The sequence below is a fragment of the Lontra canadensis genome, unplaced genomic scaffold, assembly GCF_010015895.1.
Source record: "Lontra canadensis isolate GAN:19392208 unplaced genomic scaffold, GSC_riverotter_1.0 scaffold86, whole genome shotgun sequence".
Taxonomy (NCBI): Eukaryota; Metazoa; Chordata; class Mammalia; order Carnivora; family Mustelidae; genus Lontra; species Lontra canadensis.
Genome location: NW_022631080.1, coordinates 7,539,174 through 7,827,531, shown reverse-complemented (window position 1 = coordinate 7,827,531; position 288,358 = coordinate 7,539,174). Strand labels below are relative to the sequence as shown.

At 42.4% G+C, this 288,358-nt stretch overlaps 4 protein-coding genes across 4 annotated transcripts; 2 read left to right on the top strand and 2 right to left on the bottom strand.

Annotated features, from left to right (window-relative positions):
* Positions 1–11,449: 11,449 nt before the first annotated feature.
* On the bottom strand, positions 11,450–13,895 carry MID1IP1 (MID1 interacting protein 1). The gene is made up of 2 exons (XM_032883152.1): positions 13,615–13,895; positions 11,450–13,342 (listed from the first exon to the last, which is right to left on the bottom strand). The coding sequence occupies exon 2, from the start codon at positions 13,072–13,074 to the stop codon at positions 12,523–12,525; it is 552 nt and encodes a 183-aa protein (XP_032739043.1). The 5' UTR covers positions 13,075–13,342; positions 13,615–13,895; the 3' UTR covers positions 11,450–12,522.
* Positions 13,896–94,326: 80,431 nt separating this feature from the next.
* TSPAN7 (tetraspanin 7) lies at positions 94,327–214,462 on the bottom strand. The gene is made up of 8 exons (XM_032883151.1): positions 214,332–214,462; positions 116,494–116,682; positions 112,708–112,782; positions 110,237–110,332; positions 108,654–108,809; positions 103,117–103,200; positions 95,569–95,644; positions 94,327–95,313 (listed from the first exon to the last, which is right to left on the bottom strand). The coding sequence occupies exons 1-7, from the start codon at positions 214,410–214,412 to the stop codon at positions 95,576–95,578; spliced, it is 750 nt and encodes a 249-aa protein (XP_032739042.1). The 5' UTR covers positions 214,413–214,462; the 3' UTR covers positions 94,327–95,313; positions 95,569–95,575.
* Positions 214,463–253,877: 39,415 nt separating this feature from the next.
* LOC116882637 (60S ribosomal protein L23a-like) lies at positions 253,878–260,708 on the top strand. The gene is made up of 2 exons (XM_032883165.1): positions 253,878–253,881; positions 260,222–260,708. Exon 2 carries the CDS (start codon positions 260,238–260,240, stop codon positions 260,706–260,708), a length of 471 nt encoding a protein of 156 aa, XP_032739056.1. The 5' UTR covers positions 253,878–253,881; positions 260,222–260,237.
* Positions 260,709–280,574: 19,866 nt separating this feature from the next.
* Positions 280,575–282,245, top strand: LOC116882636 (ferritin light chain-like). Its single transcript, XM_032883164.1, has one exon. It carries the CDS (start codon positions 280,733–280,735, stop codon positions 281,285–281,287), a length of 555 nt encoding a protein of 184 aa, XP_032739055.1. The 5' UTR covers positions 280,575–280,732; the 3' UTR covers positions 281,288–282,245.
* The last annotated feature ends 6,113 nt before the right edge of the window (positions 282,246–288,358 follow it).

Genomic DNA, 288,358 nt, shown 5'->3' with positions numbered 1-288,358 from the left:
TCTCCGGGCATCTTATCAGGAGACAGGTCTTTAGTTTGCTTTACAAATTTCTTCATAATACTGCTTCTATGCAGGTGTCACCCTCATCTCTCACCCTCTGCCCACCCCTGCTCTGAGGCTCTCGGACATAGCCCTAGAGATTCCATCCCCAATGCATTTTTCCCTGGCAAGTCCACGCTGTCCATCAGGTCTCATTGTAGAGGTCGCTCTGTCCAAGGGGCTGGTGCTCAACCCCAGGCCTGGGTTAAGAGCCTCTTTTCTGAGCTCACATAGTGCCCTGCACCCACCTACCATGGCACTTATTAAGCTGCGTGGTAATTGCCTGTTTCCCTGTTTATTTGATGGCAGCGACTGTGTAATGTTCACTAACATCACTTAGCACATAACCCAACATCTGGCACATAGTAGGTGCCCAATAAATACTTACTAAATGAAGCATCACTTCCATGTAAACTTCCTCCTGCATGCTTCCGGAGCTCTGCTTCACTCCATTATCTCTGTCTTGGTGTTGCTGGATTGTTTACTATCTTTGGTCTTTCCTGTTCCACTGGAAACTCCTGGAGCCACATCTGAGCTCTTGCCCTTGATTCCAGTGCACCTTAACCCAGAAGGAAGGGAAGAGAGAAGGAAGGGAGGGAGAAAGGGAGAGATTGGGTCTTTTGTTCTAGAACTTTTTTCCTTCTGAGTTTGTATGGAGCAGGTGCAGGCTGTTTTGGAGTCCCTCTCCCAGCTACTCCTCCCCCCACACTCCACTTCCTGTTTATTCTGCCTGCCAATGCCACACTGGGGAGGGGTAGGGGGTGGGAAACATTCCAGTTCCTTTATCTGCCTTCTCACTCCCTGTGGGCCCCAATTCAGGGAATGATTGCTTAGAGGTTGAGTTTGTGCTCTTTCAAAGTCTTTATGAGAGTTATTAACAAGAATCTAAAGTTTCTAGTGTGAATTCTAATCAGTGCATATACTAATAACCAATGAAGTCAATGAAGGAAGAAGAAAGGAAACAAAAGAAAAAGAGGTCTGGAAAATTCACATATTAAATAGTCAAAATAGTCTAGAATGTGGTTACATTGTTTTATAAAGCCTTAAAGAACAAATCAGGTAAAAGAAAAGCATCTCCTTCCTCTAAGGTTTCCTTTTTATCCTTTTCCTGGCCAACATATTAATTAACAACTAGCAAACACTAAGATCGTTACAAGTTATGGTTTAATCATTGTCATATCTTGAAGACTTGGTTTCCCTTATAACAAATTCTTTGAACCCTGGTTTCAAAATTAGTTAGGGTTAGATTTGGCCATGAGCAACAGAAATGGCAGTGACTTGAACAAGATAGCACTTGTTTCTGGCTTTTGAGATCAGAATTCAGAGGTAGGCCATCCATGATGAGCAGAAACCTGGGTCCCTTCCCCCTCCCCCTTCCTACTGTTCTAAACACAGTGCTGCCACCTTATTATCCAACATGGCTGCTGGAGCTCCTGCCAGCTGGTGTTGCTCCATTTCACAACAGGAAGGAAGGAAGAAAGGTATTCTCCCGTCCTTTAATGATACCTCCTGGAAATAATATATGAAACTTAACGCTTTCGGCTCATTGGTTTGAACTCTGTCACATGGCCACCTCTAGCTGCAAGGGAAGAGGAGAATTACAGCTTTATTTGGGTTGACAAAGTTCCCAGCTAAAGTTGGGGGAACAAGGAGAGAAGAGATATTCGGAGACAACAAGCAGACTTTGAGACAAATCTACTCTTCTGTAAAATGAGAATAATATTAATACTTACTTCATAGGGCCCTCATGAGGAAAAAAATGAGATCATGCATGAGGTGGGCATCAGTCACATTAGTAACGACTTCCTTCTTCAGAGGAAGGAGGAAGTGTGCACTGAGTGTGAGCCCGGTGGTAGTTCATTGCTATTACTTTTAATCCAGTGAGGTAGTATTCCCCCCCATTTTGCAAAAGAGAAAAGACTCCAAGAAGCCAATTAACTCTCCCAGGAAACAGAGAATGAGCCTGTAGAACTGGGGTGAAATCCACATTCTGGGACTCTGAATCCTGGTTTCCTTTCAATCCTGGGAGCCACCCCTCTTTCAGCCTCACCTGGCCACAACCACCTTTCTCACTATGATCCTCATGTTCCCTAAGACAGCATTTACTACGCTTCTCTCCCTGGAAAATCTCTTATGCTCTACCCCAGCACTACCTTGTCACCGTTCAATGGGAACTGGGAGAACCAGGTGAAAGTGGTGAAAACATCACAGATCAAAAGGGGCTGCACCCTGGGATCCGTCATTAATGGCTGGCTGGGGGTAAGCGGTATATCCACTGTGGAAAATTCCTTGACAGTTTCCTGTAAAGTTAAGCATTTACCTCTCTTATGAACTAGTAATGCCATTCCTATGTATTTATTTTTTAAAAAAGGGCTCCAACTAGAATGCTCTTTATTAATAAAAGCTAAAAGAAATCAACAATGCAGACAAACTAAATGTCTATTATCAAGAAAAGAGGTAAACAAAACACAGACATTTATAAGATGGAACAGCATTTATAAGCTGCTGAGCCATAAAAAGGAAGGATTCACGTACTAAGTCCTACAGGAGTGTGGATGGATCTCAGAAATATTACATTGAATGGAAGAAACCAGACCCCCAAAGAGCATGCAAAGATGATATTGCAGGATTCCATGAATATGAAGTTCAAGAATGGGCCAAATGGTAGATGAGGGCTAGAACTCAGGAGAGTGGTTGTCTGAGTTGTGGGGGAGGGGAGGATCAGAAAGGAACGCGAGGTAAAGTCGTGGGTGATGGGAAGTCTGTGAACATTTACTAAGGTATCAGTTACATGGGTGTGTGCATTTGTCAAAACTCAAACTAGGTACTGTACATTTTATTGCAAGTAATTGTATCTCAATTAAAAAAACAGAACTAATGATGAGCGGGGCTGCAGAAATGAATGCTACACCTCAATGTCAAGAAACTGTTTTAGAAGGGAAAGTAGTGAGAATCGAACAAATAAAAATGAAGAAGGCAGGAGCGCAAGATCTTAGCCACAGAACAGGTAATAAAGAAGGCTGCTAGATTTGAAGTAAGCCCTTCAAGTTCCCAGTGGCAGAGCCACGACTCGTGTCTGTTTATGTGGGGCTGCTGCCAACAAGATTAGAGCTGAAAAGAAAAATAAAGTCTCTTTCACAAAAGAAGGCGAAAAGAACCTTTAATGCTGTTCTCAACAAGTTGTTGTGCTCGAAATTCTATATTCCAGCCAGCCCAAGGCATTGCCTGAATTAAGTGTCAAGAGTCTAACCTTTTTGTTTTCCAGCCACATGCTAGAGGTCAGTTGTCTCCGTTTCCTATTGCTTCTGGAACAAATTTCCACAAACTTGGTGACGTAAAAACAATGCAAAATTATTATTGTCCATTTCTGGAAATCAGAAGTCTAAAACAGGTCTCGCTGGGCCAAAACCAAGGTGTTGGCAGGGCTGTGTGCTTTCTGAAGGCTCTAGGGACAGTCTGTTTCCTTGCCCTTTCCAGCTTCTAGAAGCTGCCTCTGCTTTTTGGCTCCTTTTTCAGTCTTCAAAGCCAGTGAGGGCAAATCACGACTTCCTCATGCAGCATCACTCTGACCTTAATTCTGACTCGGACTCCTACTTCCATTTTTTTTTAAAGATTTTATTTATTTATTTATTTGTCAGAGAGAGAGAGGGAGAGCGAGCGAGCACAGGCAGACAGAATGGCAGGCAGAGGCAGAGGGAGAAGCAGGCTCCCTGCTGAGCAAGGAGCCCGATGTGGGACTCGATCTCAGGATGCTGGGATCATGACCTGGGCTGAAGGCAGCTGCTCAACCAACTGAGCCACCCAGGCATCCCCCCTACTTCCATTTTTAAAGACCCTTCTGATTACACTGGATGCATCTGGATAGTCCAGGATACTTTCTCCATCTCAAGCTCAGGTGATTAGCAGCCTTCGTTCCTACTGCTACCTTCATTACCCTTTGCCATGGAAGGAGATATAGCCACAGGTTTGGATGATTAGGAGACAACCACCTTTGGGGGACTACGATTCTGCCTACCAAGTTGAGCTTTAACTGTAAAATGTGACTTCAGATCCTTCTCTTCTGCACAGCAGCCATCAGAGGAATGTTTCCAAAGGTTCCAGGTGTATTCAGAGCTGGGATAAAACAGACCCTGTCCTCTAGAATTACGTTCTACTTTTTTAAAAAAATTTTTTAAAGATTTTATTTATTTATTCGACAGAGAGAGACAAAGTGAGAAAGGGAACACAAGCAGGGGGAAGTGGGAGAGGGAGAAGGAGAAGCAGGCCCCCTGCTGCAGGGAGCCCGATGTGGGGCTCGATCCCAGGACCTTGGGATCATGACCTGAGCTGAAGGCAGACACTTAACGACTGAGCCACCCAGGTGCCCCTACATTCTACTTTTTTTGGAAAACTTCATATATTTGAGAGGGAGAGAGAGAGAGAGAATGGGCAAGGGGGAGGGGTAGAGGGAGAGGGAGCAGCAGGCTCCCTGCTGAGCAAGGAGCCTGATGTGGGATTCGATCCCAGGACCCTGGGATCATGACCTGAGCTGAGGCAGACGTCTAACCGTCTGAGCCACCCAGGAGCCCTACATTCTACTTTCAATTGCTTTCACTTAGTTCTACAGTCTCCTGAAATTTGGATAAAGGTCTCCACTCCAATTATCCATTGCTGGGTAACACACCACTTAGTGGTTTCAAAGAATGAACATAATTTTGCATGCAGGTCTGAAATTTGGACAGGGCTAAATGGGGACAGCTTGCCTCTGCTTCTCTCGGCATCGGCCAGAGCGACTCAGAGGCTGGGGGCTAGGCTCAGCCGAAGGCTGGCTCCTAGGGTTGGCAGAGAGATGCTGGCTGTGGGTGGTGACCTCACTGCGGCCATCAGCCGGGACAGCTACATGTGACCTCTTCGCGTGGCCCGGGCTTCCTTGTGGCACTGCAGCCCTGTTCCCAGGGTGAGCATCTCCAGAGACAGCCATGTACATCACACAAGAGGATGCCCCGCCCTCTGTGGTCTGGCCTTGGAAGTGGCGGCCACGTATATTTTATCAGGCAGCCACAAAGCCCCACCTAAATTCACTGTCAGGAGAGGTAGAGTCTACCAGTTGATGGAAGGTGGCAAAGTGGAGGAAGAAAATTTAGGGCCAAAAAGAACGCGGCACCCTTTGTTAGAAAACGCAGTTTGCTGCAGCTTCTTTACCATGTTTCCATTTCTTCTCTTCATTTAAAGTCTCCTCTTCCTTTTGTTCGATTTGTTCCCCCTTACATAATGCCCCTCTTGGGGACGCCTGGGTGGCTCAGTCGGTTCAGCGTCTGCCTTCGGCCCAGGGTCCTGGGATCAAGCCCCTGTGCTGGGCTCCCTGCTCCGCGGAGAGTCTGCATCTCCCTCTCCCTCTGCCCTTCCCCTTGCTCGTATTCTCTCTCTTTCAGTAAAGAAATAAAATCTTGGGGCGCCTGGGTGGCTCTGGGGGTTGAACCTCTGCCTTTGGCTCAGGTCATGATCCCAGGGTCCTGGGATCGAGTCCCGCATCGGCTCTCTGCTTGACGGGGAGCCTGCTTCCTCCCCTCTCTCTGCCTGCCTCTCTGCCTACTTGTGATTTCTGTCTGTCAAATAAATAAATAATCTTTAAAAAAATAAAAAAATAAATAAAATCTTAAAAACCCGTAATGACCCCCCCGCACTGGCCTCTTTTTTGGTCCCCCACTCCTTCTGGATTGAAATCAGGCCAACCCTGAGTTGGCGAACAACAGTTTCACGAGATGCTAGGGAGGGACCGTGGCCCATGCTCAGAGGACGGGTAGTTCGTGGCTGGAATCAGGGTCCACTCAACCATTCTGCACGGACAAAAATGATAATTTCATATGCTTCAACCTAGCATCTGCTGTTTCTCTAGTCAGAGAAAAAGGTACCAACCCGCTATCGAAAGAGAAGGATTACTTTGGCGCTCCTCAGGTTTCCAATGGGTGGGAGTGTCCCGAAACACACCGCCTTTCTCCATCACGGCCCTTATCACGCCAACCCAGGGGTGACATCTGGTCAATTCGGAAACATGAAATTCGGCAGTGGCTCATCTTGGCACCTCCCTTTTTCTCCTTGAGGCTAAACTGGCCCCAGCTCTCAAAACCACTGGTTGGAAAGGGCTGCTGGTGTGAAGATTCCACCCAGCCCCCAACACTTGGGTAAAACATCTAAATTTCTGGCACTTTCCCTCCAAACATTCAAACTATGGAGGAACTGTCGGCAAGTACTTATCACAACAGAAGCTAAATTATACCCTCCAAGCACCGATGAGTTACAATGTCAATTAGATGTCACAGAATACTACACCTTGTTTTGAATGACCGAAACACAGCAACTACACTCCTCGCATTCTACACATAGCTAGGCTGCTACCCTACGCACCCGTGCTCTTTCACAACGCACGCCCATTAACAACATAGCAGGGCTTAAAATTAACATCACATTGTGAAAAACCGGAAAATTTAAAATACCTTGGTCGGACCCAACAATGCAGTACTTTCGTTTTCATCTTTGACCACCAAACAGGAAATCTCCTCAATTAGATGTCTGCTCAGAAGAAGAAGGAAAAAAAAAAGCCATTATCCAAGGACACAGCAAGTTCTGTCAGGTATTTCAACATGGTGGAAGAGTAGTCGGGTTTTAATTGGCCCTATTGAGCTCACCCACAAGCTACAACATTCTTTACCTCAGCAGTGTGGTATTCAAAAGTTAAAAAAAAAAAAAACTACAAAGGTAGTTCCTACCTTTGAAAACATCAAACGAAACATGTTCGGTTTCATCCTGTTAACTGAATGCTCGTTGATAAAAGTGCACATATCAACACTAGTAAGACTGGTATTCAAAAGTAAAAGAAGAGTCCTGAAAATGCCCCACCCCCAGCATTGTTTATTTAGCTAAAATAAAGAACTGGGCTCTGTGTTTTGCTAGTATTTTCTCAGTCTCATCTACTGTGTTGGAAAGCACTTTCTCTAGACAGCTCAAGGTCAGAAACTTACCTTCAATAACCCTGGTCTCAACTAAATGATAAAAAAGTTTCTCCAATCAAAATTCTTCCCAGTTCGGGGTTATTGAAGTGGGCCACACTGGCAGATAGATTTTACCACTGCTAGGCAAAGCATTCTGAAACAATAGACAAAGAAGTAATACAATAGAAGAAAAATCATGGGAAGTTACCAAAAAAAGAAAAAAAACGCAAAACAAAAACATTCCTCTTAATATAGAGAATGCCAAAACAGGAAGGACTGATGAGACAGTTGTGGTTTTAGCTGGCCTTGTTTACACAGATGCACACAACTATTAGTTTTGTGCTTTAACTTGACCAAGACTTTTGACACTAACAAGAAAACAACAAACTCAGTCATTAACAACAACGACAACAAATAGATGAGAGAAGATTTGAGATGGCAAATGCTGCACGGTTTTACGGAAGGCATATCTGTTTGGGTATTTGCTATAATGACCTCCATTCAGGCTCTGAATGCAAGCAGCTGGAAAAACTCTGTGTACAGATGTGGTTTTCCTTCTCCTTAACCAATATTTCATTAATTAAATAACATTCTTTCTGTGGAGCTGGGAGGATCCTGAGGAATGTGGGAAACACAAAGGAAAATGCTAGAATCCTCATTTGCCAATGCTGGAAGAGATCTTAAGGCTTGAGCTGCTTTTACCTCTTATTTCCTTTCTGCAGGCTTTCAAACCCTTTGTCCATCCTGAAAGCCAGAGGGGACCTTCTGTCTCACTCCATTCCCTCATCTTCCTCCCCAAGCTCCATCCTCTGGACAAGACAGTTTGCTTCTAAGCCCTGCCCACCATCCAAGCATGTCCACCACCGGGAGAATAAACTCAGGGTCAATGTCTGTGAAGTCCCCGGAAGAGGGTCAGGGCCATTTGGACAAGGAACTCTGGTGATTCAGGTACCCAAGTGTGATCTAGAAGTAGGGGCACAAACTCTGGGCATTCCCTTGGCTCTGAGACCTCCTTGCCCCAGGGGAGTCACAAGGCCTTACAGGAATCATGGGGGCCATGGAAAGTTGGGGACCCAGGAAAGGAGCCCTTATTGCATGAGGCAAATGATGGTATTGACTTCCAGAAAAAGAAACGGTTATTGGTAATAGACTATCATTATGTCCACCACTTACCAGAAAGTTCTACACAGTTCCAAATGAACTGAAGATGTAATAAAGTGTTTAGAGGAACTCAAGAACACCCTTCAAATTTCCCTGAGTTACTAAAAAAAAAAAAAAAAAAAAAAAAAGATGGATCTGACCTTAAAAAAAAAAAAACCTTTACATTTAAATTATCTTGCTAATTAGAGCAATTTAGCCTTGATCAGAAGCTACATAAAGCTTGAAATTTTATTTTGTTTTATTTTATTTTTAAGCTTGAGATTTTACAAAGACTAATAATTAATTTTAAGAGATCAATCCAATAGTCCACATGTTTAAAGTTTTCATGAGCTTCTGGTCCAGATTTTTTTTTTAATCTGTTGGGAATAAAAATCCCTTCTAAAATTTTAGAGAAAACATCCCCTCTGTCATTATTTCATTCAAAACTCTTACAAATAAATCAAACAAGGATACAGTGATTGGTATCAATGTACTAGACGTCCCATAAAAAGATAGTTACCTTTTAAAAAAAGGTATACTCTGCAAGATTTGAGGCCTCAGTCCACCAGAACTGTGTCCAATTTGCAACGAGAACCAGAGACTAAGGGGAGAAGGCCGGGGGAGGCGAAGGGGAGACACGATTTCCCCAGTGAGTTTTGTTCGTCAACTACAAATAAGGGGAATCTATGGGGCATATGCAAACGACAATAACTTTCATTAAAAAAAAAATGTTAACTGTAAGCTAGTTTTCAAGTAGGTCCAAACGATAACAATCCCAGCTGCTTTCTAACAATTGAGTTCAGGTTCAGAGAAAGAGTAAATGAGGCCAGACCACTAAGGAACGCTGTGTAAATGTACAACATGAAAAACCCCATGTGAGCAAAGCAGAAAGCTGTTTTTTAGAGGCAAAAGCAGGCCTTCTCAAAAGCTTCGGCGTGCAGTTTTGATGTAGAAAATCGCATCAGATGTAAATATCTGGAGGGTAATCAATTCCATTCTAAGCTGTTCCGTTTTGCCTGGTTCATCTAGCTGTGCCTTCCCTTTGGTCACAGGCCGCAATGGAGATGGGCACCATCAAGCAGCCTTGAGCTCTTTGAGGGACGTGCCACTCAGTCTTTGCAACTTTTAAAATCTGTTGAGTACTTTGAGCTTCCTCAGGAGAGACCTTCTGAAAATAAAGTGGCTCATCCCTTTATCTACCGATTTTAAGCCAAATTTTAAATAGCATGGGAAGTTTGACTGGGTCAGTCTGAAAAGTCTACACAGTTCCAAATGAACTGGAGATGTAATAAAGTGTTTAGAGGAACTCAAGAACAGCCTTCAAATTTCCCTGAGTTACTAAAAAAAAAAAAAAAATCGGACCCGACATTGAAAGAAAAACTAAATTACTTTAAGTTTAAATTATCTGACTAATTAAAGCAATGTAACCTCGATCAGAAACTACATAAAGCTTGACATTTTATTTTATTTTTAAGCTTGAAAATTTTAAGACTAATAATTAATTTTAAGAGACCAATCCAAGAGTCCACATGTTTAAAGTTTTCGTGATTTGACCTTGTTTTGTCTCATAAACTGATCTTGAATAAAACAGTAGTTACTATCTGTGGGCTAGTACTTTTGGGGGCTGGGAAACCCCATGGTTCATTAAAAAAAAAATCCAATGCTCTTTAACAGCGCTTGTTATTACTCCTAGGTCAGAATCACTATTTGCATAATAAAAATACCCCTATGTGAAGGAATGGTTTCCCATATGCAGTTCAAATGGGTAGCTATGTACAGTTTAAGTCTTGCTATCTGTATTCTATATAACACCACACCCTGAAAACAACTTGCAGTTAGCATATCCTAAAATTTCTGCAAATTGTCTGCCCAAATTATGACTTTTTGCTTTAAGTTCAGGTTTCTCTCTCTGGACTTTGAGAAGGGAAATAGGTGAGCTGCTGTTTCAAGTAGTAACTGAGATTATGCATTCCGTGCCTCAAGTACATATTCCTGGAGAGAGACAAGGGGGTCAACAGAGACATGAACCAACATTTAGAGCAAGATAGAAATCTGTAAGGTCCCTTTCCGGTAGTGCCTGAAAGAACTCGGAAGAGTCATTCTATGTGTGTCAGCTCATGTAATCCTCACTGCAACTGCACGAAGAAAGCCCTGTAGTGATTATGCCTAATTTCAAGTGTGGCAGTGAGCGTGGATGGTCGAATATTCTAGTAATAAGTTGTAACAAGAGGATTCGAACACACCACTTTCTGGCTCCAAAGTCTTGGTGTTTCTTTCCACCGCGTGGCTTCTGCAGTCTCCTTTGTTGTTTGCACTTTGGATATTTTAGAGGGCTCTATACCTTACTTTCGATGCTGTTCCCTTATCTTTCTGTATTAATGATTAACTTTTTCTGGCAAAGGCAAGCACCCCAGTCCTGACACTTCCCCATTTTTTTCACTGCTGCTAAAAGCTGATAATAGACTTCAGCTGCCCACACCACAAAAAGCACTTGGCTTTTTATTTATTTATTTTTCGGACTGCAAAATTCTATGCATTTTAAATTCAAGCTCTAGGAGCTTAGAGATGCCACATGACTTCAATGAAGTCATGATGCCTCATGAAAAACTGAAGTTGATCCAACACTACTTCCCCCTAAACAAATAATGAAAGAAAATGCAGAGCACCCTCGCAGGAAAGCATCATAGTGGCCATCTGAGAAGTGTTCCCCAGGGCCCAGCGGCAGTTTGGCTCCAATCTACTGTCCACAATTGCACGCCCGCTCATCGAAAACCTGGAAGCATTGCTGGGCATCGCTTACCAAAACTTAGCTCTTGCCTGGGAAGCAGGGAAAGAGGCCCCGGCACACGTTACAGAATACGGTTTCAGTTATCTCCTAAGAGTCCCCTGAGAGTCTCATGAAGTAAAGACCTGTGAGATGTGTGCACTGGTATTAGCTGGTGTTTACAGATTTTTCACTTCTCGGTAGCTAAGTGAAATTTCCGCATCTAAAATGAGTTTTTCTGCCTCAAAACACACTTCACTGTGGGCTTGGGCTTCTTAAAAAGCCCAAAATGTTCATCAAGCTCTGCAAAAAGCGGGCCAAGGGACTTGAAAAATATAGCTGCCTCCCCAGATAACCTTGGGTATCTGAATTTTTGTTGAGGTGTCTGGGCCTCCAGGGGATGGACTCAAATAAAAAGCTTGGCAGTGAATCTCGTTGGTAGCTACATCCCAAACAAAACCGGGTCCTTACAGAGACGATTAACCGAATAACCACCACTTTGAAATACCAGAGAGAAAATAACATTTTCTTTGGCTAAAAAAAAAAAAATAATAAAAAGCAATTGAATTTATTTTTATTTTACTTAGCTAGGCCATTCATGGACAGATTTAAAAGCAACAAAATTTTGCTGAGTTTCGTTAACACATGTGCCTTTTTAATTTTAGAATATAGTCTACATCTGGATTAAAAAAAGTTTTAAATAAATTTAAGACATATGACAACAGTGGAACCCTTCATCATTCTATGTACACCACGGATAGAATGTCAGTTGGTTCCATTTCGGATAAGTCCACTTTCTCATAATAACATTATTATTTTCACTGGCTGAGTGGCAAGCTTCGTAACGGGCTGGCACAGTGCCAGCTTCCACACACTGGGGTGGGGGCGGGGAGGGCGTGAAAGGGCTTGGGGGTAGGGGTGCCACAGGACAACTATACAGTGTAACAGAAAATCATTAATCTCGTAGTACCGGTTACCGATAGACAGTGCTGTTTGTGCGCTTATCACAATGGAATCGACGAAGTTTCAGAGCAAGGAGGAGATTGGAAATACTTGAAGACAGGGCCACTGTTACAAAAAGTAGTGCAAACAGGAAAACTGATGCAATCCTAGCAACGCTGCGGCCTCCACCAGCCCAACGGCAGGGCGGTAGGAGGCTGCGCGCCCCGCCTTCCCCTGCGCCCAGCTCCGGGCACCACTCCCAAGTGTGGCAACCCAGCGCCGCGCCCCAGCATGGCCCCTTCTCAACTCATCTCCTCCAGAAAGAACAGAAAAGAAACTCCAAGGAAGGCACAGGCTGAATGCAGGGCGTCAGCCCAGCCCCATTCCCAGCAACTTAGAACACAGCGCCCCCCTACCACCATTACGGGAGAGGGGGAGGGGGGCCCAACCTTAACTCCCGCCACCACTTTCCTCTTCTCTTCGCAGAGGAGGCCCCTTCCTCCAGGCAGCCCCGCTGAGTCCCCTGCACGTACGTAGCCACCCCCCACCTCGCAACTTTGCAGTCCGCCCATCGCCCCATCGCGCCCTACAGCCAGAAAGAAAACAGCTTTGAGGAAAGGGTGAGAGATGGGGCCAGGAAGGGTGCTGGGCATCCGCGGGCGTCCCGCCTCAGTGGCCCCAATTGCTGAAGCCAATCTCCTGCTTGTATCTGTTGGTGAGGATGTTGGCTTTACGCGTGAGTTTGGAGAGCACAGTGTGCAGCCCGCGCAGGTGGTAGTGGAACTGCTGTTCCAGGTCCTCCTCGCCGGCTTCCGCGCCCTCTAGGTGGCTCAGGTCCACCAGGATGTCCTTGGACTTCCAGGCGTTGCCCTCCTCGCTCCCCGCCGGCGGCGGCGGCTGGTGCAGGACCCCCCACTCGATGTCGTTGCGGATGGACTTGAGCAGCATATAGTGGCTATACATGTCCCGGGAGGGCGCGAAAAAGCTGCTGTTGGCGCTGCCCGGGCCGGGGGCCGGGGGCGTGCGCTCCTCCAGGCAGCCTCCACTGCCGCCCACCTCCACGCCGACGTCGTTGTCCAGCCCGGGCTCGGCCAGGGGCACGTCGCGCAGCAGGCTGGGCACCATCACCGTTTGGTCCATGTTGTTCACCGCGCCGATGAAGCGGTTCATGGCGTTAAAGAGCGAGTGCTTCTGGTTGTAGGTGTCGCAGATCTGCATCATGGTGGCCGCGCGGGCGCCGGGGCACAGGGACGCAGAGGCACGGGGTGGCCGGCCGGGGCGACGGGCTGCCTGCCCTCACGCGCTCTCCGAGGCCCGCGCCGGGGGCCTGCCTAGAGCCGGTGCGCCGGGATTCCCGGCTCCTGCTCCGCCCTCTCCAACTCTCGTCTCCCTCGCAGCCGGGCCCTGCGGGACTCGCAGCAGCTTGGAGCTTGGGCGCCCGGAAGCTCGCGATGGCGGCGCGTGGTCCGCAGGTCGAGCCCTGGCCTGGCTGGGGAACGGGAACGAAAGAGATTACCCACCCTGCGAGGGTGCCCGGAGGCCCCGCCCGCGCACAGCGCCCTCCCCGGGGCCGGCTCGCCCGGGACGGAGCCCCGCGGGTTCCAGCAACCCAGCGCTCCCCCCGCAGCCCCGCGGTACCCCCTCCTCGCCCGACGAGGCCGCGGAGAGAAGGAAGGGGTGCTTCCCACCCCCGTCCCCCTCGGTAAAGGCTGAGTCCCAGCATCTACAGTGAGCGGGCAGAGATGGGGCGGGGGCACCCACCTACTGCTGTGGCTCAAGATCCCCTGCCGCTGAGTATCTCAGCGTTCCCGCTGCTGGCGGCTGCTGCCTGCGGGCGCTGCTGCGGTCAGTGGCCGGACTGTGACTGCGGGCGGCTGTGGTGGCGTTGGCCCCCTACCCATCCCAGGTGCTCAATTTATAGAGCCCCGGAAAGGTGTCGCCGGCGCTCAAGGGCCACCCCTGGTGTCTCCACCTCCCGCCTCCCCGGCAGCGCCAAGATAAAAGGCCCGGGCCAGGATGACCGCGAGTAACACTCTCCTGGTCCCTTCTACAGCGAGGGCGGGGCGCGCCGGGCCAGCTCCGCCTCTCGCCTGATACCCGGGCGGAGGGAGGGCGCCTTGGCCTGGCCGGGCTGGGCAGGGGGGAGGAGGGATGGAGCAGCCGCACCCCGCCAGCCGGGAGAGCAGAGCAGGCCAGTTGGGGGAGGGCGGGACACCGAGCGGGGAAAGATGCTGGCGTCCGGACCCGCCAGAAGGAGGGCAGGCGTGCTGGTTCGGGTGGGCCTGGCACACGCTCCCGGAGTGGGATGACCGAAATGCACCCTGGTTGCAAACGGAGCCCCCAACCCTGAATCGATAGTGTACGCTGCCAAGAAACTTCGATCCTGGTTTATTATTAGCCGTCGGGGGCGGGGGGGGGGGGCGGGAAAGGGACCAGCAGCAGCCGCAACTCCATCTCAGGGCTCTTACGTAAGAAGGGTGGCTGGTCATGTCTGGTGCACGTGGACGCGTGGTGTTCCCACCGTGGCCCTGGCCTTGGCCAGCTGCTGGGGGAGGGGAGCCTCGGAGCCTTTTGCCTAGGTCCAGGCCGGGTCTTTCCCAATCTTTTCTGTAACAGCTGTTGCCAGGGATGAAGAGCAACCCACAGTCAGATCTGCACATTTCCCCCAAGAGAACAGTAGTGCCAATGGGGAGAAGTAGCCAAATTCCTCACTTTTGTCCAAGTTCTGCTACTCAGAGATGCTGGGGAGCCCTGGCCATGTGGCCTTTTGGCTGCCAAAGGGCCAGGAGAGGGTGATGGTAGTTAAGCCTGGTGTTGGGTATCTTTCATCATTTAACAGAAAAGCTGGGAGGCATACAGCTTTATATATATATATATATGGGTGGGGGTGTGGAGTTTGAAATGTTACTTTCCAAAGATAGTTCTTAAAACACAGGGTCATTGAATAGGGCCAAAGCCATGTACTGAATCTTTGAATTTAATTTTTAAGAGCATTGCACCTTAAATTTCACTTTGGGACTCCAGACCACAGCCCATTTTCATTTATTTTTGTTTCACCATCTCACTTCCCTTGTCCTGTCCTTCACTGGCCCCTCTTCTCCAATAGTCCTACAGATAACAAGAATCAAGTTTCTAATTTTATTTTATGTTTTTTAAAAAAATTATTTATTTGACAAAGAGACAGGTAGAAAGGGAACACAAGCAGAGGGAGTGGGAGAGGGAGAAGCAGTTCCCCGCTGAGCAGGGAGTCCCATGTGGGGCTCCATCCCAGGACCCTGGGATCATGACCTGAGCAGAACAGATGCTTAGTGACTGAGCCACCAAGGCATCCCTCAAGCTTCTAATTTTAAATTGCTTTTCTCTAAAACCTTTCAGTGGTGCTTTTACTATATTGTTTCTCACAGGATAAAAAGTGCCAAAAGAAGAGAGAGGCACCTAATAAAGGAGTTTATTTCTTTCCCTCCTTTCACTTTAATTGTATATATTTAAGTTTTTTCCACAGCAAACTATCAGACTTGGTGCAATGTGGACTGTCCTGTGAACAACAGGACACTAGTCAGTGACTTCTGGAGGCAGAGCCTAACCAGGGGACCTCCAGTTCCAGGCCTTATTAGCTCTGCTAGATCATAGGCCATGTTTTCCTATTGATAAAACTCGGATAACACTACCTGCTCACCTACCAGTCTTTGTGGGGGATCAATGGAAAGAAAAATGTTGGGCAAAAATCATTACATAAATTTGAAGCATGAAGATAATCTCATCCTCCCACTTGCACTCACGGAGACTTAGAGAAACTTTTCCACAGTCAGTTTCCTTAACAAGAAAATGGAGCTTCTCCCAGGGGCTATGTCCAATTTTGTTTAAGGTTAAATAAGATAGTGGATGTAAAATTTATGTAAATTAGAAGCTACTTTCCAAAGATTAATTGTACTTACTGAAAGACATCATAGCCAAGAGGTGTTTATGTGAAGTCAGAAACTTTAAAAACGTGTAAATGGGCTATGATGAGCCACAGACCCTTTCCCCTAGTACTTAGGCAGCAGGAGATTACAAAAATCGATTTTAAATCTTTACAACCAATGAGATACAAAGAGCGTTGCAAGAGGACACCTCGAGAAAAACACGCATCCAGTTTCCAGTAGGTGATCGTCTCACTAATTAGAACATATTTGTCCCCCATTACAGATTCTCTTGATATTTTAAGTATATATGCCTCTGGATGAAAACTTGGTATTCAGACTGAGTTAATTAAAAGCCGGAATCCCGCCTCTTTTTGTCTTGGTCCCAGTTCCAACACGGTGTGATAATAACTTGAAGAAAACGCAACTCCAAGTGATCTAGCAAAGGGATCCCAGCAAAAAGGCCCAGTTTGGAAGAAAGCCCCTAAAGCCTTCTTTTTGGCCCCCACCCTTCTCCCCCAACCCCCACCCGTTTCCTTCCTTCCTCTAGTCTCGAGGTCCCTCTCCATCCTCCAGTTCTTGATTTCGGCCCCTGCTCTTTCACGTTTCTTAAATACTGTTGAGAGAGATGGCTCGTGCACCTGCCTGCAAAACTTCCCAACCCGGGCCTCCTCAGCTCCCGGGTGCCCGCGCAACTACTCACGCCCACCGAGTAACTCCGGAACGAAAAAGTCCCCGGGCCAGGGCTCCGGGCCCTTAGAATCACCCCACCACCGCCCCTCCAGCTTCAGCCAATCAGATGCCGTCTGAGCATGTTATGCAAATAAGCCTTCACGCCCCGGCCAGTCAGAAGCCAGAGCCCCCTCCCCCAGCGTCCTCTTTCACCCCAGTCGCGCCAAAGTGGCGGCCGCGTCCCTGGCAACTGGCGCGCATTCAATTTTCCCTCAGACGCGGCTGGAAAAAAAAAAAATGGTTCTCTGGGGTCACTTGGGAGCGGAGCGGGCGGGTCCCGGCCTGGCCCGAGGGGCCAGCCTCTCTGGTTGCTTCAGGCACTCTCCCAAATCGAGATCTGGACCTGGCTGGAGATGCTGAGCCACCTGCCCAGGCTTCATTTTGCCTCCGGAAAACAAAGTAAGTCGTCCGTGAGCAAACAACTTTTGAGTACTTGGTGTAGGCCAACAGGTTCAAGGCTAGGGCCCCTGGCCTCTGCCTCCCGCCCAAGACGCTGAAGCCTCTGTGAAAGCCTTGTCTGGGGTCTGGCTCCCACCCCAGCTTCTCGGTCCACAGCTCCGACTCTGGAGCTCGGAAGTTCCAGTTCTTAATTCGCACTTTACTTCCTAACCTCAGCAACCAGGAAATCATGCGTTGCTGGCCCGTCTCCCAAAAAGTGTCCGCAAATTACCCCTTCCTCTGTGTCCTTTGAACAACTGGGAATGGTGGCGTTTTAAATGGCCAGAAATTCACAAACGAAAGAGAGAGCAATTGTCAACTGGTCAAAGAAGGCAGATTAGAGAAGTAAGAGATTCAGGTGAGAGGTGGAGAGAAGGTGGTGGAAGTGTCTGTAAGACTAGAAACCAGCCCAAGTCAAGGTAGTGGAGATTCTGGATTACTCTGTGGCAGAATTTACAAGGAACCAGTTCATGCACAGTGTCCAAGAAACAGGACAGTCAGACTCCTGTTCAAGGGCATGTCCTACGACCATCCACTTCCACTGAAATTGCTCCCAACATCCCCACCAAGTGGTCACCCTGGCCCACATTCTCTTCATTTGCATCCCCCAGTACTAGTTGTCCCTCCTTGGAGCCCTCCTGGAGGCCACGCAGCACACCATCAGGGGGAGACGCTGTCTCCCTTGAATCCATTCTTCTTCCAGCCATCTATCCCCAGTTGCTACCGTGATTCTTCAGTATCGTTTCCTAGGCGCTCCTCCATCCTGATCATTCTTTGCAAGTAGCTCTGGTTTGTTTGTAAGTGTGGCACCTGGAATTCATCCTAAGCACCATCTCTCCTAGGACTGAACAGAGTGCTGGGACCACCTATTTTATTGTAAGTGGTAACTTTCTAGGTCGTCGCTATTGCACGCAAGTGCCTGGAACTTAGACATGTTAATGCATTTGAACTCTACAACAACCCCGAGAAGAAAGTAAGGATCAGAGAGTTTAAGTGACCAAAGTAACAGGACTGGGATTTGACCTAGTTTTCTGCTGCCAGAACTAATGTTCCTTCTACACTATTCCACAAATACCTATTTCCTTACAATGCCACCTAACTTCGAATGGATTTCTTTTCACAGCTACTTCCATAAGCTGCTGGTTAACAAAATTCAGTGTATCCCATTCTTGAGCAGGGCAGATCTTTTTGGACCAAAGCACAGAATTTTATATGTATCTTACTTAAATTTTATCTCATTAGATTTGGCTTACTACTCCAGCCTGTTTCCATATTTTAGGCCCCAATTTTTTGCTCTGATGTATTCAGGTCTTACCCATACATTTGATAACTATTCTATATATCCATCCACGTTATTGATAATGGATAATGGGCAAAAGGCAGCACTCAGTAAAGGGCAGAGTGCTGTGGAACATTTGGAAAGCTCATTCAGTTTGGTATCAGTCCATTAATTAGCACCTTTTGGTGTATGTTGTTTCAGCCAGCTATGAATCATATTAATTGTACAATCATCTAGCCTACATAAAATTTTTTCTTGACTACAGAATATTATGAGCGACCTTGTTAAAAGCCTTGCTCAAATCCCAAGTTAATAGCTCGTGTTTTTCTTATGGGGTCAGGAAGCGGGGTATTTTTTCTCATCTGCCATGGAGAAACCACTGTCACATGGTACAAATGTGGCAGAAATAGCATCACAATATTCTGAGTTAAAATTGGGAGGGGGGGAGTAATCTCATTGTCATTGTTATTATAAGATACACCCTCACAAAGATTTAGTTGGGAGAAGACTAAAACCCAGGAACAGGGCAGGAGTGAGTCTGTTGGCCTCGAACCTTAAGCTTCCAGGTTCTGGCATGTCTGAATATGTTGGAGTTAGCACTTTGTCAAATCTCATTTTAAAAAAGCCTCTTTAGCTTTGAATCCAAGAGGAGTAAAGCACAGAAAAAGTTGAAAATACTAAAGACTACCTTTTGTTAGGTTCTCAGCATTTCTCTATCTTTGGGAACTTTATATAGAAAATGAATCATTTAATTTGAGTATGGTAGATAAGAAAAGTACAAGACTCATTATAAGTTTGCTTACCTACCTTATAGGGGCATCTCAATTTGGTTATTCCTGGAGCCCTTACAATTCCAGGACCTCCTTGCACCACCAGCATAGGAGGACATGGGCAAGGGGAATAACTCCGGGGAGTTATTTCCATTTGACTGAAGAGCATAGAAGGAAACTGGACAGTGTTCTTCCTTCACTCTATCCTGGGTATCTATTGGGTTATTTTATTTTATTATTTTTTTAAGATTTTATTTATTTATTTGACAGAGATCACAAGTAGGCAGAGAGGCAGGCAGAGAGAGAGAGAGATGGAAGCAGGCTCCCTGCTGAGCAGAGAGCCCGATATGGGGCTCTATCCCAGGACCCTGGGATCGTGACCTGAGCTGAAGGCAGAGGCTTTAACCCATTGAGCCACCCAGGCGCCCTATTGGGTTATTTTAAATTACGAAATTAGATTCAGAGTTTATAGATTATAATGCTAAATTAACATAGGAAGAAAAGATGTAAGTATCAATATTGCATGTGTTCAAGTCCTAACTTGAGTGACATATATGTATATATATATATATATTCCATTTTACTGTTCTATATATAACTTAATGTATGTTTATATATAAAAGTTATATATATATATCATTTATATGTGTTTTATACACACGCACACACACACACACACACACCCTTTTATTGAAGCTACAATGTCATGAATACAATGTTATCTGATAGAACATTTCAAGACTTCGCCACCATAGTTTACTCTTTTAACCCTAATAATGAAAGAAAATGGGCCTAGATGAGGTACACGGGAGTTGAGCTGACTCACCTATATCATATCAGGTCTGGACAGAGTACTTAGGCTAATCTCATGAGCAAGGAGAAAAGAATAGTGTGGCAAACAAAAGCAAAAAAAAAAAAAAACAGTCTGCAAGAGATGTGTTTGGAAGCAAACATAACCCACAAGTCCCTCTAGCTATAGAAGGAAGTAAGAATAGGAAAAATAATAAACCATGGGGGAATATTTAAAAAAGGAAATTGCAGAGGAACGGAAACAAAATTTGAACAACAACAGCAACAAAATACCAACCAAACAAACAAACAGCTGAAGAGGTAATAAATGGACCAGAGACAGAACAGGCATGACAGAATGTTTAGTTACTGCCAGAGAGTGAAGCGTTCAGACCATCACAGAGAAGAGCCACGAAGAGTTAAAGGAAGTGTTGGGTCTAGACAGCAGACAACACATGGACGTAATTGATGTCACAGAAGTAGAGATCTCGATCCATGAACTAGAAAACAATTCAGACATGATAGAGAAAATTGTCCTTAATAAAATGTGTTCATCTGTAGCTTTAATAGCACACTGTATAACAGGTAAAGTTATTCAGAAAAGCTGACGTTGAAAAACAAGCTAGTTATATGTTTCAACTTCAAGGAAGAAGAAAAAGTCTTCAAGGATCCAAGTAGGAAAAGAAGTCGCCAGAAAGACGGCGCTTGCAGGGGAGGGTAGAATCAAGCTAGCTTTACAGAAACATTCAACAACAGCAGGAGACAGTAGAACTATAAAAAAGAACATGTGAGTCAAGAATCTTATATGACTCAAGTAAAAAACAATAGAATTCTCAAACATGAACTCAGAGCTTTTCTTGAAAAAAAACAAAATTACTCAGGGATAAAATTCTGCCAACAACAACAACAAAATGAACCAAAGGAAAGAACATGGGAACAAAGAAACCCTGATGAAAGGATTCATGGTGAGCTTCAATCCACAGAAATACAGAAGGAAGATTAAACGGTGGGTAGGATGGTTGCAGGACAGAATAAATATTTTAAACACCTACAATGTAAAAATAATGCAAGCATCAAAATTGGAAGATGGGAGAAGAGATTAGCAGAGGCAATCAACTTTCATTGCAGTCTGTCGATCAGTGAAATCTAAAACCAAATTGTGCCATTTACAAAATGAAGACACCAACATCTTAATTCCCAAACAATTTTTTTCCTCCACTTAAAGGAGTCCTTGAGGAACTAATATTTTTTATAGCAAAAAAATCTCTTTCTAAAGTTCAGTATTTCTTTCCATGTCGCTTCAGTTACTACTCAAAATTCAAGTAAAATGAATTTTCACATTTCATTTAAAGTAGCATGTAAACTAATATTCTCTTTCTTCATTTGAGTACTAGATGCTACTTACATAGGTGTGTTCAATTTGTTAAACTGACACATACTCGAAAACTTTCTTCCCACGTGCTATACTTGAATAATTGTTTGGAAAATCCATTTATATATATTGTCCTGATAGTTTGTCAACAGTCTCATCTGGTGAGCTGGTTTGGAATTAAATACTCTCAGTATTGTTTTGGTAAAAACACTTGTGAACCCAAATATTACGTGGGAGTAGGAAAGCAGTACGCCATCTGAACTCTGACCCTTAGGGCAGAAATTATTGCTCTCTGTTCCTGTCAACTGCAGTTTAAGGAGTCCAGTGTTGGGAATTTCCAAGCCTTGGTCCCGGAGAGATGATATTCTCAGACGTGATTCCATTAAAACAGCATTTTTGTGTAAATGCCTTAAATACTGTTTCTAAAAGTGGATTCATGCAGTATATTTATGGATGGGTATCTGCTTTTGTTATGCTGTTCCTTGTTATGTATCTATTACAGATGATTCATAAAACTAGAACCCTGGTATCTACCATTCTTTCTGTGAAAGAATGCATTTCCTCAACCCTAAAGGTAAAAAAGTTCATGTGAGTGGAGTTCTAAGAGTCTCCTGTGTACTCATCTATACCCTGAACCTGGCCAGAGGAATATATTATTTATCTATAACATATATACACTGTTTTTTTCATGCTGCTACGCAAAGGTTATCCTTGCCAGTTCGGCCTGGGAAGTTTGGACTTTAGGTCAGCATTGATCCTGGGCAGTCCGAAATCCAACTGCGGCACATGGTCAGTTTCCTTTTTTCCTAAATGGCTTCACAATTAGTAGAAATTTGGAAATAAACTCATGTGTACACCATTAACAAGCACCTTGAACTTTGTTATAATTATTGCTTTCTTCCTAGAAAAACATTAAACAAGGAAACGTATGTTTTCCAACTTTTAAGACACAGTGTCTTGTGTAATTTCATTTTGTACAAAGCGGGCGATTACCTGGTCTGGGATTATAAAGTGGGTGTTTGTGGTGTAGAGCTCAGCAGGCCGTGTTTGTCATACATGTTTATTTGGGGCTACACAATGTCTCTAGAAATGACTTCCTTGGTTTCCGTTGGAGGGGCTTAAATATCATTTCAATCCTGTTTTAAAATATTAGCAAATGTTAAGTGAAAATGCTGAAGTGGTTCGCATAGGGATTAGATTTGGGGTTTTGGAAAAAAACAATCTTGATTTACATAACAAAACATCCATAAGAAAACAACGTGGCTAGGTGTTAAAACATCTCTTTCCTGTTTAGTCTTCTTCACTAGAAGGAGTGGGCTTTAGTATTCAGAATCATTGGGCTTTAGATTCAGAATCGAGAATATTCTAAATTGAAGATTCTTGGAGTCTGTGAAATATTCAATGAAGATATCCTAAGTGGGTAATGTTTGTTCATTCCATCCTATTTTTTCCATTTAGTTTTAGAGAGTCCATTCACCTTTGTTAAATCTAGGCTGAAGCAAACTGGATGCCGTTAGGAACGGCCAGTTCAGCTCCTTTTATAAATGTTGTTCTTGACCTACTGTTGGGACCATGCCTTTTGTATGTTCAACCAGTTGGTTCAAGTACTTCACATTTCTTTGTTCCAGTTGTGTTATGCCTCCATAACCAGAAAATAGAGGGCCTGGGTTATTACCACCTAACACCATGTTTACTCAGATTTCTATTTTTTATTTATTCAAGCAAAGGCATAAATTTGCCTTCCTTCTAGAATACAATCCTTGACCTATGTTCCCAGACAGAAAACAGTCTCCTTCCTCCTCTCCTCTCCTCTCTTCTCTCTCTCCCCAACAAAAGGGCCAGAAATTGAAATGGGAGAAATGTTTAATGGGAAGATGATGTTCTCCCAAATCCCTAACCATTTTGGAATCCTTCTGTAATTCCCTCAGAAAAGGTAAGGTGTGCAGGGAGGTCAAGTTCACCCGCAAGATACTGTATAAGGTAACATAATAAATTAATAAAACAGAAAAAATAAACCCACCACACATTGCAAAGGAAGTGATTCATTCTAAAGTTATGACTGGATTCTCATAAAGACCATAGAAACATCGTAGTAAATTTGTGTTCTAATACAAAATTAGGTAGAAATAAGTTTTCTCTAACAAATGTCCTATTGCCTTGAGAGGGTGGCAAGCCACATCAGATAGCGCAAAGAGCCAAGTCTCTGGACTCAGACACATCCACCATGCTCCCTCCCCACACACACCCTAACCCCAGGGTGTAAATCACCTCTCTGCCATTCGCAACCTCAGGAGCTCAGAGCAGGCACAAAGGCTCAGTTTCCTCACCTTGCAGAGTTCATGGAAGGAGAAAGATGAGGTATGCCCATGATAGAGTAGCAGGCATAGGGCCAGCAGTGTGGTACCAGCTGTGACACATTTCCACTGTGTACTGCATGTCTGTATCAGGAGGCCGTACACGAGAAATGCGAACGTATTCTCAATCCCCAGATCATGTCTTCCTTCCTTTCAAGCAAGTTTCCTGTAATTTTATCATTGAATATTTTTTTCTCCTCTGGGATTTCGAGCCTCTTCTTCCAGAGTTTATTGTATGCTTTTGTCTCTCAGAGCTGTCGCTTTTTTAAAATTTAGTTTCATTTATTTGTCCTTTTTCAAGTCCTATTGAATAGTTTCTCCAAGCCTATCTCCCTACTACTCACTCCTGGTATCAGTAAGATCTAGTCTACTTTTTGTCTTGTCTTTGTGGTTTTTTTTCTTTATTTTTATGGGGTTTTTTTTGTTTTTTTTTTTTGGTCTTTGTCTTTATGGGTTTTTTTTTTTCAACAATCTGTAATACTTTCTTTAAAAAAAGATTTTTGGAAAATCATAGCCAATATATTTGCAACCATGTGGGTGGAACTATAGGGTATTATGCTGAGTGCAACAAGTCAGTCAGAGAAAGACAATTATCATATGATCTCACTGATAGGAGGAATTTGAGAAACGAGACAGAGGATCAGAGGGGAAGGGAAGGAAAAATGAAATAAGACAAAATCAGAGAGGGAAACAAACCATAACAGACTTCTTAATCTCAGGAAACAAACTGAAGGTGGCTTGGGGTTGGACACTGGCAGGGAGGGGGGTGGGTATGTGCTATGGTGAGTCCTCTGAATTGTGTAAGACTGATGAATCACAGACCTGTACCCTTGAAACAAATAATACATTATATGTTAATAAAAGCCCAAAATACAAAAAAAAATCGTGGTGAATATGCCAATATTCATAAATAAATTTGGATTGGGTGTACACGTTGCTTATTATTGTCTATATTTTTCTGTGAGCTTGGTTTAAAAATAGACTTTTGTTTTTGATTTGTTGTTTTGAGCGGTTTCAGGTTCACAGCAAAGTTGAGAGGAAAGTACAGAGCGTTCCCGCATGCCTCCTGCCGCCACATGCCCAAAGCCTCTACCGTTAGCTGCAGAGTGGTCCATTTGTTACAGGCAATGACCGCACACTGGCTCATCACCATCCCTCAAAGCCCATAGTTTACATTACAAATATGGTCTTGGTATCTATAATTATTTTGTTATCATGTCTTATTTCCTGAGCCCCGCCAGTACGTTTTATATCTCTTTCTCAGCTTCTTCTCATCCCTCACTATCTTCCTTGAGCCCTTTTCCTTTTCCTTTTTCAAAACAATCTTTCTGGGTAACTTCGTTATAATCGTTCGTGTCTTCTGCACGGAGGGCAGCCACATTTTCCCAGTTGTATGGTTTTTTTTTTTTTCTTCTTCTTCTTTACATCTCTCTTACCTTCACATAGAACCCATCAATAAATCGCACTAGCTTCAACTTCAAAATATCTCCAGATATAATCCCATTTTATGCCCCTTGGCAGTTAAAGAGGTCAGGTCTGGCCAATGACATGAAAGGGGAAAATTCTCCATAGCTTCCTGGAAAAACTTTCTAAACGCAGACAGACAGCATTGGCATGTGCCTTCTGCTTTTTTCTAGTTGCCCTTCTTCCCTTCTTACTGTTGGGAAAGCATCTTGGGGCTTCAGAAGGAGCAACCATTTATCACTATAAGGAAGATAGCATGAATCTATAAGAAGCTGGGTGTAGATGACATCTACAAGCAGCTCTATCAGCCATAAAATGTCTAGCTCCATATTTCCTTTTACCTTTAAGCTACCGTGGTCAGTTTTCTGGTACATGTGGGTGAGAACAATCTTGACAGATGAACATCGTGTAAACAATATTTATTCATTTCCTGTGCCCGTCGTAACAAAGCACCACAAACTTGGTGGTTTAAAAGCAACAGAAAAATTTCCCCCCTATCCTGGCATCCAGATGTCCAAAATCAAGGTGTCAGCAGGGCTGCTTTCTCCTAGAGGTTCTGAGCAACAATCTGTTTCTTGCTTCTCTCCTGGTGTCTGTTGGCTGCCAGCAACCTCTGACATCCTATATGTATTACTCTCATTTCTGCGCTTGTCTCCAGATGACCTCCCCTCAGTCTCTGTGTCTCGTCATTTTCTGTCTCCCACAAGGACACCAGTCATCGGATGTAGGGCCCACCCTAATTCAGGATGATCTCGTCTAGAGATTCTTATTTTCCTCTGCGAAGACGCCTATTCCAAATAAGGTCCCATGCTGAGATTCAGAGTGAATATATCGTTGGGGGGGGCACCGTCTAACCCACTACATGTGTGTGTACACATAAATGGAATCATATGTATGTAGCTTTATTTTAGAGCAGTCCTTTTATTTATATATTTATATACATTGTACTTTTTACTTGATTCTTCTCTTTCTCTCTTCCCACATCAACCTACATCATACTACTCTCATAAATCATGTTAACATATTGTGTATCCTTCTATTTTTACCCACAGACATCTAATCTTATGCAGACAGAATGTATGCACACACACACATACAGTATCGGTTAGCTGTTCTACATAATGAACTACCCCCCCCCCAAACTCAGTGATTTAATATGGCCATTATGTCTTATTATAGTTCATAGATCATGAGATTGAGATTTGGGTATTTTGGCTGGGCTTGTTCATGTATCTCAGCATCAACTGGGGTCTCTGTCGAGATTGGATTTGTCTGGAGTAACTTTTAACTTCGCTAGAGTGGCTCTGCCTCACCATCTCTCAACCTCCTCCTGGGACCAGCGGGCTAGCCTGAGAATATCCTTCCTGTGGAGACAGTGGAAGTACAAGGGGGCAAATCCAACCACACGAGCACTCTTTCAAGTGTCCACTCGTGTCACATCGGTTAACATCCCATGGGTTAAAATCATAATCAGTGGGCACAGAAATCTATTCCATCTCTTGATGGAAGACACTGAAGTTACCTGGCAAGGGCCTGGATATAGGAAGGAGCAAAAATAGGGTCCATTAATGCAATCTATCTCATAGATGGATATGATAAACAAACATGTCTGCCTTCATTTGCTGAGTATTTGCTTCCCAGAAATAGGATCATGCTATGTGATTTGTTTGCATCTTGCTTTTCTCAGTGACACCATGAAAATAACTCTAAGTCATCTTTTTATCTCGGTTCGGTTTTTAATTGGCTGTGTATTATTCCATCTTGTGACTCTATAATTATTTAACTATTAATATAGTTATATTATAGTAATATAATAATTAATTATATTAATTATTAATTATTAAATATAATAATTACTATATTATAGTAATATATTTTAAAACCATATATGGTTTAAATCATATTTATATATATGGCTACATATATAAATATGTACATTTACATATATATAAACATGTATGGTTACATACATATACATATATGGTTACATACATAAATAATATGGTTACATGTATATACATATATGTGGTTACATGTATATACATATATATATAAGTATATATGGTTACACATACATAAATATGTAAAACTTTGTTGATGGGTATTCAATTTGTTTCCTTTTCTTAAATCAGTCATTCATTTTGAAGAGTACGGAAAAAAATCCTTTTGGAGTAGTTTCTCAGGAATGAATGTCCTGGGTCAAAGATATGTTTATTGTCTACTCCTGAAACCATATTACGCTATATGTTAACTAACTAGAATTTTTCTTTAAAAACTTGAAAAAAAAAACAGAAGATATGTTTATTGTTAATTTTGATAGAAAGTTCCAGGTTATTTTTCTTTCTTTTCTTTTTTTAAGATTTTATTTATTTATTTCAGAGAGAGAGAAGGAGAGTGCTTGGAGGGACAGAGGGGAAGGGAGAGGGCCAAGCCAGCTCCACACTGAGCACAGAGCCCAATGCCCATGACCCTAAGATCACAACCTGAGCCCAAGTCAGCTTACTTTTCAAATGACGCTATGATACTTCAATTTTATCAGTGCTTTATGACACTGTTCCCTGCATTACTGCCAAGAAGTGGTGGCATTGTTCTTTCTTAATCTTTGCCCCTTTATTGTACATAAAGTGACCATTGCTTCCTCACCTTTCATTTCTCTGTGAATTTTAGCATCTTTTCATATAATCTGCCATCTGAGTTTGCATTTCTGTTACTAGTCCCTTTATACCCTTTTCTCAGTTTTCTGTTGAGCTGTTTTTCACTTTCTTGTCAATTTGTAAGAGCTCTTTGTATATTACAGAAAGTATGTCTTTGATTGGCTTAGGGGTTACAATATCTTTCCAGGTCTTTGTTTGTTTATTGACCTTGTTTACAGTATCTTTTGTCCTGCAAAAGTTCTGTTTGAGGCTGTTTTTGCTATTTAAATATTTATTAAATTAGATGCTTTTTGAAACAGCGCTATGCCAGCTAAGCCAGTGGAATAAGCATCAGGAGGTGGAGTGGGGGAGAGGGATCATCTCTCGACACTGCCTGGAGCTTCCCTCCAAATCCTCTGTGCATGCAAAAGAGAAATGAAATAGGGCATTTCAATTATACCTCTACCAAATTGAAAGAGGAGAGAGATAAATGAGAAGTCACAGGTAAAGAACATGTGATTGAGGCCCCAACAACTGTTATTTAACAGAAAAAAAAAAACCCACTTGAGTTAACTAGGACTGAAGGAGGAGCTCAGCTGAGCACTGTGCTCATTTCCTAGGATTGCTGTAACAAAGCGCCGGGAGCTTGATGGTTCCAAGCAACAGAAATTCATTGTCTCAAAGCTGTAGACATGTGACATCAAGGTGTTAGCAAGGTTGTTCTTTCTGGAGGCTCTTTCCTAGCTTCTGGTGGTTGCCTGCTATCTTTGGCATTCCTCAGCTTGTAGGCTTTTGACACCAATCTCTGCCTCCATCATTGTGTAGATGTCTTCAAAGCCTGTCTTCACATGGCCTTCTTTAAAGTACACCAGTCCCAGGGTATAGGGCCAACTGTAATCCACTCTGACTTCATATTGACTGATTACCTCTGCAAAGGCCATGTTTCTAAATAAAGTCACATTCTGAGGTTCTATGTGGATACAAATTTTTTAAGGACACTATTCAACTCAGTACAGTCAGCCCTCAGCCTGCTGCCCCCCCAATCACATCCTTTCCATGTGCAAAATACATCCCCCAATGTCTTAACTCATTCCAGCACTAACTTTAAACCGAAAAATCTCTTCTAAATATAATCAAGCTATTGAAAAGTTCACTATCTCACAAAGTTCTGAATCTTATCATGTAAATCATCTAAATCAGGTATGGATAAGATTTGGAGGCTAAGCCATCCTGGAGCTAAAGTCCTTTACATCTGCAGACCAGTGAAACTAGAAAATAAATTATCTGCTTCCCAAATACAATGACTGACAATCAGAAGGTAGATATTCCCAATGCAAAAGGAAACAAACAGTCACAGAATCTGGTATCCCCTCCGTGGAGAGCCTGACTCTGCAGGCTCCACCACCAAGGTTCTTGTCCTGGGTAGACTGGTGTAGTTGGCCCCGCCTTCCACGATTTCCTCCAATTTTGAATATGTCTAGGCAAACCTAGTTCTTCCTTTTTAGCTTCTGTGTTTTTAATTTCAGGTTAAAAATGTTTCCCCTTTTTAGTTGTTTAATTTTGTGTTTACATCTTTAAATCTTCTGACATGTATTTTTTCTATCATGGGAGATGGAGTCCATCTGAATTTTTTTCCAGATGGATATTCAATTGTCTCCCTTATTTTAACAAATTCCTACTTTTTCCAGAAAGTGGTTTGAACTATGACTTTTGTCATTTATTAATTTCCCAGATATATTGGGACATAATTCTCGACTCTCTCTTCTTTCACACTGATTACTTTGTCTCTTCCCATGTCAATATTATATTGATTTGATAAAAGTGGCTTTTCAATATATTCTGGTAAAAGAAGACTTCCCTCACTGACTTGATTTTCTGAATGTCTCTTTTTATCCTCCAAAAAGTCTGTATGAGAGGATAAAATGAGAGTTTACAGCTGCACCAAACACTTGGTAACCACTAGCCAAAATTAAACCACTTAAATTAATTAAAGTAAATTAAAATTAAAATTAACCAAAACTTGAATGACATTAGTAAATTTTTTTAACATATTAATTTTGTTTTATTTTTTTCATGTTCCAAGATTCATTGTTTATGCACCACACCCAGTGCTCCATGCAATACATACCCTCCTTAATACCCACTACCAGGCTCACCTAATCCCCCACCCTTCTCCCCTCCATAAACCTCAGTTTGTTTCTCAGAATCCACAGTCTCTCATGCTTCATCCCCACCTCGACTTATGCCAATTCACTTTTCCTTTCCCTCTCCTAATGTCTTCCATGTTATTCCTTATGCTCCACAAGTGAGGGAGACCATATGATAATTGACTCTCTCTGCTGGATTTATTTCACTCAGCATAATCCCCTCCAGTCCCGTCTATGTTGATACAAAAGTTGGGTATTCATTCTTTCTGATGGCTGCGTAATATTCCATTGTATACATGGACCACATCTTCTTTACCCATTCATCTGTTGAAGGGCATCTCAACTCTTTCCATAGTTTGGCGACTGTGGACATTGCTGCTATGAACATTGGGGTATATATGGCCCTTCTTTTCACTACATCTGTATCTTTGGGGCAAATACCCAGTAGTGCAATTGCTGGGTCATAGGGTAGTTCTATTTTTAATTTTTTGAGGAATCTCCTCATTGTTTTCCAAAGCGGCTGCACCAACTTGCATCCCCACCAACAGTGTAAGAGTGTTCCCCTTTCTCCACATCCTCTCCAACACTTGTTTCCTGTCCTGTGATTTTGGCCATTCTAACAAGTATAAGGTGGTATCTCAATGTGGTTTTTTTTTTTAAGTATTTCTTTTTTTTTTAAAGATTTTGTTTATTTATTTGACAGACAGAGATCATAAGTAGACAGAGAGGCAGGCAGAGAGAGAGGGGGAAGCAGGCTCCCCGCTGAGCAGAGAGCCTGATGCGGGACTTGATCCCAGGACCCTGGGATCATGATCTGAGCTGAAGGCAAAGGCTTTAACCTACTGAGCCACCCAGGTGCCCCTCAATGTGGTTTTGATTTGAGTTTCCCTGATGGCTAGTGACCAGTTCCTCTGTTGTACAGGTCAAATTTCAAGTGTTCTATAGCCACATGTGACTGGCAGTTACTGTATTTAACAGCTCAGAATTAGAACCTTCCCATTGTTGTAGAAAGTTCTATTGGATAGAGCTACTCTAGAGTATCTGACTTTCTTTGTTTCTGAGGATGATTCTTCTGAAGTGAATTCTTCCTTTAATTTGTGTTACATGTTTATTTACTTCTCTTTTTTCTGTTTTTGCAGGTGGGGGAGTGCCAGCGGTGGTACTAATATCTACATATAGGCCATATAGGATATAGCATCCTTCCTTCATTTTGCTTATCTTTATTTAGATGGTGGCACTTCTGAAAAGGCCACTATTTGATAGTAGCATGAGGAGTACTTCTGTTTGTATCCATGACAGAGCAATTGGAAATGGACTTACCCTCCCACCATAAAAACAACAACAACTATAAAACTGGAAAAAACCTATGACAACTGTTTTCAGACTTTAGACAACAGGCAGTATAAGACCATGACCCTTCAGAGGATGGAAACATGGGAGATGAGCCACAAACTCATATCATTTTTCTGCTTTGGTGTACTTTTTGGGTCATGGTGCCAACCAAGCGGAATATGCCAGTCTCAGTGGGCTGAGGATATCAGAGTTCGGGGCAGCTGGAACACATGGAATTTTTTGAAAGTGTACTAGAGATGAGGGAGCTGAGCAGAACAGGACCTAGAATAGCCAATATAGTCTTGGGATTAGAAAAAAAAAGTTGGAAGACTCACACTATGCATTACCATAAAGCTACCAAAATCAAGACATAGAGGACAAAGAGTTTAATGAAACCAAATATAATATGTGAATAAGTAGATAAAGTTATAAATCAATTGATTTATGAGGCCAAGACAATTCATTGAGAGAAAGGAAAGTCTTTTCAACAACTGTTGCTAGAACAAGTGGTTATTCTTATATTAAAAACAAACAAACCTTACTTCACACCATATACAAAAGTTACTTCTAGATGAATCAAGGACCTAAGTCCACAAGCTAAAATTACAAATTTCTGGAATAAAATGCAGGAGACTCTCTTTATGATTTACGGAAGCAAAGATTTCCAAATCAGGATGTAAAAGAAGTTTATCATTACAAATTGTAAATTGGGCTTCACCAAAAGTAAAAAAGTTCTTGTCATCCAAAGTCAGTTAAGAAAATGAAAAGGTGGGCCCCTGGGTGCCTCAGTTGGTTAAGCATCTGCCTTCGGCTCAGGTCATGATCCCAGGATCCTGGGGTCAAGTCCTGTTTTGGGCTCCCTGCTCAGCGGGGAGTCTTCTTCCCTGCCCTTCCTGTGGCTCATGCGTGCTCTCTCTTCCTCTCTCTCACTCTTTCTCTCTCTCAAATAAATAAATAAAATCTTAAAGAAAAAGAAAATGAGAAGGCAAGCATGGTCTAGAAGGAAATATTCACAATACATATGTCTCATGAGGGGCTTTATTCAGAATTCATAAAAAAATGTCTTCAATAATAAAATAATAAGCAGCCCAATTTTAAGTTGCATAAAATGCTTCAAAAGACACTTCACAAAAGAAAACATACGGAGGCTAACAACTGCATGAAAAGGTAGTTAACATCATCAGTAATCAGAGGAATGCAAATTAAAACCACAGTGTGACATTACACACCCACTAAAATGGCTCAAATTTAAATGTTTGATAAAAGGAAACTTTGGTGAAGATGTGGAATAATTGAAACTCAGTCTTGCTGTCAGGCGTGTAAGATGGTTCATCCACTTTGGGAAACTCTCAGTTTTCTGTAATGAGAAGCACACAGCTGTGCTCTGACCATTAGTTCTACTCTAATTCATTCAAGAGAAATGAAAACTTATGTCTACAAAAAGACTTGTACGAGAATGTGTATAGCACTTCTATTCATAATAACCCCAAACTGGAAACCATCCAAACATCTATTAACAGAAGACTGGATAAATAAATACGCTATAGTCACACAGTGGAATATTAGTCAGCAATGAAAACGACTGAATTGCTTATACTCGGGAGAGCAAGGATGACTCTCAAGAGCACACTGAGAAAAAGAAGCCAAACACAAAGGAGTATACACTCTAAAATTACATGGATAGAAGTTCAAGAATGGGCAAAGCTAACCTATAGTGACAAAAATCAGATAGTGATGGTTGATGGTGGAGGGCGGGGAGGGGTTGAGCACTGGGGGCACAAAAGACCTTTCCTGAGTGATGGGCCTGTTCTCTTGTGTTCTTGATGGGGGGTGGTGACTACAGAGGTGTGTACTTTTACCAGGACTCATTGAGTTGTAAACTTGAGATTTATGTCTCTTATTGTAGGCAGATTGGACTTCAAACACTGTGAGGGGGATGAAAGGAAGTAAGCTGTGGTTGCCTGCGACTTTTAGTCAGGTATGGTGATTAGAAAATTGTGTGGCCAAATCTGTGTCTCTTCCCTACATGTGACTGGTCTTTGTCAGTTCTTGGCACAGCCCTTAAGAGGAAGGTCTCATTCACAGGGAGGGTTGGTTATTTAACTTTTTAGCTCCCTGGAATTTTTTTCTTTCATGGACCTGTGTTTGTTTTTTTTTGTTGTTTTTGTTTTGTTTTGTTTTGGTTTTTTGTGTTTTTTTTTTTTATGGTTTGGTTTGGTTTGGTTTGGTTTTTGTCTTGTTTGGTTTAGTTTTTCTTTGCTCTCTGGCCCCCGCAACCAGCAGCCTTGTGGCAAGCCTTGTCACCTCTGCCTTATCTAAAGGAAGTTTATCTGGGCTGGGGAAAACAAAAATGGCATATCCACAGTGTCTTTTCTTCACCATGACTTTCCCTGTAGTGCTTCAGGGTGGAAAGAAGTCTACACCATGATGGGCCGTACTCCACCATATTCGGCTCGCTCCCCCAGCCCATCCTCAGCAGGGTGAGACTCGGCTCCCGATGCCTTGAGATCTGGAGAGTTACTTGTTAGCTTTCAGCAAGGGCCCATGACTTGGCAGATATGTTCCATTGTGTGGGTTGTAGCAGCCATCTCTTAGTTTCACTGTGGCTGGAATTTTCTTTTGTTTTCCTTCATTCAGATCTGTGGGCTTGGAGCGCACGAGTGTGACCAGGATACTTTTACTTCACCATATTTTGTTGGAAACCTTGAGTCTAGTGTGAGCTTTGAGAAATCTAGACGTGGTCCTGCCACTCCCATGCCTACAGCCTCTGACAGGCTTCCACTGCCAGGCAAAGATAGAGTCCCAGAACACTGGGGTAGCTCACCAGGCTCTGTATGGCCCACCTCTGATTGAGCTGCTTGACCTCATTTCACTTCTGGCTCCACAAATCTCATTTGCCCCAGTCACTTGCACCTTCTCTTATCCTTTTAAGATAACATTTATTGTTCTTCTTCAAATTACAAAATTATGAAAGTGCCTGTATTCAGTGGTAGAGAATTGGGAAAGAGAAGTATAAAAAAGGAATCGAAAATTACCTTTTGTCATGCTTCCTAAAAGGTAACCACTGATATCCTTGTGTCTTCTTTCATTACAGTATTATTTCTCTACATAACAGTCAGATAGTATTTTTATGTTACATATTTTATATATGTCATTTAAAGGCAATGATTTTCTAGACTCCTTCCATTCACATTTTATTCTGAACATTTCCCCTTACCTCACCGTCATAATAATTGAAGTGATAGTGAATATTAATAAGCACTTCCTACGTGGCCAACACTTGACATGCATTTTCACATTTAATCCTCACAACCATCTTTGAGCTGAGTACTATGATCTTCCCATTTCACAGATGGGGAAATCAAGTAACTCGCTCAAAGTCACATTGCTACTAAGTGTTGGAGCTGTGACGTGAACTCAGGTGAAGCAGACCTCATAACTCCCTTGAGGGGTCAAAGGAACTGTTTAAAAACAACACTAAATATTGAACAGATATTAAAGAAAATTATAACCTATATGTAAGGTATAAAGAATCACGATACAATGAACCAAACTATTACCCATCACCCAGTGTCAAGCAAATACACTCACTTTTGAAGTTCTTCAAAGTGGCCTTCTGTGAAATGATCACGATTAGAATTAACAAACATGTGGGTCCTTGGATGAAAATTCCCCAGTGTAAAGGAGACAATGGCTCCCCCAGTCTCTCGGAGGACAGCAGGTCCTTGGCCTCTATAGAGAATCAAGACCCATTGAGTGCTGTGAGCCCAGTTCCAGCCAATGCTCCTTGGGTGGTCCCTTCCCCACCCTTAGCAGACTTCTGCACTGAGGGGGGCCAGAGCAGTCAGAGCAAGGCCACCTTCAGCGAGGTCAACAGAACATTCTTGGGAGCAATGGCATCAAAGTGGGCAGTGATTAAGGGATGAATGGGGTCTGGGCTGGTGGCAAGATCAGCTCACAATGAACAGTCTGGATGGACAAAGCAAGAACAGCACCTGGGGAAGCAGCGAGGGACTGGGGCAGCCAAGGAGAGGGGACAACTTTAATCACCACAGAGTTGGCTGACTATGAGTCATTCCAGGAAAAGCCAAAGGCCCTGGAGGCTTTAGGGAGCCCAAAAGGTTCAGGGGGCTTGTGTCAAGGTGTTTTTGTTACTACAGCCATTTCTATCCACACCCTCATCTGTCCACCCTCCTGGGCCAGTGCAGGCCAAGCTAGGAAGGATTGATCAATATTTAATAAAATGCACGTTTCTTTGCCCAGACCACTCACTTCATTCAGCTGTGGTGGCTTTTCCCGCCACCCCACCTACTCACTGTGGTCCCCAGGGGTAAACTCAAAAGTTGTACAAGTTGTCTTCATCAGACAGATACTCCCAAGAGACACAGGAAAGCAGCAGGCAGAGAGGGGACTTGGCCACACCAGCGTCTGTGCCCCTTCTCCACCTCCCACTACCCACCTCCTCGATGTAGTTCAGGACCCTTATCGTAACCAGACTGAATTCTGATAGTAGCCTCTTAAGGAGCGTCCTTGCTCCCAGTTTGTCTGCTATATTTGCCACCGATTTGGCTCCTTTCACAATTGCTTTTAATTGCCCAAAATGCATGTGGATTTCCAAAGTCAAAATAATATCACAAGCTATAGTCCGAAAAGTTCCACTCCAATCACTATCCCCTCCGCCCTGCCTCCTCCCTTTCCTCTACAGGTAAATATTTTTATTAGTTTTTCATTTGCCCTTCCAGTGACTTCTTTTTGGGGGGGCAAATACAGCAAACATGTGTGTCTGTAAGTATGATTATTAGTATTTCCTCCCTTTCTTAAGTATAAGATAGCATACTAAATACACTGCTTTCTATTTTCTGAATGACATATTCTGGAGATGTATTTATACACAGAGATTGTCCTTTTTCCTTTTTATGGTGGCTTAATACTCCATCGTGGAGGTGTACTATTCTTTTTCCAACCAGTCTCTGTATTGAACATCTGGGTTATTTCAAATTCTTTTATTGATGACAAATTTAATAAAAAAATAAATTTAGCAACAATGTCGCTCCCTTGCTCAAAAACCTCTATGGCTTTCCGTGGCCTGCAAAATCCAGATGCCCTTGGAGGTCTTCTAACATCCTAAACAGTCTACCTTCCCCAACCGTTTTTCCCCTACCGATCCTGGACCCCATGTAGCAGCCACAGGGGAACTTGTCCTCTCCATTCACCAATTTTATTTCCCCAAATTTCCCTTGCACATTGCTCATGTAGTTCCCTCAACCAAAAACTCTTTCTTCCTGTCCCCCATTTCCACCTCTTCTGTTCATGTTGGTTGAAAATACTCCTTAGTCCCTAGAGGAAAACTGATCCTTGGAGGGCTCCTTCACTGAGCCCTGTCCTCATCCACTCCTTCCCCCAAATAAAATTAATCACTTTCCCATGGGATTCCCAAAGCATTGTGCTTGTATTTTTATATTTCAGTTTTGCAATTTACATCATGTAGTGTTTTCTGGTTATTTATGTACATTTCTCCCCCCTCCCAAATAGGTTATGGAAAAACGATTCCTGCACAGAGCTTTTACATGGTTAAGTGCTCAATACATACTCGTTGAATTGTTTGTTTTTATTAAATGTCTGTAAAAATAAAGCACACATAATAACTAGGACCGACATTGCTCATGGCTTTGAAAACCAAATGAATGTCACTCATCCTTTTGCTGGCTTTGTTTTAATCTACTGGGTGATGGGAGAGGACCCAAAGCAATTCCTGAAGAAATAGAATTCTCTGAACAACCGAAGGTTGTTGTGTTTGTACAGCATATTTATGTAGTTTTAAAATTACCATGCTTTGACACATCAACCTTCCTCTTAATAGCTTTTTGCCAACTACACTAAATTTCAAATTAAGTTAGTTAGGTCCTACTCAGAATGACTGCTAAGCACTTGCAGAGTTCAAAGGGTTTATTGATACCTTAAAATCAATGCTTAAATTTAAGGACAAGACTTATCACTGCCCTGTGACATTGATATGGCAAATTTGAACCATTCATGGGGCCTCTTTAATAGGTGTGCAGATCTAGCCTCCTGAAATCCACCAGAAGATCCTTGGAAATATTTGATTTGCTTCTTTCTGTTGTAAGAGAAACAACCCCCTCCCCCAAATTTTATGAAGCACCATCAGAAAGAGTCCTAATGAGCTCTTTCAAAATTAAGACAATGCAGTACAAAATCTCTGATTGCAGAGATAAAAGTCTTTCCAGACTCTTGGGAAAACCCCAAAGGTCACATTAGCACTGATGGGTTGCTGTGAAGTTCTAATTGACATGAATATTTCTGGTGAGTTAATAAATGTTCATTGTATTGGGTCTCCTATTTAGTCCATGTACAGAGCCTAAAGTTTATACCTTAAGAGACGTAGAATCTCATAAGAATAATAAAACCTGTCAACAGGAGAACTGTCAAGGAGTTGGCGGCCATCTTTAATCCACCACAGACTCCGTCCTGGGTAATGACTATGCACATAAGCAGATCCCAGGACTAGCTCTTGCACACAACCCCTATTTGTTGCATTGTTCCTGTCACTTAATACATATTTAGTGAATTAACAAATAGACCTTCGAGATACCATAGAGGAAAAAATTAGAAGCTGTACTTTGTGGTGAAATGTATGCAGGAGGCAAAGGAGAGGAAGGGAAGCACAGTGATGATAGGACGTTGGGAAGCAGATGGTTATAAACTGATAGCAGTTTCCAGAAGGGAATATGAGCTCATTTTCTGATGGATTAACTTTCAAAAACCGCTAAAACCATCCCTAGCAATGGTCAATTGAAAATAATAAAAATAATAAGGCTAGGTCATGGTTAAAGGTAAGGAGTATAGGTGAAGATTTGGCAATCATAGAATCCCAAGCAATGGTTAAAAAGGAAACAAATGATTTCGTTCATGGGAGAGACTGTAGCAGGAACAATTTTAAACAGTCACTGAGCAGCGCTGTTAATGAACACTATTACAGGAACATTTTTGTTGACCTTATTAGGGTTGTTCCCCCATTAACGTTGGTAGGTGCCCCATAGAGATCAGTAGTAAAGATACCTCGACTCTGCAAAAGAGCCTTCTCCGTGCCAGAATTTCAGAGGCTTCTCAAGTTGTCTGTTAAATCTGTGATCCGATGAAATATGCTCGACTCACATTCCATTCCACGTTTCAAGTTTACATTTTTCTATGCAGGTTGATCCGGCTGCAGCTAAGGCCGGGGAAGCAGAAACTTCTTGGGAATCAGGGCTGATCTGGCTGAGGTTTATGGAGGGGCTCTTCCAGCCTTGCATTTAAATCCCTCCCTGCCTTCCTGTAGCACAAGTTGTAAAGTGCTTCGTAACCCCGTGACCAGGAGAAATGAGAGGCTCTGCTGAGACTGTAATCTCACTCTAAACAGGTCTCCGGCGAGGGCTGGCGAGTGGTGATACATCACGCGGCTCTCTCCTCTTGAGGCGCCCGGTGTCACCTCTACGGTGCTCCCGCTCGGGCTGGAAGATAGGAGAGCTTCCAAGGAGCGTCGGAGGGAGGTCTCCCGCGTGTGGCGGGCACAGCGCATTAGCTGCTGAGCCAGAGGCCTGGCCCCCAGCCTAATTATTAACATTTGAAAGTCGGCTGCTGGGCAACTGCAGGAATAGCTTCTATGACATTTAAAAGTATGGATTTTTTTCTCCTCCTTCTTATTGGACGGGCCGGTTGCATATTAGTTTCTGGATATACTGTCATTGGGATTGAAGAAGCCATCTCCACCGTGGCTACTGTCACTATTGATCACAGCAAGGATGAGTTCTTTCGGGGACAATCATCACTGAGCACATATTGGAAAATGAGTAAAAGAAATCCTCATATTACTACCATTATTTAATATGAATACTAATTTTCAATGTATTGAAGCGTGAGGGTGCTAGGTTCTCATAAAGAGCAAAACATTACCCAAAGCCTGTCATTGCAGATCACATCCCTGGCCACAGGACATTTTCTATTCTGTTTGGATAAGGCGGATGGATGTATTAGAACTGTATCTCACACGTTCAATCAATAGGCCACAGTGATTCATCAATAGAGAGAAAGAGTTCACTTAAAAGTATGACCTTCCAGCCTCTGAAAGAGCACTTGTAGTTCCAAGGATTTGCTAATACGCATTTAAGAGAGTGTTTTCCGAATGCTGGAGAATGTGGGTTACCTTTCAGAAAAAGGAGTTTTCTCCAGGCCCTGTTCGATCAGTGAACCTGGACCGAACGTGGCTCTGGGTAGAGGCAAAGGGTGACTGACACTAGATCCGACATTTTCCTGCAGTCACTGACAGTTTCAGAGATAAGTCACATCCTGGGTGTGGTGAGGGCTGTAGTGTTGCTCCTCTCTCCAGGGAAGCCAGGGACCAACGCGTCCAGCAAGCTGAGCAGATCATGGGAGGGAAGCATCTGCTACAGAAATGTGCCCAGTGAGATGGTTCGGAACCTCTCTTCTTAACCCCAGATAATCCTCTCGTTAAGGGCAGGTGCTGGCCTGATCTCTGGCTCACCAATCTGAGTCATTTTGTACCGTGGCTGCGAGGGGAAATACATACATGTTCGAAGCTCTTTACTCTGTTATCCTATGTCTCAGCCAAAAGCTACAAGAATAAGAGGAAGACTACCCAGCGCAAGGTAGCTGTGAAAAAGGAATGAACACAAATATTCAAAAAGCACTTCTAAGGAGTAGCAATAAAAATACAAATTTACATCTATAGAATAATTTATAACTAGGTGAGACTTCATAAATCACTTTGCATCCATTATACAGGACATTTAAATCTCAAAGCCAACCTACAAAGTGTACAAATACTTTATAAATACTAAATAACTAAGCCCAAGAGCAAATTAGCTTAAAAATTAACTTTACAGATGACATTATTTTAAATGAATGGAAAATCATTCTTTTAGTAATTTAACATTGGCACCAATACCCCAGAAAGATAGACGATTTGACCTCGGCTTTAAAGTTGTCTCCATTGTTAATTTCCATAAAAACCTTAACATTTGTCTAATTATAGGGTTCTGCATTCATTGATCTCACTAATTCAACTGTTTTATCTGAGTGCCTCTCCTGAATTGATAAATCTAAATTGCACATTTTCTAAACTGCTAAGCTCAGGAGAAATCTCGAAGGTGGCCCAAATGACTGTTGGAATCTTTTGTACCCGTCTAGCACCATCTACTGTAACTTTGTAATAATAGATTTATTGTCCTTTTCTCCAAACCACGATGTTCCGATCCCTTGATTCTGTACAGGCATTACTCATTCCACCAAAGGGATGCATTCACGGGAAAAATGAAAACCAAGGGATTTGGGTGGCAAGACATACTAAAGGCGATCTCAACTCCATGGGGTTGTTCAATTTCATCATCGAGCAATGGGTTTCTCAGATTTCCTAGCTTGTCTTGAAGTTTGTGTTGCATAAGCAATGTTTCTGCTAGAAACCTTTCTAAAAGGAATGAGTAGTTACATATGAAAACACCATGAAACCCTTGCAGTCGCTTTCTTTGTCCTGGAAGAATGTGTGTTCACATGATTCACACAACTTATTGTTTTATCATTTATCTGCCTCCCTGGAAATAACAGGACATAAAGAGAATGAAATCAATATTCTTTTCTACTTGCCTAGCACAAATGGATACTTACTTGGGGTCAATAGTCCTTTTTGAGGGTTTTATGTAATGCTCAAAAGTACTTCTACTCCAGGTGGGGAGAAGCCAGAGGATGGAGTGATGAGGGAAACATAGAGTTAGCTGGAGTTATGACCAAGGTCCTGTTTTTTTTGGGGGGCTATGGATTTGCAGGTGATTATTACATTATTCAAACTAACTGAATAAACAGAGTGAAAAATTAAAGTAGGCCACGAACGGACCAATGATGAGTCCACCACGGACCAAGGATTATGATAAATCGAATCCCTTGCTCCTACACAACCCAATGTTAAAAAGAAGAAAGAAAATATTCCTACTTTGGTTTGAATATTGGAACCCTAAGATCTTCTACCTAACGAGTTTTTGACCAATGAAGTAACATCCTGTGTCAGAGCCTCAAGACTAGTTAGGAGCGCCTATCTAGTTTCTAGATCTTCAGAAGAGTTTCCTTGTCACTAGCCTCTCTGCAGGCCATTCCATCCCCATGTGTTGCTGCAATGCTGCAAACCCTGGGAGGTAGCATACGCATCAAGAGATGGGTTCCAGAAGGTTCCCAGCTGCACTGTTCATGATCGCCCCAAACCAGAAACAATCCAAATATCTATCAACAGTCAATAGATGTGGTATATTCACACAAAGGCATACTCTAGAGCGATGAAAATGAATGAAATACAGCTACCAAAGCTGGACGAAACCCACAAACACAACACTGAATGTGAGAAGCCAGACACACAAAAGAATGTCTACTACATTATCGTATTTATGTAAAGCTCACAAAACAAGCAAAATTAAACTGTGTTTAAGGATTGCATGCCTGGGTGGTAAAACCATAAAGAAAAGCAGTGATATCATCGTCATAAAAGTCAGGTTAGTGGTTACCCTTGAGGGGGTGACAGAATGACTCAGAGGACACATGAAGAGTGGGCCTCTGAGCCACTGGCAGTGTTCTGCTTCCTGACCTGGGTGGTGGGGCCATAGGTGTTTGCTTTATGATAATTCCCTTAGTTATACCCTTATGATTTATATACTTCTTAGAATATCTGGGATATTTCATAGTTACAAAAAGAGTTTCCAGACAGATGATGAAAATTCTACTCTGTGACTCCATTGACCACCCAACCCCTCGTCTTGTCAGGGAGTGGTCTCCACATCTGCTTCCAGCTCCTTGTCTTGCCTGGTTCCCTCTTCTCCCCATCATGGACACCATGTTCTGATCATACTATTCTCTTCAGCGACACTGTGTTTTCTCCACTTCTGTGCCTAAACACTTACCCCTTCTCCCAGCCCCATGTCCACACATTTGAATTCACATCCATCCTTCTTTTTCTTTTTTAAAGATTTTATTTATTTATTTGATGGAGAGAGAGATCGCAAGTAGGCAGAGAGGCAGGCAGAGAATGAGAGGGAAGCAGGCTCCCCACGGAGCAGAGAGCCTGATGTAGGGCTGGATCCCAGGACCCTGAGATCATGACCTGAGCCAAAGACAGAGGCTTAGCCCATTCAGCCACCCAGGCACCCCTCACATGCATCTTTCAAGGCATAGCCAAACCAAGACTTCTTCCGTGAAGTCAACCCTGAGCTCCTTGGTCAAAGTACTGTCTTCTAACTGAATTCTCATTTCCATTTGAGTCTCTTTTATAGCAACTATTGTATTCTCCTTGTCTGGTCTTGTGTGTGTGTGTGTGTGTGTGTGTGTGTGTGTGTGTGTGTATCCTCTTTGTCCATAGACAAAACACACTTTTGAGCACAGTAGGTACTCAATAAATGTAGAATAAATTCATTCTTCAATAGATGAATGAGAATCATTATCAATTTGGCTATTTGGGACTTAAAATACAGTTACAGAGGCTTGACTACAGAGAAAAGGTCATTGTTTGTTAGAGGTACACTGAGGAATAACTCAACCCAGGCAGTAGAGTTTACTGACTGTTCTGAGAGTTGGGTTGGGCTATTCTGGGAACTGGCTTGCAGTCCCCAGCTAGGTCACTCTATGCTGCTGGTCCTGGGTTATGACCCAAATCAGTTTTGTGGAACATTATCTGGAAGGATCTAGAAGTTACTGAGCAATTCATAATACGTATATGAAGACACTCCACATGTGAGTGAGGATTTACAGAAATCATACATATAGCCACCCTTTTGTGAGTGTGTGTATGAGTGTGTGTGTTGGTGGGTGTGAGCAGCAGCATGTGTAACTACTTTGTAAATTACTTTGTAAATCTGCAACTTACAAATGTATATGTTGTCTGGTGGAATTCAGAATATCTCACTCTTCCTTTCCCAAAGCCTGTGGGTCAGTCTGAGTAGAGAATGAGATGGGGCAATAGAGAAGACTCTTAGGGCTACTTACAAAGCCACGGATGCCATCGCTGGTTAGCTGTTTGGGTACATAAGGACATTCATAAGTTAGGCATGGCTGAGTCATGAAATACCGACAATGTGAGCATGCATGTTTGTGTGTCTGTGTTATGGCCTATATTAGGGATCTTCTTCATTAGCAAATGAGCACCTCTATTTTGGTTGACTTCACAGAATCATGCAAAAATAACTGAAGGATCACCAGATTTTGAAGGAGGGATTATAGTGATTCAAATGTTGACTTAGGTAGGAGCTAAACAGAAAGGAAACCAAAATAATGAACCATTTAGAGAAGATTCTGGAGAACTTTGGTTGGGTGACTTTGAAAGGCACAGGAAGTATCTTTGGGTGACAAGTTCTGTTCATCTGTTTAGCTCAAGTCAGAAGTAATTGTTCAGAATGGGTGGTGGGTTGGTGACCTTAGTGGTTATTGGGCAGGGCCATTAGTAGAGTTCTAGGGTCACAAATAAGTTAGTTTTGCATATGGACTCTAAAATGCATGATACACATATGAAGTATTAGATGCAGAGTGTAGTTAATGGCTAACAAATGTTTGAAATCCAAAGCTATTCCAGGAAAGGAGGAATGAAATGAGTCCATGTTATATTCATTAGGCTAATGGCCTCCAACATTTGATATGTTACCCAAACATTCTGTGAATTGCTAGCTCTAACATGTTGCAATTTTGTTGGTTAAAAAATTATCAAGAAAATCCAGTGGAAGTCATGGAAATGATGCCCCACATAATGATCTGTGAAGAAATACTTTTAACTTAGACATAGGAGAACACTCCCTGTGCTTTTTCCTCAGGTCTTAGATGAAGTATAATTCAGGAAATGAAGTCATGTGATTAGGAAATATCATTAACTTTCCTTGTTATTATGTCATGATCATTTTTTATGGTTCGGATAGTTTCTTTACAAGTCCCTTATGCAAGCTCTAAACCTAACTAGTTATCTCTGTTTGGGAAAAATTTGGAACTGTCGGTGAATTTTATCAAGGTGTCTGTAAGGAGATGCAGCAAAAAATAGGGGACTGCTTTGTTTTACCTTGAATTTGCTAGTTTAAAAGTACTGCAGCTGCATTTTTCTCTGGGGTTCTCTGAAGAAATGTGGAGTTTTGATTTTGAATGTCAAGGCATTTTTTTTTAGCATTGTCATTGGAGGTTTACAAGTGTTTTTCAGTTGTGGATGCTGGAGAAAATGAAATAAACCATAATAAAAATAATTTTGTCCAGGTGGTACATAAATCAGTTGAGGAAATACAGTTCTTTGTGGCAAATAAAAAACATATGTATTACCAAGTGCACTGAAATGTTATTATTCATCAAATGAATGTTATAGATGCGTTAGAGTTCAGAGACGTGAGGAAGAAGAATATTAAAGTAGAACATAGCAATATTGCATATTTTTGCCTAATGTGGAATAATTGAAAACAAATATGTGAGGGCTTTTGCATGAATTTGGAAGAGTTGAAGTTCATTTCTGGGGTACATGGGGATCTCCTCATTAGGCAGACTATCTGTTGCTATTTATTCTTAATTCACCATTTGTTGAATACTGCCGAATTACTCTCCAACTAGAGACTTGGGAAATATAGGGGTGCCTTGGTGGTTCAGTTGGTTAAGTGTCCAACTCTTGGTTTCAGCTCAGGTCGTGATATCCGGATCATGGGATCAAAGCCCCGTGTTAGGCTCTGTGCTCCGCTCAGAGTCTCCTTGGGATTCTCTCTTGCCCTTTCCCTCTGGCCCTCCCCCTGCACACGCACACTCCAAATACATACATACATAGACAAAATCTTAAAAGACTTGGGAAATAGAAATTGCAATGGATACAGTGTTAGCTAGGAAAAAACCTGGTTGTGGCATAATCTGGGAGCAACGGGAATGTTCGATGACGTACACGTGTGTCTGTGCGGATATTTGGAGTATATGCATATTCATGTTTTTGTTATTTGGCTAACCACTAGAGTTTGTAAATTCTCCTTCTAACCCCAAATCAGACATTTCCATCTATGTCCTTTTTGCATTTTTGTATGCAGATTAAGCTGTATTATTTCATTTGTCCTGATTCACGTTATTTTATAATTTTCTGTGTATTGCTTTGCAATTTAATTACAACTTAAAAATGGTTTTTAATTGCTTTCATGACTCGCCCCCTTGACTGTTCCCATGAAGATGCATAAAACACAAGACACGCAGGTACTTAAAATTGCTTTTAAACAAATGAATGAGTTTATTCACTATTCTCTACCATTGAGTTATTTCAAGAGATTAGACTGAGAGTTCAAGGAATCGATGTGAGATATGAAACAACTCTAGAATGTTATACTTCGTTGGCTTTAGTAACAGTAATCATTTTCATAGTTTAGTATTTTCTTCAATTCCTTCTATGTTCTTTCTATTTTCATGCCAGTTTTGCACTGAAACTAGGACTTTCAGGCTGAAAGGAAATGAAAACCTAACTTTGCTCCTTTTCTATGACATTTACTAAGCAGGAATGAACTTTTTCCATTTTAATTTTTAAAATACTTGTGATGTAAGGGTGCCTGGCTGGCTCAGTCAGTGGATCGAGCAACTCCTGATCTCGGGGTTGTAATTTCGAGCCCCACATTGGGTATAGAGATTGCTTAAAAATAAAATCTTAAAAAAATACTTTTGATGCATCAGTTTTGTACTCAAACTATTTCTAGATTTAACCAGAATCACTATTGTGTATCACATTGTCCACCATTTGATAGCAGATTGTTTCAAATGGAAATTTATAGTTATTTTTCTCTTAAGCCCAAATCTATAAATTATTGGAAAAGAATTTTATATAGATTAAATGACTACTACCAGTGTTTACTTCTTTAATGAACTTGATACATTCATCGCTTAAAGTGGAGGTTTGACTGAAGTCATTTGTTGGCTAAAATGCACATTTCTTATGCACAAATTATTTTTTCTTTGATAACAAATTCATTCTCTTTACATTTCTTTCTCTTTCTCCTTCTCCTTCTTCTTGACCAGCAAATCAAAAAGAGGGCAGAGGTAATAGAAATAAATGACCAGAGGATTATGAAGATTTTGAAAAAGAGCATGAGTTAGAAATGATCTGTGTGAATGATGACCTAAAAGAAAACCAGAATGTTCTTTCTCACGTAAGAGTGTTTTACATTAAGACAGATATTTATTCATCTCAGCACATAGGTCAGTCTATGGTTAAAAAAATATTCCACAATTTAATGCAATCAATTAACACCAGTTAAAATTGTCACAAAATCCTATCTTACAACATCAGAGCTCTTGATAGGAACCTGTCGTGATGTTAAGGTTCAGATTTAAGGAACCTTTGTCACACCTGTGGTTTGCGCTAGTGTGCGAACATGTCACATGGTCAACTATCAATGAGGACTGGATTGAAATAGTCTGCTTTGATATGTGATGTAGTCAAACCTTTTGTAATATTGGGTTCTAAAAGGGAAACCAACCAGCGATTAGGCTATGTCAGCAGGAGTACTGATTCTGAACCTAGCTTAGCACTTAGAATGGTCAAACATGCTGAGTTAATAAGTTAATGTTTGGATGAGGCCTGGATCATTTTTTGAAGAAATTAATGTTGGCCTGTTGTCTTCCACAAATCTGGGTCCTCATTTACAAAGAGAGGATAAAATTGATTCTGGAAGTCCTTCAGGAAGTCTTAGGTCACAGCTGGTATGTGTTCTGTGGGGTGTGTTGGAACAGTCATAGTGACAGGACACCTTCTCCATGGACCCGAAAAGCAGTGACAAGTGCTTCAAGGAACCTGGGAAATCAAAGAGCTGATAGCTTCTTGGTGGTTCACGGCATTCGGGTCTTATGACATTTTCAATATCCACTAGTTAACATAAGAAATGTCACAACGTGTCAGTAGTTCACCAGTCTAGTGTTCTGTATGGGAAGGTGATACCACTCCTCTGTAAGGATGTGGCTGTTTGCATTCATGACATCATCTTCGGAAGTTAGGGATGTAACTTGAACCTGCCTAATTTGCCCTCAGTGAACTGCTAAGGTTCTGTGATCCATGAATTGATCCAAATTCTCGAGCACATTCACCTTCTCATCCCACCCAGCTTTGTGAGTCTAATGGATTTCCTGTGTGGACTAGACACTGCATCAACAGGTTCTTCATGTTTGTTCTCAAACCATAAACTGTAAGTTTTAGGGTACGCTGTACATTCTAGACTTAATACTAATAAGCTCATGTGAGTGCTGGCCATAACTTCTTGGTGTCTGTTTGTTGATCCCGTCCCCTTCATCTTAGGGGAGGATCGTTGTATGAAGGAATTAAGATATTTCAATACTTTCATGTGTAAGCCCAAATAAAATACACCCATGTTTTTGCAATTCTGAAAATTCTTTCACAACAAAAGCTTTTCAGTGTTAGATTTTGAAAACTCCCAACTCCCTTCAACAGATTGGTTCTATGACAAAGGAAAAGATTTGGTATGCAAACACTCCTAGCCAGAGCACACACAGACTTTCATAATTCACTCTGATATACCAGTCTAACCCTCAATATGTGATAAAAATTGATTATCCATTTAAAGTTGTTTCATGGTCCATGCATGTGTTTCCACTAGTGTTTTAAGTGGCTTTACACAGAGTGAAATAGCATTACTTAAACAGTAAAGTATAAACATAATATGGCTCGTTTATTAAGGTCCCAATGCTGCAGCTGGAAGGCATCCCAGGCAGTCCTGATGCATAGAAACTGTCAGTGTCCTTGGCTTCATAAGCCACAGAGACAATTGAGACTCCTCAGTGTGGTCTATGATGACCCTTCCCTCCTTCCTCTCTAGCAATAGACGAGACATGGTGCTTTTATCTTTCCTCCTAATCCAACTATCTCTTGTCAGTCGTGCATTGCTCACATGAATTGCTTGGTAATAAGTGTTGCAGCTGAAATTTTAGAGTGGAGTGGAATCCATTTCAATGTAAAAGCTTGGAATTGTCATTTTTGTTGATGGTTGTTGGCAAAGGAGGGAGTGTGGTCAGCAAGGTCATGGCAAAAAGGGTAAAAAAAAAAAGGCTGCTGAGTTTTGCATAAAATCCTAGTGAGTTTCCCCAAATCTGGTCTCTTATGAGCCTTGGCTGTGTCCAAAACACAAAGGATGACTGTCAGTGCCCACCCCTAGACCCTGGACACAGCCCATCTCCGTGCAAGCCAACCAGATGGCCTCCAACTGACCACATCTATAGCTCTTTGCCATTGGGCTTTCTCTGGTTGCCAGAGCCCCCTTGGTTTGCCCATAAGTCAGGCTGGCAGTGTTGGGGAGCCAACAACGGAAGTGCCACCTGCCTCGGCCTTATCTGCACTGGGACGAAATATTTCTAAGATGTGATCTTTACTGTCCCCACAGGTTCCTAGTGGAATTGAGCCGTGGTTTCCCACTGTGGGAACCTGCTTAATAACACATGCCTTATTGGACTTCTCCCCTTCCTTACTCCCCTGTCGTTACTTTCTGGAATCATCTCCCAAACAAGCTCGTTCTCACGTTTTTGTCTCAAGGTCCAATTCTGAAAGAATCCAACCTTCCGTGATTTTTAAAAAACTATATGTTCTCTGGCTCAACCTCAGATCAATTGAATCAGTATCTCAGGGGAGCGAGGCCCAGGAAACTCTGATTTTTAACACATGCAAGTGACCCTCAGGTGTGGCTGGCTGGAAAACACTGAGAACCCCTTCACCACAGTCCCTCCCTCCCTGAAGACTTCAACAGTAGCAAGGGAAGGCAGGAATGGCTTCTAGAACCTGGTGGCCATCAGTGAAGTTGTACTCAAAAGTATTCAAGGGTGGCTTCCCTTACCTTCTTCTTCTTTTTTAAAAGATTTTATCTATTTATTTGACGGAGATCACAAGTAGGCAGAGAGGCAGGCAGAGAGAGAGGGAGAAGGAGGCTCCCTGTGGAGCAGAGAGCCCAATGTGGGGCTCAAACCCAGAGACCCTGGGATCATAACCTGAGCCGAAGGCAGAGGCTTAACCCACTGAACCACCCAGGCGCTCCAGCTTCCCTCGCCTTCTTGCTGGCTATCCTACAAACTCCAGTGTAGATGGAGAGTGGAGGAGAGCAACCTGCCCTCGTCCTTTTACACTTTCAGGAAGTCATTCTGTTTGTTTCATTCTCCACCTGGATGCCACAGGTTTAAGCAGAAGGTTCGGAGCTGTCTACAGACCAAAACTGTTGGGATGTACTTAAAACCAGACTGCATATTTAGAATTTCCTCTGGCTGATCCCAAGCAAAAGGATGGTGTTCTACTGTCTTTCAAGACAAAAGCTCATCGTGCTTAACAATGAAGAGTAACACAAGCTGAGTTCGGGGGCCGGATCCTCGTTGTGCCCACTAATGCCTCTTAGTAGCTAGAAGGAAGAGCTAGCCAAAGCCTTCCCCACACCTGTGCCAAACCTGAGGTCATGAGGAATTGGTGTTCAGAACTCACCTGAGGCCATTTCTAGCTCCTCAGCTTGAAAGGCTTAAGAATAATTTTGAGAAGTCAGAAGAAAATTCCTTTGAAACCTGAAGAATGAAAATACACTTTCTGGGGAACCAAGTAGTAGGAACTGTGTGCATTTAACCTGGAGAAGGTGCCACCGATGGGGGTAAGATTAAATTGTCACTGGACTGGGTCTTGAAGCATCGGTAGGCTTGTTTTATTTATTTATTTTTAGAGATTTTGTTTATTTGACAGAGAGAGAGACAGCGAGAGAGGGAACACAAGCAGGGGGAGAGGCAGAGGGAGAAGAAGGCTTCCCACTGAGCTGGGAGACTGATGTGGGGCTCGATCCCAGGACTCTGGGGTCATGACCTGAGCCAAAGGCAGACGCTTAACCACTGAGCCCCAAGCTCAGTAGGCTTGTTTTAAGCATATCTTTTCTTTTCTTTTTCATTTTTTATTTAAGTGTTTATTTTAAATAGAGATTCATCTCTTTAATTCAACCCACGTCATTGCATTTCTAACATGGGCCTGGTGCTATGCTCAGCACAGGGGTTCCAAAGGGGAACCAAATGCAATTCTGGCTTCTAATAAACTCAGTGTCGTGGAGTTTGGTAGGGAACATGAACTGATAGAGTGCTACATTCCGGTAACAAATAGAGTGTGATAAAGCTTCAGAGGAGAGAGAGGTTCATTAGGATAAGGTCTGTAAGAAAAGGGATGCAGAAATGTTTTTAAGCTGGAAAGCACTAGAGAGATGCTGTTGAGAACAGCTGTACCTGGGGGAGGAGCAGGGATGCACTCAGGGAAGATTTTGGAGAGAAAATAACTTTTGTCCCAGGCCTTGAAGACCAGAAGGCTTTCAACAGGCAAGGTGAGGAGCAAAGGCAGTCGGGGCCGTGGGCCCAAGGCGGGCAAAGCCTAGAAGCTCGTATTGGGGGCCAGTCGCTCCCTGGGCGGTGGATTCTGCCTGGGCCAAACATTTTCCATTCTCCCCAAGGCCACCCCCAACCCCGTCCTGCTTCCATTTACCTCTCCTCGACATCACAGACCTCTCTGTGAACTTGCAGGCCTCTGTTTCTCGGCACCTCAACATCTCTGGAGCTTTTTCCACCTTTCCCTTGGAGATGAAATGTTCAGAAGCTGTAAATCCAGCCCACCTGCTGACACCTCTGAGCCAGAGCCTCTGCTCCTAGACCAGCCCCTTCCTCTGTCCCTGACCTCATCCGCCCTGGTCTTTGTGAGTTTTGCGCTCTCCCTCGACCCTTCTCTGTCATCTTAAGTCTTTCTTACTCCACTGATTTTTTTTTTTGCTTTTTCTTGAATTGCATACTCAAGTGTCCTCTACCTTTGACAATCCCCCTCCATACCCTTCCCTTTACCTCCCTTCTATGAAATGCTAGTGCATCTCCCTTCCTTTCTTCTCTACTCTTCTAGAAGGCTTTAGCTATACCTCCTGCCTGTGCTTCAATACCCACTCCCTCTGTAATTTCTTGGAACCCAATTCCACCTCCTCATAACTGCCCTTTCCCTCCTACCCCCCAGCAGCATGCACTCTGAGCACTACCAGGGACCCACTGTGAGTTTTGAGCCCACATCCCAACTGGCACTGCGTGCATCTCTTTGCTTTCTCCCTCGGCTTTGAGGGGCAGAATTCACTCCTTCATTCACTAGACATCCATGTTCTACCTGATCCTGCTTCTCTGCCTCATATACAAATGAGGCCTATTTTTCCCTTTAAGGTGCTCACCTTCAGACACCAACTCTCGTGTCTATGTGTTGGGGTAACAGCCTTTGTCCGGGGCTCCCAGAATGCTGAATAGACAGTGATTCAGTGGGCCTGCGGGCAGAAGGAGCTGTGGGAAGGATCCCAAAGGCAGTTGTAGCCTACAAAAGTGGCAGTGGAACAGTCTTGTCATTAACAGAAGTCTGGAAGGCAGGAGAGGAAATTGATTTGTGGATGATGAGTCCCAGTCTATCTGCTCTGAGTGAGAAGGCAGCTAGGTTACCCAGGAAGTCTAGGTAGACCACTTGGCATTAAGACACAGACCAAAGAGGTTTGGAAGTCACCTGCTGATGGGCGTGGCTGACACCAAGAGGGAGGTGGGCTTACTGGGAGACAAGGTTAGAGAAAAAGGAGAACCAGGGGCAGAGCGTGGTGGTGAAGGCAAAAGCGAAGCTAGAGTTTCACTGAAGGAGGGCTTCTTGTTTCCTCCCTCCCCTTCCTCCATATCATTCTGAGTCTGATGGGCTTGAAGCACAGATCTGTCTCTGTCCTTGCTCAGAAACCCTCAGTGGCTGCCGTATTGCACAAGATGGAACAACCAGAAGAAACAATCTCCGTAACACAAGTCTCTTCAAGGTCTAACCCTTGGGTAGCTTACCTTGTCTATCCTCTCTCCCTGGCAGGGCCCATGCTGTGACCCAGGGGTTCTGAACCTTGAACGCAAGGCAGAACCACATAGTGGGGGGCTTGTTGACACATGGATGACCAGGCCCCACCTACGAACTTTCTTACTCTGTAGTTCTGAGGTCGAGCCTGAGAGTTCCCAACAGTTTCCTAGCGATGTGACTGCTGCTGGTAGGACCACATGTGAGGACCACAGCTTTAAGCCCTGCAGGATCCCCTCACCAGGACAGAGAGCTCTGCCTCTGTATCTTTGCGGATGATATTCTGTGCCTATAATTCCACCTTCTTCTCACTGCCCAAGGCAGTGTTCTAGAAAACTTCCTCGACCAATTCTCCTCGGTGGCTATACACCATGACTCTTTTCTACCTTCCACTAATAGGTATTCTGCCCCTCTGATAGGCAGGGACTCTGCTAGATTTGATTTGCCAAGGCAATTCAGAGAGCAATACTACAGACTTGGACCTGAGCCCCTGCTGGATGGGGCCAGTCTCGCTATGTTGATGGGCTTGCTGCCCCAGCCCCCACCCGTCAGAACCCTGGGTGGTCCCAAGGCTTGCTGGGTGGGGGAGGGGAGGAGGGGCAGCCGCTCTAACTGTGATACTCTAGAGAAAGAACGATTCAGAGGCTGAGGTTGGCAGTCCCTTACCAGTGCATAAGTCTTTTGTCCCCGTCTAGACCACAGATTTCTTAAATGCCAGAGTAGAACTCTCTTTGTATTCTGTGCTGCCTGCAACTGCCTTGAACGTGAGTGGTGGTGCTTCTTGAATGAGTGAAATGAGAAACAGCGGCATGTCCAATTTGTTATTGGCTTCTAAGTTTATTTAAACAGAAGAGGCCATGACAGATGACATCTGTGCCATATACATTTGTCACATTTATGTCACATTTATGTTAACATGCAGCTTTTGAAAGTACATTTCATAGTATCTCCATTATCTTCTGTTATCCTCCCGTTTTTATCTGATCAATTAGGAGGTAGCTTTTGACCAGCTGGCCATTAGGCAAAGAGGCATCTATTTACCTATTTGATAGAGACTGGGAGCCTTGGACAATTCAAGATCGGGCATTTCTAAACAATGATTTAGAAAAATTAAGATATTAACCTCGTATAGAACTTTGTTTTCCAAAAATAAACATTTTTGTTTTAAAGGACAGCTCAGTGGATTTGGATTTTTTGGAAGACTTACACCAGGCTCTGTCTGCTCACAGCACAGTAACAAAGCACCATTTTGCCATCTAGTGTCGCGGGGCAGTATTACCTGTGCTAAGCGCCCCGCAGGCTTCTTGAGCCTTTAGTAAAGCTTGCAAGGACAGCCTTGGGAGTCAAATAGATCTTAGAATCCCAAGGATCCCAGTTTCTTAAAATTCAGGCTTCTTTCTCATCCTTCCCTTCTCAAAGCCTCTGGTAAACAACGGAACTGAGCTAAACTCAGAACATATTGCAATTGTGTCCTTAGGAATCATCCACATGCATCTGCTGGGAGATTTTCTTCTGGGTGGGAGAGGATGGTAGAAAGGACAGCACCCACGGAAGTGGGCCCAAGTCGCTCGGCTGCAGCAGTCATAGAATTGAGCATGGCTTTAGAAGTAAACCTCCGTTCAGAAGGATACATAGGTTCTGGTTACACAGATAGCGTCTGGTGCAGTTATGACCAGGGTTCAAATCTTTGTTCTGCCATTTACAGCAGTGGGACCTTGGGAAAGTCATTTGGCCCCTCTGTACCTCAGTTCCCGCATCTATAAAAATGGGGGCGATGATACTTCCCAACTGTATGGTTATTGTTAGTATGAGTTCATAAGTGTAAGGCTATTGACCGTATAGTGCAGAATTTGCTTGAATCCTTGGTCTATGATTTAGTACTTCTGCAAATTTAAGCAGATTTCTTAACTTCTTTGAGCCTCAGTATCATTATTTGGGGGGATGTAGTACTTTTTGATTAGAAGTGGTAGCATAGGGGCACCTGGGTAGCTCAGTGGATTAAAGTCTCTGCCTTCAGCTCAGATCATGATCCCAGGGTCCTGGGATCGAGCCCCACATCCAGCTCTCTGCTCAGCAGGGAGCCTGCTTTCCCCTCTCTCTCTGCCTGCCTCTCTGCCTACTTGTGATCTCTCTCTCTGTCAAATAAATAAAATAAAATAAAATAAAAATAAAAAAGAAGTGGTAGCATACCTGGTGTATTTGACACCCAGAGCAGATAATTTTTAACCTTGTCTACCCCTATATGACAAAATCTTTCCCCGTAAGAATCACAAAAGGAAACAAATAATTCTAACAGCCAGCAAAGAAACACAATGAAGAAAGGTCTTTTCTTGAACTTCCATTCCAGTAAAAATATAAAATAAAATAAAAATAAGTATCCTCCTACCAAAAAGGAAAAAGGCATTGGATCAATATTTTTATCCGTATTCATATACTTTTTAAAGACAGGGGAGCCAGGACTCCTGGGTGGCTCAGTTGTTAAGTGTCTGCCTTCTGCTCGGGTCATGATCCCAGGGTCATGGGATTGAGTTCCTCATCTGGTTTTTGCTCAGCAATGAGCCTGCTTCTCCCTCTGCCTGCTGCTCCCCCTGCTTGCCCTCTGTGTTTCTCTCTTTCTTTCTCTCAAATAAATAAATAAAATCTTAAAAAAAATAAAGATGGGGAAACCACATGAAGGACCACACCCACTAGAGTGAACACCACGTGGTTCCAAGAATGATTTGTACCTAGAATGGCAGATCGAGGCATCGTAAGTTCTGTTTCTTTGCTTTCACAGTCATTGTGTTATATGTGCGTTTCCCATCTACCATTTGAAAGCAGGAATATGTAGTAGCACCAGGACAAGGGTCCCAAACTGCACCCAAAGTGAGTGCAGATGATTTCCCACCAACATGAACTTACTTTAGAAGCCAATGTGTGTGTGGATAAGTCTACCTGTTGTCAGCAGTCTACTGTGTCCTGGGGGAAGGGGGTCCCCTGCATTGTCTTCAATGCAGAAAATGGTCTTTATTAAAGGACAAGTAATGCATATGTGCTTATTTGAACCCACATATATAGCATTTAAAACTCCACAGGGACCTTAGGAATCTTAGAACTAAACCCAATACAATATTTGGGTGGTGAGAGTAAGAGTATTATCACTGAGGTTCTGAATTACTGGCCCATGCTGATAATAAGAGGTATGGATTTGTAGTAGGTTTTATTATTGTTTAAAATTTGCCCACCAACAGTGCATCTCCTAATGCCTGCACCTGGGGCCCACTGCACCCACCACCTTGCCCTTGGTACCCATTTCGTGCAAGAGTTCAATGAGAAAGGCCTCCAGGGAAATTCACTCAATAGTAAATATTTGATATACCCACTATTCTTCCTTGAGTTATCACTACCTTCCCCTCCTCCTACCAACCCAAAGCCTGGATCTCCATCCTCCAGTATGATTTTGAGCCTTCAGGTGACTAGCGAATGACAAGGTAACCAACAAATCCAGTGTTCTATGTTGCCTGATGATAAATAATCAACAGCTTAGGGCTTCATTTGGAAACATGGGTTTTCTCTGGATTTCCCCTCAAGACATCTCTCAACACCAAAAGACTAGAGTTGGTCTGAGTTGTCTTGGCAGTTGGGTGTGGAGGTAGGGTGTGGAGGTACCATGTGGGGTCTGGCCCACAAGCCTGTCATTTGCCTGTCTGCTCTCAGATCTATTCCCAGTCCTGCGTCTCCTCCACTCGGTATGACAAAGCATTCTACATCCCTGGCTTCTGGGCAGGTTAGGCCAATAGGAGGTCCAGACAGGGACTGGAAGGGAGGAGCCGGCCTCACTGCCTCCGCCAGTGCCTGCAATAGCTCGGTCTCTTCCAAGACAAGTTTGCTGAAGTGTTAATGAAGCTTAAGGCCCAGGGCCTCTCACTTACACAGGCACCCTCTGATGCCCTGTGTGTATAATTTGTTAACAGCTTTTTTTGAAAGATAATTTACAAACCATAAAAATCACCCATTATAAGTATATGGTTCAATGAGTTTTAGTTAATGTATCAAATTGTGCAACCATCACCACAACCCAATTTTAGAACGCTTCCATCAGCCCCTAAAAGTTCCCTCTGGTCTTTTCAGTCAGTCTTGCCTCCTAAGCCCTGGGCCCGGTAACCACAAATCTACTTACTGTCCCTAGAATTTGCCTATCCTGGACGTTTCATATCAATGGAATTGTACAGTAAGGGGTCATTTGTGATTGGTTTCCTTTACCGAGCATCACGGTTTTGGGGGTTGTCCATGCTGTAGCATGAATCAATTGTTTTTTACTTTCTTATTGCCAAATATTATTCCATTGAATATATGAGTAGTCCTCAGTTCCTTTGTTCATTCACCTGTTGTTGGACCCAGGTGTAATTCCTGTATTTGTAACTTTGCGTTCTTTATCTTAAAAAGGGTTCCCCAGATTGTCTAAGCTTTGGGCCCCCAAAGCCTAGCTGCCTCTGCCTCTATGGTTATAGTCCTATGGCAGGAGGCCTCTAAGTGCACCCCCCCAATGACCCAGCCTCCCAGCCTTCATGCCCTTTTTAGTTCCTTCTTGAGTGTGGGTTGTCCCAAGTGGTTCCCTTCTAACAAACTGAATACGGCTAAAGTGTTGGGATGTCTTTTCCAAGATTAGGTCACAAAAAGACTGACTTCCATCCTGTTCTCCCTTTCTCATATGCTCTCTCTCTCTCTCTCTCCCTCCCTCAGAGCTCTTGCTCTACAGGAAGAGAGTGCCATATTGTGAATGGCCCCAGGGGGAAGTCCACGTGGCAAGGAACTGATGTCTTCAACTGACAGCCAGGGAAGACTTGAGGCCCGTCAACATCCATATGAATGAGCTTGGAAGAAGAGATCCTTCTCAGCTGAGCCTTGAGATGACCGCAGCCTCAACTGACACCTTGATCGCAGCCTCCTGGGAGACCCTGAACCAGAACCATCCAACTAAGTTGCTTCTAAATTCTTGAGTGGCAGAAACTGTGAGGTAATCAGTTTATTGTTTGCCTCTGTTCAGTGTGGGGGCTGACCTATTAGTCACCTATAGACAAATATTAGCCCCCACCTGGCAGCCTTCAGCTTGCCTCTAGCTCCTGCCACGTGAGCATAGCTTCTGGAGTCTGGTAACACCACCTCCTCCCACGGCCTTCTAGTCCCAAGGGTAGTGGCACTTTCCCACTGTGGCTAACATCTTTGTTGCCTGTGGGCCCTTCTTTGACTTCTTAGCCTCGTCTGACCCATGTAACCAGCTTCTGGTGTTACCCCCCACCCCGTGTTCTAAATACCTAGAGTTTCTGTTTCCAGCATTGCAGGGTAAAGTAGTTCATCTTCTGTGACACGTAGCCTCACTTGAGCCTTCACAAGCCTGTTTAGAAAAAGAAAAAAAAATTAGCGTGGGACCAAGAGTCTTGTAGGTCCTAGAATCAGTCTTCACGAATAAAATAGGTTAAGACAGAAAGCCACCCGCTGAGCTACCAGATCGCGCACAACAGTTCTAAAAGGTGATGACAGGGTATCAGAGCAGCCCTCCTCACCATTCCGGTCCACAGCGAGCATTTGGGAGCAGGGAGAAAAGGGGAGTGACCAAGAGTGGGTATTCTCCAATGGCAGCGGCTGCCATCCTAGGGATTCCTCTTTGCTGAGTCTCCCTGGGGCCATACAGGGTGGGGGTGTGTCTAAGGCTGCTCAAGGGGCAGACGTGATCCTGAGAAGAGGGCCAAGCCCACATCCTCTGGGGCTTGGGCAGTCTCTCCGAGGGCTCCCCTATGGCTTAGGTCAGAGCCTAGCTGCTCTGGGAATGGAGTTCAGCCCCTAGCATGGTGAAGAGGTTTCTACAGAATGCTGGAGGACTGGTGCACCAGCAGACACAACGTATTCTTTTCCCTGCTGGAAGAAGTAGCTGCTCTTTCCTAGCCCGACCTGGGAAAAGAGAAAAGGAGCCTCTGGGTTTGGTTCCTCATCTTTCAATCTCTTGCTTGTTTGGGGGCAGGGGCGGTTGGCTGGGGAACTGTTTTCCTCAGGTATTGTTTTTACTTTCAGTCCCCAGCCCGGTTACTGCCTCTCGTGCGTGGGGCCAAAGAGTAAACTGAGTCACAGAGATTAGCCCCTGGCATCTTTTGACCTCTTAGGGGCTTACCATCCTGTGCAACCAGCTCTCATTCTTCATTACCCCCTGTAGCCCACGATTCTCTATCCTCTGCTTCTGGTACCTTTTTCCTTTCTCTTGTGTTATTTCATGGACCAGCACCTTCAAACACACCCCCAGCTCTGACGGAGGAATTGGCACATTCCTCCAACACAAGTGGGTTCGGCAGCAATCTGCGCTTGGACGGGTGATGAATTGCCTTGGGGTGACTATGCCCCCTCAGCAGCACAGACACCCCATGGACAGAGGGACAGAGAGGAGGTTGGCACGATGTCAGAAACCCCCCTGTGGAGTCTGTTTCTGAGTGCATAGTCAGAGCAGAGAGAAGGAGTGGACAAAGGAGGGAGATTAGGAATAAAATGGCTAGGAGGATCGTAAGATTGATTTTATTCAAGCTGCCGCTGTCAGCCGTTTGGGGCATCTGGGCCAAGGCCTCAGCTAGAGCTGGAGAGAAGTTCAAGAACAATGGCTCATGAGAAAGACAGTTCCCCTCTCCAGACCACTGCTGCTTTCTCTTGCTAGAATACATTTCACCAAGCAGTTCGGTATTGACACTTATCATTTACATCTTCATTAAATATTCATATCATACCCTGTAATTGTTCCTCACTTTTCAGTCCGGGCTGGATTCGGTGAGGTGCCATGCTGATCTGCTCTCCTCGTGTTTGGGTTCCTGGTCTCTCTGGGATGTCATCACCAAGGGCTGCTGGGCACCAGGCTGGGATCCAGGGCAGGGTACAAGCTCCGAAGCAAGGGAGTCGCTCATTGCCCACAGTGTGTTTGATGGTTATTACTTGTGTGATGATGGGGAGGAACGTACATTATGCAGCCTCTCAGGGCTCTGCTGGTGAATTACAGATCACTTTGTCCTTTCGCCTGTTAGCACATCCATAAATTACAGCACAGCCTGGGCAGAACTCCTATGGAAAACTACCATTTAAAAAAAATCTTTTCTAGGGTCTCTAATTTGGGAGCCACAAATCATCTAGGTTACCAGTCACCATAAACACTCAACGGGTTGAGAAATAGGAATGGGAACCACCTCCATTTTGTGGATGAAGAAGATTTGAGGACAAGTGGTGGGTGAATGTTGAAATGGACGTGGGGCAGGGAATTGGGGGACCCGCTGTCCCCAGTTACAGCTCATTGTTGGGCATTTGTCAGGCACATTGAAGGAAAACTGGGTTTAGCTTCTATTGAGATATGTGAAAAGGAGCTAGCTCCCTCTTTATAATGAGCTCTAATGCTTTTGGCTGCGTATAACAAAATACCAAGTAAAATTGCTTCACCATCAGGATGTTTCTCATTTAATATACAAAAAGAGAAATCTAGAGGTGCTTGGTACCAGGGTCAGTTTGGTGGTTCCATAGTGTCACTTAGGACCCGGATCCCCTCCATCTTTCTGCTCTGCCCTCCTCAGGGTATTAGCTTGGTATTTAGGCCTGTCCCCACTCCCCATGGTTGCAAAGTGGCTGTCATGGTCCCAGGCACTGAATGGAAACACAACAATATCTAACTGAAGAAGAGAGCTGTTTCTACCCATGAGGCTTCCTCAGGAGCCCCTTCCATGTGACCAGAATCAGTTCACATGTCCATGCCTTAGCTTCGAGAGCGGCTGGAAAGCGAGTAGCTGCCATTTTCAGTCTCTGGGATGGGAGGGTCTCTGCATCAAGAAAGGAGGTGGAAATGGCCTTTGTGCTTATGATGGGCAGAATCTTCCACACCCAGATTCCACCTTTACTGAATTCTTAGCACAAGCTTAGCACTCTGCTAGGCACCTTCACGTAAATTGCATGATTCACCCAGTGAAGCTGTCATAAAGTTAGGATGCTCAATTAATCACCTTCTGGGGTCTTAGAAGCCCACTTGCTCATCTGTTTATCTCTGCAGTCCTAGGGCTGTTCGTTGGCCCAGACCCTGACCCAAACTGACCCAAGTAACCAAGTGGACTGAAAATGGGTATTAAAAAGAAAGACCGAAAAATCCTATCAACATGGGTTCAGACAATCTGGATTGTTGAGACTTGAATTTTCTTGATTTCTGGCAGAGTGTTAACAACATTCCGAACCTCCGGAATAAAAGCCACACGCTGAAAAGTCTTAATTCCTGTTCTTTCAAGTTATGTAAGAACCAACGCTGGCCATTGATACAGCCTCCCTATAAAGAACGGCTCAGAAATAAAGGGCTCCAATACCGCTGTGTTCTGGTTTATTAGCTTAGGTCAACCCCATTGGCTGAGCTCTTTCCTCCGAGCCCTCTGAGAATACATTGCCGTTCACCTGTGTTTTGCATTGGAGTTTCTGTCAACAAGTAATCAAGTCTCTCCAGATGTTTCACTTGCTGTAACAAAGCTACTGTCACACACAATAATGCCCAGATGTTCCCTTTGAAAAGCAGATTAAAAATGTTTTTGTTAATGCTTTCGAATTATCAAATGAATTGTGAAGAATATGAATGCAAAATTGGTTTTAGAAATATCTACTCGAAACTGGAGTTTTAAAAAAATTAATTATCTGTAACCTCTTCGGGTAAGATTAATCGAACTTCAACAAACAAAGTAGAAACATAAACTGAGCGTTTGGGGGGCAGGTTTCAAGTGGCTGGCGCTTGTGAAATTTGCTCTTCACAGAAGGATTTTACTCCCGCTTGTTCCATTTTCTTCTTCTGTCCTCTGTGTCCCCTCACCGCACTTCACACGGAGCCTGTCTGCTCTTGTGTTACGGAGTCTTTGTTTCTGACATGGCTTTTTCTTTATTTGCTCATTCACCCCTAAGTCCCGCAAGCTCTTTGAACAGCCTGCCGCGCTTAGCCAGAGCGTTTCGGAGCTTTGCTGTTTCTGATTTATGCTGTTCTTTGATAGCCTGCTAGTTTCCTTATTTTCTTTTAACCTTATTTTGTGTTATTACACACTAGGTTTCATTGTTTTTCTGCTGCGCCTTCATTATCTGTCGGTGTGTTATTCGATTTATCCCTCTCTTCCTTATAATACCGGTCGGTGTAGAGGGTTTGCTTACAACCCGTTTCTCTTGCTTGTGTTTAAATGAGGCTGGGGAAGAGGGGAGGTCCTGCGCTCTTCTGAGAGGGATCCTGCCCAGGGAAGGGGCAAATGGGAGCCTCTTCCTGCTCCACAGCTCCTTCCCTGCTCTGACTTGGAGGCAAGGATTGGGGGCGAGGTGGCCTGTGTCGCTGCACAGGGTCCTGCTCGGGCTTTCCTGCTCTGCTAGCACCTCGAGGGGCTTCAGAATTTGTGGACCAGGGGCCCTGCGCGTTCAGGCTGCATTGTGCTGTGCAAATGATGTTGCTGGTCCCACTGAGGAGTACCAAGGACATGGCCTTGATAGAACTGCCCCCTGCACAGTTCTGAAGGTGGCACCCCCTAGACCTCTCCGGGCCACCGTGAAACTTGTCTCTCTCCCGCTAGGCTCTGGCTTGCTCAATTTGGAGGCCACTCCCAACATGATTTCTTTCAGGAAGGGTCTCTGTTCTTCGGGATGGGGGGGTTATTATTGGGTATTCCTGAGGTTCTTGTAGTCTTTCCTCAGGGTGCTGTGACCTTCCTGCCGTCTCCGGGTGGGGACCTGAGGTCCTTTCTGGGGCTGGGCTGCAAACGGAAGCTACAAAGTCATCACTCAGGGGTCTTCTCAGATCTGCTTGCGGAACATTCCTACTCAAGGGGGAACATTTCTTTTGGAAGCATTTGTGGGCAATTTCTGTGTCCTAAGTCCCTTAGGATGATTGGAGTGCTCCCCTATTTAGCCTCTAGTTCCTTGCATAGCTTCTAAACCCATAGCGGTCCTGCTACTGTCAGGGTTGGGGCCCATGGACACATATGCTGGAGTTCCTGGGCGTGTGATCACTCCCTGTTGTTGAAGACGTTGTCCATGGTTTGTATCTTTTGCTATCCTACTTGTTACGAGAGGATTTGGAAAGATTTAAAAAAGGGCGTTGCCATCATGATCTTGCCCCAACTCGAGGCCGTATAAGAACTTCTGGATTTGATGCACTTACTATAAGGCCATTAACCATCAGCTAAGTACTACATGAGATTGGCAAAGCCCACTTTTTTTTTAAGATTTTATTTATTTGACATAGAGAGATCACAAGTAGGCAGAGAGGCAGGCAGAGAGAGAGGGGGGAGGAAGCAGGCTCCCCACGGAGCAGAGAGCCCGACGCGGGGCTCTATCCCAGGACCCTGGGATCAGGACCCAAGCCGAAGGCAGAGGCTTTAACCCACTGAGCCACCCAGGTGCCCCAAAGCCCGCTTTCTATAGCTGTTCTTACCCAAGCACGCATTATCTCAGAGGCTGAAGTACAAAATAGAAGAGAAGTGGTGTCATTGTCATCAGCAGGGCACAGGGGGTCTCGCTTAAGCACTGAATATTAAAATGATTTTAAAATTTGGCTTAAAAAGTAAAAACCTTCACAAAATGAATAAAGTTCTATTTGTGAGCCTTGTTCGTCTGGAACGTAAATCCATCCATTACATTCTTCATATCTCATGAAGCAGTAAACCCTGTGATAACTAGAGCAGGTGAGAGCTACTGATCAACACCTGGAAAAAGACACACCATTGGTTTTTGTTTGTTTTAATAATCATTTATCTTGTAAATAAAATGAGGCAGTAATATATAATTTTCACTCAGTGTATGCGGCATTATTTTGGCAGAATAGGACACAGTAGCAGAGCATATATATCAACAGCATTTAGAATCATGATACATGATCCTTACAAAGTCCATCTACAGCCCAGGCTCACCTGCCACTCATTCATTCATCAGGTAGATGGGAAATCTACCACGTGCCAGAGCTGTTCAGATGAGATGACATAGCCCCAATTTGTGGGAAATGAGGCCGGCAGTCTCATCAGGTCTCAGGAAACGGGATGGGTGCTCAAATAAGGACAAGAAGAGGGAAAGCTCTGTCCATTTAGGAGGTCAGAGAGGGCTCGGTCCCCCACTCTGACTCTGACTCCTGCTGTTTTCCAAAGGCAAGGTGCCCTCCTAATGGAACTAACTCACACTTGTCAAGTCTTTATGATTCTACTTCTCAGTACACCTCGGCTCCTGAATACCATTTTATAATGACATTTTTCTTTTTTTGAACTCTGAAGTCCATCCCACATGGTCTCATTTTTGTCTCTACATTATTGTAGGGTCATTCTACAGTGTTTTGTCTTTAAGTGCCTCTTTCTATACTGCTTTTCTCTAGCTGAACTTTATGTTTTTCCATGTTAGCAGAGGTATCTTCAGTTGCCTTTTATCTTCTGTAAGATCTAATGCGATACTGGGCACACCACGGGCATTTCACAAATGCTTGTTACAGAAGGGAACAAATAAGCAAGTAAATGAAGACATGTTTAAGTTTGGTTTTGTTTGGTTCACTATCAAGTTTCACTGATAAAACTGGTTATATGTTCTTCAAACTCTGGGCGGATGGAGATGCTTTGGAGACCCCAAAGATGAAACTACATTGGCTTTCTTTTGCAAGATAGATAAGGATTCTGTTGCTAAAAACACATCGTATCTTCGAGTGATGTAAGCTCTTAGTCCAAAGTACAGAGTAGAACATACAGTGGAATCATGTGGTGGGAAGAACAGGAGCTTTGGGATAAGCGACAGCTAGAGTCAAATGCTGAGATAGCATTCACCAGCTGGGTGGCCTTGGACAGGTTAATGGGCATCACCTAATCTGTGTGTCTCCGCATGTATTTTACGTACAATTACAGGTTCCTATTCTTGCTATGTGCTCAACTTGGCCTAATAGTATAGGGCTACGATTCTCTACATTGTGTATCCATTGATACTCCAAGCTTTGCATTGATGTTCTAAACTTGGGTAAGTGCCCCCAAAGTTGCTAGAGTTAATGGAACAGACTTAAAGAATACATCTTTAGCTTCCTGTCACATAGACAAGATCTTTACATTCCAAGCCCCCGCCATGTACAATTAGGATATTGTTTGGAAATTATAACATCTGAAACTTAAGAAAAGACAGGCCCAATCCTTAAACTTGTCAGACATGCAAGGCTGTAATAATAGGCTTGAGAACTATAGTTTTTTGTGCTGGAGCTTGATGAAGAAAGGAAGAAAAACAAAGACATGTTTCTACCATTCAGTGGAGCTTCACAGGCTATGGTTAGAGAAAGAGGTCAGACTCCATTCATTATTTGTTTGCCACCTTTCTGCCAGCCCAAGTTCTCTTCTGCTGCCAGGTTCACAGGACTAAGGTCAGGGGAATTATTAATAAAACAATGAGTCTCTATATTTCAACTGTTTGCTTGTTAGCATACAAAGCTCATGAGAATGTTTAAATATGTGGACAAGGCAGAAAAAGAAAGATCTTTTTAAAAACTCTTATTCTGTCTGCTACCCTACATTTCATCCTTGCCACCAAAAGCTCAAGTTGTGAGCTCTCCAACTGAGAGCTCACAAATTTTGTTCAGAGATGTGGGGAACGACACTGCCAATTACACATCGCCCTTCTGATGGACAGCTCAATAACACAAGGAAAAATAGCAACACATGGATGGTGAAATCAGAGGAGATGGAATCTGCAGCAAACAGGAAAAATGACCTTTCTTTCTTTTTAGGAAACCTTCATTCTCTGTTTGCTCCCCAAAGATACGCACATTGGGTAAGTTCATACACATGCGAGAAAACAGTCAAATGATAGATGATGTAAGGCAGTATAATGATTTCTACATTGTCATTTTGGCCTGGTAGTGAGCTATTATTTGACATGTTTGAGACATTTTTATAATTCAGTATGTAGTCAGTTTTTGTATGCACTCCTAGGTGTTGTTGAGTAAAGTAGTTCTTCACAGGTTGTTGGACTCAGTTCTACACATTCTATTAGATCCAGCTTGCGAATCATGTTGTTTGACTCCTTTATGCACTTACTAAGTCTTCTTATCTATGTCTTCCTGAAAGAGATGTGTTTAAATTCCCTCTAATTGTGGAGTCTTAAATTTGTCTATGCACTCTTACTGACTTTTTGCCGTAAATATTTTAGATCTATTTTTTTGGATGCATAGTAGTTTATGACTATTTTATATTCCTGGTCTATTATTTTACTACATAATGACCTACTTAATCTCAATGCCTTTTTGCCTTGAAGATTATTTCATTTGACATAAATATTGCTATGTCTGACTTCTTTTTTGTTATTCTTTGGTTGGCCTGTCTTTCTTGTTCATCCCTCTATTTTCAGCCCCTTTCTGTCATCAGATTTATTTTTTTTTTAAGATTTTATTTATTTATTTGACAGACAGAGATCACAAGTAGGCAGAGAAGCAGGCAGAGAGAGAGGAGGAAGCAGGCTCCCCGCTGAGCAGAGAGCCCGATGTGGGGCTCGATCCCGGAACCCTGGGATCATGACCTGAGCTGAAGGCAGAGGCTTTAACCCGCTGAGCCACCCAGGCGCCCCTGTCATCAGATTTAAGGAGTTTTTCTGGATTGAAAAAATCCAAGGCAAGAAACTATTTTTAGGACTTTTGAGTTGAATTCATACATATTCTTGTGGTTACTAATGTATTTTTATTTATTTCTAACAGCTGATTTTGCATTTCCCTTGCACATGACTTGTCTTGGTTTCCTGGGGTATTTGTTTTTGTTTTTGTTTTTTAAGTTGATCTTTTAAAAATGGCTTCCTCAACAAAATAAAAAAAGAAATAAAAATTGCTTCCTCTTTTCTTATCTTCTGGTTCGGAAGTTATTGTTCCATTTCTATTCTTTTGCAGGGCACCCTTAAATGCTTAACACGCACATTTGACCTAAAAAGTTAGTATCTCTACCCTCTTCCTGAACAACATAAGACCTCCAAACACAAACTCTAAGCATAATCCACCCATCTGCCATGTTTTTGTTGTCTAGTATTTAGTAGCCCTTTGTTTTTAATTTTCTATCCCTTATTATCATTGTTATCAATTTTATAGCTGACATTTATTTAGATTTGAATGCATGTTGAACAATGACCACTCACATTGTCTCTTATATCCCACTTCTTCCTCCTCAGTTCTCTCCTTATTAAAGTATCTTCTCTAGAGGTTTTTCAACAAAGGTCCATAAGTGGTCAAGTTTCCCCTTATTCTTCTAAAAATGTCTCTGTTTTGACTTGATCTGGAATACAAATCTAGCTGAGAATAGAATGAGGTCCACAGTTGAAAATGGTGTTCAATTGTCTTCTGACGTTCTTACTGATGAACAGTCTATTTTCAGTCTAATTTTTGTTCCTTGGTCTTTTTTCCATGATTACAACTTCCTCCTTGTTTTTAGTATTTTGCAGTTTCGCTGTGATGATCTCTACCCCATCCTCTCTAATCTCACCTTCTGGAACTCTTGAATTTCTTCCTTCCTTTCTTTCTTTCTTTCTTTCTTTCTTTCTTTCTTTCTTTCTTTCTTTCTTTTTAAAGATTTACTTACCCATTTTAGAGAATGAGCAAGAGTGAGTGGGAGGAGGAGCAGAGAGAGACAGAATCTCAAGCAGACTCCCCTGGAACATGGGGCTCGATGGGGGTGCCCAATCCCATGACCCTGAGATCATGACCTGAGTTGAAACCAAAAGTCGAATGTTCAACCAACTGAACCACTCAGGCGCCCCTGGAATTCTTATTTGGTATATGTTGGACCTTCTCGTTCCTACCTCCATGTTTCTTAATCTCTCTGTCCTGTGTTCCACCTCTTCATTTTTCTTTGCTGAATTGTGAATCATTTTCCCAGGTTTGTTTCTAGCTAGGGATAACATAGCCACTGAATTTTTAATTTTAATGATTCTGTTTTTCATTTTCTTTTTAAAAAATACTTCTCCTTTTTCATAGTATCTTTTTCATTCATTATGATTTTGACTCCTCCCTTTACCATTTTCAAGGGTCTTGTTTGAAGTCTCATTTTATTCATAAAGCTTACAAATTAAAATAACACCTTCCTCCCTCAGTAAGTAACTTCATTTATTAGTTTGTTATGTATCCACACCATGTTTCTTCACACAAATGTGAGGATTTTGAATATCTATTCAGATTTTCTCCCTTTCTTACCGTAAGGTAACATCTTATACTATATAGAGAGTATCCTGTTTTACTTTTAGCACTGAAAAACAAGACCTTGTTCTTGTTTGTGATGGCAACTAACCATGGTTAGTTTAATCAGTACCCTGCACCTGGGTTGTCCAGCCTTTTTACTCTTACCCATAATACTGTAGTGGGTAACTTGTCGTTTTGCATGTGCTCAGGCCTGTCTCTGGGATCGAGGCACAGAGTGGGATCACTGGGCCAAAGGGTAACTACATTTGTAATTTTGATCAATGTAACCTAATTGTTCTGCATGAAGTTAGAACATTTTGTGCCCCACCAACAAAGTCTGAAACTGCCTGATTCTCTACAATCTCACTAACAGTATATGTCAAACTTTTTAAGTATTTTTAACACATCTCGCATATAGTCTCTTTCAGAGTATGTCATTCTTTACAGTTCTCATTATCCCCCTGCATGTTGTCTGTGGCCTTCTCCCTCATCAAGGATCATTTCTTCTCACGTTCAGAATTTGTGTTAGGGAGCATCTCTTCACCAGAGATTTTCTTCCCCCTTTTTCTGATTATCTATTGCCGCAAACAAATTACTCCAAAGCATAATGGCTTAAAGTGACTATTTTATGTTGTTCACGATTCTGCAGGTCAGAAATTCTAGAAGGGCCTGACTGGGAAGTTCTTGCTTGACTTGTTTCGTGTTGTTGCAATTAGATGCCCCCTGGGCCTAGAGTCATCTGAAGGCTTTACTGAGCTAGGCATCCAAGATGGCTGACACACAGGGCTGGCATTTGGTTCTGGCTGTCAGCCAACAGCTTAGCTGACATGTAGGTGGGAACACCTACATGTGAACTCTCCAGCATGGCAGGCTCAGCATGGTGATTCTTCTTTCTATGGAGGTTTACGGCTCCAGCATGAATGTTTCAGCAAACAAGCTGGTCATTTCAAGGCCTTGTAAAGTCTAGCCTCAGAAGTCATGTAGCATCCCTTGAGCTGTATTCTGTTGATCAAAGTAGTCACAAGCCTTTCCTGGATGAAGTGAAGAAGCATAGATCCTACCCCTCAGTGGAATATCAAGGATATTTTTAAAACATCATGTTTTTGAAGTCCTATGTGTCCTGGATTGTAGAAGGATCTCTACAGGATGTGTTTCCATTTCCCTCAGTGAGGTGGCTCAGAGGTCTAAAACTGGTTTTTATATTGATTTTTCAGCTTAGGGATTCTCATACCATATGGGAACTGAAAATTCATGCTCTACAACCACTTGTGGCACAAACCAGTGGCTTAATTTTCTGACAAGAAACTTTTTTTTTTTTTTTAGTGCACCTAGAGTTGTGGGCAGACACATTATCCATGTTAAATCCTTGGGCCAATCAGGAGAGTTTTTCTAGTCTACCTTCACTGAGGGGACAGCTCTTTTTGGAACTCTGGCCTCATGAAATGAAATAAATTCTAACTTGTCTTGCATGGACACAAAGCCACACCTTTTATGGCCATTAAATACCAATACTTGACCATAGTGCCCTATATCTGGGTCTGATGCTGCACCTTATCCCCACCCCAACCCCATGGGACCTTGCTTTTGATTTCCTCTTAATTTTGCACTTATAGGGGTTTGCTTTCCTTTATACTGAATGAAGCTATATACTTAAAAGTTATTGTTGATCCAGTCTATCCAGCATCTCTATGTGTTTGTAGTGGAAGGATCATCTACAATAGCTCAGTCCAAGATGGTCCTAGAAGTCTTCAGTTCTCAAACTTCTGAGGGTCAAAAAAAGAATCACTGAATGACTACCTTTGAAGGTACGTTTAAGCGACCATTATTAATGGGCAAGAATAAATGTTTTCCCTTCACTGGCATGCTTTCCTGTAAGGACATCCCTTTCACCTTTTCTGATCTAGATCTGTGGGCAGCTGCCATTTTAGCCAACCTCCAATGGCTGCTGAAGTATGTGTAGTCACTGCCTTTTTGCCATCCCATACAGCTATTCTTCTTGTCGTAGATTTGGCAGGATAATCAATAGGACCCAAATGGCAATCAATTTCATGTGATTGCACTTGGTTTCCCATTGATTTCAATGCTGACTCTATGGCAGAATAATGAGGGAAAGCTGATGCCAATCATTGCCTGTGAATGCCACTGCACATCTTTTTAGGTGACTGAACAGCATCAAAGAGATGGGGAGAGAGAGATGTGCTGGCAGAAAGACAGAGAGAGGACAGAGCAAGCTTCAATGATGGAGATGAAGAAAACGTTGTTGATAGAGATGTGAAAAGGAAAGCTTGAATTATGACAGTCCTCTGATCCAGAACACCACTGAAAAACCTGGGATTCATACCGGAGAGGATAAAATCAGCCTCGGGGTCATTGAGCTGGAAGAAGATTCCAAGGTATGTTTCCCTAACAATAATGATGTCTAACAGCTTCATCTTAGTGTGGATATCTTGGCTGTAAGTTCACACTTGGAAATGATTAGTCTGTCTAATCATGGCTTGATCATCAGATGTGATTTTCTCAAAGCCAAGAACCACATTTTTATTTACCCACAAAGTACTCAACCATCCTCCACCATATGGATCCTCAATGAATAATGGATGGAAATCTAGATTGTACCTCTTATGGATATCTTTTTCTGATCTGTGGACCTAATAATGTATTGTTAGTATTCTCCAGACTTCTCTCGGTGTTGACATCCTAGTTTGACATATAACAGAACCATTGCACCAAGCGAATGATCTCAGTACATGCTAATATGAAGGCAAGGTTAACAATACAGTAGAACACATTTGACTTTGATTTCTTCTAAGGCATAAGCTCTACCTTACTCTTGGGTTATTTATCTCTGCCTTCAGCAAAAGATTTCTTCAGAGCATATTTTTAAATTTTATTTCTATTTTTTTGAGAAGGACGTATAGTCACATTAGGCAAAAGTTAGAGTAAGATGGAAAGAAATATATTAAAGCATATCCCTCTTAACCTCTGTCTCCATCCACTTCCAACTGGCCTGTACTGCTTTGGTAATCAGTCATCATAGTTTATTGGGTCCTTCCTTACACAAATACAAGAAAATATGAATATTTTCATATTTCTCATTTCTTATGCAAAAGGAGGCATAGCACAGATGACGTTCTGTCCCTCTTTTTTCACTGAGTATACCCTAGAGCTTCCCTTTCCATATTGGTACCTAGAGAACAATACCTCCATTCTACTGTAGCAGTCGCGTAGTATCCCATTGTGTGGGTATGGCCAAGTTTCTTCAGTCTCCTATTAACAGACAATTGAGTTGCGCCCAATCGTTTGCAATTACAAACAATGCTGCAATGAATAATCATGAACATATGTCATTTCTTACATGTGCAGGTGCATCTGTGCAATAGGTTCAAAAGGTAAACACATTTGTAATTCTGACAGATAGCGTCAGTTCACCCTCCATATAGGTTAGAACATTTGCATTTCCACACGTAATGTACGAGATGGTATCTTCTGCCCCACACTTTACGAAGAGAACGTGCTGTGATGTGCTTAGATTTTGGCCAATCTTAGGTGAGACATAATACCTCAGTTTAATTTTAATTTGCATTGCTCTAATTATGACTGAGGTTGGGTGGATTTTTACATGTTTCGGGTGCCATTTACATTGGTGTGTGTGCGTGCATGTGTGTGTGTGTGTGTGTGTGTGTGTGAACCATGTATATTCTTTGCCTGTTCACCCGTGTTTCTTGAAATGCTTTTACGGTTTCTTTCTTGCATTTAAATCTCTGATTCATATGGATCTTGTTCTGGGGTATCATCATATCCCAGAGTACGACCCCCAGTTGGAGGTTTAGAACCCACTTTGCAGTTTCTCAGATCACTACCCCGTTGTCCAAAGCGTTCATGAGCCTCCCGACCAGAGATACCATCTTTATCATATGTTGACATCATGTACCTGGCTTGATTTCGGGACTTTCTATTCTCTTCCAATGATCTCAATCATTATTCAAGCACCTTTTCAACTGCTGAGCCATCCCTGTAAGTTTTCTCTTCTGGTAGGGTCAGTGTCCTTGTACTGTTTTCCTTTTTCAAAATTTCACCAACGACTCTTACTCGTTTTGTAGCAAGTAGTTCTTAAGAGTTTTGTTTGTAACCATTTGACCTTGGGTGTGTGGACATGAAGGTTATGTTATAGGAACTTCTTCCTATAGATGGCTTTTTCTCTTCTTACAGAAACTGAAACCGAATGCAATCACAAAATTTAGGTGGAAGGGTTGCCTGTGAACCTGAGATGAACATTGCGCTGGTCAGCATAACCCAGCAGAATCTTGCTCTGAAGCATGATCTTATCTCACCAAGTAAAAAGAAGTAAGTGAGCCCATGGCTGTCAGAGCCCCACCCTCCCACGTTCTAGGATGAACAAAGCCAGTAAGACGTAAGCCTCTGGCTTCAGGTCTAACAGCCTTAAGGGAAACGGTCCAGGAAGCAGCTATTTGGTTCTGATGAATAAAAGCTGGGAGACAGGCCATGACATTTGTGAGTGAAACCTGCACCCAGATGGCAGCAGGTGTTATATGCGTCCCATACCCTCCCTTAAGCTGTTCCTTCCTTAGATTGGAAAATGGTGGCCCAAACAGCTGGAGATGGCCAGGAGCCATTCATAGCACATCAGTGGGACCACAGGCATTCATCCCAGGGAAAAGCACTCCTGGGCATAGCTGCCTGGGAGGGACTGGGCTGTGGAGAGGTCAGGAAAGAAATCCAATAGGAAGGTGCACTTGAACGAGATCTGGTAGGAAAGAAGGGAGTTTTCTGATGAGTTTGGAAAGGGCATTTCTGAGAGAGGGAACAGACAGCACAAAAGCCCAGAAGTTCAGGGATGCCTAGTGCATTCTGGGAAGGGCCAGTGGTTTGCTGGGGCTGTAACAAAGGCATGCAGGGGCATGGGTGGTGCCTAAGCAGACAGATCTGCAGCGTTCCCTAGGTTAGTACCTGAACTCGAACATGAACTTGTCTCTAGTCTGTGGGAAGTTGCCGATGGATTCCTTTTGTAGCCTGTTTTTTTATTACCAAAATCTTACCATCACATAATGAACATTCAAATAGCACACATAAGTCTTTCTTGCCTCCACTTCTCTCCTCCAAAAAGACCACCGCTATAGTTTCTTATATTTGTTTTCTGAATTTCTCTCCAGAATCATGTCATTATTATGGGTATGTGTTCTTTTTAAAAGGAGCTTGTACTATGTTGTACTGACCCGGGTTTTTTTTCCCCCACTTAATTACCCATCTTTTTACAACTGCTCTTGAAAAACCATACCACTGGGGGCCAGAGGGGGGACATCGCTTTTTTTTTGGATTGGCATAATGAATTTTTCTCTGTAAAATGTACTAAATAGATGCACTAAAATGAGAGTTTTGACACTATGCTTTCCTGCAAAGACACACTTGCCAATTTCCTTGGTGAGCAGTTTCTAGTCAGAGATTATGATCTAGAACTCATCTGAACTGTGCCCCATGTTGGAATGGAGGGCAAGTGTTCTGTTTCACTCACGCAAACCAAGCGAGAGCAATGCAACCCCAGTACCTTCCTCATTTTCAGTCTGTAGTTGACAGGTGCTATTTCCACTCAGGGTTTAGCCTTTATGTCACCCCCCCAACAATGTTCTTCTATACTAGAACTTTACTTTCAAGAACTGTTTCAGGGCAAGATGAGCAGGAGCCCACCTAAAAGTGGAGAAAATGGTGCAGAAAAGCAGAATTCACCTCCCAAAGAGCGGCGCTCTGGCACCCCACTTCCCCAGCCACCGGCCACTCGTCAGTGTCTTCCCCTTTGGGCAGGAACCCCAGACCGTCATTATGTGCACACTTGCAAACTGATGTTAATTCCTTGCATCAACTCATTTTCATCACACAGCTGATCTCTCTATCTGCAGAACATTTGGAGTATTTGATGTTGGATTAGAGCGTGACACAGTTTTCCCAGTGAGATTGATGTACATAGTTTTCATGAAACAGCTCTTTGCTTAGCGGCCAGGCTTTCATGAACAAATCAGAGTCTGAAAGGAGGATGTAGAGGGTCTCTCAGGGTATAGATCATGGCCAAGGCCACCAGAGCATACCTAGTCTCCGCCGTTCAGTTTATGACTTCCCAGTGTCTAATGCCTGCAGATACCAGAGCGCCTCTAACCAGCCATCTCTTACTAGATGGTCTAGGGTTTGTTCGTTTGTTTTTTTAAAAAGGGAAAAAGAAAAATCAACAACAAAAATGCTGCAGTGGAGATCCTTTTATACACGTCTTGAAACACTTGTGAAAGCATATCTGTGGGAGACATTTCTAGGAGTGAAATTGCTGGGTCAAGGAGTGTATGCATTTACAACGTGAAAGCGAATGTTGAACTGTCCTTTCCAGAAGATTTACTGATTTACACTGCCATTAACTTTGGACAAGTGTCCCTACAACTCCATCAACAGAGGACCACAATGAACATTATCAAATGTGAAAAGCAGTCATTTGTCTGTTTTTATATATATTTCTTTAAGTGTTAGTGGACTGTAAGAGTAAAGGAGAGCATTTTTCATGTACTTATGGCTATTTGCAATTCTTTTTCTTTGAACTGCCTTTTCATGCTCTTTGCCCATTTTTCCATTAACTTGTTACCCTTTCTTTTATTGAATTGTTAGATTTAAGGGTTTTAAGTAAGGGTGACATACACTCACATTTCAGAAAGTTCTTCTGCTATATAGTGCCACATTGATATTATCGTGTATTCACTTGACTAATGTACCCATATTTTCGTGATTTCAGAAGAATCTGGACATAGGTGTCTCTGACCCTCTCAGAAGGAACAGAGCTACTATGGAAGTATGAAGTTTATCGAATCTCATGGGCTAAGTCTCGTCATGGTAGAATTGTACTCTTTTCTAAAGTTGGTGGGTTAGGCAGAAAACGACAGTTGCCAGGAAGTGTGACAATAAAAAGAGAGCAGATAGATTATACCTCCTGAAAAGAAAAGAAACATCAGATTTGTCAGACTATTTCAAAATTCGGAAGTAAGAAATACACCAGCATGGCATTCATTTCTCTATGACACGGCTTTCATTTCTCTCTGAAGGTCGGAAACATTTCTTCTTAACTCCTCTTTGGAGAATACACACTTGGTTAATGAAGGCAATTCTTTTCCTGCACTAAACTTTCCATTTTCCCTTATACACACTCTGAACTCCCCAAATGGGCGTTCATGCCCTTTCAGACCTGGCTTTGAGCTACCTTTCCAGGGAGATTTGTCTGTGTTCTGAAGTGTGAAGTAGCTCCTCCATCCACAGTGGACCTCACCTTGTCATCTTCTTGGGCTTTGTCGTCATCTCTCCATCCCTTGTAGAATTCCCCATCATGGCCCATCTGGCCCCCAAGGTCTGCCATGTCCTATTTCTCTTTGAAATCTTGGTTCTTCATTCCCACAGAGTCTTCTAGACCTCACCTTCCCCAGCTATTTGTCTCTTCCTTAGGCTCTTATTTAACCTCTTTTATGAGTGAGTTTTGTTTCCCCAACTAGATTAGAAGGCTCTTGACGTCAAGAGTCCTGTGGTAGATTTCTTGTAGCCCCCTTCCCCCATAGGGACCAGCACAATGCTAAGCACTCCAACATTTACTAACTGAAATGACAATGAGTAGGACTTTGGGATGCTTCCAGCATGTCATGTGGGGTCATTCTCAAAACTTTCTACCCCAAGGTACCTGCCTCTGGCCATTCCTTCTCTTTCCCAGCATGGCGATTCATGTCCTCCATCTATCCCTTCAATGCTGGGGTACTCCACATGCCCAGTCCTTGCCCTTCTGCTCTGGAAAAATTTCTTCTGCCCCTTATTGTCTGCCCCCATTGACTTAAGAGTGTAGCCTGAACAACCACTGAAGCCAAACCCGGGCTCACCTGGCGGATACTCGTACGCCCTTCAGACATCCACAGTGGCATGTCACTGAGGTACCCAGACTCAACCTCTCAAAAACCTGACTCATTGTTGTCCCCCAGCCTGCTCCTGTTCATGTGTCCTCCATCTCCATGGGGGGCCCACCACCCTCCCAGTCATCCGAGCTAGAAACCCAAGAGTCATCCTTGAGACCTTGTTTGCCTGCCTTCTGACATCCAGTCAATGACCAGGCTCCACCAAATGTGACCCTTTTCCACGCCAGCTCTCAGTGCCTTAGCTAAGGTCTTCATCATCCCTGGATAACTATAGCCACTTTTTACTTTGTCTCCTTGACCTTAATCTCATGCCCCTCAAATCCTTCCAGATCACTCTCCCCTACTGAAACAGTTCCCCAGGTCTTTGCTGGCCGCAGGATGAGGTCCCTGATTCTCAGCCTGGTGTGTAAGGTCCGTGGAGCTGAGTCCCTGTCTCTACTCCTCTTGCTGCATGTCTCACAACTCTTGCTGAACACAGCAGTGACACAGAAGGGCTCAGGCTCCCCACACACCCCCAACCCATGCACCATCCTCTTTTTGCCTTCTTGCCTTTTGCTCCAAATGTCTGCCTTGACTCTAACGCTCTTCTACCTTCTGATACCCGATCCCTCCACTTGGGTTCCCCACTCCCAGCTAAGCAATACTCCATCCAAATCACTGGTTTCACATAGAATGTAATGTTCTATATATTTATGATATTTTTCCTTTCTTGTGTCAGGCTTCGCACTTGATTGACAGCTCTATGAGGAAGGGTTCATATTTCATGCATCTTTAATCTGACACATTAAGCACCCAGTTTGTTAAATGAAACAACATGAGTGTTTATTTCTCCTCAGTGTAGAGATGACCTCGGGGATATGTGAATGAGATTGCAGAGGGTACTTCCTCATGCAGCTTCTAGTGTCTTATGGAAGGTAGGTCTTTGTGCCTTTACATGGGGTGAAGGTTTCAGAAATCGGCATGAATGCCATATATTTGATACTTGTTTATTCGTTCCTTTGCAACTTCTCCTGGCTACATGTCCACATGGGGTGACAGACCAGAGAGGCTAACGTATGCCTGGTGCGATGGGACTGGAGGGGCTTGAGTACAGTGGCTGGGGCAGCCTGATACCCCCAGACAGAGACCCTAAGCCGCCACGTGACCTAGGGGAACTGCGAGCAGCAGCCAGGGTGAGGAAGATGGTAAGACGAGCTGGAGAGGAACAGAAAAGGAGGCTGGACTGCCTTGTGCTCCAGCAGCGGCTACTGTGGGCCCCTGCCCAGGGCAATATTCCTCCCCACTTGGGGACGGAAACAGCACAACAGACACACAAGAGAAAACAAGGCAGTTTTATCCTGGTTTCTGGTTCTTAGTAAGCCAAGATCATAAATTCAAATTCCAGCGAACCTAGAGGAGGCAATTATCAGCAGTCTATCTCCAGTCACTGGGAGGGTGAGCGGATTGTCAGGGTAACCCGGTAGGCAGCTGGTGGTCAACCTTCTGCCCCCTAGTGGTTCGCTTGGAATTGTTACACACTTAACCTTGTGCAGCATTTGGCCTTCCATGCAGGAAAGGGAAGGCGGTTTTCCCTAGAAATGAAGAAACCTGAGTATCTTTGTGTCCTGGCCCATGCATTATAAAATTGGGGCTTCTGGAGTGCATTTCCTTCCTTTTGTAATGCCCCGGTCACTAGCTAGAGGTTAACCTAGAAAGAACTACATCAATTCTTAACTTTGCTGAAGTCTGGCAGTGACCCTGGCGAAATACTGTGGCTTCTTTATTCTGGTAGAATGATGGACGCATTGATTTTATTACCTTCATCCTGTTTGGAATTATTAATAGTTCATTGTTCTGCTTGATCTTCCTTCCTTGTTAATCTTTGTGAGATTTGCGGTTTGTAATCGTTTTGTAGGCGGCATTCTCAAATAATGTAGTTTTCGTTTTACATTAATCTAAAATGGAATGTTATTGGGCAAAATACCCCTTAGGAGTATAATGAAAAGGACCTATTAATTTTCAGGGCAAGAGGGCTAATTATTCTCCTCCCCCTTAAGTCTGTATTAATTGCTAATAACTTTTTATAGAATCGAGCACATGAAGCTAATTTTGATTTCTTCTTTCCAATGTATAGCATATCTGAAACACTTGGCCGGCACAAGAAAAGGAGCTTTAGAAGGTCAGGTGCTTAATAAATATGCTTTATGATATTGCAGTTTGTAAATGAGTCAAAATTGAAAGAAATCGGGGGCTCCAAGAGGGAATGCTCATGTTTTTAATTAAAGGGGACTGCAATTGGGAGACCTGAACATTTTATGAGCCCACACACATGCAATACTTTATGGGACATACTCTACAACATCATTATGGAAAACTCTACAAAAAGAAATATTCAAGAGGTGATTTTTTTCCCTAAAAATAAACCATGACAACAATCTATTATTTTTTCTAATTCTGTGGATTAAGTATTGAAGTAGGGGTCAGCGGCACGGGTTCTGTCCCCATAGGGGTGGCTGATGTGGGTCTGTGTAGCTGTGTTCATCTGCGAACTTTGCTGGGGCTAGCCAGGCCAAGCTAGCCTCTCAACCCTCAGAGCTGCTCTTTTGTGGTCTCTAATCATTCCGTTGTCTGTCCTGGACATTGTCACAGCCTGATAACTGGGATTCAAGGATGCCAAAACAGAAGCCACCAGGATTCCCGTGAGGTTTAGGCCGAAAACTGGGACAATATCATTTGGACCACACTGTATTGGTGGAACCAGTGTAAGGTAAGGCTCATTTAAAAAATACAGTATGTAACAATCACTATAAAGTTATTGAGATAACACAGAAATATATATCTTTTTTTTTTAGACTTTTCTTCCCATCCCCCCCATCCCCGCAAAAAGAGGCAATATAGCACAGTGGTCATGGTGAAGCGGGTGGCACTGGGCCCAGTCTGATCTGCTGAGAATCCCAGCTCCAATGGTGTGACCTTGGGAAACCTTCCTGTTTCTGTTTCTTCATCTGTAAAGCAAGGACAATGAGAGGGCTTCCTAACTCATACTGTTGCTGTGAAGATTAAATGAGATCTTGTCCATAGAGCCTTTAGAACAATGCCTGACATCAGTGTCATCAATGTTAGCTATTTTCAGTTTTAAAGAAATTCTCAGGTTTGCACTCCTGTCCTCATAGCAGCCTTACTCACAGTAGCCAAGAGGTGGAGGCAACCTTCAGATGAGGAGAGCCACAAAATGTGACATATCCATACAGTGGAATGTTATTCAGCCTTCCGAAGGAAGGAAATTCTAACACGCGCCCCAACATGGATGAAGCTTGAGAGCATTACCCGGAGTGACATAAGGCAGTCTCCAAAAGCCAAATCCTGCAGGATTCCACTTATATGAAGTATCTAAAGTAATCACATTCAGAAAGAAAAATGAAACAGAAAGAAACAAAGTAGAACCGTTATCACGGACTGTGGGCAGAGAAATAAAGTGTTGGTTTAATGGGTACAGAGTTTCAGACTTGCAAGAGGGAAAGTTCTGAAGACTGAACGCCCAGCAACGTGAATACACTTAGCACTACTGAACCATGTACTTGCCAACAATTAAGATAATAAATTTTATGTGATTTTCCTTACCATAGTTAGAAGAAAAAAAACGTTCTCTTCTGAACATGAGGGTGTTTCTGGGGCTCATGTTCATGATACAGGCACTTTCTGTATGTCTCTTACACTTGAAGGAAAAGTTTAAAAACAGAGATATGCCCTTCAGTGACTTGAGCTTGCAATCCTGTTGCCAGCAAAGCACACGCTTGCTTATAGAAACAACATTTTTACGCATTAGCATGTACAGAAATGACGATTTCGTCCAAGAGAAGTGACTCATAAGCAAGCAGGTGTGTTAAGAATTCCGGGAATTCAAACAGCCTTCATACAATGTCATAACCCGAAGAAACTACATAGGAAAAATGTGACACAGTTCTCGCTAACCCGAACAAGAATTTGATCCACTTTTTAAATCGACCATGCTTAGGGGGAGACTCGGAAGAACTCGGTGACACAAAATAGACCTTTTAAAGAATAATCAACAGTGGTTGGCATACAGCGTTTTGTAACAGCTTTGTTGAGATATCATCCACTTCATATAATTCCCCCATGTAAATGGACAATTCCATGGTTCTAGTATATTTCCAGAGCTGTGCCACCATCACCACACTCGATTCTAGAACATTTTCATCATCCCCCGAAAGAAAGCCTCTGCCCATTAGTAGTCATGGCTTATTTCTCCCCAACATCCACGCATTCCCCCCAATCCCTAGGCAACCACTGATCTACTTTGCGTCTCTATAGATATGGCTCTTACTTACACTCACGGAAGTAGAATTACACCCATATATGCTCTTTTCTGGCCGGTTTCTTTCACTCGGCACGTTTCTCAGGTTCATCCACATTGTCGCCTGTGCTGGTGCTTTGTTTCTTCTTCAGTAACGTTCTGTTGAGTGGACATACCGCATTTTCTTTATCCATTCATCACTAGATGGACTTTTGGGAGCCATTATGAGTAATGCTGCTGTGCACTTCTGAGTGCAGGTTTTTGTGTGAACAAGCCATTTTCATTTCTACCTGAATGGAACTGCTGGGTCTGCACGTACATATCTGATATACAGTAATATCAAAGTGCACAACGTGATAACTTCTGACATAAGCTACCCCGGTGAAACCATCAGCACCATTGTGATCAACATCTCCCCCCCAAACCCCCAAATCCTGTGTCCCTTTTTCCCTCCCTTCTGCCCCAACCTATTCCCACCCCTGGCCCCAGGCCGACACTGATCTCATTACTGTCACATAGTGGAGCTCGTATTTTCCATAATTCTCTATAAATGGAGCCACGCAGTACATGCTCTTCTTTGGTCTGGATTTTTTTCTCACTCGGCATTTTGAGGTTCATCCATGTCATGTGCATCAATAGTTCATTCCAATTTGTCTGTCCATTCCCCTGTTGATAGATGTTTGTGTCATTTATAACTTTTGTCTATTACAAGTAAAGCTGTGGTGACCATTCATGTACAAATATTTGATTGGACCCAGGCTTTCATTTCTCTCGGGTAAATAAATACCTAGGAATTTAATGGATAGATCAAATGATAAATATTTCTGAAACGTTTTAAGTTGACCAAATATTTGCCAAAGTGGTCGTACCATTGTGCATTCCTGCCTGCAGGAATAACTGGAACGTTCACACACTGTTCCAGTTACTATGAACATCAATACCTAGCACAGTCGATCACTTTAATCTTAGACTTTCCAGTTGGTAAATAGGGGCAGCTCATTGTGCTTTGAATTTCTATTTCCCTAATGACTAATGATGAGGGGCATATTACCATACACTTTGTCATCTGTATATCTTCTTTGGTGAATTGTCTATTCAAATATTTTGCCCAGTTTTTTCTGGGTTGTCTTCTTATTGAGTTTTGTGAATTTTTTAATATATTTGGTATACAAGTCCTTTATCAGATTCATGGTTTGTAAGGATTCTCTTCCAGTCTATAGCTTGTCATTGCATTTTCTTTCCAAAGACGTACCTGAGAAATAACCCAGTCTAAAGCAGATATTCTCTCCTATGTTGTTTTTTCTAGAACTTTTATAGAACTGTGCAAGATATGATTAGAAGTTCAGTTTTTTGCATGTGGCTGTCCAAGCATTTCCAGCACCATTTGAGGCAAAGGCTGTCTTTCCTTTACTTTATTGTTTTTGAGCCTTTGTGAAAAATCAGTCATCTGTATGCATGGATCTATTTCTGGACTTTCTATTCTACTCTGTTAATCTCTTTAACTACTTGACTGATACCACACTGTTTTGATTACTGATGCTTTATAATATTTCTTGAAATCAAATAGTGTTGGCCCTCCAACTCTGGTCTTTTTCAGTTGTTTTTTGGTATTTTCATATGAACTTTAGAATCAGTATATCCATTTCTACCAATAAAAAAAAGCCTGTCTGGATTTTGGTCAGGATTTCATTGAACTGATCAGTTTGAGGGGAACCGACATCACTGTTGAAGTTTCTGAACCATTAATGAGATCTCTCTTATTTGGCTCTTCCTTAATTTCTCTTAGCAATGTTTCCTATTGTTTTCAATAGGTGGGTCTGATCCATCTTTGATAAAATTTGTCACCAAGTATTTCATGTTTTTTGATGTTGTAAATGATATTTTTAAAATTTCGATCTCTGATGATTCTTTGCCAGCTCATGGATTCACTTGTCATTTTTGAAATTCCTTCAGGTTTTTTGCCTTTTTTTTTAACATAGAAAATCTGTGAATAAAGGCATATTTCTTCCTTTCCAGTCTAAATGCATTTTATTTCTTTGTCTTGTCTGATGATCCTGACTAGAACTTTCAGTACAAGGTAGAAGAGAAGGTTTGCTAATTCCTGAGATAAACCCTATGTATTAAAACATATTGGTTTTGTATGTTGTTGGGCTCCATTCACAGCAATCTTGTTTCAAATCACTCTATCCATTCATTCTAGGAATGCACCGCAGTTTATCCGTTCTTGCTGTGGCTGGACACTTGAGTTGCTTCTGCTTTCAGGCTATTGTGAATAAAGTTGAGTTGCTTCTGCTTTCAGGCTATTGTGAATAAAGCTGCTGTGGTTATTCCTGCTGGAATATTTTTGGGGAACATATGCACTCAGTATTTTCAGGTCTATACTTAGGAAGAGCATATTATGAACCATAGCTAGGTGCTCTTAATTCATCCACTTTAACATTGTTGGTGATTAATTTTTGCCCTTTGAATTCCCAGGGTGTTACCCTAGCTGCCACCAAGCAGAGGAGGCTTCCCTTTCTTCTCCCCAGGGAGCATCCCTTCTCTTCCCAAGGCCAGCAGGAAATAGGCTCACTGGCAGCAGGAGGGCCCTAGCATGTTCCAGAGCTCCCTTGGAGGGTTTCAAAGGCGGCCACCGTGATTTCCCCTGAGTGGGAATGTTTGATTTTCTTCACCTGAATTGGTGATGGAGAAACCCCAAATTGGGCAAAAGGCAAGAAGCCATCAAAGGGATTGCCTTTTTTTTTTCCTTTCTCTCTAGTGAGAGCACCTTGTCAAGGTAGGTAGAGGGATGTAAGGCCCCCTGGCCGCATGGCTATGATTGTTTTTTTATGTGAAGATACAAAACCCCCAGGCTAGGCTCACTTCGCTCTGCACCACACATTTATACATCCAGGCAGAAGATACCTGGGAATTAGGGTAGGCATCCCTGCTATCACCGATACCTTTCATAATAATCTTACCTTTTTATGAAAAAAGCTGCGGACTCTGCCTGCAGGACAACGGATGTGACTGACTAACTGATTCTTGCCTTCTTGCCTGTTCAGATTCATTTTAATATATAGTTGTTTTGAACTTTAAATAATATCTCCCACAAATCTCACGGGACTCTGTGGGAAAGGGCACATTTATCCTCATTGCTGGCCCCTGCCTACGAAGCGATTAATGACCCTTTCTCTATTTCCCATGAAACTCTGTGGGAGTTAGTCTATGCTAGGTCGCTGGCTTGAAAGGTAGGGGACAGTCTGCAAGGAGTTTTGCAAGGAATGTGGCGGGCACCCTTGGGCTTTCCTTGGAGAATTGTACTTTCTTTAGAACCTCATTTTAAGGAGACTCTGGAGGTAAGCATGATAAGGTTGTGTTGACATTTTTGTGGAAACTGACTCTCTCCCAGCCTTTGGGCTGACAGCTCGGACTTCATCCCTGCGTTCGACTGTGATCTAGAAATCAGGCTGTGGGTGAATAGCAAGCAGTCCAGAGAAATGTCCTGGCCCCTAGAATTTTCTTCCCAACATGGCCCAAAGGCATCAACAACATCCTCAGGGTTGCCAACGGGACTTGACTTAACTCTGAGTCAGGAGGCAAATCTACTGGTGGCCTGGAACACAAGATCTGAGAGAAAAATAAAGGGAATTTTCAAAAGTCCGGTTTTCTCGTTGGTTTATATTACGATTTCCGAGCCATCATGACTTCATTTTTGGAAATTCCCCATTGGCAGTGATGCCCAGGACTTTTGCTCCATGTCTCCTTCTACTCTTACAACCTCCCATTGCAGGAAAATTGACACATTAAGTAATCCCTGTTTTAAAAGTTTCAAGATTTCTTACAATTCATTTGTCTCAGCATTTTTAATTGACATGTGATTAAAATAGTGTTATATTAGCTTTAGGTATACAATGTAATGTTTCAGCAATTTTATACAATACTCAGTGCTCACCACAATAAGTTTAGTCACCAGTAAGCCTTGCAATTGGTTTTTAAATTTAAAATTTGAACAAGGCTAGAGATTGTCTACCTTATACCTACATTTGTATTCAGGTCCCATACCCTCAAAGCGCCTGGGTCCCTCAAATATCTTCCCGATTCTTACACTCAGAATCCAGAAGTGAACATTTAGAAGATGAATAAGTAATTTTTACTCCCAAAGATCTATATGGTTATCATAAAATTATTTGGAGGTGGGGTATTGTGATCAAGTTCATTGATCATCTGAATCCTTGTTTTGGTTGATACAATAGTAATGATGTTACTGTCTCCCCTCCCACCACCATTTTTATTCCTATGGGAGCATGTCTTCCCTGTAACAGTGAAGGCGTAGAGACACTAGAATTGGGAAGATAAACAGAAATTAGAGAATCCTCAAACCAAATCACGATTTCCTGTATAACAAGGATATTATGGCATACAGATTTGTTTAAACTCAAAGAAGCTGGAAGTAGGATGGTGTTTTCCAGGGGTTAGGGAGAGGGGGAAATGGGGAGCTGTTGTTCAATGGGTATAAAGTTTCAGTTAAGCGTGACAAATAAGTTCTAGAGCTATCAGTACATTATCCTTACAGACAGCAATACTGTATTATTCGCTTAAAATCTGTTCCGAAGGCCAACCTCATGTTATATGTTCTTACCACAGTAAAAACAGAATGAAAATTGCTGAGAAGATCAAAATTCTTAATTCAGAACAATTTCATGGACTAAGGGTTGTTCTAGGGCAAATGGCCAGGTGTTGGACTTCCTGTATCTTCCTCATAAGAAGGCCTAGCACAGGTCTCTGACAAACGGCCAGAGTCTCTTTTTAAATGAAATGCTATTGTGTCAAAGGAACTGGGTGGGTATAGAATTACATGTAATAATTTATGTCCAAGTGGATTGGCCACTCTGTGTTCACCCACTGATCATCTGTGCACTGGGAGACAGGCAATGGGTATTTCCATAATTAATTTGCGTGAAATGGTACTCATATATGGAGTTAGGAATTCCAGGCTTGCAATGTAAGCACATTCTGGCATTTTCAGTTGTCACGGACCCTGCGTTTGGAAGATCACAGCTCTCAGAAGCCTCTACTCAATGAAAAGAACACCTGCCTTCTGAAGGTACCAGCTTAGATTTCTCGCATGTTCTAATGGGCTAACTTGTGTGTCCCCTAACCAGAAGCTCAGAGTAGCTGGCTTCTTGAGCAAGAGAACAGAACTTCACACAAATCTTCTCTTAGCTCACCTCCAACTGTTCTGCTAAAGCAATTCAGGGACGACAAAGAATTTAACTCACTGAAATTTAAAGACTAGAGCGTGTGCTTGCCTGTTTCCACAATTGAGTTTTCATTTTCAAGAAATCAGAAATGTGTCATGCAGATTGAGTTTGTTGAACCGTATTTCTGGGAGACACGGGGAGGGGGGGAGGAAGAAGTACCCCCCAAAGGTATCCTTTTCTGAATATTCAGCTACCTTCTCCCCTCCCTCAACAATCCCCTGCTATTTGCTTTATGGCTTAACAAATGCATAAGGCCATATTCTGTTTACTGCCTTCAGCAGTTTGAGCGATCCATGTGGCTTCCTCCCCTGGAGGAATCGCACAGATAAATGATTGCATACAATTACATAAAATAAATTTAAACTGGATAGGGTGCGTAGCAGGCAGGCTAGTCTTTCTGAGTGTTTCTACCAAGTTAATCCCTGGTGAAGCGGGAAAATCGCTGCATATAAATGAGATCTTGCTGCTGTCTAAACCAGCTGATAAATGATACCATCTGCTGGAAAAGAATTCTCAGTGCCCTCGCCACTCCCCCCACCCACTTACAAGAATAGCCATTCTCCATTCATTATGCACCGGCTTCCATATTTGAGGAGGCTGTTGGGTTGGGGTGCAGTGGGAGGCTGCCACCCTACCCCAGTGGTGGAAGGTTCTAGACAATTGGCTTAACACTCTAAACCTAGTTCTCCAGGTGGCCAAACAGTCCACATTTTCAGGACACGGATCATTCTTAGGGTTCAGTCTGTGGCCTCCATCCGTGTTCTCAACCTTGGCTGCACATCAGAATCCTCTGGGGGAGCTTTCACTCTCTGGTGATTCCAAAGCATGGCCAAGTTTGGAAACCAGTGGCCTAAATTAGTACTTCTCAAAATGTTGTGACTATGAACCCCCTGGAGGTCCTGTTAAAATGCAGGTTCTGATTCCGATTTGGGGCAGGGCCTAAGATGCTTCAGGGCCAGCACGCTCCCAGCCATCAATGTCACCCACTTTCACAGTCTTTTCTAAAAGAGATCACTAATTTTCTTCATTCATGCACTGATCATCTGCCTGCTTCCATAAAAAATGTAAGCTGCATGAGGGGCAAAGGCCTGCTCTGTCTCGTCACCAATACAGCCCCGTTTTCAAAGCTGTACCTGGCACAGCCTAGGTGTTCAATAAATATCTATGAAATGGTTGCATAAGTAAAGGCCACCCAAAATTCTCTTTCCTCTCAATCCAAACCAGACTTATCTGGACATTCCCTCGATTTGCTGTCCAAGTCAGCCTCACCACTACCACCACACTGGGCTTCTATTATTTCAGCCCTCAACCGTGCAGATCTGTAGCTCCAAAGAGATATGTGAGCCAGCTGAATGAAGGTGGAAGTCACTGGTGTATATGGGGCCACTGAAGCAACAGTGGTGGAGAAAACTATCCAGCAGGAGAGTGTGCAGATGGCCAAAGCTTGAGCTCTCCTGGATTCAACCTTTAAAAATGAAAATTATTTGGGCACCTGGGTGTTTCAGTCAGTGAAGTGTCTGCCTTCGGCTCAGGTCGTGGTCTCGGGGTCCTGGGTTGAACCCTGCATGGGGCTCTCTGCTCAGGGGGGAGTCTGCTTCTCCCTCTCCCTCTGTGCTCACCTGCTCTTTCTCTCAAATAAATAAACAATAAAAAAATTATTCCCCATATTTTTCTGTATCTCCCCAACATGCCCCAGTCCCCCCACACAAACCTGCACAACCGGACTATCACAGATTCTTTCAACCCTAACGTGATTTCTAGAGGCTCGGTATTCTGGAGACTACTTTGGATGTATTCATCTATCAGTTTAACAATGTCCTCTTAAAAATGTAATTTTTTTCTACCAAAGAAATTACAAATAGAAGCAGTATCAACCCCACTGTTCCATTCGTTCAACTGTAGCAAGCATCATTTAGAAGAATCCTCATGAAAAAAAAAAAAAAGAATCCTTATGAAGTAAAGGTAATAGAAGAAGGGGTTAAAAAATCAAATACCAAGTCATTTACTTTTAATGATTTCTCTTCAAGGTTATTTTGCCAAGAGGTGTGTGGCAGTATAGAAATGAGATAATTACTAGAATTTTTTTTTTCAAAAAAGAGTAGACAGGAACAAATTAGAAAATCTTCCAAGATAATGAAAAGTAGTTCTAATATTTGGAAATCTGCAGCATTTAATTTTGCTGACCATCAGAAATTCTAACTCCTAAAGAAAAATATTTGAGGAAGTGGTGCCCAAAAAAGAAAAAAAAAAGAAGGCAAGCCTTGGCTAGTCATGAAAAAAATGAATGGCAAACACCAAGATCAATGACAGCAGAGTGTAAACTTACTTGTACTAAAGTCCTCTTCCTTAATTTAGTTACTATTCTCTGTTAACTGGGTGTGTCATTCAGTAAGTCCCAAATGGAAGCAAATCTAGTTGCGGCAGGCAGCCTCTAAGATGATCGCTGACGATCCTAGCCTGCTGCTATTCACACCTTCGAGTCATCCCTTCCCATTCTGCATGGACTAGACTTATTCACTGACTTCCAGCAAACAGAGTTGTTTTTTTATTTTATTTTATTTTTATTTTTTTAAATTAATTTTTTAATTTTTTTATAAACATATAATGTATTTTTATCCCCAGAGATACAGGTCTGTGAATCGCCAGGTTTACACATTTCACAGCACTCACCATAGCACATACCCTCCCCAATGTCCATAACCCCACCACACTCTCCTGACCCCCCTCTCCCCAGCAACCTTCATCCTGTTTTGTGAGATTGAGTCTTTTATGGTTTGTCTCCTTCCTGATCCCATCTTCTTTTTTTTCTTACCCCCCAAACCCCCACGTTGCATCTCTACTTCCTCATATCAGGGAGATCATATGATAGTTGTCTTTCTCCGATTGACTTATTTCGCTAAGCATAATACCCTCTAGTTCCATCCACGTCATCGCAAATGGCAAGATTTCATTTCTTTTGATGACTGCATAGTATTCCATTGTATATATATATACCACCTCTTCTTTATCCATTCATCTGTTGATGGACATCTAGGTTCTTTCCATAGTTTGGCTATTGTGGACATTGCTGCTATAAATATTCGGGTCCATGTGCCCCTCTGGAGCACCACGTTTGTATCTTTAGGGTATATACCCAGTAGTGCAATCGCCGGGTCATAGCGTAGCTCTATTTTTAGCTTTTTGAAAGCTGTTTTCCAGAGTGGTTGCACAAGCTTGCATTCCCACCAACAGTGTAGGAGGGTTCCCCTTTCTCCGCATCCTCGCAAGCATCTGTCATTTCCTCACTTGTTAATTCTGACTGGTGTGAGGTGGTACCTCATTGTGGTTTTGATTTGTATTTCCCTGATGCCGAGTGATGTGGAGCATTTTTTCATGTGTCTTTTGGCCATCTGGATGTCTTCTTTGCCAAAATGTCTGTTCATGTCCTCTGCCCATTTCTTGATTGGATTATTTGTTCTTTGGGTGTTGAGTTTGCTAAGCTCTTTATAGATTTTGAATACTAGCCCTTTATCTGATATGTCGCAGCAAAAAGAGTTTTAAAGAAGTGATGGCATATCACTTCTGAGGTTAGGTTATAAGAAAGTGGCTTTTGTCTTAAACATTCTCTTTCACTCGCTCTCTCATGGATCTCTCATCCCGGCGCAAACCAGCTGCCAAGCTCCCCTATGGAGGGGCAGGGCAACCCTGTGGAAAGGCCCTTTTGGTAAGGGCCCAAGGCCTGTCAACAATCACCTGAACAAGGCCAGAGGTGGATCTCCCTCTCCCAAGCTGGGCCTTTAAAGGAGATCGCAGCCCGGGCCAATGACTTAACTGCAACTTCACAAGAGACCTTGAGAACCAGAGGCAACCAGCTAAGCCACACCTGGATTCCTGAGCCACAGAAACTGTGATAATAAGTGTTTGTTATTTTAAATTGCTAAGTGATGGGGTAATTTTTCATAAAGCAATAGGTGACTAATACATCTGTGTTCACAGAAGATGTTATATTGACCTTTTCACAATCAACTGTACAAACCTAAATTATTCCAGTAAAAAGATTAGTAGCTTGCATGATCTGTTATATATGTGGAAATTAACACTACTTGAAGACATTTTCTCCACATGCCTCATGGTCTAAATCCAGTAAGTCTTCTATTACTCTTCTTTGAGTTAAATTCTATTACTCCATGGAAACATCACACAATGGATCAAAGAGGTCCAAGAACAGATAAAGGAATTCCTCCTAGCTCTGGTAGCTCTCTGCGGCAAACAGTACTGGGTGCTAGGTCAAACTTGCTGTGCATACACAGAGTGTTAGCACATTTATACAGGCTATCTTGAAGGTTCTATTAGGAGACAGAAGCCACCAATTTCCTTCCTCTAAGAAATAAAAATCTCAGGATTCTAACTATAACTCTGAACAGGAATCTGTGTTGGATCCTACCAGTACTACTCAAAACATGGAGAGTTATTTATATTGAGGACAGTGAGAGAAACTATGACAAATTCATGAGATAAAAATAGAAATACATTAAATGGAAAACAAGACATGAGGCAAGTATAGAATGCCATAGAATTCTAGAGATAAAACAATAAATAGGACTCCAGGAACAACGAAAATAAATGAAGAAAATATATGTACCTAAAACCAGTTAATCTCCTGGCACATAGTTTAAGGACTTAAAGTTGATTCATTCGTTATTTATGAAGTAATTTGAGAACCTAAAAAATTCTTCTTTGCCCATCACTGTGGGGATATAAAGGCAGTATTGACATTGTCCTTGCCCTCAAGAACACTATTAAAAGATCCTAACCAACTGTGAGTGAAATTATTTACACATGAGACAATTAGAGAACAAGGAGGCAACGTGTAATACATTGCAAATATCAGAATATGGGTCCTGGCACCATGAAAAACTGAAAAACAAATGAAGCCATACACACTAGGCAAAACACCAAAGAGTGGATAAAAGTATGTTTAAGAATTAACTATATATCTAAAGACAAAAAGATTAATCACCAAGAGAAACAAAGAAACTTAAAGCTAGAGCAGCAGGTTCATGGGTTGTGTTCCATCAGTGACCGGGGTAGAGGGTGTGGTGGGAAATTGACCTAATATACTCTTCAATGCCTTGAGAGTTGAAACCTTACAAAGGGTCAAGAGAAATATTCTTGGGTCCACACTGAGCAGTAATATTTATCTCATGACCCTGCATAAATCCAGTGACAGGGAAAGGAGAAAAAATCCTACAGAAACAACAATCATGTGCAGGTGTGGAATCTAAATCTAAGTTGTATATGTTTTCTCAAGCTGAGAAGCTAATATAAAATCTGGTTCTGGATCAATAAAACTTCTGGGGGCCCGGCTAAACAAATGCAAAATCTCTCCACAGGGACAATTCTATAACCCAGAAATCATGGTACTATCACAGGAAAAACCAATCCACTCTCTAAAGGTAATGTAGTATGCTGGATTCAATCCTGGAACAGAAAAAAAAGACATTGGAGGAAAAAAACTGGGGAAGTCTAAATAAAATTTGGAGCTTGGTTAGTAGTAATGTACCAGTGCTGGTTTCTTAGTTTTGTCAAAGGTACAAGGATAATATAAGGTGTTAACATCAAGGGGATTGGTAGGAAATCTCTGTATTGTCATCACAACTTCTGCATAGATCTAAAATTCATGCAAAATAAGAAGGTATTTTTAAAAATTCTCCCTGAAGTTTACAAAAACTAAAAACACAAGAAAACAATCCACCATGAGTGACAGTCAGCAAATGCAATGTCCAAGAGGATTAACACTCACAAACTTCAGATATTAGACTATCTGAAAGGATAATCTTAAAGGATTAAGGATTAGTAGAGACAAAATGAAAAGTCAGTGAAAGATTAGGCCACTAAAGAAAAAGAAGAGAAGGTTTTATTTATTTTTATATTTTATTTATTTGACAGAGAGAGAGAAAAAAACAATCACATGCAGGGGGAGGGGAAGAGGGAGAGGGAGAAGCAGGTCTTCCACCCAGCAGGGAGCCCACTGCGGGGCTTGATCCCAAGACCCTGGGATCATGACCTGAGCCAAAGGCAGACACTTAATGGACTGAGACACAAAGCACCCCAAAAACAGAAGATTTTAAACAAAAAGATGAAAAATAACTTATAGAATATTAAAAATAATTAGATAAAATTGAGAAAACTAGAAGACATAACCGAGGAAGTGATCCAGGATGCTCAAGAAATGAAGACATGAAAAAAAGAAATGAAAGGGTCTAGGAGACACAGAAGATAGAAAGCCCATCATATATAGGAGGATCATGAAAGGTAAAGTCTTAGAGGGCTTTAGTGATTGTTTTTTCATAAAGATTTAGAAAGAAGAAAGTTTAGCAATTAGATTTAAAGTATTAAAATACTCAATCCAAGAGCACTGGACTAGCATCACTCTAAGATTCACATTATTTTCTTCCAGGGGCTTTACATGTAATGATGACCAATGCTATCTCGTACTAACCACGATTCAGCTATCCAAAGGAGGTCACCAGGCAATTATCTTTTCCAGCATCTATTAAAAGAACAGGACCCAGTCCTGGGAGGTGGAGGAAATGGGGAGATGTTAGTCAAAGAGCACAAACTTTCATTTATAAGTTCTGGGGGTATAACATACAGAATGGTAACTTCAATTAAAAATACCATATTATATACTTGAAAGTTGATATGAAGGTAGACCTTTAATCTTCTCACCATGACAGTAACAAAACTGGGAATTACAGGAGGTGAAGGATGTGTTAACCAACCTTATTGTAGTAAACATTTCACAATGTATACATGTATCAGATCATCACATCTTGAACTTACACAGTGTTATGGGTCAATTATAGCTCAATAAAGCTGGGTGTGGCAGGGGGAAGAGACAGTTTTAAAGGCCAACTAGGGAGACATGACATGACTAGGGAGAAATGATAAATGACCCAAAAATGAACAATTGGACTTAATGTGAATAATAGTAAAAGGCCAGGATTACCTTCAACTACCAAGCTAGAATTTTAGCCCCAGTTAAACTATCATTTAAGAATGCGAATGACATGGAGATTTTTCAGTCTGAGATGATTTAGCACATATAAACCCCTTAATGAAATAACAAAACATGCATTAAAAAAAAAAACCCAAAAATGAACCCCAAGAGATGTAAGCAGCAATGTTTAAAAACCCCAAATGAAACAAAAAAACTCCTATGCATGTAGGTAAATCTAAATAAACTCTAAAAACAGTGATGGGATCCATTTCAGGAGATGGGAGAAATACAGTGTCAGGGAATATAAGTGGAGACGTTAAATGAGAGGTGCCTGGAGTTAAAACACTCCAACGTCCTTGTGTTATTTTGGAAGAAGATGGAGATTCTGATTATCTTTCCATTTCAAGTATGCACAATCAGAAATTAAGATTAACCACTAAAAGCATAAGCCTATAATGCATAAATTCAAAATAAAACAAAGAGGCAGGGAAGAAAAATGAGAGAGAAATGAAGAGTAGACAGAAAAAATGTGCTAGAAATAAAACCAAATATATCAGTAATAGCAATATATAACGGGATTAAGCTTTTCAGTTAAGACTTTCTCAGACTGAGCTAAAAAAAAATGCAACTATATGCTGTTTAAGAGACACATCTAAAATATTACACAGAGAGGCTGAAAGCAGAGGGATCTGGAACAATATCCTTCACAAATATTTGTCAAAAGAAAAGTAATTTTAACAACTATAGTATCAGACAAAATGAACTTTAAAAGAAAAATCATAATTAGGGATAAAGAGGGTCGGCCCATAATAACAAAGGAAGTAATTAATCAATGAAACATAATCTTGAATTTGCATGTCCTTAATAGTATAGCTTTAAAATAAACAAAGCAAGGGACACCTGGGTGGCTCAGTAGGTTAAGTGTCTGCGTTCAGCTCAGGTCATGATCCCAAGGTCCTAGGATCAAGTCCTGCATGGGGGAGCCTGTTTCTCCCTCTGCCTGCCGCTCCCACTGCTTCTGCGTTCCCTCTCTGAGGAATAAATAAATGCATTTTTTTAAGTATTTATTTATTTATTTATTAGAGAGAGAGAGAGAGAGAGAGAAAGCGCGCGAGCGCGAGAGAGCGAGCGTGTGCCAGCAGGGGGAGCAGTGGAGGGAGAGGGAGAAGCAGGCAGAGAGCCAGATGTGGGGCTTGATCCCAGGACCCTGGGATTGTGACCTGAGCAGAAGGCAGATGCTTAACCCACTGGGCCACCCAGGCGCCCCAAATAAATAAATATTTAAAAAAATACACGAAGCAATAACTGACAGAATCCACAGCCCCAGCAGGGGATTTTAAGTACGTTTCTCAGAACCTGATAGGTCAAATGGATAAAATATTCCTAAGAACACACAACTTCAATAATAGTCCTAAAATTGACTATTTGAATACATTTACAACCTTGTTCTAACCCTGAACCTATAATTAGAAAATACACAAAGCTTTCAAACACATACAGAACAAACATGGACCATATGCTAGGACACAAAGCAAGCCTCAACAAAAATAAAGAATCTTTATCTTACAAAACAAGTTTGTTGGAACAAACACGCAGCCTCAAACTCTACACATTTGGAAATTAAGAATTAAAAAAAAATTCCTATCTGGTTCAGTGCATAAATCCTAAAGAAAACTGCAAAATGTCTGGAATAAAAGACAACAAAAATTGCAAACCAAAACTGAAATGCAGCTAAAGCAACATTTTTTTTTAAAGCACAAATTAATGAACTAACAATGCAACACAAGAAGTTAAAGAAAAACCCATGGAAACTCCAAGAAAGATCTCCTTTATTCTCTAATAATGTTGACCCTTTGAAGAAGAAATATCTGTTCTACAGTGAAGAGGGAGTTTTTAGATTCACTTTTTTTTGGGACAGATCAATATATGCTTTCATTATTTTCTTTTTTCTTTAAAGATTTTATTTATTTATTTGACAGAGATCACAAGTAGGCAGAGAGGCAGGCGGAGAGAGGGGAGGGGAAGCAGGCTTCCTGCTGAGCAGGAAACCCGATGTGGGGCTTGATCCCAGGACCCTGGGATCATGACCTGAGCCGAAGGCAGAGGCTTTAACCCACTGAGCCACCCAGGCGCCCCAGTTTTTTTTTTTTTTAAGGTGACTCATTACGAAGGAAAATACAGATCACAGATAATCTATACTCCACCTATTGCTAAAATGCTTAAATCAAGTGTATGGATTCCATACTTTAGTACAAACCAGGGCATGGGGACGACTGCATGGTCTGATGTCATCTCTTCTCCAGACTGAGTTTCTTCAATCCAGACAAGAAAGAAGGAAAGGAAGAATGCTCATTCGAAACAAGGAAGGAGAGAATAGATGTCCATTTCCTTTTTTTTTCTTGCAAATGACCTTGAGTTTTGAAAGCTCTGCTGAAATCTTTCTGCCTCTAGTCTGCAATAGTATGAAGCTTCTATTTTCACAGCCAACAATACATCCTCCTCATGATAAATGACTCAAGCTTCTGAAATGTCCATAAAGAAGTCTGACCCTTTGGCTTTTGCACTGCCCAAGGTTATTTCGGTGGGGTGGGCACATGCGTGGAAGGGTGGGCGCATGGAGGTGTGGGCCCATGCGTGGAGGGGTGTGGCAGCACGTAAGATGATCCACTCCCAATCACCCATGGAGCAAGGCGAAGTAGAAATTCGTGCATAGAAGCTTACACGATAAGCAAAGAACAAAACACAGCAATTTGTAATGATTCTATTTATTAATACATGTATCACAAATGTTCACAATATCAATGCATTCTTGTTGGCATGCTAGACAGAGGCATTGTTTAAGATCTTCTAAAAATATTTTGACTTTAGTTCCCCCTTCACACTCATTTTTAAACTGATTTGCTGAGGTCCTCGATGTCCAGAATGTTGATGCAAAGAAAAAAATACAGAAAGAAGTAAAAGAACACAAGAGCAATTAATTGGGGAAGAACAGAAGTGATACTATTTCCTTCACAGGAGGCGACAATACAGCTTGGTAAAAGGATTATATAGGTTTCATCCAAAAGTCATGGGGGTCACTAAACCGTCCACATGTGCCCAGGCATGTAACAATAATGAGTCAGGAGGCCACCTAACGCTCAACTGTGTCCTTATGCATGATGCAGGCTTTTTTCTCCTCACGGATGGTTACTGATGTCTCTCTACATATCCTAGGCAGCCTGAAGAAGGTAGGAACAGAGTCTTAGTAAAGGGAAAACCAAACCAAAAGGAGATTAAGCCAAAAGAACAGAGCGCTATCAGCCTTATCTACATCAAGGGGTATGGGGTTTATCACTCATGATGAAGGGTGAGGGGGAACCTTCCACACTCCATGCAGGGCCCGGCGGGGCCAGGGGTGGTGTGATAACCAGTCACCTACAATGAGCTACAGTCGGACCAAGTACAGATGGAGGAGCTGGCACGCAGGGGGCCTCAGGTGGGGTCCACTAGGACTGGATGCAGGGAACCTGGCTACACTCTGGCACGACGGGGCTTCACAAAATGGAACGCTACACGGGATGCGGTCTGGAAGGCGGAGTGGAGACCGCGTGGGCAGGTCACTGGGGCACTGGCTGGGGGATTAGGGAGTGCGGGGTGGGGGTGTTAGGTGCTGTGCTCTAACATCCTCTGGAAGTCTCTCGAAGAGTGCTGTGGTTCGTTTTTAAGAGCGGTCTCTCATTCCATCGTGCTTGAAAGACTGCGGGAGAAACGAAAACATGTGAGTGACTTAACAGGGACTTAAAAGAAGGGAACAAGCTACAGGGAGCATTCAGATGTTTCATACCCCGCCCCCCTCTCCCGCGCCCGAGCCACAGAAACGAGGTTTCAGCGCATGCGCAGATGGCGCCGAGCTCAAGTAGCTACGTGGCTGGGCGGTACCCTTGTCCCTTTGCAGGGCAGTGTGTGCCCCAGAGGGAAAACCCTGAAATTAAACACTTCTGCATGCACTCACCTTCTCCTTACACCATCTCATACTGGTTGGCCGTGATGAACCGGGACAGACAGCAGGCCAGCAGCATGCCAATCAGCTGTTGCCAGGAGAGAAAGGAAGACCACAGTCTCAAGTCCCTGAACTGCACACTTCTTTGACCCCCCAGATGTCATTTTTAACAACCAAGTGCTTTTGTATGCGAATAAGGAAAAGGGCACTAATGAAAAAGATCAAACTTGATTTCACTGGTGAGATCCAGGACTTAGAGAGTCTGACCACTAGGGCAGGACAACTGGAGTTTCCAGAACTGGCCATAAGGTTCCAGTCTAGCATGCTCTGGCTGCTTAAAAACAACTTTTGACGCATAAGCAGTATGACGATTAGTTCATATGTAAAGAGAGTAGGGGAAAAAAATGGAAGGACCACAGAATCAGCAAGGTATGCCCAAAAAGGCCAAACACACCCATTCAGAAGATATCTCAACACGGGTGTGATCCCTCAGGCATTCATGGCCGACAGGATCATCACTCTTTCCTTGAGGCAACGAGATGCTATTCTTGACTGAGTTTGCCAGTTGAGGTAAGAAAGCCATGGTTTGAGAGCTGTAGGTGTTGGATTAGGGGAAAAGGGACATCAAGGCTTAAACTTCTCTTTGTCTCTAACCATGTAGATATTTTTGGCCTACATCTTGGTTTCCACTCAGACATGTGGACTCTGATGCTCTGGGGGGCTGGCGCCCAATGCTGGTGCGTCAACAAGCCTTCCAGGTGAGAGAAGCAATTCATCCAGGCCACGTGGTCGCCCTTATTTTACAGGTGGGACACATGCAGCCACAGCAGGTCCCACTGTGGCTCAGGGCAACCCCTGAAACACGGCTACCTCTCTTGCTGAAATTCCAGATTCTTATCTTCATTTTTAAAAGTAAAACTATGATGTGAAATATAAAAATCATAAGTTCCATCAGGTGAGGAAAAATCACCTTATTGGACTTACCCTATCTCTTACCAAGGCTTGGGCCACCATCATTTTTGTGCCATAAAACATATAGTATCCTGCCCAAACCAGCAAATCACCACAGGAACCATGGCTATAACCTCCAGAATTCTGGGCCACATGACACAAATTAACCCCCACCCAATGACTGTAAGGACTTTGAACCTTATAGTTTCTCCCTTTTTATTAGAACTGCTAATTTCTGGGGCCAACGTACACCAGAACACACTTGATACTTTTTAAGAGGGGAGGGGTGGGGAAGGAGAGAAAGTGCAGGTGGGGAGGGGGAGAGGGAGAGAGAGAATCTCAAGCAGGCTCCACACCCAGCACAGAGCCCCACTTGGGGGTTAATCTCATGACCCTGAGATCATGACCAAAGCCGAAACCGAGTCACACGCTTAACCATGCTTAACCAACTCAGCCACCCAGGCGCCCCTAACACACTTGATTCTCCTAAAAATCAGATTTGGGCCAAAAAAACAAGAATGAGAGGTACAGCATTTTCAAGTGTATTAAGCTATTTAACCCTCACCATATCCCCGTACAATATTATCATCCCAACCTTCCAGATAAGAAAACGGGCTCAGGGGATGTTAAACGATTTTCCCCCAAACCACACTGGTAGCTCACATAGAGCTTAAGTTTCCATCCTCTTTCCCATCAGAGGACAGCCCCTTCGCTTGCAACCCACTCCTATAGCTCAGCCTAGACCTTGCCCTTTCCAGAATTGCTCCTCGGTTTCATGCTATGAGGGCCCCCTCCTGCCTTGCCCTGCAAACTCTGGATGGAGGGGTTTCGGTGGGCATCTCTTTATTTGATTTCAAGTTCCTAAACTCTTTTTCGTTGTAAAGGTGATCCGTTTCGTGTTTCCCTGTTGAGCTCATGTGTGCCGGAAGCACTTCGGAGAGTTACCACCCCACTAAGAGGCTGGCAGGGCTCCCCTAATTCAGTGCTTTCCGATGCTCCTGGCCTCCATGGCGATGCTTGAGCCACACAGCCAGAAGACTCCTTAGGATGCTTACCTATGTCTTGTATCTAAAATCTCTGCTTTCAGAGAAGGATTGCATGTGCCTCCACCTCCCCACCTCCAAACAGGAATAGCATCATTCTTAAGCACTGGACATACTTTGTCACAGAAATAAGAACTTCTAAAAATATGGCTACAAATGAAAGCGACTTGGTTTTAAACTTACTGTATTTTACCCTGAAACTAATAATATAGTATGTGTTAACTAAATTGAATGAAAATAAAACATTTTTTAAAAAGATGCTTTTCAAAAAAACAAAAAACTAAACCAGACCAAACAAAAAAAAAAAACATAAATGTGTTTTCTATTTCTCGGGCAAGAACATACCTTCTGTTTGCCCACGGAAGAAGATAGATTTTTAAAGTTATTTTTTAACATCTACTAAGAAATTTGTTTTCCAAAAAAAAAAAAAAAAAAAAGCATCCTGAACTGAGGATCATAGAAGCTATTTGAAAACAGTATTTTGCACACACTGACTTTTATTTTATTTAATTCTAGTGTAATAAAAACTAGGATTTAGGGTGTAGTAGGCATTTTGGATTCTTCACAGGGCTGTGGATTTCAAATTTGCTCTCATGTTTTTACCATATTTGAGAGAAACTTCGCCCTCCCACCTCCATAAGTACCAAGTTAATGGAAAGTCAGGAGCTGGGGGAGGGTCCCATACTTCATAGCAGCTGTTACCAGGTGATTTCAGGGTACGTGACGGGAAGCTGTTTAGCCAAAGTCAGGGCCTCTGCCTCAGTGTGAGTCAGGACAAACACCTGCGTGACACTAGACCCAGTTCCTCTGTAACCAGAAAAGCCCAGCCTTATTTTGACAAAACCTTGTTTCACGCTAACTGGATGGGAAAAGCCCCTCAAAGAGCAGAGGTACACTGTGTGCCCCGAGAAGTGTCTTGCTGGTGTGTAGCAAGGCTGCAGGAAATAGGCACTGGGCCAGACTTCCGCTTTAAGCCCCGGATAGAAAGAGGAAAAGGGGGCTGGTCTCACGCTGGAACCCCTCAGGACGGAGACCCCAGAGCCACCCCTTGCCATTCCTGTGGCCGGTGAAAGACCTGCTGTCTGACGGCCTCCAGAGTTTTAGATCAGATTATTTATACTTGGTTGACAAAGACTTTATAATTCATCTTCATCTAGTTTTTTTGAGGTTACATTTTATTTTTACCACTCTCTGCCTTGTTAGTACTATATTCTGCTTCCTTTTGCGTCATGGGGACCTCTAGGACATTTTGCCGCTTCAAGAACTGAGAAGCCAGAGAGGCGGAGAGAGAAGAAAGGGCCTCTCCTTAACAGAAGGCTGACTCCAGACTTTGTAAAGGCCCTCCCACAGAGACATCCTGTGAGGTCCGAACGCCGTAAAGCTCAAGCGACATGGGTTGCCTCACAGGGGCTCTGCAAGTCACCAGGGATCCGGCAGATGCCAAGAGGTGGGAGAGAGGAGCGCGAGAGAGGTGGGGCCCAGGTCAGCAAAGACTAGAGAGGTAAGGGGCGATGGGCCGAGGGCATTGCTCCTGCCATCGCCATGGGAGGCAAAGGTGGCCCAATTCCTGATTCCTGTCCACAGAGAGGACAGCAAAGTTGTAAAGGCCACTTTCTGAACAAGCAAGCGACAAGCAATAGGTCAAAAGCTTAGATCCTTGTAATGCCGGGGGGTGGGGGGTGGTGTGCGGATGACCGAGGTGGGGGTTCCGTGTCATGGGCATGCGCCAAGGAATCTGGTTTGACATAAAACTGTATAAATGCTATTCGGGACCATCTCGGGCTCTGAAGATAGAAGGGAAATAAGTAAACATCTCCGTTAGCCTTCTTTGGCCACATCTCATCAAGGCTGTGAACAGCTTCGTCCAGACCTCTACATGGAAAAGGTCAACAAGTACTAGAAGAGAGTTCCTCACTCATAATGAATTATCCCAGCAGCCTGTGGGTCCTGGGGGAGGCCCCGAAGGGGTGCGGGTCAGGGGATGGATGGATAGGAGGAGGATCTGTATTTTTTGATGAGTACCTTTTTCCTTTCAATTTCACAGACTCCCCCCTTTCGTTATAAAAGCACAGAACAAGTTCCCTTTAGGTGCTTCCTGAGGCAAGAACAAAGGTGATCTCTGGTGCCAAAGTTTAATAGAGCCGGCCGGGTGGAGAGGTCAGAATTGTAAGCTTGGATCTTGAGCCCAGACTCAAGCAAGCCACTCAACCGTCCACTTCTGGAAAATAGCTCTCCTGCCCCCATTCAGGATTACTCTGTGATGTGGAGGATTAATCCAGCCTAACACATTCCACATCCAGCAAGGCCGTGTGTCTGTCTACACTGGATGTGGGAGCGTTGCCACTCCCCATTTGCAACCCACAGCAGAAGCCAACCAAGGTCAGGGGCAGCATCACAAATGGGGTAAGTGTCAGACACCCTCAGCTTTGGCACTGGGTCATGTTAAGGGCGGGGGGTGGGGTGAGGGTGGTGATATTCCCATTTTCCTCCACTCTCTCCCTCTCCCTCCACACGGGCGCACGCGCACGCACTCACACTCTGCTTGTGTGTGTCTCCCTCTCCAAGCTGTCTTGAGTGAGAGTAGCTGCGGAAGATTTAGGGAAGAGGCAGCCTATCAAAACACTCAACTTCCTGCTAGGAATTAATTCAGAGGGAGCAGGACCTGCCCATCGAGTGTAGACAAATGTGTTTTCCCTTGATAGGGCTCAGGCCATGGGAGCCTGTAGGAGAAACATTTAATGTCTGCGCAAATCCTGGTGCCCAGAACAGAACTCAAGGGCTTTCAGTTGGCTAAAGGAGCTAACCAGGGACAGAGTTTTTGTGCAGTCTGTGGAAAGGCTCGACTCGGCTCGTCTGCCTTGTACTCTATAGCACCTTTCCTTTCTGACACGACAGATGAGCAAGGCCAGTTATTTTCCACAGATGATAGTGTGGATGTGGATGTCAGCAGAGCAGGCGAGGGGAAGGGCAAGGAGTGGGTGGAGGTGGGTGAGGAAAGGGGAGGAGGAAGGGAGAGGAGAGGGAGAGGGCAGAGAGAGAGAGGGAGAATGCGTGACAGAGCTCTGTTCTTTGCTACCTACTTTGGCCTCTCCTCAGTAGAACCTCCTTTAGTACAGGAAGGCCAAGACGTCAGCCAACATGACTGATTCACCGAAATCAGCCAACATTCACTAGGTTTTGCTCTGATACTAGTCCTAAAAATTCTGAGCACATGTGGCTAAAGCTTTGGTTCTGGGTCATTGACCAGGACCAGTGTGGCTGGTTCTTCCTGAATTGGCAGCTGGTAAGTGGCCGCCGCTGTCCCAGAAAGGCCTTGGATCTACTGGTATCTGGATCTACTGGTATCATCCCGCTAGGGAGAGGCAGCTACGGCTCTTCTTTGCCTGCTTCTAGCTGAGCATGGCAGGTCTCAAGTCTCCGCCTCACTGCCCCTGTCTGGTCCTGCGAGTGAATGGGATTGGCTAGGCGATGCCCCTGGGCTTTGTGTTCTGTTGTCTTAACCCAGCAATGATGTGGTACCTTGATGAGCCCTAAAATCTCTGCAGAGTTTCTGTGTGGGGGTTCCCTCAGGGACGCTGGCCCCTCTCTCACTGCCCCAGAAGGCCACAGAGCAAACTCCACAATCCCCACGTCGGGGATTTCTTCAAGGTTAGGACAGACAGATTCATGCTAATCAGGCGATTTGTCTAAAGCAGAAATGCCTCCCCTCCCCTTCATAGTGAAGCATGAGAGAGAGGAAGAGAGGTCTTCATTGGAATCTTCATGACTTGGCTCACTTCACTAATGAAAATGGGAGAATCACCCATGCCCCTTATGGCCGTGCGGGAATATTCTTAGATCATATAACTTTTTATCCATGAGATTCCAGGCTCTGTGAGGTTCTCTTCTCCTCATGGAGAGAGTACTGGCATCAGGTCCCTTTGTGGTTCTAGGAGAGCCATTAGGGGAGACTTCACCTGTATTCTTTCCTCCGAGGGGACAGTCGTCCCCAGCCCCCAAGCACGTGTCTGGCCTGTCGGTGACATCGTGACCCTGCATATACATGCACAGATGAATATGCAAGCTCCCCAGTGCACCTTGCACATCTGGCTCGGATGTGGGTCCCGGATCCCCTGACACATCCCTTGGCCTTTACAGATGCCTCCCTGAAATGCAATAGCCGTCGGAAGAAAGTCTGGGGCAGCAACACTTTGGGAAACATCTCTGGAGACGAAATGGCATGGTTTGTGGTGCCACCTTGGTTTGCGTGTTGAGGGTGTAATTCCCTTCATGGGCTGCCAACAATGAAGAAGCATGGTAAAAGACCACAAGGAGCACACACTTCCGTGGGATGAGTCCACATGCTCTTGTGAGATGAAAGGTCACCTAGGTTTTCGTCACTGCTGAGGAAGAAGTTTGTCAACTGACCTGCGGTGAAACCCTTTCTCTGCAAAAACGACTAGGGCCATGTTCTAGTCCTTGATCTAAGTGAGGGTGATGCACGTATGTTCACATTGTGCTGGTTTATTAAGCTGTGCATTTATAATTTACGTACTTTTCCGTCTATGTGTATTACAATTAAAATGTTTGAAGAACGAACTTGGCTAGAAAAAATGTGCGCCTACACTGCTAGGCAGGAAGGAAGGAGGTGGGGGGGGCAGGGAAAAGGTAAGTATAGTCCGAGAGAGCAAAGATGGAATTCAGGCAGGGGAAATTAGAGTGGTGGAAACATTACCAAGAGAACGTTAATTGGGCTTTGTTGGAAAAATGATCTGTTGGTCTGAAAAAATTTGGAGTTAAACATACACCAAGTTTTCATTTGGTTGTTAAGTATACATGCCAGTCCTCCCACCCAGAGCTCTGTCATCGCAGTAATGTGATCATTTGGCCGGGAGATCAGACGCCTGTGGGGTACTGTGCTGCTGGGCTGAGGTGGGCCAAAGTTTAGAGTCAGCTTAATCGTGTTCTATCCATGAGTCCGCGTGGCACACTTCAATGGCAGAATGACTTCTCCTGTTATTTTAGAGAGGCTGGATGGAGATAAAGGGCTGCACAATTTAAAAGACAAGAATTCCGCTTCCATCGTAAGGAACTGTAGTCAAACTTAGGATGAAAGTAATGATTGCCAGACAAAGTTCGCTAACTGTAGGCTTTCTATAAAAGAAGACGGCTCATGCATAACCAACAGGAATGAAGAACAAAACAGGGACAGGTCAACCAGGAAAAAAGAGCCTCCCCCCAAACCCAGATCAGCCATTTGACGTTTCGAGTTGTTTATGCTCCAATTAAGCCAGCGCTTGGTTCAGTTAACCTCCATTTGACCTACAGAAGCAGCAAGTTGTTTTCTGGAGCTAGTCATTAGTTGAACTGTAACCGATATTCCCTTGATGGCAAAACTTCATTTAAGTTGAAGAAGAAAAATCAATAAACAGATGACCTGAGGACTAATGAGCAAGGAGCTCCAACCCCATCTATCAGCCTCTCCCAAGGCCCAGGGGGGCCAGGCAGGGAATCGGGAGCCCGGGGAAGGAAGCCAGGGCAGGAGGCTGGGGAAGGCCAGGCCTGACCGCACAATTACGCAGCCTACCTGGGAGAATGCAATTCCAAAAGCCACTCCGGCGATGATTCCCATGTTGGTCTCCATGAAACTGGTCACCAGATCATAACAACCCTGCAAACAGAGAGAGAGAGCGTGTCGGGGCCTCAGAGACACATTTCACACCCAGGCCAGACTGAGCTGTGTTAACCTACGGGTCAACTACGCTCCGACCCGTAGTCGGCAAATCCAGCTGCCTCTCACCCTAGGAACTCACTAGCTTTCTGTCCAAACTCAAAAAAAGGAAAATTTCGAACATAAGTAAAGGTACAGAGAGTAGTACCGTGACCTCCCGAGTGACCCTTTCTCTAACCTTACAATGAACATGTAGCCAATCTGGTTTCATTTAAATCACCTCCCCTGGCTGGACTATTTTAAAACAAGTCCCAGACATGTCGTTTCATCCAGAAATGTTTCAGCGGTAGGATGAAGTGTAGCAGGACATCTGTCAGACTTACGAAACAATCCCGCAGACTCCGACCGTACAGAGGCATTCCACATCCTTGCACAGGAAGACTCAGCATAATAAACACGGATACTAGCATTTTGATAACAAGTGACACAATCTTAGAAAAATAAAGTGAAATCATCAGGTTGTGGGGTGGTGAATGCCTGCCACCTTTATTGTGTTTTGGGGTTCTTCCTAAGAAGACCATTAAGCTTTTTTTTTTTTTTCCAACAGGGAAAAAGCTATGTTTTATAGTCCTCCTTTCCATAAATTTACTATGGGACCTTGAACAAGTCACATCTCCTTTTTTTTTAAAAAAAGATTTATTTATTTTGAGAGAGGGAGAGAGTTGGGGGAGTGGCAGAGGGAGAGGAGGAGAGAGAGAGAATCTCAAGCAGATTCTCTGAGATCAGGACCTGAGCCGAAACCAAGAGTTGGATGTCTAACCAGCTGAGTCACCAAGGCGCTCCCTCACTTATCCTTTCTAGGTGTCAATAACTTCATCTATAAAATGAAGTGAATTTTCCCTTCACATACAATGAAATCTCCAGATGCTGTGATTAAAACCAACACCCATTTTATCAATTTCAATGTTAGTGTAATACTGATAAAGTCAATCACCTTTCTTTAAAATAAATGATCTGGCTGGAGTTCAACCAGGTTGCTAAACAAGTTTGTTTGCTGTTGTTATTCGGGATTACATTTTATCAACCTGGTCCAAGTAGGAAACACCAAATTTTGTGTATCGCCCATAATGCAAAGGCACAAGCTGACTCTTCCTGTTAAATGCCTGACAGGTTGAATTCTGTGTGTGTGTGTGTGTGTGTGTGTGTGTGTGTGTGTGTGTGTCTATGTGTCTGTGTGTTTATATGTATATTTATTTGAAACTGGGCCAAGTCAGCCTAGATTTCTGAACTGACTTATATAGTCTCAGAAGACATGTTTTTTTTCTAGTTTTCTGAAAAATGGCTTCTACTTGAATATATAAGTCTGCAGAAATCAAGACATTAATTTCATAAACAGGGTAAAAAGGATTCTTGTTTATCAAGAAAGGCACACTAAATTGCAATGATATCTGAAGACCACAAAAAAACCCAGTCTCCCACACTGGAATTCAAAATTACCAATTTAACATTTCTCAGAGCTTAGGAAAATTCTACCAGTGCTGTAGCTTCTAATAAGTGATATTTTATGCATCTGCAGTCTGTCTGCAGAGAAGTGTGTTGACTTAGCAGCAGCGCTCTGACACGTGCTTTCAGTGCAATGGGCCGACTATACTCCTTGGTTAGCTGATGCAAATGTGAAGCCTGGAGGCGGGTGGGAAAGGAAATCTGCTTCTACTCATGAGAAATTTTGAAATTTGATTCTCCCTTTGTAGTAGAAGACTGCTTGCTGGTTTCATTTTTACTAGTGAAAGTATCTGTCACACTACTTTTCGAAAGGTAGTGGAAGGGAGAGCAGGTTGGGTTAGGAAGAACTCAATGCAAGAAGAGACATGGGTATTGGAACACTTTCCCGGATGGTAGTGGCTAGGGCCGTGTTTTGCCCAGGTGGCCATCATGACCTTATCTTCTCCCCCCAGTGATGGTTGGGCTGAGAGATGAAGTTCATTCAGTCCAACGTCAGTGGTAGGTCACCTCAAGATACGGAAACCCAAACCCAACAATAAAGACCAGAGAAAAGCGAGGCAGGTGATTTTCTCACTCTATAATATACCTTGGCATAGGTATTTTTCCTATGAACTTCGATTCTGCATGTAAGCGGAATATATTTTTCTGACATGATTTCTGTTCCGTTTGTAGGAGACTCGGACCAGAGTCAGTCACATTTTTGGTAAACCCACTCCAACCAGCAAGAGCAACTGGAAACATGCGTCTCTGCCATTACTGCAACTGTGACAAAATCGTTCTCTCTCAACCTTGCTCCTCAAAGTGGGGATCTTCCAGGGGCAGCAGCACCCCCTGAGAATTTGCTAGAAATGCAGAATCTGAGGCCTCCCTCCAGACTTCCTCCATCAGAATCTGCCAAATCCCTGGGTTATTCATTTTTAATGAATTTTAATGAATGTGGCCACTATCTCTAGAGTTTCAGCTGCCCATTAAAGCTTGAGGAACACTCTTCTAGAAGAAAAGTTCTCCCATGGCTTTTCATTCTAAAGAAGACAGCAAATTAATGAATCCTATCAGTAGGAGGGTTCCTTAAAATGAAGAGATGAAAGTGATTTTGCTTCTTTGTCATTGTGTAAACAGTGTAAGATCAAGGTTGAAATCAATACTTTCCACCTCTGGATTCCTCTGTTACTCACGAGGTGGGACCCATGAGCCCATTCTCCAGATCTCAGCTCAGATCTGCAGACGGCAAGGCCATGTTTACATTCTACCTCATGTTCCCTACCACACTGTGATCTTATCTGCCCACAACAATCTCTTTTCATTTCCTCAAATGAAAGCCTGGTGGTCAGGCATGAGAGAAACCTACGGAGACCTGCTAAGTGTCCTAGGAAACATTCAGAAACAGAATAGGTCCTTTGCTTGCCCTCTCTGCATGTTGAAACCAACACAGTCACGGATGGGAAATATCTCTCTTGCCCTCGCTCTTAAAAAAAATGTCAAGAATTCGAGGGAGCAGGGGCCGAGTCAGTGCTGTCAGCCACGTGAACTGTAGACATTTCAACATCCTGCTGGCAAAACCAAAATAAATCCCGTCCCCTACACAAAACAATAAATATCCCGTTTAGCTAGTCTCACCTCCCTCCTGCTTCTCTTCCAGGGACTTGAACAAGGCAGGTTGCACAGGCTGCCGGGTGAGAGCCAAGAGTCATCTTTCAGTGCTGTTAAATCGTAGGGTTCAAGACATGAAAGGATCCACAGGGATTAAGAATGGGTGTATTCTAGGCAGAACGATTCCGTGGAACTACAGGGGCGGTGCTTAAGCCTCCTGGCGGAGGGAGTCAGGAGAGGGGGGCTAACGTTTATGAGCGTTTCCTATTAGGTATTCACCCCAGCCCTATCTCCTGCGTTTTACAGGTGAGGCCTCCGAGACTTAGACCTGGGCCTTCATTTGTCTCAGAGGTCCCCGTGGGCATGAAATGAGACTCAGTAGGCAAATTTCACTCTTTCCTCACATCTCCACAGAGAAAGCCAGGTTGAAGTTAAACCCCCTTTCCAGGTATCTGAGTTGCCCCGGAAAATGTAAATCAAGCAGGATGGGTGTGTGTGGGGGGGGTGGGGGAGACAGGGAGTGAGGTCCGTTTGCAGGTTATCAATGAATGAAATGGAAAAAAAAAATGGTGCCCTATCTTTCTTTCTGGAAAGAATTCTAAAGATCATAGAGATGCACTATAGGATAGGATTCCGAACATGCCTTTGAAGACTAACAAAGATCTTCCCTCTGAGGACGTGCTACACCATTCCTGATGAAGGACAGTGTGGTAGAGAGGGAGACAAGCTTCACCACCTTCCTGGTGCTGTTTGCACTGTAGCTGACATTGAACATCACACTTAACGTTTCTCTGGTCCTTACTCAGGGCCAGGCCCTGTGCTGTAGCGACTATCTTGTTCTGTCCTCCTGCTGATCCTAAGAAGCAGGAACAATCATCCCCCTTTTGCAGTTGAGAAAAAATAAGAAAATATGACTGAGAAAGGTCACCCCTAGTAGGTGGCTAAGCCAGAATTGAAACTGGAGTTGGATGCCATAGCCCATGTCCCTGACTTTTAGATCCCCAACTTTCACAAAGGAAGTTTGGGGGTAAAAAAAGATGACCCAGTTTGATGGGTGCTGCATCCACAAACAACCTCCTGGGGCTCTGTCATGCTCAGACCTCACTGCATTGGAGCTGGGTATGCTCGGAGCTTCGTAAAATGGCAGCATGAGGACGTCTCCGGGGGCTCAGTGGGGATGCCCATGAAGAGACCAGAAGTCACCTTACTGATGAGACACAGAGGAAGGCTCAACCTTTGGGTTCATAAGAAAATTCCAAGAGGAACAGATGTCTTCTTAGCTAAGACAAGAAGCAGTCAGCATGGAACATCTGACTGCATCGCGTGCATAACGGGTCATAAGCCCAGAACGACACAATGAATTTCTAGAACGGCAACAATGCTCTGCAGCATTTATGCTACAAATACCAACATTAAATGGGTAAAGTACAGAAGCCATCTCTTAACGTTCTCATCTTGAGAGGATGGCTACTGTCTATGAATTATTCAGCGGTTGGCCCAGATCACGTCAAGTGTTGAAGACCTTGGAAGAATAGAATTTTATCTGAGTAAGAAAAGAAAACTGACCCGATGGCTGCATAACAGCAGGTGAAGTCAACAGAACGTTGGTGTTTTCCTCCCTTCTGTTCTACCAAAACATATTTTCTATGTGGCATTTCTCTAAATCTTTCAGACTACGGACACAGCCTTCAAACATGTCTTATCGTGCCTTCCCCCTATTCTCTGTGAAGTGGAAGACAGAATCGGTCTTCCTTCTGATGACTGAAATTCTATTTCCCTCATTTTCAGTACCTACTACCTTTCCAATGTCTTTTAGCCAGTTCTCTCTCTCTCTCTCTCTCTCTGATTTCTTTGGGAGTCAGGATGTTGACAGTGAGTTGAAGCGGAGTTGCTGATTTCTTTTCCTCAAGCAGAGAATACCTTAAAATAAAGGCCACCATCCTGGCAGAAGCAGATGTTGTCTGTCAACTCTCATCCCCCTTCCTGCTAAGGACTGGCACCCAGCTGTGAAGAATTCCATGTTTAGAAGGTAGATTGAGCAGGAGAAAGACAGCCAGGAAGAAGAAAGGCCACAGTCCCTGTCTGACATCAGCCCAGGTGAGCAGGAACCGTTGCTCAACCTCCCTTCTGGTGCCTGGTCGCTTCCTGCTGAGTCACAGGAGCTCCTTCAGCAGTGGACGGCCTCGGGTGCCTCGTCCCAGACAGGGAAGGGCCACAGGGAAAGACTCCACCCTCTCGCCCAGACTACCATTTCTGATCCGTTTGGCACAGTTTCACAGAAGCACACCCACCAAAAGCCCCCCATCCCCAGCCCCCCCAGCCTTCACCACGGCTCCCATCAGGGCTGAGAGCAAGCCTACCTTCTGGTTCACTTTGGTGGCAGCCACGGTCAGATTGTGCAGGTCCTGGGGGTTGCAGTCGGTTTCGTTCATGCAGCAGCTCGGGGGGATGCCGTGCTCCAGGAAGTAGGGGCTGGTGCTCCAGTTGGTGTAGTTCTGCACGCCGCAGCAGCTCAGCTGTCGAGGGGGCAAGGGAGTGAATCCACGCGTGCGGATTACAGACACCGCGCTCTCCCACCCCACCACCCCGCGTGTGCCAATTCGACGAGGAACTCGGGCCAAGACCCTAAGTCAACAGGCACAGCTTTGGTGAGGAAAGGTGAGCTGAGGCTCCACGAATGCTCGTACTCACTGGGAAGCCTGCCTGAACTGAGAAAAGGAAGCCAGCCACAGACTGCACGTTGTGTTGGCTTTTTACCACGTCCACAAAGTAAAGTCGGGTTCTCTGGCCCAGCTCCGCACGGAAATCACCTGTGTGGACTGGCTGCTGTTCCAGGTACGGAGCAACTAAACCAGGCTTGTTGGTGGGGAAGCCAAGATAAGAAAGGCTTTAAAAAGCTCTTTTTAAGGCTTATAGATCATAGGATCTATGCCAATAAGCAAATGGTTAAGGGTGGGGAGGAAGAGAAAGGAGAAAAGAGGAAGAGAGTGCTGGTGTTGGTAAACTATGTGTTGCCATCTGCTTTTACCAGTGAGAACTTTGGGGGACATGGCCATGCCTAGCCCTTCACAGACTATGGCTGCCTGTGTGCCTCCAGAACAGAGCTGTGTAGTCGTGACACAGACTGACAGCATGGCCCTCAAAGCCTAAAACAGTGACCACAGGACCCTTTCCAGAAGAAGTGTGCCAGCCTCTGACGTAGAGAATGTTAAAGGAAATGGGGCAAAAGTAGAAATGAATTACTGAATCTGGGTAAAGTGTATATGGTTCCTTATACTCTGCTGTCAAGTTTTCTGCTGAGTTTGGAATGTTCTCAAAATGCCAACAACAACAAAAAAATAAAATAAAAACACTGCTGCTGAAGTAAAAGACAAAGGAAAACACAGAACCTGCGCCCCACCCGAAGAGCTCCCTAGGTGATCCAGCTGACGCGGGAGGATTCGGCACCAGCATCTGTCCCCCTGAGCACCTCCGGGCAGGGGACAGCTACTTCCCTCAGCTCCTCGGCAAAGCACCAGGCAGCCTGGGGGCACTCCCACTCCTGCCTTGGCTTCTCCTAGGCCCACCGTTCACCCCCACCACACTACCCAAGCCAGTAAACACAGCTCACCGGAGTGCTCCACTCAGCTCGAAGAAACCACTTCCAGAATGCCAGCCTTTGGGCGCCAGTGCTAAGCAAGGCTGCTGTACCTTGAGCACCTCCTTTCCAACGCTTTGGGTGTTAAGGGCAAGCTAGCTTTCCTTGGGAGGCTCCTAATTCATACTGATGAAAGGCCAGCCACAGGCACTGGTCTCCTTGATGCTAATTACCCGGCTAACTGGACCCTGGACAAGGACTGGGTGTGAACTCTTGGCAATGGAAGTGGAGGACAGGAGTCAGTAACAAGTGCCGATGGCCCCATGCCCCCAGCACCCCCCAAGTCTGAGGCCTAACGTCACTTACGCTGCGCTGCACGTGATCCACCGCCCGGCTCCTCTCGTCATTGCCGTTGTAATTCTGCATGGCGTCCGTGTAAGTCCTCAGGAAGGTGTCCTTGATCTGCAGAAGGCAGGGAGGAATATGGTTCTGGTCCACCGCCACCCAAACGGACTCAGATTTGTACTGGATTCTACCCCAAAATGGCCTCTTCTGAAAAATCTCTGAATCAATGTAGGCCAGGGGGTGGGGGTGGAATGCCGTTTTCGGAGACAAAAGATCTCAGGAAATTCACTGAGGGATTTATTAGCTCGGAATTTTTTTTTTAAACTGTTTTCCTCATCTGTAATCCAAAGAAAGAAGCCTGCCTCATGGCCAGCTTCTGAAAGAGCCGTGAGAGTGAGCCCCAACCTCAGGCCTGGCTTTTCTCCTGATTTTCTTCAAATTGATTGATGGCCATCGTTCTGTCTGTAACTTTTCCTGCCCTCGCTCAGAAGAATAACAAAGGGCAGGCCACTAGGGGCCGGAAGACTGATGGCGCTGTGACCAGACACGGATCGCTGTTCTAGCATATAGGAGTGGGGCAAAACCAGCCTGCACTTAACCTGTCTTTATCGAGGCCAAAAAGAGGCAGAAAGGACGTGAACTTTTCTTGTTACGAGGTAGTTCACAAAACCCTTCTTCCTCCTCTGGGAGCACATTTGGCCGAGGGTTAACTCTCAAGCTCTGTTCCCCTGGAAACCAACGGAAGGGGGCGTGTCAGGTGTGTTACCACGCAGCTCCCCATGTCTGGTGAGACTGCCCCGACTGCCAAAATGACCCTGGAAGGGGAGGACGGCAGATGACAGTAATGGCCTGGTGGGAAGCGGTGGACTGAGTATGGCGCCGGTCTCACAGAGGCAGGCACCTTGCGGAAATACCGGACGCTCTGCCTGTGGACCAGTGGACACTAGTCCCATGGAGCTTCTAAGCCAAGGTGGATTCTGCACCTGGCTGTGTCCACATTTCACTGCACCTGCACGGTTTCTGTGGGCTGGGCAGGGGCACACAGAGTAGACCCCGGGCCACTGTGAAGACTTCCACTGGAGAAACAAGCCCTTTGCCCCTCGTCAAAGGGTGGCATCACATCCCCACCTCCCACTCTCCTCAGGGTGTCAGAGGCACGGGGGCGAGCTGGATGAGGGTGTCCAGGCCCTGGGTATCCCTCCTCCTGCCCCCCTGGGGAGCCCAGTCATGGCAGCATGTGGGAGGAGAGCGGGCAGGGGCTCAGCTGTGTCTGGAGTTCACACATGCATCAGGGGCACCTCTGGGGCTGTGGAGGCCAGGACCTCATCAGGTTTCACCTCGCCTGACAATAAAAATGGGGAGTCTAATTCCAGATGCAGCACCCATACAAAATGGGTTCTAGAAGTCAGCCTCGACACCCGAGATCTCACCTCTGGTGAGAGGAAAACCAGAGCAATGGGGAAAGGGGCAGAAGGCACCACGAGTTAGCTCACTGGGAACCGAACTTGGCCAAGCACAGAAACAGGGTCTAGGACAGATCATGCCAGACTTTCAACAGCCTCAGTGCATTTTCCACCTTTATCTTGCTACACCCCCCCCCTCCCCCGCTTTCTAACACATGCATCCCGACTTCTGGCTTTACTGCTATTTACAGGACACAATACCAAACCATGGGGGGTGTTAGCGTCAGGGCTTGACTGTAGCACGTACCCTGTCTGACCTGTCACCACTATACATGTCTGACAGGGGACACCATGGTGGCTACAGACAGCATGAGGGCGTTTTGTCTCTGCCTGAGTGTCTACCCATTGTCTCAATAGAGCAGCCCCAGTGACAGTCCATGGGAGGAGGGCCACGCAGGATGCAAAACAGCCAGCAATGTCCTTGAAACCACAGTTACGATCACAAAACAGCATTCAGAATTCTTTTTCTCCAGCCTCCGAAGTCTAAACCTATTACACGTCACTTCGAAACAAAGCCACGCAGGGGTGTCAGATCATGATGGCCCTTTCCTCTATTCCCCTCGCCACCACACAGAGTAGCAGGGCTCCTCACTCCTGGGCTTGGCTTCTACCCCCAGCTGGCAAGGGGCGGCCGCCAGGGCTCTGGGGAGGGAAGAGGGGAGTGCAGGCTGTTTGGGGGAAATCAAGCAGTCACAGAAATCTCGTTATATAGACACCCACTTGGGCCTTTTGCCGAAGCTGCTGTTTTAAAAAGAGTATATTTGATCGACAGCGAAGGTCACTGCTTTAAAACAAGGTGGAGAGTCACTTCCTGCAGGAGCTCTTTCACAGAATGGAGTGAGGATCCACACCTAAGGTTTCGAGTCTGGTGAAATTCCTGCATTTAGATTTTTATTGGCATTTCAGCCCCTATGAAGTGAGACCGCCGGAGACACAGCTAACCTCTGTGTGCCCCTCACACATTACAAGAGGCTTTAAAAGTCCTCGTCCCAGAAGACCCTCTAACTGCGTTCTCTGCTGTATACTTACCTCATGACGGAACACGAATCCAGAAATGCCGGCAACCAGCTCAGCCAGGAACACCAGCGACAGAAACATGGCATACTGAAAATCAAGCACACAGGGACAAAGGCAGACACGTCAGGATTGGGGTGAGGGCTCCTTTGGGGTTAGGTGACTTCGCCATCTCAGGGAACCACACAGATCCTCACCTCCCCCAGCCAAAGCGGAGAAAAAGTTTAAAAATACTCTTGTCCAGATTTTCCTACATGAGCCTCAATATAGAAATGTGTCTGTTTAATATGCATAAGTGTTGTGGGCCACACACACTGAGAAGAGCTCATCCGCAGACTCAGCTCAACCAGGAGAAATGTGGAAGGGCTTTATATAACTCAGGTAGCTACTGTTTTTGATGTTAGAAGCATGGAGCAAGAAGGTACACTGGGGGCAAAAGATAAGCACTCTGGAGGTCACTGTTCTGCCCTGTCTAGGGGGTCCTTCTGACCACCTGCCCCATGGCAGGCACCCTCCAGCTGGGTTCTGCAAGCTGAGTGTAGTCCCTCCACCCGCGGACCCCTAGGAGCCCATTTCGTTTCCCAGCTTTTCCATCGCTGGAAAGACGTCCTTTCTCTCGGCCACAGTACTTGTAACTTCCACTCCCTAATGCTAGAACGCCTTTCAGGAGATCGGAGAACCAGCCCAGCCTTGCTCCTAGGCAAGGGCCCTTTGGATGTGTGACCACAGCCCTGACGTGAAACTACTGTTTCTCTTCGTTTGGGTGAATTCCTGCAGTTTTCTTCAGCACGTCTCCTAAAATGGCTTCAGACCCCCTTTGTTTGCAACCGTATGGAGCTCCTGCTGACAGAGAGACCTGAATGCACACAGGTCCACGTTCTTCCTCGATGTGGTAATCGGGCTTGAGTGCAGCACTTAGAGCCTCTCCAGCTCTGCACAGCATGTGGGGTTGATAGCGTTTAAAAAGCTAGTAAGCTACATGACTGTTTGTAAGTATCTGAAACCCTTAGTGCTTCTTATTCATTTCATGCTTCCCATACTTTCCAAGTTAATTGTGTGTTTGTGTGTGTGTGTGTGTTTGCACGCGCACGTGCGTGCATGCACACGCACTTCAGGGATAAATTATATGGTACTTATGAGACATTAAGGGTTTCCATTTTTGTGCCTTTGAAAAGCAGATAAAAGGAAAGAGAAGGGATTCTTTTCCTACAAGGCATATGTCTTACAATCTGTTTCTTCTCATCTCAAAATGAAATACAACAGTCCTGAATGTTTGGAATGGTCCTAGGTGATGCTGTAGAATTTGGATAGACTCGACATGGTCACATTACTTACTTTAGAGTGTACATATGTGCACAGGATCATAAATTATTTTTCTCGGCTAGTGGCACATATGTTAAAAGGAGGAAAGACTGGCTTAAAAGGCCAGTTTTGTTCGAAACCTTAACTAAAGTCTCTACACACACTTATAGCACAGCCAGTAAAACAGCAAACATAGTTCTGAGTAGAATGCTCCATGTACATGACCTTGGTCTCTCAACTTAGTACACAATGCAGTGAGAAGCAGATGCGACTCCGCAGAGAGTCTCACACCAGGCCTACAACCCACCAGAAAGTCCTGTGGGAAAGTAATCATCAGGAGGCAGGGGCGGGGGGACAAAGGACAATTGACTACATGGTCAGAAGTTTATGGTTTAGGTCCCAGCTTTGCTGTGGGCTAACTCTTAGGAAAGAGGCAGCCACACTGGGCCTCCATAAAGTGGAAACAGTTATTTTCAGTTGCTTTGCAATTAATGAGGTTAAATGAGGACCATAAAATTCTAGACTGACAGTTAATCAAGTGATCTCTGCTCTTGTCTGCCAGATCAGCAGTTTCCTGTCTCTGGGAAGTTCCCTGTTTCCAGAAGCTTCCAGAGAACAGCTGCTTCTCCTTCAGAAGACCTTGGCCAAAAGCCTACTGGGGAAAGCTTGTACTAAGTACAAGTGGTAGGGGTCGGGTTTTCTCCATGTGAAAATACTATAGTTGACAGAGTTCTGGCTTCGGAAGGCAACATGTGTGGGTTCCAGTCCCAGCAGTCCCCACACTAGCTGGGTGAAGCTCGGCAGGTTAGGCACTCAGTATGGCATCTAGCAGAGAAAAGGAACTGATGGTTTTTTCAAAGACCAAAGACAAAAACTAAATGAAACCCCCAAAACTTCTCCCCAAAGGCTCAGGGAGCTCACAAGTGGTAGGAGAAAAAGGCAGAGTGGTTTGGAACGTCCTTCAGCAGAGTCCAACGCACTCTTTCATACATAGGGACAGAGGCCCAAAGAGGTTACATCCCTGCCACTAAAGATCTAAGCCAGGTCTCCTCCCTTCTTGTTTGGACAGATGGATTCTTAGCCATCTTTCTTTTCTATGCCTCTGAGGTGAATTCTCTCCTTGCTACACATTGCACTAAATGGGAGGCTCTCCGCCCCTGCTGTAGCATCAAATCACCTGGAGAGCTTTTGGAGAATGTGGTGCCAGCACCCCCCCACAAACATTCTGGTTCAGCTGGCTGGAGGTGGGACCCCTCGCAAAGGTGTTTTTGAAATGCTGTCCAGGTGATGGAAGAAGGCATGCAGAGTTGAGGACTAGACCAAAAGAGATACCGGTGCTTGGAAGAAGCTCTAGAAGGTGGACCCAGGGCACTAGCATGGAGTGGCAGGTGACAGCAGCAGAAATGCCTCTGTATGGCCTCACTGTGGTTCTTCCACCAACCTGGAAGAATCCATGCTGGCCGGGCCATTGGCCTCCTGCCTGGTCTGCAGAACGGAAGGGGCCAGAGCAACTGCTACCTCTACGAGGTTAGTGAGAGAGACTGCTCAGTGCCCCTTGGGAAAGTGGTTCCTTTGCAGTGAGTCACCCTCTCAACCCTATCTGTCTCTAGAGGGTATTCAATGTCACCCTAACCTAGGGCTAACCACAGCACTGAGGGACTCTCCACTCTCCCCTTTCACAAAATGAGGCATCTGAAAGAAATGTCTTTGAACAAAATGTTCTTTTGAGGAGAGGCCCTTGCTACCTTTGATCTATAATATCCTTTAACGTTAACACTCATCGATGAAGAGCATGGGCGGTGAGTGGACAATTAGGCAAGGAGTCTACCAAAAAAATTAAGAATCATGGTAACAGCCTTGTGACAGCCTGCCCCTTACCCTTTGGGAAATATCACGCTGTGTGTGTCCTATAGCGGTAAAGGCACCCAGCCCTGGGCCTGGTAGCCAACAGTTGGCACAGCATCAACCCTCTGTTGAGGGGGGGGGAAGCTCTGGCTGAGCTCTACTCATAGCTCTGAGCCGGAGTACACAGGTTGAGAGAAGAGCGTGCCCATGCAGCCAAGCATGGCCAAGTTCAAGGAGGCAGAAGGTATCTCTCCAGTGGGAACCTAAAGCCGAAAGGCTGCTGATGTTCCAGAGGCTGCCCTGCCCACCAAAGCTGCACTGTCACACACCTGAAGAGATTTCTAAGAAGCAATTCAGAACTAGACCAAGGTATCTCGCCATGAGGATATAAATGGCTTCTGGAAATCACAGGCCGCTGCTTTGTCACCACCTACCTCGAGGGACCAGAACCAGAATTTTTGGTGCCAGGCTGTGTTTGCGGCTGTTTTGTCCTCTAAGGGAGTAAAGGGTGGATTAGGTAAGAGTCTGGACTAAAATTAGCGTCCATGCGTATTGACTTGTCGGTGGCTTTAAGAAGGGCCATGTCGCTTTCATGTGATTTAAATTTTTTCACAAAGTTGTTGAAAGAGCAGCATTATGTTGTGACACACTCACCAGTTTCAGCATCCACGGGCTACCACGGCAGGTCGCGAAACATCCAAACAGGCCAAAAACCACGATAGTGGTGCCAGTTCCGATGAGCACGTAGGGAGCATTTGTGGAGTTCTCAGCGATCAGGGAGATGTAGGTGCCCAGAGTGAGTTTGCCCCAGACTCCAACAGCCAACAGGATCACCCCAGTGATCTGAAAAGGCGGTGGGGGGAGGGGAGAGGAGAGAAGGGACTATGAAACTTTGAAGATGACAATCATCGCCGTGATGTGGCCTGGATGTGAAGACTCACATTTCCGTGGGCAAGTGGCTTTGCCGCAGGAGCCCCTGAAGCAGTGGGAAGTGTCGCTCAAGCCACCCCAAACTGAAGACACTGGTTTTTGTACAATTAGATCTGGCCCTTACACAAAGCCATATGCGGTTACCACATGGATTGGAAGTCTAGCCGACAACAAGAAACCTTTTTTGAAAGCTGCTTGTGAAAAATGCATGTTCATGCTAATACTGATCTGAGAGCCCTCCCAGGCCTGGTCAGAAAGCCACCACCCAATGCTGAGCTGGACATTAAGGCCAATAAGAATGTTGGCTGCCCTCTTCAATGGCACATGTGGATATGGTACGTTTTAAGGACATTTTGCATGATGTTTTAAGGAGCAAGATGATTTTCTTGTCCTGTTAGAACAAAGATCTTTACAAAAGCAAAATATCCAAAGTATTTTTGAATCCCTATCAACTGCCTTTTTTCCAGTGCTTTATTCAACATAAAATAACAGAAAAATCTGAATTGTTCCTGGAATTAGCTTTAATGTGATTTGGCAAATCCCACTGATTGATCCAAAGGAAATTGCCACAGCATGTCTGAACTGCCGGACCTTGCATCAGTCAGGACCTCACTTTAGGGAACAGACTTTGCGCCACGTCACACCTTACCCTCTACCTGTAGCAGGCCGCACGACCCAGCGGCTTCAGCTGCTAAAGCCAGAGGTTGACTTTGTGTCTCTATCCCCTAGCCAGTCTCGACTTCAGTTTTCCAATAGCTTAGCCACTCATTCACACAGACATCCCTCTAAATGCCACCTCTTCTGACACCTTGTGAGGCTCAAAAGAAGCCTGGGTATCCAAGGGAGCCCGTTCCCAAATTCTGTCCCATTCTATTGCCCGATGTCCTATATATAGCAAATGCCTCAGCTTCCTGTCTAGCCTGGCCATCCAAGGGAGGAGGCGTGGTGGGAAACAGGAGCAAAGCAGTAGGGTACAAATCAACACCCACTTTGCCAAGGTCTCCCCTGTCCATCCACACACTGTCCCAAGTATGTGCTACAAGAGGAAGCAAACAGCGGGGCCAGTAAAGATGCCCGGGCCTCTTTCCTGTACACTCCGAAAAGCCCCGCAGTCTGGAGCCACTGAGATCCACTATCAGACTGTTTCTCTTTGCGGCGCGCTCCACCCATTTGGAGGAGGAAGGGATCAGCGGGAAAAACAAGAGCTTGGTGATATTCCCCTATCCCCACCCCAGTCGCCTCTCTACTCTCTAGAACCATCACCATGAAAGAATTAAAAGCTTCCAATCAGGAAAGGATTGAGGGACTGGTGCTAGTTTTATAAGGGGAAGGTGGATGAACGTGGAGAAAGCATTTGACACTAATACTTGGAAGAGGGTGGCCCAGCGGAGGTCTACCGCCCTTGAAAAGTTCCAATGGGGGATGCTTCTGTTAGTTAAGAAAACCCAGGATGGAGCCTGCCCCGAGTTTCAAGTCCTCTGCTGACACCTGGTGGTTGCTAAAGAAAGTAGCTGCCTTGAACAGCCTCTTCTGCCACAGGGAAGCATAAAATGGAAACGTAAAATGCTTTTGATGCACCAGAAGCAAAATTTGAGAATCAACTCTCCGCTCATTAGGGGTAAGAACGCAGTGACCATTAGGGAGAAGGGAGAGTGCCTGGGCTATCTTTTATGTCCCAGTGTCAAACATGGCCATTTCAGTTCTCTGAGTCTTATCACCTCTGCCTCATAAGAGTCCTTCAAACGTCACACACTGACAAAACTTCTCCATCAGGTAGATATTGTAAGGGACCTTAAAATGGAACCAGAGAAAAACCTACTCCCCTACTTCCCACTCCTACCATTATCTGCCTAGCGCTGTAAATGTCACGGTGCTGAGGTACTAATCAAAACCAAGAATTCAGTTCAGCCGGGCACTGTTTAGGCTGAAGACGTGCCTCCTCTACATACTTGCTCTTTCATGTGACTGGGGTTCATCATGCTTCAGACACACGTCGTTGGGATGCGGTGGCTTTAGTGACCAAAGAGAAGTCAAATGGCTTAGATTTCTGTGACCACTTTATACAGTGCACTTGCTACCACAACAAATAGTATATGCGGTATATCAAAGTTAATCTAAATCCAGATTTTAAGGGTAACGGTATTAACATTTTGATCTCTTTTCTCCTTTCAAAAAGTAATTTCTCTGAAGGCCCCCAATGCTTCGTGTAAGACAGTGCTCTCTGGTAAATTACAAAACCTGTAACATCAACTTCGTTAAAATGTTCATAAAATGTCAATTACATTAAAATTAAAGAGCTATCCTTGCACACCTCAGAGGTGCCTCTTAAAGATTGCCCATGGGAGCAAAGAAACACAACGCCGTGGGCACCACATTGTGTGGGAGAAAAGCCATCCAGTATCTTGACCTAGACCAAGCCAGTCATCCTCTAAGGAGCTCTTTCTCCTAATGACGTGGAGACTGGCACAGATGGGCCCCATCCGACACCTGTCTGCTAGGAATCGAAGAACAGCCCAGAGAGAAAAGGCCTTCTCCAGTGTTGCTCTTCTCACACTCAGACATCCCCAATGGCCCAACTCTGTGTTTGGAAAGCCGAACCCCACAAACACACAAGGTCTTCTGCACACATCAAAGCCACCTATGTACCGCATCTCCCTCCCTCCTCCTCAGGTGCTCCGTGCGCTCCAGTAAGCCTTAGCTGTTCTCTCTGTATTTCCTGTGCTTTTCTACTTCTTAACCTTTGCTCATGACAATCCTCTCAGTGAGAATTCTTCCCATTCTTATCACCACCAGTCTACCTCCTTAACTCGTACGGCGTACTGTACCCACTCCTCCCGGTCTCCTTACACAGAACTTACTCTGTACTACGCCGCTGTCATGTGCTGCCCTACCATCCCCCCATACACATCCAGGACCGTGACATGCCCCCACCCCATTTGAGGGCAGGAAATGTGTCTTGCACATGACCAGTGGCCAGTATATGTCTGCTGAATGAACGAATGAATGAATGGACAGGCAATGGTGGATGTGAGAAGGGATAAGAAGTTTCCTGCTAACCATCTGAAAGAGAGCCCTCAGAATTGGTACAAGCATTGTCATCTACAAGTATGGGACGAAAGTGCCAGGCAGTTGAAGGAAAAAAAGACAAGCCAAGGGCTGAAACACAAACTCGTACTTTCTCTCATTTTGTCTACTATAATAACACTTCTCACCAAGGATAAGAAACCTACAAGGACGAGCCTAAGTCAAAAGTCATTGTTAGGGCGCCTGGGTGGCTCAGTGAGTTAAGCCACTGCCTTCAGCTCAGGTCACGATCTCAGGGTCCTGGGATCGAGTCCCGCATCAGGCTCTCTGCTCAGCAGGGAGCCTGCTTCCCCCTCTCTCTCTGCCTGCCTCTTTGTCTATTGTGATCTCTGTCAAATAAATAAATAAAATCTTAAAAAAAAGTCATTGTTATACAGTGTGTGATTTTCTTCCTGTTCCTGTCAACACACACATGCACGTGCATGCTCCCCACGACGTGCACCTGTATAAGCACCCACAGGGTGAAAAGCAATGCTCAGGCTCCTCTGACACACCTCTTCCACTTTTGGTCACCATGAATAGGCTCAGGGCTCACCGAAGCAATTTTGGGTCTGAGCTCCTCAGAGCCCTGCAATTTCTAAACCCATCAGTGCGTCGCTGATTTAGCTTTTTACTGAAGCTTTGCTTCTTTCTCAGAAGACTCCATGAGCAAGCAGCCAACATGGCGCCTCGAGAGGGGACAGATCAGAGCCTACAGGTCAGAGCCTACACGAGTGCCCTGGGGAAGGTACCGCCCCCACCTCACACATGCCCATGTCAACCATGAGTCAGGAGGGCAGGCCTGGCGCCCACCAGGAGTAGTAGCCAGGCTGAGGCTCAGGGTCTCCTTTCATTCCTAGCCTGTCATGGCGGCTTGACATTTTGTGTACTTCTGGTGCAGCTCAGAGTATGTGGGTAGTAGAGTACTTGTGACTACCTGTAATTTAGGCTTAGTGAAGAGGCCACGAAAGCTACAATGGTAGCACCAGAAAATGTAGATCAGAACTAGAAAATGTGATGGCTCACATTACCTTAAAATCTCACTGAAAGGATACTATGGGTAGGTTAGCCAATATTGCATGGGGTGTCCAAAATGCTGTGGAAGAGATTTCCCGAGGTCCATTCTCATTTGGAAGCAGATACTGGGGGAGCGATGGCAGAGATCCATGCGGTCCTTTGCCACCCACCAGGCCAACATGCCCACAGGCATCTCACTGGAGCCCACCGCCTCCCCTGCACACGGACCACAGCCTTCTGACTGAGCAGTGGCAGTGGCGTCTCTCATGCCCATGAAAGGCTGAGCCAGGTTTGGGGCTGATGGAGCCAAGTCCCTGCCCTCTTTATTTCCTTAACTGCATGAAATACAAAACAGGCACTTGGGTCACTGTTGGCATAATGTGTATCTGTTCTTGTAGGTGGGGTTCATGAACCCATGTATTATGCAATGAAAGAAAAAAAAGGACCATCAAAAACTGAATTAGAGAAGCACCGACTCTCTAGAAGACAACCCATCCTAAGAAGCCATCTGGGATAGAAAGCGCAGGAACAAAAAATCAGCCTAAAGAAATACACAGAAGAAATCGCAGGCCGAAAGCTCAGCTAGACAGCATGGTGGGTGAAGGTCACAGATCCGTCACCCCAGAAGCTCCCCAGTGAATTCGCCCCTGGCAGAGGCGCTGTGAAACGTTCTGCCCCGACTCCAGAGGATTCTCTAACTTGGAAAAACCACATGACACAGAAACTCCAGCCATATCATAATTAAAACAAATATAATTCAATAATGATTAAACAGTAATTAAATCATTAGAGACAGGGTCTTCAGAAGTTAGATTTTGAAGGAGCAGCCAAGCAAACCGTGCTTTCCACCCCCTCTTACTTGAAGCACGATGCTGAGAGGAGACGGCGGGGCAGGGCGCTCTGCCTGGTGTTCCAACCTGATTTTGTACATGGGGAGATAAAGCAACCAGAAAGGCAGACAAACCAGCAGTTCCCAGCACATCGTGGTTTTCTCTTCAAACTTGAAGAAGTAACAGTGTGAGTCTGTCATATTTACAACTTAGGATTTTATTACAAGTTATTTGTGAAAATCCGGGGCTGGGCTAAGAGGCAGAATTGATTGGAGCTTTCCAGTGGGCTTGAGAACCTTGAGGGGTAGAAGGCGAGCCCGTGCATTTATTTAAAAGGTAGGTGAAGGGAAGAGTTCTGGGCTGGGAGTCAAGATCCTGGGTCTTTAGTTGCAGTTTATGAAAAATTAGCTGTGTGACTTGGGGCAGATCACCTAAATTTTCTGGGTCTCGGTTCCCTCTTCTGGTAGCTCAGGAGGTGGAAAAAGCTGATTTCCAGTGCTCCCCTCGAGCTCTAACATTGAGACACCAAAACAGGATCTGCAACTCAACATGCTTATTCACTTGCAAATCTATTTAGGGACATGCCCACTGGGAAAATAAGCACCAGAAAGTTTATCAGGGCCTCTCTATGACTGACAAACTGTCAGCAGTGGGAGTAGGAAAGTCGGCTTGTCTCTGGATGGAATGTCCACTGTTCTGCCAGCTTTCGGAGGTGACAAGTGGTTGCCGGGAAAGAGAAGGAAAGAAAAATGCCCAGGGGAGCAGCCATTGCAGTTTTACACGGACGCTCAAACATTCCTAAAGTCACTCGCATGACAACAAGCTTTCCCTTTTATATGAAGATGACAGGTCGTCTTAAGAGCAAGAAGACCTATGCTTTGGGCTGCTTCTTTCTAGACAGGTATGTTAGCCAACTCAACCGTTTTGCTCCCTCACTTTTAAGGCTGTGGTATGTGTGGAAGAGAGGGAAATGAGTGCGAGCATTAAAAAGGAAAGTGGGAAGTTGAGAAGAGGGAGAGAACTGAGATGATCTTAAACACTGATTGTTTAAACTGAGTTTGAGAACTGTTAGGGAACCCAGAGACTGTCTGGTCCTGGCCCTGTTTTTGGTTGGGTTTCATGTGACTGAAGGCCATTCGGGGAGCATTCCGAAGGCCCTTGTGGAGGGGAGACTGCAGTTTGGGAGCGAGTCAGAGATGCAGGTAGGGGCTGAGGCCGGAAGTGACAGCCGAGGGAAAGATGTGTCTCAGGAAACAGAAGCAGAGGATGGTGGGAAGGACGGACCTGGAGGAAGAGAGTCACTAGAATGTTGGGGGATGATGCCAGAATTGGAACGGTGAGGAGACGCCCAAGCGAATGGACAAGTCTGCTAAAGTGGCTGCCGACAGGAGAAGTAGAAGACATGGAAGAAAGAGACTTTTTTATTCCCCTCAAGATGCAAACAAAAGGTCAGCGCAGTTCATGGGCTCCAGGGATGCCCACGGGCTGACCCGGTACTCTTCATTTATACAGCCAGCCACGCCCACTACAACTGTACTTTATGTTTAAATATTACTTCATCCTGTAGCCAATTCCTAGAATTCAAATGATAGGAGCTATGGCATTAGCCCAGAGTGATTTGTCAAAAACTTGAGCTTCTGTTTGGACTTTATCAGTGAGCACCCAGGGTCTGATATACACACTGTCGAACAGATCATACATAGATGCTTCTGAAAATATGAAAAGGGCTTTGAACAGCACTAAGAAAAGTCAGCAATTCCGGCTCCTGCTGTGGGCTTACCACAGGTCTTTCTTCACGTGCGTAGAAAAGCAGCGGAGTGTGTCATGGGCAACGGCTCCAGGAATGCTTTAAGTCTATCAAACATTGCTTCCGTCCTTCTCCCAGATGTCTTAAATATGCAACCACCAGCTTGCGCCAGTCATGTTGCAGATCTGTACCTTAGTTCTCCATCTGTGAAAGGACAGGACTGCTCCCAGCAAACGTCTACAGGAGCCCTTCCGGGGTGTAAGTTTCCTGTGTTGCTTTCAGTTGCCCAGAGGTCCTTAGAGGGGTGAGATCTAGCCCTCCTGGTCCCTAGGATGCAGACCACAGTGGTCAAGTGTGTTCCCCAAGGGCCTCTGCTGGCTGGGCTTCATACTCAGCCTGGGGGAAGCTAGCTGGGGAGGGGCTCCCGCAGGTGACTGGTTGGACATGGAATGATCTCTAATGTCCTAGAGGCCCAGGAAGTGGTGGCAATTGACCAATATGTTGGCGGCACTTAGTGAGTTAAGAACTGGCTTTGAACATCTTTGAACTGATGGAGACATTGGAAATGGACCTCGCACGGAAAAGGCAGGGCTACACAGCTGCTAAAATCATACTCAAGACCACTTATTCAAAGAGCCTTTCACTACTTGACTTACTAAACCCCTTCAAGTGAGCCCAACCTGTTCCACTTTCTACTTAATTCTTATCCAACAAAGGGTCACAGGAAATTTCCATACACGTTATTAGTGACTCTGTATATCCTACTAGGAAATGAGAAAGAATGGGCAGCCCTGAATTGATTTTGCAATTCCTGTATATTACCCTAAAAGATTCTGGACTTTAGGTTGCCTCCCTCTTAAAAAAAAAAAAAAAATCCACCAAGAAAGGGCCCAGAAGCGAAAGAGAATTTTGCTCCGTGCTTATGAGCACATTGAGAAATGTTCCATTGTATCTGGGAGAAATTTTAAGAGCAGCTTCTCAGTGTTACTCTTCATTTGTAAGTATTGCTGAGTTCTCCCTGCCAATGTTCAAAACAGGAAGTGTGATTTACACCACTGCAGGGTGTCTTACCCCACCCTCCAGCCTCTAAGAGCACGGAAAAGAAACAAGTGCACAAAGCTCACATGTCTGGTGTCTCGGATGGCCCAGGTGTATAAACAGGGCACACAGGTGAACGCCTACAAAGAACTGGGGCCGCAAAGCCCCTTATGGGGAAATCTGTGTACTTAGGAGTCAGGACTGGCTGTAGTGGCTAAACTGACAGAAGTTTAATGTCTGGGGGATTCCCTCTATGCCACTCTGCCTCTGCGGAACCCCCAAGTTGCTGTCACTCATGTTTAAAAGCCGTTAGCCCTGCAGACACACACGCAGCGGCAGGTGAGGGCGGGAGCACCAATGACCAGCCTTATCAGCGGCATTAGCAGGTGGCTGGCCCAGCGACTGAAGGAAGTACTGTGGGGAGAAACCCCTTCCTTTGCTTCCCTTCCTTGGGTCCCCGACCTGGGACGGGAGCTGCGCTGTGAAAAGATGGATCAAATTCCACACTAATAAGAAGACAGATTTTAAGAGAAGGTCATGTCAGCATAAGCTTATAAACAAGAGCTACGCCTGTGTTATTAGTGCCTGTGGACAGGTAGTTTCTGCTGACTGCACATTTACCCTGTCCTGCATTGCTAATTGTGTGTGTGTCAAGATCTGAAGAGTCTCGTGGGACGAAGTAAGGCCCGTTATCTCCTCTGTATCCGCCAAAGCCTCGCTCACCCACATCCTGTGTCCAATCTCCCAAGAAGACGGGTCATTCAGACATTCTGTCCTAATGCACATGTAATAGAATCACTGCTTATCTGAGTGTGATTCCCAATTTTTAATTTGAAAGCCAGCCACTGGGCAGGCCCATGATGAGCACAGGGTGGGAGTTCAATAAATGAATCTTAGTGGCAATCTCTCATCTTCAAATTCAGCTCCCTTCCCGGTGCTGTGTCCTTGGGGGTTACCGGATGGGAACAGACATGGATAAACCAGTCCTATAGGCGAGTCCATACATCTGACAAGCACATGTCTCTCTCACGATTAGGCTGCTGAACAGGTTGAGCTTTCCAGAAGTTCCATTATTTGCAAAAGGGAAAACTTTCTTTGCAGCATTTCTATATATGATTATCATCTCCAAAATACCAAAGACAAACCCACAGTCTTCCATGGATATGTACACCTCCTACATACATGTGGAAAGGCAACAGGAAGATGCTAGAACATAGAGAGGTGATCCTTGAAGGCCTGTGCTCGATCTGACTATGTGTGGATGGGGACTCAGAGGGTGGGGTGTCTGGGGGAGCTCAGGCCTCTCTTCAGATGAGCTTGGCACAGAGGACACATAATGCCAGAAGAGAGCCTATTATGACAAGAGTTAAACAACGTGTGGAAGAAACACGTAGGCAGCACCGAAGACCAAGATTCTTATACAAATAGTAAGGCAGTCTTCTTTCAGTCATCCTAACTTTCTCCTGAGATGATTTACGGGAAGAAAAGAAAAGCCACCCCCCTTCTATTCCTGATTTAATGAACTTTCCTCTCAGTATTTGAATATCTACACCACATACCTATGTGAAACCACAGGGAAAAAAAATTAACTTTATGTAACACAGGTTCTTGGCCAAAACAAAACAAAACCCCCAAAATCAGTTATTTCAGAAAAGCACAAAGAGGATACTTCGCCCTCTCTACCAACACCACTTGGGTCAAGTCGCTGTCCGTGGCATCTGTCCCTGCCTCTACCTTTGCTCCCATGGCTCTGTTCTCAACACCACAGCCGGGGCGATCGTGCTCAAACGAGAGTCCGAAAATATGAGTCGTTTGCTCGAAACCCTTCTCCACATTCCACCTGCACCCCACTCTGGTTCTTTTGATGTGACCTCCAGGGGCTCCCTCCCTGCTTTGGCTCCAGCCCTCACAGGCTGGCTGTGCCCCAAGTACTCCCAGCCTGGTTCCTGCCGCAGGGACTTTGTACTTGCTCTTCTCTCTGCCTGGGCTTCCGAGAGCCCTCATTTCTTCGAGTCTCTGCTCTTCAGTGAGCCCTTCTCTCATGACCTGGCTTCAAACTAGAACTCTGTCTCTCCAGCATGCCTTGCTCCCTTTCCTGTTGTTTTTCTCACTACACTTACGATCTCCCACACGACTGGATTTCCTTGCTTCATCTGTCTCCCCAGACAAATCTTAAGCTCCTTGAGGTCAGGGGATTTTGCCTGGTTTATTGATGAACCCCCAAAGCCAAGACAAATGACTGCCCCACAGCAGGGGCTCAGTAAATACATGTTATGTGACTGAATACAAGAGGACAGGCTGTTGGGCAAGAGCGAGCTTTGGAGGCCAGGACATCAACAGTTACTAGCCCTGCACTAAGGAAGCCAGCTAGGGGACTTGACTCTCACAGGGCCAGGCGCTGGCACTCAGATTAAAAACCTATTCTCTGCATAGCACATACCCTCCCCAATGTGCTATGATGAGTGCTGTGAAATGTGTAAGCCTGGCGAGTCACAGACCTGTACCCCTGGGGATTAAAAACACATTATATGTTTATTAAAAAATTTTAAAATAAAAAAATAAAATAAATAAAAATAAAAATAAAAACCTATTCTCTGGCCAATTTGCTTCTAACGCAGCACAATGCTTCATGAATGTCTGCCTCTGACCACCAGGGGGACTGCGTGAGCAAGCATGGGAAGGGCTAGGTCTCATCCGCTAATGGAGATGTAATTCGAAACTCCTACATCCTAGAGCTCCGTGAGGTCAATAATTGAAGGTCAGGAGTTGAGAGAATGAGGAGTGCTTCTATCAGCAAGCTCTCTCTCTCTTAAAATATGTACAACCGTGTGTGGGAGGGGCGGGAAGGCCTGGACGGGGAGCTTACTGCCAGCCAGGCACTATGCTAAGTGCTTTACTGCTTTGTCCAGCTCAGTCTCCTAATAATCCCATCACACTTGTCTGAGGTCATCAGCCCCAAGTGGCAGAATAGATGTTGAAAGGCCCGCCCTCCACCACTGCCTTCCCTTAATGTCTTGCTAGGTAGCCTGCCCAGAAGGTTCTTTCTCCCCAGCCCTCTGCCCCTGCTGCCTCTGTAAGAAAAGCCCAGAAGCCGGAGTCATGCATCCTGGCAATGACGCCAGGTTGATGCTCAACCCTGAGAATTCGGCTGCCACGTTAAAAAAAAAAAAAAAAAAACCCGTGGGCATAGTCACTAAATGACTTATTTAAAAATGTTGTCCATTATTTCTCCCCTTTCGAGCAGGCAAATCTATAGAAATGGAAACATGTTCTCCAAGCAATAGCTTGATACTCGAAATGAGCCAGGCTGGGGAAGAGATACAGTGATGAATGCGATGGGATGAGCCAGGAATGCCAAGTGTCACGAACTTCACACACAAGTCGACACGAGGACCCATCTGAAGACTCAGGAGAGCTTGGCATGCACATGGAAAACCGCAGCACCTTCTGGGAAAAGTTTAGGAGAATGAAGTACTCTGGGTCTCACCCTGAGGGGGAAAAAACCCCCCACAAATTCTGTGGCTGAAATATACATGAGGGGAACCCGCTCTGAAGCCCTGTCAAAGTAGCTCTGTCAAAGTGATGGGCCACGGCGGTGGTGACATACCCGCCCGCCCCATAGCCTGCCAGGGGGAGGTGATCTGTCCTTTACAAACTAAGGACAGAGTCCACAGTTACCCGGGTATACGCCTGTGGTAAATGGCATTTCCTGAGCAGTACTGCACTCCTTACATGCTTCACCACATTTGTCCTTAATCTCTGCTCTGCAGATGAAAGATGGCCTTTAAAACCCGGGGCTTTGTAGGGAGCCTGGGTGGCTCAATCAGTGAAGAAAATGACTCTTGGTGTCGGCTCAGATCGTGATCTCAGGGTCATGAGATTGAGCCCCACGTTGGGCTGTGCGCTCAGTGGGGATTCCGCTTGGGGTTCTCTCTCTTTCTTGCTGCCCCTCCTTCCGGTTTCTCTAATTGATAAACTAAAATAAAGCAAAATGAAAACCAAGGCTTTGAAACGTTTGCCAATTTGCTCAAAGTCACAAAGCTAATAAGAAAGCATGGGAATAAGGGGTACAGCCCAGCATTAAATTCACTTCTGTCCAACTCAAAGGCAGCTTCCCCTGCCACCACGACTGTCTGCATCCCAAGGCAGTGTCAGCAACGCCAGCCACCTCCCAAGGGCTGAGGTCCAGGAAGGGGAGCAACGTAGAGAGAAGCCTGGTTTTCTTTCCATGGCTTAGGTGCTTCTGAAGGATGGGTTGTGAGGAAACCAGAATTTTGAACTGATTTCCAGAAACTCTGTATGTACTTTCTAGTTGTCAACATGCAGGAAACGTGGGGAAGGGCAGGGGTGTGAAGAGATGGACCCTACAGATGGACCCTGTGAGCACTGGTCTCCTCCTTCCCCTTTCCCGGCACGTGCCGCCCATGCACGTTACTGGACACGCACCCACTTATGAATGGGCTGTGCTCCAGAAGATTATTTTTTATACATTACTTGTTTGGAACTGCGAGGGCATTTTCTTTGGAAGCAGTGTTAGACGTGGTGCCTGTGTTTCTAGGTCAGTCCTCAAAAGTCTATATTTAAGCCAGTATTGGGGAAAGTTATAGAGAAACAGATTTCTGTCTCAATACAGGGAAGAACTTTCTAATAATAGGCATTGCCTGAAATGGACTGGGCTGCTTCAGGAAGTGTGACAACAGAAGGTAAACCGCTTTCTGGGCACTGCCACAGTGTCTCCAGAGGCAACCGTGGGACAGAAGTCCTATGGATGGGAAGCCAGCAGGAAAGGCAGAATCGTCCGAAAAGTCATTCTGACCCTGACCATTGTCCTGGAAGCTTTGCGCATTTCCCAGCCAATTATCTCCCTGGGTGTTCATACGTGAACGAATAGGCGCGTTAGCAACACACGGACCAGGGAAACCATTTTCCCAGACTCTGAGTTACGTTTCTTTTGATCTCCAAAAGGAACGGACAGGTCGCATAATCTTGCCACATGAAGAGCAACAGAAATACCAGTTCAGCATAATGAGGTTGCAACTAAGAGGAACTGTGTTTATTTCTTTATTTTCCCGAGGCAAACACACACTCGACCTTGTCTTGCCGGTGAGTCACAAATACGGGCTGATTTTAAGAATCGGTGAAGCTGGTTAAAGATAAATTTATAAAAGCTGTAGAGGTGACCTTCATACTTTTTCACAGAGAGACAAAAATTCTGTCAAAAACCTGACATACATTGGCAGTGAAAAAGGAAAGTAGCTTAAAAGGTATTGTTAGGAATGCTACATTGCACCAGCAATCTGTTCCCTAGAAAACAACCACACAGCTCTTTAGAAAAGCTATGTAATTAGCTCTTGGTCATGGTCATGGGGGAAATTACAGCTCCATCTTTTTGCCCTTGAGGTGACAAAGCTGCCACTGACAAGCACGCTCCTGCGTGGCCCACGCTGGTTTTACCTGCTCCCCTCCGCCCCCGTCCCATGGCCGCCCAGCCGGGTCCTACTTGCCCTTGCAAGTGTAACTAAAATGCCCTTTCCACACCAAAAGGCCTTTCCCGACACCCCAAGACAGGAAGGATTTCATCCTCCTCTGAACATGCTTTAGATTTTCCACATAGCTCTTAGGAGTAGCATTTTACCTTGCCTTCTAAGCCTCTGTGGACACTTTATGGCATCCCCATAACCCACGCCCCACCAACAGATGAGTCCCGCGTGGGACTATGTTATTACCTATGCATGTCCTGGGGCACCTAGCGCTTGGTCTGGATATCTACATGTGCTCAAACGGAGTCCTTTCAGAGTAAAGAGGTCTCATCTCGGACGCGTCACTGGGAATCTGCACTTTGGATACTGGGGTTGTAGAGACGGCACGGGACAGGAGAGGCACACAGAAACGGAGACAAACCGCTAGTCAAGGGCAGCAGGGGCATGACGGGCTGTTGCACTGCTTCCTGTTTGTGCTGAGAAATGAATAGGACTGCTGTGGTCTGAAGCAGATCAGCAGCTCAGAAAGTACAAGCTGGGAATTGGTGCCCCCAACTCAGAGGCCAGAGATGGAAGTCCCCCCGCTTTCCCTGAAAGTTGCCATCAGCACCTTATTTTAGAAACCTAGGCTTCTCAGTGAAAAGCAGCACTCCTTGCCCACTGGTGGATGGTGTTTGTGTCACGTGACGGGTCTGCTGACCACTCCCCTTAAGGAACCTATAAAGGGCCAGATCTGCTGAGCCCTCCCTGGCCCGCCCACCAGCTAATGACCAAGGACAGTCTTTCCAGGCATGGCAGAAAGCCACCGGATCTTACCCCACATTTGCACTCCAAGCCAAGAGTCATCCTAAGTCCTGGCATGGGCTGGGAGTGACCGACCGTGGCCACAGGACTGCATGGACCAGCAGGCAGCAGGATATATTCTGGCTCTGGAAATCAATGGGCATGGTCATTTTTGCTCAACTATTCTTCCAACTCATTTTGCCTTGGGTTGTTTGATCAGAAAGTATAACCATGGGCCCTGTGGCTTCCAGGAAAAGCCATACAAGCCGCCTGGAGCAAACAGCGGCATTTCTTGGAGGGCTGCAGGCATCTTAAGGGATGGCACGGGTGACTGGTAACTCGGAGGATGGGAGCCAGAACTACCCTCTCGCGCCCCCACAGCAAGGGCTCTGGGGTGTGCTTCTCTCGCACCCCGACCTCTTCCCTCTCTCTGTTCAGAGTAGCTGTCTCAGTGACGAGAGCCTCCCATCAGCACACCTCCCAATTCACACACCCAGCCGAGAGTGACAGGGCACCCTGGATACCGGCTGCCGATTCAAGCAGGACTGTACCTGAGGGGCCCACCTCAGGTCAGGTGACCTCTCTGATGCAATCCATGGTGATGGGGCCCTGACCACGTCCCTCTGCCCCATCTTGTCAGCAAGAGCTAGGAGGAGAGATGCTCAGAAAAAGCTGGGAGCAGAGCAACTCACCAATTACCACGCCTGCTGCGGAGAGACTTGGCCGTCCTTTTCCTCCTGGGACAAGGGAGGGATTGTGAAGCCTCAGTTCAACACTCCAGTCTATGCAGCACCAGAAGGTTCTACTGGAAGACCAAGTCACTGCCTCTGGAGACAGCCCTGTCACCAGCACAACCCTTTGCCCAGGAGGGGCCTTGGAGAGACCCCACTCGAGGAGCCAGAACCAGCCTACACGACGAAGTCCTAGCCACCTAATTGGGGTAACCCAGGAGTGGACAGCACTGGGCAACCCCTGGGAGGCCAGATCCTTCCCTCAGCTTCTCCCCGAGACATGGCTCAGGCTCTGGACCACAGGTGAGGCTCAATGCCATGTGACCTCAAGTAAATGAAGACACTCTCCTCAAGCAATCCGCCTGTTGCAGAACTCACTCTACTCTGAGGACCGTTCAAAGCAGTTCTCTCTTCAAATCCGATGCGGTTGCTTGGATCCTTGAAACACCCTCATGCCTACACTGAGCGCCTGCCAATCTGGTTTACTACCACCCCTCTTCCGACCTGCCAGCTCGGCCAGTGGTGGCTTCTGGTCCTGCCACTGGGACACCAGCAACCCAAGAACGGGGCTTGGCTGTTGGGAGAGAAATGAGAAAATGTGGACAACACAACAGAGGAAGAGCTGTCACATTGTGTCCACTTGCCAGCATATTCTTTTGGGGAGGACAAAGAGGGTGAGGATCAAAGGCACGTGAAACAGACACGTTCCGCAAGGCTAGAGGGTAGTCATAAAACCTTTTTTTAAGTAAATGGCATAGTAAATAAAAAACCCAGTCTGGCATTGCACCAGGGTCCCTCCTTACACAACGGGGATAATGTAATATTGGCAAGTGTTGCTTCTTCACTCACTTAAGTTGCAAAAACCTCAACTAACCGACAATGAGAGAAATCACGAGTAACTATCCATGGAGAGGATGAGACTGACAAGAGGGGAACGAGCGGTAATGGGGGTGACTCTTGTCTTTCACCGAATGTGTTTTCAGAGAGGGCCTCAAAATACAAGCAGAAAAGAATGAAGAAATGTTATTACATAACCATTGGAGACAGCAGGAGGAAGAAAATGGTGCCTGAATTTTATGTAACAGGGAAGATTAAAATATCATCACATCTGTAATGTGCTTTACAGCTTTTTTTTTAATAAGTATTTCCATTCATAGACTCCACTGAATATTGGTAAGAACCCCCGTAGGGCCCCATGATCAGTGTGTCCCCTTGCACGATGCAACTTTCCTTAATTCATTTTATTTTGTGTATCCGATTTGGGCCTGACCTGATATTCCAAACTGTGAAGTTCCCCTGAAAACTGATTTTATTAATATCATCCAAATGTAGGGGAATCAGAGCAGACCATCCAATCCGCCACAAACCCCAGGACTCCATGCACGCCTAACAGCCAGTGTCTAGAGCTCTTTGGGATTCAAACCCTGAGAGTAAAGAGTGAAAAATCAAAGAGTGAAAATAAAACCAAGCCATCAATACTGTTACACTTGGATCACTTGGCAGGCTGTGGTTTCCATCTGTCTTGTACTCTGCAGGACAAATGTACTGTGATGAGTTGGTATATTAACTGCATGTGTTCCCTTCTCCTTAATCCAAGTGGGGGAGTAATTCACAGAGCTTCACTAAAGGCCACCAGCTAGCAAAACTGACCCACAGCAACTTCTGTGAGACTAGCGCAGCGAGGGTGATTTTTCTAAGTGGTTGCATTTCTAGCTGGGGGTACTTAGAAGAAAATCTAGAAGCCAGCCCTTTCCAAAGTTGGATGTCTACCTTCTGCCCCCAGAGCACCCTTAATTCTCCCCAAAGGCCAGACAGTTTTGGGGATACACCTCAGCACTGATCTTGCTTCGTGGAGCACGGGGGCATGTAAGCACCGACCTCAGCGAAGGACCATGAAAAGAAACAATCTGCTCTCCCGTGGCCACCAATGACGGGCGATCCGAAGGTACAAATACATTGCAGGAGTGAAGACAAGAGCCACCAAGTTGCTCTACGGTGCATGTGCTTTGGGTGTCTCCCAAAGGCAGAACTTCACAAACTGCATTGACACCCTATTGCTTTACCACAATTTTTAAAAATTTAGGAACATTTCACTTCACACGCATGCCTATAATGACAGCACAGAGCTCGTGTATTGTGACGCACTACAACTGTCAAGTCCTTGGAGCTCCTTGCTCTTAAACTTGTACCCCTCTCGGTCAGCACAGGAAAGCTCATGCCCTCCTTTCAGATGATATGGAATTGCAGAAATTCTTGCAAGCCATAGTGGCTGTAAACACGCTTTCTCCAGCTACAGCCACCTCTCTCATCTCGTGTCTGACATCCCCCGTGGAGAACCTCTGTGCCACATGTACCCAACCCTCCCAATACGGCGACCCGATTCCATTGTCACCCTCAGGGACAGAATAGAAGCAAATGCCATCTCCACAGGTTCCCGTGGCTGGCTGTGCCACTGGCTCCCAGACCCTGCAGCTTTTCCTTTCTTTAGTGAACGCGTGATACAAATGATCTTAGAGCAAAAGCTTTGCGGTACCATCTGTACTCTTTATAAGACTTCCCCCAAGGTTCTAATATCTTTAAAATCTCCATTAGAAAGTGCACCAACTAGGGGTGCCTGGGTGGCTCAGTGTGTTGAACGTCCGACTCTTGATTTTGGCTCTGATCATGATCTCAGGGTCGTGAGCTCAAGCCCCAAGTTGGGTTACCTGCTGGGCGGGAAGCCAGCTTAGGATTCTCTCCCCCCCTCCCCCCACCCTTGCTTGCTTGCTCTCTTTAACAAAAAAAGAAAGAAAGAAAGAAAGAAAGAAAGGAAGGAAGGAAGGAAGGAAGGAAGGAAGGAAGGAAGGAAGGAAGGATACTATTACTAGATTAAAAACCAGAGTTTTAAGTCTGTTTGACCAATAAAAATCTGGAAGTTGCCAGTGCTTGCCAGTAACTCATCTTGCCAGTAACTTAATGCCAAGTGATTGACAAGAATTACTCTAAGTTTCACGTAGGTTGGGCAGACACCAAGAAAACAAATGTACACTTCCAAGTTCTTCGTGTGCATCGTGGCTCTGCTTTCCACTTCATAGGGTTGATGAGTGGTTTAGATAATATGTCAACATTCTCAGCAGTCATTCAGGCCTGGGAAGCCATAAATGTTAAATAAAAACTGTGGTTATCCCATTGCTATTTTATGATTAATACTGTTATTATTAAGCCCTTCCAAATATTTTCACACACATGAATGCTAGCAAGAGTCTGCACTGCCTAGAATCCTTTTATGTTTGGAATTGCCTCTTGGGAGAGTCTTTTGATTCTGTTAAGCATCTAGACAGTTCTGAATCCAGAGGTCTGCTCTGGCTTTTAGAAAGATAAACCATGTTTTGTAGCTAGAGGATACCCATCTGCACAGCCATTTCTGCCTTCTCAAGAAAAAGCTTGTTTTCATCCATGTTCGAATCCATAACAAGTTGTTTTAAATGGAACTCTTAAAAGAGATGTGGAGTTTCTCGGCTCCTTCCTGGGCAGCTCTGCTTCAGGAGGTGAGACCTAGCGGGCAGCCATGGGCTCACAGAGCAGCAGGACTAGAAGCTCCTGGGAGCCAAGGAGGGCTCTAGCATGTGCCCTCCCAACTCCCAGCCACCTCAGGACGTCCCACACATCACAGGAGCGATGAGAGGCCTGAGTGGGCTCGACCTAGCTATTGTCACAGTATGAGTATAGATCAGTGCGGTGACTTCACTGGAAACTCTGGGGTCTTGACATGGATAAAGTGTCACTGGATAGCACATCAGAAGTCACCACTGTCAGCAGGGAAAGAGTGAGAGGGGGGAGTCAGTGGAGGCCACGAGAACCGGCTTGGGGGCAGTGCTCCTGGGTTAGAATAGTGGTTCCTACACCGCTTACCACCTGGGAGACCTTTGGCAGGCTACCTGTGTGTGTGCCTTCCCTCAGTTGAAAATGGGCTCAGTGATGACAGTACCTTCCTGACAGGGCTTGTGGGAGGGCTACTGGAGCGAATATGGGTGAAGTACTTGGAAGGCTGCCTGATGCCTGAGAAGCATTCAGTCCATATTAGCTACTCTCATCATCGGCATCATTACCTGCCTCTAGAACATTCTTTCTTGGAAGTGTTGGAGCTAAGTCAACACCAAGGTTTACCAGGTACTACGGGGGCACCATGCATGTCGTTCCCTCAGTCAGGTTGGTTTGCGCTGGCCTCTCAATGAGGGGCTGGTTCGGAGCTAGTGCCTGAGAAATGCTCACTTCTCGGCCACCTCTTTAATCCCAAGGCGTCTACTGCCACCATTTACCCTGGTCTTTAACAACTGGTAAAGTTCTTGGTCCCTTCCACCACCGTTGCAAGTCCCCAGAAATCCCTCCTGCCAGTGAAAGCCTTGGATCCCAGCACTGGCCTTTCCACTAGACCAGCTCTGGCCTCTCTCTGCCGTCCACAGTCCTCTAGAGACCTCACTCTCTGTAGCCTAGACAACTACCACCACGGGCCTGCCAGCCTTCACCACGGGCCTGCCAGCCTTCACCACAGCGAACCGGGCCGGCTGCCTGCTGCTCACGCTGCTTTCATCCCTCAGGGTTAGGCCAAATGCAGGATCAGCAATGCACAGCGGTGACGCAACCTCTCGCCCCCAGGAGCCAAAGCAAAGGGGAAGCAGTTGGTTAGATGCCACTGAGTCCTGTTCTGAGAGTAAATCATGTCCAGACGTGTCTTTCGGGTGACCCTCAACTAATCAGCCCTAAGAAGCTGATTACTACTCCTAGGGACAAACCCAGGGGGCTCAAGTAAATCTTGCTGATAACTTATGACAAACTCTCACATTTAGGTTTGCAGGGATAGGTTGGGGTTGTTTTTCTGCTGTTCTGCTTTTAACCTTTCCCCCCATTTCCCATTAGGACAGTCCCTATAAATGAATTTCATTTTGCACTGAGTGCCTACCTTCCCAGGACAGGTAGCCACTGGTTTTGCTCCCTTCCAACGATACCTTCATTGCGGTATTAAGTCCTTTCTTTGTAGAATACATTACACCTGTGTTTTCAGTTTTTCAAATGAATATTTCAACCTGGCAAAAGAAACTTTTCTATATAATTTTACACATGAGAAGACCGAGGCCCGGGGAAGCGGAATATTTGCCCGAGAGCACACAGCCGGTTAGAGGCTGAGCTGGCACTACAATCTGTGTCATTCACTCATTGGTCCACACAGACTCCAAGTGTCCCCTTGAAAGGCCTCCAAACAATTTCTATTAGAGGAGGCTGTAAGAGAGTTTCTGGGGGACACAGATTTATCAGGACTGTTTATAGTGACAATTTATCAATTTTTCTGAAATTTGAAAATTATTAAGGAAATGTAAAAGACACACATCAAAAAGGACACTTATTAAATTACTAAAAAACCATGCTATGGTTTTATACTGTATAAAGATGTATTGGGGAGGGGCGCCTGGCTGGCTCAGTCAGTAGAGCATGTGACTCTTGATCTCAGGGGATATAAGTTTGAGCTACATGCTGGATGTAGAGATGACTTAAAGAATAAAATCATCCAAAAAAAAAGATTTATTTGGATATTTGTGTGCCTTCTCCCCATTCTCAACCACTGTCTGGTCACACAAGGTTGGAATAAAGAGTTAACACCACAGAAGGCCACCAGAACAACAGTGCTGCTGTTTCTTAAACTCAAGGTCAGAAGCATCAGCACTTCTCAGCGAAATGGTCCCCGAAATAGGTGATTCGGAATAACTTTAGCCTATACATCACCCTCTTGAATCAAAATGTCTCTCCTGTGCGTAGTTCACTGAGGTCAGCAGAGTTTGGGAAGGATGGGACTTTGGGCTCCATTAATTTTCTCACACTCACTGGAGCCATCCATCCTACGGTGAGAGCACGGTTCATCCCACAGGAGTCAGAGCAGCACAGAGTATTCGTGGGGTGCCATGAACTCCAGTGGGTCAGCTTACTGGTTTGTTTTTAAGAGCAAAGATCCCAGCCTTTCTGCCTATCCTTATCATCTTGCATTCACTACCACCAAAGTGAAACTGGCTTCTGTTCCCCAGTTTCCCTCTTTAAGCTCTGCTTTGCTTTGTCTCCTTGTGACTGATTTCTTTCCTATCTTGCCCCCCTCCAATCCCAGCATTTTCGCTTTCCTTGGCAAAATCGGGGAAACTCCAGTTTTTGAAAGGCTAACGCTCAATTCCATGTTTCAGTATTAGGCCCTTTCTTCCAAGGCTTAGCCACCAACCCCATTGCTAAAAATGTCCCTAGCATGACCTCTTTTTGTCTATTCTTTTATATTTATCTGAACAAACACACTTGTCTGAGCAAAGGCATAGCGATAATTCTCTCCAACCTGAAAAAGCACTCCCTCAGAGCCTACTCGGGGTCTCTCCATCATCCCTTACTGCCCAACTCAGGTCATCTATCCTCCTGGGACTGCAATCTCCTATACCCAAATCTGCTGTGCTCTGATCCCCACGAAGCTATAGCTCCCTACAGCCCATCATGTTTTGTCTTTCCTGTGGCTCCCTACAGCCCATGTTGTGTCTCTCCTCATCGTCTGCCGGGACATCTCGTGGACATCTTCAAGATCCTGTTGGTAAGGACCCATTGTCCAGCTTGGCACTGACCTCCACCCTGTCCTTTCCCAACAGAGGTTTCCTTCGTGCCCCTTACAGAACATTGCTAATGCGCCAGAATTCGCGTGTATGTGTGTGTGAACTCAGTTCACCCTCAGAGCCATCTCCCTTCCCATGATGTAGGCACAGTCATTCCTCCCTCTTTGCAGATAAGGAAAAGGAGGTACACAGTGGTACAATAAGCCACCAAAGGTCACAGCATCAGTAAGTGGCGGAGGCAAGATCTGAACAACCATCGTTGCAGGTCTGTGCTTTTAACCACTGCCCTCCAGCACCCTACCTTACAAAGGCCACCCTGCCCTGACCTGGTCAGATGCTTACTCTTTCCCTATTTGTTTCATGTTTTAGGTCTTAGCTCTCTAAAGAGACCATAGCTGGAAGGTGGAGGAGACCTCCTGGCCTTTTTTGGGTCTGCCAGAGTCCTCAGCACAGCGACAAGCCCAGCGAAGAGTCGTATGCCTGTCCACTAGAAGATGGGATGGCTTGCTCTGCGTTGCTCGTACTGTCCACTTGCCCTGCCTTATTCCACATCATGTTGCTGACTTCTTCTATTAGCTGTGGTCACCCTGAATCCTCAGTTTAGTCCTGAGATGGCCTAGCTACAGCTGTCCAATTTAATGGTCCCTTTAACTTTGGCATGTTGTTTCTTTAAGCCCCAGGAATCACTGCAGGCAGGGTTGAAGATGAGTTATAAAGTCACTCTTGCAAAAACACACACATGTACCAGATCAGGACCGAGACGGAACAAAAGAAATGGCTCACGGCTTTCAGGGGGAAGAAAAGAAAATGTGACAACTATCTACTTCCCAGGTGGAGGACTCTTTAGACCTAATGGAAATCAGTATTTTCCACTTTGTGAGGAAAATTAAGTGGTACCAGCAGCGATAGATGGTGGCTAACTGGGCCAGACCTTACAAATCCCAGGATAAAAGGGTAAGAGACCAAAAGACCAGAAGGAGATCATCTAGGGAAAAAGGCATTTCTTTTTTGCCTATCCCCTTTTTAGTCCCCCCTTTTACAACCTACTTCTGCCACTTTGGGTCTGAGCCTTGATCTTGACCTGAGAAATGGAAGACAGTATCTGAGCTTTGGGGACAAAATGGCAAACACTTTGGAAAAAAGTGGGCTGTTGTCTCCCTCAAAGAGGGGTTTCGGCCTCTGTTTCCCCTCACTAACTGCCAACATCACCCTGAAGATAAAAATCAGCCAGGACCTGGGTCCGGCAAGTTGAGAAGGAAGCACGTGCTTTCACAATATGTGAACACATTTGCGTCCTCTCTCCGAGACCTTGTGCTCAGTCTCTGAGACCAAGACATCACACACGAATCCTCTAGTACAAAGACGAATACACAGAAGCCAGCTCCCTGGACTGCCTCACCTGGGCTGTGACCTTGGGCAAAGCCTCCCTTATCTCATGTGTCAAATGGGGATAATATACTCACCTCCCGCAGGTATGGTCAGGATTAGACAAAACATCACTAAGGGGATAGTTTTAGTGCCTCAAACTTGGAAAATGTCTGATAAGTGTATCACTTGCCGCTGCTACTTAATGTCCAAAGCGGGTCCAGCCTCAACTCATGGGCACGTCTCCTGCTTCAAGTAATTGGAGAAGCATGAGGTGTGATCTGGCTCCCATCTTTCCTTCCCATATAAATGTCAGACTCCCTGAAATTTCACTTTTAAAGGCATATTTTATAGTTAAATTTTTAACATTTTAGGAGAGAAAAATGCCCTTAACTGGCAATAAAATAGCAATTCATCTCAAAATGTCAGTGATTTAATCAAGTCAGCCTCAGCAAAAGGAAGGGTGAGCTTGTTCGGGAAACGCTAATTGAAAGAGTAGCTCTCTTACCCCACCTAGAAAATTCCAGGGCTTCTCCTTGAACAACAGCTGTGGACACAGAGCTTTGGGGCATGGTGGGCTGGGTTTTGAGTTAAGCTTTATCAGATAAGAGTGCTGTAACTTCAAGCACCACCTCCCTGAGCCTGTTTCCCTATCTGTAATAATGGTCATGAGCCTCAATCTTGGGAATTGCCCATTTGTTCCCACCTTTTGCCATCAGGCTGTTTATGAGCTTTCACAGGGGTTGGGGAGGAAATCAGGAGTAGAAACATGTCGAATGTGGAGCCCAGCATAAAGCAGGGTCTCGAGAAATGGCTCTTTCCTTCCTCTGCAAGGAAGATCCCCTAGACATCCAACCCTGATAAAACCAAGTGTTGGTTACCTTCAGACTTTTAAAATGCAACGAAAACCCAATTTTGGTACCAGCATATTCTAAACCTATTTCTATTCCTCCTGGCTTCCTCTCTGTCTCCTTTCAAAACTCATGAAGGCATGTTACAGCAAAACATGGAACAGATCTTTTGTTTAAAAAGAAGCTGTCATTTTTGTTTGTGTACATATCTTCAAAAAGTCTATCCTGTTCATGGCTGAAAGTTGTTTTATTTTTTAAGATTTTATTTATTTATTTGACAGACAGAGATCACAAGTAGGCAGAGAGGCAGGCAGAGAGAGAGGGGGAAGCAGGCTCCCCACTGAGCAGAGAGCCCGATGTAGGGCTCGATCCCAGGACCCTGGGATCATGACCCAAGCCGAAGGCAGAGGCTTAAGGCAGAGCCACCCAGGCGCTCCATGGCTGAAAGTTCTGAAAGAGTCCCGCTGGCAAATACAGTCACAATCAGAAAATAAGTGACCCTCGTTTAAGGTTACTTCTCAGAGACTACTGAGGGTGAAGGGAAATATTTTCGTCCCTTAAGGACAAGATTCGTTGCTCAGAGAGGAAGGAAAGGTCGAGCCTGAACTTGGAATTGCCGAAGTAGACCCCACCAATGAAGACAGCAGGTACCCCCTCACCAAACCCAAAGATGGAGCAAGAGAGGGGCGCCTGGGTGGCTCAGTCAGTTGAGCATCCCGCTCTGGGTTTTGGCTAAGGTTGTGATCTCAGGGTCGTGAGATTGAGCCTCATGTTGGGCTCCATGCTCAGTGTGGTGTCTGTTTGATATTCTTTCTCTCCGTTAGGCCCATGTCTTACAATCAGTGCCCAATAAACTGAAGATGTGACCATTCTCTGATCATTCCCCTTCTGAAGACGACATGAATATGCCTTTAAGAAGACTTAGTATATGTGGCTTGGAAGAGCTTGCTGGAACAATTCATTTCACATGCCATAGGTCAGAGGCAAAGGGTGTCGTGTAGATAGCCAAATGCATTCTCCACGCATATCATGGGCCCCCACCTATTAAAGCATGAAAATGCTAGCTACCCAAGCCTGCCCTTTCCCCGCAGAAGGCCTCTGCTTGCTGTCCACTCTGAACTCCTGGATCTAGGGAGAAGCATCGAGGAACCAAATGCTTACCAAGGGTCATGCTGGGGTTCAGTGAGTTTTCTTATTAACTGAGAATACAAAACACATTTGTTTTAACTCATAAGGAAATCGTAAGTCCATGAGTATATCCTTTGCTTCAGAAAGTGCAGTGTGGTCATAATTAAATCCATCTTTGGTGATTAAAGACCTACCAGGGCCGCAGGTCCACCATATAATTAAGGAGGGATCCCCGCAACTAAGGCTTGGCAGAGCAGGGGCCGGACCAATGGCAAAAGCAAGTTGAGAGGAGTGGGAGGCGATGTGAGACTAAGATAGAAGACGGGACCCCCTAAGCCAGGGGCTTTGGACTTGAACACAATCCATCTACCTAAGAAATAAGGTTTCTATCGAAACCCCATAGACATGACTGAAATGACCCACCCTCACTACGAGCACACTGGCTGGTATTTTCTCCTCATGTGAAAACCCTTTTTATAGGTAGCACTGACACCACACCTAGAGAGAGTCTGTTTTCCACTTCTGGAGAGCACCACACACACAGAGAAGAAGATAAGTCAATATAAGTTCAATGAAAAAAAAGTGGAAGGTGCTCCTCACACCACATCCCCTCCTTAAAAATAAAAATGATAAATAAAATCAAAAGAAAAAAAAATGGACAGCAGGTTAAAGGCTACAGCATTTTGCCAGAATTGGGGAGTTAGTGGGGGGGGTGTATAGCTCCCTAAGGTGTAGCTCTAGAAAGTTGCCTTTTCTCCTCCCCCACTCTGATCCCCTCTCAGAGTTAGCCAGGGACCCATGACATGACCAGTGAAGTCAGGGCACACAGGGGGGAATCCTTAACACTTCCCTTCAACAAGCCAATCAAGGGTGAGTGGCTCTGAGGGACTCTCTGTGGGCTCCGGGTCTGAGGTAACAGGCAGCCAGCCCTCCCGGGGCTGAGGCAACCCGTTACCTATTGAGGGGCCTACAATGTACTGTAATCTTGACACACCCTGTGCTTCACAATGAGTCAAAACTCCATGCAACATAAAACCACTTTTTTTTTGCATTACTCAAACACCACAGATGTCTATGGGAACCCCAAGCACGCCAGAGGTGCCTCTCCACAAAGAAGCTTCTATCAATGAGGAACCTACTATGTCACAGGCCACCTGGATGGCACAACAGTGTCACCCAGGGAAAATAAACTCCTTGCAACTAGGAAAAACCACTGGCAGCCAGCCATGCTGCAGACTGCTGTGTGTGTGTGCACATGGAAAGATTTCCTATGAGGAGGGGCTTGCTCTCCCGTGAGAAAAGATGGCTGTGTTTCAAGAGGTACCGGGAAGGGAAAAATGAGTTCAGCATCCCCAACAATAACTAAGCAGCACAGGAAGGAAAACAAGCTCTGCTGAACCAGCCCGCTCCAGGGACCTAGCATGGAATGAAGCAGTGATTGCCATGACATTTCTACGTCTAGGACCAAAGATGCAAGATTCTCTCTCTCCTAGATATGTACATGACCTTGAAAGTGTAAAACGGAAGTCAACTGGGGAAGGATTCTTACAGGAAGCAAATAATGGGCCGTGGCACACAAGGCTAAAGTAACATCAGAATAACTGTATTCACAGGAATTCACAGGTCATATGAATTAAAAACAGCACTTTTGGAATGTTACAGGAAGGAAATCTGCTCGTGGGAATACCCAAAGGCCAACTTGCAGGACACCAAAAGCAGCAGCAAGCTGAGATCCTACAAGGACACGGGAACTTTCAGGGTGGCCAGAGAAGGCAAAGCCCCCCAGAAAGTCAGGATACGATGATAAACCTGGCCCATGAAGGGGTCATTTCTTACAGCCCCCACGCTTTGTGACACTTGGCAATTTGCCTTGTGATGTCGCTTCAAGAGGACAATAGTTTTATTAGAGGAGTACAGGGAAAAAAAAATCCCTGTCTGGTCCTCATATGGACTGCTAGAAACAAGGGGCAAAGGCCTTCGGTTCGCTGACTCAGCCCAACCCCCAGGTGCCTCTGAACTGCCTTCTGTCATGGGTGTCAACTTTCACTTCTGCCCAACAGGATGGCACTGGGGCCGAGATCCAACTTTTTTCTCTGATCTACTTTTTGTGCTCTCCTCCAGAAACTACTTCGGGGACTTGCCTTTTGCCTTATTGCTCCAGAGTACAAAAAATTTGATTGTAAACAGGGACAACTGTTTGGAACAGAGGGTAATATGCAATTTTAAATGTTTCTCTAGGAGAAAAGAACGAATAAGGGTCATTTGCCCAAAGTCAGAGTAATGGTTAAGAAGCAATTTGAGCAAAGGAAAAGGAAAATAATAAAAGAAACCACTTTAGTCCTACTTCTAAGTGGTTTGTCTCACTAAAGAGTGGAGAGGGTAGGGATACTTAGCTATTCTAATCATAAGTATCAAGAGGTTTTTGCACTCTTTGGCTCAATGTGGCCTTTCTTGAAGCTGGGGTACAGCACATTTAAGTTTTGCAAAAATATTTTCCCTGAATTAGCAAGTGTATATGAATGAGTGGGGCTGCCAGTAAGGAATTTCAAAAGTTTGGTCTGAAAAGGAGTAATTGAATACTCTACCAGAAATAGGAAGTCTGTAGTGAACTTCATAGGGTACTATTCATAAACCAAGGCCTGCGTGGCACCCCCTGGAGTTTGCAATGGGGGGGGCACACTGACTGATCCACAGCCCACCTCCCCTGGAAAGGGCCACACAGCTACGGTAAGTTTTAGAAAATGGATTAGGGGCCCCTGGATGGCTCAGTGGGTTAAAGCCTCTGCCTTCGGCTCAGGTCAGGATCCCAGGGTCCTGGGATCGAGCCCCACATCGGGCTCTCTGCTCAGCGGGGAACCTGCTTCCTCCCCTCTCTCTGCCTGCCTCTCTGCCTACTTGTGATTTCTCTGTGTCTCAAATAAATAAAAATCTTAAAAAAAAAAAAAAAAGAAAATGGGTTTGAGTTTCACTCTGTGATTTCCTGATGTGGGACTTTGGGCAACTTACTTTTCCTCTGTGTCCGTTTCCTTATCTGGTAAATGAAGAGAATGTTACTACCTTTTCCCCAAGACTGTACTAAGGACTAAATGAAGAAACACACAGTGTGGGCCATATAGTAAGTGTCTGATAAGCTTTCAAGTATCAGCAGCAGTGTTTTAGATTATTTCAAAGCTTGCTTTCTTTTTTCTTCTCTTTCTGGCAAGGACATTTCTAGAAACGAAATACCGTTAAACTTCATCAGGAGAGAATGGGAAATGGTGTCTATTTCATAAGGAATTTAACCAAATGCTTCTATCAACTTCCACAGGAAATGGAAATAGTGTAGAAAACCCTTTTAGGACACTGCCTCTCCCCCTCAAAGTCTTGGCAAAATATCAGGAAAGAGTCATCCCGTAACATATTTCTTCCTTCAGGGGTATCTCAGCCTCTACTAGAAAACCCCTCCACTCAAAGTAGAAAATTCAAACTAGGTCTTCAGGTGTTTTTCCTTTAAAATTGATTTCATTGACCGAATTAATCATGAGGCCTAGAAGCGCTCCCAGTTGGAAGCATGTCCGTGTCAGGCTGCTGGCAAACAAGGAGAGGGAGGAGGGTCTGAAATGGCAGTAGTAAGAGCCTGCGTAGAGTGTAGTCAGCAGATACTGAGGTCCCGGGAGGAGGAAGAGGTCACCGCCTGGAAGTTGACCTGGAGTCAGAACCAGGGCTCACCCCCCTGCTGGGTGGGCCACATGCTGCTTTGCTCGCGGCCTTTGTCCTAGATAAGTGTCCTCACGTCTGTTCATGGGGAAGGGCTCATTTCCTGGATCCCTCCTGACCATGGCTTCTTATCAGCTTCACACGCAGGCAGCAGAGAGGCTTAGCAACACTGGTCAGCAGAGGTTCAAGTGCTAGTTCTGGCACCTCTGACTCTCAATTGTCTCATGTCCCTGGCCTTCTAGAGAGAAGTTTTAATGAGGTCCCTCATGAGGGAAAAGAGGCAGGCAGGGAAAGAAGTCTGGATGCTGAGAACCAAGTCCTTTAAGAAGACAGAAGAATTGGTAGTGTCGCTACCGTGGCAGCTCTCCCTTGCCCACTTCTAGAACTCAGCCGATCTCAGAGAGAGAAGGAATAGAGCCTAGGGCTGTGTCACATGGACTGGATAGGGATCTGCTGGGTGAAACACAGAAACGGGGGAGTCAGAGCCCTAACAGGGGTACAAGGTGAGTCCAACTCCCAAAAACATCGCTTTTGTCTTCAATCATCTTCAAGACAGATCTTCAAACTGATACGGACAAATCATTTCCGAACTCCTACACTTATTCACATATGAATAACTGTATGTGAGTTGAGGGGTCCTTTGATGGTGGTTATTTTCTAAAGCCTTATACATGTCTGTTGGAGCTTTTGGATTCTAAGGGCATGGGCCAATTTACCCTTTCCTTGCCCCCAACTCTTCACAAACCCCAGAAGCCTTTGCTGTCAGCTACCTGGTTTCAAGGAGTTTTCTGTCAGTTACTTCTTTGAATTAAGAACATTTCTATGCATATTTAATAGGCAAATCGATTCAGATTAAAAGTGGGAATGACTGATCCTAAAGATTTTCACTTGTATACTTTCAAATAGTAACGACAAGGAACTAGGATAATAGCGTATCTTGCATCAATCTTTCACTAATACAACGGAGCTAGTTCTGACAAAGGCATCTCTCAATCACCTCAAATATAATAGAATTTTAAACTTAGTAAACACAATGTTCAAGAAAATTAAATTAGCAAATTAATGGATATCATCCAAGAACCCAATATAAAAGATCATTAAAGTGATAAGCATCTTTAAAACAGACCAGTAATACAATCTAAAGGTATTAAAAATATTAGTCCTTCTATGATCTACTTTATTCAAATTGAGAAAGCATTTAGAAATGTAAACAGAAAGGGGTGCCTGGGTGGTGTAGTCTGTTAAGCGTCTGACTCTTGGTTTCCACTCAGGTTATGGTCTTGGGGTTGTGAGATCGAGCCCTGCATTGAACCCCACACTCAGCATGGAGTCTGCTTAAGATTCTCTCTTTACTTTTGCCCCCGCCCCCCCACTGTCTCTCTCGCTAAAATAAATAAAACTTTTAAAGACATGTAAAAGGAAAATAAAAATTAAGAGACCAAATGGCATTAATCCACAAATAAGAAATGTTTGATTAACCCAATAAGTAGTTTACATTGACATGAATACAATATTAACATGTCAAATTTTATAACAAATGGATAGAAGTCAAAGAAAGTGCTTTCTCTGTGAATGCGTGTGTTGAAGAAAATTCTCATGATTAAATTATCCAGTTAGATTTACCTGGAAAAGTAGCTAGAGCTCAGCCTCGATCAACACTGTAAATATTTCTGGTGTAATGATTATTTGGCTGAAAAATAGAGGTGAAATACCTTTAAAAATTAAATTTATTAACATCTATAAGTGTACAGTTTTTGTGGTCCATCACTTGTAACCATCATTTGTGTACAGAGTTCCTATTACTGGATTACTTCTCTCTGTTTTTTTTTAAGATTTTACTCATTTGAGACAGAGACAGAAAACATGAGGAAGGAGAGGGATAGAGGGAAATGGGAGACTCCGTGCCGAGCAAGGAGCCCAATGTGGGACTCGATCCCGATACTCCGGGATCATGACCTGAGCCAAAGGCTGACACTTAACCCACTGAGCCACCCAGGAGCCCCACTTCTCTTTTTTTTTTTAATTAGGGGGGGAGGGGCAGAGGGAGAGGGAAAGAACATCTTTTTTTTTAAAGATTTTATTTATTTGACAGACAGAGATCACAAGTAGGCACAGAGGCAGGCAGAGAGAGAGAGAGGAGGAAGCAGGCTCCCTGCTGAGCAGAAAGCCCAATGTGGGGCTCGATCCCAGGACCCTGGGATCATGACCTGATCCAAAGGCAGAGGCTTTAACCCACTGAACCACCCAGGCACCTGGGAAAGAGAATCTTAGGCAGGCTCCACGCCTAGCTGAAAGTCCAACATGGGGCTCGATCTCACGACCCTGAGATCATGACCTGAGCTGAAATCCAGAATTGGACACTAACTGACTGAGCTACATGTCCAAGAGCCCTGGACTACTTCTCTTAAGGCCAAATTCAGGCATTACCTAACTTACAAGAGCTTATTCAAACTAAACAGTAACTATCTGATGGTTGAATGACTTAGGAAGACCAGCTTCTTAGTTAAAAACAAAACAAAACAAAACAAAAAACCTAGAATCTTCTGCTTGACAAATGGCTTAAATCAAGTTGACTTTCACATCAGGAAAACATGATAAATGCTTTTAAAAATCTTAAGGGTTATCATAAGTAGACTTATTCTGCTTTGTTCCCCAAAGCAAAACCATGACTAAAATGATATGTTTTAAGAAGGCATATTTAAAGGGTGCCTGGGTGGCTCAGTCAGTTAAGTGTTTGCTTTTGGCTCAGTTCATGAGCACAGAGTCTGGGATTGAGCCCCTAGTTGGGCTCTCTGCTCAGCGGGGAGCCTGTTTCTCCCTCTTCCTCTGCCTGCCACTCCCCGTGCTTATGTGCTTGGGCTCTCTCTCTATATATATAATAAAATCTTAAACAAAAAAAGAAGGCATATTTAAAGAAAACTGCATAAACCTATACCACATTGCCTTAGACTACTTGGTGGGCTCGTATGCTCCCCATTTCTAGAGGTTGGGTACTCCTTGATCTGGGGAATGGCAACAGAGGCTTCTGCAGTCAAAAAAAAAAAAACAAAAACAAAAACAAAAAAACAAAAACTGGACCAAATGACCTCTAGTCTTCTTTCCCTATACGGCTGCATACCCTCCCAAGGTTTATTCTCCTACGGATCATCTTTCTTCCTCTTTATCAGTTAATGCTCTGGTTTATATTCCTGAGTACTAGAAGAAAAAAACTTTTCTCATTAACAGTGATGACAACAATGAAATCACCATTCCGTATTCAAGCCTTAAAGTGTTCCTCTATGATAAAAGCCATTTGTAGATAGTCACCTACGTAACACTTGAAAGAGATATCTTCCTGACAGTTATAATGCTGACGAATGATAGTCAATGAATATTATAGCATTAAGTCAAGATATCTAACTGGACTTCAACTTTTTCCGAGATTAATTAAATGCTAGAAGGCCAACCATTTCCAACCTTCACTTCCATTTATCTGTTGGCAGCCAGAAAGGAACTCCTGATGGTACAGTAGTAGCTCAACAGATTTAGAAGCTGAAATTAACTGGTTCCGCTCATTAACACAATTCTCTTTGCCCCCAGCTCAAACTTACTATTTTAATGATTCTCCTTTTTAGAGTATCTTTGCTCAGAAATAAAATTTTGTAAAAAAGGTTAATAGACACTGATTTTGCCAGTGGGTACAAGAGAGTTTTATGCCGCCCAAGCAAATAAATACTAACTTGGAATCCTACAACTCTGTCCAGCAGAATTTTTCCAACTGGCGTCGTGATTGCTAGAGATACAAGATGAAGCCCAACTATCTGCGGCAACTTCAGAGTGCCACACTGTTGCAACCTTAATGGTATTAGCACAGTTAGAAGGTGAGCAGTTTATACCAATTAAACCAAATGTAATTTTAGAACCAATCCACTAGAGAATGTTCTCTAAGTGGTGTGTCTTTTCTGGAGTTTAACAGTCACAAGACCTACAAATATAAGTGCACAAGATATATCAAAGATTTACCCGAGTCAAAAAAACCTTTTCAGGTTTTATACCTGTTGAAAATACTGTCTGGGAGAAGTAATGTCACAGCATGGAAGCTGAGAATTGAAGTAATTACACTCAGTCTTACACTAAGGTATAATAGATTATAGAGGAAGGAAGCAACTGCTCTTTCTTCAATCCGTATCTCCCAAATTAGAGGAGCAATGATGTCCAGAAACTGCAGCAGTTACTCCACTTTAAACCTGGCATTCTGGAAACACATCAAAACAGAGTGCGATAATGCTGATTCAAATGGTCCCTGTGCAAATAAGTGAGGAACTGAAATTCCTAAAAGGACTATGGCCTTTCAACGTCATGTCCCTCCCACCAGTTTGTCCTCTGTACTTAGGAGCTGTTTTTGTCTGTTCATTTGTTTTATTTTTCAGATTCCACATATAAGTGAAATTGTATGGTATTTGTCTTTATTTGACTGATTTCACTTAGCATAATACCCTCTAGGTCCATCCATGTTGTCGCAAATGGCAAGATTGCATCCGCTTTTTTTGGCTAATATTCCTATGTGTGTGTGTGTGACCATGTGTGTACACACATACACACATGCATCCATACATACACTACAGGGTTCTGGCATGGGTAAAATAGGTGAAAGAAGTTAAGAGGTGCAAACTTCCAGTTGTAAAAGAAGTCACGGGGTTGTAAGGTACAGCATAAGGAATATAGTTAATAATACTGTAGTCACTTTGTGTGCTATTTTGTGTGGTAACTATTGTGAACACTGCATAATGTATAAACTTGTTGAATCGCCATGTAGTGTACCTGAAACTACTATAACATTGTATGTTCACTGCATTTCAATACAAAAACACACATTCACGCCAATCATCGCCCATTTTCCTTTAAGTTGCTCCCGAACTCCCTGCCATAAAATGCACTGAGACCACCACCATTAGGATGCCAGAATAAAAAGGGAATCCATAACTGATGTTCAAAGAATTGGATAGGACATACTTACTCTTAAGCCTGGTGGATTAAAAAAATTAAAAAATAAGAGCAGTTTGCATTCCAGAACTTACTATACCTCTGAATAATGAAGAATTCTAGCAAACTGGTCATTTATGATCCAACTTAAAGGGAAATTAAAGGGGAAAAAAAAACCTACCCGTTGCCCCATTTTGTCCCCAGAGAAATGTGTGAATGGGCAACACAGGCTACAAGAGGAGGGTTCGATTCCAGTTCTTTGTACCGGATTCCTGCCCTTGCGCTGTGCAGATGTGAGTGTGGGTGAAGCTCGCTTACCATCCCTGATGGGGCATTTCTGGCAGAACTGTGCAGGAGTCTTCTCTAGGTCACTGGAGAGTAAAAACAGAGCATCTAGAATCTATGTGAGACCACACCAAAAAGACAGCTGTAAAAGTTGAAAGAAGAGATAAAAGGGACTAAAAAGATATGGGGGCGCCTGTTTGGCTCAGCCGGTTAAGCCTCTGCCTTCAGCTCAGGTCAGTCCTGGGATCGAGCCCCGCGTTGGGGCTCCCTGCTCAGCGGGAAGACTTCTTCTCTCTCTCTCTCCCCCTGCTCCTCTTCTGCCAACTTCTTCCCTCTCTCAAAGAAATAAAATCTTATACAAAGAGAAAGATATACTGGTGCCCCCCCAAAAGTATATATACCATACACATAGCATATCATTACATCAGAATAGGAGAGATACACGCAAAAACTGCCCTGTATATGTTTGGTCCCCATTTGTAAACCTGTTTGGATTTTGAATCATAATATATGGAGGACAGTGCTATATCCATCGACCGTCTTTACCTGGGCATACCAAGATGGCGTGGTCCTCACCATTAGGCCCAACTTTGAGTCTAGATGGAAGTAAATCTGCTACTACCATGGGGAATAGAAACTAAAAAACAAACAAAGAACCCCCCAAAACCAAACCCATTTAGCATAATATTTATTAGGAGGCACATGTTTTTGCCATTCTTGAAACTCTTGGCTTATTTTCAAAAATCATTCATATAAAGACAGCTACAGACCAGACAGGCATACTCATTGCCTATTTTCTCCTCAAAATGAATAGCTATTTGACAATATATCAAAATCATAAACAAAATAGTGCATACCGACTCTTTTGTGACTACATAAAGGACACAACCATCTTCTAAACTGACTCAGACATTTTGGATTGTAAATAAGCGTAAAATAACTACATGGGAATGGGTAAATGAAAATGATCATTTGGGTGCTCTTTCTTCTTTTGCAGTGTTCTGAATTTTGAAAATGCCCCATTTTTCTTCTCCACCATGACCACAAGAATCCTAAACCTTCCACGGTACAATATTGTGAGCTGGAAAGCAAACTCATTCCAGCCACAACTAGACAACCAGGCCAATTTCCAGAGTCACTCCTCCCCATCGCTGTGCAAAAAAAAAAAAAAAAAAAAAAGGGAAGCCAATTCCATTTAGGTTTCTGGAGCTTGTAGATAAGGAGGTAAAAACACTCTATCACTGTAGAATGGCAAATGCTAAATTGAGTAAGGACCTAAAGATGAAATAAGTCTAGGGGAGACAAGACGGTGAGAAGGCCACCTTTCTCAAAGCCCTACAAACATGTGCCATACTAGCCACACTTTGGGGCACTGGAGACCCTCAAGTCAGACAGCATTAAGCTGCAACCAAGCTCTAAAGCTCTTCGAGATTTGAGCCCTGAGTATCACACCTCCTGTCCTTTTCCAGGAGGGAAAGAAGGAAGCGGCGAGTTTGAATGGTGCATCTGCTGCTACACAGACACTGTCCGACGTCACAATCGGACTGAATATTTCTGCTCAGCTGTGCTATTTCCAGGTTCTTCCAGAAACAGCAGCTGTTTTCCACAAGTTCTCTTCCAATACTAATCAAAACACAAGGTGCTGAAGGGTGATAAAGTGAATGACATGATCATCGTGGATGCAATTTAAGCCCTTCAAGGGCATTGCCCCCCGTTTAAGCAGAATGCTGCTTGCTGTAGGGGTGCTGGGCTGGCTCAGTCGGTTAAGCTTTTGACTTCTGCTCAGGTCATGATCTTGGGTCCTGGGGTCGAGCCCCTCTCCCTCTGCCCCTGCCTCCACTTGTGTGCATGCACTCTCTCTCTCTCTCAAATAAATAATAATCTTTAAAGATTTTTCCAAAAATGTTGCTCTTAACAATATAGGAACTGTAGTAGAAGATTCTCCACACCATTATCATATCACCTCCTTAATGCTATAGGTCTGTGCTCTCCATTACAGTAACCACTAGTCACAGTGGCCACTGAGCACTTGAAGCTGGCTACTGCAAACTGAGCTGTGCTGTTAAGTGTAAAGCGCACACTGGATTTCAAGGACTTGGTGTGAAACATAAAGAAATGCAAAATATTTCATTCCTTTTTACCTCATTTTACTTTTTAATGTGGGCTCTGGAAAATTAAAATGACCTATCAGGCTCACATTATATTTCTATTGAATAAAACTGTTGCCGACGTTCTTTAAAAAAGGAAAAAGCATTTGAAACACGTGACCTAGTTCTTTGCTAGATCTATGCTACTTTAGCCCAAACCCAGGGACTATCTAAAGCCCTAAAACCTATTGGCCATTAAAAATAGCTGTAAAAATCCAAAACATCCTGCATTGTACTCATTTCCTTAGGTCAGAGGTTCCTGTCTTTAGTTGGTGACAGGTAGGAGGTAGGCTTGATCTCTCTCCGTCTAACTCTCCTCGCCTGCTGCTAGTCCCACATCCCAAGAAAGCCACTAAGCAGGTGGTCTAAAAAGGCCGGCAGAGGCAGCAGTGGGGTACCATGGTTCCCCAGGAAGGGGAAGAAAGGCTGGGCCCAAGTCAGAGCCAGCCTTCTCTGCAGAGGATGGCAGCTGAGAGAAAGAGAGGGACTGACTCCCCATTTCGAGCTCTGAAAGAGCCCCAACCACAGGAGCCAGGGACAAGGCTTCAGTGTCTCACTAGAGCTCTGATCATTGTTCCCAGCCCCTGGGGACACTGCAATGACAGTCCCCACACTGATTCTGATAAATCCTGCTCCAGGCACCAAAGCTCAGTGGCAGAGGCATTTCCTTAAACAAACAGGAAAAGAACCTACTGGCTAGTTATACTTTTTGAGCTTCTGGAACTGCGAAGTTTCTGTAATGTATCTGTGTTCATGTAAATCTGTAAACAAGTTGGCCTCTGGTCAAAATTTAAAACCTCACAGTAGGAACCTACATTGTCAGGGCCAGGCCAGTACTAAGCCACATAACAGATTTCTAAAATAAATGGGCAGTAATTTCTTATTACAGATCCCACTTTTTTGACATTTCCCAATATGTCAGTTTTACAAAACAAACAAATACACCCTGGGGAAAGGAGCTATCTTTAATGATGGTGCCATCAAATCCCAAAAAAAAAAAAAATAATAAGCAAATGAAAACCAAATACTCATAAATGTGAAGTGAGAATCAAGTCAATACACTGAAAATAGAAATGCTTGAAATCATCCGGCTTTCCAGATCCACCAAGGAATGGTCAAGAGGGCAGAGGTGTTAAAAAACAATGAGAACAGTTAGTTGGCAGCTGAATTTAAAACGAGAAGCTTTGAGGTTCAGCTCTAATACTGATCTGAGCTGAAACACAGAGCAATATGGCAGATAATAAAACCTTGCATGCCAAGATTTTTATTGTGCTATTGAAGTCAAGATGCAGGACATTCATCTGAAAGCTTCCCCAGGCAGGCATGATGTACCTGGGCCATACCACATACAGGTAAGGGCTATTTCACTATTGAGTAAAAGACTGAAGATTTTTTTAAAGATTTTTTTTTTAACAAAATTGCCACTGCAAGTGCTCCCAGGATGAAAAGATCATGTTTGGTGTGGTCCCTATGGAGTAACAGATGGGCCCTGTGGATTTGACCAGGATCACGACAGAGTTATTGGCATACCAGGCTTGGGACCCAAAGGACACTTAACAGCACAGTCCCCCTGACCCATGGTGGGCACCAGGGATGGGCACAGGAAGAAAAGAACTTGGGATTAATGCCAATGGACCCATGGTTCTGGACACTTCCCAGGAGGAGGCAATCAGTGTCTAGACCCCCTAATCTGAGAACACTTCCCTAACCAGTAGGGAAGTGCACCTTTAGTCAAGGGGAGTCAGAAAGCTAGCCTAGAGCAAGCCACTCTGGGGGTGAGGCAGGCTTGTTTGCCTAGATTCCAGCCCAGAGGACTCTGAGCAGGGCCTCTGAATGAGCTAGAACGTCCTACTGTGCCCCCAGAGGGCATAGCAGGTGCTGAGCGGAGGGCACCACCTTCTAGAGGAGCCATGCTTTTTACTGATTCAGGGTCTGTATTCTTCTGTGCCACCTGGTATCAGTCATCCCCACTATCCATCCCAAGGGCAAAGGTACTTGGTTTGATAGTCTCCTAATGATAAAGGAAAAAAAAAACAATTTTTTTTTTTTAAAGCAGAACTGTGGTTGGAGGCACTGAAGCATTGGTGGGGGTTTGAGACATTTGTATAGACTTGATGTGGTAATCTGGTCTCGACATTCCTCTGTGGCTTGGATGATCTAGGCTGGGTGTATGCAGAGGCTGGGGGTTAACTAGCTTTCAGCTGATCTATACACACCGACCACCCCCCAATCTTAAGTTCATCATTTACGAAATGTTTTCAAATGTATTACCTCATTGTAATCTTACTCTGAAAAATGTTAACATCCCCATTTATACAAGACTAAGAGGGTAAGCAGATCAAGCTCTTCCTGAGAGAGCCCCTATTTCCCACCTCAATCCATCATAGATCTACTGGAACCAATGTTTCTACTAGCCATACACCACACCTGCGTTACCTACAAGTCCTCCCTGCTCACCCCTGGATGTAAACCCTTCTGTCAGCCTCTTCAGTTCCTCTCTTTACCCACTTTCCCAAAGTGTGGCAAATTGCAAAAACAGCCCTGGTTTTCTATCTCTCTTCTCTCTTCAAATCCTTACCCTTCACCATATGACTTTATGACTTTCTCTTTTTCTTAGCTCTGTGACTTGCTTGGACCAAAAAGATGTTGGCAAACATGACCCAAGCAGAAACTTGAAAAACACTTGAACAGTTGTGCTTGCTCATGTTCGTGTCTGCTGTCATCACGATGATCAGGCTATGCCCAGGGTAGTCTACTGGTCCCGGGAAGAAGATGAGAGGTACACAGAACACAGCCAAGTAATCCCAGCATAGATCAGTTGATTAGCTAGCTAACCCCCAGACATACAAATAAGCTCAACCAAGATCATCACAGCCACTTCGGTGATCACCATCTAACTCTAGAAACATGCATGGTAACTACTTACCACTCATGGCCACCAAGCTCGTTAGAACTTCTCTCATAACCCAATCCCACTTCCAGACCACTGCCCTTCCACTCACAAATGGTCATCCCTTCTCCCCTGCTGCTCAGACTAACTGGCTATGCCATATACTGCACTCTACCTCTTCCTCTTAAAGCCCCGATCCCTTTGTAGTCTTGAAGATTGACAGCTGGTTGACAGTTTTACTCTACACCACGCCCTATCGTCCAGAGTGACTTCCTGCCTTTAGCGTCTCAGTCTTGAGGTTCCCCCAATGTCAGTGAGATTCACCTGCATTCCATGGCTGCCACCTACTCCCCTGGCCACCACATAAAATGTGTTGGTACCTGTAAACACTCTACCTCCAGAAGAGTAAATTAAAAATCCCACTCTCTGCCCATACCCTCTCATTTTTTCCAGCTCTCACTTCTTTACTGTCACTATATTTATTCTTCGATTACTTAAAACCTGCTATATCCCAGGCACAATGCTAAACACTGAAGAAATGGCAGTGAACGAGAAACATAGTGTTTGAAGTGACAAATTCACCTGATTTCCATCCTTAATGAATTCTGGACACTAACTGCTACTTCTTCCCTCGTATCTCTTTCCCACTCTCCACAGGGCTTTTTCAAACATTATCTCCTTGAACCACCTACCCTGCCTCATGAAGTTCCCATAGATGATTTATCTCTTATACATCATAAAGAAAATTGAAGCCATCAGGAAAAAAAAATCACCTTAATTTCCCACCATACCTCGAAATGCACCTGCCCCCCACACTTGCTTCTTCCTCTTTCCCAGCTGTCAACATCAAGGATGTGTCTTTTCATTTATTCAAGCCTAATGCTCCCACTTGTGCCCAGGACCCCACATCCCTGGATCTCTACTCCATTATTTACTCCCCTCTCCACTTAATCTTCAGCCTTTCCCTTTCTACTGAGTCATGAATGCACAGTAGTTTTCTTTGGGTAGGACTGACTAGCTGCTCAAACACATACCAGATCTCTCCCTTCATGCCATTTTTCTTGTTCATGTAGAATAATACTGTGGCTATGTGGCAGGTGGCCTTCCAAAGATGGTCCTCACTCATAGCCAGACAATGGGGAAAGAATGGAGGATGATCTGAGGAGGCCAGGCATTGAGGTTACTTCTGCTCTCACTGCATGGACTAGAACCCGGTCATATGGCCACATCTTAACTTTGAGGGAGGCCAGGAAAGGTAGTCTAGCTGTGTGCCTCACAAGAAGATGAAATGGGTTTTGGTAGATTCTAGTAAGCTTTGTCCTTTATCCTGAAACACAGGAATTTGGGGGCCAGAAAGATCAGAGTTCAAATCTCAGGCCTGCGACTTACTGGCTAGGTGATGGTAAGCTGGTCTCAGGGTTTAGACACATTGAGAGAGACCCTAATGAGTCTCCTACACTGAACAGGGTATGAAATGTATCTGCCCCATGCCCTGTTGACTAGCTACATGTAGCTAGTGCTCCCGATTCTGGAAAAATATAAAGTTTAAAGGCGAAGGGGAACTGTTGTTCATTTTCATGTCTTCCACAAATAAATAAAAGGGAAAATTCCAAGAAGGTTCTTGTCTCTTCCAGAAAACAAAAAAAAATTAGGAGAGGTGTCTGCAAAGTATTTAAGTCCCTACTGTAAGAATTCTCAACCCTTGGCTGCACATTAGAATCATCTGGGGAGCTTTGCAAAATCCTGATGACTGGGCCACACCCAGAACCAATTAAATTAGAATCTCTGGGGGTGGGGCCAAGCATCAATGTTTTCTAAGTACTCCAGGTGATAATAATGTGCAGCCAAGGTTGAGAACCACTGCCTTAGAAGAATGGGCATTAATATTCTATTTTTTCTTTTTAATTTGAGCAAGAAACAGAAATATTAAATATACTGCTTACAGTCAGTCAAGATCATTCTGCCTTGATCGTTTTTGTTTTGTTTTGCTTTGTTTTTTATGTGACGTTAGTCACCATACAGTACATCATTAGTTTTTGATGTAGTGTTCCATGGTTCATTGTGTATAACACCCAGTGCTCCAAGCATTACATGCCCTCCTTAATACCCATCACTCGGCTCACCCATCCCCACCCCATTCCACTCTAAAACCTTCAGTTTGTTTCCTGGAGTCCACAGTTTCTCATGGTTCATCTCCCCCTCTGTTTTCTCCACTTCATTTTCCCCTTCCTTCTCCTAATGTCCTCCATGCTATTCCTTATGTTCCACATATAAGTGAAACCATTTGATAATTGTCTTTCTCTGCTTGACTTATTTCACTCAGCATAATCTCCTCCAGTCCCATCCATGTTGATGCAAATGGTGGGTATTCATCCTTCCTGAAGGTTGAGTGATATTCCGTCATATATATGGACCACATTTTCTTTATCTATTCTTCCACTGAAGGGCATCTCGGCTCTTTCCACAGTCTGGCTATTGTGAACATTGCTGCTATGAACATTGGGGTGTATGTGGCCCTTCTTTTCACTACCTTTGTATCTTTGGGGTAAATACCCAGTAGTGCAATTGCTGGGTCATAGGGTAGTTCTATTTTTAATGTTTTGAGGAACTTCCACACTGTTTTCCAAAGTGGCTGCCCCGACTTGCATTCCCACCAACAGTGTAAGAGGGTTCCTCTTTCTCCACATCCTCTCCAACATTTGTAGTTTCTTGCCTTGTCAATCTTTGCCATTCTAACTGGTGTAAAGTGCTATCTCAATGTGGTTTTGATTTTAATTTCTCTGATGGCTAATGATGTTGAACATTTTTTTCATGTGTCTGTTAGCCATTTGTATGTCTTCTTTGGAGAAGTGTCTGTTCATGTCTTCTGTCCATTTTTTTACTTGGTTGTTTTTTGAGTGCTGAGTGTGAGAATTTCTTCATAGATTTGGATACCTGCCCTTTATCTGTAGTGTCATTTGTGAATATCTTCTCCTATTCCGTGGGTTGCCTCTTTGTTGACTATTTCTTTTGCTGTGCAGAAGCTTTTTATCTTGATGATGTCCCAAAAGTTCATTTTTGCTTTTGTTTCCCTTGCCTTTGAAGATGTGTTTTGAAAGAAGTTACTGTGGCTGAGGTTGAAGAGGTTACTGCCTATGCTCTCATCTAGGATTTTCATGGATTCCTGTCTCACATTTGGGATTTTTCAACAATTTAGAGTTCATCTTTGTGTATGGTGTAAGAGAATGGTCCAGTTTCATTCTTCTATAGCTGTCCAATTTTCCCAGAACAACTTATTGAAGAGACTGTCCTATTTCTGTTGGATCTTCTGTCCTGCTTTGTCAAGAATGAACTGACCATAGAGTTGAGGGCTCATACCTGGCCTCTCTACTCTATTCCATTGGTCTATGTGTCTGTTTTTGTGCCAGTATCATGCTATCTTTGTGATCACAGCTTTGTAATTTAGCTTGAAATCAGGCAACGTGGTGCCCCCAGCTTTGTTTCTTGCCTTAATCTTATAGGCTCTGGGAACTATTTCTAAGCAACATTTCTTAATGTAAAGATCAACTAAAACTGAGACCTATTTCTAAGGACCTAGAGCTTCCTAAGCCCTATTAAGACCCTACTAAGTCAACATTTATCAGTCAAAAAGCAGAGAAGTTACTCCATTACTAGCATAAATAATTTAATAACCTAAAAATAAATACAATAATTTGTCTTTCCATGACAAATTTCATCATGAATCTGGCTTTACGGATCTCAAGAGATGTGCATGGTCAGAACCAATCTGGCAGCAACATTTCCTCTAGTTGGTGGGTTTCATACAGCCTTATGACTCAACATTTTTAATAACAGCACTCTTGAGGGCTGAGTATTGTGGCTTCCTGGGTAGAAACCAGAAATGCTGAATGAAAAATTATGGCTAATATATTATTTGGTCATATCTCTAGCCTACAGCCAGCCTGGGCTATCCCATCTTTATAAAGAACTATGCTGCAGGGCTCTCAAAAACCAACCAAACAAACAACAACAACAACAAAACCCAAACCAAACACACCCCAAAACTCATTCACCTGTTTGCCAAGAGAACAAGAATCCATGAAACTTGGCTGTTGATACCTTGGACCTGTACCCTCAGCTTGAAAATAAATCAGGTGGATGACGACATAATTCAGTGCCAATAGATACTTATTTCTCCTCTGTGTGACTCTACCACAGGCACTTGGTGGGGAGGGGAAAGAGCTCGGAGATGTATCTAGAAGATAATTTGGGAAAGAAAGGAGTGGGTGGGAGCTTAAGGATGAGTATGGCTGTAGGTGGAATTGGTTCTGTGTTTTCTGTGAGAGGAGGAGATTAGTTCACATTGGGGACACACTGATTGGAGATATCTAAGCAGCCAAGACTGTGGGAGAGGAGTCAGGACATCAGGAGAGACTCAGGGAGTTTTTGGGATTTTGGTGGTATTTAAAAAGTCAGGAGATGCGATGAGGTCATTAAGAGAGTGAGTACAGAGAAAGAGGAAGAACTAGTAAAGGGAGCTGAGAAACCCAGCGAGTTGTAAGGAAAACCAAGAGAATGGGGTGCTTGCTCAGGAAGCCAGATCAAGAAAAATCCCCAGAACTTACGGGAAGCTTCAAAATTCTCAGAGACTGAAATTTGATCCTCTTCTTGCTTAACTGGAAGAATGGAAGCCGAGTTCCAGAAAGGTGTTTGATCTTACTTCCCACATGGCATTAGCTTCAGCAGCTTGTCTCTTCACTCCAGGGAAAGCCAAGTTTCTCAGCAATGACAGGGTCTGCCAGTAACACTTACGAGTGGGAATAAATAAAACTGATGATGATCACACTTCCCTATTTACCAAGTGCTGCCTCACACACGGGCTCTCCTTCCATAGAACCCTATAGCCTCCCCATGACGGGAGGAGGGGGTGGCCTCGACAACTCAGATTCAAAGACCCTACAGCTCAACTGGGACTTGCTGGTGGCCATCGGAGGTTGTGGAGGTGCTACCTGAGGATTTGGCTCTTTGGACCTCGAATCTTTGCTTCTGTCTTCCACGCCCTATCGCCTTATTGCTTGTTATGATGAATGAGGAGAAAGCCAGCTTCTTACCCTCAGCAGACAAGGGTGTCCTGTCCCAAACACAGAGAAATAGCCACACAACTGAGATCTGCATGCCGCTTTGGGGATCACACCATTGCACACTCTTCATTGGGGAAAGAAAGAACCCGTTCTGAGCTGAACGAGTTACGGGCCCCCAAATCCCAGGCCAGTGAAACAGGCCTGTTTTTCTTCACCTCACTACTGTGCTACCTTCCCCACTGAAGGCGAACTTGCCAACATGGTTCTCGATTCATCCATCTGTCCAAGGAGCATTGGGACCTGATCTAATGCCAGATACCACATACCAGTCAGAGTCTTAAGCAACATTATAGCTTTTGTTTTAAAACCCAGGAAATGCAGTGACTTGGAGCATTTCAGCCCCAGGCAAATCAAAGGAAGCTTAAATCCTGGATCCTGGATCTAAGCATGAAAAATTTCAAATCTTTTAAAGAATGAATCTCAAGACCAGTCATCAATACACTGAGTTCTTGCCAAGACCTGGCTACCTGAAAATTTTGAGACTCACTTCAGGGATCCAAAAGCAGGGCACTATGATTAAATTGATTCTTTTTGCCTTTATAAATTACAAACGTGTGGACTATTGGCTATACAGAGCCACAGGGTAGACTAGAAATGTAGAGGTTACTTATTTGTACAGCATAACCAGGATTAAAATTCTGTATGTGCATCTGTTTGTGAAGCCAGCGTGGTTGGAAAGTAATTACATCAGCAAAATCGAGTGGGATGGGCCAGCAGAGCTGGGCTGCTAGGTTTTGGAAAGCCAAATGACCTAGCAATTATTCCCTTTTTCTCAACAGGAAGCTGCCGTGTTTTGTTTTTAACTAATTAATTTCTGAAAGTTCATAAATGAACATCATACAAAATTTAAAGAATACAAAAGGATTCTATGGTGAAGAGAATCTGCCTTTTACCCAGAACCCACCCCTAAGCTCCTTGCTTCCTTTTCTGGAGCCGACCATCATTACTAGCTGGTGCTCAGGCGAACAGTTTGAAGTATGTATACTTTAAAGATTTTGTTTATTTATTTGAGAAAGAGAGAGAATGCAGGAGCAGAGGGAGGGCCAGAGGGAGGGGCAGAAACAGACTGTCCTTAGCCAGAGATAGGGTTCAATTCCAGGACCCTGGGATCATGACCTGAGCTGAAGGCAGTCGCTTAACTGACTGGGCCCCTCAACACCCGCCCCTGTTTGAAATATTTTTATGAGAATTCCTCTGGCCTTCTTCTCTTTTCCTTACAGTCTTAGATCTTATTTCTTTAATATTTCTGTCCTTTCTCTAGCTGCGTTTCTATTGTGTGGTTCATTTAAGATATACCATTCAAAAAAACCACATGGAAACCTAGGGTCTACCAATTTTTCCCATATAGCTGTAATGGCAGACAATATCTTAATCAGAGGCTCAGGTTTGGCATGCTAGGATGACATCGTAAAACTTAAAAAAGACTACCAATGACAGAATAACCAGGTATATCTGCCAGGATTGTTATAAAAATCCATTGTCAAATGAAGGTTTAAAGAAAAGTGTTATCTTTAAACACGAAGAGTAAAATTCTATAGGATGGGTTGATCTTGCTTTAAAACCAGTGAAGTAGTTCTAAGGGTAAATTAAAACATCTTGATGTCTTTGGAAATCTTTGCCATCCTTGCTGATAGCCAATCCTTTCATCTTAAGCCTTCTGGCAAGACTTGGCTCTTGCTTAGAATATAGCCAAAAACTTTTTGGTGAGGAACTGCCACAGAGTCCAACACCTTTGGTGGCCCATATCCTGCCTCCAAGATCTAGGGGCCGTCCCAGTCTATCCAGAAAGAAAGCCTCCCTCGTGCTGGCAGGCTTTATGTACCTATCTATGGGGCTTCTCTGGGCCAGGCATCATGCTCAGTGTCGGCAAGAGAGTGACGAAAAGCATGTGCCCTCTCCTCCATGAGTCAGCGTGTTTGGGACACTGCCGGGCAGCAGGCAGTCACAAGTTTTCCCACACTCTTCAGTGCTCACCAAATGTCAGGGCAAGACGTGCTCAGACCCACCTGCCCCTCTGTCTGGTGCTCTGCCTGGTGATGGTGGGTTCCCTCTGCCCTGAGAGCTTGTGCATTCCAGACCTGGGGTGGCTCCTTGAAGGGCTGACAAAGGACAGCGAGGAATGGCCCACACATCAGAGCCAAGTCTCTACACGCCACTGGGAGAGCTGGGATGGGGAAAGGCGTCTGATCCTTTTCATAACTTTTCTGTAGGTCCATGGGGACAACTTCCTTGCTTCACTGGGGACACAGGATTAAGAAAAAACTGGTTGTCAAGGCCAAACAAAAAAGGCAAGCAATTTCTAAGCCATGGACTCCAAGAGGGGCCTCTGAAATGCCACATTATTATCCTGTGTTGCAGAGTCAGGGCCCAGCTCCCAGAAAGGGACTCGAAGACTGAAGCAGGGCCTTGCTTGGCAACAAAAGACAAGAGCAAGGTCTGCCTGTTCCCAGGTGTTTCCATGGAAAGGAGGATTCTTTACTTGGTGGTGCTCAGGGTAGTGAGGCCCAGCAAGAGGGTTTTCCTGGTGGCCTGACATCACTGATGGGCTTGAGTTGCAACCGAACGGTATGGAGAAAGTCAGAACGGTTCTTGCTGAAGTTAGCCTACCCCACTCAGGATTCCCCTACCTGCCTTTCCTCCATGTCCCATCCTTTCTCTCCTAAAACATGACTCCCACCCTTTCTACACAGGCAGACAGGTCCATCCACCCCTGCCCTCTCCCTCGGGAACTTCCACATGGGTCTGCAGAACAGTAAATACATCACGCTCATTTGTGTAGCACAGAAGATCACAGCAGTCTCAGAGAAAAGAATGGAAAAACATTATCTTTAAATTAGGAAAGTCTGAATGGCTTCATGTTTGCTTTGGAGAGCTCGCTGCTTTAGAGAATTTTCTTTGTCATGTCCCCTCCCAGTGTAGCTTTTTAAAACTTCTGTATTTATGACTATCTACAACGCCCCCCCCCAAATAAAATCATGCATACAATGCAGGAAAGCATGCCAAGCAATCCTAAAATTCCATTCTTCAGTTGTACCGAATTTTGCAGTTGGCAGCCTACGACGACAAAATAGAGCATGACGATATTGTCAAAGTCACAGAGCTGCTCAGCTTTCCAGTCTAAATCAGGAACTCGGGCTTATGAATCTGAAATGACAATATGCTATACCTAAAAACAGGCTCCAGCCTGTCACCCAGCTCTCAGGCCCCTTAAGGCCACTGGGGGTAACCTCTTAAAAAACATGTGGCAAACGGTTGTTTCAGAAACAACATGAAGATCTCTTTAGGTAGCGTTCTGAGAGGGACTCGGGCCTGAGGCTCCGCCTTAGCTAATTAATGCCGGGGACCTTTCCCATCGCATGTGCCTTTGAGAGTGCACACGAGGTGCGGGCAGGAAGACGGTCTCCTGCAAGAAGAGGGCACTGTTGCTGGGTGCTTTGGGGAGGCATCAAGCATTCCAAGCGGAGGGAACACGGCAGGGGCCAGGTTGCCATGTGAGATTCACGATCGCCTGGGCAGTGCCAAGTTCCAGCAGGGCAGACTCCAGTGTTACATTCCTGGCGATGGTGGGACCCCAACAGCTGCCATGGCTGCTGCCACCTCTGCCTCCCGCTCAAGCAGGACACCTGGGAGATTGCAGGGGAAGCACTGGCCGCCACCAGGACCTTCTTATCACTTAAGGCTCTTGGCCCTGGCAGAAAACTGCATTTCTGGGATGACTAAGATTTCGAAATGAGTGGTAACTTGACCATGTTGGCCAAACTGGCAAGTTCTGAGATAGAACCTCAGAGCAAAGATAAAATAGGGATGGAATCTTCAGTAAGATGTCAAGGGAGCATGACACGCTCGGGACCAATGTTTCAATGCCAGGAAGCGAAGCCCCCCAGCTCCTAGGACACAACTGACTGGTAAAGTCTGAGCCACCAGGCACACCTCCCCACCTACCACCGTCCACAGAGAGATGACGAGCTCCCCACTCCCAACTTCACACAGCCAGATCTGTGTCCACTGTCTCCCAAGGCCCCTGGACCTCGCAAAGCATCCTGTAGGGAATTATGTGATGGAAACATGTCTTCCCTTTAAATGGCAGAACTAGCAGAGCAGGGGTAATTTGCAGGAATTGACGGGACATTCTCCCAGGAGCATGAAATAGTACCATTTCTAAGGCGTTTCTGTGACTAGGGGTATAGTTGGAAAAGCTGGAACTGTTTGAGTGAAAGGCTTGGGGGGACTGTACCCTTCTGAACCCTCACAGGGGATAGCGTCCACTGGATAGTGAGTCAGAGGGAAATTATGTCCCAACCGCCCTGACTTGAAGGTAATTTCCAGAAACCTTGTATCAAGGACACCCACCTATTTGTCCCCTTTACTTTTTCACAAAGACAGAAAACCTAGTAAAAAGGAAGTCAACTGGCTGACAGTTTGGGGCTTTTCTGAACTTCCCCATCCTCCGGAAATGCACAGGCCAGCTTTGCTATTCTGTCCAGGGAGGAAAAGCATTTGATAGAGCAGAACAGCTGTTGACAGTTAAAGATCTGCAAAAAAAGGTCAATGCGTAATGGACTGCCAACTTAATGAGTTCTGACTCTCCTAAGGTGCTTACTGGGGTCTCTGTGCTCCTGATTGTCGGGTTTCCTGGGCCCACCCAACTGGGCCCTCCAGGGTTGGCTACATTCTCCCGGTCTCCCTTCCTCCCCCTTCCTGGGACTGCATGGAAAGCTTTCAAAGTTCCTTTATCCTCTGTTGCAGACACCCTTTCCTTAGTCCATGTGCACTACTTTTATGATCACCATCCCTTTGATCCTTCTCCGCGACATAAGCAGACCTAATGGCAAAACTAGAAGACGGGGATGAGTTGTTCCCAATATGCAAGCTCTCCCTGTCCCCACACCACTCCCGACAACAGAGAGATTCCTTGTCGCCCAGCTGGTGAAATGGATGGGTGAACCTCATGAGGCGAGGGTGGGTTTCTCTAAATCGGGAGAGGAGGGCTGAGCAGAAAGGAGAATCCCAGGAAAAAGAAGACCGCACTGACTAACAGACTTGCGTGTGGTGTGCCAAAGCCTTCCTGCTTGACAGAAGCTTTGGAGAGCTGTTCAATATACAGATTTCGGAGTATAACATCAGACCTGCGGAACCGGGGTCCCAGCGGCATATAAAATCCGTGTTTCAGAGGAAAACTCTGCCTTGTCTCTATCTCCACAGAGCATGTCCCTCCAGGTTACCAGCCTCCTGGCTTTCATCGCCTCGGAGCTATGTTGCCCCTCTCTGAGTTGTAGGTGACTGACATAAAAACTCTGTCACTTGGGGTGCCTGGGTGGCTCAGTGGGTTAAGCCTCTGCCTTCGGCTCAGGTCATGATCTCAGGGTCCCGGGATCGAGCCCCACATCGGGCTCTCTGCTCAGTGGGGAGCCTGATTCCTCCTCTCTGCCTGCCTCTCTGCCTACTCTCTCTCTGTCAAATAAATAAAATCTTAAAAAAAAAAAAAAACTGTCACTGTCCAAGCTGGATGGATCTCCCTCCTCCCTGATGAATAAAATCAAGTTGGCCCCCATTTGCAATTCAATTCCTTTACTCCAGATAAATTTATGCTTTCTTCCTTTTCCCCTTTGAATTGCTAATAGCATCTGTCTCCTTCCCTCATAGGAGTCACCAAAATCGCTAACACGTGTTCATTTTTATTTGTGCATGAAAGAAACGACGTTGCCTTTTTTTGAATATCATCTTTTAACAGGGGTAGCGACCGGGATCTTTATTTAAAAAGGTATACCCCAGCTGGTTCCTCAGCACTAGGCAAAGTGGGGAAACCAGTGCTCTGGTGCCCGAGTTGACCACTGCACTCGGGCCCAATGTAGCCGGCCGGCTTCTTCGGGTAAATCGAGTTTTCTTGGAGCCCGGCCACACCCAGCCATTCACTTCTTGTCTGGGCCACTTCTGAGCTACAGTGAAGAAGTTGTGACAGAAACCTTACAGCTGGCCAAATCTGAAATATGTACTATCTGGCCCTTTATGGGAACACCGTGCCAACCCCTGCTCTAGGGGAACCGCTTGCAAAGCTCTGTACGGGGCAAGCACATTTTTCAGAGGCATTTTGGGGCAGTTGGGGCCAGCTTGGCCAGGGAGGTCAGCCATGCTGTGGAAAGCTCCGCAGAAACACTGACAGAGGGTTTGGCGCCAGCAGCCCAAGGTCAGAGGATATGCACTGGGGCTTGGGGGGATGGAGCAGGCTGGCTCTGAAGAACATGCTTCCTGCGGCAAGAGTGGCCCACCCCAGTCAGCTGGGGAAATTCCTTCTTCAGCTTACTCAGCAACCACTGAGGTAGTACCTACTGCTACCTGTGGCAAGCAATGGGTGTCACAAAGCTGAAGGAGATGACAGATGACCACAGCGATCACCGCGTGGCAGTTAAGACGGGAGGCTCTGCAGTCAGACGGTGTGGGTGTGAAGCCCGACTCCACCACTTACTAGCTGTAGACCTCTGAGCACGTTAAAACTCTCCATGCCTCAGTTTTCTCTTCTGTAAAATGGGGATATTAATATGGTGCCTACGTTAAGCGTTAATACACATAAAACCCTGAGAACAGAGGCTAGCAGGTAGGAAACGTCAATTTGTGCTATACCATAACTAGGACCCCCAGTGATACACCAGTGGCCTCAGTATGCCCTGCCCCCTCCACGTGCACCCTCTCTGAACCTACAAGAACCAGGAAGTTGGGATTTATCCCCATTTTCCCAAAGCAGAAATAAGCCCAGGGAGGTCAAATGGCTTTTCCAGGAATGCAAAGTGTGCACCGAACTGAAACCTACATCCAACTCCAAATTCCAGACTTTTTCCAGCATTGCACCCCCCACACACACATACACAGTCTAAAAGGGGTGATGACCTTGGGACTACAGGTCTGTGCTGACAAGGTTTTCTGAACTTATCTTCGGACACACAATCTGGCTTTGCTATAGCAGGTTTTTCTGGTATAAGACCCCTAAATATTTTCCCTTCAGTAATAAGAATGAAAGACGATATTCCCCTGATGAAAACTGTTAAAGATAAAATATAAGACAAAGTCCTCTATTTCACTCAAATAAAATACGCAAGGTGTATGTTACACATCCTTTTCTGTCCTAGGTAAAAGTCCAATTAAATATGAAAGCCGATACTGTAAGCAGTTTCCAAAGTGTCCTTAGCATAGTCTTTTCTTTAGAACTGGAGGGAACACAAGAGGGTCCCGAATGTGCATTTTAAAACAGTTGAAATAGCTCCAGCACTTTTTAAATGCCATTAAATGAAAAGGGTTCTCTCTGGAGAGACTAAAAATAATTTGGCTCAAAACACTGTATTCAAATGGAAGCCTCACTAATTTCAAGGGTCCATACGCACAGGCAGGTTGCTGCTACTTTGCACTTTTAGAAATCTTATTTTCAGTTATTCGTAAGTAGTTTATATTCCATTCTTCTAAGCAAAGGATGAGCTACAGCTATGGGCAAGAATAGAAACAGAACCTTATTCTTAACAAGCCAGCAGCCAAGCTTAGAAAGCTCACTGAAGCTGAAACCTATTATAAGAGTGATAACACTCTCAACATTCAGGAGAAAAGGTCTCCTTGTTTACCAATATTTCCAGTCCTCAAATATTCAAATCTACCTCGTGCATACTTAGAGCTACAGACAACGTTTTAGGTTTGAAGCATAGTTTTTGCTGTTGTTGTTGTTGTTGTTTTTTTGGATACATAAGACGGTCTGAAAGAGGTTTGCAAAAATTTCATCATCATCAAATCTGTCAAGACTATAAAGCTCCCATTTATGGCTGTATTTATTTTGCAACTCAACGGCTTCATATGATTGCAGCAAAAGGCAAAACTGTCAACAGGAAAATGAAATGCTGCTGCTCATGATAGTGAATGGGCAATGAGTTACCTAGCTTTGTGGCTACACAGAAAATAAGGCCTTCGTTACAGCACCATCTCCCCAGTAAGGCACACATTCTCCTGGGTGGGCTAGAGAACCATGCATGCTTTGTTCTAGGGACAGCCGGCACAAGGGCGTCTGTGAATGACCTTCCGCCACACACCACGCTAGCAGGGAGGCGGGAGGCACTGCAGCTGGAGAAAGCAGGTGCTTCTCACGCTTTGTGGGGACCCCATTCACTTTTCAAAAGCCCAGGCAAGGTTACTCAACCCAATACATGCCAGAAGATTTTTTTCTCCTTCAAAGTCCAATTAACTCAGAGATCCTCATAGAATTCAGAGGCATTAGTTCAAATCAGCGCCTGGTCTAAAGGGAAGCACTGGGTGTGTTAGAAACTTTCACAGGGTTTCAAAACCCAGATCTTGGACTGGATTCAGATGCCAGCGCTGCCGCTTTTGAGCAGTGACCTTGGGTGCACTGCTTAATCTGAGTGTCAGTTTTGTCTTTTGTGCAGGCGAAGGGCTTACCAGCACCTGGCACAAAGGTGTTCCATAAATGGCCAGAAAACTTTGATGTGGGGGACAAAGGCAGAAGAAATGTCGATAAAATTAACTGTCCTTAAGAACTGTAGCCCACTGACAACTACTTGAGGCAGGCAAAGGAGAACGCTCCTCCCTTCTCCCTCCTCCCAGACCTCCCAATCTTAATGTTAATGCCTTAGTAGAGGAAAAACAAAACAAAACAAAACAAAAAACCAAAATCCTTAGCTTGATAATAGCAAGGCCTCCAATATCCCCAGAGTCATCTTTAGCATATGAAAGTCCTTTTGGAAACTTCCCAGGTATTACTGGACTTGGCCTTTGGCTTCAAATTGTAAAAAAAAAAAAAAAAAAAAAAAAAAAAAAATGCGCTGGATCCAATAATGTAAAAAAAAAGAAAGAAAGAAAGAAAAAAAGAAAAGGAAAAATTCCAGCTTCTAGGTTAAGCTGGTAGACTAAATACATGCATCCCATTCCATGGTCTTGTAAGCCATGAAGACCACAGAAAGAAGTTGGTTTTGTAAAAGACAAATCCAGGAGAAAAGGAGAGAGGCTAACAGGAAGAACGATTTGGAAGCTGCAAAACAGATGAGAGTGGTAATCAACTCAGTGGGCAGCAGGTGAGGGGGGCGGACCTGATCTCAAACCAGCAAGGAAAAAAGCTGGCAAGGGGCCTCACGCTCCTCTGCAAGATGGAGTTGGGGTTGGGGGATGGATAAGGACGACAGTGGAAAGAAAACAGCCTTAGAAGCTGTTCCTACTAGCTGCTTGCTCCATCCCACTGTTTCTTCCCCACTCTGGCAAACATCCAGAGGACTAGTTCCTGAAGATGGGAAAACATAGCATGTGGCTTGGGAGCCATAGGTGGGCCATGCATTCTCTGGGGGCAGGCAGGGACATTAAGTGACATTAAAGGGGCGCTGAGCCCTGAAAGCAGAGACAGCCTCCACCCTGGTACTCTTCCCCGAGGAGTTGCCAGGCTGAACAGTAGACCCACTCCTTCCAGCAGGAGACCAGAAGTCTTCTGGGGTGGGGGAACATCTAAGCAACTCAAGGAGAAAGACTTCAAGATATCAGACGTTGGGGTCTTCCCGAAAATGCCCAACCCAGATCTCTACCCACCTAATCAGTACTTCCCACAGCTTTTTAGTCCATCACGTAACCCAGGATTACCAGACATCTGTACAAAGCCTCTACCAAAGGGGACAGAGATGAAAACAAGCAAGCATAACTTGGTGGGAACAGAGACTACTTGAGTTCACAGGAAACTTGGGCAAATACGTGTCAGTGATATCCTTGGAGAGGTAATACACTATATCTACGAAGAAATCAGAAAAGGCAAAAACCCCCTCCCAATGAAGAAGCCAAAAGCAACATTCTCAGAATCCAAAAAACATTGAGGAGACATGAAGAACAACAGAAGTGTTAGAAGGTATCATCCACAAAAGTAAGCTGTGGGAGGAGAAGGGGAAAATGGAAAAATGAAAGGAATATTCAGAAACATTTCCCAAACTGAAGGAGTCGGGATGTCAGGGCGGAATGGCACGTGTCGTGGCACGCTCCACCCGGCACAGGGGAGGAAAACAAATCCATGCCCTAGCCCGTTAGTGGCACATTTTAGATCCCCGGGGACAAAAAAAGACTTTATAAGCTTCCAGAAAGAGAAAAAAAAAAAATCAGGTCAGAAGCAGCCTATCAGGAATCGCAATGGCTTCACTCTTCTCGATAGCAAGAGTAGAAATTGAGGACAAGGAAGCAATTGTGTTAATTCAGAACTTTGATTTTGAACTTGGCATTTCATGCCCCAACTGCCAATTAAGGGTGACAGGAGAATAGACATTTTCCGGCAGACAAGGCCTAGAACAATTTACTTCCCGTGTAGCCTTTCCTAGAAAGATGCTGGAGGACGACGGGCTTCACCAAAACAGGTCAAGAGGAAGACACAGGAGAGAGGTCAAGGCACAGCCTGGAGGAGGCTAAAAGGCAGCCCCGGGATGAGGGCTGGGCACCGAAAGAAGAGGAAAGCCAATCCAGGCTGGAGCGAGGGGAGTCTGCAGGGATGGACATGCTGTGGGCTGTCATCACAAGATGCCTGCTGCCACCGACCTGGCAGACAGAACAAACAGGTGAGCAAGGCCCACGTCCTTCCCGTGCTGCTTTTCCTGACCGTGGGCCACTGGCAGTTCTCCTTAGCACACTGAGGTCAATGTCTCAGGCATTGGGGTCTTCCTGAAAATGCCAAACCTTAGCACACTCTGCTGCCTACATGGGCAGAGGACGCACAGCGGCATTCTGCCTTGACCTATTTCCGAGAGGGGAGGCAGGCCCGGGGAGCCGAGAAGCAGGAAATGCAGAGCTGCCGTTGCCCCCTGACAGTCTTCCTGGTGGGCCCCTAATACATGGTACCACCCTACAGCACCATCCTGAGCCCTGGGAGTGGACAGCCCCGTTTTCTTGTGGCTCCACTCGTGCCCTTGCCCACGCACTTCCCCAGAACAACCTCATGGGACCTGAAGCTGCACTTCTCCCAGAGACTGGACTTGGATTACCTTCTCTTGGCACCTTCCTCGAGTAGAAGCCACAGCTTCCCCTTCCTTACGCAGCGAGGTTTGCACTTACTACTAGATTGTTTGGAATGCAACATATTGTTTAGGGAGACCCACGTACATGTGGGCATGAAAAAGAAGAGAAAATGGGCAACAGAAGGTAAAGTAGTGGTTGTCCCCGGGGTGGGGGAAGGAGTTCCATGCAGAGGCAGGGGCAAAGGTGGTTCTGGAGCTAATGTCCTATTTCTTAAATTGGAAGGTGGACACATAGGTGTTTGTTTTAATATCCTTTGTGCTATATTATAGCTACGAAACATTCTTCTGTATTTCGGACACGTTCCGCAGAGAAAAGAATTATTTGGGTCACAGATTACATCACACATTCCATAGACTCTGTACCATTCGTCTCTGTTGCCCACCCCCCCACCCAAATGGCAGTAGACAGACTCTATTCCAGTCATCACATTCCTTTTTATGTGGCCCAAGACAGCAGTCACAGGAATGCAATTCTACGAGACACTTTACAATAGGGACAAGCAGAAACGGGCCCCTCTATAATTAGCTTTCCTGTATAGCCATGATGAGAAACATCTCATTCTCCTCTACCAGTGGGATTCCCCCCACTTCCAGGCTTCTGAGACAAACTGAAGGGGCTAGTCGGGAGACATTGTGTTCACCATCTCCTTGGCCTGGTTCACTCTTCTTCAGACAGACTGGCAATTTCAAGATAAGTACCCTCAACAACTGATTCACTTTCCCAGCACGATGCAGAAGAAAACAGGAGAAATGTTTACCTTTAGCTGCTGACCCTGTTTGGTAGATTTCCTTAAACGCTACGTATGCTGTGCTCAGGGCGCTGTGGCTGCAAATCGTTTTTCCAGGAAAGGCGTTTTGCTGTTCAGTTTCACAAAGCTGCTCTACCAGAAAAAGTCTCTGGAGGTTCTCCTGTTGCTCTATGTTCCCCTTCTCTGTCCAGTCAAAGAAAGAAAGAGAGAGCGAGAGTACTGCAGCTCTCACGTAAGACTCAGGACAACAGAGCCCAAGCCTCTGGCCACTGCCCAGCCATCTAGCTGAGATACACCCTCACTTCACCTCTTTTGGGGTTCACCTGGAGGAGCAGGTGTTCAGGCTTTGAGCAAGGGTATCTATTCCACTCATTCAAGCAATAAAGTGAAACAGCTGGTGAAATGATAGGAACACAAATGGATAAACACCCCTGATGTTCCTAAAGCATTGTCAGAACCAGAATCTTCTGAAGGAATCCTTTTTCCCCCCACTTCAACTGCTCCCACTTGAGACAAGAGGGTCACTTTGTAAGTTCACCTGTTAGAAGGCTCAGTGAAGTGAAGCAAGACATGGTCACAGTGCTCTTTTTCATTAATGTTCCTGATCAAGTAACAGCCGTCGGTAATGTACTTCTCCTGGACCCGAACTTCTCAACCTTGGCCGCATGCTGGAATCACCTGGGCAGCTTTCAAAACTGTTGATGCCTGGGGTTCACTGATTTAGTGGGTCAGAGCCTACATGAGCTTAAAGATCTTCCCCAGGTGGTTCTGATGTGCAGCCAAGGGTGAGAACTATGGTGTATCAGAGAATAATGGTGACCGGTTCCTTCCTGTCAAAAATAAGAAAGTTAACGTTTCCTAAAACCCATCTCTGCTATAACAAAGTGTGTATGCTTCCAGACACCAGGCAGCACAGCTAAGCGATTAAGAACACAGAATCTCGAGACAGGCTGCCTGACTTTGACCACCAGCTTTGTCACTGGCTGGCTGAGTATTGGACAATTTATATACCTGAGCTGTGCCCCAGTTTGCTCATTTGTGAAATGGGCTCATATTAGTACCCATACCTTACAGGATAGGATGGTGGGTATTAAACCAGTTGATATTTATAGGATGCTCACAACAATGTCTATGACACAGAACATGCCTCAGAAATGTTTGTTAAATATAACATTGAACCAGTTTCTATTTTAAAAGCTCCAAAGAGAAGCTAAAAAAGAAACTGGCAATTGTATGAACTAAAATAATTCAGAATCAGATAAAACTTTCTTTAGGATGCCAGTTACATATTTTTGGAGACACACATCCCTCAGATTTTCTGTGCTGCCTCTTATTTTTATAACGGAACTTTATCCAGTTCTGGCAAAAGGGGCATTTTGAGGTCCGAGAGGGAAATTTAACATAACACAGCAACATTCTTTCTTGCTGTGTCCACCCTTCTCTCCATCATTTCGGACATCCGTGTCTCTGTTAATAACCTGGTGTGAGTCTGAGAGCTGAATTTGCAGGAATTGGCAAGAACGGCTTTAGAATTTCAAGTTTTTCCTTTCCAAGGGACATGTCCCTGCCTCCACTCAGAGGATAAAGCAGTATTTTTTCAAAGGGTTCTCTGTCCTGTTGTAAGAAACAGAGGTCCCTGAATTTTTTCTAATTAAAAAAAAAAAAAAAAAAGCTGTATGCCAAGCACCACGCACAGAAATCCATTAATTCTAGAAGATGTTTAAAGCGGGAGATCAAAACTGAATACAGTCTTGAAATATATGTGTGAACAGATATTTGGCTGCGTGAGCTTTTCAAGTGCAAGAATAAACATTAACTAGTATTTGAGGAAAGATATTTTCATACGTGCAATTCCTAAATACAGTTGTGTCGAGAGAGCTCTAAATAATATTCACCAACAACACTTCAAATATGTTCAGCTTGCTAATGCTTTCATTCAAAAACTCACACTTAAATTCTTTAACGCCATGAAGTAGCCTCTTAAAAAGAATAAAAACTCATTTTGAAACATGCAGATTACTAATCAGACACTGCTGAGACAGTGTGTACACAGGTCCCACGCTTCTCCATGGGAGTCAAAAGCATTCACCGAGTATATATCCTCTGACCCAAGATTCCACTTCTAAGGATTTATTCTTGGAAATTAACTGTACACACAGGCAAAAACGTGAACACAAGAAAGGTCGTCACATTGTTTAAAGGCAGAAAAGGGGAACAAAAGTATCATGGACCACTGGTTAGCTAGAGGATGGTATATTCACGCAATGGAGTCCTATGGCATGTATCAAGTGAAATGGAAAAGTGTCTGCAATAAAGCTAGTGGGGAAAAAGGGTCGTTGAGTTATTTGGGTAGTGGGACTCCATCAGTATGGAATATAAGGATACTAATATTAGAAAAATGCATGGAAGGCTATATCAAGTTAAAGAAAGTTATCTCTGATTAACGGGATTGTAGGGCTTTTTCTCTGGGGGAGTAATTTCTAATTAATTATGTATGGCTGCTACAATCTAATGAATGAATAAAATATGAAAAAATTCAAAACTAAAATTCAATAAAGACATGGTAAATAATAAAATATATATCACAAAAAAGAGAGTAGATCCCTTTTTAACTTTTCCCCCTTTCCTTGAGAGCTGTATATAACAAGCTTCAGGAGTAACACCTAGGAAAGGAAACTATCACACGGCTCTTTATCCACTAAGAAATGGCCAGAAGACAAGGGCCATAGGACTGAACATTTTAAAACCAAATACTGTCTTCTCAAGTAAGGGCTGCCTGCAATGGATCCTGCTGTCACTATGGCCGGCAGTCAAGTTATTTTGCAATGGTAAATTCTTGAGACCCTATTTATTCTCTCTAAATGGCATCTCTAGAACTTTCCTGAAAATGTGAATTGCCTGTAAGGAACAAATGTTTAAAAGAACTAAGAGCTTAGTGTCTCCAATTTATTTGACTTCTTTCTTTCTCTAGCCTCTTTGTCTTTCCTTCCTTTGCTTTATTCCTCTAGTTCTCCCGAATGTCCTAAAGGTTGGGATCCTTCCCCACCAGGGACAGGCAGGATAAGTCAGTGAAGATTCAGGGAGTGCCAGAGGCTGGTGATGCTTAGGAAGCAAGAAGATGGAACTTTGAAGCCATTCGAGACTTACTTGATGATTTTAGTTCCAATTCAGAATTGGCTTCTCTTCCCCACCTTTTTCTCTCAAAACTAAAATTAGAGCAAAACCCAGTCCTTTTGTAGACACTAAGCACAGCTCGGATATGGTTTCTGCAGAGAGGGTCATGAAGAAAAGGTGTCCCTAAAGCCTTGCAGTTCAAGGATCAGCGAGTGCTCACTTCTGGCCCCAAGCATATGCCTCAGATCCTGGAACATGAAATCACAGAATTGCGGAATATTAGAGTTGAAAGCTCTAAGTGTTAAAGATGAATGCTACTAATGGTGTGGTTGCTCGGCGGTGTTAAAGATGAATGCTACTAATGATGTGGTTGCTCGGCGGCATTGCATGGGTGCTTGCTAGAAATGCAAATTCTCTGGCCCCAGCCTGCACGTACTGACCCAGAAGCTCTAGCAGTGAGGTCCAGGGTATCTGCAGTTTTCATGAGCTCTCCAGACATGTAAGGCCAACAATCTAAGTGAAAACTACTATTACACAGTAAGAAACGGAAGCGCGTGAGAGTCAGTCTGTCTTCACAAAACTAGAGGGGGAAAGCAGTTATTCTAAGTGAGACATCGAAATAAAGCAACCTTATTTTCTCCCCGTTTCAACATCTGCAAAAATGTACCTTCAGGTCTCTGGATTATCTTTCATTCCTAGCTGTCTTTTCCTTTTTACATGGCTACACTTGGAGAAACTGTGGCAACCAATACAGAACAGCCCAACACGGTCTCTGGAGCATGAAGAAGGGTTTAATTCAGACTCTTTTTACAAATCACTGGATTAATGAAATTCATCATACATGAGAGTCCTGAGATGTCGACTGCATGCAAATCACATTTAACAAGCTAAAGTGCAGACTTCGACCTTAGCTCCCAGAACACTAGAACGGCAAACACTAGAATAGGAATTTGACTATGCATGAATCTACAAGAAGAGCTGGAGCTCCTTATCTTATTTTCTCAGGCTGTTCTTACCTATATCCACACCAAGACTCAGAGAGGAGCTCTGAACTGTAGGTAGTTCTATCTCACAAAAAAAGCTGGTTTCCCAGAAGATCACTTCCAAATCACTTATTTGAAACCTGGACACATTTCCTCATACAATGTTATAAATGGTCTTAGATGTCTAATCACAATAGATTTGCAATAAAGTTGGTAGTATGAAAAACTTAATTTAAAATTTTCACTCAAATGTGGAATTTAGGAAACAAAACAGATGAACATAGGGTAAGAGAAGGAAAAATAAAAACACAGAGGGAGGCAAACCATAAGAGACTCTTAACTATAGAGAACAAACTGAGGGTTGCTGGAGGGGTGGTGGGTGGAGAGATAGGATAAGTAGGTGATGGACATTAAGTAGGACACTTGAAGTAATGAGCACCGGGTATTGTATGCAACTGATGAATCACTAAATTCTACCCCTTGAAACTAATAATACACTATATGTTAACTCAATTGAACTTCAATAAAATATAAAAAATAAAGGCTTCCACTAGCAAAAAACATATTCCAATCTCGAATTTAGTTGCATCTTCATAAAGGGGTCTTCTCTTATGACAGAGAAATGTGGGGGGTAGATGTCTTTTTCTGCATTCATTATCTTTAGGTTGTAGACTATCAATATCATGGACTTTGGATTCAAGATTCCTGGTCCAAAAGATCTACCTAAAAATTCTGAACTAATATCTTGCAGAAGGCTGTAACTCTGGCTCTTATAGGTACCAACACCAAAGTCAATTAATGCTTTATCTTGCACATTTTCCTACTACCCCTCCCCCTCTTCAGCTGAGCTAGATGCTGCCTCTTTGGAATTCTATTTTCCATTTATCACTGATTTTTCTAAAAATCATTCCTATTATTATTAATATTTTTAAAAAATATTCCTGTTTATGTTTCCTTTTTTTTAAGATTTGACAGAGAGAGTAGGCAGAGAAGCAGGCAGAGAAGCAGGCAGAGAGAGAGGAGGAAGCAGGCTCCCCCCTGAGCAGAGAGCCTGATGCAGGGCTCGATCCCAGAACCCTGGGATCATGACCTGAGCCGAAGGCAGAGGCTTTAACCCACTGAGCCATCCAGGCGCCCCTATGTTTCCTTTTTAAAAAGATTCATTAAATGCATAATAAGATATGGATTTTTTAAAGCAACATTAAAGAACCCTCATGACCTTTAGCTGTTGCTCCCAAATCTCCCCATCCTCCCCCAACTCTAGTCAAACATTCTGTCTCTGTAGATTTGCATATTTGGGACATTTTATATAAATGGAATCATACAATATATGGTCTTTTATGGCTTTCTTCACTTAGCATAATGTTTTCAAGGTTCATCTGTGTTATACCATGAATCAGTACTTCATTCTTTTTAATTGCCAACTAATATTCCATTGCATGCATATATCATATATGATTTATCCATCCATCAGTGGATAAACATGGGGTTGTTTCCACTATTTGGATATTATGCATGATGCCACTGTGAGTATTCTTACACAAGTTTTTGTGTGGAAGTATGCTTTCTTTTTAAAAAAGATTTATTTATTTTGAGAGAGAGAGAGAGAGAGGAGGGAGCATCAGCAGGGGGAGGGACAAAGGGAGAGAATCTTTCAAGCAGACTCCCTGCTGAGAGAGGAGCCCCACATGGGGCTTGATCCCACAACCCATGAGATCATGACCTCAGCTGAAAATAAGAGTCAGACACTTAACCAACTGAGGTTCCCAGGTGACTTGGAAGTACATTTTGATTTCTCTTGGGTGTATGTATATGAGTGGAATTGCCTGATCACATGGTAACTCCATGTTTAAGTGTTAGAGGAACTGCCAGTCTGTTTTCCACAGTGGCTGCCCCATTTTACATTTTTACCAGCAATATAGGAGGATTCCAATTTCTCTACATCCTTGCCAATATTTGGTATTTCTATCGTTTTTATTATAGACATTCTAGTGGGTGGGAAGTGGTATCTCAGTGTTATTTTGATTTGTATTTTCTTACTGGATAACGATATCAAGCCTTTTTCATGGACTTATTGACCTTTTGGGTATCTGCTTCGGAGAAATGTCTATTCAGACCGTTTGCCCACTTTTTAATTGTATTATTTGCCTTTTTACTACTGACTTCTAAGAGCTATTCATATGTTCTTGATACAAGTCCCTTTTCAGATACACGATTTGCAAACATTTCTTCCATTTTGTAGGCTCTGACATTCATTTTTCAAAAATTTATCACGCAGTGTGTCTGATTGCATCATTATATATCTATCTATATATGTCGACCTATATATCAACATATTCTCTACTACTCCCCAACTCAGGTGGCGGCAGCCACACACCAGCTGCCTTTCCCACTGCTTCCTTCCACCTCAAGACCTCACCGTCGCCCTTACCTCAGCCTGGAATACTTCTAGAGCATGTGGCCTGTGGCCTCACTTCATTTGGCTTCTGCTCCAATGGTGCCACCCCAGAGAGGCCCTCTCTAGGACTGCAATTCCCTTTGCCTGTCTCTCCATTCCCTTACCCTTCTCTTCTAGAAGGGCTGTGAAAATATAACAGCACTTGATGTTAGTCAGAAATTTATATTTGTTTGCCTTTTTTTGGATAACTGGATAAAATGAATGCTTTCTTAAATGTTTACTGGCAGCCATGTGGTTATTGATATTTCTTCTTTTGTAAATATCCCCTTTGTGACCTTTGCTGGTGCTCCCATTGGCATATTTGTCTTTGTTAATTTTTAGGAATATTTCCCCTTTGTGTATTATCAATAACTTCCCCAGCTGGGTTTTCCTTGTTCATTCACAGTGTTTGCCATGTAAGAGTTCTTCATTTTTATGGAGACTGATCTATTAGTCTTTACATTTATTCACTGCCTTTGGTGCCTTCTCTGCTCGAGGATTCACAAAAGTGAATGGGCTTTAATACTAAAGACACTTTTCATAAAAATCGCTTTGCTGGTCTGTGTTACAATCTCTCATTCACAAAGCTCATTCATTGCACCACTACAGAAACTGGGTTTTCCTCCACCCCAGCTCTCCTCCTTCATCCCAGCAATGAGCAGCTCTACTTCCATTTTACTGAAAGCATCTGGCAACTCAAAAGTCCACTGTGAGAGACTATTATAGTGACAGTCCCAGTAAAGTCACACCTCCTCCCCAAGCCCTTGTGTTCTGTCCTGTCTCACAATGACTCTGGGCTTGGTGATGTCACTGCTTTTGACTAGTGGGACTCTGGCCAACACCTTGTCGGCAGAGGCATGAGGCACGCACATGTGCCACTCTTGGGAACACTGCTGCTAAGACGTGAAAAACCCAGGCTGGCCTGGAATATGGGAGACAATGTGGAGGTGATACTTTGTTATTAGAAAGCACGCAAAGCATAATTAGCTTCCTTGCTAATTGGGCAAAAAGAATATCACTTTTAGCCCCAAATTCCCCAGATTCATTCAGGTAAGAGGTATCTGACACTTGCTAGCTGCAGAAACAAAAGGAACAGGGCTGGGGAAACACACAAACATGGTTAAATTGTACTTGGGCCTCCTATATATAGGTTATCAAACAGTAAGATGCGAGGCTGGACAGAAGTGACAGAAACAGCATCGTATCTCTAGAAGTGACAAACCGTGGGCAGAGCTTAAGAGATTCCCTTGCAGGGGTGCCTGGGTGGCTCAGTCATTAAACATCTGCCATTGGCTCAGGTCATGACCCAGGACCCTGGGATCCAGCCCTGTGTGGGGCTCCCTGCTTGGTAGGAAGCCTGCGTCTCCCTCTCCCACTCCCATTCCCCCTGCTTGTGTTCCCTCTCTTCCTGTCTCTCTGTCAAATAAATAAAATCTTAAAAAAAAGAAAGAAAGAAAAGAGTTTCTCTTGCTGTTGGAAGAAACAGAAAAAAAGAGCCACAGACGTGGGGGGCGGGCTTGAGCCTTAAGCGAGGTGCTTTTCACAAGTGGGTCTTCCATTTCTCTGCTTTACAAAACAAGAAAGTAGGGGGTTGGGGAGAAAAAAAAAACCAGATCAAGGGAAGTTTAAGAGCCTTTGTGTACTTAAGCTTTCCAGCTGGGTACACAGCTCAACCAAGTATCTATCCTTTCCTACTGTTAATAGAAATACATGGAATTGCTCTTCCAGGAGGAAAATGGTCACACATCACCAAGGAGACCAGGAGACCCTCATGATAGAGTTTTGTTTTTTGTGTTTTTGTCTTTTTTTTTTTTTTGAAAGACTTAGGAATCCAAGCAACCCTCGACTCCTTTCTCGGGACTCCACCAAGAGGGTAACTGAAGCTCATGCCAAGAGAGAGAATTCACATGGAATTTGGTCTGTTCACATCTGATACTGGGAATCAGCTGAAATCTGAAGTGCCTTGAAACTAGCTCATTGTGAAGGCAGACATTCTGGCATGAAAACTAGAAAAAGCTGCCACCAAAATAAATGCACATTGTCTTGCACCAACTGCTACTAGAAAGTGATCTCAAGGATTCTAGCAGAAAAGGAAGGCGTGATTGACGAGAAATCAAGCATGAGAGGGACTGCTCTTGGGAGAAATGTAAAACAAAATCATTTTCCAACAGAGGGTGTTTCTCATAAAACTGGAAGACAAGGGTCTTTTTCTGTGGTGTGCCACAGGGAAGAGATAGGATGCATATTTTTCTCACGGGCCTTGAAGAGTTGCTTTTCTTTCAATAATGCCCTGTGCTTTCTTCCTGCTTCCAAGAAAATGTAGGACAAGCTAATACAAGCACCACAAAATGGGGGACTCCATTAAAGCTGATTGCAATTCATCTCCACATCTCCAGTACGCGATTGACTCAAACAAGATGGACCATTTGTGCATTGTTCCCATTATTTTCTCATTTTCATAATGCCTGAATTTACCATTAATATTACATTTTATGTTTGGTCATTTTGTTCACTTTCTTCCCCCTATGGAATACATAAGAATTCTTACATATGTGCTTGGTTCACTTCAAGAAAGGATAACAAGGTAGAGATTCCCCTAACATTTCTTAACAAAGGATTTTTTTTTAAAGTGTAGAACTCAGGTAAAGAGAATTGGGTAAGTCATATTAATCAAAATCTTTGGTTCATGACTACTCTTCACAGCCTTGTTTGTGGAAATACACACACACACACACACACACACACACACACACACACACACACACACAAAACTTACCACAGAGACTAGAATATGAACAATCACTCTATGTGATTAATGTGGTTATCCCAATCCCCTTCCCCTGCCTCCTTCCTCCCAAGGTAACCACTATCTGGAATCTTGCACCAAACATTGATATATACCTATCATATAATCTCGAGCGACCCACTTTCATTTGTTATATTAATAAGATTCACTCAGTGTTCTTCATTGCAATAGTTCATTTATTTTGACCACTACATATGACTTACTGTATGAATCAAGAGAAGGAGAAATTAAAATCTAGGGTATCAATATTTTATTGCATTAATTCATTTTATGTTCTTTATTTCTTAACAAATGCTGCACTAAGCATCACTAACTTGTTTTAAAACAACTGACCACATGAAACAAGTTGCTATTGTGCTTCATAGCTAATCTCTTCACCCTCAATTTTTTTGGTATTTTCCAGGATTAAATACTCATTATGTATTCTATACTGGATTTTCCTGAAGATTAGTGATTTCAGAACGGGCAAAGATCAGGGCTATTGATACAAAACCAGTCTATTATGACACTAATCAGATCAGACTCCACTAAATTCTCATTTACTCAACACTTCCAGTGACCTCATGGCCACACACTTCTATAAAATGCACTAGTCACACCGAACTGAACAAAATCATTCCTTTCCATCAAGGTTCTCACTGCCTAATGGAGGGAGAAAAAAAAATTTTTTTAATCTACAGTCCCAATAAAAAAAGTAATTTTCAGCATCTTAGACCTAGAGGCAACTGCTTAGTAGATGAAGAAAGGGAAGCAGAGGGACTGATCACTCAAAGGCACAGGGGTGGGAGAAATGTAAGAGGTTAGGGATCCGTGCAGTGGCAAGGAAGTCAGAGGTCAGATCTCAGAACATTGGGAACTTTATCCCAAGGTTACTAGGAGCCACTGAGCAATTTCACATAGTGGAGGGATAGAATCAGACTTGCTATCCTAGAAGGTGGACTATATTGGAGGGTGGGGTGGAGGTAAAAACAGTTGGAACATTAGTCTAGGATCCAGGAAATACAGAATGTGGACCTGGACTGACACAGTCACAATATCTTATTAATTGTGGAAAACAATATCTTGATTTAAGACATAAAAAAAAAAATTAAAAACCTGGGGTGCCTAGGTGGCTCAGTCAGTTAACTGTCTGCCTTTGGCTTAGGTCATGATCCCGGAGTCCTGGGATTGAGACCAACATGGAGCCCCAAACCGGGCTCCCTGCTCAGCCCTTCACCCTGCTCTTGCACTTGCTTGCACTCCCTCTCTCTCAAATAAATAAATAAAATCTTAAAAAAAAAAAAAAGGACAAAAAAGAACCATACCAAGAACTGTATTCTAGCCAGTCAATGTGTTTCTCACAAGGGCTTGGGTTAGCAATCTTAATTCCACTTTAATGTACACTAAGATTAAAGAAGATAATATATTTACATATATTATAGATAATGAGAGTCAGGTTTCTCACCATTAGGGAAAGAAGACTGGAATGAACCATGTGGTGTTGAATTAGAATCAGAGGTTCAGAAGGAGCTCATGACTTGAAAGATTGATAGATGGCAGAAAGACAGAAAGGGAAAAAGGAAGACAGAAAGATCAAAGAATGAAAAAAAACAAGATATTGATATATGTGCTTGCATAGTTAGTATATGTTTACACGTATGTCCTAACCACTGGGAAGGCCTAGAAAAAATGACATCCCAGTACCCAATGAGCACCCCTAAGGCACAGGCCCTAATTTCTAAATGCCATTCTGCAATAAAAGAAATGAAGCAAGGGTGGGGCAGAAAAAAGATTTGTAGAAATATTAGCTTGAATTTCCCAAATTTTGTGCAATCATTAAGCCTACACATTCAAGAAGTTCAATAAACCCCAAGCAAAACATGAAGAAAAGTACACTAAAGCATATCATAATTAAATTGCTCAAAATTAAAGCTGTCAGAGAAAACATGAATATTACATATAGAGGAATAAAGGTAAAAATGACCTATTTCTCATTAGAAACAATACAAGCAAGAAGACAAAGGAGCAACATCTTTAAAATACAGGAATTTAAAACTATCAACCTAGAATTCTATAGCAGCAAATATATCTTTCAAAAACAAAGGTGAAATAATTTTTCAGACACACAAAAGCTGGAAGAATTCATTACCAGCAAAATTATACCAAGAAAAATGTAGAAATAAGTACTTTAGAAAGAAATAAAATGATACCAGATGGAAATATGGATCTGCATAAAAGAATGAAGGGTACTAGAAATAAATAAGATTTCTTCTTATTCTTTGAAGCCTTTAAAATAGGACTGTTTAACAAAAGTAACAATGTGGTGTGGTGTTTAAAGCATACAAAAAATAAAATGTATAAAACAAAAGAAGAAAGGCTAGAAATGCAGAAACAGAAGTACTGTATACTATTATAAGATTCTTATAACAATAGAGAGGTGGTATATTATCCTGGCCAACCTTGAAATTAGTTAAAAATGTATAGTATTGGGGCACCTGGGTGGCTCAGTTGTTAAGCATCTGCCTTTGGCTCAGGTCATGATCCCAGAGTCCTGGGATGGAGCCCCGCATCGGGCGCCCTGCTTGGAGGGAAGACTGCTCCTCTGTCTCCCACTCCCCCTGCTTGTGTTCCCTCTCTCACTGTGTCTCTCTCTGTCAAATAAATAAATAAAATCTAAAAAAAATGTATGCTATTAACGCTAAAGCAACCAATAAAATCACAAAACAAAGAATTTATAACTTATAGGATAACATAAAAATCATAAAAAATAATAAAAAATAAGGCACAAAAAAGGAATAAAGGAGAGGTGGGACTAGTAGAAAATAATGCAAGGCAAGAGATTTAAACCTAACCATATGAATAGTCATATTAAATATAAGTGGTCTAGGGGCACCTGGGTGGCTCAGCCAGTTCAGCCAGCATCTGGGTCCTGCTTCTCCCTCTGCCCCTCCCCGTGCTCATGCGTGTGTGTGCTCTACTCTCTCTCAAATAAATAAATAGAATCTTTAAAAAATAAATAAATATAAGTGGTCTAAACACCCCACTTAAAAGGCGAAGATTGTCAAATTGAAAAAAATAAAACAGAACCCACCTATATCCTGAATATAAGAAACACACTTCACATATAAAGATACAAATATGCTAAAAGGATAGAAAAAAATATATCAAACTGACACTAGTCAAAAGAGACCTGGAGTAGCTATACTAACATTAAACAAAATACATTTCAGAGCAATAAGATAATAGGGATAAAGAAGATCATTTCATCAGTTCATCACAAGGGCACTTAAGAACAGAGCTTCAAAATACATGAAACAAAACTGATAGAACTTCAAGGAGAATTTGACAAGTCTAGAACTATAGCTGAAGATTTCAAAAAGACTCTTCCAATTGATAAAGTAAGTATTGATAAAATTAGTTAAGGATATAGAAATTTTGAACATTATCAGTGTTGATATACATAAACATTCTACCCAACAAGAGCAGAATATATATTCTTTTCTAGCACATGTGGAATATTTGCCAAGACCACATCCTGGCAAGAATTTTGAACTGAATGAAAATGAAATGACAACATACTAAACATTTAAAGGCAGCTAAAATAGTATTTAGGGGATAATGTATAGCACTGAATGTTTGTATTAGAAAAGAAGAAAGGTCTCAAATCCATGACTTCAGCTTCTTCTTTAAGAAACTGGTAAAGCAAGAGAAAATTGTACCCAAAGTCAGCAGGAGAAAGGAAATAAGATTAGAGCCAAAATCACTAAGATTAAAAAAAAAAAAAAAGGCCGACAGAAAAATCAACAGAACCAAAAATTTGCTCATTGAGAAGATCAATAAATTTGTTGAGCCTCTGGGTGGACTGATCTGGAAAAACAGAGGGAAAACACAAATTACAACAAGAAGTTTGAGGGGGGAAAAATCACTACAGATTCTACAAATATTGAAAGCATAATCAAGGAATATTACTAAAAACTTTATGTCAATAAATTTGATAACCTAAAACAAATGGACTAATTCCTTGAATGATACATACTACCACAGCTCACTCAAAAATTCAAAAAGCTGAAATAGATAAATGTCTATTAAAGAAACTAAATTTATAGTTAAAAACCTTTCCACAAAGAAAACTCCAGCTCCAGATGGCTGCACTGGTGAAATCAACTAAATATTTAAGGAAGAATTAATGCTAATTCTATGAATCACTTCCAGAAAATGGAAAAAAGTGAAGAACAAAGTTGGGGTATTAACACTGCTTGATCTCAAGAATTATTATAAAGCTTCTTCAGTCAAGGCAGTGTGGTACTAAAGTATAAATAGATAAACCAAAACAGAGATCGTAGACACAGATTCACACGAATACAGGCAACTGATTTTCAACAAGGCTGCAAAGGCAATTTAGCAGAAAAGTCTTAACAAATGGTGCTGGAACAACTGGGTGTCCATGCTGAAAATATAAACTTTTACCCAAAAATCAAATGAAAATGGATTTTAGACCTGAATGTAGACATAAAACCATAAGACTTTTAGAAGAAAACATAGGAGGAAACATTTGTGACCTTTAGTTAAGCAAAGATTTCTTAGATATGAAACCACAAGCATGATCCTTAGAGGAAGAAATTGATAAATTGGACTTTATCAAGATTAAAAACATTAGCTCTTTTAAAGACACGGTTAAGAGAATGAAAAGCAAGACACAGACTGGAAGAAAATACTTGTAATTCATGTATCTGATAAAGGACTTATATCCAAAAAAACATAAAGACCTCTCAACACAAAATTATAAGGAAATAACCCTCCAAAAAATAATGGGCAAAAGATTTGAACAGACACTTTGCCAAAGAACACATGCAGATGCAAATAAGCACATGAAAAAATGTGTTCTATACGTACAATGGAATATTATTCAGCCTTAAAACAGAAGGAAATCCTGACAAATGCTACAGCATGGATGAACCTTGAGAACACTGTGTTAAGTGAAATGAACAATAGGACAAATACTGTGTGATTCCACTTATATGAGGTCCCTAGAGTAGTCCAATACATGGAGAAAAAGTAAAATGGTGGTTGCCAGGAGTTGAGGAAGAGGAAGAGGGAGTTATAGTTTAATGGGTAGAGAGTTTCCACCCTGCAACATGGGAAGAGCTCTACAGATAGAGAGTGGTGATGATTATGTGATAATGTTAATGTACTTCATGTCACTAAAAGGAACCCTTAACAATGATTAAGATGGTAAATTTCATATGATATGTATTTTATCACAGTAAATTAATGGATAAGAACAAAAAACGCCCAACATCATTAATCATCAAGGAAACACAAATTTAAAACTTCAAGATACTTCTGCACATCTATGAAAATAAGTAAAATTTCAAAAACTTACCATGCCAAGTGTTGGTGAGGATATGGAGAAACTGGAACTGTGGATATGAATGTAAAACAGTACAACCATTTTGAAGACCAGTTTGGCAGTTTCTAGAAAAGTTAAACAGATACCTACCATATGATTCAGCCATTGCAGGTATTTGTCCAAGAGAAATGAAAGCATATGTCCATAGAAACACTTGTATATAAATATACATAACAGCTTCATTGCTAATTGCCAGAAATTGGAAAAAACACAAATCTCTGACCATCAGCCAATCAATGGGTAAACACACTGAGATACATCCATTTAATGAAAATCTACTCAGGAATAAAAATGAAGACATTTGAAATGAAAAAAGGAAATGAAATAAATATACATTACAACATGGATGAATCTCAAAATAACGGCGAGCGAAAAAAGCCAGACCAAAAAAGTATGTACTATATGATTGCATCTCTATAAAATTTGGAAAATCCAAACCGTGCTGATGGAAAGCAGATCGGTAGTTGTACACTTTAAATAGGTTCAGTTTACGGTATGTCAATTATGCCTCCATAAAGTTGTTAAAAATCATCAAACAAGCAAACAAATATGTGTGGCAAAATACTACCTTTTCTTTCCATGTTCACTGCATGTTCCCCACCACCAGAAACTAAACTCCTTGAGAACAACACCCATCCAAAGTATTGGGAAACTTTGCTCAAGGTTTTAAGTCGCAAAGACTAACAACTTCCTGCAATTAGGAGTGATGACCTTAGTACAATTAAGTAACACACCAAGCCAGCCCATGAGGTGTAAGGCAATTAAGAATAAAAAGGCAGAGGGGTCATAAAAGTGCTAGAGAGAAACTGAATCCAGATCAGATGACAAATTCTCAGCCACAAAAACGCCTTTAGGATTATGCCCAGTCAGGTCCTTATAGAGAAGTAAAGAGGCATTAATACCAACCTTTTCTATAGCATTACAGCTATATATAAGTTTACTTTTTATTTGATCAAATTTGCAATTTATATAGCTCTTACCTCATAAATTACAAGTGGAAGGACATATTAGGTAATGTGCAACACACACACAAAAATGGATAGATTGCTCTCGTGTATAAATACTCTTTCAAAACAGTAAAACACTACTAATAGAAAAATGGCCAGAGTAAAAGAAAAGACAATTCATAAAATACAAACAGATTTTTAAATTTCACCTTACAATTCACACACACAGAGATATATTTTACTCATCTTTTAAAACTATGAATTCCAAAATGTCTTTAAATCTTTGTCAATGGCAGGAGTACGCTCTAATTAACATTTTCTTAGGCAATTAGCAGGAGGATATTGGCAAACATCCTTGCTGAAAGCTTTTTTCTGCCAAAATTTTCAATATCTAAAAACATTCATAGTTAATCCTTCCATAAGTAAGTTAGCTTAAGCAAATAATGAAATGCAAAGCCAAAGACTGCGTTCAAACTACTAATCACAATCTTGTATTAGTGAAAAACTAGAAACAACCTATATATGGTATAGCAGAAAAAGTGCTAAATAAATGAACCTCAGGATAGAAAACTACATGACTGTTTAATGTTATTTTTAAAGAATTTTTAAAGACATGGGAAAATTCTCGTTGAATGAAAAACATCAGGACACAATCTGTTTAGTACAGCAGGGTTCCAAATCTGTTGAACTCCTCCAGATTAAAAAATAAATAAATAAAAGTTTTACACTGCTCTTTAAGCACTTTCACTAAATTGTTATCTCTTAGTGGCTCAGTGCCAATCATGAAGCTAACCAACTAAAAGGCTTGAGCACCATCAAACAGAAATTCTAAACTCTGAGACTCCAATCCACCCTTCTAATGCTAACCTAGCCTCAGCCTGGGAGTTAAATAACCACACATCCATTAGCAAAACACCCTCCCTGTCAAGAGCGCTACTGAAAGTAGGTGGTAGAGAAGGGTAAGTAAGCAGTGAAGAGAAGCAGGGACAAATGGGGAATTTAAATGCCTGAGATTTTTGTCCCTTTTCTAGCCCATTATCAAAAATAAACTGGGATTGTTCTATGAATGCCTTCTTTCAAAACAAAGATAAGGCTACTCCAAAATATCCCTTCTTTTGGACAAGACACTCACTCTTGGAACTCGATTGCCAGTGAGTAAGATGGCGTCCCAGGGTTAAGAGGCCATGGAAGAAGGGACTGAGGACGAACATCCATACAGAAAAATATTTTCTTAGCATTTGAAATGTTGGTCCAAAAGAGTCCTGATTTTCTTAAGTTGGAAGACTCTATTCATCATGAGTGTTCCGAAATACTCGGGTTACCATGAAGGGTGACACAAATCATCCCAAGATTACATAGTGGAATTGGCAGAATGGTTCAACATGACTTCTTTCTCCAGCAATTGTTGAACAGTGCATAAGGCCAAGAAATGAAAACCAGCAGACACAGCATTTTAAATTTGTGGGTACATTTTTTTTCCTTTTCACAGAGTATCATTTTGGTACTGTTGATAGCTTGCGTAAATTAAACCCACAAATAAAACCAGCAAGATTTCTATGGTTATTCTGAGCCATAACCTATAGTATTAAAATGTAGTTAAATGCCTCTAAAATGTTGCAATGATCCAAAACGTACCTCATTTTTTGCTATTATGTAAGATTTGTTATATTCTCATTATAACGTAGTAATATGAACACAAATCGAGAGTAACTGCTGACCACCTCCCCACCTAACTTTTCTGTATTTCTCCTTGAGACACACTAACAAACTCCCTATGAGACCCGGAATATGAATACCACCTTGCCCGGAAAGGGAACTAAAAGGGAAAAGAGAAAGCACCTGCCAAGCACTCAGACACACATAACTCCAATTCTCCTCTCAAATCGTCTCCCAAGCTCCAATTACAGCAGTTTGTGGTCAAGGCAAAGCTCCCCCTCTAAGAATGTGGTTCAGCAATGTAGCCAAGGGTTTCCATTCACCTTACCGCAGACAACTGCTACTACTTACCGAGGTTAAATTTAACCACCAAAGTAGCCAACATTCTGGAAATTATCCTTTAGGACAGTAGTATATATTCTGCGTTTGCTTTCAAACACCCAGTTTTATTTTAACCTGGACCAAAACAAACAAACAAACAAAAACAAAACAAACAAAAAAACAAACCTAGAAAACACAAAGGAATCCAGAAATTCATGGGCTTAAAACTTGATAGCTTATGACAGAGGTTAATACAGGTTCCCGATGTTACACCGTAGCAACTCTCCCCTAAGCCAGTCATTCAGAGGACTAAACGTGACCCTCCTAGTAAAATGAAACTCCCACCAGATTCACATTAAAATGGAGCAGAACTCCGAACTCAGCTCAACGGTAGTATCCTTCATGGATTACCATATATGTTCTTACCTATTAGTCACAAGCTACCCATCATTCCTTGAATTACTTTAAAGTTTCCTTCTGCCCCATAATATAGTATTATTTAATGAATACATATTTGGTGCTACAGAATTAAAATTTAAACATATTAAACATGAATACAATGGTGGTTGCACAATGGTATGCTTTTGTCAAAATTCATCAAATCACACACTTAAAATTGGCAAATGCACTGCATGTAAATGAAACATAACTGAGAATGGATGACTCACTCATAAAACATGGAGCCAAGAGTGACTGGGGAGGAAACCGAGGGAAAGAAACTTGCTTAGCCTAGAGCAGGGGTTTCTCAGCTTCACCTTCCCTTTTAGTTGTGACAACCAAAAATGTTTACAGACACTGCCAAATGTTCTCCTGGGGGCAAACCTCCCCCACCCTCTGAGACCCTCTACATGACATCCCTATAACAAGGATCTACTACGTAAGGATTTTTTACGGAAATTCAGTAAAAGCCAGTCGTGAAAGGTAAGGGTCCCAGAGAAAGAAAAAAAAAATGGAGAATGTTAAAGACTTCCCAGTTATTTTGGACACTTTCTTCTTCTTCTTCTTCTTTTTTTTTTTAAATAGGTAAACTCTACCAAACATTTATTTACTTATCTTTTAAGTTTTCTTTTAATTCCCATTAGTTAACATACAATGTTCTATTTGTTTTGGGTGTAAAATATAGTCATTCATCACTGTTTAGGACACTTTCAAATACAGACGGTCAATGTTATCAATGACTTCCTCCACAGCTAATAAGCACAGATAAATGCGGAAACATCTCAAGCATATTTTTCTAAGAGTCGTCCTTTACTTATATGTTAGGTTTCATAGCCATAAATCATCCCCACTGACCAACTCAATATCATCACTAATTGGTCCTCTGTTCTAGTAGAACATAAAGGAATTAAAGCACTGATCATTTACTGTGAGGACAGAATGCAAATATACATTGGACTTTCAATAAATGATTTGTCAAGGAATCGGCTTTTTAAAAATCAAGTCCCTAAGTTCAGTGTTCAGTCAAATTAAAAGAGAAATCTATACCACGTCTGTTTACTGACTAAACTAACAACATGCATATGAAATAAGGCTGTGAGACACACTGTGGGTCAATGGCTAGTGTGATCTGTTTATCTCCTAACGTATGAGATAGCAGGTTAAACGAAAAAAGATGTTTACTACTAATTCCACATTTGGAAATATATTCCAAGGAAATAAGCCCCAAAAGAAATTAGATTAAAAATATTCAAAGGGGGCACTTGGGTGGCTCAGTGGTTTAAGCCTCTGCCTTTGGCACAGGTCATGATCTCAGGGTCCTGGGATCAAGCCCCGCATCCTGCTCTCTGATAGGCAGGGAGCCTGATCCCCCTCCCCGCCAACCCCCCCGCCTCCTCTCTGCCTACTTGTGATCTCTGGCAAATACATAAATACAAAATCTTTAAAAATATTCAAAACAGGGGCGCCTGGGTGGCTCAGTGGGTTAAGCTGCTGCCTTCGGCTCAGGTCATGATCCTAGGGTCCTGGGATCGAGCCCTGCATCGGGCTCTCTGCTCCGCGGGGAGCCAGCTTCCTCCTCTCTCTCTGCCTGCCTCTCTGCCTACTTGTGATCTCTGTCTGTCAAATAAATAAAATATTTTAAAAAAATATTCAAAACATTCTCCATATTAAATATGACACAGCTCCCAAATCTGCAAATGGAGGCAAAGAAATGGACATTTGTGCTTTATCAGACACACAGATGATGGCTGAAAGAAACCTAAGTTTCTAGTCTACGGCCTGGTTTCCAGACACTAAGGGGAACTGAAGCTAGTAAAAAGGGCCCACTGGGCATTTTCAGAACTTTTTTTAAAAAGTGCCTAGGTCAAGGCTCCAGGTAGTGGTGCTCAGCTACAAGGTTTGGAAAAACAAAGGAACAAGAACAGTCAGATGAATAAATGACCCAATTAATAATTACATATATTTGTACTGTATATAAATTATTTGTATTCTAAAATCATATACAAATATATTACAATCAAATATAAGCAATTACATTTTTAAAATGCAATTAATCAAAAATCTTTTGAATTAGTGTTTTCATTTTCTTTGGGTAAATACCCAGTAGGAGATTTACTGGATCATATGGATTTTTAATTTTTAATTTTTGGAGGGACTTCCATACTGTTTTCCACAGTGGCTGGGCCAATTTGCATTCTCACCAACACCGCAGGAAGGTTCCCTTTTCTCGGCATCGAGGAGGGTTTTGTATGGTGTCCGAAGGTAGCTACACTTGTGGAGAGCATAGCATAACATATAAAGAAGGTGAACCACTATGTTGTACACCTGAGACTAATGTAACACTGTGTGCCAGCTATACTCAAAAAAATTTTTTTAATTAAATCTTTCAAATCATAGGGAAAAAAATAGGATGTCTTTTCATGGGACAATGAAATATGGCCCCCAAATTGATTATAAGAATGGGCAACAATTAAATGAAAATATGTACTTCCCTGTTATTAATCAGAGGAACACAAATTAAAAGCACCTTAATACTATTAAACATCCACTGAATCGGAGAAACATTGAGAAGTTTACCAAGACCAAGTACTGGAGAAGATGTGAAACAATCAGAATTCTCACCAATCCATAACCACTAGAGAAAAGGGGTTAGCAGCATCTGTTAAAGATGCACCCACATCTTCACAGATGTTTAACAGGAAACAAAAGAATATTCGTAGCAGCCTTATTCATAAAAGCAAATGGAAGACCACCCAGATGTCCAATAACAGAATAATTTGTGGTACAGTCATATACTGAAATATTATAAAGCAACGAAAAAGAATAAACTGAGCCCCAAGTAGCAACATAGATGGGTCTTATACGTTAAGTGAAAGAAGTCACAGAACATATGGAGTATTATTCAATGTACCTAATGTTCAAAGATAGACAAAAAACAAAAGACAGAGAACTACTAGGCTATTGACGGGTGCATTCATATGTGGTATAACTACCAAAGCAAGGGGATGGATGATAAATAAGTCTGTATTGTTTTCCTACAGAGGAAAATATGATAGAGAAGGTCACCCAGGAGACTATGGAGGGGTACTGACAATATTCTATTTCTGAACCTTGGGGTTAACTAGATGAGTATTTGCTTTTTAATTATTCTTTAAGCTATATGTGTTTTTCCACTCCTTTATGGTTTTCTCATACCAGAAAGACTTTTCTTTTCTTTTTTTTTTTTTTTAAGATTTTTATTTATTTATTTGACAGAGATTACGAGTAGGCAGCAAGTCAGGCGGGGGGTGGGGGAGGGGATGCAGTCTCCCCGCTGAGCAGAGAGCCCGATGTGGGGCTCGATCCCAGGACCCTGAGATCATGACCCAAGTCGAAGGCAGAGGCTTTAAACCACTGAGACACCCAGGTACCCCAAGACTTAATTTTTCAAACACAATGTAATACAACCATTTCAACACATGCAGATGCAGTCCACATGTGAATCACATTAACTGGAAAAAGCAGAACTGCAGATTTAGGATGATTACAATTGCACAGATGTGAAGATACAGTGACAAAGCCCACAGGCTAATTGGAAGTGATGTGCAACAGGGGCTTTTCCTGGTGGCGTGCTCAGGTTCATAACTTCAAAACTATTTGATTGCTGTCACACAATGGATTAAGTTTAGAGCTGGTGGTGTCAAAAAAATCAATATGGAAAAACAAGTCCAATTGACAATGAGTTTAGAATAGCAACAGGTCCCTGAATTGATGTTCAATAGGCATCTTCTGCAGGCAAACACAAGGGGCAGATTTGAGAGACTTAAGATTGTGTACACAAGTCTACACATCGGCGGATGGCACAATGTATATTCATCAGCCATGGAAAATGTTGGGTTGACAATTATATTTCACGGCAAAAAAGTTTTTATTGTCATTATAAAGCAGGATACTGTTGTCTTCTTGCCATTCATTGCGGGTATAAATGGTCAGATTATTGCTTGAAAGCAAGTTCAAGGGAGGAAGCAAGTTCACTGCAGCTGACCAACTTTGACTTGGCAATTATCCCAACGACCTTAACTTGTGGATTAGATAACTGTATTTAAGCTAGTGTCAGCTCCATAGGAAAATGCCTGATGATTCCCACTGCTCTCAGCTTTGTTTCTTTAAAGCAAAAAACACTGCATCTCCAGCAGCTTTTCACGACTTGGCTTCTGTCTTGTTCAAAGTGGTTGGGAGCTTCCAGCCATAAGAGACCAACTCACATCCTTACCATATTTCACAGCAGTGAGACAAATAATACCCATGCAGTTTGGGACAGATATTTAGTATTGTAGGCATATGTTTGTTTGTTTGTTTAACGAGAGTAGCAAGACTATCCCCATGAAAGTTTTCAGGATCTCTTATGTCTTGACCACCGGGGCCATAAACTGAAGAGAGACAAAGACATTTAGAGACTCAGACCTTGGGAAGTGAATGGGCAGCTGCCCAGCTGTTCAGGAAGAGCTCTGTGCCTGACATTAGGATCCCTTAGATGGTCTTGGGCTTCCACCGCTTACCTGTGGACCAGTAGAATGCCCACTTGAGAAAATGGGAGTTTTGAGCTGAGAGGACAGGAAAACAGGAGAAAAGATGGCTCTGGCCTCAGTTTTCTACAAAAGAACCATAGGTGGTAATGACTCCCCCTGAAGTTGTAAACATTGACCTTTCTGGAAAACCAAGGCTGCTTCTTTGTGCATGAAGCCATGGCTAGCTTATGGGAGCCAAGGCTGGCGCTGATGAGCACTTGTGCCTCAGAGCAGTGTGGACACTCAGAGCACCCTCTAACCCATCTTCAAAGGTCCGCCACGGAGAACCGGGCCCCGCTGCTTGAGCACCAGGCCCAGTGCTGGTGGAGAGGTCCAAAGTGAAGCCTCACTTAAACATGACCTTGGGCCAAACTCTGGACCCAAGCTGCATCTTCTCAAAATAAGGAACAGTAATTACTACCTCAACAGGTTGTTATGGGAATTCAATAAGATAATGCACATGAAGTGTTTAATACTATCCTTGTCCGGGGTGCCTGTGTGGCTCAGTTGGCTAAGCATCTGCCTTCGGCTCAGGTCATGATCCCAGGGTCCCAGGATCGAGCCCCACATCAGGCTCCCAGCTCAGCAGGAAACCTGCTTCTTCTCCCTCTGCCTGCCCCTGCCCCCTGCTCTGCTCTCTTCCTCTCTCACTCCCTTTCAACTAAATAAAAATAATAAAAATCTTTTAAAAAATTACTATCCTTGTCCTTCAGTAAATGCTCAGTAATCAAGTAGCAGTTCTAAATCATAACAACATCACTGTGACCTAATAGAGTTAACTGAGTACAGAGGGGACCTCCTTGCTGCTGACAGTACCATTTTTAACTCTCCCTTTGCTCCATATGCATCGCTCTACACTTTTCCCTCTTCAGCAAGAAAAATCCATGAAAAAGCAGTTAAGTCAACAATAAAAATATCTTCTCTATCTCAAACCACTAAATAACACACCTATTGGCCAGCAGGGCCATTGTCTGCTTCAGATTTTTTTTTTTTTGCTAAGTATGGAAAACAGGACCAAAAAATATAAAAAGCTTAATTGCTTCATGATCAACACACTACACTGGAAATGTTCTCACTCATCTGGTAAGAAGATATGTGTATGTGTATACATACACACACACACACACCAATGTTCATCAAAGCATCACTTCTTAGAAAGAAACAGTTAAGAAGTGCCCTCACTGGGCAAGAAAACAGATAAATAATGATATATCCACACAAAGAATGAACCAGATCAGAGGTCAGCAAACTTTCTGTAAATAGTAAATATTCACCATTTCCTGTAAAATATTTTCCATAGACAGTAAATATTATGGGCTTTCTGGGCTATCCAGTCTCTAGTGCAACTACTCAACTCTGCTGTTTTGGTGTGAATGCAGCCCTAGTTTAGGCACAAAAAGTGGTGGCTGGCTAGATTAGGCCCATGGACCATACTTTGTCAGCCTCTAAACTTGAGCTGCATTTATCAGTGTGGAAACATGTCAAACAATGATGAGCAAACAAAATGCAAATTTCAAAACAAGATCCGTAGTGTGGTTCATTTATACAAAATTTAAAAATCTGAAAGTGATACTTTATAATCATTAGAGATAAGCATGTATTAGTAAATGTACAAAATTTATATTTACTCAACTTATGAACTCTCAATTTATGACAGAGCAATGTAGAGGAATCAATGGTAATTTTTTCATTTTTCTTTAAAAATTAAATATCCAAAGCAAATAAGGCATAATACCAATATCTGATAAACTTGGGTGTCAGATACTAAGATAATTATCATATTATGCCCTGTCTTAATATTATATTTGATGGGCACCTGGGTGGCTCAGTGGGTTAAAGCCTCTGCCTTCAGCTCAGGTCATGATCTCAGGGTCCTGGGATCGAGCCCCGCATCGGGCTTTCTGCTAAGCAGGGAGCCTGTTTCCCCTGTCTCTCTGCCTGCCTCTCTACTTGTGATCTCTCTCTCTCTGTCAGATAAATAAATAAAATCTTTAAATATATATATATGTATATAATATTTAAAATATATTGTGAATTTTTTTATTGTTTAATAGAAGCAGGCATTTTCTTTTATTTTGAAGAGATAAGACTTAAAAATCAAGTTAAATGTGTTTTTGCTCTGCATTAACATAATACAGCAGCTAAAATGGACTGGGTCGAAAACCTGCTGCATTATAAATGACCTGATGATGTAAAAATAGGCACTCTATCCTTGAGAAACAAAGGAAAACCAGACTATAAAATGATCCAGAAAATTTTATATATATGTGTATATATATATATGTGTGTGTATACATATATATATATATATATATATATTATTTTAATTAAACTTTACACCACACATGGGGCTTGAACTCACAACCCTAAGATCAAGAGTTGCATGCTCTATTGACTGAGCCAGGCAGGTGCCCCCAAATTTTTGTTTTTAAAACAGCATTTAGGGGCATCTGGGTGGCTCAGTGGGTTAAGCCTTGGGCTCAGGTCATGATCTCAGGGTCCTGGCATCCAGCCCCACATCGGGCTCTCTGCTCAGCGGGGAGCCTGCTTTCCCTCTCTTTCTGCCTGCCTCTCTGCCTACTTGTAATCTCTGTCAAATAAATATATAAAATCTTAAAAAAAAAATAAAACAGCATTTACTGATTTCTTAATTGCCAATGTAACTCATGCTATATGTGAGGGCAGGAAAGGAGCCTGAGAAAATAAAGAAAAGCATAGAGAAAAAAAGTAACCCATGACTTATCTTCACACCCAGCTATAACTAATACCATTCTGATATGGGTCCCCCTCCAGGATTTGTAACATGCATTTTCTTCTTTACAAAAATGGTACACCAGGTATACAGATTGTTTTGTAGACAGCTTATTTAAACAGCTTTTCATTAGAATATTTATTGATTTACGCACCTCTCTTTTCCTGGATTTATCTCAAAAGAATTCACATGCTAGACAGAGTTGGCTCCTGACATCTTGGTTTAAAAGACTTTGATCTGAGTTTCCAACTATGTAGAGAAGGGCATTTCACCTCCATGTGTCATCTAGACCAAATCAAAGGCCCCTAAAGCGCTCACTGAGCCACCCTTCAGAGCTACCTGTTCTAAGCCATTTACAAAAGCCGTAAGGCTAGCTATCTCTGCAGACCAGGATGATCTTATGAGAAATAAAACATACAAAGCAGTGACTTGTTTGTTCTCAAAACATCTCTGAAGGTTATAAACAATGGCCAGCTTCACGTCACAAATAGAGCAGCTGCTGTTATGGAGATTAATAAGTAACTTGCTCCAATAACTTGCTTCTACCCTGCAGCAGAACCTTCATCCCTCAAGCGAGATTTACTGAAACTCGGTCTTCCATTAGTGCTGAGTGCTGGCCGAATGCTTGGTTCCACCTGTTATATATACTACCAGCACACAACTCAGCACTGACCGTATGTAGAACTCGGGGCTTACCATGCAGTTGAAAAGAATCCTGTTTATGATCTCATGCTTCCTACAGGAAAAAATGGACTTTCCTCAATTTTGCATCTCCACACCAACCTCCTCTTTTAATTCTGAACCTGCCTGTTGAACTACTTTAAACATGCACCGAATCACCCTTCTTGATAGCCAAGGAGCTTTACTGTTAGGAGAATGGAGAGAAGAAGGAGTGTCGGAATGACACCTGCTCTGCCATACCTCACCACAACCATGAAAAGCCATTCTTCCAGGCTACAGGGAAAAGTGGGGGCTGCTACTGAGCTACTCAGGTGGGAGCCTGCAGAGTCTAGTGGCCGGGAGTCCACTGGGCCCACTCTGAAGTTTTTCCTTTCTCTGCTACTTGTTGCTATGTCTCTTTCTCCTTCTGTCCCTACACCAGCTGTGTCTCTTGTATCTTGAGTTCCGGTACCTCTGAAAGAAGGCTCCATCCATATCTCAGAAGCCAGGCCATCTTAAGTTCCACTGACCAGCCAACAAGCAAATAGTCAAGGGTCAGAACTGTTCTCCTGCACAACTCACTGTGCTCATGGTGGACAGTGGGAAGGGCCAGGAAGTACAGAGATGGCCAAATGTAAAGAAGTGCACAGGGCCACTTTTGTCAGCAAAGAACACAAGCGAGCAAGCTTCTGAGAGCTGGCCTAGCTCTTAAATCTGTGGGCATTTCCAACTGAACACGTGCAAAATGGAACCCATCCTATTAATCTCAAACCAACTTCTAAGGTCTGCATTTTCACGAGGGCATCACCAGCATCCAGGTTCTTCAAGCACATAACCTGGGGTTCTCCCTCATTCACAAATATCCTTGCCACACCATAAAGTGGCTGTCTACTATCCTCTATTCTTCATTCTCATTGTCACCCTAGAGAAGACCCTATGCTTTTCTGGCTCACCAGGTTTCACCACTTCTTGCCTTTCTTATTCCAACCCAACCAACTTACTGTTTCTAGACTAGACCTGTAAACAGCTTTCAGAGCTACCACTCCGTGCTTGAAAGTACAGTCTAGTCTTCCTACCCCTCCTGAGCAAAAATATGTCCAAAGCCCTAACCCATGCAGTCAACCCACCAGAAGGCCTAGGCCTGCTTACCTAGATGCACCACGTTTGATCCCTTATTATAGATGGACTCACTCTGCCCCAAACACAGAAACCATTCTGCTTTCTATAGACCTGTACTTATGCCACTTCTTCCGTCTGAGAGCCTTCATGATCCTCCCAGGGCACTACTTGTCAAAATTCCATCATTCTCCAAGGTGGATTCTGTTCCTTTGACTTTCCCAAATTCCCCAGCTAGACGAGCTCTCTCCCTTGGCTCCACAGCACTTCATTTAAACTTCTAGAACTTCTCATTCAGTGCTGTCCAATAGAGATCTATGGTGAACTGCATTCTTAACTTTATATTCTCTAGTAGCACAATGAAATTGAAAAGAAACTGGTGAAATTAATTTTAATAATATTTTATTTAACTTAGTGTGTCCAAAATATTAACATTTCAATACATAATATAAAAACAGATATTTGTTCATATTAAATACTCAACATCTACGTATTTTATACTAGGTGTCCATTTGGACTATCTACAACTAAAGTGCTCAAGCAGCTGCTTTATTGGATAGCGCATGGCTAGCTCTTTCAAGCCCCAAATTGGGAGGCTTGCTTTACTCCCACTCCCATATGCCCATTTAAACTTTATTTCCTTTAAAATTTTACTTATTTATTTGACAGAGAGAGAGAGAGAGTGAGCGCAACTAGGGGGAACAGCAGGCAGAGGGAGAGGGAGAAGCAGGCTCTCCAAGGAGCAGGGAGCCCGATGCAGGGCTCAATCCCAGGACCCTGAGATCATGACCTGAGCCAAAGGCAAAGGCTTAACCCACTGAGCCACCCAGGCACTCCTCCCATTTAAACTTTAATTCTTGAGGCTAAGGATTATTCCTTATACAGGTATTCCCCTAGAGCAGGAGTCTGAAAACAATAGCCCATGGGTCAAATTGGGCTGCCCACCTCTTTTTGTAAATACAGTTGCATTTGAAGATAGCTTCGCTTCTTTATTTACATTTGCCTATGCTGATTTCACATGACATGGCAAAGCTGAGTAGTTACAAGTGGGACCATAAGGCCCACAAAGCTTAAAATATTTATTATCTGTTCTTTACAGAAATGGTTTGCTGATCCCTTTCCTAGAGCAGTGATTTCCAAAGTGTGGTCAATGGGCCAGCGCTGGTCAGCAAACTATTATCAGTCCAAGATAAGAAGAAGCTTGCATCAGAATATAAATAATTTTCTTTTGTAACGGGACTTTCTTTATGAAGAAAATAGTATATTAGTTAACAGTCTGGCACTATCCCCTTATCTCACCACAACCATTTTAATTGACTTTATTGTACCTTTTGCCATATAATTTAAAAACGTTTATAAGCAAAGACAATCTTTTTTTTAATTGCTTCTGAGTCCCCCAGCTGGGTTAAGGCAGTCTAATTCATGCCGTGCATATTATCTTTCTATTTTCTTACAGGATATGGCTTTGGTTTTATATTTATGCATTTACACCAACTAGAAGTTTTAATATTATTTACGTAAGGGCTCCAGCTTTACTTTCTTCTGTATATCCATCCTCTCACTGTGATGAATGTTCTTTTTCATATAGTAAACCCTTTGCACTAGAATTTATTTTTGGATTTGCTATTGTTCCACTAACCTATTTGTCTATTTCTAAGTCAATATGAGATTGAATCAATTAGTGACTTCCTAGCTATATTAGTTATTTATTACCACAAATATAGAGGTGTCAAACAGCATACAATTATTACCTCATGGTTTCTGCAGTGTCAGGAGTCTGGGCACAGCTTAACTGGGTCTTCTGTTTCAGAGTCTCACAAAGCTTCCAAGGGGTCAGGTGGCTGTAGTTTTATCCAAGGACTACATGGGGAAGGATCTGCTTCCAAGATCACTTGATCATTGGTGTCATTCTGTTGCTTGCAGGCTGTCAAACTGGGGGCCTCAGTTTCTTGCAGCCAGAGCTGCCCTTAGTCCCTTGCCATGTGGCCCGCTCCGTAGGGCAGATCACAATATGGAAGCTTACTTCTTCGAAGCCAGCCAGGGAAGGAGTCTCTCAGGAAGGCAGACATTACAGTCGTATCTGATGTAATCGTGAACATGTATTCACATGTGTCTGAACAGCTTTGTTGTACTCAATTAGAAGCAAGTCATAGGTCCTGCTCAGACCCAAGCGGACGAGGTTACACAAGAGCATGAATACCAGGAAGTGGGGGTCATGGCAGCCATCGCGTGGTCTGTCTGCCACAAGAGCACATTCTGATAACTGGTGGGGCACGTACTTCCTCCCCCCCCCCAATTTCTCTGGATTTTTCAGGCATTTGTTCTTCTATAAAAAACATTATTATTTTACCAAGTATCACCCCACCCCTCAAAAAACATCCCGTCGGGATTCTATATGGAATGGCACTAAACACATTTTTAGAAAATCTGGTATTTTTATGATATAAAATCTCCCCCATTCAAGTATACATTGTCCTTTAATCTGGTTAGATCTTATTTTATGACCTTCAATAAAACTTTCGTTTTCTTCATATAAGAGGCTTATCTTTCTTGTTAACATTTTTCTAAAGTAGTTATGGTATCTGTTGCTACTAAGAATGGAATTTTTCCTCTCTCTCCTTTTCTAAGACTTGTGCTAAAATAATGAAAAGCAAGTAATTTTTCTATTTTTATCTTGTATCCAATTGGCCATTTTACCAAATTCTTTTAGTAGGTTTTTTGTTTGTTTTGTTTTTATTTTTTGTTTTTTATCTAGAATCTATTGGGTTTCTTAGTATACAACAATTGTATCCATGAAAAGATCCAACATAAAGGGTGTTTTTTTTCTTTTATTACATTGGCTAGATAAACCAAAATCATAAATAATCATGGTAAAAAAGAATCCTTGTCTAGTCCCCAACTGACTCAAATGTTTTTAATATTTTATTATTTTTAAAACAAATATTTACTGTTGGTTTTAACATTTGTTGAATGGAAATCATCTCTTCTAATAAAAGAATAATGGTAGATACTCTACGCTCAAGGAAGTGGCGCATAACTCCCCACTCCACAAGTGTGAGCTAGGCATAGTGACTTTCTTCCAAAGAGTACAGTATGGAAAGGCGGAAAGAGACTAATTTTATTATCTCAGCCAGGTAATCAAGGTCAGTATCAACAGCAATAAGTCATCTTGATAGTATGTACCCTTCATATGATGTCATGAAAATGGCACTTAACCTGTGTGGTATTCTTTCCCAAAACACATAACCCTAGTAACCATGAGAAAAATAACAGACAAATCCCAAGAGAGGGCCACTGTACAAAGTATAGGACCCCTATTCTTCAAAATTGTCAGTCATCAAAAATAAGGAAAGTCTGAGAAACTGTCACAGCCAAAAGAAGTCTAAATGTAATACTACTAAATGTAATACAGTAGCCTAAATTGGATATTAGGTAAAAACTCAGACAAATCTGAATGAAGTGTGGACTTTAGTTCATCATGTATCAATCCTGTTTCACTAACTGTAACAAATGTATGATAGTAATATAAAATGTTAATAATGGGAAAAACTGGTTACATGGTATATGGAAACTATGTACTATCTCCACAATTTTTCTGTAAATTTAAAACTGTTCTAAAATTAAAAGTTTATTGAAATATAATAAGGCAAGTCATCGATACTCCATTTCATTTTAAGTGACAGATTTATATTTATTTTTATCCTACTTAATACTCTTATTTCAATGACAGAGCTAAACTCAGTGACCAAACTCATTATATCTTTGGTTCTTATTCAAACCCTTTTGCAATCCCAGCTCTCTTTTATAGCAAACTATAAAATCCAAAATGTTAAGCCTTGATTTTCAGAATAGAAAGTATTGTGATCAATTTACTCATTTAACAAATAGACATAATACCTCCCATGTGCAAAATATTAAGAAAAAAAGCAACACTCTACACCCTAAGAAATAATGTTGCCAAAACATGCATGTGTCACACTCTACGAAGCACTTGAATGTCATTTAACTTTCAAACACCTGACTAAGCGGGTAAGCATGGATCTCAATTCTGGAGAGGGAACAGAGGTTCAGAGACACTTAGGTGACTTGCCAAAGGTCACACAGCAAATGGCCCAAATCAAGACTTCACACAGGACTGATTTTGGATCCCCTACAAGAGAGGGCAATAGTTAAAAGAATACCAAGTGACTGATACAGTTTAGAATGTGAAACAGAAATCAAGTAAAGCGAGAAATCCTCAAAAGTTTCATCAGAAATAGAAAATGAACAGAAGAAGCGATGAGGAGGTGCAAGGAACATGTACCACACAGATCCCTATTATTGAGCTTTAGGTTCCTTTTCAATGCAATGCGGTCTACCTTTGGGAAGTCCTGGAACAATCCCCAGAAATCAGAAATTCTCAAGTAATTGTTGTGGAATGATTAGAACAATTAACTGACCCAGGAATTCTGTATATCACCACGATGAGGTTTGGAGAATGGGAACTGAAGTGCAGAAGCAACTTCATTTCACGGAGAAGCAAGAATTGGTTGTCTCAGGCAAGAATAAAAGTCTCTGTATTTCTGGGGAAAGGAAAATTGATTATTCAATAGGCATGATAACTAGTAAACCACCAGCACGCACTTTCAAACCTATTTGATCAATGGCAATTCACCTCAGTCTAATTGTCAATGACAACTCAACTTGCTTCGGGGAACATACTTCAGAAAGCCAATTACAATGACAGTCTCACAAATCCAAGGTCAACCAAGCAGCAGCAGACGCACTGCAGTGAACACACTTTTCAGAGTCAATCAACAACAGTCTCACCCAAATGGTTGTAAGGCCAAGGTCAACCACTCATGCCTCTGTAATCAAAGCAACCCCCAAACATGACCACACTTCCCAAAAAGATCAGAAATCTACTTTACTCATAAATTTCTCTCTCTCCTATTTTGCTTTTTGTTTTATATATCGGATAATAGTTGAATCTTTTGACAGAGGGCAAACCATGACTCTTCTTAACTTCTTTTAAGTGCAACCGTGAGCAGACATAGATTCACCCTGGAGAAAAGAAACTACACCAAACTCCAAGAGTTCAGTTGGAGACACTTACAAGAGACCAGTTCAGTGGGTAAGAAAAACACTAGATGGGCTACATCTTGCTTGTGGAATCTTCTCAAACTAGCTTTATGGTACCACAGATCACATCACAGGAAAGCATTCATATGGTAAGAATTTATTTAAAACAAACTGCTACACAGACCACAGAATCACAGCCCAGGAATCAGAATCACCTTGTGAATGGTTTTAAAAAAAATATGTACCCAGGCTATTCTCCAGATCAATTGAAATAAAAACTTCAGGAGATAGGACCACACATCTTTTAAAAGTCCCTTAGTGATTCTGATGAGTATGCCTATAGTTAGAAATGACTAGCAAGGTCTCCCACAAGTGACAAGGACAATTTGATTTACTAAGAGACATTGGAAACCTAGCTTCAGATTTGGAGCAAAGCAGAATAAATCAATAAGCCAACACTAGATACTCAGCAGCTAGATATCTATTGCCTAGCAATCTCCAGACCCAGGAGACTCAAGGTGAACCAGGCCTACTATGATATATTGAGTTCTCTTGGAATCAATGGTTCTCAGTCTTGCTTGAATAGCTGAAGCCCCTGGGAGATCATTTAAAAGACAGAAATGCTGGTACCCAACTCCAGACCAACTGATTCAGAATCTCTTAGAGTGGACCCTAAGCATGTATTTTAGGTCTCCTTAGGCAATCCTGCCAGGCACACAGGGCTGAGAATCACTAGACTGCTCAATTAGTACCTGTACCTGATCCATTCCATCTTCCAGTAAAAGGCACCTGGAGTTTCTCCTAAAAGAGATGGTGAAAACACCCCCTATGTCTTACAGAACACACTAAGAAAAATCTTCCACAATAGAACTGTGATTCTCGATTCTACCACCAAACCATATAACCTGCTTTTATGTTCAACTGATCAAATAATGAAAAGGGAAAACAAAGAAAAACCCTCTATCTTTTCCCCTTATGTCTTTTTCTTGATGAATATTGGAGCTCTATATAAAAGAGGCCAAAAATGTTGAGACAAGAATGAAAAGCCTTCTGTTGCAGCAAGAGGGAATAACGGCCAAAAAAGGAAATTTTTTAAAAATATTTATTTATTTTAGAGGTGAGGGGAGCATCTTAAGCTGACTCCATGCTGAGCAAGGAGCTTGGGTTGGGGCTCAATCTCAACCCCAAGATCATGACCTGAGCCAAAACCAAGAGTCAAACACTTAAGCGTCTGTGTCACCCAAGCACCCCTGCCCCCGAAAAGAAATTTAAGAGCAGTAATCCAACGATCTTCTTGCCATGAGGAGAGAACCCAAATCAGAGGCTGCTGTAATGGGAACAAGGAAGGAAAAGACATATGAATATATTTTAAAATGTGCTTCAGATTGGTTTAGCAGTGCATTAGTCACTCATGTCAAGGGTTTAATACATTTGAACAAAGAAACGTAGTCAGAGATGATTTTCAATTCTCAGCCCCTTCTGAGGTGCTTACTTCAAAGAGTATATAATGCTGAACAGTCAATGAATCATAAGTAACGTAGCTCATGGTAGGGTCAAATCAAGAACTCTAGCTACAATTAAAATTGAGGAAAGTATTTCATTCTAATTGGACAAAAATTCAGCTAGTTTCCAAGCAACTACTAAGTAGAGAAGACTTAATGTTCCCCAAATGCTATAAAAGGTAGTGCACATATCTTAACTACACATTGCATTGGGAAGTAAAGTTGATTAAGAAAAGACTGTTCAGATTACAATGTACGAGTCCTATAATAAACATGAAGGGTTATCATTGTAGAAACACAAAAAGAGCAGAGCAATAACCCGTTTAACATCCTACTTTGAACTCTGGTGCTTCCACATTAAATTAATATAGCAAGGTCTGAATTAGGTCAGAAGGCACATGGGCCTTCACCTGGTGGGAAGAAATTAGAAGAGCAAAAAAAGCAGCAGCAACCTTCAGAGCTTCATTCTCATTTATCCAACTCTGGTCCCTGATGGCCATGTGGCCTTAAAGAGGCTATGCCTTAGTTAGACTGTTCCAACCTAGAACACTCCCCTTGACATCCAAAAGCTTTTTAAAAATTGAAAAGTATACACCAATATCTATTACAACAACCCAACTATTGCCATTGTAGGTGCTCTAGTCAATCACTCACAAACAACTATGTATTTAATTAGTAGCATGCAATGAAGAGATACAAATATAAAGGACTTTCAGTTAAAGATGATGGATTGAACACATCCATTTACCTTGGCTATCTCCCAAAACTCCACTGAAATGACACTAAAAGGATCTTTAAAACCCACAATAACAGAATGGAAGAGGAGACATATGCAGTGACACTTTGGAAGCTGAGCCAGATCTTAAGGCAGCTATGAGAAAAGCCAAGAATGAAATATTTGCATGCAAGCACTCTCGAAAGGCAGCTTCATGCACACCTGGAACTGGGGATGGAAAAAAGACTAAAATAAGGAGGAGCTGGTAAAAAAAATATTTTTTTAGACAAGTAATTAGATCCCTTCCATCTTCTGTCTCTGGCCTTTCCCCATTCCAGCATAGGCTTGGATTTATTTTCTAGGGTGGAACTAAGAAACAAAAGCACAGTGGACATAGATTCTATAACTCAAATAGAAGCTTAATAAAGGTTTATATATTGCACGTGAAGACATCCAAATTCCTAAATGTTTTCATTCAAAGAGAGGATTAGAAGATGCTTTTGTAGGAAATCTGATCAGACCAAGGGAAAAGACTTAAAAATACTGACCTTGGTTCCAAAACTCAATTGTCAAGCCAAATTACCCAACTTAAATTCAACAAACTCCCACTTCATATACTAGGAGCTTCCAATCAGCCTTTTCATGCTCTACTCTTAAACAAGTACAGAACAAAGACCAAAAGTTGATCAGAAATTGGAAGTAATACTCCAGAAAACAGAGATGTTTGAAGGAAACAATACAGAAAAAGCAAACTTAAAAAAATCATTAATATTGCCAGATGGATTATAAAAAGAAATAACATTTTTGAAACAAGAGGCTAGGAAAAGGAATATCCAGATCTCAAGGAGGAGCTCCTAGAAATCAACATATGAAACAAATGACAAATGCAAGACCAGGCAAAATCAAGTGTGAGAGATGTCCCATAAAGTAGAGCCAAAAAGATGAAGAGGTAGGGGCACCTGGCTGGCTCAGTCGGTGGACCACATGATCCTTGATGTTGGGGTTGTGAGTCTGAGCCCCATGGTGGGTATAGAGATTACTTAAAAATAAAATTTTAAGTAAACGACAAAGAGGTAAAAAATAGGAAAGAAAATTAGAGAATCTAAGAGGTGAAATATTGAAAGGGAGAATAGGAAAAATGAAAGGAAAGTAATAAAAAAATTTTCAAGAAAACGTGCCCAAACTGAAAGACCTCAGTACCAGACTGAAAGGCTCTACAGGAAAGAAATACAAATAAACATATAACAAGACATATTCTGATGCAATTTCAGAGCACCAAAAACTAGAAAGAGTTTCCAAAAGCTTTCAGAGAAGGAAAAGCAGAATTTAAGTAGAATTAGAATAAGATTTGATTTCTCAGCAGTAACAAGAGCAAGAACACTGGGAGGAGGGGAGGAGACAGCAACATTTTGAGGGTAAATGATTTACAGCTAGAATTCTATACTCAGCCAAACTATCAAATTAAGTACAAGAGCAACATAAGATTTTCACACCTGCAAGACCTCAAAATATTAACCTACCATGCATCCTTTTCCAGTAAGTTACTAGAAGATTTGCTCCACCAAAATGAAAGAACAAACCAAGAAAGAGAAAAACAGGATATATAGGAAATTGAGGATCCAACATTAAAGGAGACCGGATTCCCCAGGATGATGGTAAAGGGAGATTAAAATGATGTTGGCTCTTTCAAAGGGCCAGGGAACACTAGTCTAAATTGAAGGTCAGAATGCTCTAGAAGAAAATGTCTCCAATGGGAACAGATAGGATTCATGAAGTGTTTGAATATACGAAATGAAGATACACAGCTCTTGGGGAAAGTGGGAGGATAAATTAGGGGCAACCATGGAAAAGGACATAAGCAAAGGATATAAAACGAGGCAATTTTTAACTCCAGGGAAAACAAAAAGCTGTGCAAGCAATCATAATATACACACTAAGTGGCTCAGCTGTGAGTAGGCTTACCTAGTGAGTAGGCTTATAGTAATGTAACCACTGGTGCTCTAACCAGAATGATACATGGTAATAATGATATATTGGGGTCTACCCCAATATGGAAAGGATGTGACAGAGCTAAATCTTCATCTTCCATAGGGGGAAGACAATATATAATACCTAATACCAAAAAGCTGAGAAGTAGTAGAATGAGGGCATTACTTAAAAATGAAGCAGCACCTAGCAAAAGTTGGTAAACATTCTATTGAGACACCTGGCATATAAAAACCATTTAATGAATGTTTACTGAGTTACCATGATATGTAAAATAGTTAGCCTAAGCTTTAGTATGTGCCAAGATTCAAACACTTGGTAAATGTTGGGGAATGCTCTTTAAGATATTTGTCTTCTCTATTTAACCCAAGGAACTAAACTTTCTGGATAACAAAAGAAAAAAGAAAAACATTTTGACTATTATTCTTTTAAATCCTCCCCAAGAAAGGCTGATGATGCTTACTAAATGAAAAAAAAAACAATCACTCATATTTTGCAATAAGAGAATTTGATAGCACTAGTGATGATCTAATTAGGTTCTTGGATATTCAAAGAAGAAATCAAAAATATGTTGGAATGAAGCAAAGGATATTTCTCTTCACACATTATTTAGTGGATTTAGATGCAATTAATTTAGAACTCACATGAGTGTCTAAAATGCATTACAAATTACAAATCAAAACAGAATTTACCTAATAAGTGGCATATTTATAAAGTTGTCCTGCTTGTTGTTGAAATAATTATATTTGTTGTGAAGAACAGATATTTTGCTTTGTATTAGGATAAAATAGATATCTTTTTTATTCAAGTTTAACAAATTAAATTCCAATTCCAGCTTTAGATTTTAGATAACTAAAAAGTCTGGCAAACTAGCTGATCATAAAAATATAGTAACTGAATTAGGATAAGCAATTCTTTATAAAGTCCTCTATCCCATGTTTGTATACACCAATGTCAGGAACACATATATTAGTCACTGCAAATAGACTGAAAAGAACACTTTTTAAAAGCCTCCCGATTAAGGTAAATTGAAATAAATAAATGAGCCCAAGAGTAGTCAATAAAATTTCCTTTATTCATTCATTCATTAGTAAATACTTCCTGGGTAAACCTATTAAGTGCCAGGCACTGTTTGCTAGTCTTTGAAGCATACGATAACTTACTCCTAGGTGTGTTTTTTTTTCTCCTCTTCTATAAATCTGAAAATGAAACACATAAATCAGGGAAAACAAAGGATCCATTTACCTAGCATTCAGGCAATGTCACGTACTGGAAGACAAATCATCTTATCCATTTAGACACTATTATATAAAGAACTACCTACCTTTCATCTTCAAAGAAGAATTACAGTACACCACAGAGATTGTTTTTCTTCTCACTTGGGATTGTGTTCAGTATTCTCTGGTATGGTGGTTGCAAACACCAGTAAACATCGTTTTTAAAACACTTAGTTTTGCATAAGACTATTTTTCTTCATAGGATTATGTCAAGTCTGATAGTGTAGACGTTGCTGGCACTGTTGACATAAGGAGCCAGAAAATCTTTGCTGTGAGGACCTGTCCTATGCTTTATAGGTCATTTAGCAGCACCTGTGGCCTCTACCACCTAGATGCCAATAGCACTCTATCCCCAGCTGGGACTCAAAAGGTCTCCAGACATCGCCAAATGTCAGGAGATGGGTGGGCAATAAGGTCACCTGTTGAGAACCACTGCTTTAGCTGAACACCTGGGAAGGGGAGAGTGATTGTAGACAGAAGAGGAGACCAGATAAAACAAAGGTCTATTCGCTAACATTAGGCTTCTGCTTTAGCCAACGCTCAGGTACATCCACCTCTTGATGTTACTGGTCTACCACCATTTTAAGCTCAAATGTCTTCTGGTCCTAAGTCTAAACTGAAGGAAGGGAAGAGAGGTAGTCCTGTTAAAACAATGCACGAAGAACGCAAAGGAAACAATTCTGTTTAATCTTCCCTCCATCTTCCACTTAAAATAACACCAAGGTCACCTTTTTTGTTAATTACCTAACCTAACCCCAGAAGTTTTGACAGATATTAGAGTACCTATGTGCCAGACATAGTTCTAGGTGCTAGAAAAAGATAAATTTCTCAACTGTATTTACTGAATTGATAAATCACTCTAATAAATGGCATTTTCTTCATGATCTTGGGTTTGGCAACAGATTCCTAGATATGACACTAAAAACATAAGCAACACAAGAAAAATAGGTAAACTGGACTTTATCAAAATAAACTTTTATACTTCAAAAGACAACATCAAGAAAGTGAAAAGGCAACACACAGGAGAAAATATTTGCAAATGATATATCCAATAAGAATCTTGAATCAAGAATATATAAAGGACACTTGCAACTCAATAATAAATAACCCAAGTAAAAAATGAGCAAAGGCTATCAATAGACATTTCTGCAAGAAAGATATACAAATGACCAAGAAGCACATAAAAAGATGCTCAACATCATTAATCACCAGGAAAATTCAACTCAAAACCACAATAAGACACCTATGCGGATGATCAGAATCACAGCCATATACTAACAAATGTTGGCAACAATGTGGGAAAATCAAAACCCCCATACACGGCTGGGTTGGGGGAGGTAATAAAAGATGGTGCAGTCACTATGGAAAACACTATGGCAGGTCTTCAAAAAATTAAACATAGAGTTAATATATGCCCCAGCAATTCCCTGCAAACTGAAAATACACTTTCACACAAGCACTTGTACACGAACATTTATAGCAGCATTATTCACAATATCCAAAAGGTAGGAACAACTCTAATGCCCATCAATGGACAAACAGATGAAGCAAATGTGATATAGTCATACAACAGAGTATTATTTGGCAATAAAAAGGAACATGGAGGGGTCTTGAAAATACTACATTAAGTGGAAGAAACCATTCACAAAAGACCACATACTACATGATTTATATGAAATGTCCAGAACAGGGAAATCTACAGAGACAGAAAGTAGATTAGTGATTGCTTAAGGAGAGGAGAGTGGGGTATGATAGCTAAATGGTATGGAGTTTCCTTTTTAGGTAATGAAAATGTTCTAAAATTGACGAGGGTGACGGTTGCACGTATATGTGAATATACTAAAAACCACTGAATAGTACATTCTTCAAAGTATGAATTATATGGTATATGAATTATATTTCAGTGAATTTGTTAAAAAAAAGAAAAAAAGCAACCAGCATTTAAAGTACAATAGAGGGGCGCCTGGGGGGCTCAGGTCTTGATCCCAGGATCCTGGGATGCAGCCCAGCCTCAGCCTGGGCGGGAGGGGGGAGGGTTTGCTCGGGCTTCCTGCTCAGCAGGAAGCCTGCTTCTCCCTGCTTGTGTTCCCTCTCTTGCTGTCTCTGTCAAATAAATAAATAAAATATTTTTTTTTAAAGTACAATGGAAAACAGGACATTTGGACAACACTTTATTAATGAGAATATCTTATTTTAAATACCCTCGAATCTGGAGAGATCTCATTCCTTTGGTTGTGAAATGATTATTGAATGCTAAACTGCTGAAAATGCTCCAGGTCAGCATTTTATTTAAATTAAAAAAAGCTTAGAACACAGGCATCAAGAACTTCAGAGGACATAAAATGCAGTGCTTGTTTAAGATGTATTAGGGGACATTAAGTAATTATATGCACCGGGTGGGGGCGGGAGGTAAGCAAGAAGAGCTAAAGAGATGAGATGAAAAGCCTCTGCCTGGAAGACTCCCTTCTTCACCAGCCTGCAGTGATGCTATAAGAACGACACTCCACATATACTGTAAATCTTATTTTTCAGGAAGCTAAAAATAATCACCCATATGATTTACTCCAGTAACAAATAGGAAGTCAAGTAAATACTAAAGTGCCACACAGAGATTTAAGGAAATAAATTTAAAAAAAACTCAACCAGTTCCCAAGAATGGCTACTGGAAAGTTTCGGCAAAAAATGTTCAACCTGTGTCGTTTTCAATCCAAATAAAGTCCGTTTCTGTGTCTGCCTTGGGTGATATACTCAATTAATCTAATCCTATCTCACTGCAGAGCTCTTGGAATATCTGGTCCCCAGAGCCGACAGTCCCCCGCGACCTGAAGAATCACCAACACCAGTGACAAGGAAATGCCAGCGGGGGGGGGGAGGGGGTGCGTGCATTAGAGATTTTTTTTTTCATCCTTAATCAATCTCAGCTCCTGTCTTGGTCATTACAAACAGCTGGTCATCATTTCAAACAGCCTAGTTCACCATCAACCCAGGTCTGGGTTCCTCACACAGTGCTGTGCTCGGTTTCAAGCCAAAATTAGGCCTCATTGAGCGGGGGGTGGGGGTGGGGGGGTGGCACAGACAAAAACAACCAAAGGAGGGATTCGCTTTTTCTACAGAGCCTCAGGTTTCAAAATGACTGCCTTGAAAGGTGAAATGACCCAAATTATTGTGTGTGTGGGGGGGGGGGGTGATAACAGACATTCTCCTGCAAGGTAGCTGTGGCTTGGTGTGGAAATGGGGAACTTGGGTAGGGGGTTTCTACATGGAAAGAGAAACAACAGGAAACGGTCTTTAGGTATCACCCATCCCTCCAAGTGAATCACTGCAGTGTCAGCCCTGCACTGATTCCACGAATTGCCAAACAGGATGAGGTAAGGCACAAGCCTTGCCCCCCCCTCCAGCTACCCCCGCGCGCAGAAGGGCGCATCCCTCCGCGAGGTGCACCGCGCAGCCCCCCGAGGCCTCAGCTGAGGGGTTGACGTCACCCTTCTGCATTGAGCTTCAAGGACTGGGAGCAGCACTGGTTAGATGGGGAGTAGAGTTGGGGCGCTATTGCTGTCACCAAGTGGCGGGGGTCTTCCCCCAGGACTCTGCGGATTGGGTTCGTGCAATAACAGAAAGACCAGATGAAGAGCCGAAGGATGGAGGGGAGTGGGAAACGGGTCATAAGACCCACCTCCTGGGTCCCCGGGGAAGCTCAAAGATGCCCTTAGTTTATGTAAGACCCTTTCCCTCCAGTGCGTCTCCGCGCGACGGCAGCTCCCTCTCCCCATCAGTGCGCTTGGGGGGCTCTGGTCGCCCTTGTCCAGCCAGGCAGGCAGGCAGGCAGGCACAGGGCTCCTGGCACCTCCCTCTCGCAGCCCCGCGGGGTTGGGAATAACCGGGAATCTGGGATCAAACCCAGTGCTCCCGCGCCCTTCTCCTAGCCGGGTTAGCTCCTAGAGGCACCGCGAACAGGCTGGTAAGGGAGGTCGGGGAGGGGTGTCCAGAGAGTGAAACAGAGGAATAAACCCGCAACTTTCCCTAGAGCCTGACCCTATCCCGCGAGCTTAAAAAAAATAAATCAGTGCATTAAAACAAATTTGGGAAAGGTCGACATCCTGCAGTCACCGCCACCACGCAGCCCCTTGCAGGCTGCACCGGGTGGGGTCTAGAGTCCGAGCAGCCCCAAGCTTGCACCCCGCCATCCTGCAGCTCCAGCCCAGCCCCCTGAGCCTATCTCCTTAAGGAGGGAACCGAGATGAGATTTTTGGTTTGGGTTTTTTGCCCCTTCTTCCTTTCTCCGAGCATCACCAAGGGACTGACGGCCGGAGGCCCGGCCACCCGCCCGGCGTGGCCACTCACCCAGAAGACGAAGGAGTAGATGATGAGGAGGGTTTTGAGACAGGTTATCACAGGTTTGGTCTCCATTCTCCTCGATGCCATACTACAGAGCTCCGGCGGCGGCGGCGGCGGCGGCGGGCGGCGGGCGGGCGCGCGGGAGGGGGGAGGAGGCGGGGCGGGGCGGGGCGGGAGCGCGTGCCGCGAGAGGCCCCGTGCGCGCGCAGACGAGGCGGTGCGCGTGCGTGAGCGCGCACTCGGCAGGGCCCCGATTTAAGGAGTCGGTAGGGCAGCGACTGCGCATGCTGAGAAGGCCGCCCGCGCCGGCACGCCCGCGCAGGCTCAGACCCCCAGGCCAAGAGCCCCGCAGGGCCGCGGGGAGGGAGTGGAAGAGCCTGGGGCGGGGTCGGAGGTCAGCTCAGCCTCTTCCAGGCGGCCCTTGGCACGTAAGTTTCTGCTTGATGCACAGTAGGGCTTTACATTTGCAGGGCTGTCTGCACCTGGCGACAGGAGCTTTAATTGGTATCCCCGAAAAGCAGTCACGTTTCTGCATTTAGGCGCCCCACCAGGCCTTCTCAGATGGAAGTGGCCCAGTAGTCGTGTCCTTGGAACCAGCCGGCCTTGTCTGTGCCAGGAACAGACTGTGACAGGTGGCCGGCGACACAGCTGGAGGGATGGTCAGGAACCTGGGAGCTCAGACACCCCAAACCCTGGCCACGGGAGGAACGCCATTTTTTAGAGGTCCTCACGTTTTGAAATGATGCCGAATGACCTGTTTTTGTATGAAGGTACCATTCTTTCTGCACGTAAAATGTTTAGCAGATAACAGAAAAAATGTTTAGATTGCCTGAGACCCATTTCTCCCAACCTAACAAGTTCAAACCACCTCACAGCCAGGAAAGAGCGAGCTGTATCGAGGCCAAAAAATAATGTTCAAAAACATTTCGGAAGTTCCTCAAGAAGCCAAACAGAGATACCATATGACCCAGCAATTCTCCTAGACGTACTCCCAAGAGATTTGAAAACATGTTCACACAAAAGCTTGTACAGGAATGTCCATAGCATTATTTATCATAGCCCAAAAGCAGGAACAACTTTAATGTTCATCAGTTATGCATGGATAAACCTAATGTAGTAAATCCCTACAATGGAAAATTATTTGGCCACAGAAAGGAATGAAGTATTTATACATGCTGCATGTATGAACCTTGAAAATCTGCTGAGTGAGTGAAGTGACCTAGACACAAAAGACCAGTGTTGAATGATCCATTTATAAGCAACGTCCAGAATAGAGAGATCCACAGAGACAGAAGTAGAGGTTACAGGGGAAGGGGTGGCAGGAATGACTGTTAGGAGTGACTGTTAATGAGTAGGGGGTTTCTTTTTGGAGTGAAAAAAATATTCTAGAATCTGATGTGGTAATGGTTGCACAGTTTTGTGAACCTACTAAAAACCACTGAATTGGACACTTCAGAAGGGCGGCTCTTATGACATGTGAATTATATCCCAATAAAAGAATAATGTACACTCCACCCAGATTTCCTGTGGCTGGTTTGTAGAGGAACACACAGTACAGATTCTCTGAGATATTTAGCTTGATTCCTGAGAGTTTCTGCTGTCAAAATAGCAACACTATCACAGGCTAACTCTATCGTGGATGATGTTAAGGACACCTTTTGTGAAAGAGTAAAAAAAAAAAAACAAAACAGCCAATAGTCTTGAGGAAAGCCTGCCAAAGGCAGCTGTTGCAGGAGTAATTATTACCTCCAATAAGTTGTATGTGGTCCCAGGTCAGTGAGGTCATTGTATAAACAGGACACAAACAGGAGGAAGAAGAGAACTTGCTTAAGGAAATGATCAGCCATAACAAAAGGTTATGTGGGCATAGAGGGGAGTGGAGAGGAATATGGGTGCAGGTGAAAAAAAGATTAAGAACGGATTGGCAAGATTTCTGTTTTAAAGGAAGTTCCCACACAATTATTCTCAACTCTGGTTATTCGTTTGGATCACCTGGAGAGTATATTAAAAAAAGCAAAAAACCATGACTGCCTGTGGCCAGTCTCAGGTAGCCAGAATCATTTGGTCTCAGCAGTTTCTAAGTTCTTTAGGTGGTCCAATAGGAATCAAGAGTTGAAGGATACTGTCCCTATTGCAGTGAGCTTAAACCCAACTTCAGAAAGGAGCTTTCTCCTATATTTTTCCAGTCCCCAGCAAGAAGCAGGAAAAGTATACTGAGCACTTCAAATCCAGTGGCTATGCTTAGCCTCAAGGTCTTGCCCATGCATAATTACCCCATAAAGGAGTCAGAAATCTCCATTTTCAAACTAACAAGGACACTGCTGAGTGTCATAGATAATTTTACGAGTTAACACATGATACTCACAGATGGTGCCCATCAGCTCAACTATTTCACAGTTTGGAGCTTCCTGGGGAATAAGTTTTAGGTCCAGATTCTTGAAAACTTGGCCTGTTCTAGCAAAATAGATTATTTAAATGTAAAGATAAATATGAATATTCAATAATGTAATTAATGGGTAAATTTACATAGCCCATTAAATCCTTGCTACTCAAATTGTGATCTGGGTAATTCCATGGGGTGACAAACCGTCCCAATTTTCCCAGGGATGAGGGGTTTCATTGCACTCTGGATTTTCATTGCTAAAGCCAAACCAAGTCCTTGACAAACCAGAACAAGTCCTTGAACCTGGCATCTACTGGGAGAGCTTGTTGAAAATGCAGAACCTCGGGCTCCTCTCCAAGCCCATGTTAACGAGATCCTTATGGGATTCAGATGCACAGTAATGTCTGTCAGTTTGTCATGGATTGAATTGTGTCCGCTCAAAAGATCTGTTGAAATCCTACCTTCAGTACCTCAGAATGTGACCCTACTTGGAAATAGGGTTGTCGCAGATGCAATTATTTAGGCTAAGATGAGGCCATACTGGAGGAGGTTGGGCCCTTAATCCAGTATGACTGATGTCCTTAAAAGAAGAAGAGACGGGAGGGATCCATGGGAAGACAGAGAGACACACAGGGGAAGGGCATGTGGCCAATCGGAATAACACAGCTGCAAGCAAGCTGAGGAACACCAAGGAGAGGAAGAGGCAAGAAATAATTCTCCCCAGTCTCAGAGGCACCATGGCCCTGCTGACGCTTTGATTTCAGACTTCTGGCCTCTGGAACTATGAGAGAATAAATTTCTGTCATGCAAGCCAGCCATTTTGTGGTACTTTGTTAGAGCGGCCACAGGCGACTAATAACATGCCTAAGAGTCACTGATGTCTGGTTGCTCAAAATATAAACACAGCGGCCATATCACCCAGCAATCCCACGGCCAGGTAGATACCCAAATGAATTACAAACCAGTATACAAACAAAAGCTTGTACATGAATGTCCACAGCAGCACTAGTCACAGAAGCTGAATGGTGGAAACAACCTCAGTATCTACCAGCTGATGAACAGATCAACAAAACATGGTCCCTCCATACAATGGAGTATTACCCAGTCATAAAAAGGAATATAGTGCCAACACATGCTACAACATGGGTGAATCTTGAACACATCCTGAGGGAAAGAAGCCAGACACACAGCCCACATACTGTATTACTACCTTTGTATGAACCATCCAGAACAGGCAAGTCCATAGAGACTGGAAGCAGATTAGTGGTTTCCTGGGGCAGCGGAGAGGGGTAATGGGAAATGACTGCTTGGTAATTCCCAGGGATTTCCCTCAAGGTGGTGAAAAATTTCTGGAGCTGGACAGTGGTGACAGTTGTACAACATTGTGAATGTACTTAATGCCACTGAATCGTACACTTGAAAATGGTTGAAATAGGAAACTTCATATTTTTTTAAAGATTTTATTTATTCATTTGACAGAGATCACAAGTAGGCAGAGAGAGAGGAGGAAGCGGACTCTCTGCTGAGCAGGGAGCCCGATGTGGAGCTCGATCCCAGGACTCTGGGATCATGACCTGAGCCGAAAGCAGAGGCTTTAACCCACTGAGCCACCCAGGTGCCCCGGAAACTTTGTATTTTATCACACAAATAACTTAACCACAGCAAATCCAAAGGCCCTGAGGCCTGAAGGAATGCTGCATTTGGGGAGCTGACAAAGTCAGCGAGGCTCAATAGCCGGGGCAAAGATGGTATGCAGGAGGCTAGAGGGAGGTCAGCCCATCCAGGTCCTATTAGATAATAATAAGAATTTTGGTATTTTGCTTAAAATAAGGGGGGCTTTTGATTTTTATTTGCCTTAAATTCAGTACTTCAAGGAGAACTGGAGTGCCACCAAAGCACCTGCCTGGTCCCTGCTACCATCACTCCTCAATCTGTTGTTCACACAGCCACCAGAGTGATCTTGTTCAAACACAAACCATGGCATGGCTCTCTCTTGCTTAAAACCCTCTCGTGGCTTCTCATCATTGCACAAAGAATCAAATTTCAACCCTCTACCCTGACTTAGCAAGCATCCAGGAGCTGGCTCCCCTGTCCTCTCCCATTATTCTCCCTTCACCCCTGTGCTTCAGCGGCTCTGGCCTTCTCTCTGTTCTTCAATCAGACTTTGTTCCACCTGAAAGCCTTCATGCTGGCTGGTCCTATCATTAGAATGCTTGCTCCCTTCCTTCCTGTCATTCAGATCTCAATATAGTCATCACCACCTCAGAAAGACCATTTCAGACGAAAATAGCCGTCTAGTCCAAAACAGCCAATATGGTCACTACATGCTCTAATTCCCTACGTTGCTCTTACCTACCATTTTCTTATTCGTGCTTTTGTTTTCTTGTCTACCTCTCCCACCAGGCTCCACGTGGTAGCTGTTTTTGTCTACTGTATTCACTGTTCTATCCCCCACCTAGATGCAGTAGCAAATCAGAAAATGTTGACCAAATGTATGGTACTTAGTAGTCACCCAGTAGATGACTGTTGACTGATCGAAGAAGGGTGGGATATTTGAAATGGAACATGAAGTATGAATAAGGTAATGGTGTAGTTTGGAGAAAGGAGAAGGGCATCGTTAGAGGCTAGGGCGCAGCCTGAACAAAAGCAGAATGCTTCCTCAGAAGAGTGGTGAGGTGCACCAGAGGCCCTAGAGTGGGAAAGGATGCAGAAATGCGGGGCTGTGATGGCCCTCTTTGCTCAGGCCAGGTAACGTTTTCTTGTGTAGGCCATAGAGAGCAGTGACGGGTTTTTCAGTAGGAGTGACGTGATCTGACTTGTGTTTCCTGGGAGGTAATTTTGGAGTTAGGAGGTAACTGCAGTCACCTGCCTGGGCATTGATGAGGGCTGGACCTCAGAAGTGGCAGTGAGGCTGGAGGAGTGGTGCATCTCAACTCCGGCTACATAAAAATCCACTAAAGAGCTCATGCGCTCACAGATGCCTGGACTCCTTCCCCCCAGAGATTCTGATTGACTCGGTCTGTGGTGAGGCCAGAGGAATCAGTATTTTTTAAAAGCTTCCAGATGCCCTAGCTGGATCAAAAGCCCCGGGGGCAGACAAAATAAATTGTTTTGAAATACAATAGACAAAATGCACCTGGGTGTCTCAGTCGGTGAAGTATCCAACTCTTAATTTCAGCTCAAGTCATGATCTCAGGGTCCTGAGATTGGGCCCTATGTCAGACTCCGAGCTGCGTGGGGAACCTGCCTAAGATTCTCTCCCTCTCTCTCTGCCCCTCCCCTGCCTAAAAAAATGGACCAGCCCTCAGGACTGCGTGGATTTGGGTAAGGAAGGAAAAGGAGGAAATGTATGACTTTTAGTTTGAGTAAACTTGGAGGGCAGCTTTGAAAATGCATAATCCCAAAATATGGTACATCCAAGCAAGGGATTGGCTTATAGTTATTACAGAGCATGTGTAGGAAGAACTTTTTGCTCACAAAAGGAAATTTTTATCTTTTTTTAAAGATTTTATTTATTTGTGAGAGAGTGTGCGTGAGCACGAGCAGGGGGAGGGGCAAGGGGAGAGGGAGAAGCAGATTCCCTGCTGAGCAGGGAGCTAGTTGGGGGGCTCGACTGCAGGACCCTGGGATCATGACCTGAGCTGAAGGGAGATGCTTAACCCACTGAGCCAACCAGGCACCCTGGGAAATTTTTGTTCTAATAAGAAAAAAGTCATAGGAAAATATGCAATATAACCTCAACTATGTAAGAACATAGAGAAAAGAAATTAGAAGAAAATGTGTATAAAATTGGGGCACCTAGCTGGCTCAGTAGGTAGGTAGAGCACGTGACCCTTGATCTCAGGTCGTGAGCTCAAGCCCCGTATTGGGCATAGAGATAACATTTTAAAAATATGTATAAAATTTTCACAACAGCTCGGGATGGTGGGGTTATGAATAATGATTTTGTTTCCTCTTTTTTTTTGTATTTACTCTCTTTCCTAGAATTTTGAAGTGAGCATATATAACATTTATAACAAAAAACGAGACTGTTTATAAAGGAAGTCCTCCCAAAAGATTAAAACACTAAAGTTTGTAGGACTTAATGGTGGGGAGGATCTTGAACTCTTGAAAAACTTACCGAGATGAAATTTGAGTATACGTGCATTCATCTCAATTTCTCTGTGCGTTTCCAGGGTCCCTCCCTACCTTAACACAAAGATGACTTTTACCTTGGGTATCAGAAACATCTGCAAGACTGACTGCGCTAAAGGTATGTTTGCAAAAGCCACCCGGGAAAGCACGTGGCCAAAGAGAGGAGAGAACTGCAGTTTGCAAATTTGGTTTAAGGAGCCTTCATAAGCATCAGAGGGTTAGGTTTGTTCTGAGGACAACTCCACAGGACCTGGATGACGATGTGGAATGAATGATGCCTCAGGAAAACCTCATACGGATTTACCCCTGAGCCTGGGGGAAAAGCACATGTTAAAAAAAAAAAAAAAGCTAAATGAGAAAAAAATTTCATAAAGATACTGGGACAATAAAGTTTTGTAGCCAAATATAGTCTGCTGAACAAAAAATTAGCAGGGACAAAGGGTACTGTTCTCCTATCAACAGACAAGCAGTTGAATGTCTCAGAACATGGGGTAGAACCCTAAGACATTCAGACAACTTCCTCAAATGTCACAAGCTAAAACGAGGGAAAAGGTCAATGCCCCTTAGTAACAGGACTACATTTGTGAGACTGTAGTAGCAGCACTAGGGGATAGGAAGACCAGATGTATAAATTCAAGTGCCACCTCCCTTTACACTTGGGGACTTCCTGAACATGTTGGGAGGAAGTTGAGAGGGGTTGAAGTTCTTCGGTTTTGGTGTTTGTTTGTTTGTTTGACCTAGCAATTCCTTCTCTAGGATTTTGCCCTACAAAAATAAACAAGTGTACAAAATATACCTATAAGATTACTAACTACAAAATTCATTATTGGAAGAGTAAAAAATGGAAACATTACAAATATTCATCAATAGTGTTTTGCCATTTAGTCATTTATTCTCCAAAATTGTTGAGCCAGGCACTTTTCTAACCACTGGGAATATAGCTATGACCAAACCAAACCAGGTTCCTGTCCTCAAGGAGTGTGCACTCTACTGGGGAAGATGAACATAAAAAATTTTCTTTAGCATATCTATACTATAGAATTCTATGATATAGGTTTTTAATATTAGATACATTTAGCTGTATTAAAACAAAAGGTCCTTCAAGATATAATACATAACATAATTTTTTACTTATAAAAAAGTTATAGAAGAGAGTTATAATCCTCTAGAAGTATAAAAAGAAAGTGTATTAGAGTATTGATATGAAAATATCAGGATGAATATGTATGACAATCTTTGAGCAGTGGATTGTATTACAGTGGAATTTCACCACTGAAAATGTTCATTTGATTTTTTTACAAGCAATATTATATTTATAGTGAAAAATAAGCCATTAAAAAGCAAGACTGTGTATAGAGGTTAAACCCTAGAAACATTTTTTAAAAAAATTGTTATTGGGATCTCCTATTTATTCTGCAGCTATTGGACATAGGGAAATGCAGATAAAACTTTTGTGTATTTGGGGATACAATACAAAAATGTATAATTATGACTCAAGATTAATCCCTTCAGCTCTCAACCAAATGGGAATATATATCACATCTTCTTCATCCATCTATAGATGGACACTTGGGTTGCTTCCATATTTTGGCTATTGTAAATAATGTTGCAATAAAGATGGGGGTGCATATAGCTTTTTGAATTAGTGTTTTCATATTCTTCAGGTAAATATTCAGTAATGGAATTACTGGATTATATGGTAATTCTCTTTAATTTTGAGGGGAGCCTTTATACTGTTTTCCACGGTGGCTGTACCAATTTGCTTTCTTACCAAGAGTGCACAAGCATTCTTTTTTCTCCATATCCTTGCTCAAACTTGTTATATCTTGTCTTTTTGATATTAGCCATTTAGACTGGTGTGAGATGATAGCTCATTGTAGTTTTGATTTGCATTTCCCTGATGATGAGTGATGTTGGGCATTTTTTCACATGTCTGTTGACCATCTGCATGTCTTTTTTGTAAAAATGTCTATTTAGGTCTTCTGCCAATTTTTTTAAACTGGATTGTTTGGGGGGTTTTGGTGTTGAGTTGTAGAAGTTCTTTATGTATTTTGGATATTAAACACTTATCAGATCTATCATTTGCAGATATCTTCTCCCATTTAGTAGGTTGCCTTTTCATTTTGTTGGTGGTTTCCTTCATGTACAAAACCTTTTTATTCTGCTGTAGTCCTAGTAGTCTATTTTTCTTTTTGTTTCCCTTGCCTGAGGAGATATATCTAGAAAAATGTTACTAAAGCCAATGTTAAAGACATTATTATCTATGTTTTCTTTTATGAGTTTTATGGTTTCAGATCTCACATTTAGGGGCTTAGTGCATTTTAATATTATATACATTTAATTGTATTAAAACAAAGGTCCTTCAAGATATAATGGGTTTTTTTTGTGTGTCTGGTGTAAGGAATTGATCCAGTTTCATTGATCTGCATGTCGCTGTCCAGTTTTCCCAGCACAATTTATTGAGAAGAATGTCTTTTTCCCATTGTATATTTTTATCTCCTTCATTGTAGACTAGTAGAACATAGAGATGTGGGTTTCCTTTGGGATCTCTATGTTGTTCTATGGATCTATGTGTCTATTTTTGTGCCAGTACAATATTGTTTTACTATAACTTTGTAATATATTTTAAAATCTAGGATAGTGATACCTTCAGATTTGTTCTTCTTCCTCAAGATTGGTTTGGCTATTTAGGTTTGGGGTTTTTTTGTGGTTCTATACAAATTTGGGGGTTATTCTATTTCCGTGGAAAAATGCTATTTGTATTTTAATAGGGGTTGCATTGAATCTGTAGATTGCTTTGGGTAGTATGGACAATTTAACAATATTATTTCTTCCAATCCATGAGTATGATTTGGTTTTCCATTTGTTTGTACAACCTCAATTTCTTTTATCAGTGTTTTACAGTTTTTAGAACACAGGCCTTTCACCACCTTGGTTAAACTTATTCATGGTTATTTTATTCTTTTTGGTAAAATTGTAAATGGAATTATTTTCTTAATTTCTCTTTCTGCTGCTTCATTATTAGTGTATAGAAATGCAAAAGATTTCTGTATATTTTGTATACTGCATCTTTACTGAATTATTCTAATGGTTTTTTGGTGGAGTCTTTAGGGTTTTCTTTGTCATCTGCAAATAGTGATAATTTTATTTCTTCCTTACCAATTTGGATGCCTTTTATTTATTTTTTCTCACCTGAATGCTGTGACTAGGAATTCCAGTACTATGTTGAATAAAAGTGGTGAGCGTGGACATCCTTGTTTTGTTCCTGATCTTAGAGGAAAAGCTCCCAGTTTTTTGATCATTGTACATGATGCTACCTGTGGGTGTCTCATATATGGCCTTCAGAAAGCTGAGGTATATTCCTTGTAAACCCACGTTGTTGAGGGTTTTTATCATGAATGGATGTTGAATTTTATCGAATGTGTTCTCTGCATCTATTAAGATGATCATATAATTTTTATTCTTCATTTAGTTAATGTGGTATTCACATTGATTGATTTGCAGATATCCAACCGTCTTTGCATCCCTGGAATAAATTCCACTTGATTGTGGTAAATGATCCTTTTAATGTATTGTTGAATACAGTGTACTAATATTTTGCTGAGGATTTTTGTATCTGTGTTCATCAGAAATATTTTCTTTTTTTGTATTGTCTTTGATTTTGGTATCAAGGTAATGCTGGCCTTGTAGAATGTATTTGGAAGCTTCTTTCCTCTTCTATTTTGTGGAGTAGTTTGAGGAGAATAGGTAGTATTTCTTTTTTAGATGTTTTATAGAATTCACCTGTGAATCCTTCTGCCTCAGAATTCTGTTGGGAGTTTTTGATTACTGGTTCAATTTTGCTGTTAGACGTTGATCTCTTCAGATTTTCTATTTCCTTCTGATTCAGTTTTCAAAGACTGTATGGTTCTAGGAATTTATCCCTTCTTTCTAGTTTGTCCAATTTATTGGCATATTGATTTTTCATAGTAGTTTCTTATAATCCTTTGTATTTTTGTGGTATGGTATCGGTCATTAGTTCTCTTTCATTTCTGATTTTATTTGGGTCATCTCTTTTTGCTTGACAAATCAGCTTTAAGGTTTATCAGTTTTGTTTATTCAGAGAACCAGCTCTTTGTTTCATTGATCATTTTTATTTTTAAAGTCTCTATTTCATTTTCTGGTCTTTATTCCTGTCTTCTTTCTGTTAACTTTGGGCTTTATTCTCCTTTTTCTAGCTCCTTTTAGTGTAAGGTTACATTGTTTGAAATTTTTCTTGTTTCTTGAGTTAAGCCTGTATTGTTTATAAATTTTTTTGCTATAAATTTCCCTCTTAGAACTGCTTTCACTGCATGCCAAAGATTTTTTACTATTGTGTTTTCATTTTCATTTGTTTCCATGTGTTTTATTAATTTCCTCTTTGATTTCTTCATTGACCCATTGGTTGCTTAGTAGCATGTTGTTTGGCCTTCACATGTTTGTGTTTCTTCCAGCTTTTTTTTTCTTTGTAATTGATTTCTAGTTTCATATTGTGGTTGGAAAAAATGTGTGATGTGATTTCAGTCTTCCTAAATTTATTGAGACTTGTTCTGTGGCCTCACATGTGATCCATCCTGGAGAATGTTTCATGTGGTCTTTTAAGGCATTAGTAAGGTTATGGACTGCTGGGTTTCTATTCAGTGGTAGCAGGACCTCCAAAAGTGGTAGCAGCAATTCCTCACACAGGAAGCATCAAGTTTGAGCTTCTGGCCTCCAAATGAAGCGTGGTAGCAGGTTTCTGGTTCCTACGTAAGACACACTGTGATCATTTGTAAAACTGGACAGAATTCTTTCTCTTCCTATTTCCATGCCCTTTTGCCATGTGATTTTGAAGCTCTTCCCATAAAAAGTGGAATATTTTTCTCCATTCTTTGAATCTGGGCTGGCCTTGTTCCTTACTTTGAACAATAAAATGCCAAGGAAATAGCATTATGATGGTCCCAAGCCTGGGCCTCAGGGGAGCTCATCCTTCTGCTCACTCTCTGGAGCTTCATGACTGCTAATGGAACAAGCCCATGCTAGAAACCATGTGTATCAGTTTAGCCAGCCCTCCTGTCCCAGCTGAGGTCTCAAATCTGTAAGAGAGCCCAGCCAAGATCAGCAAAGCCAATCCAAAACCAACCACAAATGTGTTAGGGACCCCAAGTGAGACCAGAGAACTGCCTGGAGGAAACCAACCTAAATGGGTGAGCACAGATCTTTTTCTTAAATAACTGGTTTTACACCTGCATATTTGCAATGGTTACACAGCAATAGCACCTTTCCCCTTTTGTTAGCACTTTTTGTAACTTTGTGGCAAATCATTAGCAATAAGTTGTTTCTGCATTGAATGTATAATTTCTGTTTGCTTGACTGGATACTGTTACAAACGCTACATGTCTGTAGAATAGAATTCTATTCAGCCATCAAATTAATGTTGTAGTAGACTACATGGGTATAGGGAAATTATCACAGTATGTTTTCAGTGAAAAAAGAAGAAATTATCAAAAAGATGTATAGTATGATGCCAAATTGGAGACACACACACACACACAGTGATAATTTTTACCTCATGAACTGATATCTTTACATTTTGTGATTTTTAAAAAAATTTCTGCACTTACTAAATGTTCTGTGAAAGCATGTATTTCTTTTGTAATTAGAAAAAAATTCACATTGTTAATTTTTCAGGACATCTTCATAGATATTTGGCTTGGGGAAGCCGTGATACCTTCTGTAACTCCCTCTTTAGCAATATATGGTAAATGACTTTTTTTAAATAGGTGACAAGAAACTAGTGTCTTACCTCTGATAGCAGTATTCCAAGCTAGGTTACGTTACTCCTGTTGCCCTATAATCCATAATCCTACAGCAGTTTCTGAAGTGGGACATAAACCATTTTTTTTCCTTCTGTCCTCTTCCTAAATATTCTGTCACCTCACCACATAGTTGCTCCTGAAACATCCTCTTGACATGTATCCCCTAGAGGTGTCCAGCTCTAGATAATTCACTCAGCAGATATACGAATCTTTGGTTACTGATAATCTCTTATTAAAAGGATTGCATGCTCCTACACTGACCCCAATACCTGTGATAAATACTGTGTTCCTATAACATAAAAGATATAACTGATGGACACTTGCTCAGAAGAATTCAGCCAAAAAGATGATCGTCGCAGGTATCCAGGTTCTGTGGAGTTGTTTACCATTTTTATTCATGTATATCATAATGTTTATTGGATGCTATTTTTGAATCCAAAGATTAGTGTTCATTGACTCTTGTAGGACTATTTTCTACACAGTGGTGATTAATCTACTTTAATGTAGGTTCATTTATTAGAGAATTATCTTTGATTGCACCTTAATAAACCAATATATAAAAATGAGTCCTTTGAAATTCCTTCTATCTAGTTATAGTGAAATATACTTTATTTTTTATTTTATTATTAATTTATTTGAAGAGTGAGACAGAAAGAGAGCACAAGCAGGGAGAGCAGCAGAGGAGAGGGAGAATCAGGCTTTCCACTGAGCAGGGAGCCTGATGTGGGGCTTGATCCCAGGACCCTGGGATCATGATCTGAGTCGAAGACAGAGGGTTAATGACTGAGCCACCCAGGTGCCCAGACCTGTACTTTAGATAGTCAAGCGTGCAGATGTTGTATAGCCCAGGCCAGAGCCCTCTCTTATTTAAATGGACAAATGGCAATGTTTAAGGTGAAGACTGGGCCATCATGGCCAAAGCAGAGCAGAACATTGAGCTGGTTATCAAGGAGTTAACCTCTGAATTCAGTTGACACGCATAACCATGGCTCTGAACATTTTTTGTTAGAATCATTCCCATCAGTAAGCTGCTGACTTCTTATAACTGACTTATTTCATGATCATTATTAGAAACATTTACTAATCAACTGTTGGCATCAGGACTTGAACCCAAGCAGTCTGGTATAGGAGCCCAAACTTGTGAACTCAGGCTGCCTGGGTTTCCTTCTGGCCTCTGCAATTTACCAGTCTTCACATTTGTAAAATGGGGGTATTAATAGTACCTCCCTTGCTGTCTTATATGAAGCAGTGTATGGGAAGTGTCTTAAATAGTTCTGGCATGGTGGGTGCTCAATAAATGTCATCATTGTGAGAACATTGCGGTGCCTTCTAATTATGAAAGTTTAGATCTAAAAGAGACCTCAAAGAAGATTAAGTTCACTATTTTTCAATGGCAGTTCACAGCCTCTTAGTGGATTTTGAAATCAGTTTAAGGGCTTACTTCTGTCATTTAATAAAGCACATAAGAATATAATAAAATAGAGATTATCAAAGTACATTACTTGTAATAAGGATAAGTGTTGTCTCATGAAACATTTGTTTTAGAGTGATAGCAGACTTGACTGATGCTCTGCCCACATCCCCTCAGGTCTCTTTTGCTGGTTCTGCCCATTCCTCAGTGTCTTTGTGCTTTTCTCTTAAAGAATTTTCCCTGTGCTTCTTTAGAAAACTACTTTTCAGCTACTAGAGATACATTAGTCTAATATATCTCTATTATTTATCTGTTGCTGCATAACAAATTTTTCAAAAACTTGGTGGCTTAAATGCAAACATTTACTTACTATTTTTTAAGGTTTTATTTATTTATTTGAGAGAGAGAGCCAGAGAGAAAGAGCACGAGCTTGGGGGGGGGGGCAGAGGGACAAGCAGACGGACAAGCAGACTCCCTGCTGAGCAAGGAGCCCAAGGCGGGGCTTGATTGCAGGACCTGAAGATGAGGACCTGAGCTGAACACAGATGTGTACCTGACTAAGCCACCCAGGAGCCCCATAATGGCAAGCATTTATTATCCTACGTAATTTCTGAGGGTCAGGAATCCCAAGAGTAGCTAGGTGGTTCTGGCCCAGGGTGTCTCATGAGAGTACAGTAAAACTGTTCAGCTGGGGTTGCAGTCCTCTCAAGGCTTGAGTGGGGCTGGAGACGCTGCCTTCAAACTTACTCATGCAGCTGGCTGCCTGTGGGCTGGAGGCCTTAGTTCCTTGTCATGAGAATCTGTGTCATGGGCTTCTTCATAGGACTGCTCGTAAAATGAGATCTTGCTTCCCCCAGAGGCAGTGATCCAAGAAAAAGAGAATCCAGGATGGAAGCCCCAGTCTTTAATACCTTAATCTCAGAAGTGACATATACTTCTGCAGTATTTTATTGGCTACACAGACCAAACAGTATTAGGAGGGAACTACACAAAAGTGTGAATACCAGAAGACAGGAACCACCAGGGGCCACCTTTGGGGACTGGCTACAACAGGTACTGTGGGCAGAAAGGCCTGGAGGTCACAACTTCCTGGTGACCTGTAACTAGTGACTGACTAGGAATGCAAATGCCAAAGCCCAGCTCTCTTGCTTCAAGGCAAGTCAAACTCCTTGGTGTATTTTGTCCTCCAGAGGTCCCCTTGGGATCAGGATGAGGCTGAGACTTCACCTAAAATCTTACCCTTCATTGATTTCTGTCCTTTTCCTCCTGTGCATCTTCTACTCCCATACCAGTTACCAGTTGCTCCTGGAAGCACATCCTTGATAAATCACTTGCACTCAGATGCTTATCTCAAGGTCTGCTTCTGGGAAATCCAGCCTAGGGTAATGTGGGGTATGTATGTGTGCACATGCACATGTGCGCGTGTACACATTTCTTGCTGTAAGTTGTGGTCAAAGCATTGAATTAAAAAAAGAAACCCAAGGGGCGCCTGGGTGGCTCAGTGGGTTAAGCCTCTGCCTTCGGCTCAGGTCATGATCTCAGGGTCCTGGGATCAGGTCCCGCATCGGGCTCTCTGCTCAGTGGGGAGCCTGCTTCCTCCTCTCTCTGTCTGCCTGCCTCTCTGCCTACTTGTGATCTTTGTCGAATAAATACATAAAACCTTTAAAAAAAAAAAGAAAAAGAAACCCAACTCTGATATATGTAAATACTTTTATTTTACAACCGCATGAACGACTGCCCAAACAGGTAAAATGATTAACTCAAGATTGCCCAACCCTGAGTGGTTAGATGAGCCCTTGATTTTATTTTGACTTCCTGTGCTTAACCTCTGGTTGTAAAATTATTTCCATTGGATTGAATTCCAACTCAGACACTTGCTAGTTATGTGACTTAAGTGAATTCAGTCCTTCTGGGACTTAGTCCCCTGATCTATAACATGGGAATAATAATTGCTCTGAATAGAAAGAAGAAGGTGGACAGAAATGAAATCAGAGGTGCCTGGGTGGCTCGCTTGGTTAAGTGTCTGACTTTTGATTTTGGCTCAGGTCGTGATCTCAGGGTCATGCGCTCTCTGCTCAGCAGGGAGTCTGCTGGAGATTGTCTCCCTTTCTCTCGCTCTCTCTAAAATAAGTAAATAAATCTTTTAAAACAAAAAGAAATGCAATCAAATTCAAGCTTCCTATTCACTGGCCCACCCCCCCAATTTTTAAAATTGTAATAAAATACACATAACAGGGGTGCCTGGGTGGCTCAGTCGGTTAGCTGTCTGCCTTTGGCTCAAGTCATGATCCCAGGGTCCTGAGATTGAGCCCCACATCAGGCTTCCTGCTCAGCGGGAAGTCTGTTTCTCCCTCTGCCCCTCCCCCTGCTCGTCCTTGCTTTTTCTCTCTCTTTCTCTCTCTCTTCCCCATAAAGATTATTGGGACACCTGAGTGGCTCAGTCAGTTAAGCCACTGCCTTCCTCTTGGGTCATGGTCCCAGGATCCTGGAATCAAGTCCCACATTGGGCTCCTTGCTCAGCGGGGAGCCTGCTTCTCTCTGCCTCTGCCTACCACTCTGCCTGCTTGTGCGCTCTCTCTCTCTCTCTCTGACAAATAAATAAAACCTTTAAAGAAAAATAATAAAGATTATTAAAATACACATAACATAAAATTTACCAGCATAGCCATTTTTAAGTATACAGTTCAGTGACTCTTGAGCAATCATCACCACCACTGTATCCAGAACTCTTTCATCTTGCATAACTAAAACTCTCTACCCATTAAATGCTAACTCCCCATTCCCCCCTCCCTAGCCCCTGGCAACTACCATTTTACTTCTTGTCTCTATGACTTATAATTCATTGGCTTTTTGACCTTAAACAAATAATGCATTTTCATTCTCTTTATCTTGGGTAAAAATAGACTAATACTTTCTAGTGTACAGCTTATCAAAATACCTGGTATATATGATCAATGGTAGCTATCATGTACTATCATGTACATGGAAGAGCTTTGTAAATTATAAAGCACCATACGAATGTGTATTATGGTTATTATTATAACATTACACCTAAATAGGAGGCCAAATTCTACTTATTCATCTGGGGTTATGTATCAAAGCATTATAAATTTTTGATCAACCTCATGTCATTACTTAAACACAAACTATGTTAATAGTATCACCAAGCTTGTTTTCTGATTTTTCTTTGGAAAAATAAGCAAATCAATTTTTCTTTATGGGAAAACTATCTGAAAAAAACTTTTTCCTAAAGGAGTGATTTTATATTTTAAGTAATTTTTAGATATGCAGCAAGCATAAAAAGATAAATTATAAATGTTTGAGGGCTTTAAGTTCTTTGTATTTCACAAACTGGTAATATTTCTGAAAATAAGGTAGAATTTAATAATGTTCAGCCTCAAGGGATCTTTCTTCTTTGAGTAAAGAAGTGGAATGATTTTATAGTATGTATTAATATGAGCTTATCTCTCCATTTAGAGCTACCACCACCCTGTCCTGATGAGTCAAATGTTTCACATTTTTCAGAAGAAATAATTAAAAGGAAATGTACAGTGTAACATAAATTATAGCAGAAACTGGAAGAAAAGATGCTTGGAAATGTAATAACTTGAGGCCCGTGTTTAGAAAGAACCTATTTGCACTTGGGTTAGACTGTCTGCAAATTAGAAGAATGAACTTGCCTACACAGGGATAGAAATAAAGCATGATTCTGGCTAAGGGACTATAAAACTAGTTTTGTTTCTTTGTGTTTTTTTTTTTTAATTAAAAAGCTGAGATCATTGAAAGCTATGTAAAGAAACAAGCACCCATATACATTTCTGGTGGAAAAGAGTATATATCTCTTACAAAGGGCAATTTGGCAATATTCATAAAAATGATACAGGCAGTTTTGGGCCCAGGAATTACACTTCTGAATGTGTACATGTGTGCTTGCACTTGTCACTTATACTGTCAAGGGTTTCCTTCATAGCTAAATAGATTATATAGGTGCTATAGGCTCTCTACTCAGCTGGGGAGACTGGGACACCTTTCACAGGCATCAAAATACACATTCATCTCTTACACGTGCACACATACACATGTATCTGAGGGTGGATATGCAAAGTTGTTCATTGTTGCTTTTTTATTTTGGTAATACTTAAAAGTTTGGAAGCCATCCAATGTCCATTAAGTTAGAATTGGTTTAAGAAATTATGATGTATCCTTATAATAAAATGCTATGCATATATGAAAAAATTGAGGATGCTTTTATGTGTTGGCATGTTACAAATTCTAAACTATATTATTCCTTTTAAAAGACTTTGTTTATTGTGAGAGAGAGAGCATGAGCGGGGAGTGGGGAGAGGGGAGAAGAGGGAGAAGCAAACTCTCCACTGAGTAGGGAGTCCAAGGTGGGGCTCCATTACAGGACCCTGAGATCATGACCTGAGCCAAAGGCAGATGCTTAATGGACTGATGCACACAGGCACCCCCCTAAAATATATTATTAAGTAAAACTGGCAAGATTCAGTACAGTGCATATGCCAACTTTGGTGTGAAAAAGGAGGAAATACAAATATTTTTGTTCAAATACTGGTAGGATAAACAAAGAAGCAATCAAACAAAATACCCACTTTGTCAAAACTGGAGGTAAAACAATAAAATGCACATCTTCAGTTCACCCCTTTGTATAAGGAAATATATGAATAATTGAAAAAAAAACTGCTTCCCAACATTTGGATTTGTCTCTGAGAGTGTCAGACATCAGTCTCCCAAACCCAGAGGCACTTGCAAAGCTGTGTGGCCCCCTTGAAGCCAATTATGTGTCTTCAAGATAGATGACGTGCTAAGGATCGAAAAACATTACTTTTATTCCATTCTTTTCGCAAGTCCTCAGGCACATAAACGTATTTAGAATTTACTGGTTTTTCTCCTCCTTTGGGGGACTCAGCCAAAGTGAGGCAGAAAGACTTTCACTCTTATATCCCCTTATACAATTTTACTTTTCACTAGCAGAATATACGATTAAGCATATCATAAAATTGTCCTGCACATCTCACCACTTAGGTTAGAGGTTACCTCATTTAGTAAACCACAATTAAGCAATTATTCTTGTCCCGATATTCCTTGCCGCACCTTGCACAGGGCCTCATTTAACAGATGCTCAATAAATGTTTGCTGAATCGAGCCACCTGCTTTATTTTACATTGACAGAACCAGCCAGATGCAGATAAAATGTTAAAATGATTTACATTTCAATTGTGAAATTAAAATCCAGAACCACTATTTTCCTTTTGAAATAAGAAATGCTTATTTCAAAAGACCCCTTAGTTTATCATTTTAGAAAATGTGCTCTTATGCTTTGATTCTCAACCCCTACATAAAAGGTAAAACAATTTGCAATGCTACTAGAATGTAAACCAGTGTCAGGAACATGCATTAAATGTATTGATTTGAGGGGAGCCTGGGTGGCACAGTCCATTAAGCCTCTGACTTTAGTTCAGGTCATGTTCTCAGGGCCCTGGGATCGAGCCCCACCTCTGGCTCTCTGCTCAGCAGGGAGTCTGCTTCTCTCTCTCCCCCTCCCCCTCCCCACCACTTGTGCCCGCTCGCTCACTCTCTCAAATAAATAAATCTTCAAAAACAAGTAAGAGTATTGATTTGGTTTTTCAGGAAATATTTAGTCCTCTTGTGTGTTTTTTCTTTATTTTTTTCTCCCAATCCAAGTTGGTAGTCAAGATATAATTGTACAAGCTTTCTAAAGTGACTAAATTATTGCTTGCTACTAGACAACTTTGATTGCCTTTTCATTTTCAAAACTTAGAAACAGCTTTTCCAGAGCACGCCTTCTCATTAACTCAATTTGCTTCAAATTTGGTGTGTTCCATGATGAGAATCAAATAATTGGTGATATTTATACTATTGAAAGCATAAAATCTAGGTTCCTGACTGGGAGAATGTTTACATACTAGAAGGAAGTATTTGCAAATTACATAGCTGTGAAAGTCTTATATCTAAACTGTATAAAGAACTTTTACAACTCAATAATAAGACAAATAATTAAAAAGGAAAAGATTAGGATATTTTACCAAAGAGGACATATAACTGGCTTATAAGTATATGAAAATGTGCTCAATACCATCAGTCATTAGGGTAATGTAAATAAAAAGCAAAATGAGACATCACCCTGCATCTACAAGAATGTCTACAGTCAGCAACAGACATTAAAAAACATTAGGGCTGATATAGAGAAATGATAACCTAATACAGAGGAGCAGATTAAATGGTACAGCAATTTTGGAAGAAGTTTGGCAGTATCTTAAAAGGTGAACATGTATTTTCCATATGATGCTGCAATTCCCCTGGGTATCTACCCAAGAAAAATGAAGCCAGTATTCACACAAAGACTTCTATGTGAATGTTAATAGCAGAATTATTTATAACAGTTAAAAACCAGAAACAATTCAAATGCCCTTCACCTGCAGAACAAATGAACAGATTGTGGCATAGTCATACAATGCAATTTTATTCAGGAATAAAAAGGAACAAAAGACTGATGGATGCTACAACGTTGATGAACCTCAAAAACACTTTGCAAAGGGAAAGAAGCCAGACAGAGAAGACTACACATTGTGCAAGAAAATTGGCAAATCTGTAGAGACCTAGGAGTAGGGATGGAGATTGACTAAAAGTGGGATTATCTGAAAGGAGCTGTCCCTTTGGGGTGGTGGGAACTTCCTAAAGTTGGATTTTGGTGATGGTTACACACTGTACATTTACTAAAAAACATTTAATTGTGTACCTAAAGAAGTGAATTTATGATATAAAATCATCTCTTAATGAAGCTGTTAAAAATGTTTTGGAAATTTAGGTTATAGGTGTTCTTTCTGATATTTTATCCTGAATTTTTTTCTTCCTTAATTTTCAAACTTAAATTTGAGGGTGTGTTTGCATATCTTATTTTTATTTATTTTTATTTTTTAAAAGATTTTATTTACTTATTTGCCAAAGAGAGAGCAAGAGCGAGAGAGCGCCCAAACAGGAGGAGCTGCCGGCAGAGAGAGAAGCAGACTCCCCGCTGAGCAGGGAGCCTGATGCAGGACTCAGTCCCAGGACCTCGAGATCATGACCTGAGCCAAAGGCAGATGTTTAACTGACTGAGCTGTCCAGCCACATTGCATATCTTATTTTTAAATTAAGGAATATGTGTGTGTTAATGAAAATTCAGAAAACATATACAGAAAATATATAATTCTATTCCCTAACCTAAACACTGTCCATATTTTGGTGGATATATTTTGTAGAGGGTATCCATCTTAGTCTGCATATTCATAGCTTCCCATTAGCTTTTGGATAGTTTTTCCATAGTTGGGGAATATGATGGTTTACAAGCTATCAGGGGCACCTGAGTGGCTGTCAGTTGAGCATCTGTCTCTTGATTTCTGTCCCGGTCATGATCTCAGGGTTGTGAGATTGAGCCTCGAGCCAGGCTCCATGCTGGACGTGGAGCCTACTTAAGATTCTTTCTGCTTCTTCTGCTGCTCTCCCTAAACCCCCTCAAAAAAAAAAAAAAAAAAACAAGACAAAACAAAAATAACCCAATTAAATTATTACCTTTGCTTACTAGGAATTACATGCTCATTTTGGGTAAGGTTCTGAGGGATATAAGGGAAGTCAGAATAATACGAAAGGCCTAAGGAATTCCAAATGTATAGTGTAAGTTTCTTCTAGCTGATTTTATTTTTTTAAGATTTTTTATTTATTTATTTGACAGACAGAGATCACAAGTAGGCAGAGAGGCAAGCAGAGACAGAGGAGGAAGCAGGCTCCCTGCGGAGCAGAGAACCCGATGTGGGGCTCGATCCCAGAACCCTGGGATCATGACCTGAGCCAAAGGCAGAGGCTTTAACCCCAAGAACTTGACAGTTTAAAGAAAGAGAAGAGCCTGTATCAAGGCAAAAGCAGAAATGTGTGGAATTTTTATGATTTTATACAAAGAATCTTATCACTTGCTGGTACTGAGCTGAGATAGCTAAAACAAAACTCAAAATTTGATTCTTAGGCTAATGTATAAAAAACACTGGTTTACCAGATATTTTACATAAAAGTTATTTTTGGCTTGGGTGGGAGTAGGATCCCCAGAATTGGAACAGAGTCATGTGGGATACAGATAACTCAGCCCCCCAAACCCCTCAGAGCCTTCCTTCCTCTCCTGGTTGATGAAGTTGTTCATTCCTTGAAGACTCTGTAACAACCTTACTGAGAGTGTTAACTTTAAAAGGAGAGAGAATTCATTTTGGCTTCTTAGCTAACTGCCTCTGATTGTTGCCACACCTAAACTAGAATTAGGTCATGGCAGGCTCCAGTTGGCAAGTTGTGAATTTACTAATGTATGTCGGCAATTTATCACAATAGATTCAGTGAGTGCTATACCAAGGAAAGCAGAACAAAACACTAGATCAGTCCGAAATCATTACTGAGGAGGCACTTAGAAGGAGGTTCTGAATTCATTGTGCTAGCTCAAGATGCTAGAAGTGATTCCAATGCTTTGTTCAGCTGAACTCAGTAAGGGGGCCAGGGTAAAAGAGGTTGAGATGCTAAGTTTCTTGGTATGATACAGGTGAAGGAGTAAAAAAGAAGATAGAAATTTTATAGCGGGTTTGTTATGCATTACCCATTCTTTCATTCAGTTCACGGTTTGATACTAAGAGCCTGTGCCATAATCTCTCGTAGCGTGTGAGATATACAGGCTGTGAACCAAGTGCTCAGTTTAACATGTATTCAAAGCCGAAAATGATTAGTAATGATCCAGTGCTCATTTTCTGACCCTTTCCAGACACAAAATAACTGACACACTCTTTCCAAAGACAGAATGCAGGGTGCTCAATGATTTGATGAAGTGTGCTTCGTCTGTGACTAGAGACAACTTAATGCCCACTGGCCTTGGAAGGTGCTGGGAAAAGTATTTGACACTACTTTGCTCTTGCTGGCCATGTGAAGTACCAGCCAGTTGTGGCTGCATGTTAAGCCACAGACTGCAGGATGCACAAAATTGTCAGGTCCCAGTTGGTGGGATCAAAGGGAAATTAGAGCATAAGTCAGAGATTTTCGGTGGGGGATGATTTTGCCCACCAGAAGATACTTGGCAATGCCTTATAGACCTTTCTGGTTGTTGCAAATGGGAGGGTGCTACTGGCACCTAGAGATTGGAGACCAAGGATGCTGCTTAACATCCTGCAATGCCCAGAATAGCCCCCTCTTCCCCAATAAAGAATTATCCAGCTCGAGCAGACATTGGCAAATTTTTCTTTAAAAGGCCAGAGAGCAAATGCTTTAGGCTTTGTGGATCATCTGGTGACTGTTTTAACTATAGACAACACTCATAAATGAAAGAGTCTGTGTTCCAATAAAACTTCATTTACCCAAGCAGATCATGAGCTGGATTTGGCCCACAGGCAGTGGTTTGCCAACCCCTGATAGATTAGCTGGAATATTACACAGTACTTTTCTCATTTATTGTATGATGCTAATAAACAACTATTTTACTGTTTAATAATACTTTTTTATTTTGCAATAAGCCCTTTTAGTTCCAATGAGCTTAAAAACATGAAACACATGATTATTAATGACAAACGAACTACTGAATATTCATTTGTCAAGAAAGTTGATCATGGGCATATAATTTGCACAAAATTTCTGGAGACATTTACCATTCACCTTGGAAGACAAAATAATATAATTGACTGTATAAAATCCAGGGACATAAATCTGTGGGATACATAAATATCTGTTTTGAATCTTAGTACTTTAAGAAGCCTGGGTCTGAGGATATCAGTTTAACATGTGGCTCTTCAGAAGATGTACTTATATATATCACTCTGTAAGACATGAATTTTCATTTAGATCAAATAACCATTTTACTAAATTAGTGTCATTTTTAATCTAAGTTTTCATGTGCACATATTAAAAATGAAATGATACATGTTATTGTGTTAGTTCCATTAGAAGAACTGCAAAAGGAATTACATGAGGTTAGTTTTACACCAGTGATAGTGGAATCTTCAAATGGAAAACCTGTTCATAACAATGATGGTTTAATTTTATTTTCACAAAATTCATGGAATCAAAGTAAAGTTTTTAGAAGTTCATTCTATCACAAGGATAAGTATGAGGTTATTACTAATTAAATTGAAAATTCAGTGAAAAAGTTCAACTTTGAAGATACAGTTGTCTTATGATACAATATGGAAATAATATTTTGTGAAGTTCTGCATCATAGTAAAAACAAGGTTTTACTACTTGAAGATGCCTAGGGAGCAGAAGTGTATTTGGAATTGGTTGACATGCGCACATGATTCCAAACTAAGTAAAAAAGCTATGCTATTATAACAAACGAAATTAAAAAGTCAGTTGTCAAGATTTACAAAGACTATAACACATATATACGTTGGGGCACCTGGGTGATTTCAGTGGATTAAGCTTCTGCCTTTGATTCAGGTCACGATCTCAGGGTCCTGGGGATCGAACCCTATATCAGGCTCCATGCTCAGTGTGGAGTCTGGTTGTCTCTCTCCTTTGCCCCTCCCCCCAACTCCTGCCTCTCAAATATATAAAATCTTTAAAACACACACACACAGGCACCTGGGTGGCTCAGTGGGTTAAGCCTCTGCTTTCAGCTCAGGTCATGATCTCAGGGTTCTGGGATCGAGCCCCGCATCAGGCTCTCTGCTCAGCGGGGAGCCTATTCCCCCCACCCCGCCTGCCTCTCTGCCTACTTGTGATCTCTGTCAAGTAAATAAAATCTTACAACACACACACACACACACACACACACACACACACACTAACTGAATTAAAAAACTTTGGTGATAAAGTTGTTCAACAAAATATTTTAGCATGGCAGTACATGGTTTCTCTCAAACTGAGGAAAATGTATATAGGAAAGACTGAGAAAAAAATTTTTAATTAAAATAAGACTTAGTTATATTACTATTTTCACATTTATATTTTGGCCTTCTTCCCTAGAAGGTCATAGTGGGCAATACCAAAATAATATTTCTGTGAGAGTGAAATGTCTGTTCTGGCAACAGTTACACAAACTGAAAAGTCAAGTCAATTTCTCTGTATTTCCATCTTCTGACAACTACTGTATATCTTGCTAGTACAGTTGCTTTTCTTTGATTTGTGCCAGAAGTCACCCTAATCTTTTAGCTTTATATGTGTAAAATATGTACCACAGGGGCACCTGGCTTAACCCACTGGCTCAGTGGCTCAGTGGGTTAAGCCTCTGCCTTCGGCTCCAGTCATGATCTCAGGGTCCTGGGATGGAGCCCCACATCAGGCTCTCTGCTCAGCAGGGAGCCTGCTTCCCCCTCTCTGTCTGCCTCTCTGCCTACTTGTGATCTCTGTCTGTCAAATAAATAAGTAAAATCTTTAAAAAATATGTACCTCAAAATGACAGTCTTCTATATTTATTCTAGGCTTCTTGCTGACCTTCCCAGAAAGCACTTAGACTTTTAAGAAATACAGTGAGATATAAAACAGGTGACTAATGAGATAAATGGATGATCTCTCTCTGCTGCTCAGAACTGTTGTTGAGATGAATTTAATAAAGGAATCACTGAAAAGGTCATTAAGCTTCAAATACAGCCCATTAAGTAGGTGAGAAGGGGAAAGGGGCCTTCTCTGCCTTCTACTGCTCTTCCCTGTGTTCTGATAGATGTTTGTTGTTTTCAGCCACTCAGTATCAGCTGCCACTTTCCAAGAGTTCTCCAATTTTATTTGGGGGAATACTTCTGTTCCATTAGGGTGGTCTTGGTGTATCATAATGCCAGATTCTTGCCTCCCCGTTTGGAAACCAAAGGCATTCAGTCCTTACTTGCCTTGCCCATCTTAAGAGCCAGGATGGAGAAGTTGACCTGAACTTGGTTAATATATTGTCTCTCCTAAGACTTTGAATCTTAGGCATTTGAGGCACAAGAACATTAGAGGTCATGCACTAATTAGTCACTTCTTGCTTGGAGTTGGTGGTTTTTGATTCTGTGCCTTAGGCCTGTAGGTTGACCTTGAGTTCCGCAGATCCCAAGCATGACTTTTTAAACTTCTGCCTTCGGTTAAGTAGAACTTGTTTTAGTTACTTGTAAACAGGGAACCCTAAATAGCACTTCTTCCTTTAGCCATGTTGTCTTCTACATCTACCCCAAGCAAATTACTCTACAACTTACCCACCATTCTTTACTGTGAGGAAGTCATTTCTTTTAAAGGTAATTTGCACAAAGGTGTTAAGGACTTGGTGTGTTACTCTTCTTAAGAGTCTTAGGATGGTGAAACATCTCAGGGAGAAGGCAATAGACAAGCTTTGAAGATTGGATGTTCAGGCATTTGGTTTTCATAAGACAGTATGAAATCTGCCATTTATTTCCTACTTGTCTATGCATGTCATTGTACTAGGTAAGCACTTTTGAAAAAATCCCCACGGCAACACTTCGAAGAAGGTATTATTGTATCCATTTTATAGATGTGAATATAGTGGCTTAGAACAGTAAAAGAATATGTTCAAGATTACCCAGCTAATATTTGGGGGATCCAGAATTTGAATCAATGCTATTTAACTCCAGTGTCATTTTCTTAACTGCTAGCATGTACTGCCTCTCTGTAGGATGGGTATTGTCTTGGGAAAGAAGGATTTTTCTCTTTCAGTCATTCTCTATGTGTGCTTTACCACCTCTGGGTGGAACTGGCCCAGCATATGCACCCAAGTATAATGTGCCAACATGGACACGAACATTTTTTCCCTGTGTGAAACTGCAAAGGTTAGTTGGACCAGGCCAGCAGTGTCCTTCTGCAGTGGTTTCTATTAGGACTGAGCTATTACTTTAGTACATTACTGAAGTGTAATTTACATACAGCAAAACACGAGGGTCTTATATATATAATTTGGAGAACTTTAACAAATGTATATATCATGTAACTATCGCCCAGTTCAAGATGCAGAAGACAGATGCAGAGATAGAAATCTATCTCCCAGAAACATATTTTACTCTCCTTTCTAGTCAATTCCTGCCCCCTTAGAGACAACCAATTTTCAAATTACCATCAGTTTTCTTGTTCTTGAATGCCATATAGAATCATATATCTAGTGGGGTTTTTTTAAGATTTTTATTTATTTATTTGACAGACAGAGATCACAAGTAGAGAGAGAGAGAGAGAGAGAGGAGGAAGCAGGCTCCCTGCTGAGCAGAGAGCCCGATGTGGGGCTCGATCCCAGGACCCCAGGATCATGACCCGAGACGAAGGCAGAGGCTTAAGCCACTGAGCCACCCAGGGGCCTCTATCTAGTATTTTATGTAAGGCTCCTTGCACTCAACCTAATGGGGTTTTTAAAGATCAATCCATAGTGTTAGATGCATCTTAATGAGTTCCTTTCATTGCTCAGTAGTTGTATGAATGTACCATGGAGTTTTTTGTTTATTCATTTGCCTGTTGATGGACATTTGGGATATTTTCAGTGGATGGTTAGTCTGAATAAAGCTGCTCTGACTGTTCTTGTATAAGTCTTTCTATGAATTTATGCATTTATTTCTTTTAGCTAATATAGATTCAGAAATGGAATCGCTGATCATGAAGAAGGACTAAAATACATTTCAAAAGAAACAACCAGTATGTAAAATTCTGCATTCCTATCAGCAATGTTAGAGAGTTTCAGTTGCTCCACATCTTTACCCACACTCAGTGTTTTTGATATATTTTTTTTCTGATGGTTATATAGTTGTATCTCATTGTGGTTTCAATTTCTATTTCCCTAATGGCTAATGATGTTGAGCACCTTTTACTATGCTTACTGGCAATTTGGATATCTTTTGTGAAGTGCCCGTTCAAGTCTTTGGTTACATTTTTTTTATTATTGCTAACCAACCACAAAAGCATATGACCCCACACTTGACCAAAAACACAGACAATCTGTATTTTGTACACATGTCAGCATAACTATCAACTCAGTGATGTTCAATATTTACACAAAGCTAAGTTGAGAGAAGTCATATTTATAAGGATTGCCTTGCATAAGATGTTCCTGTCTACTTTTCCAGGCCAGAAGTTTCCAACTGGCAGTGGTAGGCCAACTCTGGCTTACAAAAGTATTTTGTTCAGCTAGTATTTTAACTGATATAGTTGTTAATATATTAATCAGAAGATAACTCCCTACAAGCCTGACTTTGTAGCCTCTTAAAAAATTGGAAAATCTGGAAACACTGGGTGTACTTTTTCCTTTTGGCAGCATCAGCTAAAGCTGAGTAGTGGTTATCTTCTTAGACTATGCCTGCGGATCTCAGTTTAGCATGGCTTCAACCCCCCACTCCTTATTGACTTATTCCCAAACTGCTTCCCTTGCAACTCTTGAGTATTTTCTAATAACTGTTCTAAATTAGATAACTCACTACATGGCCCTCTTAACTCTATAAATACACAGATTTATGACTCAATGGCAAGAGACCTTATGCATTTTATGTATTTAATTTTATTCCAGATTTAATCTTTTCCCTATCCTTATCTTTCTTTATCTTGAATTCCTCATTCCTCATTAAGGTATCTTGTAGAAAATTTATTTAATTTTTTTTGGAGCAAAGCAATGTATTTTGCATCTGCATATCTATTAGGAATGATTTCTAAGGAAGTAAAGCCAGCCCCTAGCTGTAGACCTTAAGTAACTCGTTCTCTTCTTCATTTCAAAGGATATGGTCAAGGAGATAGAGGAGGTAGTAAAAAAAAAAAAAAAAAAAAAGGTCTTCTTAACATTTGACATGGGTGAGAAGTTGCTCTTCAGGCCCTAGGCCTAGAGACCCTAAAGAAAATAAGACCCTTGAGGTAAACAAGAGTTTAGATGTGCACAGAATTTATGCACATCTGGTCTAATCATATTACAAAATATACCCTTCTATCACTATACACATATCAGAATGGACGAAATTCAAAATAGTAATATCACCAAATGCTAGTGAGGATACAGAGGAAACTGGGTCACCTACACATCGCTGATAGAAATGTATGGTACAGCTGCTTCAGAAAAACTATGATAGTTTCTTACAAAACTAAACATTATGCTTACCATACAGCCCACCAATTTCACTTTTGTATGTTTATCCCAGAGAAATAAGAATTCATTTTCACTCAAACACTATACATGAATGTTCATCTGGCTTTGTTCATAGTATCTCTAAGCAGAAAGCAACCCAATTGTTCCTTATTGAGTGGATGCTTAAACAGCTCTGGGACATCATCCATATCATGAAATACCACTCAGCTATAAAAAGGTCTGAGCTACTGATATGCACAACTTGGATGGATTTCCAGGGAATTATGCTGAGTAAAAAAAAATGGTAGTCTCAAAAGTTTACATACTGTATGATTTCATTTATATAACATTCTTGAAATGCAAAAGTCATAGAGACAGAGAACAGATTAATGGTTGCCAGGAATTGGGGGTTGTGGTAGTGATGGGAGGGAAATGACTCTAGCTGTGAAGGGTTCTCCAGAGATCCTTGTGATGGAATTTTTCTGGATCTTGTCTGTGATGGTCATCACATGACACTACATGTGATAAAATTGCCTAGAACTAAACACACGGATAACTGTGTATAAAACTGGTGAAACCTGAATAAAATTGATAAATTGTATCAATATCAATTTCCTGGTTGTAATATTTTTACTTGTTATGTAAGATGTTACCACCACTAGGGGAAACTAGATGAAGAGTATATGTATGTGATCTTTCTGTATTATTTCTTACAATTTCATGCAAATCTATAATTACTTCAGAATAAAAAGTTAAATATATACCATTATTTATACACAATCATTCATTTAAAACTTAGCTTCAAGCCAGTGCATTTAATACTATAGAAAAAAGGATTTGGGTAATTATGTATGATTCCATATACCTATATATCAGTCCTTACACCCCCTATCAGTCTGACAAAGAACCTGTTTCAGTTATCATGGCTGTGTAACAAATTACCCCAAAACTGGGTGCCTTGAAATAATGACATTTATTTTGCTCACAAATCTGTAGTTTGAGCAAGACTCAGTGGGGACAGCTCATCTTCCTCATTTTGACAACAGTTTTGAGGGCAATACTTGCAGACTGGGGGCAGGAATCATTTGAAAACTCACTCATATTTTTAGTGATTGATGCTCGTTGGTTGGTGTTGAGATCATAGCTGGAAGTATCAACTAGAACATCTACATGTGACCTGGCCATGTCAGTTGGGCTTCCTCGTCATGGAGACTGAGTTGATGATAAGAATCTCCGGAGAGGGGCACCTGGGTGGTTCAGTTGGTTAAGCATCTGACTCTTCATTTTGGCTCAGGTCCTGATCTCAGGGTCCTGGGATCAAGCCCTGCTCAGTGGGGAGTCTGCTTGAGGATTCTCTCTCTCTCCCTCTGCCCCTCCCCCTGCTCATGCTCTTTTTCCTCTAAAATAGATAAATAAATCTTTCAAAAAAAGAGAGAGAGAGAGAGAGAATCTCTAGAGAGATGGAGAGCTTGGTGGAAATTCAAAACCCTTTACGATCTAGCTTCAGAAGCTATGCAGTATTACTTCTGCCATGTCACAGTCCTGTCCAGGGGACTGTGGGGAGTGAATGTAAATCACACCTCATGATAGAGGAGCTTCAGTATCACAGTATAAGATGAACATGATGGAAGGGGTGTATTGGTGTGGCCATCTTTGAAAAATGCAATTTAATATGGGGCCTGACACAGAGTAAATGCTCAGTATACATTTTTAATGAATGAGAGGAGAAACGTGCACTGTCTTTTCTGTCCCTGCAGTACCTTTGCCCTCTTCTCTGCCAGAGACCTTCATTTCTATTTGGTAGAGACTCAGAAATCTATTAACCCTTATGCCTTCTCCCCGAGTATAGCCTCTAGTAGGATGGCTTCGCACTGTCGACTTTGCCAGGCTGCACTACGCATTTCAGAAATCCCTTTCCTATATGTTCCTGGTTATGGTGGGCCAAAAGAGAGATTCTTCTATGAGATGTGGAGGGAAGAAGGGAACAGCGGCCACCCTCGAGCCCACGCGTATTGTCACGGATCTGCTAATTTCCCTTGCTGGCGTGAGACAGCGGCTGGGCTCTCAGCAGCTCCCCCCTCCCCTAATGCTTCCTTCAGCTGCTTCTATTCCTGGGCTAGCTGTGTGGGCTGAGTTCTGGGATGAAGGATCCCCAGCTTCTACAGAACAACCATTCCATAAAGATTAGACACACGAACTGACAGTTTTTCAGCCCCTCCTTGTGGTCTTTAGCTTGCGTTTGTGGGTTTCAGCTCCTTCTAGCTTTCCCTCACTGTATATCCATCTTCCCTCCCCCCACTGCCTGCTCTGTGGACTTTAAGCTCCAGCATCAGAAGCAAAGACAACAATCTTACAGAGACTGCTTAACTAGCTTCCACAATTGTGTAAGGTCAAATCCCTGTAACAAATCTCTTTTGTGCATGCACTCACACATGCGTGTGTGTGTGTGTGTGTGCATGTGTGTAGCATGTAGTGGTTTTGTTTCTCTGACTGAGCTCTATAAGATACAAAATTTGGCATCAGAAGTCCTCAGTTCCAATATGCAAGTTCCTGTGAGTTAACCTGTAAATCATGTATTGAGGTATAATTGACATCCATATTGATTAATTTTTCATTCAACATCCATCACATTTACGTTGAGTCTCTTCCATACCTCTATTCATCTCATCTTTTATTTTCAATACAGACTATTTCTTTAAAAGGATGACTAAGTATGATTAACTTTTGATATTTTTGAAACCTGTTAAGTACATAGATGAGAAAATACATTTGGAGGAAAACCTAGACCCCATTTTTCCATGGGGGAAAATGTTACCAGAGATATAAGCATCTATGGCTTATCAGGAATAAGTTTGTTTATTTGGCCACTCTTCAAGAAATATGTTGGGATTTCAAGCTATGGAAGAGATGTTAGGGGTGTGGGACTTAGGCAGGTTCCTTAGCATGAATATTTCGGTATGTCCTATTGTTTAGCTTTCATGGATGCTGTCTTATGTCATAGCTCCTAAGGAGCTGGAGAGTGGAAAAGAGAACAAGAGAACAAAGAGCCTCTTCATGCACATACCCCCACCCATTCCTGGGGCTGGTATTCGGTGTTCTTCTGCTCAGAGGACGGGGAATTGAATTGATTAGGTAATTTGTACAAAGTGGTCACCATCAAACAATCTTGCGATAGTCTTACTGACAAGGGCTACTCAGCTGCCTTTAAACTGCATAAATCACAGTTCAAAATCTGTTGCACAGAGGGAAACATTACTGTGACTCATTTTTCCTTGAAGACGGATAAGCATCAGCTCATACATTTTTAGAGAGCTCGCATATCTGTGTAGATGTGTCTGTTTTGCAATTTAAATATCTCATCTTTGAGTGACACTGAAAGGCTGCAGGATTCTGATGCCACTGGATGTGTGAGACCCCTAGGTTTTGGTTAATTACGTGTAATGTTCAGAGTGCCTAGAAGTTGCTTTCATGATGCCTATGTTTTGAAAGATTTACAGCATATCACTTTGCAGAGACTCTTTCTGAGTTTTTACACATCAAAGCATTGCAATTAAGAGAAACATATACCTAAGTTTTATCTAAATTAGACCAACGAACTATATAGACACAAATGCTACACAAATGACTGTCTCAGTTAATATATTGAAATACTTCTTTATAGGTGGGTGAAGAAGTGTTGCTGTGAGCTCCACGATCCCTCCCCCCCTCAGTAATCTCTGTCCATCCTCTCAGAATGGACACCCCATTCCTTGATCCAGCAAATGAAAACTATTGTCCTCCACAGCAGGGTGTCTTCAGGACCCTAACCCAGGCACTCAGGAGGGTCCGTGGTCTGGTGCCTTAGGTGTATACAGCTATTAAATATTTCTAATATCTCTTCTGTACACAGATGATACAGAGAGAGGGCTGGCATGGTAAGTTGGGAAATTTAAGTTGGAGTCCTTGCTTAACTTCCCTGGGCCTCAGTTTCCCCCACTTATAAAATGGGAGGTTTGGACAAGATTAAATCTAATGACCTTTTGAGTTCTATTCTGGGATTTCATGATTTAGAAACATCTGAACTTTTTCCATTTTCACCTTGGAGGTTTGATTTCTTGTAGAGGGAAAAGAATGGCTAAAAGGAGTTGGGAGAGCTTGTTCCAAAAGGCTGGCTACACAGTGCAGCTGCCAGGAAAGAAGGCAATGGAAACAAAACAGGGAACATTGCACGAACTCCCTGCACAACCATGCTGAGAAAACCATTTGCAATTCTGATTCTGAAACTTCTCCAAAAAATTCATATCAGAGCTGAACAGTGCCCGGAGAAGGGGAGCTAAAATGACTGGGAAAGCAGGGGGTCCCTCTACTGAAGGCAGATTAAAAGATTTCTTATTCTTCCGCCAGAAAGGCAAGGTTGCATAAGAGGTAGAGTCAAAGACTATACATTTGTGAAAGACATGGAGGGACAAACATCAACTTATTCATCAAACCTTATAAACAGCTCTTGAAGATTGAAAGGACTAAATTTAGAGGCCTCTCCCCTCTGTACCCCTGATCAGGGTATGAAGTAGGGCTGATAAGTTTATGAATCTCGTTATCCCCAAGAAGTACTATGATCACTGTACACTGATTCTAATAGGATAGGTGTTATTTCATGCTGGCAAATCTATAACCTATGCAGGAACACCGATGCTCAGGGCACATCAGGGAAGGCGATTTCTGACCTTTCTCTAGTCTAGTATGGCCGCTATCAAAGAAAGAATGTAGACCCAAATGATACCTAGGTATGCTTCCAAAAGGACAATTCGCTTTTATCATTTTGCCCTTTTTATTTTTCCTTGTTATTAATATTTTATAAATGTCATGAATGGACACTTCCAAAAAGAAAATTCAGACAGTTCAGAAGACTATGAAATGAAAAGTTAAACTTTCCCTGACAACACACTTCTCCTCAGAGGTAACCACACGAATAGGTGCCTGTCTATTTCTCCTTGTGAAAAAAATACGGACCATTGTATGCATTACAGTTTACTTCATGGAGTATCTTGGGCAATTTTCTGTATCAGTACATTTAAATTTACTTAATTCTTTTTAGTGGTTGTGTTATCATTCCATTGTGTGAATAAGCCATAATTCATTTAACCTACTGACAAATATTTACGTTTTTCCATCATTTGCCACATTTGCAATGTTACAACGAGTATCTTGGTATCTCCCATATATCTTACACCTTGGTTCACTTGTTTGTTGGGCTGCTCCTATGCCAGAACTTTCTGCAAAAAGTACTGATATATTAAATTATGTCACATGATACATTTTGATAAAGTGACCTAATTTGTCCTCCAAATTCTACTCTAACCAATTGTTTATGAATGTTTTACATCCCCTACACTATCACAGTACGACAGTTCTTACAATTCCATGCTTTTATGCATCTTTTCCCAGCTAAATAGAATAGTATTCAGTGAAATATATTCCTACTCTCCTAAGAGCACAGATGTTATGAGGATAGCAAAGTGATATAAATAAGCTTGGGGACTTGGAGAAATGCCATGTAACGATATCTCTACCGGCCAAATAGATTAAATTATGAAGAATTTTCTGATGAATTTCATTTTCACATTCCCAAACAGGGTATTTAATATGAATCTTATTTTAAAAAGTACTTTATTATGTATTTCATTCACAGAAAATTATACCTTAGCAAGTATAAAGAGTAAACACCTGTGTAGAATCTTCTTTCTTTGTGACAATGAGAGGTTGGATTGAACAGAATAATGGCAGCTTTCATTTCCATTGACCTCATCATCATAGAGATCACACAGTCTCCCCCTTTATTTAATCCTTCTTTGCCTAATCCTTTCCCTACCTGTATTCAGTGAATTAGAAGTGATTAATAGAGCTTATTCATTTCAACTTTCTGTTTTCAGGGAGTTAATTTCAACGAATGTGATGGGTTTGTTTAAATTCAGAAACTAAGGGGTTAGGGTGTTATATATGCCAGAATTATGTGCACATTACTAAGAAACAAGGCCTTATATCCAAGGAATAAATCCCTAGTTGTGAATCTTTCAGCATTCAAAAGCAGATGGGAGTGTATATGATAGAGTGGCCCTGGAGGGAGACGTAGGTGAAGGTATGTGTGCGTTGGGGAGGTGGGGTAGTGATCCATATGCTTCCGAAAGACACCTGCTGCTCCTGGGTATGCAAATTGATGAAAACATGCCAGAGCTCTGATGCTGGCTGATGGTAAGAAATAGCTCCTCCTCAGCCTGCAGCCTACAGACCCAGAGACCTTTACAAGCAGGGAGATAACCTGGAAGCTGCATACCTGAGCCAGTTCCCTCCCTACTCTACCCTAGCTGCATCCTCCTACACCACAGAAACATAGGTCTTTCTGCATCTGATCAAGAAGGAGGTGTTTTTCCAGCAGGAATGCGGGGTCTAGGGTAGAAATTTCAGCTAGCTTATGGCTCTGGGCATTGGTGTCCTGCTCCCTGGCACTTTGGCTCTTATTACCATGGCCACGCTTCCCGCACTCTGTGACCCTGGGCATTCACTGGCTTCATGTTGCTTTCTCATTTGAACACCATTTTTTAAGCCCCAGTAATCAGAGGCATTTGTTTGCAGAACCTAATTCCCATACAAAATAAATAAATAAATAAAAATCACTTCCTCTTTTGCAAGGCTGCCAATTTGTTTTCTTCAAGGGGCAATTATGTCACTGCCAAAACCACACTGATAAATAATCTCCCTGTATTTGAATTTTAAAATGAAGCCCTCCAGAGGGTTAGACTCAGAAAGGACCAGTAGTAGCTTACTTTACTGGGCTGAAGCTCAATTTAAAATTCACATCTTAATAAAGAGAACTTCTTTCTTTCTATTTTGGACTAAAAGAGAGAACATAATGATGAAGGGGAATTAAGACCTACCTCAGTAATTAGGGAGTCCCAGTGGATTAGACTTACTAATGGAAACCCAATTAAAACACATTTTTGAAGGGTTTTGTTAGAACTGGTAAACACCCCAGAGCTAGTTCTAGAATGTCCGCTTTTTTTTTTTCTTTTACGTTTACAATTATATTTGTGTTGTATGTTGCATTCCAATTAGGAGTAGAGGAAACCAGTGTCTGTTAATCAGTTTTTAGGCAATGCACAGGTCCCTAGCACGTCAGAGCCAGATATGGTTTCATAATCTGCTTATAGTTCATATGTCATATGTCATGGCCCATCCTTTCATCAGAGAAGCCTGTCATTAATAAAAGAATCTACATTGCTTCATTTGTGTCTGCAGATCTGAAAATTCTGTACTTAGTAAGTTCACAGCCTCATTGCCAACAGGCAGGCACCTGCCAGGTTGAGAGGGTATAGCCATCTGGAACAGCATAGAACAGGGTGAGGAAAGCTTTTTCAATTTGCAAAGAAAGAAATTACTACATAAAAGGAGCAATATGGGACCAAAAAAATGAATGCCCCATCTATCCCCCCGCTATCCTTAATCTGAAAATAATTCAGTCCTTTGGTTATTTTCAAGGAGTTTTGGGAAGGAGACCCATTTCCTAAGCCCCCATGGCTACAGAGATTGCTGTAGTGATTATCATACCTCCTAAGGCCCCTGGATTCCTAGGGGCTGTTTCGTGGCTCAGCTACCTCTGACTCACAGACACATGCTGCTGAGAAGCACCTTGATGTCTTCACTGCTGAGAAGCCCAGCACGAGGGTTTGAGAGCCATGGACGCAAGATGAAATGCTATCTTGGGCTCATTCCAGGTGTTCACACTCTCAGTTTTATCTCAGGGACAAGTCAGAAGACTGGAATGGTAAAGGCTATGCCTTTTTAAAGCTGTCAGTCTGAAAATGAAACGAAAGGAGGCTTTTATGAAATCTACTCATGGGCAGGAGTCTTTCTGGGGGTCTTCATGGTGCCAAAGCAATGAAGGCTGAATTCAGTGATTAATCAGCCAAGCTGGTTGTCTTAGTTGTGTCTCCCCCAGAAGCAGACCCAGAGACAAGTATCCAAGTGCGAGCAGCTTGTTTGAGAGGTGATTCCTGAGAATACCGTTAGGTGATTCAGGGACCAAGACGGGGAAAATAAGGAAAGCAATAAAGGGTGAATTTTCCAGCAAGATACCACTGTGGAATCCCACGGGAAACTTCGAAAGATAATGTAGAACAGGAATTCACACACTACAGCCTGTGGGCAAAATCCAGCCGGGTTTTATACAGCCCACAAGCTGAGATGGCTTGTATGTTTATTTTTTTTTATTTTTTTTTTTTAAAGATTTTTTTAAATTTATTTATTTGACAGACAGAGATCACAAGTAGGCAGAGAGGCAGGCAGAGAGAGAAGGGGAAGCAGGCTCCCAGCTGAACAGAGAGCCCCATGCGGGGCTCGATCCCAGGACCCTGGGACCATGACCCGAGCCGAAGGCAGAGGCTCTAACCCACTGAGCCACCCAGGCGCCCCGTTGTATGTTTATTAATAGTCACAAAAATCAGAAGACTAATATTTCATGCCGTGTAAAAATTATGCGAAATTCAAATTTCAGTGTCCATAAATAAAATTGTATCGGAACATCACCACACGCACTCATTTGTGAATTGTTTATGGGTGCTTTCACTCCACAACAGCACAATTGAAGAGCTGCGACACAGACTCCATGGCTGCAGAGTCTAGAATATTTACTCTCCTGCCCTCTGCAGAAGTAGTGTGCTACCTGTGATGTAGACACACACTTCAGGGTTATCCCACCAGGGAGGTTTGAGAGCTGGTGTCCTCATCCGGCTCCCATCCATCAGCACACTGAGAGCTCCTGGGAGGGCTTTCATTTCCTAGTGCTCATATAGCCTGCCCTACAGAATATCCAGGAATTCTGAATTCTCAACTCCAGATGGCATAATTTCATATTTTCCCTAATTAAACATGAAAATAGATATTTTGTAAATTCTTGGTCTTCTCAATCTCCAAGAAAACTCAGTCCTATTCTGATCCCAACAGCACAGAATGAATTAAATGTTCTTTCCTGTGTTCCAGTCATGGATTGAATTAAGCAGTCTAACAAGTTACACAGAAGGGCATTAGATTCAAAACATGCTAACTCTGAGGAGCAGGGCTGGTGGTGTGAAGTATGTTTTTTCCACTGACAGCAGTCCATGATAATGAGTAAGTCGAGGCTGAGCATGTCCTCTTCCATATAACTTCACCAAGTAGCCGCTTAGCATAGTATGAAAACCTAAATGGAGGTTAAGTTACATATTTAATTTCATAAATAGCAATATTTTGCCTGTAAATAGCTGAAATTGAAACAAAAGACAGAAACATTGACCAAGTAATTCTAATACAAAATTGGCTTTTGCTGAGGCAAATCTTGTTCTGGTACCAGGTTATAAATACCCCTTTTTCTCAAAACTGTATATCCTCTGCATAGGTGGTTTTAAATGAAGCCAGTACATAGCCAATTTCATACAGCCTTAGGCACTAATTTACTTAGATGGCCAAATACCACCAAACTCTCTATTTCTTTAAAAGTGACAATAGCAACACAGCTTAGAATCCAAAATGAACAATTCAGAAAAGATTAAACTGAAAACAAAATCAGCTTCTTATTCAGAAATGATTTTAGGTTCATCTCTAGTCACTAAAACTAAACACAGTTGTGTCCTCAAATAAAGTTGTTAAAATCTCTGGATTTTTTATATTGTTATCTCCTAACATACCAGTATATTGTTAAAGAGAAAAAAGTCTATTTGTCAAAGCCCGGGTTCAAAGGTAGAACACAGTGTATACGTCAGTGATCCTGTACATTACCTTCTTATTTCATACTGTACATGCTAGAAAACTCCCAGATTAAGTGTTGCCAAATTTCATGTCTGTATAAACTTCCCCCTGCTAGGTGCCTGGCTGGCTCAGTGGGTTAAGCCTTTGCCTTGGGTTCAGGTCATGATCCCAGAGACCTGGAATCGAGTCCCACATCAGGCTCCCAGCTGCACGGAGAGCCTGCTTCTCCCTCTCACCTTCTCCTCTCTCATGCTCTCTCTCACTGTCTCTATCTCAAATAAATAAATAAATAAACAACAACAACAACAAAACAAACACTTCCCCCTGCTAACTTGAGGGTTAACCTGCCTGTCTTGGGATTCTCCCATTGACAGACAAGTCTCCTGTGCAAAGCTATCTCAGTTTTCCTGTCTTAGGTGGAAGATGGTTGGTGATAGTAAGATAGGAAAGTACTGATCTTATCTAAAGTGGCCTGGCTTTATTTTTCTGGATTGCTATATATATATATTTTTCCGAGGCTAGAAGACACTTTTCCTCCCATTATTTAAGGTGGTTCCTCAGATTCTATTCATTTATTCATTCATTCATTCATTCATTCAACTATTCATTTGATAAATCTTTGAGTTCCAACAATATGTCAAGCAATATCCCCTCATTTCCTCCTTCCACCTCACCCTCAACTCCCACAGACACTCCTTTGATTCATCTCAGGTAAAGCAGGTAGGAGGATGGAGGAATGTAAGCCCTGTGCTGGGCTGGAATGGTCCATGTGACCACAGCCACCAGAACCACATGCAATCTCCACAACGTTAGGTGGTACAGAGGGAATCTGGGGCTTAACTCCAGGATTGAGAAATTCAGGGTTGAATCCCCTGGAAGAGCTCTTCAGGAAACCAAAGTGATTTTACCAACAGGACTTACCTTCTGGACCCTGAAGGCCAGTAGGCAGCTGAGTAGGGCTGGTTGTCTAAAGAAATAAAAATTATTAAGCATTTCAGAGGGTTGGAGTTTCAGCTGAGATTTAGGCAGTATAGTTTTCTGGTTAACAAGATGGCTTTGGAAATGGATGACAGTTGCAGTTCAGCTCTATGCCTATAAAATCAGCTTTGTGATCAATATTGGGAGAATATTATCTGTGTCCTCCGTTAGGCCAAACTGTGTGATATATGGCCATAAAAATACCAGTTTCTGCTTCCTCTCTTCTTTAAATCATACCTAAATGTTTTTCTTAGGGTTCCAACCTTAGGCTAGTGGATTTGTAAAAAAGTTTATCTATTCGTAGTGTGCCAGTATTATGCCTTTTCCTCCTTTACTGGATCTTTTTCTTTTGAACAATAATTAGCCCCTTATTTCCATATATTTGGAAAGACTCCATTATACGTTGCATCAAATCTCGTTGATACCTGTGAGATCATATATGCTTCAGAACATTAAAATATTAGATTATCTTTTTATTGCTTTTAGTTATAAATACTCCTCACGTTGTTATATCGCAGGAGTAGCAAACACCTGCTAAGCACACTGTAATCCCTCCTTCCTGCAGGGCGGCATCGCTACTCAGGCACAGCCCTCTGAGGGCAGCTTCAAAATACTTCTCAACACAAAGTTCAGGAAACCTCTATCAAGATGAAGCCTGTTTTCCATTCTTGGTATTTTAGGCTATGAATCCTGTTCTTAGGGGTTAATATCAAGAAAATTACTTTGGAGATAGGTTTGAGCCAGTTTTTAATTTGGAAGGGATGAAAAGAAAGGAATAGAAGAGCAAATAGAGCATCGCACATATGAAGCAATGTTTTTCCGAGGAGAATGCTTATTGGATTTAATTTCCATTACAGCAGATGGATTCTAACGTTTAAACAGAATCTCTTGGGTTTGAAGAGACCTCTCGTGGGTCATTTAGCTCATATCTCAGCACTACCACAAGATAGATCTCATTATTTTTCTTAAATCCTGTCTTAAAAATGAATGGGTGTCTAATGAGTCTTTAAATTGTGATTTTACTATCTCCTTTGGATGCATGTGCGTAACCTCTGTATTCTAATAGCTTCATAGCTTCTGTATTTTAATAGCTACCAATTACTCTCTAATATTAATTTAAAAATTTCCCATAGCATCACAAGTCCTTTGCTGCATCCTTTATGCTCACTCTGCCTTTAACCTTTCAAACTAATCCAGTGGGCAGTCACAGCTGGCAGTTGCTGAGTAAGAAACATGAGCCATGGATGTTATGGATAGACTGGTCACTGTAAGCCCCTTGGACTTAACAGCTATTTCTGACTAGTTCTTTTTAGAACCCCACCTTCCCTAACTCCAAAAGCATGGAGGACGCTTGTTAATCAGACATCTGTCCCTTTGGATTTAATACTATCACTCTGGTCTAGGCTTTTCTCACTTGCTTGCTCCTCCATTTCTTTGTACCGTGGGCTGGTTCAGCCAGGAATCCCTGTGGTGTTTCTTCTGACTATTCAACACTGACACTCACATGGGGGTGATTCAGACTAATTCTTCTAGAGCCTCATTTAGAATGTTGATATTAAGCCATGATTATGTCTCGACTGTGCATACCCAGGTCTACTAATTAGGGTCCTTAGCACCCATAGATGGAGTGGGAAGTTATCTTTGTGGTGTGATTTGAGTGGGTATCCTCTATAATCAGAAATACCTTCCCTACTCAGGAGAAGTGCTGGAAATTCAATCACTGGAGAGCTTTTCTCTTGATTAATCACAAGGCATTCCAAGATTCTCTTTTAAAATGCTGATGAAGTAGAAGGGTTAACTCATTAGGTCAAAAACTCTTTAGTATGAATTAGATATTTTTAGCTCATTTCCTTCCCAAGTAGGTGGTAGTTGAGCACAAGTAGTATAATGGAGTCCTTGGGAGAAGTGATGCTGAAAGGGAAGAAAAGACAGCACAGTCATTTTGGAAAAACACTGAACGAAGATTTTCCCTACTTCACCATGTGGTCATGGGCTAATCTGAATCAACTCTCAGACCCATACAAGTAAGACTTTTTCATTGTGTTTCCTTAAGGCTAGGTTAAAAATCAATATCTCTTCTACTTAGCAAGTGTTCTTTATTCATTAGTCCTACCTTTGGCTGCCTGAGACTTCAAAGGTTATCTTCATGCCATCTTATTACCAGGACCTAGGAGGCCTTTCTTCTTTTTCACTGTCCATCAAATCTCAGCTTCCCCTCAAGGTCAAGATCATTACATACCCTCCATAAAGACTTCCATGAGACTTCAAAGCTAATATATCTCTTTACTCTCAATTTCTTTAGCAAAAATTACTCTAGGGAATGAAAATGAAGAGGATGCTAACTGTGTTCATTGAGTACCCACTATGTGCCAGGCACTATGCTAAGCACATTTCAGAAGGCATCTCATCTTAACACTCACAACAATCCTAACATACAAGTGTGATTATCTCCATTATATAGCGGAAAACAAAAATGAGAAAGGATCTGTAACATTCCAGAATTTAGGAAACCAGGCCCCAAATCCCTATCATTTCTCTGCCTATCATTTCTGTGGGAAGTTAGCATACATAGCTTTGTACTGATTTTTTTTTTAATGTGTGAGGAAACCACTATATAACATGATTTAATGCTCTCTTTTACTTAAAAATTTTTGAAGTATTTAAAAAGTGAAAGAGATTAAGTACAATTAAGCTGAGGATTATGGAAACTCAAACGGGAAATCCACAGGGATTGCTATAGCACGATCCTATATTTCATGCTAAAATAGTGCCCATCCTTCCGATTGCAGCTCCCACAAATGGATGACAGGTGTGCCAGTGTATTATTCCCTACAGCCTTCAGGACAGGCCAGTGCAGCTTAGAGGAACTCAATGCCCCGAGCCGATTGCTGGCCATGGCACTCTCCTCCAACTTGTCCCAGAATGTCACAAATATTATTATCACTTTTGATGTGTGATATAATATAGAAATGGTAGAAAATTATCCTTCTAAAGAACTATTCTTATAAGGAAAGCTTTCAGAGTGGTATCTCCTTACTTGTGGTCATGCATAGCTTTCTTAGCTGACAAATGAGACACAAGGCAAATAATGTTAGTTATTTGGCCACCTAGTTTTCTTGAAGCACAAGGCTTTGTACTATAGAGGAGGTAAGATGAAAATGGAAAATGGAAAACAAAAAGATATATTCAGTTTAAAGGAAACAGAGATCTGTCTGGAAAATTGCCCTTTGCCTAATGGGGAAAGTGAAGGAGAAAGATGTTATGTCTTGTGTTTTTAAAGGAAGCCATCAGATTAGGGGAATCTGCAAGAGTCTAATTCCAGACCAGCCAGAGCTCAACAGTTTTTTAAGTATCTAGAGGCTTGGAAGGTCTGTGGGTGAGATGAAGTAAAATTTTCCTGAGAAAAGAATGGAAATAATTTATTAAGGAATTATTGGTGCCAAGTAGCTTTGGTTCAGCATTGTGCCACTTTGCCAAAGTGTCTATTATATTTTTTCACTAGTCACTCCAACTTTCCTTTTATTAGTATTTGCATATTTGCATAAAAGTATATATATTTTACTTTTAATATACTTATATCATCCTATTTGAAGTGAATCTCTTGTTGATAACATATAGTTGGATCTTATTTTTTAATCCATTCTGACAATCTCTTTTACATTTAAATTTAATATAATTATTGATGTTTGGATTTAGGCTATTTTATTATTTTGTGGTTGTCCCCTCAGTGTTTTTATTTCTGTTTCCCTTTTTCTGCTTCCTTTTCAATTATTTGAACATGTTTTAATATTCCATTTAATTTTTTTCTATTGTGTTTTTTACTGTCTATATAGTATTTTTAATATTTGTTCTATAGGTTATAATATACATACTCAACTTTTCCAAGTCTGCTCAGAATCAATATTTTACTATTTTAAGTGGAAAAATATTAGTACTGTTAGGTCCCCCAATAATGGGTCTGTGATTAAAGGAGTGAGACTGATACAAAGCAAAGGTCAAGCAAAGATTTATTTCGTGCCAAGCATCAAGAATCTAACCGAACGTTCGGGGCCGCACCTCTTACAAGAGAGGGCGACCTCTCTCTGTTTCACAGACTAGCTTTTAAGGGCTAAGGCCATGCGGTTGGGCCTGGCCACGCACAGGTGGCCAATAAAATTGTAACACACAGAGAAAGTTGGACAGTGACCAACTGAATTACAATTTACTCTAGTAGATATTTGAACCAGCCTATCACCTTGGTCAGAATTGGCGCCCAAAAGGTGCCCAAAGGGCAGGGCCCATACTCCTCGGTAATGAGGGAGACAGTATGCATCCGCCCACGGATCTGATGTCTCCACCTGGCCTGACCCACCCTTGTATTTGGGCTTTGTTACCTGGGGCTGGTTTCCGGACTTGTTTTTGAGTAAGTCCCTTGGGGGAAGGGGGACAGGGACAGTTTAAGGGTTAAACAACAAGGTTATTGTTTAACCTGGATGGAAGCCTCTGGCTAAATAGGTCCTTACATGAACCATACAGGTCCTTTTACTATTTATATTGTGGTTGCCTTTTTTGTAGTGTATCTACATATATCAAAAACTTCATCCAAAAAAATCAGAAAACTTTCATCAAAAACGCATCAGAAAATGTGGTAAATTTTGCATTCAGTTATCGAACATGTTTTAAAGAACTCAACAGGAGAAGATATTCTGTTTACCCAGATATTTACCATTTTGTTGCTCTTCTTTCATTTCTAATGTTCCAAGTTTCTGTCTGAAGAACTTCTTTGAGCAATTCTTTCAGAAAAGTTCTGCTGGCAAGGGACTTCCAGTTTCCAGTTCCACATGTAAGGAGCTTAGAAGTTACTACTCTATTTTACCAAGTGAAAAGCTGAACAGACTGAAAATCAGCTCTTCTTAGATCCATAAGAAAAGGAAGGGCATAGGGCAAGCCACTGCCCCCAAGATTGGAGACAGAAAGGCAAATAAAGGGATTTGTAGCTTATTGGAGCAGAGACTCACTAGCAGGAAGCCACTGTGGTAACCAGTGCTGGGGTAAGGAAATCTGAGTTATAATTGACAAATTGCTAGAAGATGAGTGTTGAAAACTCTGAGAGTTAAAAACCCTAGGGGATCCACTCATAGGGGAACCCCTACAATATTGTGAGATTTACCTCCAGAAGCTCAGCCAAGTTCCCACAGTAAATACCAGAGAAAAATCCTCTCAGGCTTCCAGCAGGGGATGGAGAAAAGGAACCATTTTGAAATATGCTAGAACACTGTTCTTAACAAGGCCTGTTCTCAAAGGAAACTAGTTAACCCTAGTCTAACATGCTAGGGGTATTTCCAGACCCTAAATGATTGAGAGAAGTGGAATACCGAATCCCAACACACTCTAGCCATCCTGTCCCACCTGAGAGGGGAGAGGAAAAAAACCCTGAGAAACACTTGTGAAGTTTATAGTCCAGAGGCATACGTTCACTAAAAGACTGACCCAATCATAGGATTACAGAATGCCTTCCCTTTCCCTGTACCTCACCACTACATTACTAAAGGCCTATTTACAGCAGTTCCTTTTACCCGGTACTATATAACAGGTGTGCCAGTGTATCATTCCCTACAGCCTGTGTTTAATAGCCAGATATGATATCCGGCTATCAAACACACACACACACACACACACCCCTATATGACAAGTGTACTATATGACATGTGTGCCAGTGTATCATTCCCTACAGCCTGTGTTTGATAGCCGGATATCATATCTGGCTATCAAACACACACACACACACACACACACACACACACACACACACCTTACAAGGCACACCAAAAGACAACACAAGAAATTCAAAGAGACATAGCAAGAATCAGAACCAGACATAACAGAGATTTTGGAATTATCAGACTGAGAATTTAAAACAACTCTGATTAATATGCTAAGGGCCCTAGTGGATAAGGTAGATGGCATGTAAGAACAGATGAGCATTATAAGCAGAGAAATGAAAATCCTAAAAAAGAACCAAGAAGAAATGCAAGAGATAAAAGATACTGTAACAGAAACGAAGAATGCCTTTGATGGGCCTATTAGTAGACTGGACCCAACTGAGGAAAAAAATCTGTGAGCCAGGTGATAGATCAATAGAATGCTTGAAGACTAAAAATCAAAGAGAAAAAGACTAAAAACAGAACAGAATATCCAGAGAATGTGGGACAACTACAAAAAAAAAGTAACATACCAGTAATGGTAATGCCAGAAAAAGAAGAAAAAAGAACAGAAAAAAATATTTGAAACAATTTGATCTAGAATTTTTCCAAATTAATGTCAGACATCAAACCATAGATCTGGGAAGCTGAGAGAACATCAAGCGGGATAAAAAAAAATACCCTACAGAATCCCTTTTACGAAGATGGCGCCGAAAGCTAAGAAGGAAGCCCCTGCCCCTCCCAAAGCCGAAGCCAAAGCAAAGGCTTTGAAGGCCAAGAAAGCGGTGCTGAAAGGCGTCCACAGTCACAAAAAAAAGGAGATCCGCACATCACCTACATTCCGACGACCCAAGACTCTGCGTCTCCGAAGGCAGCCCAAATACCCTCGAAAGAGCGCCCCCAGGAGAAACAAGCTTGATCACTATGCCATCATCAAGTTCCCCCTGACTACTGAGTCAGCCATGAAGAAAATAGAAGACAACAACACACTTGTGTTCATTGTGGATGTCAAGGCCAACAAGCACCAGATCAAACAGGCTGTGAAGAAGCTCTATGACATTGATGTAGCCAAGGTCAACACCTTAATCCGGCCTGATGGAGAGAAGAAGGCATACGTTCGGCTGGCCCCTGACTATGATGCTTTGGATGTTGCCAACAAAATTGGGATCATCTAAACTGAGTCCAGCTGGCTAAATCTAAATACAATTTTTTCATGATAAAAAAAAAAACCCTACAACTTGGCATATCATTTTCAAATTGCAAAAAATATAAAAGATAAAGTCCTGGAGAAGCCAGAGGTATAAAACACCTTACCTAAAGAGGAACAAAGTTAAGAATTACATACAACTTCTCAGAAGCTGTGCAAGCAAGAAGAGAGTGCAATAAAATATTTCAAGTGTTGAGAGAAGAGAAAAACACTGATCCAGGGTTTTATACCATGTAAATTTATCTTTCAAAAGTGAAGGAGAAAGAAAGCCTTTCTCAGACAAACAAAAATTGAAGGAATTTGTTGCCAGTAGACCTGCCTTGCAAGAAATGTTAAAGAAGTTCTTTGAAATAAGGAAAATAGCATGGGTCAGAAACTCAGATCTATGTAAAGATAGGAAGAGCGTCGAAGAAGGAATAAGTGAAGGTAAAATAATTTGTTTTTAATTTTTCTTATTCTTAGTTCATCTAACATAACAGTTTGTTCAATATAACGAATTCAGTGTATTCAACTGTATATGTTTAAGTACGTGTATGCATATATACAACTCTTTCTTGCTATATATATGCTTATATATATATATATGCTTAAATGTAAGTGAAATATATATATATATGTTTAAATGTAAGTGAAATTAATGATAGCAATACTACAAGATATGGGAGGAAGGAATTAGGATTATTTTGTTATTATAAGGTACTCACACTACCAGTGTATTGGTACAGTGATATTTGAAAGAGGAATTAGATTAGATGTAAATGCAATTGCATATTGCAAACTCTAGAACAACTACTAAAAAAAGTTTTTTTTAAAAAGAGGCATAACATGTGCTAAGAAAGGAGAGAAAATGGAATCATATGAAATGCTCAATTAAAACCATACACCACAGAAAAAGAGTGGAAAACAATCAGAGGAACAGTGGCAACAAATAGAAAACAGTATTGCATGTGATTAACATTAATCCAACTATGCTAATAATCATTTAAATTCAGTGGTCTTAATGTACCAATTAACAGAGATTTAAGAGAGGATCAAAAAACATGACGACTTTATGTTTTCTACAATATACCCACTTTAAATATAAAGACATATCTAGATTACAAAGTAAAGAGAATGTTTTCTTAATTTTTTTGCTACTCCATTGTTAGTATATAGAAATGCAACAGATTTCTATATATAAATTTTGTATTCTGCAATTTTACCCAATTCATTTATTAGGTCTGATAAAACAATCCCATTTATAATTGTACCAAAAAGAATAAAATACCTAGAGATAAATTTAACCAAGGGAGTGAAAGACCTGCACTCTGAAAACTATAAAATATTAAAGAAATTGAAGATGATGCAACAAATGGAAAGATATTCCATGCTCATGGATTAGAAGAATTAATATTGTTAAAATGTCCATACTACTCAAAGTAATCTACAGATTCCATACAACTTCTATACCAATAGTATTTTTTACAGAAATAGGACAGATTATCCTAAAATGTATATGGAACCACAAAAAAAACCCCTGAATAACCAAAGCTATAATAAAAAAGAAGAACAAAGCTAGAGGCATCACAGTCTCAAATTTCAAGATATGTTACAAAGCTATAGTAAGAAAAATATGGTACTGGCACAAAATAGACACATAGGTCAATGGAACAGAATAGAGAGGCCAGAAATAAACCCACACTTTTTTGGGCAATTAATCAATGACAAAGGATGCAAGAATATACAATGGGAAAAAGACATTCTCTTCAGAGAATGGTATTGATAAATGGTATTGATAAAACTGGACACCTACATGCAAAAGAATGAAATAGGGCCACTTTCTTACACCACACACAACTCAAAATGGATTAAAGACCTAAATGTGATGAACTGAATCCACAAAACTCCTAAAAGAAAATATAGGCAATAAATAAATAAATAAAAATAAAAATAATTTTAAAAAAAGAAAATATAGGCAATAATCTCTTTGACATTGACCTTAACATCTTATTTATGGATATGTCTCCTCAGGCAAGGGAAGCAAAAACAAAAACTATTGGGAATACACATGAAAATAAAAAGCTTCTGCACATTGAAGAAAGCCATCAACATAACAAAAAGGAAAATTACTGAATGGGAGAAAATATTTGCAAATGATACATCTGTTAAGGAGTTAATATCCATAATATATGAAGAACTTACACAACTCAACCTACACACAAAAAGAATAATCCAATTAAAACATGGGCAGAGGACCTAAATAGACATTTTTCCAAAGAAGATATACAGATGGCCGACAAACTTATGAAAATATGCTCAAAATCACTAATCATCATGGAAATGCAAAGCAAGACCACAATGAGATACCACCTCACACTTGTTAGAATGGCTAGAATCAAAAAGACAAGAAATAACACATGTTGGTGAGGATGTGAAGTAAAGGGAAACTCCTACACTGTTGATGGGAATATAAATTGGTGCAGCTACTGTGGAAAACACTATGGAGGTTCCTCAGAAAATTAAAAATAGAATTACCATATGATCCAGTAATTCCACTACTGGGTATTTACCCAAATAAAATGAAAACACTAATTTGAAAAGATATATGCACCCCTACACTTACTGTAGCACTATGTACTATAGCCAAGTTATGGAAGCAGCCTAAGTGTCCATCAATAGTTGAATGTTTTTTAAAACTTTTCATATATATAAATTTTATATATATATAAAAACATTTCAGATATATAAATGTGTGTGTACTTGTATGTACACACACAATGAAATACTACTTAGCTATAAAAAAGATCTCGCCATTTGTGACGATGTGGATGGACTTAAGAGGTATTGTGCTAAGTGAAACAAGTCAGAGAAAGACAAATACCAGATGATTTCACTTATATATGGAATCTAAAAGGCAAAACAAACAAACCAGAAACAAAACTCATAAATACAGAGAACAAATTGTTGGTTGCCAGGAGGGAGATGGTTAGGGGGAATGGATGAAATAAGTGAAGGGGATTAAGAGGTACAAAGTTCTACTTATAAATAATTCACAGAGGTGACAAGTACAGCATAGGGAATATAGTCAACAATATGCAACAGCATTGTATGGTGACAGATGGTAACAATATTTATTGTGGAGAGTGTAAAATAATGTATAGAATTGTCAAATCACTATGTTGTACATCTGAAACTAATGTAACACTGTATAACAATTATACTTCAATAAGAAAAAATGTAAATGGTGGAAAAAAATATACCATACTAATACTAATCAAAAGAAAGCAGGAGTAGTTATATTAATTTCAGACAGAGCAAACTACTAAGTAATGAAAATTATCAGGAGTAAAGTCAGGCGTTATATAAATGATAAGGTGGTCAATTCTCCAAGAAGACATAACAGTTCTTAACATGTATGTGCTTAACAATAGAGCATCAAACTATGCTGTGAAGTGCAGTTTCTTTTACCGTGAAGCAAAAACTGATAGAACTGCAATGAGAAATAGATGAATCCACTATCATGTTGTAGACTTCAACACCTCCCTAATCAGAAATGTACAGATCCAGCAGACAGAAAAGCAGTAAGGACATAGTTGAACTCAACGACACTAGCAATAAACTGGATATTATTGATATTTATAGATCACTTCATCCAACAATATTAGAATACACATTTTTGTCAAGCTCACATGGAACAGTCACCAAAATATACCACATTCTGGACCATAAAACATACCTTAACAAATTAAGAATAGAAACCATACAGTGTCTGTTTTTAGACCACAATGGAATTAAACTAGAAATCAATAATAGATAATTAGAAAATCCCCCAAATATATAGATAATAAACAACACACTTTTAAATAACACATGCACCATGGTAGAAATCTCAAAAGAAATTAACAAATATTTTAAACTAAATAAAATGAAAACACAATTTATCAAAGATTGTGAGCTGCATTGAGAGCAGTGCTTATAGGGAAATTTATAACATCGAATACATAAATTAGAAAAAAGATCTAGGGGCACCTGGGTGGCTCAGTTGGTTAAGTGGCTTCCTTTGGCTCAGGTCATGATCCCAGAGTTCTGGAATCAAGCCCTGTATTGGGCTCCCTGCTCAACAGGGAGTCAGCTTTTCCCTCTACCTCTACCCTCTCCCGCTGGTAATAACTCTTTCTTTCTCTCTCGCTCAGTCTCTCTCTCAAATAAATAAATAAATAAAAATATTTTTAAAAAAAGGATCTAAAATCAATCTTCTATATTTCTACCTTAGGAAACGAGAAAGAGAAGAAAAAATTAAATACAAAGTGAGCAGAATAAAAGAAATATTAATAATTAAAGCAGAAATCAAAGAAATTGAAAATAGGAAATCAATAGAGAAAAATCAGCAAAACCCAAGGCTGAATCTCCGACAAGATCAATAAAATCAATAAACCCCTAGCCAGGCTAACTAAGGGAAAAAGGGAGAAGATACAAATGATTAATATCAGAAATGAAAACACAGACATTACTATAGATCCCATTACACGATCTACCAAAACTCACACACACAAAAAATAGATGATCTAAATAGGCCTATATCTATTAAAGAAATTGTGTCAATTATTAATAACCTTTCAAGACAGAAAACACCAGACCCAGATGGGATTAGTGGTGAATTATACCAAACACTTAAAGAAGAAATTATACCAATGTTCTATAATCTCTTTCACAGGATAGAAGCAGAGGGAATATTTCCTAACTCATTCTATGAGGCCAGAACTACCCTAATATTCAAATTAGACAAAGAAGTTATAAGAAAACTACAATATCTCTCATTAATATAGATTCAGAGTCACTCAACAAAATATTAGTAAATCAAATCCCAAAAAGTATAAAAAGGTTATACACTAGGACTAAGTGAAATTTATTTCAGTTATATAAGGTTGGTTCAATGTGACCAACTATATGACTAAACTAGTAAAAGAAAAATCACATGATTGTGTCAGTAGATATAGAAAAAATATTTGACAAAGTCCAGTACCAATTTATGATCAAAACTGTCAGTAAATTAAGAAGAGAGGGGAGCTTTCTCAACTTGATAAAGACTATATACAAAAAATTTACAGATAACATAATGGTGAGAAACTTGAATGTTTCTAAGATCAGGTACAAGGCAAGCATATCCCCCTCTTACCACCCCTTTTCAACATTGTGTCTGAAGTTCTAGCTAATGCAATAAGACGAGAAAGTGAAATAAAAGTTACACAGATTAAGAAGAAAAATAAAATTGTGTCTCTTTATAGATGACATGATCATCTATGTAGAAAATCCAAAAGAATCAACAAAAAAACTCCTAGAAGTTATAACCAATTATAGGAAGGTTACAGGACACAGGTAAATATAGAAAAGTTACTCACTTTTCTATATGCAAGCAATGGACAAGTGGAATTTGAAATTAAAAACACAATACCATTTACATTAGCACACCTAAAATGAAATAGTCATGTATAAATGTAACAAAATATATATAAGGTCTTTCTGGGGAGAACTACAAAACTCTGATGAATGAAATTGAAGAATTAAATAAATGGAGATTTAGTCCATGTTCATGATAAGAAGACTCAATAATGTCATGATATCAGTTGTTTCCAAGTTGATCTATAGATTCAACACAGTAGCAATCAAAATTGCAGTAAGTTATTTCATGGATATTGACAAGCTGATTCTAAGTATTTATATGGAGAGGTAAAAGACCCAGAATAGCCAGCATAAATACTGAAGGAGAACAAATTTGGAGGACTGATGCTGCCTGAATTAAAGACTTACTCTAAAGCTACAGTAATCAAGACAGTTTGGTTTTGTTGAAAAAGGAGACAGATCAATTGAACAGAATAAAGAGCTCAGAAATAGACCCCCATGAATATAGACCACTAATCTTTGGTAAAAGAACAGAGGTGACACAATGGAGCAAAGATAGTCTATTTAACAAATGGTGCTAGAACAACTGGACATCCGCATGTGGGGGGAAAAAAAGACACGGATCTTATACTCATCACAAAAATCATTTCCTCAGGATGCTCTCCACACTTTTTCTTTGTATTTATTTTTTAGCAGTTTGATTATGATGTGTCTGGGCATGAATTTCTTTGGGTTTATAGTATTTGAGATTCATTGAACCTCTTAAATCTGTAGGTTTATGTCTTTTGCCACACTTGGGAAGGTTTTAACCTCTATTTCCTCAAGGAATTTTTCTATGGTATACTCTCTCATTTCCTTTTGGGAGCCCAATGACACAACGTTAAATATTTAGTATTGTCCTACAGGTCCCTGAGGCTATGTTCATTCTTTTTTTTAGTACTTTTCTCCCTGTTGTTTAGGTTGGATGATTCCTGTTAATATACCAATAAATTCAGTTTTCTTTATTATCTTTATTTTCCTTTTTATTTTGGTTATTGCATTTTTTCAATTCAAAATCTTCATTTGATACGTCTTTATATATTCTATTTTTCTGCTGAGACTTTACATTTCCATTTATTTCAGGAGTGTTCTCCTTTACTTCTTGGAATATGTTAATAATAGCATCTTTAAAGCTTTTGTCTGATATTTCCAACATGTGTCATCTTGACATTGGTGTCTTTTGGTTGTGTTTTCCCATGTGAGTTGAGATTGTTCCTGGTTCCTTGTATGGTGAGTAATTTTAGATTTTATCCTGGATATTTTGGGAGACTCTGTGTTGTGAGTTTCTGGGTCTTATTTAAATCCTGTGGGGAATGTAGATATTATTAACAGGCAATTGGTTTGAGTTCAGACCACACATTCCAAAGAACATTCTATGGATTGTGTTCCCAATGTCAGTTCAGTTAAAAGCCTTTGTAGCACTATTCAACTCTATCTCATGTGTGTGCCATCCCGTGGCCAATCTGGGACCTGGGTAGTATTCTATCCCATAAATCAGTTCTCAAAATAATTGTTATATTGTTTAGCGTCAGATTCACCTATGCACAGCTAAAGACGGAGCTTATTCATTCATAAACAATTTTATGGGGTTGTTTTCCCAAGCTTTACCCTCTTCAACATTTCCCCATTCCTTTTCTTCCCTGGGGCTCACTTTTCAGTCTCTGACCCCAGAAAGATGGACTTCTGGCTACAATGTTGTGCTTTGTGCTTCCCACAGTTGTACCTATGTCTGAGACCAAGCAGTAGGAGGGAAGGGAGAGAAAAACAGCAATGGGGATTCACCACATCCTCTTGGGACCAAGCTCTTCTGATCAGACATAATGGTTCTCCTCCCTTAGAATTTTGGACACCTGTAGGCCCCCATTGCTGGTGCTGTCTTTGTTGTTGCTGCTGCTGCTGCTACTTCAGGATTCCCTGGAGTGCAAGAGAACAGAGAAAAGGAAAAAAAGCCTGGGAGATTTCTCCCACTCTCTCTAAGCATCAAGAGATCTTTTTCCTCCCCTTCCAGACAAACAAGAATGCTTCTCCTGGAGCTCTCTTTATCCATGCCCTTGTTCCCACTTGCAGGTTTTGGGTTGCCTTACATCTAAGCCAGGGATAGCAGAAGAAAAATAAATAACAAACTCATCACCAGTTAGTACTTTGGATTCTGGTCTGTTTTCTTTTTTTTTCTTCTTTTCTCCCAATCTACATGTTACTGTGTACTTTTCAGGGTCCTCAGACAGCTGCCTTATGCATTCTCTAGGTTTTATAGCTGCATTGAGTTGGATAAACAGAGTGTAGTTACCCCATTTTACTTAGAACCAGAACCTCCTATTTCTTTTATATCTTTCTACAAATATGTGTATTTATTCACAGAATTTCTTTTGTTATTTTTATAACACTTTCTCACTTCAAAAAACCTCCTCAACTTCTGAATAACAGTATTACCTTAGGTGGCATAACCTAAAAGCAAAGACTGATACAGGGATGCTATTGAGGGAGTGTTCTCAGGAGAAACCTCCAAAGAAGGACATGAAGAAAGCAGGAAAGGCAGGAGAAGGACCTAAGCGAAGTGGTGGATTCAACAGAAGTTGTACTGATTTTTTTCAGCCTGATTTTATGGAGAGCTCTAGAGCAAAGATGGCACCACAGAGCTGTCTCCATTGAGGCAAAGGAGTTCTTTTGCTCCTTCATATTAGTGATTTGCTGTGTTGATCGGTATATAACCCCCACCTCATCTCTAGATGAGGTGGCTTCCATGAGTTTAGAACATCTCTCCAGAGAAGGTGCAGCTGTGAGTTGTTAGCAGCTAACACTCACAGCTGCTAAAGAGCAAATAAATAGAGCCAGTCTTGGTTCTGGGTAAGATGGAGGCAGTAGCTGAGGCTGGGTGCACTTGACTAGTAAAGGGGCTCCAGGTGGGGCATCAGTGTCATCATTTTGGTGATTAATTGCATATTTCAGTAGTAATCATCACTGAATGCTGCCATTTCCTTCCAAAACACAGAGAGTCACTAACTAGTGGCAGTGCAGGAAACGTGCTTAGGCCGAAATCCGTCTCTGGGGCAATGGTTCTTAACATTTAGTGTGCATGAGAATCACTTGGGGAGCTTGTTAAAGATGCAGATATCAATACCAATCCCCAGATTCTTATTCGGTAGCTCTGTGATAGGAACTGCATTTTTAACAAGGACCCCCATGATTCACTTTCCGGTTGTGTGAGTAATCATTCAACTCAACCCATTTCAATGATGGCAAACATCACTCTGTTTTCATTTTGGCTCTCCCAAAGAATCTGAAGCTCCTATGGGAAGATGTTAAATTGCACATGGTTTTTAAAATACCAAATATTTATTTTAAAATATTATTTTTGAGAGAAAGAGCAGAGAGAGAGAGAGAGACCGTGCGCATAAGTCGGAGGCCAGGAGGAGGGGCAGAGGAAGAGGGAGAAGCAGGCTTCCTGCTTGAGAAGGCAACCTGACCCCCGGGCTGGGGACAGGACCCTGAGATCATGACCTGAGCAGAAGGCAGACAACGCTTAACTGAGGGAGCCCCCAGATGCCCCAAAATACCAAATATTTTTTAAAAGTCTTTATTAATTCACTGTTCCAGTGATCCAAGTAACTACTTTATGGGAGGCCTGAAATAAGGTGATTGTAAGTATCTGGGGGCACAAAAGCAAAATCTCAGAGCATGACCCATAGGAGTAGAAACCTAGGAAACAACAGAGGCAGCTAGCCCCACCAGCAGTGAGTCATAACTTTTTAAAAATAATCTTCAGATAGTCCAGGGGTATCAGAATCTGACTTACACAAAATACCCATCTCTGCCAAGTGCCCAGAACTATGAATCGAAACATATGGCTGGGATGGGCCTGGGAGAGTAGCATCTGTTTTTACAGCTGTAATTGTCCATACGGATTGAGGTCAGCATCAATCATACCATTGTTCACTATAAAGGACAGAATATTGATCAGTGTCCATGCCTAACAATACCAGTTCCATCTTGGATATCTAGACATAGTAAGATAAAAAATGAAACCGTATTTCCAAAGGGACATAATAAAACAAAAACTAACATGAGAAACCAATGGACTCTCAAGTATTCTTTTAATTCCCTTTTAAGAATTAGGCTGCATGTTACAGGAGCAAAGGATTTACTGAGGAAAACCTGCTTAGTGAGATGAATTATCTTCCCACAGAAAATCTTTAAAAAATGCATTTATTCTCTGCTGCATTTTTATACTTTATGAAACTTACCAAACACACAGTGCTGCACACTTAAACAGAGCAGTTATTTTATCTAGAAGATCAAATGCAACCTCTGAGGGTCATCCAGTTGTAGTGTAGGAAATCTGATGTAAGGAAGCATGTTAAGATTTTATGGGCCATTAAAAGTACAGATATTTTAATGATTACTCAGATCAAAATGTCATTTATAGTCATAACAAATAAGTGGTTTGGGATTTGTTACTCCCAAAGGGGCTATCATTGGGGCTGACCCTTGCCCAAGGGCATGTTTATAAATATATCAGCTTTACAGAATGGGTAAAGCACCTAGTTGTTTATATTCCCTTAATGACTGACTCTTTCTCTGCTTCTGACTTATAGTTAAATGAGCTTGTTTGCTGATAAATCCTCCTAAGACTCATGAGGTCAAAGTAAAGAATCAGTGTTGTGTGGCAACACACGATCATCCGTCTCATTTCCTTGAGGAAAGAGAGTCCTGAGCTGAGGCGATGAACAGTAGGCAAAAAATTGATTAATAGGCATCAGGGAAGATCATTTTTCTGGCTTCACTTATATGCTTGTGTAAGCAGGCAGGCTAGACTACACATACCTCTGAGAAAAAGTAAAAAAAAATGATTGGGGATGAGGTGGGGAATTGGCCATCAAGCTGTAATACTGGGAGGCCATTTTGCCTGCTCTTTTATAGTTTCTGGGAAAATGCAGAGACCATAACAATGAGTATGAGTGAATTGAACTAGGTCTTGTGATATAGGCTGGGCTTTCTAGGAAGCCAACTCTGAGACAGAGCATAGGAGGCAGGATGCTTATTAGGGCATGCCCTCGGGATCAACACGTGGGAAAAGGAGGAGAAGGAAGCAGGAGTGGGCACAGGGAGAAGCTGAGCTGTGATGCAGGCCCAGCAACAGCCTCAGCTGACCCACAAGTCACTCTGGAGCTAGAAGGGCCCTTCAGAGTTGTCTTCAGAATGGTAGGAATTTCTCTTCCTGCATTGATTTGTTATTGGATATGGACAACCTCCGAAGGTCATCAAGGAAACTGCCTTTTGGTCCAGGTGGCTCTCTGGAGCTGAAGCCACCCTTGAGGGGGCTGAGAGCTGACAGTTGTCTACCACTAGGACTCCTAGCAGCTGTGACAACAAGGACTTCACTGAAGGGGGATCTGGGCAGGGCATGAAAGTGGCCACCACACCTGGTCGAATCTGGGCCATGGCTTATCTGAGCGATCATACTAGGTAGTGGGAACCCAAAAGAACTCTAAGGCTAGTTATCGAAGGCAAGTTTTGCCACCTGAATTTTGCTGCTTCTGCCTCTAAGGATCACTTTATTCTGAGATCCGATGAGGAAGGGGGTAAGCGAAGTGTTCTGGATGTGGCCCTACATCTGTCTGTGCGGGTGAGGCAAGCCAGGCTGGAGGCAAACCACGGACCTGCGGGGAGGGTGCACTAGGCTGGGGCTGTCCATGGAGCATCAGAATGGTGAGTGGCTGTATAACATCCAAGGCCTTCAGCAAGGGCCATGCAGTCAATATAGGGTGTCCAGAATGAAACACAAGTCAGGTGGAAGTTCATGCAGTCTGTTGGGACGCAGGGGGAAAATAATGACAACTATCCTTTATTAAATACGTATGTGGATCAGGGACCTCGCTGTATACCCTACACATATCTCATTTCTGGCTTTTAATTCCTTGTGGCAGGCATTATTATCTCCATTTTCATGGACAAACAAACCAATTCAGAGAGGAACTTACTCAAAATTATACAGTTGGTAAGTGGCAGACATTCTGAAGACAGGCTTTCTGGGCTCAAATTCTGACTGTTACTAGATGTGTGACCTGGGGCAAATACTTAACCTCTCTATTGCTCAGGTTGTTCCTTTTTAAAAAGGCGATATTAAGAGGCACCTGGCTCAGTCAGCTGAGGATCCAACTCTTGTTTTTGGCTCAGGTCATGATCTCAGAGTCATGAGATCAAGCCCCGTGTCAGGCTTCATGATCAGCTGGAAGTCGGCTTGTGATTCTCTCTGTCCCTCTGCCCCTTGCACCCTTTTCTACCTATCTCTCAAATAAATAAATCTTTTTTAAAAAGGGAATAATAATAATATCTACTTCTTAGGGCTATTATGAACCTTAAGTGCATTTATACTAAAGCGCCAAGAGTTGGGTTCCTGGGTGGCTCAAAGGTTGGGCATCTGACTTTGGCTCTGCTCCTGGTCCCAGGGTCCTGGGTTTGATCCCTGTGTCAGGCTCCCTGTTCAGCGGGGAGTCTGCTTCTCCTTCTGTCTCTGCTCCTGCCCCCACTTGTGTTCTCTCTCTCAAATGAATAAATAAATAAATAAAAATCCTAAAAAAAATAAAGTGCCAAGAGCAATGCCTGACACAGCTTAAGAGCTATGTAATTGTGCATAAACTAAGTGAGTCAGTCAGCCTAACTCCAAAGCCTATGTTCTTGACTATTACGCTGCCCTGGCAGGACTCTGATTCTCAGGATGTGAAGGGTGAGAGCTAGGCAGTGTAAATACTAACTAGCAAATAGTTAAGATATTAGGAGAGCAATCATTCCTCCATTGATTCATAAATATTTACCAAACAAAAAAAAATACAAATATTTACCCTTTCTATAAGTGCTAGGCATTTTTTTCTAGGTAGTGGAGATTTTAAAAAAATGAACCAAACAGCCAAAGTCCCAGCCATCATAGAGCTTCTATTCTAGTGGGGAGACAGGTGATAAGCAAAATAATAAATAAATACCTAAATAATGTCGGGTAGTGGTAAGAGTTATGAAGAAAACAAAAGCATGACAAGGGCACAGGAAGCGATGGAGAAGGCTCTGCGGGGAAGGGGGGAGTGTGCACTGCTTCAGGAAATATGGTCAGGAGAAGCCTTTCTGATGAAGTGACATTTGAGCAGAGACCTGAATGAAGTGGGAGGAGTCAGGCAACTATCAGGAAGATGGGGGCGCCTGGGGGGCTCAGTCGGTGAAGCGTCCAACTTTTGATTTCGGCTCAGGTCATGATCTCGGGGTCCTGGGATGGAGCCCCATGTTGGACTCCCTGGCTCAGTGGGGGTCTGCTTCTCCCTCTCCCTCTGCCCCTCCCCCTGCTTGAGCGCGCTCTCTCTCTCTCTCAAATAAATAAAATCATTATAAAAAAAAATATATATATATATAATCTGGAAGACAAGCCCAGGCAGAGAAAAGAGAGGGCAAAGCAGGCTCGTCAGAGTTGTCCCCCGTCGGGATACGTGGGCTACCCTCAGAATGAGATGAGATCTTGGGTGAGGCAGTTTTCTTCAACAGAAGCCATCTCCAAAGTGGGCTGACAGCTGAGGACCACCATCTGGCAGCCCTCCAGGCGACTGGGGGAACGAGGGTATCGTTCCTGAAGGGCCCTCTGTCTGCTGGTACATGCTGCCTTCTACCACCTAGTATGTGCTTCATTTGCTCGTTCCGTTTGGCTTACACATAGGGAAACAGATCCTTGCCACCAAAGAATGGACGCTAAACAGCTTGAAAATGTCATTAAACTTCTTTTGCTGAAGGAGAAAGGTTGAAGTGAGACTTTGGATGTAAGTAGGTCAAAAGACAATGTAAATATTGGAACCTTGATTTCTGCATAACATGGGGGTAGGGGGGAAGAGCAGAAGTCAAAATCTGAAAGTTCTTTGGAAGGGAGTAGTTGGCAGATGTGGGATTTTAAAATGTGAAACCATGGTTTCTTTTGCAACTGGATAACACATCAGCACTGCCCACATGCTCTAGAAACCACGTAAGTGAAGAAGGCTGTCATTAGAGCTGGAAATTGCTTTGTGATTTTGGCAGTGGTTTGTGATCAGGCCAGGCTCAGATGCCCCATTTCTGAATTCTAACCAGTAGTGGCCATTACAGTGTGTTTTAGGAGATGGTTGCTGGAGATTGTGGGGGAGAGGATAGAATTCTCTGCCTTCTAAGGCATCTTAATCACGATTTTGGCAACCTAGGAGCCTTCAACTTAGTAAACTGAGCAGCCATTTCCATAGCAGAGAAGTAAGCTACTGTTTGACCCAGAGAGGGAGTTTTCAGCTGTTGTTTGTTGACCGAAGCCAAGGGAAACAAGACGACAGATTGGACAACCAGCACACCATACAATTTATGCCCTTCACGGACTGTCAAACGTTAATTTAATTTCATTTTAATCATTACCATCTGGTGCTTATATAGAGAGGCCCAGATAGATATTTCGTTATCTCGAACTGGTGAGCAGTGCTGTGTTTTGGCCTGCAGCCATGTGCATGCACCCTGAGGAGGGGACGGGGGCACCACGGGAGGGGAGACTTGTACTGATGCCAAACATGTAGCCATCACGGGTTCCGGAGGCTGTAAATGGGACCTGTTGTCAGTGTGGCTCCCACCACGGGTCAGAGGCCCTTCTCCTGTCCCACTCACGGAGGCATAAACGCCCAGTCGTGTCTCTGTATTCCTGGAACACTGGCAGAGAGGACTTGCCGCGGATGGTGTCTAAGTGAACGGGGACATCTGACTCTGTGGCTCAAATCTCTTGAGCAACTAAAGTGACCAGTAGCCACATTTAATTTGTTCATCAGGTAATTACTAAGCATTGGCTATGAGGCTAAGGACTGGGATCAAATGACCTTTGTCGTTTCATCATCCCTGAGAATCTGTGATTCTTTCTATCAGTCGTATTGCCAGGCCCAGCAGGGAATAAGGAAGAAATAAAAGGCAGCATCCCTGCCCTATGAGCGAACTCAGTCCCAGGAGGGATTTTGCTTTCTTCCCAGTCCTCAGGCTGCACCTTGAATTATTGGTGGCCAGTAGGGTGTGGAAGGATTGCTCATGAAGTCCCAAGAAAGTAGTCCAGGGGGCATGGACAGAGAAGCCATTCATTCTCTTGAATTTTAGTTTCTCGCTTGTAAAATACCATGGTACACAGCAGGCTGGAGGTTGCTACTCATCAAGCCAGCTCTGGCTTCACAGACAACACTGAGTCCCGTTCATTGCTTTGTGGACCAAGATCATATGATATATACTTGAGACAGGAGAGCAAGTTTTTTTCTTTTCTTTGAAGATAGAAACATCTTTTTTTTTAACTTTTCTGCAGTGATTTTAAGTATATGCTCAGTGCCCCCCAAATCAGATGATATAGAAAATTGAAAAGCAAATTGGTCACCCAAACATACAGACCACTGTTAACATTTTAGTATGTGTCTTTACACACACACACACACACACATACACACATATATTTACAAAAATGAGATCGTGTTATAGGTAATGAAAAGCAAAATCTCTTGCTGGGTGATTCCGTTCTCCAGCCAGATGTCAGCAGGACCAGAAGGAACATTGAGGGGCTTCAAGCAGGGAAAGGGAGGGTAGCATTGCAAAAGTTGCCACTTCAGATTTCAGGGCTGGATGTTCTTTCCAGCTCAAACTGGGTCTGTCCAACCCACCTCTTGGCAACCACTAAGGGCAGAAATATGAAATATTGAAATATGAAATATGACACCACCTCCATTTGGAATGTGAATCTTGTTTCTTTCTATGAAACATTACAATTTCACTTTTAAAAAGTAACAAAAAGTGCTTTTCTTTAGGGAGGGCTAAAGGACAAGTAAAGGTTAGAGGAAGTGGTCACAAGAGTTAAAATGGAACATGATAAGAAAAGACAAAATTATTTCCTGCCTCACTTTCCTGACTAGACATATTTTGTTCTTTATGTTAAAAGAGAACACTATTCCATAAAGAACTCATTTTGATCCACATGCATCAAAATTAAAAGGATGTGTTCTTCAAGTATATTTCATCCCAGGTAAGGATGTGGTTGAAGTTGTCTCCTTGGGGGAACTCTACTTCCTTTTGGAAAGTGACCAGGGAGTAGAGCCCCATGGAGTCAGGCCATAAGGAGGAGTGGAAGAAGCCAGGCCCATTTCGGTGGAGAAGGGGAGTCGTAGGTTAGTGGAAAGGTGGGATGAACTAATCTCATATTCTTTTGGAAGTTATAACCTGAATGAAAGGATCAGACTTCTTGTGAGACAGAGAGCTGACATAAAAGATTTGAGAGGATGGAGAGGGAAAAGGAGTAAAGGCAGCTAATGTTTATTTAGCAGCTGCTATGTGTCAGAGGTGGTATTAAATTCCTTGTATTCTCTTATGTAATCTTTAGAGTAATCTTAAGAGGTAGATGATATTACTGTTATTTTATAGTTAAAGGGATTAAGACTCAGAGAGGTTAAATAATTTGCCCAAAGTTACACAGCCATTATTAAGTAGAAGAGGCTCCTCCCCCTACTTATGACAATCAAAATGTCTCCAGACATTGCCACATGTCTTCTGGGGAACAAAAATCATCCCTTGTTGAGAATCGGTGCTTGTTTGAGGTGCCCATGGGAAGCAAAGGGAGGGTAGGTTTTGCACGGTGGACATGCGGGACTAGGCTGTAGACAAGCTTCTCAGTGTGCTTCAGAGTTTCCTGGGGGTTGCAAGTGGAATGAGAAGGAGGCTGTGTGTGTGTGTGCGCGCGTGCGCACGCACGTGCATGTGAGTGTGTGTGTTGTGGGAGAGAAAAATGATGAACTCTTTCCATTTTACTACTGTGCCTCATGTCAAGCTGTCCCTTGTCTATAGTAGATGAACAGCCCAGAACTAAATCGTACCCCTTACTGGTCCTTTTTTTAAAAAAATGACAAGCACACAGAGACCATTTTGCTGTTTGTATAACATCAGTTTTCAGGTGAGTTCAGTTTGGATGACAGGTTCTTAAGCAGCCATTTCACAGCCTGTCAGTTTCTGGGTTGTTAGGGACATTTTCACTTGTAAGTACTTCTGTGCAGCTATTAAACAAATCAGTATGTGGTTCCAATAGAAGGAGTGCTGTCAGTTACAGCAGAGGATCTGATAAAACATGCAAATACTTTCTTAGCTGGAGCTTTGGGTCTGCTTCGGCCTTGAATATGTGGGCCCTGGAGGGAAAAATGAGACCCCCGAAAAGAGTTCCAGATTTTCAGTGATGGCAGAAGAGATTTCAGATGTAGACTCCAAAACCCCTGTATTCCCTATAAATAGAAGTAGCAAAGAGATATACGTATAGGTTAATACCTATGGTCATCTCTTCATTTCATTAGTTGGATTCATCATAAAAATCTATTAATTGGGATTTCTCATTTCCACTGTGCCTTCCAAAGTCAAGTAAGGAAGCAGGCTGGTGGTGGATACTATACAGACCCTGCCGGAACCCTGTCTGATCGCTTTAACTAGTTTGGTGTGCTCAGCACCCAGTTCCGGTGTGCTTTTCTGCTAATGTCTAGCACCTGTGACCTTTGGCGTTCCCTTGGGCTACTGGAGTTTACTCACCTATATAAAGACCATGGGAATTTATATTTCCCTGGGGACACCCATAGCCAATGGACAGGACTATGGAATCCCTTGAAATAAACACTGGTTGTAATTTATACTCCAAAGCTAAGCCTATTAGGAGATTATTAGGAAGCTCAGACTTTTCCTGAAATTGCAGGCTTGCTCCTTGGCTATCCTTTCTTTCTCTGTGCTACTCTCCCCACTCTCTTTTGGTCTCCCCCAGGAGCACTTTCCCAATAAATCACTTGTATAGAAATCTTCATTTCAAGGTCTGCTTCTGGGAATCTGACCTAAGACATAAGCATTCCAAAGTCTACATTTAAGTGGGAGAGGAGATGAATTTATTATTCACATGGGATGTTCCATAATCTTACCCTCACCTATAAAGTAGGTGTTCACTAGATGTTTCTTGCTGTAGTGGATGGTAACCTTGGGCTGGAGAGATGAGAAAACAAATAGACCTCTGCTGCCTAGGCACTGCTCCCCTTGCCTCCACAGCCGAGAAAGTCACAGAGGATCTCAGGAGCTGTTGTTGAATCTCAGTCAGGCAAGGGAAAGAAGAGAAGCTTCTTTTCCTCAAGTTTTAAATGAATTAGATCATTGGCACCCAAGGTTATGCCTCGGTGCTTTCATACTTGAAAGGACATTGCCGTTGAGAATAGTGATTCAACCGAACAAGTTGGTCGTGAGGAAACTTGGATCAAAAACCTATTAGGATATGTTGGCTAATTGAATTTCTTTAAAAAAAAAAACCTGTTGGGATGAATCTGATACTAGGGTTTGAGAGGATTCCCACAATTTTACTACAAAATTCATTGACGATACAGCACTATTTTTGAATGCTTTCTACTTGTTTGGCAGTCTTTTCTCATGTGTTACATCATTTAATCCTTGTGGTATACTTATGAGATAGTAAGAGTTCCATTTTACAGGCAAGAAAGCTGAGGCTTGAAGAGCTTATGCTACCTACCTAAGGTAAGACTCACAGGAAGCGGCAAAGCTGGGATTTGAACCCACATTGGTCTGATTCTGACAGTTACGTGTTTAACCACCCATCAGAGTACATTGACTCTCTTCTCTCTAAAGTGACAAGGGAAGGGTTTGTTAACATTTTCACAAGGCAGAAAACTATCTCATCTGAGAAGGTGTGTATAGACATTTTTCACTTCCTAGAAAAATAAATAAATATATGGGAAATTGAAATATATTCAATGAGCCCGACATGCTGTAATACAGATAATATGTTATATGGTGAAGTTTTCTCTAAGCTTAGCATTTTCTTATTACAAGGTCAGTATGATGATTCATGGTTTATGCACAAGGTAGAAAATGAACATTCTCTTTGCAATCATTTGGAGGATATTCCATCTTATATAATTTATTTCCTATGTGAGTAGGTGCGAGGATTGTTCTTGGGTTTGAGTTTTTGTTTTTCCCCCTACTCTTCACCCCCAGCCTCTTTTTTGCCCTAGAACCAAGGCCAGAAAGGCTGCAGAACTACTGCTGTTTTACCCAGTTCCCTCCAGGATTGAAAAATGTGCTATTCCGGAATTCTAACAGTTTTTGCAAACTTCAAACGCAACATGAGAACATTTTTGGACAACAACCCTCCATGAAAAAAATTTTACAATATATCCTGTATGTAGATACAGGATATGTGCTCATATTTTAGCTTAAGCAGTGAACAGGGACTGCAGAACTCTTTTTGAAATTTTAAAATGTTGGTTTCCAGCAACATAGAAAATAAAATTTGAAAGTAACTTCAAAAGAATGAATTTTTATTTTCATTTAGAAGTGGGTCCAAGGTTTAGAGCAAAACTCTCTTCTCTGGGTTCAAATATTGTTTACTCTGAACAGAATATGCCTTCCTGTTTGATAGAAAACACATGAAAGTGTTCTAATAGTGAAACAGCCTTAGGCAAGTGGTATTTAGGAAAATAAAAGGCTAAGCATGAAATCACAAACCTGGAAGAGACCCTATGAGAACATCTAGTTCTGCCCTCATCTTCTGACTGAGAATAGCTAACTCTTCCTATATGGGTTATTTTCTATTCCGGTAGGATTCATAAGTCTGCATTTTCACCTTTAGTGCCCTTTCACATGACATGTTTCAGTTAATGGTGGAGTATCTGGGTAATCACAAGAAGCCCCAGTAACCAACAAGACACCCAGCACATAAATAGTATTCAGCTGAACTTCTATTAAAAGGAACAAATGCATCAACACATGAAAAAAAAATGAAGGCTGAATAGTAGAAAATTTAATGGGATTCTTAGTGTGTGATCAATTAATAGAATGGAAATGAATTATGTCCCAACTCAATGTCTTGCAAGCTCTCTCCATTTCTCATTCTACAGTGTGGATCTTGAACTTCTTAATAAGTAAGATGACCATGTAATGTATATTCCAAACAAGAATGCTTTTGAGTGTGAAAGGGGGCACTATTTATTTTTTTATTAGGTAACACTATTAATTACACAAAGACAAGACTGCTCAGGGCAAACTGGAACTAACAGTCACCCTTTTAATGAGGGATTAGTAACAGGAAACAATATATTCCTATAGATTCTAAAATAAGAAACAAAGGAGTTTCAAATCACAAATGAAGAAATGAATTTTGGAGGAGCTTAACTATCAATATTTAATGTTCTAACCACGGACCTTCTTACCTCATCTTGGAATTAAGGGAAGAACTGGGGCAAAATGAGAGATAAAGACTTGTTTCTTATAATTAGGAAAGAAATAAGAATTCAATTCTTATCAAAAGCTAAACTCAGAGTGCACACAGTGACCCCCTAGAACTGTGTCTTAGATTGAACAGACTGGGTGCTCCCGCCCCTTCTCCACCTCCTCGTATCCCTGCCGACCTCTCACCACCCTCAAGCCCCTCCCTTCCATGAGCAACTTCTGGTGGAATCATCTTGTTGGCTATCCCAGACTTCAATTTCTGGGACCAGCAAACATCACGTTCTGTGCTTAGCTCCTCACTGCACACCAACCATGAGCAACCATATCTGCCAGAATTTTTCTGCCAAGGTGGAGGCCGCACTCCAGCACCTGGTCAACCTGCATCTGCAGGCCTCCTCCACCTACCTCTCTCTGTGCTTTTATTTTGAAGGTAACGATGTAGCTCTGAAGGGCATGGGCCGCTTCTTCCAAGAGTTGGCTGAGAAGAAGCAGGAAGGTGCCCAGTGCTTCTTGAAGATGCCAAACCAGTGGAGCAACTTCCCCGTCCTCCCGGATGAGCAGAAGCTGTCCAAAGATGAGTGGCTTAGCAGTGTGGATGCGATGGAAGCCGCGATGGTCTTGGAGAAGAGCCTGAACCAGGCCCTTCTGGATCTGCATGCCCTGGGTGCTGCCAGCGCAGATCCTCGTCTCTGTGATTTTCTGGAGAGCCACTTCCTGGAAGAGGAGATGAAGCTCATCAAGAGGATGGGTGACCACCTAACCAACCTCCGCAGGCTGGCCAACCCCCAGGGGGGGCTGAGTGAGTATCTCTTTGGAAAGCTCACCTTGAAGTCTGATGAGGAGACTCCGGTGCCCAGCAGCCTTTGAGCAACCCATCCACCTGCCTTCCCTGGTGTCAAGATTTCTGCTGGAGCCTCTTTCTCCAGCCAGGAGGCAACTTTTTAACCATGATGAAACCCTTGTCCAAGTTGTGAGATCAAATAGAAACAAAAAAGGTTCTTTGTGCTGAGGGGGGAAAAAAGCTAGGCTGCAGGAGGTGGGGGGATATGCAGAACAGGATGGAGGATTTGTAGTATGTTTAATTCTCTAGATTTTCTAAAGAAAATGTACCTAACTTTTGTGAATTGTCTGTGTACGTTGAGGATCTATGTTTTCTGTGTCAAGAAAAATGAACTTATCTATTCATAAGATGCATACAATTTTAGAGGTTTTAGAATTTCTCTGAAACCCTTCTCGGTACTAGACTAAGCTTTATTGTTTTAAAATTCACCTTTGATTTTGCCTAGCAGAGGAGATAGCTGAGTACCTTGCCCATATCATCTTGTGCCCACCCCCAACCCTCAAACTCATGATAAAATCAATTTTCCTGGTTTTTAAGTTGCTGTGATGCCATCTGGTATATTGAATATAATAAGAAAAAGCCCTGCGAAATTCATCTTTGTGGCTCCAATTAGGTTGCTACTGAGAACACTGATTATTACATCATGTACTGACCTCTTTAGGAAGCCTCTCAGGAGAAATTTCTTTCTGGTCTTAGTATTAGGAATAAGAGTTCTTCGCTTGGGTAATTGGTTTGTTTTTGTTTTATGGACACTGTAAATGATGTAACTAATTAAGTTTCCTTTTCTGACTGCCTGTGAGAAAGCCTAGAGTGAAATTTGTGGTCCACCCAGAGTAAAAAAATAGGATTGTATAAGCATTTTTACACAGGCTTCATCTCTGATTCTGCTGTTACTAATTTCTTGGTGTATGTTATGGATCCTTTTAAGCCATCTTAAGCCCTTTTTAGAACAAGGTTGTGTATAAATAGATAAATAAACTTTAAATATGCTGATTAAAAAATGGCTCTGCAGTTCATTTCAGAGAAAAGAGAAGATAACTTTAAGGAAACACTAACAGAGCCCAAGTGATTAGAATGGAGGTGGGTCAGATGGAGGTTAAATTCCAGAAGCCAAAAGAAAGAGAAGCAGTAAAATGTGGCATTCTTTTTAAAATGTTCTTCATTTTTCTGGTGAGTTCTTTTCTGTGAAATCTGTACATTTGTGTCCCACAGATACCAGTATAATAATTGTGTATTATTTTCCTTGCACTTTGCAAACCTGGAATTATAACTTGTTCTCAAACCACAGAAGTGAAAAAAATCAATTCTTTTCCTACAGCACCTTTCCTTCCTGGAGCAGGAAGACCAAAGGCATACTATCATTTCTTTTATCTTACGAGGGTAAGAGGCATACGAAGAATATTTTACAGAGATTGGGACAATTTTTCTGCTCAGTTAAGGAGAAAGCCTTATCTTCCTGTTTTCATGCAGCTTTTTGATAATAAAAAAGAATATACTGGAAAAGTTATTCCTGAAGAAAAGAATTTTGCCCATTTGCTTGTAGTTGGCAGTAAGAGATATAAGGAAGCAGTTAACATTTTTCAGATTTGAATTAAAGCTTGGATCTCTGTACTTAAAATATACACTTAAAATTATTTTCAAATTAGTGATCAAACTAAACACATTAATCAGAATGAAAAAAAATCACCTAATATTGTGAAATCAATTGAATGACTATAATCTGAGGTAGATTATTTAGGAAGAAAGATATAAACATTTATTTCCAAATAATCACATTATATTTGTCATTACTTATTAGTAATGACACTTATTAGTGTCCTTCAATGTCAAGAATGAGGCCATAAGAGGAAGCTTTATGAAGTCTCCCAAATAGGCTGAAATTATCTTTGGTCGTCACATAATTCTTGGAAAATAGCAACTTGCAGGGCAGACAATAAATGATACAAAGACATATGGACAACATATTAGTTTTGCTTTTAAAAATAACAAGGTTCTTGGCAAGTTTATTTGTGGAAAAATGAAGAGCGGATAACATTAAAACTCTACAGATTAATTTGGAAACAGGTCCCACAGTGATTTCCTTTATGGCTAACCACACTGTGTGTGTGTGTGTGTGTGTGTGTGTGTGTGTGTGTGTGTGCACGCGCGCACGCACATACTTGCACAGAGTTATAATAAATGATTCCTATAGGCTATGACAAAATTCCTTATATCAGGGGGGTGTGGGTGGCTCAGTCGGTTAAGCATCTGCCTTTGGCTCAGGTCATGATCCCGGGGTGGGGGGTTTGCTTGTCCCTCTCCCTCTGCCCCTTCTCCCCCCACCCAGCTCGTGCCCTCTCTCTCTTTCTTTCTCTCTCAAATAAATAAATAACATCTTCAAGAAGAAGAAGAAGAAGAAGAAGTATGAGGCCTAGGAGATAAAGGTCTTCTGAGAATGGCTGCAGGCACGCTCTGCCAGATCTAAAGTGTTCAGTTTCTTGTCTTAGTACTTAGAGTTTTCATGTAGCTCCCCTTCCCTGGTAGGTCCTTCATAACCCTCTTCACCAAATCAAACTCAGTCTACCTTTCAGCCTTGTTTAAATTTGCCTTCTGTGAAATCTTTCCTGATGAGCCTGATCCACTCCTTTGGCAAGGATTCATCTTCTCTTAGTTGTGTTATGATACCCACTAGATTAAAGGCAAGTTGGGATCTGAAATACAGGTAGCATGGTGGTTGACCAATGGGCTCTGGGCCAGACTGCCGGTGTTCAAATCCTGCCTGTACTCTCACTCATCATAGTCTAGTCTCTTCACCTTTCTTGGTCCCAGCTTCCTCATCTGACAAACTGGACAGGATTATGATAAGGACAGTACTATCCGACTCATAGATTTTAGGGAAGATTAAGAAACAGAGAATAAAATCTCTACGATGTGGCTCAGCACATGCTAAATACACAATAATTATTAGCTATCCTTATCCGCTGACTTTGTAAACCAAAGAGCTTCGTAAAGAGCTATGATAGCAACATCTCAAGTTTGCTTCTCAGTTTTAGAAAAATAGACAACTGCAGATTCTAGAATCTTCCTTAATGTCATTCCTCTCTCTAAGTAGGCCCTATGTGTAGAAGTAAAATGTAGGAACTTTCTCATTTCTTGGGTGCGACGTTCAATGAGTAGGAAGGGGGAAAACACGAAGGACGACCATTCTCTCTTCAGCCAGATAAGTGAAGCCACCTTATTGAGGACCTGGGATTCGTTGTTTTAATTACCATGCTGCTAAAAACAGGCATGGCAGCATTTTAACCTTTCCCTCAGGAAGGACAAGCCGCACAAAGGGGTCATCTCAGAGCTGAAACTAATTAGCTGCTGGCTGCTACACTTGGCATAGTTTCCAGTTCTTGGGAGTCGTCTGCCCACTCTTCACCCACACATCCTCCTCCTTCCACTTCATGGTAGCTTTGGATATTCAGCACGAGGGAGCAGAGGCTGAGTAGGCTCCGTCAAAACCCCAGGCTTCACTGAGGCCTTGAACTTCTTTATTCTAGGGCCTGTTGAAAACTCTAGTTTGGGGGGAAACTGTGCAGTTGACTGTTTCTGTCCACAGAGATGTATACTCTTAAAGGGTTGGGCTAAAAATGCTACTTATTTTGAAGAGGAAAACATTTTTACTACATTCATGTCATGTTATTTATCTCCCTAAGCCATTTATCTACCTTGATGAATAATTTAATCCTCACAGTAATAATGAAGCGGGCACTAATACATGGGGAATTTGATGGGGTCAGGGGGCAACACATTAGGAAAGAGTTTTGAATTAATAAAAGGTTTCAGCTAAGTATAAATTCTTTAGGAAGCAGACATCTTCCTCAGGATTTTTGCAATTCTGATGGTTAAATTAGGGATCATAAGAAGAAACAGAGATAAGTCTACATTTCACCAGGAGACCTCAGAGACTCCCACCTGCACAAGGTGTCCAGTTGAAGTGTGGGAGATGTGGGTAGAGGTGATTACGCTGGGATTTAGAATCAAGCACAGACACCTGCTAAAAATTCATACCTTGAGTCTAATAATGAGAGAACATCAGAAAGATCCGAATGGAGGCGTGTTCTACAAAACAACTTATCTGTAATTCTCAAAAGCGTGAAGGTCAAGAAAGGCAGAGAAAGACTGAGGAATTGTCCCCGGGTAAAGAACTACAAAGCATTAACAATGAAATGCATGAGCCTGGGTTGGATCTGTGTAGGCGAGAAAAAAAAATGAATAATATTTTCTTTTGATATGGTATTATACCGACATTAAATTTCCTGATTTGAGTAATTGCACGGTAGTTAAGAGGCAGAATGTTTTTCCTTGTAGAAAACACACACTATAAAGTATTTAGGGGTGGCTGGGTCCACTTTCTCCATGTTGCATATAGTTAAGAAAGAAATCTGGGAGTCTGTATGAAGGGTAAACTGATGTTACAATGTTTCTGTAAGTTTGAAATTGTATCTAGTTAAATTGTCCCACAAAAGTCAATCACAGATAATTTAGTCCTTTAACTACTGCATATAGCATAGTACCTAACTTATACTGAGTGCTCAAAAGTAATTTGTTGAATAAATCTGTAATAGCTTTCAGATGACCCTGTGAACTTAAATTTCTAGTCACAGGGCTTCATAAACAATTTAACTACCGGAAAATTCCAAAATTTTTCTTCCTGAATGTAAATTATATACTTACATATTTCTTATCTCTCATCCCCAAAAAGGATGTCAACAACTTTTTTTTTTAAAAGAGTGGCCAGAACAGAGAGGCGAGGAAAAGGAAATCTTATCATTTTATCACTACACAAATGATAGTGCTGCTGGATTGAGTATTTTAATTTTTTAGACCTTATAGGGTTTTTTTTTTTTTTTTGTCTTCCAAGGAGAATCTGGGCTACTTGCTTCTCCGGTGAAAAAATTCTTTCTTGCTTCTATTATATGCCTTTAGTACTACACAGAACTTCAGGATTTAAAACTCCCATCAATCTGAAATGTCATAGAGCAGGATGGAAGATTCAGTTTGATTTTCCTTTTTATTCCCTTCTTTTCAATTCTCATTCCACACTTGTGAATACTAACAGCTCCTGTACTTAGAACCTTTCTTTTGGGCCTTCCTTTCCACTCATTACAAAGAGCATTCTCTGATGTTCTAAACTTACCGGAGGTTTATAACTAGACCCCAGTATTATTATAAGCCTGTCAAATGATGTTCATAGCCAGCCCATTTTGTTCTGTGGGACATCAACAATCTCACAGAATACCGAACTCAGATACAGTTACTCTGCAATCATGATAAAATGAAACAAAATGAGGAGGTCATTTCATAATTTTGTCTAAGCACAGACAAAATCAGTGACCAGACCTTCACAAAATACCCAGTAATAGCATTGCCCATGCTTTCTGACAGCATCTAATCTAGAGCAAATCTCTGCTTCCTTTGTCCCTCCCAAAATCATCTATCAAAAGCCCAAATCTTATCATAGTCTCTTTCAAACATACCCTTGTTGAGATACCCCAAAGTCCCTCATGATGTGTGTTCTCTTTCTGCAATAAGTAAAATTCTGCTTTGTTTAATTATGGGTGTGTTTTTTGATTTTTTAGAATTTATTTTTTTAAGTATAATTGATATACGTCGTATTTGATTCAGGTGCACTAGCGATTCAATAATTCCATAAGTTATTCACTGCCCACCACAATAGGTATAGTTGCCACCCATCATGATACAACACTGTTACTAAATTATTGACTATATTCCCTATGCTGTACGTTTCACTCCTGTGACTTACTTATTTTATAACTGGAATTTTGTACCTCTTAAGCCCCTGGACCTATTTTGTGCATCCCTCACCTCCTTCTCCTTTGGCAACCCTCAGTTTCTTCTCTATTTATGGGTGTTTCTGTTTTTCTTTGTTTTGTTTTTTAAGTTCTACAGTGAAATCCTATGGTATTTGTCTTCTCTGTCTGACTTATTTCACTTAGGATAATGCCCTCTAGGTTCACCTGTTGTTCTAAATGGCAAGATCTTGTTCTTTTTATGAATGAGTAATATTTCAGTGTGTGTGTGGGGGGGTATATACCACATCTTTTTCCATCCATCTGTAGATGGGCACTTAGGTTGTTTCCATATCTTGGCAATTGTAAACAGTGCTGCAATGAACATAGCGGTGCATATAGCTTTTCAAACTAGTGTTTCCATGGTCTTTCTTTTTTTTTTTTCCCATGGTCTTTCTATTCTTAATGTTTTGAGGAACTTCCATACTGTCTTCCACATTGGTTGCACCAACTTGCATTGTGCATGGGGGTTCACAACAGTCAACAGGGGTTCCTTTCTCTCCACATCCTTGCCAACACTTACATCCTGTCTTTTTGAGTCTCATCATTCTGACAGGTGTAAAGTGATATCTTATTGTGTTTCTGATTTATAGACATTTCCCTGATGACTAGTAATGTGAGCAACTTTTCGTGTGTCTGTTGGCCATCTGTATGTCTTCTCTGGAAAAATGTCCATTCAGGTCTTCTGCACGTTTTTAAGCTGGATTATTCTCTCTTTTTTGGTGTTGAGTTATTTAAGTTCTTTATATATTTTCGATATTAACCCATTAGCAGATTTATCATTTGCAGTCACCTTCCCTCATTCAGTAGACTGACTTGTCGTTTTGCTGATCGTTTCCTTTGCTGTGCAAAAGCCTTTTATTTTGGTGTAGTCCCAGTAGTTTATTTTTGCTTTCGTTCTCTCTTGTCTCAGGAGACATATCCACGAATATGTTGCCAAGGCCAACATCAAAGAGACTACTGTTTATATTTTCTTTTAGGAGTTTTAAGCTTCAGGTCTCACATTTAGGTCTTCAGTTCATTTTGAATTTATTTTTGTGTATGGTTTTAAAAAAGTGGCCCAGTTTCATTCTTTTACATGTAGCTGTCCAGTTTTCTCAGCGCCATTTATTGAAGAGACCGTCTTTTCCCTGTTGCATATTCTTGCCTCCTGTCATAGATTAATTGACCATGTAAGTGTCAGTTTATTTCTGGGTTCTCTATGCTGTTCCACTGACCTGTGTGTCTATTTTTGTGCAAGCACTATAGATGTGTTTTTGG

What these genes read in the sequence shown, in the direction of transcription:
- MID1IP1 (XM_032883152.1), bottom strand. Translation starts at nt 13,074, where the DNA reads ATGATGCAGATCTGCGACACCTACAACCAGAAGCACTCGCTCTTTAAC.
- TSPAN7 (XM_032883151.1), bottom strand. Translation starts at nt 214,412, where the DNA reads ATGGCATCGAGGAGAATGGAGACCAAACCTGTGATAACCTGTCTCAAA. An exon ending in GCCCGTGGATGCTGAAACTG is followed by an intron (nt 112,783 to 116,493) that starts GTGAGTGTGTCA and finishes CTTGATTTTCAG; the next exon opens with TATGCCATGTTTCTGTCGCT. An exon ending in CCACCAAAGTGAACCAGAAG is followed by an intron (nt 103,201 to 108,653) that starts GTAGGCTTGCTC and finishes CTCTGTTTGCAG; the next exon opens with GGTTGTTATGATCTGGTGAC.
- LOC116882637 (XM_032883165.1), top strand. Translation starts at nt 260,238, where the DNA reads ATGGCGCCGAAAGCTAAGAAGGAAGCCCCTGCCCCTCCCAAAGCCGAA.
- LOC116882636 (XM_032883164.1), top strand. Translation starts at nt 280,733, where the DNA reads ATGAGCAACCATATCTGCCAGAATTTTTCTGCCAAGGTGGAGGCCGCA.